Source organism: Xiphophorus hellerii, chromosome 18 (genome assembly GCF_003331165.1).
Source record: "Xiphophorus hellerii strain 12219 chromosome 18, Xiphophorus_hellerii-4.1, whole genome shotgun sequence".
In the NCBI taxonomy this organism is placed as follows: Eukaryota; Metazoa; Chordata; class Actinopteri; order Cyprinodontiformes; family Poeciliidae; genus Xiphophorus; species Xiphophorus hellerii.
In genome coordinates, this window is record NC_045689.1 from 12,289,396 (window position 1) to 12,536,796 (window position 247,401).

The 247,401-nt window shown below is 39.3% G+C and overlaps 13 protein-coding genes and 4 long non-coding RNA genes across 23 annotated transcripts; 8 read left to right on the forward strand and 9 right to left on the reverse strand.

Annotated features, from left to right (window-relative positions):
• The first annotated feature begins 6,210 nt into the window (after positions 1 to 6,210).
• Positions 6,211 to 11,475, forward strand: LOC116708039 (uncharacterized). Its single transcript, XR_004336594.1, has 2 exons — positions 6,211 to 10,209; positions 10,437 to 11,475. It is a non-coding gene; the product is annotated as an uncharacterized LOC116708039 (long non-coding RNA).
• Positions 11,476 to 11,864: 389 nt separating this feature from the next.
• On the reverse strand, positions 11,865 to 43,107 carry gjd1b (gap junction protein delta 1b). Of its 2 annotated transcripts, none has more exons than XM_032545794.1 (3): positions 42,152 to 43,107; positions 41,642 to 41,884; positions 11,865 to 13,823 (listed from the first exon to the last, which is right to left on the reverse strand). In XM_032545794.1, exons 2-3 carry the CDS (start codon positions 41,710 to 41,712, stop codon positions 12,974 to 12,976), a joined length of 921 nt encoding a protein of 306 aa, XP_032401685.1. In that variant the 5' UTR covers positions 41,713 to 41,884; positions 42,152 to 43,107; the 3' UTR covers positions 11,865 to 12,973. The 2 variants fall into 2 exon arrangements, with proteins under 2 accessions (XP_032401685.1, XP_032401684.1); XM_032545793.1 differs by having other exon boundaries at positions 42,041 to 43,107.
• Positions 43,108 to 49,086: 5,979 nt separating this feature from the next.
• On the reverse strand, positions 49,087 to 56,046 carry nop53 (NOP53 ribosome biogenesis factor). The gene is made up of 12 exons (XM_032590313.1): positions 55,738 to 56,046; positions 55,461 to 55,537; positions 55,247 to 55,355; positions 53,726 to 53,928; positions 53,294 to 53,349; positions 53,102 to 53,197; positions 52,227 to 52,328; positions 51,977 to 52,141; positions 50,116 to 50,291; positions 49,696 to 49,762; positions 49,265 to 49,341; positions 49,087 to 49,174 (listed from the first exon to the last, which is right to left on the reverse strand). The coding sequence occupies exons 1-12, from the start codon at positions 55,941 to 55,943 to the stop codon at positions 49,114 to 49,116; spliced, it is 1,395 nt and encodes a 464-aa protein (XP_032446204.1). The 5' UTR covers positions 55,944 to 56,046; the 3' UTR covers positions 49,087 to 49,113.
• Positions 56,047 to 56,462: 416 nt separating this feature from the next.
• LOC116737268 (histone H3.3A) lies at positions 56,463 to 58,909 on the forward strand. Its single transcript, XM_032590314.1, has 4 exons — positions 56,463 to 56,628; positions 57,561 to 57,690; positions 57,793 to 57,946; positions 58,042 to 58,909. Exons 2-4 carry the CDS (start codon positions 57,563 to 57,565, stop codon positions 58,168 to 58,170), a joined length of 411 nt encoding a protein of 136 aa, XP_032446205.1. The 5' UTR covers positions 56,463 to 56,628; positions 57,561 to 57,562; the 3' UTR covers positions 58,171 to 58,909.
• LOC116737270 (uncharacterized) lies at positions 58,054 to 63,032 on the reverse strand. Its single transcript, XR_004342766.1, has 2 exons — positions 62,925 to 63,032; positions 58,054 to 58,173 (listed from the first exon to the last, which is right to left on the reverse strand). It is a non-coding gene; the product is annotated as an uncharacterized LOC116737270 (long non-coding RNA).
• Positions 59,991 to 64,198, forward strand: LOC116737269 (histone H3.3A). Of its 2 annotated transcripts, none has more exons than XM_032590315.1 (4): positions 59,991 to 60,142; positions 61,294 to 61,437; positions 61,540 to 61,693; positions 62,793 to 64,198. In XM_032590315.1, exons 2-4 carry the CDS (start codon positions 61,310 to 61,312, stop codon positions 62,919 to 62,921), a joined length of 411 nt encoding a protein of 136 aa, XP_032446206.1. In that variant the 5' UTR covers positions 59,991 to 60,142; positions 61,294 to 61,309; the 3' UTR covers positions 62,922 to 64,198. The 2 variants fall into 2 exon arrangements, with proteins under 2 accessions (XP_032446206.1, XP_032446207.1); XM_032590316.1 differs by lacking the exon at positions 59,991 to 60,142 and adding an exon at positions 61,110 to 61,121.
• An 18,063-nt stretch (positions 64,199 to 82,261) lies between these two features.
• Positions 82,262 to 86,627, reverse strand: LOC116737274 (homeobox protein otx5-like). The gene is made up of 3 exons (XM_032590320.1): positions 85,972 to 86,627; positions 84,621 to 84,772; positions 82,262 to 84,501 (listed from the first exon to the last, which is right to left on the reverse strand). The coding sequence occupies exons 1-3, from the start codon at positions 86,069 to 86,071 to the stop codon at positions 83,863 to 83,865; spliced, it is 891 nt and encodes a 296-aa protein (XP_032446211.1). The 5' UTR covers positions 86,072 to 86,627; the 3' UTR covers positions 82,262 to 83,862.
• Positions 86,628 to 88,505: 1,878 nt separating this feature from the next.
• On the forward strand, positions 88,506 to 102,779 carry LOC116708032 (uncharacterized). Its single transcript, XR_004336593.1, has 2 exons — positions 88,506 to 88,688; positions 101,198 to 102,779. It is a non-coding gene; the product is annotated as an uncharacterized LOC116708032 (long non-coding RNA).
• A 437-nt stretch (positions 102,780 to 103,216) lies between these two features.
• psma6l (proteasome 20S subunit alpha 6, like) lies at positions 103,217 to 109,304 on the reverse strand. Its single transcript, XM_032545786.1, has 7 exons — positions 109,032 to 109,304; positions 106,643 to 106,737; positions 106,241 to 106,322; positions 105,344 to 105,499; positions 104,847 to 105,025; positions 104,399 to 104,493; positions 103,217 to 103,414 (listed from the first exon to the last, which is right to left on the reverse strand). Exons 1-7 carry the CDS (start codon positions 109,105 to 109,107, stop codon positions 103,357 to 103,359), a joined length of 741 nt encoding a protein of 246 aa, XP_032401677.1. The 5' UTR covers positions 109,108 to 109,304; the 3' UTR covers positions 103,217 to 103,356.
• A 1,219-nt stretch (positions 109,305 to 110,523) lies between these two features.
• LOC116708030 (cilia- and flagella-associated protein 251) lies at positions 110,524 to 117,779 on the reverse strand. Its single transcript, XM_032545785.1, has 6 exons — positions 117,619 to 117,779; positions 115,126 to 115,166; positions 114,976 to 115,045; positions 114,181 to 114,246; positions 113,159 to 114,057; positions 110,524 to 112,131 (listed from the first exon to the last, which is right to left on the reverse strand). The coding sequence occupies exons 1-6, from the start codon at positions 117,662 to 117,664 to the stop codon at positions 112,063 to 112,065; spliced, it is 1,191 nt and encodes a 396-aa protein (XP_032401676.1). The 5' UTR covers positions 117,665 to 117,779; the 3' UTR covers positions 110,524 to 112,062.
• Positions 117,780 to 118,240: 461 nt separating this feature from the next.
• On the reverse strand, positions 118,241 to 125,101 carry sars2 (seryl-tRNA synthetase 2, mitochondrial). Of its 2 annotated transcripts, XM_032545784.1 has the most exons (16): positions 124,763 to 125,101; positions 124,569 to 124,664; positions 123,877 to 123,906; positions 123,625 to 123,765; positions 123,468 to 123,522; positions 123,317 to 123,380; positions 123,130 to 123,235; positions 122,975 to 123,022; positions 121,480 to 121,588; positions 121,246 to 121,291; positions 121,070 to 121,157; positions 120,828 to 120,940; positions 119,818 to 119,911; positions 119,587 to 119,679; positions 119,440 to 119,505; positions 118,241 to 118,536 (listed from the first exon to the last, which is right to left on the reverse strand). In XM_032545784.1, the coding sequence occupies exons 1-16, from the start codon at positions 125,084 to 125,086 to the stop codon at positions 118,396 to 118,398; spliced, it is 1,614 nt and encodes a 537-aa protein (XP_032401675.1). In that variant the 5' UTR covers positions 125,087 to 125,101; the 3' UTR covers positions 118,241 to 118,395. The 2 variants fall into 2 exon arrangements, with proteins under 2 accessions (XP_032401675.1, XP_032401674.1); XM_032545783.1 differs by having other exon boundaries at positions 119,587 to 119,911; positions 124,763 to 125,071.
• A 1,400-nt stretch (positions 125,102 to 126,501) lies between these two features.
• Positions 126,502 to 131,442, forward strand: LOC116708028 (kelch-like protein 17). Its single transcript, XM_032545782.1, has 5 exons — positions 126,502 to 126,948; positions 127,192 to 127,345; positions 127,429 to 127,507; positions 128,344 to 128,571; positions 129,500 to 131,442. Exons 2-5 carry the CDS (start codon positions 127,192 to 127,194, stop codon positions 130,995 to 130,997), a joined length of 1,959 nt encoding a protein of 652 aa, XP_032401673.1. The 5' UTR covers positions 126,502 to 126,948; the 3' UTR covers positions 130,998 to 131,442.
• A 134-nt stretch (positions 131,443 to 131,576) lies between these two features.
• slc5a2 (solute carrier family 5 member 2) lies at positions 131,577 to 140,676 on the forward strand. Its single transcript, XM_032545781.1, has 15 exons — positions 131,577 to 132,833; positions 132,935 to 133,006; positions 133,470 to 133,574; positions 134,018 to 134,077; positions 134,160 to 134,264; positions 134,342 to 134,447; positions 135,353 to 135,433; positions 135,723 to 135,952; positions 136,867 to 137,002; positions 137,698 to 137,805; positions 138,591 to 138,741; positions 139,598 to 139,766; positions 139,856 to 140,071; positions 140,145 to 140,280; positions 140,353 to 140,676. The coding sequence occupies exons 1-15, from the start codon at positions 132,735 to 132,737 to the stop codon at positions 140,565 to 140,567; spliced, it is 1,989 nt and encodes a 662-aa protein (XP_032401672.1). The 5' UTR covers positions 131,577 to 132,734; the 3' UTR covers positions 140,568 to 140,676.
• A 976-nt stretch (positions 140,677 to 141,652) lies between these two features.
• fbxo46 (F-box protein 46) lies at positions 141,653 to 155,818 on the reverse strand. The gene is made up of 3 exons (XM_032545779.1): positions 155,396 to 155,818; positions 146,788 to 147,391; positions 141,653 to 145,433 (listed from the first exon to the last, which is right to left on the reverse strand). Exons 2-3 carry the CDS (start codon positions 147,265 to 147,267, stop codon positions 143,634 to 143,636), a joined length of 2,280 nt encoding a protein of 759 aa, XP_032401670.1. The 5' UTR covers positions 147,268 to 147,391; positions 155,396 to 155,818; the 3' UTR covers positions 141,653 to 143,633.
• A 2,496-nt stretch (positions 155,819 to 158,314) lies between these two features.
• Positions 158,315 to 168,436, forward strand: coq8b (coenzyme Q8B). The gene is made up of 16 exons (XM_032546090.1): positions 158,315 to 158,435; positions 159,044 to 159,225; positions 159,334 to 159,484; positions 160,697 to 160,884; positions 161,200 to 161,266; positions 161,789 to 161,863; positions 162,139 to 162,258; positions 162,342 to 162,427; positions 162,513 to 162,653; positions 162,730 to 162,811; positions 163,759 to 163,852; positions 163,999 to 164,140; positions 164,640 to 164,747; positions 164,852 to 164,917; positions 165,105 to 165,191; positions 166,102 to 168,436. Coding segments are annotated over exons 1-16 (1,896 nt in total). The 5' UTR covers positions 158,315 to 158,434; the 3' UTR covers positions 166,408 to 168,436.
• Positions 168,437 to 171,181: 2,745 nt separating this feature from the next.
• Positions 171,182 to 239,585, forward strand: numbl (NUMB like endocytic adaptor protein). 4 transcript variants are annotated; one of them, XM_032590903.1, is made up of 10 exons: positions 218,365 to 218,921; positions 219,030 to 219,061; positions 220,726 to 220,876; positions 224,132 to 224,206; positions 225,657 to 225,731; positions 228,811 to 228,951; positions 231,541 to 231,748; positions 231,894 to 232,163; positions 234,590 to 234,769; positions 234,849 to 239,585. In XM_032590903.1, the coding sequence occupies exons 2-10, from the start codon at positions 219,036 to 219,038 to the stop codon at positions 235,988 to 235,990; spliced, it is 2,268 nt and encodes a 755-aa protein (XP_032446794.1). In that variant the 5' UTR covers positions 218,365 to 218,921; positions 219,030 to 219,035; the 3' UTR covers positions 235,991 to 239,585. The 4 variants fall into 4 exon arrangements, with proteins under 4 accessions (XP_032446795.1, XP_032446792.1, XP_032446794.1 ...); XM_032590904.1 differs by lacking the exons at positions 218,365 to 218,921; positions 219,030 to 219,061 and adding an exon at positions 171,182 to 171,585; XM_032590901.1 differs by lacking the exons at positions 218,365 to 218,921; positions 219,030 to 219,061 and adding an exon at positions 205,799 to 206,211.
• Positions 210,855 to 218,078, reverse strand: LOC116737624 (uncharacterized). Its single transcript, XR_004342868.1, has 2 exons — positions 215,511 to 218,078; positions 210,855 to 214,265 (listed from the first exon to the last, which is right to left on the reverse strand). It is a non-coding gene; the product is annotated as an uncharacterized LOC116737624 (long non-coding RNA).
• Positions 239,586 to 247,401: the final 7,816 nt, after the last annotated feature.

Here is a 247,401-nt window from a genome sequence, read left to right on the forward strand (position 1 = left end):
ACATATTTTTAACCAAGATCTTAAACGTCACAAAAAAACCCTTCAGAAATGTTCCCTATTCACAATCATTTGACTCTTCTAAACTGCTTACCTCTTGATTGCTTCTCCCATGAATGCTCTTCTTCTTACCCAGTTAGTCAGTTTAGGTCTGTGGCCATGTTTTGTTAGGATTACAGCCGTGCTGTATTCTATCCATTTCCAGATAATGGACTGAACATTGTTGCATTACATGTCCAAAGCTGTTGGGTTAGGGTTTAACCTTCTCAACAACTTTATCTGTAAGCTATCTGATGTGTTGCTTGGTGTTTATGATGCTGTTTGTTCCCTAATGTTCTCTAACAAACCTCTGAGGCCTTCACGGGATTATAGATTAGATGAAATTACACACAAATACTCTGTTTACTTTCTACTTTCCAATTAGGTGACTTTTGAAGGCAATTGGTTACACTGGATTTTATTTAGGGGCGATAGATTAAAGGTGTGTGACTACACAGTTTTCCGATTTTTCTTTGTGAAATATTTTTGAAGATGTTGAAAATCACATACCCATCATCCTTAGCTGACATTTCTAAATGTTTTGTGGCTGCAATGTGACAAAATACAAAAACTTTCAAGAGATATCAATGCTGGAAATGCACTATGCATAAAAAGATAGTTATCTGTAATAATGTAAAAAAGTAAAGACTGTCTCCTCAAATACAAGCTTGCAGCTGGTTAAGCAGGATTCTGCAACTAAAATCTCCGCATCCTGTTCTACTTTTAGAAACTCTTGGAACCACAAGTAAGCCTGCACTCTCAGAGAAAAGCACTCTGTTAGGATTATATGTCAATATAAGGTCTTTAAGATACAATACAGTTTGGTCATTAAGAGCTTTATATCTAGTCCTGGATTTTACAGGGAACTAGGAACATCCTGAATTACAATAAAATAACATCCGCATCAACTACTTTAGCTGCTATGCTCTCAGTCAGAAAGCCCACTGGTGTTCACTCTATGCTAGTAAGGTTTCCTTATGGTTATAAGAAGGCAAAATGATGCAAATTTATTGTGGCATTATGGTTTTATCAAAAAAGAAAGATTTCAATTTGTCTAAAATAAAAATGAGAAAGCTTTATGCCAATAGTTTTTAAAACTGTACCAAACTACACGCCCTGCGGAAATATGAAGAAAACTCAAACCAAAAGTATTCATTACGTTAAATAGCAGTGAAAGACATTCTCTGACCACTATACACCTGTTTAAAAATGTCTTCTGTATCTTGATCGATTCTTGCAGTCAAAATAGGGAGGATGAGAATCATAGAAGCAACAATTTAGAATACCATAATACAGAGATCTGGCAGGAACCAAAAAAGAGAATATTAATGCTGTTGTCAGGACATGCAGGGGTGCAAAAGTACATTTATGAGCCACAATGGGAAGATGACCCGTCTAGCAGACAACCAGTATCTAATGTAAATGGTTCTAATGTATACACACTAAAATATTTATCTTAACTCTCTGAATTTCTGCACAAGTGAGCTGCCCTGGTTGACAGAGACACAGAGGTGACTGTGAAATCAGCATAAGAAAATAAATACTGCATGTGTAATGCATAGGTATCTGGAAATATTATGGTACATAAACTGATTAACATTTAAACCTACTACCAAATTGGAAAAAATGCATGAGAAGTTTCATCACTTCTTTCTATTCCTAAAACTTAAGACATGACATAAAGTCAGATGTTGCAATAATTTTTTAATTGGCACCTGCACAGCAGGTACGCTGATTTATGAAGATGATATGTGATGGTTTATAACCAGCATCATGAACCCAGGATGTTTGGTGATAGTTTGGTCTACAGTTATTAAGATCCTAGTTTTTCTTTAAGAAGCTTCTGCTTTTTCTGACACTCCACCTTCATTGCATCATTACAACAACAGCACTCCTCCATTATGCCATTTTCAACTGTTCTTTGGAGCGTTGGACTGAGAAGCAGTTTCTATGATAAGTTCAGCAGATGTATAGTTCCACCAGGTGGCTGCTGCCGGTAGTCTGAAGGAGCTGAGAGGGGTGGGGTGCTCTATGAGGCAGAAGCTCAGCTGGAGACTGCAGCTCCTAAGAAGAGCATTGTGGAAATAGGCAGCGCTTTTTTGAGAGCAAGCGTTTAGACTTCCCTGAATGGCTCCCACAGGCAATTAAAAGATTTCTTAAACATGGATCCAGGCATGATTTTGATGAGGGAATAATATTACAACACAATATGAAGCTCAAAAAAGTCGATTTTTACACAATACCCCCCTTTTAATCCAAATCCATACCTATTCTTCTGGGTGCTTGACTATTTTTGACAGTGACTCTAAAAAAAACTCCCAAAGCATCCCGAGATAACTTTGAAGTGCAAAAATAACCCTATTTTTAGCAGATACTTGAAAAGCATAACTCTGCAGATCTGAGTGCAGCACATGAAATCTTAAAGGTGAGCGTGTTTCTGGATATCATGCTCACCTCTAAATATCTGTAAATTGTCTAGTGAGTAAAACCAGAACTCCTGGTGTGGATGATATGTAAAGCCTCTGACCCATGAAATAATGTTCTCTCTTTTTAATTATCATTATGTCGTAGTGATGAATACTAACCACACTGATTTAACCATGGTGTCATGGATTTGACAATCGGAGGGAACAGACCAAGGTCGGCCATGATGGTTGTGGTGATAATGAGATGTTCATGTTTATGAAGGAGGCAGATGATGACGTGTGTGTAAGTGTGTGTGTTTCCACAGCAGTGGGGGAAATGTGAAGATAAAGGGGACAATGGTGATGAAGGAGAATATGAATCCCATGTATGTGCCTGTTTCAGGAAGTGACGCTGCGCAGCCAGCCATCTGTCCGCAGATTAATCCTAGCTGTGCTTAGAGATATTACCAGCTGGCTTATCGCCGTGGCAACAAGCCTTCAATCCTAGTCGAGCGGAGCCACCATGTGACCTCGCATGAGAGGGGGTGGATGGGGTTTGGACACTCGCAGGTTTCGAAATGGGAAACACCTACATGCCGTGTGTTCTGTGGATGCACTGACATCGTAGCAGCTCTGTGTGAACTGTGTGTTCTTAAAAGCAGGAGGTCATAAAAAGCACGCGACTGCACACACAGATATGGTTCCTGTCCTCCCATCAGTGGCACGGTGGAAAGGTTTTAATCCCGCTGAAACGTTTCAGAGTCACCTACTGAGTTCAGAAATGTCATTACGCCAACCAGCTGTGCTGCACACATCTCTCTGCAAGTACTGCTTTCTGTCTGCTATATTTAGACCTGTATCAATACAAGCTGATGTCACCTGACTCCGTTTCCTTTTACACCACTGAATCTTTTTATTCTTTTTTTTTTGTTACTTTTTTCAATCACATCACTCCCACACACTCACGTTCTCTCCATAATCGTTAGCATTGTGCAGGAATTACCACAATCTCAAACATACACTGGTATAAAAATAATACATACAGTACCAGCTTAGCTCACTGAATTCCTTAAATAAATTTAATTTTATTGCAGCTGCATAATCTCACACTGAAAATTAAGAAAGATAAAATTTTTAACTTGAGTACAATTCTTCAGTACCGTAACTGTTTTCAACAGAATTACAGATGGAATCAGTGCTTTGCTAGGACAGAACCTAATCCTCTTCAACATTTCACAAGGTTGAAGCACAGCCACCCAGCTGACTTTGTAAGTTCTTCTATTATATTTAAAACATCCCTTGGAAGAATGTTCATTCCAGAGAACTATTTCTTGGCTCATTTGAGTTTGTGTTTCCTGCCATAAAGATGAAATGATGACATATTTTCACCAAGGGTATTTTCACACCTCAAAGTCCGGTACTCGGTTCAATTAGGGACCAAAATTGCAACATTTTTGTTACATTTTCAGCTGTTGTGGTTCGCATTCACACGTCACTGAGACAAACGACCCAAGCTAACTGAAAAAGCTGTTCCCCCAGTCGCCTGTGGTGGCGCTGCACCAAGAACTACTGAAGGACAAACCTCTGAAGATAACCAGAGCAACTTCCTTCTCCACAAAATGTAAACAAAAATGGAGCGGTGTCGGATTTTAGCGGTTGTAAGATTTCTTCATCGATACATTACTAGTTTGGACATCGCCTATTAGCCGCTAATGCTAGTGATGCTCCTGCAGGCGCCATTACTGTGAGCCATTGAGTCATGTCCACAAAACAATACTGTTCCAATGCGGGGTGAGCAGGAATCTGTCACAAAAATGATTGTAGTGCCCTTATTTCTTACCCGATTTCTATGAATATAGCTTAAATTACAGTATTGCTAATATATATTATATCAACATAGAGTAATATATTGACCAGAATGCCCATTCAAACTGCCTTCAAACTGCATCATTGTTCACTTCAACAGCACCGAGACATAGGTTCTCAGGGGGGTCAGAGTTCACTTTTTCAGTCAGCATTAGAATTTAAATTTGCATTTACACTCCCTAAACGAATCGGACTTTCTAGACAAACGAATTAGATTAAAGTAGAATAAACAATCCTGTTGTGAATGCAACCTAAAAGTCCATCTACTTTTCAGTCTACATTTCCACATTTTTCAAAGAATCCCTGATGCCATGCAGGGATTCTCGCATGGCAAGACCCATGCAATATTCTTACCACTTAATACATGATTTTAAATTGTGCTGCTGCAAGAAAACATGCATTTGTTTCAATCCTTTTGGAGCATTTTTACAGGGAGTACAGATAAAACTGGTTGCCACTTAAAGGTCATAAATCAGTAGACACAAGTTCACCTCAGGCTTGAAATAACATTCAAGGTTTTATTCAGGCTTTCCATACAGTACACCAGTCAGAAATATACAGTGGACCTTTAACAAAGGTCCGTTGCTTACATTATCTAATCTGCAGTCATGAACGTTAAATCTTTTTAATGAAGGTCACGAAGCGTGAGCGTGTTTGAGAGTGCAGTACATCGTTTGTGTGTTCAGTCCAAGTTTTACATCCAAGCAGATGTCGCAGAAAAATGTAATTTCCAAGGGTTGAAATCTATCTCTTCTTTCACATATCCTAAATTTTCATCTGTCACGATGCCAAATATTGGCCACATTTCACTTTGCTCCCCAGCTTCCCTCACATGTAACCATTCAGGCCTTCATCCCGCCGATATTCACAGTGTGACACAAAGGTACCGTGCTCTGGGGTTTGTGATGTCATGGTCAAAAAAGGTGATATTTGACCTGAGGAATATTTAGGATCAATGTCTCAAAAACTCTAACCATTTGATTTTACAGAGGGTAAAAGCTGCATGGTGCGATCTGGGCAGTGATTTAAAGTGCGCTCTCACAGCCTCTGCAGTTAGTGTAAAAAGACAAAGTAATCACAACTGATATCATGGCAGATTATCCCAGAGGGTGGATTGCTGAATGCTGAAAGGGTTACAATTGAGCCTGTGAGCATCAGTATGCAGCGCCTTGCAAATATATTCATATCCAGGTAATGTATTTGACCATTTGACATGATGAACATTTGATGTGTGTGTGCTAAAAAGTAGCACATACAAGTTAAGTGGAAGGAAAATGATTGGCGGTTTCTTAAAATTTGTTAATCACAACTAAAAATGTAAAAATCGTGGCATGGAGAAGATTTACAAAATGGAACAAGCGATTCAAAATAAATATGTTGCATTAATTAGTAACAAGTAGCCAAATTGAATTTATCTAAGTTGATTATTAAGTTGTCAAGTTAAACTATTGTAATTACAGTAAATTTGACAAACTTCATTCAATTACTTATGGCAAATTATCACATTTTTTTAAGTTGGAGCTCCAGTCTAATTTTTCAGTGCGGATGGAAGCATCCTGTTGATGGATGATTATTGATTTTGCACGTTTATCAAGTAGAGAAAAAACACGGTTGAAAGAAAGCTATAAGAAAACAGCAAACATGGAAGGTTTTCTGATCAGAGGAGAAAAACAAAGACAATACTCTGAAGACACCATCCCCACACTGAAACATGGTGGTGGCAGCATCATGGTGTGGTTGGTGGGAGGAAACAAGAAGAGTTACTAGACAGCGAAAAACTTGGGACTGGGGTGGAGGTTCACCTTCTAGCAAGAAAAGTGACCTCAACTCTGCATTGGGATGCTTCAGATCACAGCATATTATTCTGTCTAAATTGAAACAGATTTTTCTTTGCAAAAAGCTGTTAAAACCATACACTATTCCTTCCACTTGAGAAATATGCACTACTTTTGTCGGTCCATTACATAAAATTCCAATTAAATGCACTGAAGTTTGTAGTTTAACATGATAAAATGTGGAAAAGTTCAAGAAGTAAAAGTAGTTGTGCAAGGCGCTGCATGTTAGGGCTGTAGAGGGGAGGAGGGAGCTTTTTGTTTGACATATGATGAAATATAAAGCTCAATGTTTGTATAAAGAAGCTTTTTAAATGACTTTTTTCCCATTAATCAAAGCACATAATAAAGCTTTTCACGTTAAACAAGATATCTAATTTCCCGTTTAAATACGAAGAAATTTTCAATGTCTGACCACAAATGATTGTGATTAATCTTGACTCACATTGTGCTCTTTCAAAATAATGTGGCGAGTCAAGTTTGATTTAAATTTTTTTAATATGGCTTTTTAGTTTGGAATGAATAAGAAGCCCTTTGACGTTTAATGACGGGCATTTTTTAAAAACTTGCTGGGAGCCCTTAGGATTGGCTACATAATGTGATTACTAAGTTAATCTAAGGTCCTGCTGGCGGCAGCTTAAAGAGTAACGTAGAGGGAGCAGTACAATCCGTGTTAATGAATGAGACAGCTCATTATGTCGCATTCCTGAGGATTCAAATGGTTTGCTACTGTGCTGCAATATAAATTAACCGAAGAGATGGATGAAAATTACATTACCTGCTGCAGGCTATAATGCAATAAGCCCACTGGTTAGTAACAGTCAAAATGAAAAAGCCTGATTGCTTTGTGTGTGTGTGTTTTTTTAAGGAGGCTTCCATTGCTACATGACCTGTATATTTGGGCAGTACTTAGCTGGACTGAAGGAAATGTGTCTCAGTGGGTCCAAGGTCAAAAAAGCACCAGTGAGCAAAAGCTCAGGCTAGAGGACAGTTTACATGTGTGGGCTTAGTGCAAGATATCGTGAGAAGTGGAAACAGCATTTTGACAGATTAATACTGTTTTCTTTCCTGAGTCTGCTGTATGTGAACAGTACTCTAACAATTTGTCCATAGGGTCACTGAGGATTTATTCTTTAACTAAAACTCTACAAACTGTAGGTAAAAATGCAGATTGTGCTCAAAGCGAAACCTTGGAATGTTCTAGTGTCTGACATCTAAAAGTGCCAGTCTTTGACCTTTATACTGACTATATATTGGTATGTACCCTGTGTTTTTACAGTAAATCATTTCAGCGACTGGTTTATGAATATACAACATCTTATACTACTCTTTTAAAGTTTTATATATATATATAACTATATATATATTTATGTGCAAATTCCACAAAGTAGAACATTAACTGTATGAATAAGTTATCTATGTTTTGTGGGAAAAGTAGCTTTAACATCACTGTTTTGGTATAATCTGCCTGACTCTGTGGTCTGAACAATCGGATGTTTAAAGTACAGCTCAGAGTCAGTTCGTCCCCTCACCAGTTTGCACCGACATGTTGCCATTTCGTACCCACAACAGATGTTTATATTTCTTTATACTGAAGTAATTAAAGAATTTAGAAACATAAAATCATAAAATCTCATACATAACTAAACTAATTTGTATATTATTTTCAGAAAACTTTGTATTTGCATTTATTCTGATCACTGGTCACTCCGGATCAAACCAAAAATATTTCCTGAGTGACCTCCTGCAGGTAGGTGATAGTGATTGGATTCATATAATCTCTTACTCATAAGACTATTAGTTTAATCTTAAAAATTAGATAGCAACACTTTGAACCTGGAAAAGTTGGGTACAAAATGAACAAAATAGAGAAGGGATCAAACAACCTGTAGCCTTAAAATATGCACTTGGCATCAAGACATAACAGCTTCGCTCCATAACTTGGACTATAAAAGTTTTTTTCCTTAAAGGTTCTGTAGAAGAAAACATAGAAACATGCTTACAATAGCCTTCACACATGCAGTCAAAAAAAGATCTTTGTAAATGAACTAAACTTTGCATATTATTTTGGCAAGGGAGGAAATAAAACATCTTTTTCTGCTATTATATTTCAACTCTCTACCCTTGGTTTTACACAATTTAAAAAAATTGTTCATTTACATAGATAAAAAATATCTTTTTTTATATATGCCACTGCACAAAAAGAGCAACAGACAACAAAATGAACCCACAAGTCAAAAAAGAGAAGCAAATGAGAATAAAAAGGTTGCATAATTGAATTCACATTGACAAATAGAAAAGCAGAGTGTTGGAGAGTAGTAGACTGTTGACTGGGAACTGCTTTTACAGTGAGAGTGACAAACTCCACGGCTGTGTAACCACAGGAGGCTTGAGTCACTAATGAACGCTGGATAAACGTAAACCGAAGAAAAGCAGGACACATTTATGGCCCTCTGTCTCCTCACTCTAAGGATATGTTTGTGTTTCGGACCTGAATGAAACCAGACATAACCACAGAACCTAAGAGCACAAGTGAACTCTGTCTGCCGGCTCTTACATTCATACATATATATATATATATATATATATATATATATATATATATATTTTTTTTTTTTTTTTTCTTCCAGGAGAAATGCATGTTGAGCATGTGCATGTGTGCCATTCAGTAAAAAAAAGGACTCAGACTAGCTCTGACCTGGAGTCTGTGGAGATTAGATCAGTGTTGTACTATGAAGAGACTCTGCATATAGCACAGGACGTTGGTTAGGCTTTTAAGCTCGAGGTCACGACTTAGGCTTTTGTTAGAAGCACTGTAAGTAATAGGTAACCCAACCTCTATTATTAGACATTCCAGCATGTCATGTCAGAGAAATTGTCCTTTCCTATTGCACGCAGAGAGGATTGTACCGATGGCACTGAGCCCCATAAACATCCTTGGAGGAAACTAAATCTGGAGATAATCACCTGTAAGAAGCCGGGAGATTATGACAGTGGTGAGGAATGGAGAATAGAGTCCGTGGGGGATATCTGCAGCTGAATATTAGCAGAAACCAACTGTTGTCTTTTGGATACATGTAGAGCTACTTTGTTAGCAACATAAAGGAGTAGATCCTGACAAGGATCTGTGTGCAGCTGCACAGTTTTTAGCTTGAGCATAAAATATATAGTTCAAATTTCGATTGCTTACTTAAATGCGTGCTTTATATAAATTGTGTTTTGTTGCTTGATCAATGTAAAGCAGTGGTCCCTCCTTGAGTTTTAGCTAAAATCTTCAGGAAACACTGTAATTTAGAAATGCTACAATTCAGGCTTTATGGGTCCTGATGCACAAAACATCTAGATTTTTTTCTTTGTTCTGGTGCTTTTTATTATGTTTGTACATAAATCCCACAGGCACTGCTCTGCAGCATTTTATGTGCATAACATCAGGTATATTTCTATTTACAACATTAAAAATTATCAGATTTATTCTTTCATGTCCATATTAATACATACTTATGGTGTAGCTAACTCTGCAATTTGGATGGAAGGGATAAGGGCACATATCGGCACTCAACAGACTTTAGAACTGAATTAGTTGCTCCTGTTGACTCTGTGGCTTTTTGAGGGAAAAATACTTAAAAAAAATTATTTACAAAGCTGTTTATATCTAAATAATAAAATTAATACAAGAGTTTAGTATTTTAGTGAAAAGAAATTAAGAACAGTTAACTTTTTAAAAATCATTTTAGAAACTATTGTGAGCAGTTAGCATCATTAGCCATTAGCTAAATGTCACAGCAGTATTTCTTTAATGTAATCGGGCAAATTTTTACATCATTTGATATAAATGAAACATATTTTTAATATAAAACTATCATAACATTTAGGAAATTGTTTTACTTAGTAAAGCTTTCATTCTAAAAATTTTAAAATTTTAAAATTTGCAAAAACAAAACAAAAAAAACAAAAATAGGGGAAAAATAAGATCATGGAATGGTGGTTTCACGTCTCAATCACTTCCGATCGGTCATGACTACTAATTTTATATTTAAGTGTTCATTTTAACATTTTGTTTTAAGATTTAGGTGTTTACACGGGCGTGCCGTGGTGGCGTAGGGGTTAGCGCGACCAGTATTTGGAGGCCTTGAGTCCTCGACGCGGCCGTCGCGGGTTCGACTCCCGGACCCGACGATATTTGCCGCATGTCTTCCCCCCCTCTCCTTCCCCGTTTCCTGTCAGCCTACTGTCGTATAAGGGACACTAGAGCCCACAAAAGACCCCCTGGAGGGGTAAAAAAAAAAAAAAGATTTAGCTGTTTACATCTGATATCACTCACTTTCATTTCAACATAATGACTTCATTATTAATATATATTATATCATAAAAAATTTATGTTATCCTGTCCCTGCTTGTAAAAAGTCTCTAACATGTGTGGAACATATTTAAATTGTGTATTTTAAAACAGGCTGTGATGTATCAAGAGACTAGGGGAAAGCAAATTTAAAATGTGTCAATATAAACCTCAACTAATTTGAAACCCAATATTTTATTTTCATTATACATTTCTAATATCTTACATTTCTAAAGCGTTTGTTGGACATTAAACGCACCACCGTTTGAAGGATGTAGGTCACATTACATGTTGAAATGTGAGGCTAAAGGGTATCAGCTGTGTAAAAATAGGATGCCAAAGCTCCGAGGGGAGAAGGTGATGACTTGAGCATCTGATTGTCTCAGTCAGCGAAGGCTCGACCCTGAAGAGTGATAGAAGCACACCGTCCTGGCTGAAAACTTCTTTAGAATATAAAACGTAAGGTTCACTGAACTGTCTCTATATCTGGTTTCTTCAGCTCCCGCAGTGTTTGCTCTGCACTCTAAATTATGCATTTGTGCATATCTGTGAGGGCCCAGAAACACAATCATCATCCCAACAGGGGGTTCCCACAGTCTGCCACTCTTCCTCCTGTCTGCATTAAACAAGGTGCACCACTCTCTGTCATCATTTTCCTTGTCTTTCATATTATTCCCTTAATTTTCTTTAACTCTGCATGCATGCTGAAATCCAGTCAGGAAAAAGGAAAAAACTAAATTAAATCCACTGAGACTGAAAAACATCACGGCCCCTTAGAGAGAAGCTACATAACTGTTACACAGCTTGATCATTCAAGAAACACTGCTTCATGTAAACATGCCTTTATCAAATGGCTCACAGGCCTTAAGTGCCCTGAAGGTGGGCAGCTGATTTTTAGGAAGAAAAACAAAAGTCAAGGCTCTGTGTTGGAAAGATACAAGTGCTGTAGGTCTGCACTCACTTCAGATTTAGTCTGAAGATTAGCAAAAAAAAAAAAAAAGTAGAAATCAGCTGCACATCCTCACAGCATTTAATAACAAAAATTACCAACTTGTCCCGTCCCACCCCCCCATACGATTCATGAATCAACCAGAGCAGTGAGAAATGCTTCCCATGGAAAGAAAAATGAAAAGAGACAAACAGTTTGTAGGTTTGAAATAAACTTCTCATCCAACCCGTGGCCAAAGATAAATAAATCTATTTGGATATACTATGAATGAATAAATAATATAACCAGGTCGTACTCTATGTAATTGTTAGAGAATATTGAAGTATCTGGATGGCACCATTGTTTTTGAAAGCAAAAAAGTAATCTTAAGTGTTGTGTTGTAAAAAAAATTGTTTGAAGTTATAATAAGGTGATGAATTTCTCCTCCCCAATTAGTTCTCCTTCTGCTCTCCTTTTTCTTCTCCTAGCGCACCAAAATGCTGGAGGGAGGATTGTATGGTTTGTGCTTTAGGAGAGACTCAAACTAACCATCCGTCTGTCCATTTGTTCACTCTTCAAAGTTTATGCAGCAGGAGAGCAGCAGGGGTTATTTCTGTCACTCGCGTCCCTCCCTGCCCCCTGTCTCCACAGCTGCCAGCTGAGAGGGAGGAAGGGAGGTGGAGGGGAGGTGAAGAAAAGAGTGTTTATGGTAGCTAGTCGCTGTGTTTGTGTTGAAATCATCTTTTGCCAAGAGACAAAGCAAAAACATCGTCAGTCTTTCTCTCTCGGTTTGGCCTGTGTCGATGTTCCAGCAGAGGCGAGACATAATGTTCGGAGGCAGCTCCGTTTCTCCTGGCTTCAGTCTGGCTCTGACGGAGAGAGGATCGGAAAGGAAAAATGCTTCCTCTCTTCACTCCTCACTTTTGTATTATATGTTTCTCACACAGCTTGGTGATCCCCCCTCCCCTTGAGCAGCTTTAGGGTTTGTCAAGACCCTGACAGTTCTTCCGTTCCTCTTTTAATGATGTTGTCGTTCCTCCTCCTCGTCCCGTCCCCTATCCTGCCCCCCCTTCCCTCAATTCTTTCAAGGGAAGCTGATGAAGTCCAGATGAAAAGCACCATCAGATGCATCACACACCTCAGTCATTTTCCAATTTCCCAAGAGAACATCATCACTATCTTCTTTTGAACCCTTTTTTTCCCCTCATTCTTCTCTCTCCGGCCCCATGTGGGTTGGATTTTTCTCATTACAGAGGATAAAAGGTAATTAATTATAAAAGACAGACATATAAAATGGTAGGAATATCTTCTCATGAGACCATTGTGTTAATTAAGTCCATTCTGCGGAGAAAAACTTTTTGTCCTGGTTTAGACTATGTTCTTAGTCCTCTGCCTCCTTCTCTTGATTTTCAAAGTTGCAGAGCCAGACCTTTGGTCATTTTACATTCTGTTTTCTTCCACCATCACAGAAAACTGATTGCCTTGCTTGGCAAAAAATGCGTCATCCATTTTCCCTCTTGAGCAGCCATCCCAACCCCCTCTCGTTTTCCTTTTATTTTCAATGTTTTTGTCAGACATAGGCGGATTCGCTGGACTGAGTGCGTCCCAGGTTGGGCGGCTGGGACAGATGCGCCATGTCCTTCTTCCGGATCTCGCAGATAGACTTCCTGCGGGCCTGGACTCCCCTGATGGCGGCCTTGATCTTGCGCCAGCCCAGGTGGTTGAGCTCGGCCAGGTTGAGCACCACGCAGATGCCGCTCACAGCAAACATGAAAACCAGGAACACCGTCTTTTCCGTGGGCCGGGACACGTAGCACTCCACCTCCTTGAGGCAGGGGTAGCGGTCGCACTCGAAAATCCCAGGCACGCTGAAGCCGTAAAGGAAGTATTGGCCTGCCAGGAAGCCAATTTCCAGTGCATTTCGAAACACGACTTGAATGATGTAAAAGCGTGAGATTCCTTCCTGTCGCCGAACTTTGGAGCTCTTGCCATGGGTGAGACCCCGAGGAGCGTTGGGGATCTCTTTCACCTCCAAGCAGTCGGGTTCCTCCTTCCCTCCCCCTCCATCTCCACCATGCTGGACTAGAATACCATTGATGTTGCGCAGCTTTCGCGCCCCGTCCCGTCCCCCGTAGTCCTTCTCCATTATGGGATAGAGGAAAGAGTAACGCCGGTCTCTTTGCTTGGCTGACTGGTGGACGGAGTAGGTGATGAAGCACAGGCTGGGAGTGCATACCAGTATGATCTGAAAGACCCAGTAGCGGATGTGGGAGATTGGGAAGGCTTTGTCATAGCAGGCTTGGTTGCAGCCCGGCTGCAGCGTGTTACATATGAACATAGTCTGTTCATCCTCGTACACCGTCTCTCCAACAATGGCCACGATCAGGATACGGAAGATCACCACAACCGTCAGCAAGATCCTACAGAGAAACACACACAGAGGAAGTTGTTACAGTCAGATACGTTTACTTCATTACGAAGGAATTTTTTCAGCAGAGAATCTACACTTGGAGTCTGCAACCTGGAGGTTTGGAGCTGCAAATGGTGCATTGGACCTTTCAGTGACTCTTAAAAACTTTGGCTAAAATCGGCTAATGATTTTAAATGCAGATATAAATATGTAATATATCTATACAAATGTGGGTGGTTTTAGAAGATTTTCAGTGTTTTAACACAACAAATCAACAAATACTTGTCTAATTTATTTTTTGTTTTGAAAACGTTTTGTTTTTCTAACCATAATTTTCCATATACAGTAGAGACCAAAAGTTTGGACACACTTTCTAATTGAATTCAATGAGAAGGTGTGTCCAAACTTTTGGTCTGTACTGAATACAGACCAAACGTTTGGACATACAGTTGTATCCAAACTTTTGGTCTGTACTGTATATTATTATCCAATGTTTGTTTCCCCTATTTTTCTACTATTTTTATACTAAAAAATAAAAATAGAATGGTTTGACACTGTAATGTAATATTTCTTGCTGTCTTTGAAATAAATTGCTTCTGAAATTTAACTCAAATTTCTACTAATAATTATTAGTAGATATAATTATTACTATTCATTCTAATAAATAATGACATAGTTTAATATGTAGTTTTGGTTTCATATATCTTTGTCTTTCTTAGGTTTGATTACAATAAATTTTGAACCAGGCAAACACAATAACAGAAAAACATGCGACTGTGGTATTATTGATTAATATCGCAACAATATTCATTTAGATTAACCCACATCCTCCTCACTGTCTTTCTTTTTGTATTTTTAGAGATCCCAATGTGTTATGTGTCATCTTAGGAAACTCAGTCACTAAAATCTGTTATCAGGTGAGAGAATGAACAACAAAGCATAAGAAGCTTACAAATGCAACGAATACTTTGTGGTTGCACACATTGATAATGTGATAATGATTATGATTTTATTATGCAATTCCAGTAAATACCAGCTCATTTATTCTCTATCTGCTTCTAGTTTTGACTGTTGCACACATTCATTGTAGTATTGTTTCTGTGAGCTAATGCAATGTAACAACATTTATTTCCAGTAAAATTTGCATTAATTTCTCTACAGGGTGTGTTAATGTCAGGTTGTTTTGTGTCAACTAGTATTTTACTTTATGTAGGCAATTCAATCGAGGCTGCAGAAGATGCATTCAAATCAAAGACGAAATACATTTTGTTGTCATCAGCATAATAATTAAGTGAAATGCTGTACTTCCTGAAAATCGACCCCAAATGCTGACAATGAAATAGGACCTAAGACCAACTTCTGGGTTACCAGGACAGGTAGGACCTGAAGAAGATGTAGTCTACTTTAGATTTTTAGACTACTGCCCAAATTCTTTTCCAGCATACCCCAAAGAGTCTCAGTGGAGTTACGGTCTGGACTCTTTGGTGGCCAATTCATGTGTGAAAATTGTGTCTTATGCTCCTCGAGGCACGATTGCACAATTTGAGCCAGATGAATTCTGGCATTGTTTTCTTAGAATATGCCTCTTCAGTGAAGAAGAAATTCCTTGACTGAGTAACCTGGTCATTCAGTGTCTTCAGGTGGTCAGCTGACCTCATTCTTTGGGCACACAATGTTGCTTAACCTATCCTGACCAACTGCATCCCCAGATCATAGCACTGCACCCACAGGCTCTATAAGCACAAGGCATGATGGAAGCATCACTTCCTGCGCTCAGGATCAAGACTTGTTGAATGTGTACGTTCTCTAGCCAAGTGAATCCTTTTTTCAGAGAACTGTTTCCTAAGGCGGCACAGCTGTTTAGTCACAGTTCCTTACTGTAACTCTTTTTGTATTTTTTATTTTATTTTACAATGTGTGATTAATTTCTTTTTCATCCACATTTTTACTGCAAAGATAAAACTTCCTCATTATCCTTCCAGTTTTTATTAATGTCTTGATTCATTCCTTTTATGTTTTCTTTGCTTGATACATGCCCATAAATTGACCCTTCTGAAACAGACTTTCCAATGATCACAGCATGTGTCTTTGACATGGTTGTTTAGAAAATTACAGGCTATTCACTGCAATAGTTAGGGTTAAATAACAATAAATAATCACACCTTCAGTCGAGGTCTTTTAAAGTATTTTAACTGCATGACAGTTTGGTAGCTTATTGTGTGCCATGGTCAGACCTGTTAAATGTGTTATTCTCCATTTAATTTATATACTTTTTTCCCAGAGTGTCATAGAAACAAACAATAAAGTATAGTTTGTTCCATCTCTAATCTAAGAAATTAAGGTAAAAACCACAAAACAGCAAAAACCTCCTAGTTCAAAACCCATAAAATATACAATCATACTGTCATGAAGTGCGGGTGGTGTTGGTGGTGAGGCAGAGGCAGCGGACCCAGGTTAGATGAAAATGTTGATTTAATAATAAATAAGTCCAGTAACACGGCAGCTCGCACAGAGACACACCGACGACGAACAGACTAGACATTGACGAGGACCCGACGAGGAACAAGAAACACAGGTGGAGTTAAATACACAGGAGGGTAATCACAGAGACGAGACACACCTGGGAACAATCAAGGGGAGGACAGGACAACGAAGAGACTTAAGGACACAGAAAACTCTAAATAAACACAGAAAAACACAGATCCTGACACATACATGGTGACAAGAACCTTTAAGCAGAGCGTTGTACAATGCAGTCAAGAGTTTGTTGATTTGATAAAGTTTTCTTGGATGGGATAATATGGTATTTTTCAAATGGACTTTTAATTAAAACTTGTAAGCAGTAACAGGTGCCAAGACCAAAATGGACTAATCAAATCCAAACTCAAAATGTTATTTATGCTAATGATAAATAACATTAGCATAAATAGCAACATTAGCATTATTTATTTACATTATTTATGCTAATGTGTGACCCTTAACTCATTGCAAGGGCAGGAGATGATTCTTTACACAAGAAATGTAGGTTGGAAGCTATGCACCACCTATAATCAAGCACTTAGCGTTGCTCTTGGATTCTGTTTCTTATCTCATTATCCTTCATAAACATTAAAGATTTGTTGTTGTTGTATCAACTTTCCCAACCACTTAGATCTTCTGCTTCTGGTCTGCTCTGCATCCACAGAACCAGAACCAAACATGGAGAAGCAGCATTCAGGTTTTATACTCAACTAATCTGAAACAAACTTCCAGAAAATTGGAAAACAGTCTAAACACTGAAATCCTTTAAATCAAGGATAAAGACCTATTTTAAAGTTGCCTTTTATTCATAATAACTGGAACATTGATCAATAGATTTGATGTATATTTTATGATTATTTTTTCTTGATTATTTTGAGTTTTTATTTTACGAAATGTATGATTTTATGCTAGTTTCAATGGTTGCATTTTTATGTTTTTATAGTGTAAAACACTTTGAACAGCCTATTTACTGAAATGTGCTATACAAATAAACTTGACTTGACTTCATAGAAAAATATTTGCATGGATCTGATAAGAAATACCAGAATGAAATGCAAAGACATGGTGAGAACACCTATAGCTATCTGTAGGTAGAGGCTTACCTGTAGATTTACTGTAAAATCTCACGTAAAAATGAAAATAGTCACAAAGCCAACACAGGAAAACAAGGAGCATGAAGTGTACACTCTGTATTTGGAAGAGAAGAAGAAATCCTTGAGGAAGACGAAACAAATAAAACCCAAACTAATTAGATTGAGGGTCATTGTGCGACTCTGAACCTACTTTTCCTGATAGGAATCAGCAGAGCTTCAAATCTCATTTATCAGTCTGAGAAAATGCTCCAAATGAAGAACAGTTACGAGTATTTCAGCTTGTGTCATCTGTCCTCATAACTCTGCTATCTGACAAAGGAAGGGTGTTTACAGGTGGCAAGGGATGATGGTGTATCTGTTTTTCTAATTTTAGGGTTTTGAGCAGCATTTAGCCCAGTTTTCATAGCAACCAGTTTGGATTCATTAAAGTTGGAGCTTTAATTGGCTCCAAAGACACACTGCATGCATAAATACAACACCACTTGTTGGCTGTTAGTTTTGCTGTGAAGCGACTCTGCCTGCAGTCCCATAGCAACAAGTGAGTCTGTGGCGACTTGTTTGCAGATTAGTTACTATTTCTGTTGGGTTGTGGGAAGACAAAGAGATCATTGATGCCAAAATGGTTCATTTCAGTTCAGCCAGTGTGCATGTGTGCATTTTGATCTGAGTCTACCCAAGCATAACCTGACATGTTCTGACTTGATGCATCTGCACATTTATGCTGCACAATTCTATAATGTTAGTAGATGGGATACAGTTTTATCTTCCTTCTTTATTCTGTTACCTTTCCGGCAGACAACTTTCTCTTTGTTCTTTCCTTACTTTATTCATTTCTCATTCATTTTTCAAGTCTTATGCTGAGAAAGCACTTCAGATAGCAGGCTTTTAGCAGTCCAATGAGCTTTCTGACTGTCTAACAATGTGACCAAGAATAGTGCAAGACTGCACACTGTACAACGAATCACATTTACTTTTAAACTTCTTGTTGGCAGGTATCTTTTCGCTGAGTCTTAAACAAATGTGAAGTTCTTTGTAAGATTCTCTTTAACTAATCCCCACAATTAACATAAATGTATAGTTTGATAAGTTTAAAACATTAAAACCGATTAACTTGAGCTGGCATTTTTACAATGACACATAAACCGTGAGCTCACCTGCCACTCTATTAGGTACAGCAGTTGTTATCTCAAATAGCTAATTAGTCAATCACATAACATCTTTGAAGTGAGTTAAAAACATTTAGACTGGGTGAAAATGACTTGAAATCCAACAGATTTACGAGGACTGGGCGATGGATTGATAATAATATATATCTTAACAGACATCTGATCAATATCAACAGAAAAAAACATTAGATAGAATGTTCAATAATTTCCCTGAACTCCAATCCAAAACTGCAAAGCATTCTGGGAGATGTAGGCAGAGGAAAGGCTTTAGCCACTCAGATTCTCGAGGCCAGCTAAGCAAGGTTGGTGGCATCAACTAACTCACTCTTTGGTTACTTAGCAACAGCTAGCTCACTCAGTCTTTGGTTACCTAGCAACAAGCAGCCAGTAGCTTGCTCAAGCGGCAGTTTCAAGTTTTGCTCTTAACTGCTTAAAAGTAAAAATCAAAGGAATGAAAGCTGTGGATGACACAAGAATGGCAACACCACACGTTTTGGTGGTATTTAAGATATTAAAAACAAAAAACTAATCAATAATTACTGATACTGACTGATATAACAATTATCAGTTGGTAATCTTATGACACATTTTTCAGTCATATCGACCAGCCCTTAGGATTTACAGTATATGACTGAAAACTGAATGCTCATAGTTGCCAGGTGGGTTGGTCCCAGTATTTCACAAACTGCTGATCTATTGGGATTTCCATCCACAACGTTCTCTCAGATCTAAAATGTGTTGTTTTTTTTAATCTAAGATATCCATTAAAACCTAGAAACTGCCTTTAATCAGTGGTTTAGGTAGGATGTGGTAGTGTAACTATATAAGCATTGTTTCATCCCCAGTCCCCATGAGTATTGTTGCTGCCTATCTCTAGCCGTTCGTTAACACAGCACCCATCTTATGATTGCTATCCTCAGCAGGATAATGCACCAATAAACTCCAACATTCTCCACAGTCACCAGATTTTAATCCAGTGAAGCATCTCTGTGATTGTGGTGCAGCAGGAGACTCTGACACAGATTCACGGCAGAGAAATCTGCAGCAAAAGCGAGATGCTATTCTGACAGCAAGGAGGAAAACCTCTAAGAAATGTTTCTGACACCTGGCTGAATCTACCGCAAGGCAGTTTTGATGGTAAAAAAAGGTAGAAAAGGAAAACAAAGTGAAAATTGGAAATGAATAATAGTAAGGACCACTTAAATTTCAGTGTAAATCCCACAGGAACTAGTCTGAGATGGCGGTGGAGTCCAACTCTGCTGCACCTCAGACACTGCCAGATAATCATTAGATGGCATTTGGCTGTTTGAAGGGTAATCTACCAACAGCGCAGTAGCTTTGCCAGACTTGTGCGGCACAGATGTAAAGTCGAAGGGCAGAGTTAATCCGGTGGCGTGCAGCTCACATGTAACCCTCATCAAAAGCGACAGCTCACCAGTGGCGGCTGCCGAAATGAAAAACAAAAACTTGTCATCACCAATCTGCCCACCTGTAATCACGGCATGGGGACTGTGGGGGCTGGAGGGATGAAAGAATAAATGCTAAAAAAAAATTTAAAAGGCTTTTGCCCTTGTTGTGACATCGTTAAGGAGCTTAGTGTGCAGAGAATTGACAATACAGAACTCAGAGTGTATTGCTATAAATGAGCACATGTGCATAGAATCTACAGTACTGTATGGAAAGACACAAATCAAAGAAACAAAGCACCAATCCTAAGTGCAAACCTCCAAAAAACTCAAAGTTCCAAACTGGGATAAAAAGATTAGAAAGTTAACCAAAACCACCAGTGCTGCTCAGACATCCTGTCCTTAAATTAAAAAGAGAAACCTGCCAGTACTGGGACAGAGTGTGAGAGTTAGACAGGAAAACCAGCAATGTAAGAAAATCTCATCACAGGGAATGGACTATATAATAGCTACCCCATGCAAACCCAGTTCTGTGTAATCTATGGCCGGGCTAAAGGGAGGAGTCTTACATTAGGTGGTGTGGGGGTTTTTTTATGCCAACACATAGCTGTAGATTATTGTACCCTGTTTGTCTCTCCAATCTTTTTTCAATTGTTTTTCAAAGAATATCTTGATGCATCTCAGTAAATAAGAATATAAACAAAAAGTTGACTTATTTCAGAAATGTACCTACTTTCAAAGTAAGTAAATTTAAAAATGGGGTTGATGTATTACACATAATAATAGCATCCAACTTAATTGCTTTCTGCTCGGAGCAGATCTTTAACTGGAAAGTTTGTAGCCAGCTGCATCCCCTGCTCATATAATGAACACAATGTGCTGTCATAGTGATTTCTAACAAAAACGTGCAGATTCTTGTTGTTGTGTTACTATCTATTTTTTTGTATTGCTTATCTTTTACAAAAAAAATGTATTTTTGCTTTTTTGTCACCCATATCTTAGATGTTCCCCCATGCTTGTTAAATCAAGATTTACCAGTAATTAACTACATTATTTAGTTCAGTCAATAATGACCAAGAAATTCCCTCAATAGAACCCGTCTGACAACATGAAGCAGGTTATAAGATCTTCAACAACATCCTGTCCCTGTGGAAATTTAGGAACAGATGAGAAACAATTATTTTTCTGGGTTACCAAGATATTTCTAAGATAGTAGGTCTCCAGTGAAGTAAAGTGAAAACCATTATCCAAAAAATACAATTAAAAAATCAAATTAAAATACTCTGCCAGTTTGTCTCTGCACATGACATGGCTTATTGTAGCTTAATTGATGGAACTATAAATTCTGCTCTCTATCGTAAAGTATTTTTTCCGACCTTAACGTCACTGAGGTTATACAGCAGGATAAATGACTCAAATGAAACAAAATGAAGGTTTGGGAGTGGCCAAGTCAAAGTTCATACTAAAATCCAGTTGAGATGGTGACTCAATATCTGTTAATGTTTGAAAACTCTCCAAAGTGTCTGAAATAAAATTATTCTACAAAGTAAAGTGAGTCAATTATTTTCCACAACGACTCAGTTTTCACAAACATTTAATGGCAATTGTTGACATAAGAGTGGCCGCAGCAGTAATTAGGTTTAGACTGACTGCACTTTTCACAAAGAGCCAGGCAGATTTGGAAAGCTTCGATTATAAATGAATCCATAAATGGAAATTTGCATTCTGTATCTACTCAGCTTATCTTTGTTTGATATTAAAATGTGTGTAATGATATGAAATATGCAAAAACAAATTTATAAGGAGGGAAATATTTGTCACTAAACTGTATTTATTGCTGGCATCCTTTTGTTCAATGATCCTAAATCAGGTGAAAAAAAACAGATTTAGAATCAGAAAGTAATGTTAAAATTTATTAAATCCTAAATGTAGTAGTGAAGTCTGACTGATCCATTTCTATAAATATACTTGAAAGGAGTGACACACAATTTATAAATAGCACACATCTCCACACCCTTACACGCTCTGTTCACAGCAGACAGCGTTTGTTGTTCCCTCTCACTAATGTGTTGCCTTTGTTAGCACACAAGCGGCGGTGATTATGCCGAAACATTATGCCAACTCGAAAAACGCCTCCTCTCCTCCAACTGACCCGCCAGCTTTTGTCTCCCTCATTATCCGACGACAAAGATCCTGCCCCACCGTGCTCAAAGCTGGTATTACGGACACACAAGCCATTGTGGAAGAATTAAACGAGCACAATGATGTGAAGAGATAATGATAGTTGTGAAATCTGACAGGAGAAATCCCCCAGTGTTTCCCTCGTATCTGCATGCAGAGAGGAACCCAAATCATGCCAAAAACATTACATTACTTAGTTCCTGAAAAAGGTTTAGATGCAAGTCACAGATCTATTACCTCCACTATATTTTTTTACAAAGAAGACTTGGATGCTGCTTGCTTAGCAGTTAGTGAGAAAAAGGTGAAGCAAAATGTGTGGTGGGAGCAGAGTGTTTCTCAGCATGTAAAGATGCAACCAAATGTAATGGTTATGGTTTAATGAGGCAAAACATATTGAAAAGGTACACACTTATTGTGGTAGTGTCCTCAAGAGACACATTGTGTCCACACTGAAGAAGCTCAGTGTGCTTTAGAACGCAGGGACAAGGGTTGAGATGGTCATCATGAGCCCAAATACAATAATCAATGAAGAAATGACACCCAGATCGGCTGGAGAACTTGAATAATAAAGAGGAGGCAAAGGGTGCAGACACACGGCATGAAGAATGAGGTTGAAGAGTGAAGGATGTGAGAGTGTGGAGATTATAACAAATAAGAGAGCAAATGAAAAAGATGGGTGATGGAAGAGCTGCTACCCCCCCCCTTTCACTTCAATCCCCTCCACTCAGCTCCCTTCTGCTAGTCGCCACGGCAACAGGCAAGGGGCAGAAAACGAAAATGAGGAGAGCGAAGTGTGCCGACGAGGAGCTAAGTCAACTAAAGAGCAGCGGCGGATTTGTTGCAGCAGTCACAGCGTGGCAGAGGTGTCTCAGAGAGGGTCATGCTAATTTGTTTCAAAAGCCCAAAGAGTTTGATGAAATTACACGGGCTAATCGATCAGCTGCGTGAACTTCTCTGAAGATGGGATTTAGTTTGGGGGAACCAGAACACACTCACAGTCTTTTAGTGGTCCACTAAAAAGCAATATTTCTTTTTTTCTTTTCAGTGTCAAACTTTAAAAGTCTGGTTCCACCAACAAACTGTTGATATATTTTCACATGAAGTGAGTTTTGTGCAGCCGAAAGAGTCACTCCAGGTTCAGCATATAAACAAGCTCCCTGTTATCAGTAACCTGCTAATCCTTTTTAGAACCTCAGCTTTTGTTGCTGTCACTTTCCATTCCATCACTACCTCATTGCTGGCGGTCTCTGCCATTAAATAATTAAACCTCTTTCATTCAGCCTCTACTTTCCGTCTCTGTGATAGTTACCAAGTGAGCCTCTCATGTTGCATCTCTTTTACAGCCACACTTGTGTATCTTCCTCACTTAGCCTCACTTAATCAAACTGAATTAACAGTTCACTGTGCAACCAGGCTTATGTATAACTGTTAAACATTTTATCATACCAATAAAACACGTTTTAGAGAAAAAGACTAGGGTTATTTTGGATTTCTGAGTTATTATCGGTGAGGGTTAGTGGGGAATCAACTAACATTTATTTTTTTAAGCACATTTTTATGCTCTTCCAAATTAGCATTAAATAAATATGTTTTAGCCACCTGGTATTTTTTATGCCATTGCTTAAAGACACAGAGGTGAAATGTTACACCTTTACCCAGAAACAGACTGAGACGTTTGTTGTAATCCGAGAAAATACTCTAACATAAATCGATACAAATCTATTTCCAAACCTAAGATGGACTAATTAAGGCCCTTTCCATCCCTTTTAGCTACTTATCTTACAAAATTAATACACAGAAGGGTAATTTGGCATATATTTAACATTTGAACGCTACGCTTTATGAGTAAAAATCAGGCATGGGCAGAGTGGATATTGTTCTTTAAAGTACAATATAGTACAAACCTGAGTAGTTTGTTGGGATCAAATCCTCTGAAAATATTTTTATTTCCCAAAAAGCTCACTGATAATTAAAAAACCTCACTTCCAATCCAAACTAATCCTTCAGTGAGGGACCAAACTGCTGAAGAAATGTTGACTTTTACATCACAGATCATTTGGAAAACTTAAACTTCTTTTATTTCTTTTTTTTTAATAAAAGAAGGTTCAACAGTTTAAAAATGGTTCTAAACAGAACATTAAAGCCCAGAATTATTCATACACTTGGCAAAATTTCAATGTAAGACCCTAAATTGTTGGAGAAGATGCCAAATTTAGCGTTTTTACGTAGCAGCTTTTCGTGCCATCATTAGATTTTTCATCTCCATATTTAGTTAACCCAACCTTCACAGCCCCATTGTGGCTTTAGTCTCTTTCCTTCTGATTTTTCTCTCTCTCACTGTTTTCCCCCTCAGTCCTTCATCTGTCCCAACTTCAACACACCAACAGTGCTGACATATCTAATCCTGTCAGATCAAATATGGAGTGACACTTGTCATTCCCTCTCTTTATCTGTCAGTCTGTGTGTTCCTTTGCCAAAATTTATCAATAGCTTGTTTCTTGCAGGGCACTGGGGATCAAACTGAACCAAACCTCTTTCACACACACAGACACACACATGCACGCGCACGCCTACATACACGCAACCTGAAGGGGTGTTCCGGTGCTTCAAGCCAGTGACAGAAGGAGTGAGGAAGCAGCACTCTTCCCTGCTGAAAGACCTTTATCCATCTCCTAACACACATACAGACCTTCACAGTCATGCCCAAACAAAACAAAAAAAACATTATTCCATTTTTTTGAAGAGGATCACAATGCCAAAAGTGACTAAATCTATAGAAGCCTTTACTTTAAGATGATAAAACGAACAGACCAGCCAGTGTAAATAGATTTAATTGGGAATATGAAGGCTTAAATGGCATTTTTCCCTCTTTGCTGATCTTTTAAGACACAATTTATGCAAAATTCCTTCAATAATGAGCAGCTACACATTCACTGTCAGCCTGGTGCTTAAGCTAACAGACAATTTTTGGTGACAGAAAGTTCCTTTGGATCCAAACCACTGCTAATGCAGCTCAAGAGTGCTTAAATTTACAGAATAAAAATGGATGCATTTTCAACTCAACAGTAACCCATTAAGTTGTAAAACTTCTCCTCGCTGCTGTCTTTATTATTATTATCCTCAACAAGAAGAACAACGTACTTCTCTGTATTTTATACATTTCACACACTGACTTGTGTGACATGGATTTAGTGATATACAGATGGTGAGAACCGCAAATAATTTATTTCTGGCATGTCGACTTTTTATTGAACTTAAAAACTCCCATTTCCAAATTTAAATAGAATTTCAACTTTAAATCTTTGTTGTTGATTTGGTTTTACTATGACAAATTTAAAACAATCTAAATTTCTTTTTAAATAAAAAACACAATCTAGCTTATACGCATCTTAACATAACTGACACATATGGTGGTGCAGTCGTTCCAGCCACTGGTTTTTCTACTTTTAGTTTGTCTGTTCTCCCCATGCATGTGTGGGTTCTCTCCAGGTACTCTTGAGTTCTTCCCACTGTCCAAAGAAACATCCACGTTACCCTGAACTGCCAATGTGTAAAAAATAACCAGGAACAATTTAAAATATATATATTATTAGTGGGGGCTGCAGGATGTTGGTCTTGATTACTTAATTCTGTTATTTGCTTTAGTGTGACAAAAAAAAACATATCTATAAAGAAAACGATATTTCATAAATGGAGCTGCACACTGAATGGAAAAGAAAAGATTAATTAAATTTCAAGGCTACTTTCACCACGCTCTCATCAATGCAATGAAACATTGGTTTTCATAGGTGCAGGAATCTAAATGTCCCTTCCGCCAATAAGTATATTTGTAAAAACTACTACAATTTATGCAGTGAGTGGGCAGTGAGCTAAATACAAATCTATGTAGGAACAAGATACTTTTTTTTCTGTTCTGTAAACATGGTTTCAACAAACCTGACTGTAATTTATGATTTATCCATCAGTTTTTCCAGCTCAGACAAAAAGACATCAGCTTCTTAATCATGCTGGTGTTGTTAGCTTAAATGTTTTACCATTTTTGTAATGTACTGTACATCTTTTTTTTTGTTTGTTACACCAACAAGTAAAATTGGAAACAGATGAAGATTTTTTTTGCTCTTTCATGACAGAACGGATTGGGCTCATTTTATTTTTCCTTTCAGCGCAAAAGCACAAGTGCACAAAGGTCTCCATGACAATCACAGAAACTGCAGCTACCTTGGCAACATATATGGCAGTAAAGTAACAGGGAATATAAAATCTAAATCTGGATTTTATGCATCCTTTTTAAGGGACTGTTCCCTGCGTATTGATAGAAATAGTGAATTACAGGTAATTGCAGCATCGGCTGGACCTGCCTTTAGAAGCACTGGCTTTCTGGGTAAAAGGAAAGGATTGTGGAAGAAGAAAGAGCAGCAGGAGAGACGGACAGGGTGCATTCCTCCGGCAGGAGGGGAAAAGGATTGGTCAAAGGAGGGAACTACAGACAGAGAAAAAAAGATGGCTGTAATCCGGATTAAATCAGCGGGTTTTGGACAATCCCGAGCTTGGGTCGGCACGCCCGTGCCAGGTCCCCACCCACACACCCACTACAGCTTTCCTGTGCCAAGCTCCAGCCCAAATCAGCTGCTCTGGCACATGAGGGGAGCTTCCATGACACACAAGCCACACAGGGAACATCCCAGACACACTCAATCTGAAGAAAAATCCTTCTTTATTTGCTTTATATGTTAAGTCCCAGTCACTGTGAATATTGCATGTAATTTATTCCATTCTGTTCAAATTTTGGCTCTCTGCACTCTTCTGTCTCTGCTGGGTATCTGGATTCTCAATCCATCAGTCAGATTTATATAGCAGTTTGCTGTATTTGTAATGCAGGGACTGAATAAATTAAAAATCTAATTATTACAAGGTGCTTAGTGCCCATATTTGTTCCTGGTTTTCACATTTCAGTCGATGCAGAATGGTCAAAAAGACTTGAAACACTTTAAATGAGAAAGAAAATCTGGTATTTGCTGACAGTTTTGGTGTTACGCAACAGAAATGTGCAGGACGGTTATTTTTATTCGACATCACGATCATGCTGTTTGTGCCAGCTAATTAGAGGTAATGTTTTAGGTAGACCAAACATTTACCTGACAAGACAGATGGCTTGTTACAGGAAACCATCTGGGGAGCCATTGATGGGAACTCTTATTCCCAAAAGGAAAAATATACTTTTTTGTGAAACAAAGATCTGTTAAGAACATCGTCTAAAAAAAAGGAAAGGATAAAAAAACAAACATAGCATATGTATCTCCCTAGTCTAGCTGGATGGTCACAGAGAGCAGAGAACTGTAACTATGGAGGAGCTACAGAGACTAACACTGATCTATTGGCTGAACAACAATTAGTTGAGCATGCCACATATCAGATTTTTATAGAGAATTAGCAATAAGAAATCCAGAAAATGTCATTGTAATAGACCAAAAGCATCAGAATGCTGACATTACACAACAACCGATCTCCAAAATAAAACACAGTGGTGGCATCATCATGCTGTGGGGAAGTAGGAACAGGGAAGATGTTCCGAGCTGAATATAATGCAGTGGAAGAAAACCTGCTGAAGGCTTAAAAAGTTTTGAAACTGGGGCAGAGCTTCACCTTCCGACCCTAAATATTGCAAATAAAATTTGCTTTGGTCAAAGCATGTTCATGTGCTAGAATGGCTCAGTCAAAGTCTAGATTTGAATACAATTGAATTTGTGGGAGACCTTAAAAGCTGATGTTCTCCTTTCAATCTGACTGGTCCTGAGTTGTTGTGCAAAGAATGGCCAAAAAGTCTCTAAAGGGCTGACGTATCAGAAACAGGTGCTTCAGCAAAGTGCGATTCCTTTCCCTTCCTTTTAATAAAGTTTCTGGTTTAACATGAAACAATGTCAAGAAGTTCAAAGGAGCCTGAATATCTCTGCTCAGTACTACATGCATTTGAAATATCTGACAGAAATGTCTGGTTTCTGTAGTAAATAGCAGCCAGTCCTACTGCTGTCATTCTGCAGGTTGTGAAATCTAAATTTATCCTTTTTACATCACTGATCTGTCTACCAACTATAGTCCTTTTGTAATAATTGGCTGCAAGAGTAGTGTGAATGCAGCATATTGCTGAGAGCAAGTGTCTTCCCAGAAGCTTGGCTTCACTTGGCTTAATTGAAGAATCTGCAAAAGAGGCTGTGTGGGGAGTGTGCGTGCGTGTACGCGCTGAGAAGTGTGAACACATTGTCAGAGTCGGCTCTGGTTGCTCATGTGATCTGCCGCGAACAACGGCGACTGTGACAGTTTTGGCAACACATATTCGTGCGTGAGGAAGAGCGTCTGTGTGTGCTTCCCGGCCCTTTGAGATGTGTGTGTATATATAGTAACCGTGCTACACACTCGCTTACGCACATGTTTGTATATTTGGGCGACCATCTGGTCATGAGAGGCGCGCGCCTTGTGTGCGTGTGTGTGTGTGTGTGTGCAGAAGGCAGTGAGTCAGAAGGCTTTGTACAGTATTTCACTTCTGCTGGTGATGGTGTGCGCAGTCCTGGCTTCTTCTTTAAGTTGAGTCAATCTCACGGTGCAGACGTTGATACTGCCACCGAGGAGCTGCGGACCACAAACTGAGCCGCTCTCACACGCTGCCCCTGTTCATTAGAGACCTCTCATCTAAGTGTTGAGATGGCGAGATGGGATTTGTAGGGGAACAGAGAATAAATCAGCAGCAAACAAGCATCCTTTTAATCTTCAAAGTGAAAGATGGAGCAAGATAAATTAGTGTGGAGGCAGTACAATAAAAAAAAAAAACAAGAGGGGCTCATTTATCTGAACACCAGCAGACAAACAAGATGATCAGTCAGATAAAACAAGGAGCATCAGCTTTATGAAGCCTGCACAGAAATGCTGTAAGTCGTGTGTAATAAAAGCGGATTGTCTAAATAAAGCTCACTGCCACGAGCGCACACAAACGGACCCAAGTGAGAAAAACTTCAAAAGCCACAGCTTTGCTTTCTTTTCCTCCCCCAAATTAAGATCAAAGGAGGCTATTTGTTTTTATTTTAGGCTTCATATTTTATGTAACTTCATTTGCTTCTTTTTTTTTGTACATTTACTGCTCAGCTTGACTGTAAAGTATTTTCTCATCATTAAAATATGGCCTCACAGTGTTTTGTTGGAATTGCGTGCTTTTATACTCTAAAAATGATTTTGGCACAGCCCTGCGGGAGTCTTTGTTCCACTGGTATGTAATGCTGAAGCACTTTAAACATGAAAAGAACTGTTAGCATAGATGGTGCTTCACTTGGAAAAACACAGCTAGTTAGAGGTCAGTCAGGGTGAAAGTTGTCAAACTTCCTTTCTCCAACAAGAACAGTACAATTAAATATGGATGATGTTTCTCAATCCTGATTCACTTGACAGAGGTGGTAAGAGTTTTCATCTGTAAGAAGAAGGGCCACTTTTTGTATCGCTAACATTATGTGTATGCTGAAGCATGTGGCGGTGGCATCATGCTGTGGGAAAGACCCCCAGCAGCAGTGAAAATAGACTTGTCACAGTGCTGGTCACATGTATTTGAAACCCTGTTAAAATGTGTAAATAGCCTTAAAATTGAACCAGAAAAAAATAAACAAAATCACACAAAAAAAATCACCAGTGACATAATTATTTTCACACCTGTTGCTAATACTTTCTACAATCCCTGTTTGCCAAATGAACAGCACTTAGTTTTCTATTCACAAAGTCAGAGCATGACGTAGAAATAACAAAAGTTGCTAGGCGGCAACAGGCCCACAGCATCACAGATCAACCACTGTACCTCACAGTTGGCGTGAGGGGCTTTTTATACAACTAACCTAAAGTGTTTGTTGCCAAAAAGCTTACACTGTAACACATAAAGTCCCAGGGAGGTTTGACGTGTTTATTTTTGATGGTAGGACATCATCACAAACAGCTAGTAACTCCGCAAGTAGGTAGTGTCTAATGATTCCACACTTTGGTGCAGATCTCTGAGTTTTTCTATCTCCTGTACTGACATGCTGATAATGTTGGCAAGATAAATGGAGGTCACCATGTTGCCTTGAGTATCGTAGTCAAAAGAAATAAGTCATGTCTTATTTTACCCAAGGGAAACAAAAATTCATGGATTACTAATTAGAGTCCCCAAAACCTCTGGTCACCTTAATACACTAAAGTATGAATGTAAAAATGTTTCAGCTAAAGTTTCTGTTGGGGTTTTTGTTTCAAATATAACATCTTCTCCTATGGAATAAATGTATTTAAAAGTCCATTATTATCAGATATTTTAATCTTACAACAAGAGTTTGAGTTCAAATAAGCTTGCGTTCTGCCTCGCTATTTTAGCACAAATTCTCTACTGTTTTCTACGAATATTTGGTTTTAATTTCACCTCCCAGTATCATTGTAACATTGACTAACAGTAAACCTACAAACGCTGCTGAGTCACTCTGCTGGAAGCAGCTTCTTCCCCAGGCCTGTAAGGTGAACTCTGACCTCATCTCCTGCCCTAATCTCACTGCATTTACATGGAATGAATGTTAAAAAAAAGAAAAAAAAGCGACACATTGTTTTTGCACATGAAAACTTGAAAACAGATTAAATTACACTCAGGTGGACTTTATTTTCTAATTTGGTGACTTCAGAAGGCAAGTGAGTTTCACGCCATAATATAGGGGGCTGAATATGCTTGAATTCATCCACACGTTTTTATAAATAAAAAAAGAAAAAATAAAGATAAAACATGAGATTTGTGGTTGTAACTATATGCAAAATCTGACTACAGACACAACTTAAATGCAAAACTTTACTGCCGATGAAAGGCGAGCTTAAGGATAACCGTTTACTTTCCATAACTGTGTCTGAAAAACACATTTGTGTAAATATTATCTCAACTCTAAGCTCGTAATGTGTGGCCACAGATGGAAGTAAAGAAGATAAGCATATGCGGAAAGAAATTAGAGCGCTAGCTGAATAATTATTTGAGTTTACTCTCTTTCTCCTCCTGAGTTACAGCTTGTCTAACAGTCCCCATGGATGCCGACTGTAATACTTGAGTCATGAAAAGCTACACAGCAGCTCCTTCCTGCTCCCGGGACTCATTTCCTGGATCTTTGTATGTCTAGCATCGGAGCCAGAGAGGATCAATCCCACTCTGAGCAGTGACATAAGCACTACAGCACATTTATAAGGCATCTTTAATAAAACACTCATCCTTAGTTTTAGAATTAATTTGCCAGATCCTGCACATAATTTAAGTTTTAATAGCAGGTGTCGTCTGCATGGTAGTTTTAAAATCTGAGAAGCTGCAGGAGCGACATGCATCTACCTCCCATCGGTGACTCATAATCTCCCAATGGAACATGTGAGGTCATTTTAATAACAGCAGCGCTGAGAAAGCAGTGACTTTACAGCCGCCAGCGTATCGAGAATTGCCACAATATAAATGGAGGAAGTGTGAAAGCAGAGGTAGGGAGGGATGGAGTGAGCTGATGTTGGATGTTTCACTTAGAGTGTCTTCTCTCCAGGGGGGGGGGAATCTGCCTGAAGAGAGGAGATATGACAGCTCCTTTCTTCTTTTTCTGAACAAACACTCACAAGATGAGGCCAACCTCAGGATGAACACAGTCACCCATCATGGCTGTGCAGGGTTATGAGGGGCTTCACAAGGGACGACTAAATAAAATCTTGACGAGCTAAAGGTCACATAATGTCAGAGATGTAACCTGCCACCAAACACAGGCTCAATGAGCAGCATGTAAACACCACAGTGACTGGTGAACATCCGCTTTAGCTTCTACTGAAATTTCCTAGAAGAGGCATTTTTCCAGAAACATTATTTCATGGAACCTGATGTGACAGAATAACACAAATCACTGCTTAACTGTATATTTTTATATAATTGAAAAATCTGAAAAGTGCAGCATGCACGTGCATTTACGCCCCTTTCCTACAATACACCTAAATGAAGTTCAGTCCAACTAAGTGCCTTTAGAAGTCAGCTAATTCAGTGGTCCCCAACCTTTTTAGTACCGCGGACCGGTTAAGACTTCGCAAATTTGTTGCGGATGTAGGGAGGAGACCGAAACCGATGCTGTTTGTGGGCTCAATGTTGCCGCGCAAGACGTAACCGACAGAATCCGGTTAAAGGATTTTCAAAATAAAAGATCCTCCAGACTCAATACATAACACGGAAATATTTAATTATTTCTTGCGCGACCTGGCACCAATTGGTCCACGGACCGGTACCGGTCCACTGAGCTGATTAATAGAACCAGTTTGTGTAATTTAACTTCAGTATCAGTGCAGCTATTCTGTGAAGGTCACAGTCTTTTATAGAACATCTGTGAACAAATAACATCATGAAGAAGAAAGTAGGCACCAGACGGGTCAGGGAGAAAGATGTGGAGAGGTTTAAAATATGTTTAGGTTATGAAACAACAGTGGCGTGAAAAAGTGTTTGCCCCGTTCCTGATTTCCTATTTTTTGCATGTTTGTCACACTTCATTGTTTCAAGACACCAAACCAATTTAAATATTAAGATAACACAAATAAACACAAGATGTAATTTTTAAATGAATGTGTTTATAAGGAATAAAAAAATGCAAATCTAACGACGCTCTGTGATTACTCTCGTCCTCTTTGTTAAAACAAAACTTAGATGTGGTCTAATGCACGCTGGTTTAATGTCTCTGGCCACCAGGACAATCAAATTTACCCCAAAAGCGCAGAGACGATTCATAAAAGATCACAAAATACCCTACAACAACACCCAAAGAACTGCAGGCCTTACTTGCCTCAGTTAAGGTCAGAGGTCATGGCTTCCCTATTAGAAAGAGACTGGCTAAAAATGGCCTGCAGTCCCAAGGGGGCCTAGAGTCCCGAGACCAAAACCACTGCTGAGTAAAAAGCAGCATTAAGGCTTTTCTAAGATTTTTCAGAACAAAGCTTGATGACCCCCAATGCTGTCAGGGAAACATTCTAAAGTTGAACTCGTAGGAAGGTGTGTGTAAGATTACATCTGGAATAAAAGTAACACTGCATTTCAGAAAAGGAACATTATGCCAGCAGTAAATATGGTAGTGGTAGGGGTTGCTTTGCAGCTTCCAGACCTGGAAGACTTGCTGTAATAAATAGAAACATGAATTCTGCTATTGACTGAAAAATCCTCAAGGAGAATGTCCGGCCATCTGTTTTTGACCTCTAGCTGAAACCAAGTTCACTTCTGAATGGCAAAAGGCAAACAAACTTTGGAGTGGCCTAGTCAAAGTCCTGACCTGTATCCTTTTGAGATGTTGTGACATGACCTTTAACAAGCCATTTATGATTATAAACCCTCCAATGTTGCTGAATTGGAAAAATTCTAACATTTAACTGACTTGATGTTCTGAAACACTAAAGCGTGACAAACATGCCAAAAAATGGGGAGTTGGGAATCTGCTGACAGAACAACTTTTACTTGTACATGCATATGAAAGAAACTGCTTTGGTCAGATGGGACCAAACTGTACACACTGTGGCACATGATAGATCTGCACAGCTGGCACAGACCCACCACAAAAGACCCTGCAGCTGCAATTGCAGTGAAAGGTGGCTTTACAGTATATTGACTCAAGGGCACCGAATCCACACCACACCTTTCAAATTCCTATTTGTTAGAATCATTTTCCACTTCACAATTACACCCCACTTCATGTTTGTGTGAGCAGTTAAAACTTGAGCAAGTGTGATTTTTTTTTTTTAATCATAGTGAATATTTTGTAAGGGATTATTGAGAGACATCATCAGACAACTAAACTGTGAAATGGAGCTCTATGAAACCATTTGGATTTTATTAGCAAATGATGACAACCTTCTATTATCTGTTCTATTTTAGTAACTCTAAATTTACTGCTTTAAATGAAGTGAAGCTGCACAAACTATTTTAAATGCACATCCAGCCCTCATGAGCCGTTTTAGGGCTTCAGTGCACATCAAACAAAGTCTTTGTCAGATCATGTAAGAGTGTCTGAAAACCCTGTTCATCAGTGCACTTTGAGCAGTACATTTTCTGATTCTTATAAACATGAGATGAACTCAGTGGTTTGAATCCTCGAAACTAAAAACAAAAAAAAAGAAGAGCCTTAGAAAACATCTCACTATTACTGAGAAACAAGGCAGCAGAAGTGCTTTCAGCTGCCTTGTTTATAATAAACACCCACATATGCAAACTTATTTTTTTGGAATCCATATTTGTCTAACTGGGGGATTATTTTGGATTTTCTTTCAATGAAAAGATGTCCCTGTAGTCATGTCATATGCTGAAGCAAGTTGAGCAGTCATAGTCTCGCGTAACTGTGAATTATCAGTAGCAACAATGTGGCAGAGCCAAAATAACTTTGGTTTTCTGCCATGGAGGATGCACCACGCTCCTGCGAGTTCTCTGTTTCTGTTCCACAGAAATCCACAAGAGAACAAAAGATGTGTCAGGCAGCCAAAAATAAGTGGAGTCAGAAAAGGCAGACAAACACTGAGGTTCAGCCTCTAAGAGAAAACCAGAGTCAGAGCTTGTGATTATTAGACAAGTAAAAAAATTGAGATGTTGTACTGTAAAAGGTTGAATTTCTAATATGGAGATAAATGTAGGATGTAATAGCTGGTTGATTGTAATTGGTTGGTTATAAATAGTAACGTTCTGGTCCAACTCAATTTCTGGTATCTGTCCATGTATCACATGTTTGTCAGGTTGGAAATAAAATATATTTGTAGGCCAGTGTAGTATATATTAAATTATATTGATTTTACTAACTTTTATGGGTTGATGCAGATTCTTAAATGAATAAGATCAGGATCAGAGGAAGAAAATGCTGACAAAATAATCTCTAGATATTTTATCAACTTGAATTCTGTAGAAGAGTAGCAGCCAAAAATATCAGAGTGGGGTCCTTCTAGAGTCTTGCACTATTTCCCTGATAAGAAACAATGCAAGAACATTTTTCACTGACAACTTCTTTCAAGAATTATGGCCAGTTTTGTTGTCCACAGATTGCAAAACAGTATTTTAACACACAACTTTATCGTTGCATTGAATCAATACTTTCATCCTTACAATAGTGTTCACACTGAAAGACTGTCACTTTCAAGAAAAATAAATATTATTAAATGGCAGAATTCAAATGTGACGCAGTCAGAAAATGAATTTACACTGTGTACCCATCCATCTATGCATGCAGGGTTACTCAGGGTTGGTGCCTATCTGCAGTATCCCTTGGGCCTAAGACAAATAAACACTCACACTCCTAATCCAAGTTTATAGAAACCAATTAACCAAGTATGCATCTTTCTGGACTGCAGGAGGAAGCCAGAGTACCCAGAGAGAAGCTACAAATGGATATGGAGTACATGCCAGCTCCATACAGAAAGAGAGATTAAAACCCAGGACCTTTTTGTTCTGTCAACTGTCAGACAATAATCCCTACTTTTATCTAATTTATTTCAGTAGTCTGAAACTCCTGTCCTTGAAAGTGACTCTCCTGCAACATTTGGATGCATTTCTGCTCAAATACACATGAATCGGCAAAGACCTGGTCATTAACCATTCATTTGATTCAGGTTTTTTGGAGAGGGAATGCCTCTAAATATTGCAGGACAGTGGCACTCAAGGACTGAACCTTGATTTATTTAATAAATACCATTTAAATGTAGTAATTCTGATTGTGGATCAGATTTCATAGAGCTAAGAGAGTTGAAACATTGGACCTCTCAATAAGAAAGCTACAGTGAGAGTAATTATTCAGGCTGCCGTTACAACCAGGTTTTATTTTAACAGAAGTCAATCAGGTACTGTGAGATTGAATCACTCGTTTTACATTCAAGATAGTGCACCCCAAGAGCTCATCTGTTGTACTTTTGGACGGGATTAGAGACTGTGTCATTAAGTCTTGTGGCCATCTTCTATCAAACCCATCTTTCCGTCCCATTACTGGAGATCAATATGAGGGAGTGGGAGGTTAGACTTGCCTGTTTTTATGGCCCCTGTTTAAGCACTAGCAGCACATAAATGGGAATTTGGCCTGAGGAGCTGAGCTGCAGAGGCGGCACTGAATCATCTGTTGATAGTAGTTAAGGGCAGAGTTCTTCATCATTGCTGATCCTCACCGGCTGTCTGGACCAACAGCCTCAGCTGTGCTACAACCCACCAGAGAGTCCATCAGCTCACCCACTGCTTGTAATAGCAAAGGATACATCTCTGCTGGCAGCTTACTACCCAAACACAGGCAGCCAAGGCAACCTATCCACATTTCCATGGGATATGACCAAAGAAGGGAATCTTTGGAGCCCTCTGCCATTGTACACAAAGGAGTTTTACCTTTATCCTAATGTGTGTGTGGGCGTGTGTGTGCATGTGTGTGGGGGTGGGCGTGTGCGTGTAGGCATGTATGTGACTCGCGTGTGATGAATGACTCAGACACACAGGTTGTTGCTGTGTTTTGCTCATGAGAACACACACTGGCATCTCTTCGGGGACAGCAACCTGTTCAGTGCCTTCCAGAATGGGACAACACCCTTGCTGACCAATCACACGCCTGAATGTCACAGCGGGCGGAGATCCAATGGGTTTTTGTCTTTTAAATGTGTATTTATGGAAATCCTCGTCAGTGATAGCAGCCCAGATTAGAGGTCAGATGCCAGGAAGGCATGCTACTGCAGAAACATGAGAATATTCACTCAAAAATAACAGCAACTGAAAGTAAAAAAAAAAAAGAAAACTTTTCATATTTCCACTCCAAGTGATCGAAGTGCAACAAATAATCAAATTCTAGTAAATAAAGCCACATGTCTCCTTCTATCCAGCTCCTTAAGAGAGCTGGATAGTCTAATCTTTAACCCCAAATAATGTTCAAAAAATAATGTCACTCAGAAAAGCACAAAAATAAAATAGCGAAGTCTTGAGTAGAGTGTAAAAATTCTCCTGCCATATGATCTTGCAAAATTTAAATACAGAAATGTTTCTAATTGAAATAAAAGTCGTCTTGGGAAGATTTAGTTAGTTTGTTGGTGTCCAACGAAATAAACCTAATCTGTGATTATGACTTCAAAACATGAAGGTGTGCTGTTTATAGTCTCTCTGTTTGAAATTTTTATATTTCAATAAAAAAGGAAGAATTTGTGTAATTGTCATGCTATGTTGATAACTGACTAATAAAGTCTTCTGAAGAGGCTTTCTAACAGCACTCTAGATGGTAGAGAGAAGAAACGATGAAATGACAGAAAGGACAGAAATGATTTATAAATTCTGTGAAAGGCGAAGCACAAAGGCGGCATCAGACGAGCACTACTTTCGATGAACCCATTCTGACCGCATCTGGTTGGCGGCTAATAGGAACTGCGTTGAATCCAAGCAATTCATCGCTCAGAGCGTTGATGGTCCTGAGCAGAACATCAATAAAATATCCTCAATTGTAGCCGTAGTTGTTTTCGTAGTTATTCTTCAATGAAAAAGAAAGATTCATTTTTGACACTGAAAAGTAAATATAGGAAAAAAACGATACCTATTGTGATAGACATGTCATCAATCTCAGTAGAAAATACATCCAATAGAAGGTCAATAATTTCTATGAAGTTCAAGATGTGCATGACATTCTGGGGGATGTAGGCAGATGAAAGGCTTTAACTGCTCATCCTCTCATCACCAGCTATGAAAAGTGAATATGCACTATATGCAACACATTGCTGTGCTAAAAGCGGAACCAAAAGCAATGGCAGAAAATTTTTTTCTAGTCTGCATTTTCTGTATTTTATAGCTATCTGTGCATGTGCAAATAATGTGATCTATAACACAGGCAAAGCGAAAATGTACTGAGCACGAGGTTCTGCTACTGTTACATTTTATTATACTATTACACAAGTTGTTTTTTTTGATGGAGCTGATTAATTTCAGTAATACATAACCTGTATTATGCAACCTATATAAAAAGTATAAAAAGTTTGTGTTTTAAAAAAGCATAAACATATTTAAAAACTAAATGAAGCCTAAAACAATCATTATAGTTTTGTTGGTTGCTGTTCTCACACCTCACATGCGTTATGCAGAAATAATCAGTTTAGTTTAATTAGTCAAATAAATATTTTCGGTTTTGAAATATACATGAGTGAATGTGGTCCAGATTTCTTCAAAAACAACAATTTAACCTTTTAAGTAGGCAGCTTAGTCAGAGATCCTTGATCTTGTAACATTCACTTTGCTTAAAATGTACACAAAATGGCAGTGACACCCACATTGCAATGACCTGCCATGACTAAAAGCAATATAAAAGTTATTTAGGACACAGTTGTACAGCTATAACTTTTCGCAGTTAGAAATATTATTTTGCCGCCCCACATGCCGTGCTACCCTGAGTGGGAAGCCATGTCACCCCTATGAAAAAACACTTTCAGCTATTTTTATCCCTGTATGTGATCCTCAAACCAAAGCTGCTGTAAAATTAGACGCTTGGTTAATGTCGGATGTTAATTACCATCTGTCTGAATACCTGGAGGTTAAGTGATAATTTATTTCAAAAATATTGACAAATTTCATTCTTCTGAAGATCATGAGTAGTCAAAATTTTATGGCAACTCAGGGTTTCTCTCTTAAAAACTTGATTGTGTGAAGATGTAAAAAGCTTCCAACCGATAAGGAAGACCATCAAATAATGTAACATATTGGACCATTAAAGGAGATATCTGATGAAAAATACAACCTAGTTTTATCATAGAAGAACAAAAAAAGCCAACACTTCAGATGAAACAGATGCTACAGGAAAGCCTTTGTGACAATATTACTGTAATTCTATCAGTTTATATCCAAGTATTTCCCGTCTCTGCACAGCAGACTGAATCTGTGTAAATAAGATTTTTCATGGCAGCAGATGCCCTGCTCGGGTCGTGACACCCAGCACCATCTCGTGACGAGACAGCCCTATTGGCTTCTCACCAACGGTGCGACTAACGCGTGTGTCTGCTTACTTCACTTTACCTCACTTCACTCTGAGTAACCGCTCTTTTCTTCTGTCTGACATCTGCTCCTTATTCTCTTGTTTCTTGCTCGTCTCGTCCTTTTTACTTTTCAGCTGAACATCTCTGCTAAATCCTTCACAGATGTCAACATTTTCAGAAGCTTCTTGACCTTGGCAACCTCCCTTCTCTGTCTCTCCTCTTTCTCACTCTCACTCAGACCCTGCAGCAATTATGACTATCCAAGTTGATGAGCAACAGTGCATTTCTAGTGTGCCGTGAATGAGTGGAAGTAAATGCTGACCATTTATTTGTTATAACAACACTGGAAACATCTCTGACAAGCTGCTGCCGACTTGGCATTGGGTGGGAAAGCTTGAGCAAAAACTGCTCCATTTTATGGTTTCACTGCTCTGACTTTAAAGTCAAATAAAAATACAGAACATCTAACTGTATTTAGTAAAAACAAATAAGGAAAAGCTGGTTATTCTTATTGATTCAAGATGATCATCATTTTTATAGTAATGTCATTAAATATACAAATTCAATTCAAGCTTATTTAATCAAGGACAGCACAGTAAACAAAGTTACATGATAAAAACAAAGCAAGCGTTGTTTTGTACGAAGGTTTTCTGGCTACAGGCTCATTTGTAAACTCAGTCCTTGGCTGGCTTTTTACAAGAAAGATTCCCATCATACACGCGCATGGACACACACACCCCCACATGCACACGCACACACAAGCACATTTGCGTGGCTATTTTTGTGGGGACTTTCCATTGACTTCCATTCATTTATAACAGCCTAAACCTCACCCTTATCCTAACCCTCAGCTAAATTCACACCTTAGTCCTAAATCTAACCCCTGACCCGAAAACAGCGTTTCCCCTTGTGGGGACCAGGCTTCGGTCCCCACAAGGGGCAGTGGGTCCCCACAATGTAATATGTGTCAGGAAAATGGTCCCCACAAGGTATTACAAACACACATACACACATATGCTGTATTACTTACAACAAATACATAAAAATGCATATTAGAGATAACTAATTGTCCATAACAAAGTAGGTTAGTATACATTAGCGTTCACATGTTAATTTTTGTTCCAGCCATGGTTTCACATGGGAACTAAAATCTTTAAGATCAGTTAACATTCTTATTGCTGATGGTAAACTGTTCTAGATATGACGTCCTCTAAATGACAAGGAACCTTGACCATTTTGTATTGTGCAGGTTTGCAGTCCGCATTAACTGCACCTCTAGATATAACACCTGCTACATTTAATAGTAGTGTTTAACTAAATGATTATTAAGCTTTTGCTGCAGGATTACTACACTGTTAAATTGATCAGGAGCTCTCCTTTGGAGATATTTCCAGTCAACAGAGTTGTCAGAATTGTTTGTGAAGAATACTATAATCTTCTTAAAGCCAGCTGACTGGCAGAGTGCAACAACAGGTGACATATTGATCAGTTTCTTGGCTAGAGAAAGCTGGTCAATGTGACACCATGGCTATGCTCTGGTCCCTCTGGCCTCCTATCAAACAGATTTAAGCCGCAGAAACAATGAGTCGGTAAATCCCCCTGGCAACCGCCTCATGCCCGATGGTTTAATAATCTTTCATGAACTCTCAAAATCACTTTAGGTTCATAACATGCCTCAAAATTCACACCGAGGATGAATATAATCCTGTATATTTGAAGACTCCCATAATCAGAGGAAATCAGTGGCTTTGGGGAACTGATTTAAACTAGAAAGTCAGCTTCTTGTGAACTTAAGCTGAACCTGTGGTGTCATAGACGTCCTTAAAATACCTTTTGCAATAAGTCATTTGCTCAGTGTAACAGTTTCATTATATTAACTTGGTGGATTTTCCTCTGAAGCTAAAACGTTCATGAATAATTGCCGGAACGATTTATACGGACTAAAATACAAGACATCTCTGCATGTAGCAGGATGCATAAATCATAACTGCAGTGACCGTGCATTGACTCATTTTTTTAGCTCCAGAAACTGACATCATTTGATAAACTGGGGAGAAAAGGTGGGGGTTGGGATGGATGCTCTAATAAACTGTGACAAGATGCATGTTGAACACGGAGGCTTTGAAAGCTGCTGAGGAACCAGATAGAAAACATACAGAGCTTTCGCTTTGAGAAATGAAAGGTGCGAAAGCAGGCGCGTTGAGCGTCTCAGAGGAGATGTCTTCACACTGCTCTATGTCCCCTGACATTCAGAGCCTGTCTGTGGACTAATACTGTCTCTTACGGATGCATAAACATCCCATCAAGTCACTTGGGGGATTTAACGAGGCTAAAGCCACAATCAGAGACTCTGAACCAGGAATCACTGACCAGTACCAAAGAATGACTTGTTCTCTGTAACTTACATTGTTACAGAAATCAGACTGGTTCATTTTGAAGGCCATACTCGTACCTGATGCTCTGCTAACCACTCACCTTCCAATCATAGTAGAGTGCTGCTGCACAGCAGCCTCCAGGAGGCGCTCTAGGATGGTCCATTCTCCCATGGTCAGCGCTAGAAGGCATCCACTGGGCCGAGGAAATCAGGAGTGACACCCCAGTGGGCTTCCCAGCCAGCAGGAGAACAAGCAGCGCTGGTGATAAAGTGCTCAAAGTCCACTTGTTGTGCAGAGATGAGGTAGCGAGTGGCTTCCGGTGGATCTCCAGGTGTGAAGGAGTCTGAAAAGTCAGCGACACATCACTTGTGTTCTGCCTTTCTTCAAAAACACACACTCTTACAGCTCTTCCCCGCTCCTAGATGGTAGGACTGTGCGAGTCGCACACGCACACAAACACACACAGTCCTAATATCTATGTAATCCGTTGCCAACTCACTTTACACGTGAGTGTGTTTTCCCCCCTTTCCTCCCTGCTTCTGCTCTGGCGACTCCTGGTCTCCGTTCACTTCCCAAACATCTGCCTGGCCATATGTTCCCTCACACACACCTGGATTAGAGGAGAGCGCAGCTTTCATCTACTCCTGCTCAGTTTGAAGAAGCAGCGGTGCGTGCAGGCGGACATCCATCACCAACACTCCGCCCTTTCACGCTCGTTCTTTGACAGCATCTTGAAGTAGTAAGTTTGGTCAGGCTCGGCTCCACGCGTTCATGTGAGCTGGGCTGCTGGGGGATCTGCTTCTTTGCTTGTGATTCTCTCCTCCATTCTCTTCGTCGCTTTTCTTTCCCCGGGTTTCTCTTGATCTGCTCTTTATTCTATTTCTTTTCTCAAGGGTTTCCCTTCTGTTCGCCCTCCCTCCTGTTGCGCCTTCGTACTCTCCTGGTTGGGTTCAGGAACAGCGGGACTGAAGCATCGTGTTCCTCCTCAGGCTCCTTCTTCACACTCAGAGACTTGCATGCTTCTCTGGCTCTCGCGGCGGCTCTCCCCCCTCCGTCTCAGCGTGCAGCATGCAGAGAGGCAGTTCTGCTTTCTTCTCTTTCCTTCATCTTGCTTTTTCTCCCCCTCCTTTTCCCCTCTTGGTTTCTCTCCGTTTGCCTTCACCTGCCTCCGTCTCCCTCTTCCTCTCTGAGCCAGGAGGCAGCCAGACCGAGCGTGTGTCTAGAGGATTAGAGAGGAATCATCTCTCTGCTCCTCCCCCCTCTCGCTCCCTCTCACTCACTCTCCATCACCATGTTTATCCCCCCTCCTCTTCCCCTCTCTATCCTCTTTATCTGTCTCTGCTCCACCACCATCAACAGCACAAAACAATATTTTTTTTGCCCCTCTCTCTCATAGCAAACAGCTTCCTGCTCCCTCCATCTATGGTTTTGTCATCCTCTTTGCTTTGCATACCGAGCACCTGCTGGAAGTGACAGGCCGATCATTGCTGCTTACTCACACACTCTCATTCACACGGAGCCGTGAGAGGCAGCGCTGTGCCGAGGCTATGCAAGGATACTGAGCTTACATTGGGGAGTGTGTGACAGAGTCAGAACGTGAAGGAATCGGTGCGTGTGTGTGTGTGTATGTGGGTGTGTGTGCGTGTGGGTGTGTGTGCGTGGGTGTGTGGGTGTGTGTGTGTGTGTGTGTGGGGGGGGGGGGGGGGGGGGGGTGTGTGTCTGTGTGTATACATGATGGAAAGTTAGTGGCAGTCATTAAAATGAGCATAAATTATGCAGGAAAAAACAATCATGCATGAATACACTTCGAGGTATCATTAATTCAGTCTGCCAATTAATATAACAATGTAATGACTCTTAGTCACTTTGCACAAAGTCATACTGTTCAACATCAGTTGCGGCCACAATGTGCTTTCCTGTCCTTTTCTGTTCAAACCAGATGTTTCCAGCTTCTAAAGAAAAGCAGTTTTTAGGTTCCTACTACAATGTTCTGAATAGATATAACTAGGCCCTGCAAAAACCGAGTTTAGCTAGAATACATTTGATTAATTACAACAGTGGTGACAAAAGCTGATTTTTTTTAGGCAGCTACTTCATCACACAAATGGTAAGAAAATAACTAATTTTTGGCCTCAGCACTTTCTGTAATAAAAGGGAAACAAATAGAAAACAATAAGCATCTTAAACTCCAACTTTACTGGTCTTTTATTTGCTGGTTTTGGTAAGAAAACTGGAGGCTTATTTCCATCAGAGTCCCTCTATATTAATAGTTTTTAACATTTGAATGTTTTTGATCTGAAACCAAGAGACTGCATTTTTCTGAATATTTATCTTCATAATTTGCAAAATGTTTGACAAACAAAAGAAAGCATAATTTAACACAACAGTTAAATTATGCTTAATCCCGGAATAAGTTATATCTTAAGCAGTTTAAGGTCATTTTATAATTTTACCAGCATGTTTCTTCTGACAAAGCTTTCTGATTTGAGTCTCTTTGGGGGAAGCAAATAATTAGGATTATGGCAAAGAGGCCTTCCAACCTCAAATAACTTATTGCAAAAGATCAGCATACAAGCAGAAATATGCAAAAATCTGATCAAACCTATAGGAAGGGTTTAATTTCTGTGATGCCAATAGATCTTTACAGCTGTTTTCAAGACATAATCAGCAAAAATTTGAATTTGACTGACTAATGATTATTTCAGAAATGAATACTCCTTTCACATTGTTTATTATCTTTTAAAGAAAATCCTTGCCTTTCTATCAGAAACCAGCTTCTTGGTTCAATAAAAATATTTTTCATTCCTCATCTACCATTGGTGTGAATAATTTAGGTCTTATATTGTACATTGGTATGAAACGAAAAAAAAATTGATGAAATAGCAGCGTGCTAGAACAGAATCTGGGGCTCAAACTGATGAATGTACCCCGAAGAAACGTCAACTAGGAAATAATGACTTAAAGACCACAGAAAACACAAGTCTACACAATACATGGCAGCCCTATTATATTTACTGCCAAATTAAGTGCTGTTAGCAATGGTAAGTCTACTTGTCAACACCTTTTTTAGGTCCTACTAAGCAGGATTAATTTGCTCCAATAAAAAAAAAAAAAAAACCTACTAATGAAGTATCAAAGTTTGAATAAATGTGTTTCTGCTTGTAGTTTAATCACACACTAATCATTTGCGCAGAAGGGCCTAATTATGTGAAGGTTATCTTGTGTTTGGGATGTGAGGATTGTTTTGTCCTGCAGCACAAAGCTCATTGTGTTCACGTGCCGTTGCGTGTGCCGCACTACACAATATGTGGGTGAGAAGGTGAGGGAGGAGAGATAACAATAAGGCTGCAGCTTTAAGGCGCCTATTAAGCTTACACGCTGAATAGTTTTCTTTTACAAATGCAGAGGTTACGGTCACACTCATTGTTCTTCTCTGTGCTGTTCTGCTGACTGTTTTGTTGTGACTTCCTTCGTCACTCGCGGCTCCTCAGACCGGAGGGGTAGTAATCTATTCTGTAATGAGCGACTGCACACGCACGTAATCCGGCCTGCCCCATGCCAAGACAATCTGGCTGTACCGTGCCTCACACGTGAGGAGAGGAAGGCAAAACAGAGTGAGGAATAAAGAGAGATGGGGGGAAGAACATAAAAACACAAACATCTTTACTGCAACAAGACACCGGGATATTTAACCAAACCTATGTCTTTCTAAGGGGATGGAAGTCTCTGTCAAAAATGATGTTTTTCACTATCTAGGAGCTTTTGTTGGTTATATTGAGACTTTCAAAGACTTTCACATGAACATCCTGAAATATTGCTGCTAGGGTTACATCCTGATTCCCAGGCAAAGCCAAGTGGAAGTTAGATCTATCTACGGATGCATCAAACTGGATGATCTGCCTCATCCAGATTATACAAACACTTAAATCATCTGCTTGTATTTGTTGGAAAGGCCACATATGAACATCTGCAGACACCACAGACCCATATTTGGCATGATCCTGTTTAGATCCAGCCTGGCCATTGCCTTCCTAGGCAGTTCCACTCAGTTCTCATATCCCCTCACTGCTCTGTCAGGAATTTCTCCCATTGAGCTCAATTTCTCTGGTAGAGTTCTATCCTAGCCAATCAGCAAACAGAAGAAAGAATTATGATGATGTTGATTTTCTGCGCTGTTTTGGAATTGTAGCCTGACTGTAGCTTTAGCAATGGCAGTGGGGGAAGTGAGCTAAGCCATTCAGTTTGTGTTTGCCACGCTTCCAAATATAGAGCAATTCACATCGGCGCAAGATGAATGTATAAGACATTTTATTGCTGGCAAACATGTTGTGGCCCTACTTCCCACAAGGTTTCAATTTACAGCAAGCTTCATTGAGCTGGTACATAACATACACCACAACCAAACTTTAGCGATTGGGTAAAATTTAAGACTTCAACAGAGTCCACGCGTCCAATAGCCGAGGGTCTGGAGTCTAGACCAGTGGTCTCAAACTCAAGTCCTCAAGAGCTGGTGTCCTGCAACTTTTAGATGTCTCTGTGCTTCAGCACACCAGGCTCCAATATTCATTCATTATCAGAGCTTTTCAGAGCATATCACAATTTAATTCAAATTTGAAGAACAAGAGACACATCTAAAAGTTGCAGGACTCTGGCCCTCAAGGAATGCAAGTTGAGTCCACAGATCTAAACTCTCTGTACGAAAAAAAAGTGTAAAAGAAGTGGCTGATTTTTACCAGCTTAGTTTACTTTAGATCCATCTTGGAAAACTAATTTATTTTGGACTGTAAATCACAGTCCATTGGTAATATTCCTTCAGAAATTAACTATTGTAGGTTAAAAGGTCCAAATCTGAAGAGTTAGAAGGTGGTTTAGAAAACAATTTTTAATATTAAAGTACTTTCAAGCCCTGATTCCCTGAATTTATCTGCAGTTATAAAATATAAATTGTTTTAGCTTCTAAGTTACCTACTGATTGATTTGGAAATAAAGAAGAAAACGTATCAATGTTAGTATTTAGTGGACATATTTCTGATCACTAGATAGCAGCAAAGTGCTTCCATACAATCCTTGGTTTGTGCATAATATGCATCAACAGGCATGAATGGTGTATACACACAACGACTTTGCCAGTGTTGTGGTCTGAGGTTTATTTGTGCCAGTAGTCTGTCTAAAAGGAATTCAATATAAAAGAGTAAAAAAATAAATGGAAACATATGTCCAACCAACAACAGTTTTTAAAAATACTTGTTTGGTCATGCGTTATGATTTTCGAGCTGCAGGTCTGCTCTGGTATCCTCCCAGTGTGATATGCCTGGAAAACAGTCAAAAGGTTTCAGGATCCAGGATTCATCCTAATGAGATGCTGTGCACCACCTCAGCAGACGTTTTGATGTAGATGAGCAGCAGCTATTCTGCTAAGAGATAAACTGAAGCTCTTCAGTTTATCTCCAAGGCTGAATCCATGCACTCTAAAGGGAGCTCGTTTAAACCAGCTCGATCTGATTCTCTCAGCCATGATCCATATTTAATGAAACAAAATGACATCAGACTTGTGCAGTGCTTTTCAGGACCCTCACAGACACTTTATAATGTAGGCTGGAATGAAGAAAGATTGGTAAATCAGTCATGCTACTTTTCTGGCTCAGCTCTTTCTTCACCAGAAATGACTCCCCAACCAATCTATCTCCCGCTCCATCTGCAAAAACACCAATACTTACAGAGTATTTTTATCTAGACTCTACACTTGAAATAAGACAAAAGTAACTTTTCAAGAAGGTATACTAGTTTGTCATTCTTGAATATAGATATAAAGCACTAGTTTCAGTGGCAGATTTTTTTTTATTTAACAGAAAAAATGTCCTGCTTAAAGTGAAAAAGAAATCTGCCAGTGAAACAAGTACTTTTACCCCCCATCTATATAGAAGAATTACTGACAGGCCTATATAACTTGCTGAAAAGTTACTTTTAAGTTAGTTTTGCCTTATTTCAAGAGTGCTAATACATTTGGAGTAGAAACAAGAGTGAAATACTTGGTAAGATTTAGTGTTTTTGCTGTTTAAGTACCAAATACTGGAAACTCTGTTTAAAAACAGTAGTTAATCTACCTCCAGGTAATGTGCTTCACAAGTCAGTAGATTTAATCACAAAGCTTTAGATGCCATGCAGTGTTAGGTAGAGGTGGAAAACATTACAGGGCACTAAATTAATTTTCAAAAGTCATCATCAACCAAGGCATTGTGTATTTGATTTTAAAGTTCTTTAGTTGTTACAAATTGTTTGATATCGTACCAGTAAACATTACTCATCAGTCTCATAGGTTCCATCTACAGTGAAACACTGCAATAAATCTTGTTAAAGTTGTGGGTTGGAGTTGCTTGGGGACAATCTGCAGCTTTATGAGTCAGCAGGTTAATTCATCAGCAGGTAATTGGTGCAGAAATGCTGCTAAGCCACAAAATGGGATGAGGTCCAATATGGGGTATGCACTTTATCGAGTGGCAGAAGATCAAGCGCTTTAACCTGCTTTATTTGTCTGGGGGGCTTATGGGACTTCGAAGGTAAAAAGACTAGATTTTTACTCTGATTAATGGATAAGACGCTTTGGCACAGCTCCAGGCACCATGGGACCATCAGGACGCTGGAGGCAATTACAGTTTTAAGCTGGCAGGTTGGGACCAATTATCACCTGCCAACCTTTACAAACCATCTGTCTAGTTACAGAAAATAATAAAACCAGCAAAGACTTTAATCAAAGTTCATTAACTTAAATGTATATATACATACATGCAAGAAAAGTAGTGAGCTATTGGGTGGTGGGTTTGCAGTTTTGCCACACACTTCTTATTTTCCTTGGTCTACATCAGGATATTTGTTCACTGATGCTTTTGCTGGATTTCTGCTGAGATTAAAATACTCAGTTGCACCAATACTCAGTTATGGATTTTAGACCAAACTGGTTAGATACATATGCATACACATACTTCAGATTTTTTGTTGTTGTTGTAATACCATTTGAAAGCAAATGCAGCATACCCTTTTCTTTCTCATTTTAAATCACTGTGTTGGTCTATCACATAAAATCCCAATAAAACATGTTTTTGTTTATAATGTAGCAAGAAGTGAACAGGTTTATTCTTATTGTATCATCTGATCCAATAACTTTAGATATGTGAATGTATTACAGCTTAAAGTTCCTTCATTTTTTACCTTCCGTTAAGAAAAATCTAAATGTGTATCCATCTTTCTCACCAAGAATCTTGGTGTGGAAATAAAACCTGTGTTTTTAAAAGACGCATCACTAAAGAAAAACGACTAGAAATGTCAGGAGAGATAAGGGATTGGTTAAACAATACCTGTTATTGCTGCTGACTTTTTAATGAATGAAAGCTGCAACCCTTAACAGCTGCAAACAGACAGAGATTAATTAAAAGAACATTGTGAAAACTTTGTACTCAAAGGGCTTATATTATGCAACACTGCAGAGTGGATAAAGTTAACTGAAAGTTATACAATGTTCAGACAAGACAAAAAACACACACATACTTCTGTTTTTAATATTTTATTGAACTTTGATTATGTGATCTCCTTAAATGCTCTCTTTTCCACATATTTCACCTTGAGTTTCCTCTTGAACCTGAAAGAGATGAAGATGTGTATTTTACATCTTTTAAATCTACACTCTGGATAGCTGAATATACTGCAAAAGTGAAGCTGAGGGCCTTACTTGGCTCTTTCTCGGGGTTCAATAAGGTTCCTCTTCTGGAAACTCTTGAAGCGATCCTTTAGGATGCTGCCCTCTGGCTGCAGAGTTATGACATAACAAGAAGTGAAACAAAGTCCAGAAACAAATCAGTGTCACAATGTCGTAAGTACACACAATTCCTTCCAGAAAATCTTGAAATCTTATTCATGGAACGGCTGATTAAGGTTTCAGCGAAGTAATTACAGCAGGAGATAACAGGAAAAAAAGTAGAAAAAGTTCCAACTGACAAAATGGGTCGTCACCGTATTACAGATCAGGACAGAGCTTAGAATAAGACAGATAGGAGATAATACAACAAGGAAAAAAAGCTAAGCTCATCGTAGAATAACGGTGTCCTGAAGAAGGGTTGAGATACAGTATGAAGAAATGAGCATTGTTAGTAGATAAAGTACCTTGAGCTGCCTCAGGGAGCCAGCCAGCTCGTCACTTAACTGCACATCCAAATCTGGAGCCTGGAATCTGTCAGAAAATAGATCAAATATAAGATACAAGGTGGAAATTAACATTACATGTAAACAGTCTACCAAGGACTTCCCACTGAAACATGTCAAGCTCTAAATTACTGGGAAAACTGCATATGCACCAACAAACCCAAGTTGACAACACAGTGACAAACTCTTAGTACACCAGCACGGCAAAATAACATTTATGCAAGTCATTTTTGAAGGGATATTTTGGCTTCAGAGGAACATTATGTCCCTTTGAGTAAAAATAGACTACATGTCAATGCAGTTGGACTCATTTTTGTATTGCTTTGAAGTGTTTCTGCACCAGTGAATGTGAAAAGCAGAAATCAGTTTAAGATTAAGTACTTTAGTTTTCCCAGACGTCTGGGCTGAGCTTTCTGAGCCTCCTGCTTGATTCTGCGCTGCATCTGTTTGCTCTTGGTCTTCTCTTCCTGTTGTCTGATGGAGGCCTTGATGGAGCGCAGCTGGAAGAGCTGCTGCTGCCGCTCCGTCTGTCGTCTGCTGGTCAGCCGCTGTTGCTCCTGGAATGGGGGTGAGGAAAAGCAGAAGGATTAGCTGGGAGGTGAAGAGAGTGACTAAAAGCTCAAAGTTTTAATCTTCTAAACTGATATTAAGATGAGTTCCAAGATTAATCCAGAGTGCCTCCGAAGGCAGAATGCAACTGAATCACTTTGTTCTCCTAAAATCTGTGCAAGTAGACACAGAACAGTAAGAAAACATGTTTTCCACAAGTCTTATAAAAAGATTATAACTTGGAACGATTGTTAGTTTCAAGCTTTAAGAGATGCTCTGGTGTTCTGGAGCCGACGGTCCATTAAACTAATATCTTCTAGTCCACAGGCTTTGATCTACAGATGATCGAACTACAATGTTTTCTCAGTTATAACTCAGAGATTCTCAACATGAAAGCATTTCTACAGCTCCAGAATGGAAAATATGTTTTTCTTTGACCTAGAGATCAGTTAAAATCTAAAAAGGTAAATAGAAAAGAGCTTAGAAGATCAACAATTATCTTCTGGTCTTCTGGTATTATTTCTTGGTATGAAATAATAAACTGAACTGTCTGTAGGCCGTCCCTGACGCCGTCGGGGTTAGGTGAATTTGGTGCGCACTTAGTGCAAAGAGAAGCAGATGAGAATATAAAGATAAACCAACTAAATATACGATAAGCCATCTTTAGATGCAGAACATTTTAACTTTACAGGGAAAGCTGAATGTCTGGGGTTAATATTTTACCTCCTTGCACCATGTAAATCAATGCTGTAACAGCGTAATAACACAACTTAACCAAAACTACAACTCATGGAACAAGTTAATCCCACAGCAACTTTTAAAAACAAACGATGAATGACCAAATGTATATGTTTAAGACCTAGAACTAAACATGTACATTTGAGCATATTTAGGAATTTTTAAGCTATAAATTTAAAACTTAAGGAAACAGAGGAGACCACGAAATATCCTTTTCCCTCAAGTTCTCCCTTTACCGTTTTTATTTTTTTCTAAAAAATTCCACTTTTTTTATTTCAACCATATTCATTGACTAAAAAAGTGTGTAATTGTGGAGTGAATTTAAAATAATTCAAGAAATCAATAGCCAAAGAGTTTCCATATTTACAGTTATTTAACTTTAAAAAGGTGCTGAGGTTCAGCAGAAACATTGGGTGCTTTTACGTGGAATCTGAAAATATTTCTCTATATCGTTAAATAATAAAAAATATGCCTGAAACAAAAAAATCTAATTTTAGAAAATAAACCAAAAGCCCATAAATTTTCAGTTTAGCTTTCATGTTTGCAGGAATGACTGGGGCTCATGCTAGTTTGATGCTTGTATCTTTGTTCATCCAGTCAATTTACAGCTGATAAAAACTTGCAGAAAATTAAATCTCCTGATTTATAAAAAAAAATTATTTCTCTGTCCAAGATTTTACTTTAAACTTCAATTTATTTATTTTTTTTGGACAACATCACTGTTTCAGCAGGTTTTTGTTTAGATGGTTGACCATTTGTTTTCTGTCTGTGTGGAGAGGAAAGCCAAGCTGACCTCTGTCTAACCAGGAAACGATAGTAAGGGGGGGATGCTGCTACCAAAACGGTGTTCACACTGAATATCTACTTTCTCATTTCTGACATTTCACTCTTGCATCAATCATCAGTGTGATAAATCCCTCTATTTACAGATCAAGCATTAGTGTGTGCAATGTACCTTAAGTTTTTCTGCCTTCTCTTTCTTTATCTGTTTCTCAGATTTTTTCTGAGTCACAGCGATGGCCGCCAGCGCTGCTTCATCATCTTCCTTTGAAGGAGCCAACTCTTCATCATCATTCTCCTCCTCCACTAATCCTTCCACTTGCTCACGAAGATTTGTCTCCTAAAAACGAAAACATTTCAAAATAAACCAGTGAAGTTTCAGTGAATGTAAAAAGCACTGCTAGGAAGAAGATTATAAAAGGTACCTCTGTAGCTTTGTCCTCTTTATTGATGGCCAGCTGCCTCTCCAACTTGTCCTCTTGCTTTTTTTTCTGGACCTCCACCTGATGGGCTTCCTGAAGCAACGCCTGGGTTTACAGGACAACAACCAGATGGTTTGGTTTAAATCAACAATGAAGCAGACATAACATCATACTGGTTATAATTTGACTTTCTAAACGAAGAAAATATTGCATATTGAAATATGAGGAGAAGAACAACTTTCTCTGTCCAAGTCAAGTTGGCTGCAAAATTCTTCAGATCTAACAAAAAATTGTCAAATGTTGGTGCTAGCATAGCGGTGAACAACAATTGTGCCACTGTCATTTTAAAGATTAACCACAGTCTATGGGTAGGTTTAAGATTACATTGGTCTTGCAAAGGTATTCATACTCCTGCTTCAACTGTACCAACACAAAGTAGCGAATGATTATTTAGAAAGAAAATGATGAACGGTTTTCAAAATTTAAAAGAATAAATAAATAGTGAATCGCGGCTCAGGAGGGGAGAATCTGTCCACAGGACAACGACTCCTCAAATCTGAACTTTATGAAAGAAGAAAGCCATAAGAAATGTAGTGGGCACACAGCAAACATGTAAACAGACCTTGTTAGTTTTAGCAGAAACATTGAATCTGGTCATAGTTTATGAGAGATGAACAGAGTTAAATCCAGGAAACATGTTAGAAGCTTCATAAGACTCCAGACCAGGCTGGAGACTCACCTTCTAACAGAACAATGACAACCATACTACTTGTTCTAACTTTAAAACGTGAAACGGTACAAAGGGTGTAAATACTTTGATATCACTTTAATAACATACAAGTTGCCTGAGAAGTCATATACTTTGCGTTTTGAGTTACCTGGTGGGAAAAGAAGTCCGGGTTGTAGGATCCACCCGGAGCGATCACCTCCACAGCAGGAAGAACGGACGGCTTCTCATTCAGCTTCTCTGGACGCTGGTGAAGAAAGCCACCATCAACATTCACGCACATGTGACTAACATCAGATAAACTAAAGACAAACGATTAAATGAAAACTGTGGTCAGTCTCACCTTAACTAGCTTCTTCCCAGTCTGTTGCAGATACCAGGGATCAGCTGAAACTTTCGCTGCAAAAGGAGAAACGTTAATGTTGCATTGCAGAAATTCTACACAATTCAAGTCAATAAGTCAGACAGTACGTAGGCTCTGACAGTACAGGGGTGTGACTGGAAACAGAATGGGGCCCAGTACATGTCCAGTTTGCGTCATTGCTTCAGCTGCCATTCAAACTTTTGATTCATAAAAACAATCTTTAAATTATTGTTTTCTGTCCTCAGATTCCAGAGGAATGTTCACACAACACTCATCTGAGCTCCAGGTTGGTCTTCACATTCCCACAAAGGAAATACTGGGAGCGCAAGGATGGGATCATCACTGGACACACACTCTCTCTCTCACACACACACGCCTACACACCCCAACACACACACACACACCACTCACGCTCTTGTCCCCATATGTCGTAATAGTCTCTGTCTGGGTTGTTGTTGGCCTCTGCCACAGCCTTCTTCACAGTTCTGTCGATGGGCCGTCTGTTCAGCAGCCGTTTCTGTTTCCGTGGCACCACGCCTTTGGCTGCCAGCCGCTCGGCTTTCTCGGCGATCCGACGAAGTTTCTTGGCATTTGGTTGTTGGTAGGCCAGAATACTGTCAGGGAAGGAAGAGGACCTGTTTAGCTGATTCTGTGATACAGGAGGATGGAGTGAAGACGGCATAAACACAGCAGCATGATGAGGTGGGTGTGTTTCTAAGCCCTCAGATCCCAAGAGACTGTTCACACAACAGACTCTTGAGCTTTCTGACTGCTGTCTTCACATTTCCAAAAGGAAATACTGGAAGTGCAAGGATGAGAACATCACAGGACACACACACACCTCAAGTCTCTTCTATTGAAGTAGTTTGTTTCAAATAAGCTGAAAATATTAGATTCATAAAGGGCTGGTTCATAAGAAATCTATATAAATCCTTTCCAGTATGATGGGACTGAAAAAATGTTCACTGTCATTTAATTCATTCACTTAGTTCAGCTTATACAACACACCACCATAAGTTATATTTTAATTTCTAAAGTAAAAATAGTTTCACTTCCCTGTTTGTCAAAACAATAACACTTATTTTAAATATTAATATCCTTTATGAAAGTGTATACCTTTGATTCAGTGGTGCTGCATGATTTCATTTGTTTGTCAATTTCAGGTTGGTACAAATAATTTTTAGTACCGAGGAACAAATAACAGATAATTCTATGATTCTTTATATGTTTGATGGGGGAGCTCAGAAAAAAAATCTTTTTTTCTTCAATGACTTTTAATTGACTTATAAAAGATCATTGACAAATATTGTAATTCCAGGGGTGAGTGGACATAATTAGCTGTTTCAAGGAGAGCATTATGCGTTTTTAGGCACACAGGGCGATTTTATAGCACAATCAAATAACCACATCACTTTCCTTCCGTTGTTATAAAGAAAAAAAAAGGTGTACATTGCAAAGGTGTCTTGAAAGAAATTTGAATTCGTAATTTGATGCCTTCAAATTGGGCTTCTGCCTCTTCCCAACACTCGGACATCAGCACATCTTCACCACAATGCTTCTCATTACGTCATTAATAAAAATGTCCTCAGCTCAAAAAAGTCTATTTTACATAATATCCTCCTTTAAATAAGATTAGATGAAGAGAACATGTTAGAGTTAGTTGTAAATTATACTCCCAGTTCAGGTAAAAGACTGAACACCTACTTTAATTCTAAGGTTTACACAGTTTTTAGGTATCCTGTGTTTTTAGGAAGTACTTTTTTTCCCCTTTCCATAGACTTTCACATTTTGATTTTATTCTTTTAATAAATTGTAGTGAGGCAGAAACACATGTATGTGGTTTTACACACTTGAAGGAAGTTAACCTTCCATCAAAAGACTTTACTAAAAAGGAGGATATGGTTTCTTTTAATCACAGCTGATAATACTTACTCTTTAGGAGGAGGAACCAGAGAATCTGGCTTTAGGATGAGGTCTATCCTCAAAGGACGTGAAGCTTTCCCTTTTCTCTTCCTCCCTTCATCAGCTTGTGGAGTTTCAGCTGAAAAAGAAAACACGCAAACAAAAAAACACATTAAATAGCGAATTAAAACTCAGAAACAAGTAATTTCCAACAGTTATTGTTGTAGCTAGTAAGACAATTCACCTTGTGGTTGTGGTTTCTCTGGCTGTCCAAGATCCAAAAAAAACAAGCTATCATCTGCTTTCTCAGATAGCAGACCCCTGAATGAGAAAAAAATATCACATTTAGACACGTTTAAAGCCTCAACATTTTTATTGCGTGACAAAAATTATTTGTCAACACGCTAGACTGCAAGGTAAATCGCTCAAAAAGGCACATGCAAAACAGAAAACACAAAAATTAGACATAAAGAGTTGACACAGTTTCCGAGGAACTTAAAGCCTCGGTTTTTCTTCCTCACCCGGTGGTCCTCTCCTGGTGCCTGACGTCCTCTAAAAACTCATCTACGTCATTAACGTCGCTGTATTTGTTCCAGTTCTTCTTTTTATTCTTGTTCACTCGTTTTCTCCGGCTACCAACCGAGGCTGTCGGGTCCGAAGGGGACTTAAAACTTAAAAATCCCGACTGGGAGGCAGCCACGCGTTTAAGTCTCCTGCGAGCCGCCATTTTGAAAGAATAGAAAAACAAAGAAGAGCGTGACGTTTCGTCTTTTTTAAGGGCGGTGTGAAGCCTGTAGCGCCATCTGTAGGATTGATGGTGTAACGGTTGATTTTTATCTAAAGTATATATATTTTAAATACGTCATAATTTACAAAATAATTGCAACATTTTTAATCAAATCAGATGCAGTAAATTATAGAACTTCATGTAAAATTAGACCAATTTAGATTTTTTTCACAAAGTTAAAATTTCCTCTTTTTTTTTAACAAATAATAACAAACATATTTAAAATGTATTAAATTGAAAAACTTAGTGGCGTGCATTCAATAGTTGCTCATATTTTTAAGATTGGGTTCAGATAATTTATTTTCTTCTCATTTAAATTGTGTGACTTCTGAACAAGTTTCCATAAAAATTACTTTCTAATTCTTTAAAAACTAGCAAATTAATCGATTGTAGTGATTGGTAAAAACTTGTTGCACTACATTGCCTGCCAGTAATTGTTTACCATGTTGCAGCATGTGTGTAACATGTTACTGCCAAATGCATGATGGGAAATGAGTCCCTTCTTGCTTTCCTATGTTCATTTTCTTTTTTTTCCCTCCCCGCATATTATTGCGAGAACAACGCTTTAGAGACTGAAGAATAAATTCGCATTTTGAAGCCGAAATCTGTCTCTGACTCCCCAAAGGTAAGCGTCACTGTTTGAATAAAAGTCCATTCTCACATTTTATGTCGTGTTAACCCTAAAATAACGCGGTTTTGTCGTTTATTTTCGGTGAAAAAAAGAAAACGCAGAGCTGTTGAGCTATTATGTGCTCGGGGAGTCAGGGGACCTGAGCAGCTCCTGTGATCTTGGTTGAATTTGACTCGAAAATGCGCCTAAAGTGAGGGGCCATCTGACAAAATATTGTCCACCAACTGATCCCCTGACATGTCTAGTTTCGTCTCCGAAAAATATTTCCCACTTATATGCTGAAGTTTTCTTGTTCTTCCGTCGTTTTTATCGTCTGCTTTTTTCGTTCGCGACGATTTTTTTCCCTTCCCCTTTACAATCTTCTAGGCAGCAGCCAGCCATCGTCTATGAGTACGCTTGTTTCTCAGCACTGGGCAGCCGGCGAAGGCGGGATGGGCTGGTTTTCCGTTAAAATAGCTCATTCTGTGTAAAATAGGCAAGGCGTGTGAGCAACCGGTGAGCCCACTATGAAGAAGTGAACAAACCCACGCTCAGTACGTAGAGGGCGGGCTTTACACGGTGAACGCTGCGTTGTGACTGGTGGAGAGGGTCACAACGTCCCACCCATAGACTTAAAAATCTCAATCTAATTGGTTCAGCTAATAGAGAGATCGGATCTTATTGGACATGTTTACTGTCATCATGTACGCACTTCAATTACATAAGCTACTGACGATATTACTTAAAAACAAGCTTCAGGTGCAGACTTTAAATAAAAAAGTATTCCCGTTCAGTTAAACCCTGTTATGTAAATTTCTATAAATAAAAAAAAACAACAGCCAGTTAACCGTAAAAATGGAGCTCCACAGAGCTCACATATTGTACCATAAAAGAGTGGACTTATTTATTTGAGTCAAACTTTATTTTCTTCTGATGATCTGTAACAGCCATGGCTCGTACCAAGCAGACCGCCCGTAAGTCCACTGGAGGCAAAGCTCCACGTAAGCAGCTGGCCACAAAGGCAGCTCGTAAGAGTGCCCCTTCCACTGGTGGGGTCAAGAAGCCTCATCGTTACAGGTGAGTGTAATAAAAAATATGTTTTATTTAGTTTATAAACTAAAATGTCTATTTTCTTTAAATGGTGTTCTTCTGTATGTTTATTTATACTATTTTTTCCAGGCCTGGTACTGTGGCTCTCCGTGAGATCCGTCGTTATCAGAAGTCCACTGAGCTGCTGATCCGTAAGCTGCCCTTCCAGCGTCTGGTGAGAGAGATCGCCCAGGACTTCAAGACCGACCTGCGTTTCCAGAGCGCGGCCATCGGAGCCCTGCAGGTCAGCGGTGCTTACTGTGGAAAAGTTCCCTCACCTGTTACTTTTTAAAAAAAATCCTGTAATCAAATACTAAAGAGATTTTTGGTGATCTGCAGGAGGCCAGCGAGGCTTACCTTGTGGGTCTGTTTGAGGACACCAACCTGTGCGCCATCCACGCCAAGCGTGTCACCATCATGCCCAAAGACATCCAGCTGGCACGTCGTATCCGTGGAGAGCGTGCCTAAAACCTTTCCTGACTTATGATATGCTGTCCTCTCATTTTCCTTCTTCTATACCTAGTAGTTTGGTTTGAGGTTCTATATATAAATATCTATATCATATGATTGTGATAACCGTAATTGTGTGATTATGTCTTCTGTGGTGCTACTAGTAGCAGATTTTTCATAGCAGTATCATCAACTATGTTTCAAACTTCTAATCTTAGTTCCAGTTAGTAATAACACAGGAATACCTTGTTACCTCGACAAATAAGGTGTTTTGGGGGGAAATAAATAGTGTTTCATCTGAAAGGGGCATAGGAATTAGCATTAAGGTGGACATTTTCATTCAAGAGCGGTTGACTACAGTTATCTTATTTTTTTTCCCTGTTTAAATAGAAATTAGTTGTACTAGTATTGATTCTGTTTTTAAACAATATTGGTGTATTTCTACTGTTGCTGTTCAGTGTATCAAAATAGAAAAAAACTGATTCTGGTCGTCAATTAGAAACGTCATTATGTGGTGATGACACTGCATGGTTCGCAGACTACAAGCGGCGTAGATGTAGCAGACCTGTGTTGATCATGTTTTAATTTGCAGACAAGTTGATTATGTCTGGGTATTGTTTTTGTTCCTCTCTCAGGTTGATACAATAACCTAATTTTTGTGTTCATGATTTATGTATTCGGTCATTTTTATGAGCAAAATATTTGTACTCTGGACTTCACATTCAAGCATAATAAAGAGTTTCTTGTGGTTGATAGAGCAGAGTCTGAAAATCTTTTAGATACTATATTATTACAGTGGGTACAGATACTGCAGTTTCATTGGATCCACATATGAAAACAAATGTATGAAATCTAATTTCTTTTATTTGAAACAGAATAGCAACATTTCTACTGCTGGAAACATAATGCAAATTATCTTTATCATGTTTTTTGATACATAAGCTATACACAGTAAAATGTAGTTTCCAATTAACATGCTTGATGTGCAAAGTATTAACTTTGTGACATTATTTAATAGCTACTTTTTGGAGAATAACAAGCAAATAATTGATTAATCAGTTAGAGAGAGACTGTTGGAGTTTCACCTGCAGTAATGTACCAAACTTAAAAACAAGGACAGTCGTGGGTTTATTTTTATGTAATGTTTTTCTTGACACAATATATTTTTCTAAAAAGCTGAATTTGGTGTATTTGTAAACTAGGAAAAGTTCAGTGGTTTTCTTTCAGCCAGCTGGCCAGCATTCTGCTACAACATGTGTGGGAAGGGGAGCATTGTGTTATCCTGTGATCCATCCAGCAAGAGAAAACCGGTATTTCATTTCATTAACAAAAAAACAAACAAACAAACTTTAGACTGTAGGGATAGTTTTACAAAGAATGTATGTGATTGTGAAAAGTAGTTTAATATTATTTTATTTTCCCCTCATCATAAATAACTTACAGTGGCTAAATATAATAGAAAACAGCTAAGTAGTATGAAACATCTGCAGAAAAATACATAAAAAATGTAAATCATTTATTTACTGTTTATTTCCAACAAGCAACGTCTCGCTTATAAAAGTTACTTTCATTACTAAAAGGTCACCGTAAGTCGAAGTTCTGAAAGTAAATATCCCGAGCTGCGTATTTCGTCCTGTCGTTTTATGCGGGGTAGCTCTAAAACCATAATTTCTCATTTAGTCGCTTTACGGTCACCTCCATGTTCAACGCAATAAATGGTTTCAAAATGTCAAAGAGCAGCGGCACTGCCATAAATTCAGTTTATCTGATCAATATCCAAAGTCCCGCTTTATTAAGCACATAAAACAATCCAGAAAGCAGAATGTGACCCCGGAGTGGCCCCGCTGTGTCAAACCGTGATGATCGCGGTGATGTATGAGCAGTGACGCAGCGGCCATTTTCCCGCTGGACGCTGCTTCCCATTGTGGATAGGAAGAACAAAACAGTCAAGCGAAACATTACTGACGACTTACACTCACTTTCACTACAGGTAAGTCACTCAAAACGTGTCCTTCTACAAATGTAAATAAATTACATTTTTTTTAAAGTTGTATTTTTTAAAATCCGTGGTTTTATTGTTGTAAAAAAGCGTTCGTTTCGTCGTGTGGGTAATAACAGTCAGCGACGGTGAAATGCAGTCTTTTCTGCAGCTGCTTGGAGGAAGGGGGAATTCACTTTCAAATTATGCGCCGGTTCAGCTCGGTTCTACGCCGCTATTACGGACCATTCAGCTCACCCATACGTATCAATGCCTTCTTTGAAATGTTTTCTGACTTGTTGTTCTATTGAGAAATTCGCGGGATGTAGGGTTATTGGTAAAAATGAACTTGTTTATGTGCTACTCCCTCGCTTCTATGCCCTCCGTCTTTATGTCGTTTGCGCATCAAACCGCCGCCATCATCAGAGCGGGGTGGGCGGGGTTAGTAGCAGTGGCAAGTGGCTGTAGAACCCGCCTACTTTTACGAACTCTGTTCAGTGATTGGTTCATAACTTGTTTTTTTTTTTTAGTAATTTGGTTTTCTAGCCAATAGAAACACAGTTTGTGATTGACGTTTATTATGCTGATAATAATCAGGAATGCCTTGTTTGTTTACTTTAAGAAAGGTAAGAACTTATTCAAGTAGCGACTCTAGTTTTAATTTGTTTATTAAATGATTATGAATATCCATTAGACTTAAAATTATGAGTATTTACAAAGTTTCGTATTCACTAGTAAATGTTTGCCAAAAGTGAGAGCAACAGAATCAATAAAATAAAGATCTGTTATCACGTTTGGACTAGTTTTACCACAACGCCATCTAATTTCTTTCTCTTAGGTTTATATCATAAACAAGACAAAAAAAAATATGTTTTTAAATTACAATCAAAATTGTGAAACAGTTTCTCTGTGAATTTTCAAATAAACTTTTTTTAGTCAAAGTGTTCTTTTAATCAAAGTGTTTACCAAAGGTTTTGTTTCTTTAAGAAAAGTTTCTTGGGCCCTTTTCAGAACATTTATGTTGTTGTTTTGTTTTGTTTTGCAAAAGGAATTATGAAATTATGAGAACTTTATTAGACAATTTATTTCTGCTCTGTAAGAATCAGAGAGAAAAGTTTAAAATCGTTAAAAACCTTCTGCTACTTTCTATCTGTCCTCTTCAGGTGATCTGTAACAGCCATGGCTCGTACCAAGCAGACCGCCCGTAAGTCCACTGGAGGCAAAGCTCCACGTAAGCAGCTGGCCACAAAGGCAGCTCGTAAGAGTGCCCCTTCCACTGGTGGGGTCAAGAAGCCCCATCGTTACAGGTGACGCTGACAAGACAGATTTAAGATTCATAATTTTACTGATTTTTAAGAAATCTACATAGTTCTAGGTTCAACTATTTTTTGTTAATATGCTACATGAAGGCCTGGTACTGTGGCTCTCCGTGAGATCCGTCGTTATCAGAAGTCCACTGAGCTGCTGATCCGTAAGCTGCCCTTCCAGCGTCTGGTGAGAGAGATCGCCCAGGACTTCAAGACCGACCTGCGTTTCCAGAGCGCGGCCATCGGTGCCCTGCAGGTCTGTATTGTCATATTAGGGTTCAAGAGATTAGAAAACTGAATAGTTTGCCACTTTTGATATTATACAAATATTAAATTAAAATTGAAAGTCTAACAAAAAATGTTTGTTTAGTAAAATATTTAATATTCAAATTTAATGGTATAATAATAGGCCAACAAAAATACTAATCATCTTTTAACGTTAAGTTAACATTTAGAAAACTGAGAAAAAAAAATCTAGAAAGCCAGGAACTTAAAACTTGTAATGGTGAAAAGTGAATTACGTAGCTATTCATATTACCAATTATCAATGGTAAATTGGTAATTGTGTGGCAAAGTTTTCCATAAATGTGAAAATATTCCCATCTACTTGCACCGTATATTGGAGCTAAGCTTTTGTTCAATCACTTCATGTGATGGTTAAGTCTGAAAATAAAGCCCAGCTGCACTATTACACATTTTATTTTAATTTATATCTTTCTGTCTTTTATTGCAAAAACCAATCAAAAAGGCTGTGATATCTCTGCTGTGCCAGTGAGTGGTGATAACTGCTATATTAAAAACATAATGCAGACACAGCAGAAAATCTGTTAGTGTGGAAAGGACTACAGTTTTTTGTTCTTTGTATTGACTAATTGAGTGATGATGCAGTCCAAACATTTCTCCCAACTCTGTAGATTTGTGTATTGGCCTTTTTGGTATTGTTGATATCAGTATTTGTTTTTATTTTTCTTTGCAAGCTTTAAAATATTCTGTCAAACCCCAGGCCTCTAGAACCAATGTTCTGCAAGTTTTAGCTGAGTTATTTGCTCAATTACTAACGTGGGTTGTCATCATGATCTGCAGAAGCACAGTAATAAATCATTCGTTTGATTCAGGTGAGTTGAATCACAGGATATCTAAAATATGCCAGGTGTTAGCTTTTGATGAATGAAGTTGGACAAAAGATTCAGTGTTGAAATTAAACAGAATTTGGTTCAGATATGTATTAAAGTATACACAGTTGTGTTCCACAATTTTGAGACCACAGTATTGTTAACCTTAATGTTAACAATTCAGTTACTATTTTGACATATTTCGACTGTACAGATGATTTGTTTCCCACTCCTGTCCTGCAGGAGGCCAGCGAGGCTTACCTTGTGGGTCTGTTTGAGGACACCAACCTGTGCGCCATCCATGCCAAGCGTGTCACCATCATGCCCAAAGACATCCAGCTGGCACGTCGTATCCGCGGAGAGCGTGCCTAAAACACTTTCTCTTCTTCTTCACCTCTGTTCCTTCCCTTCCTGTCTTTACTATTCTGTCTTTCCGTCCCTCCAACCTTCACAAGCCGCCTCACCCCTTCCTTCCCCTTTCTCTTCCCTGTGTTAGTAGTGTGTAGAGGAAAGCTGATTATATTATAATGAAAGTGTATAGTTGTGTTTTCTTAGTGCTCTCGGCAGCAGACTTCTAGGGTACTCTATTTTTGTGCATGTACCGACTCTGGGATGACGAGTCCCGATCAAGCACACATTCCCTTGTTTGTCCTGCCTATGATTGTGAGGGAGGAAACAGTTTGTGGCAGCGATAAGGACGACCACAGATTGTGAAAATGCAATTGAGGAAGGTTGGAACAGGTGGGGAGGACAGGTCTGTTTCTGCTGGGGGGTCTGGTCTCCACAGCAGGGTGCTAGAAGAACTCACCCTTTCCTCCTCCCCTGCTTTATGCCTTCCTCCAGCTCTACTCAGACACAGGCAGAAACAGGGGGGTGTTGGCTGAGTGTTGGCTCTCATCACCTCAGAAGCTTGTATACAGTCCATTTTTGCTTACCATATTGATCACTGATGTTCTCTGTCATGTCAAGATTTTCTTTGGATTATTATTTTTTTCTTTCTTTTTGCTCAGATTAGTTGTTGATTACTGAGATGGGGGGATGATTCAGAATAAAAGGCAGAACAAGGAGGCAGATTTATTATTTTTTCACTGAAAATTATTCTCCTGACCTGTTCTGACGCCACGGCCCGATCTTTATCCTATGGGCCTTCATTTCCTAACAAACTGAAATTTCTTATCTCGCCTATTTTTTTGTGGTGTTCACATTGGTTATGTACCTAAAGCCAAAGCAGAATGTGTTGGATATCTTTTGCAGCAATTGTTCACATAAAATAGAGCACCTTTGTAAATCAAAGGCTTGCGGATGCTATATAAAACCAAAATCTGTCACAGAGTATGATTGATGTTTTTTAAAAAAACAGAGAAAATTCAACAAAATGTATCCTTGATTCATGTGAAGCAGGTAATAATACTAATCTTTTTTTTTCTGTATACGTCCCCCTGTGCAGAACTCTTCCCCTTTGGATCAGTTGATCATGTTTCTCAGGTCATTCTTTTAACATTATTTTTATTTGCTTTTGTTCAGTTTTGATTCTGCCTCTTATTTTGTTATTTTTCTTTCTTTTTTTATTTTGAAAATGTTTGAATAAACAATGTTTGTAATTTCCAGATTTGTCATATAAGGTGGTAATAAATGGATGTTACACACACGCTTCTGTGTCAAACGTGTCATCTTGTTCTAAAATATAATGATTAAAAAATAATAAACAAAGTTCAGATCTTTGATGAGGCAGACAGAGTTTCACACGCAGCTACTGAAAAAGCTAGAAGTATTTTTTATGTTTTACTGCTTAGTCTATTAGTAACGTGTCTGCTCCAGTTCTACCACTAGATGGCAGTGAAACAGTATAAATTTTTACCTTCCTCTCTTTGGGAGACCCAACATGCTAAGAAAACGTGCAATGATTTACAATTATGGTTCATTTGTGGGGAGGGGAGAATAAAGTATTACAAATATGGAAACAGCAAGGATTTAAGAAGAAAAAAATTGAGTTGGACTTTTTTGTATATTTAGTCTATCATGTTGACATATTAGTAAAATTTCTCAGGTTTGTAGCTAGCGAATCCTTAAGTGTCAGCTACACTTCCTATTTTTTATCAGTTACACCAGTGACATAAAGACAAAAACCCAATGAGATTTCAGATGCTAGCATTGTAATTAATATCCTTCTCTGGGTCGACATCATTCCCCTCAAAAGTGTTTCATTTGATCCTTCTACTTCCTTGATTAAAATGGATAAAGCCGTGCCCCCGGCTATATTCATTTCAATGAAATGGGCGCACATACACACGCATGCACCATTGTTGGCATGGCCTCAGAAACACTCATTACAATAGAACACAGAAAAACAAACATCTAATCAAACACCCGTCTTTAATCCTGTTGTTTTCAATGGGCATCATTGGTACAGACCTGCAAACACACCAGCAACCTGAAGTCTGGGGACATTACAGTATAACGTCTCACTTCTGAACACAGTCAAAAAAATAATAATTTTAATGAACTGAAATAATGTTGTCACTGTGAGCCTTTATGTTGCTCTTTAAAAGTTATATTGTCACAAATTCTGCCTTAGGTAGCAGAATCGTTTTTGTTTTAGTATTTTATATGCCATTTTAGCTGGATGGCAAAAGCAAATGATATGGATTAGCAGGTCTTGACAACAGCTGATGGTGTCATCAGGACATTCTACTTTAGAATATTATCTCTGCTGTCTGAAAATGTAGTTGTTAGCATGTCATGACCGTCATACAGTCTTTAGTCAGAGGCATCTTTATATTAGCTGTAATGCTGACTGCTACTGGAGATTTTTCCTGTCTGCAGCACCACCATTCATAATGACACTGAAGATATCTGGATGATATGAGTGACAACATTTCATTTCCCTTTTGGGGTAAATAAAGTAATGCTAATAAGTTAAGCTTGCTAGTAATTTTGCAAGAATTATTCTGGGAAATTGGTATATAAACCTTTTCTCTTCTAGTATAACCTAATAGAATAGATCAGATTAGAACAAATTGACAGATTAGAATATTGTTACTGAAGTTTAGATATTTTCACAAATTAGCTCTTATTTATGGTCCTCTAAATATGGAGAATAAACCAGGAGCAAAATGATCCTAAAGTTGTCTGGAATCTATTAATATAGTTCTGTAGCTTCATTTTAAAAAGCGAATTGTGGAAATTTTTTGGTTTATTCAATAGATCTGGTGTATAATTTCCATCAATTTTCTTAGTGTAGATTTGAATCAGAATCCGTAGAAATAGGTAAAGTGGCTAGTCCAGTTGTTTTTACCATGTAACTATTCATCAAAATATGTTAAATTCTGAGAAATGTAACATATTTAATAGAATTTAACAAAAAATCTAAGTACTCTTCTGTAATATTAAAATAATTGGGTATAAAACTGTAAACAATATTAAACCTGAAATTTATTTTTATCAAACTGCTATAAAAAAAAACACACCATGTACTGGCATGACAGCCTCAGGGTGAAGAAGCCTGCTATCAAGATTTTGTTATTATTTAGCTGTGACTAAAGTAGCTAAAGCTATATACAAACTTAAATTCTCGATATATGGCTAAACACTTTCTCAACAAAATGTCAAATGATAGTTTTAACCTGTACTAAGTTTGTATATTTATTTATTAAACAACATGACAGCTGTAACAGTTCCCTATTCAGTTAAATGTGTTCAGAAAGCATTTGCTACCAAAAAAGTAGCTCATGTTGTTACATTCGCAGGCTAATAAGGTTTAATAAATGACGTTATTTTTAATGACTAATATTCAAAAAGCTTGGTTATTTTTGGGAAACTCCTGGAAGGAGATTTGTTACTGATTGATTAATTTCTCCACATTAAAACTGTAGTGTTAGTTAAAAAATTGCTACTACTGATAGTGGAAAAAGGGTGAATGGTAAATAACTATTATTACAAATGCAGAATAACTAAAAAATTACATTAATACTGCTTAAGTTTAAATTTAAAAGGTCCCGATTTGTATTTCAGGCCAAAATTATCCTTCAAATCACAATTAATAGTTAGTTCTGCAAAATGTTTATGAAATTAATAAGGACTTAGTCCATCCATCCATCCATTCATTTTCTAACACCCTTGTCCCTTGTGGGGTCGGGATGAGGACTTAGTATGATGAATATATTCCATCCATCTTTTGGCATTCAGAATACACTTTCTGCTGGAGTTTTGGTTGATAATTAACAATATTTGGATCCTCAAGTCTCTTAACTATCCCAGTATGAGTCTCCTGCATTTAATTCACACATTAAGCTTTTATTTAGCAGAAACCTTTCTGCCATGTTTTGCTGGTTTGTTGATGAAGGAGCATTTCGTGAGGCTGAAGTCACAGATTATCAGCCTGGTGCCCCATTTGCAACGCGTCTAATGGACTCTGCTCGTCCATCCAAAGATGTATAGTATATATTTTTTTATTCTCTAATTGTATGTCTTTGTTCATGTGTGTTTGTGTGCCCGCGTGTGTTTGTGTACAAAAGTGCGTTCACCTTCCCCAAGGTCTGCGTAGTGCCGCTCCATCTGTGGCACTCAGGGGATTACAGCCAATCTGTCTGTCTGCTGCTCAAAGTGCTGACCGTCAGACCAGCAGCAGATTAACACAGTGCTGGGATTGGGATGGTGGGGGGAGTTGGTGGGGACTGGATGCTGAGGAGGAGGAGAGAGATGTGTGTGTTGGGAGGTGGGCAGGGCATAGGCTGAGAGGGCAACCCTAGATTAATACACACCTGGTGGAGTGTATGTGTGTGTACATTGTACGTCTTAATGAATGTTGGGCGTGGGTGCGGGGGGACATCACAGTAAAGAGGGACAGAAGGAGAGGAAGGAAAGATGTATATGGAAAAGGATGGGGGTCAAAGTTGAGACACATCTTGGTTGCTTAAGTTGTTATAGTTCCTGTATTTTTGCTTTTAAAGTGGAAATTAATAAAAAAGCAAAGTCCCAACTGAACTTAAGTTCACAAACCGATGGTCGAACTTTATAATAGGGAGCAAAAATTCCTGTTTTTGGTAAATCTTCCAGATGAAGTCCCAGAACTTCACACTGCCACCAAGTCACACTGCCAGAAAGTTCTTTTTCTGTACACAGAGTGAAAACCTTCCAAAAGATTCTGCTGTTTTCCCCATCAGTCCACCAAATATTTTGTTTGGCAAATGTGAGACAGGTTTTTGGTCAGTTGTGCTTTTGGCCTTGGAGCTCTCCCAGCTATCCCATTATGGCTCTGTTTATCTTTTTTATTGTTAAGTGGACTCTGAGGCACGAGATCCCTGCGTTTATTTGTGACATCAATTCACTCTTAGAGTAATTTCAAAGGCCAGCCACTCCTGGGAAGGTGTCATAAGGTGCTGGTGTAGGTGGTGAGGCAGACGCTGTAGACCCAGGATGCAGTGAGAAATGATGGTTTTAATGATGAATGTCCAGCAATACGCAGTACAATAATGTCCAGAATTCAGGGCAGCACGGCCGAGCGGAAGCCAGGGCTCGACGCCGGTAGCAACCGGTTACTCAAACGGACAAGACGACGGACTGGATACATAGACGACAGACGCCACAATGAAACAAGGACCCGACAAAGACACAGACACACAGGTGACACTAAATACACAGGAGGTAATTACGGGGACGAGAAACACCTGGGGACAATCAAGGGGAAGACAGGACAACATGGAAACTCAGAAACACAGAAACTCGAAATAAATACACAGGAAAAACACGGAACATGACAGAAGGTTTTCCACTTTTTTCATGTTTTCCTTACTTTCAGAGACCAGCTCCACTGTGGTTTGTTGGTGTCTCAAAACCTTAGAAATATCTTTTTTTTTTCTTTCTACACTTTCCAGACTAATCAAGAAGTCAGTGACTTTGTTTCTCTTCTGGCTGTCTTCAGACAGATTTTATTTCAAGGATTCAAGGATTTCTTGGTTTTAGAGGTCCGACAAACATCAGGTTGAGTCCAGAAATTGTGTTTATTTAAAATTTAACACTAGTTAAAAAAATTTTTGTGTCTATTTGCTTTATATACAACTGACCTGAAATATTGAAGTGCTACAAAAAGCAAAAACATAAGAAATATGAAAGGGGTCAATTTTCTTCTTTTTTTGGGCTACACTGTATCTGGGTGATCAACATCAAAACACGGTCAGCTTCACCCTCATCTGACTGTGGGCTGTGAGAAGAGCAGGTATAACTGGTGTGTCTGGTAGAGTGCGTGTGTGCGGTGGTTGTGGTCATGGTTCCCTGAGTTCAAACTGGATAAATGTAGTGGAGCTCAAAGAGGCATGGCGGGTAGGGGGAGACTGAAGGATTTGACCATGTGGGGGGATCAGGAGTTGCTCCTATGGATTAACCATGTTCAGCCATTAAAACAACCTCCAGGAAAACAGCGGGGATCAGAGCTGCCACACACAGTTTAGCCAGAAGTGGAGCTTCTCGTTTTAGCTGAGGGAGAATGAAAGAGCTGGACCACAAGCTGGGAACTATCAGGTCAGCACAACTTAACATAGAAACATGTGAATAAGTTCATGACAGCTGACAGGCTTTTGGTAGCCAGGATGGCGATTGATTTCATCATTCTGTCATAAGAAAGAAAATAATCACACAAATACTTAGGAGCAGACTTTCTTTGCAATTTGCCAGAGTCCCGTTAAAAAGCCTTGCAAGAGTTTTTCTTCCTTCCACAAACTTTAATACATTTGTGGGGATTTCATGTGATAGATCAACACAAAGCTGCATGTAATTTTACAGGTTTGCATTCTTTTTCACAGAAAAAACAAACATCTACTTGTATTCAACCATCTGAATCTATAGGCTAAATCAGCTTTTTCTGTAATAACAGCTGGAAGTCTGCAGAATCAAGTTTCAGATTTTGACTAGGCCCTTCTAACACATGAGCATGCTTTGATTTCAAAGAATAACCAGCATCAACATGAACCATCTTGCAATAAGCGTGAATCACGGCTCTTCTGTGCCACCGGAGTCCTCTTCTTCGCTGAAAAAACACACATAACACAAATAACCTTCACTTCTGTGGCGTCAGCTCTGTCGCTGCACCACCACTGCTTCAGCATGTGTGTTTTTATAGGCCATGTGCTTCTCCAGTCACACAGCTAACAGATGAAAGCAGGGCGGGGGGGGCGCCATCAGACACATGTATGCTGGCTTGTTCCTGTACAGCGCCCCCTGATGATCAGCTCAGGTATTACAGAAGATACAGTTAGGGAGTTGCAATGCTGATGATCTTTCTATCTATTATTTATCCATACCTCTGGCAGACTCAGAGTAAAAGCTGATAAAAAAATATGAAAGTGTAACCCAGGGTAAAACTGCCCTTAATCCCGCCTTTGCTGCTCCATTGGTTAGAGTGACAGTCATCCACATACAAGGGCGTAAATCCCATCTCATTATTGGAGGGGGACCATAAACAGGGAAATTTTTTTAAGAGCAATTTTGAGGGGGGAGGTGGGGGAAGCGGCAAAGTTACAGTCAAATGTAACGTAAAATGTGGTTTTACATTTTCTTATTGGCTGCACCACCAAAAATGACTAGTAAATAACAATGAATAACAAGAGTGCTTTTCTCAGTAAACAACCTGTTGTCTAGACTTTTCCAAGATTGGGGGTGGGGGGTTCCGGACCTACCCGACACTCCCGGGATTTACGTCTATGGCTACATCATAGTGCATTCAGCCAATCACTGCATCTGGAGTGGTTATTCATTCCTGCTCCAGTTTTCCCAGTCAGGTGTGAGGGGGAGAACTGGAGACAAAGGTGCTACAGGTTTGTGCTTCCAAAGTAGTTCTTCTCTTTGTTTATTATCTACTTTTAAGACTCACAATATAAAAATCCTTTAGATCTGAATACCCAGTGAGCTTTTAACCATGAAGTTGTCATGCACTGAACTATAAATGGAATAGGTGAGTAGTGAACACAATGTTATTTTGTTTGCTTAGCATGGTGGTGGTGGAAGCCAATGTTAGTTGTTGGTTGGCACCTGCAGTCAATTGTCATATGATCTAACCTCTTAAACTCAGTGTATGAGTTTAAGGTAATGAGACAAATACTGATATCTTTATTTTGTCTTAATGATTAGATTGTGGATGTAATAAGTATAATAAATAAAAAAGTCTAGTTAACTAGCAGGCTGGTAATTTACCGGTTCTGTTTATTTCAATACAGGCCAGGTGACCCTTTTTAGGGTTTAAGGATGGTGAGCTTCTGACATCTGGATGGGAGCCAGGAGAACCTGAAATTTACTCCATATTGGTCTGGTAGAAGACTGACGCTCTATATTTCCCCCTCCATCTCACCATACTGACACACAAGCCATTATTCACCTCTTCTCCATTGGAAACAAACTGCTTGGGCATTTTCCCCTCAAATATCTGGACAATCAAACTATGGACCTTTCAAATGTGTGTCAGTCAGACACTGTGCTGACCCGTGGGGAAATTTAGCACTTTTGTTGCATAGTTGAAAATATTGTGCACATTCCTATGGAAGATTTACTGCAGTACTATGTATATGTATTTTGTATTTATTTTTTGGGTTCTATGTATGTTTGTGTCTTGTAGTGTTCACTTGAATTTTTCTTCTTTTAAAATACACAGTATTGAAAGCAGTTCCTCTTTTATATTGTTTTTATTGTTACTGACAAAAGCTCCAGTAGATTTGTCTAGTCTTCTGATATTATGTGCCTTTTAGTCCTTTAGTACATTAAACTGTGCTACATAAGAAGTATCAAATTTGATACATTTAAAAAGACCAAGAGTTTATTCATGAGTTATTGTCAATCAGACATCAAAATAGTCATATTTACTGCAAATAAATAAACTTCTTGTCTTTTTTAATGCATAAAATCTGATTGTTGCCTTTCAAAGTTGAAGTATCAGCGATTCCTACTGTAGCATTGCAAACAAACATTATTGATTAATTTTGCAACAAATACTCCAGGGCCCTAGGAACCATGTTACAGTGCATAGTATAAAGAAAATATAATGAATGAGAAACTATAAATAAAACTTATTTACTACTAAATTGAAATGAGTCATTCTTTTAACAGGATAATGTTCTGAGACGCCTCAGCAAAATCTATACAGGAACAAAAATCAGCCTCCGTTCATAGCTACTTCTGCCCTCAGGCCTTAATCCTACTTTGAAAATCAAAACACAGTAGATTTCTTTATTCTCCAAAGAATAAACATCATGAAATTCAAAGCTGTATTTTTATCTATCTATCTATCTATCTATCTATCTATCTATCTATCTATCTATCTATCTATCTATCTATCTATCTATCTATCTATCTATCTATCTATCTATCTATCTATCTATCTATCTATCTATCTATCTATCTATCTATCTATCTATCTGTCTGTCTGTCTGTCTGTCTGTCTGTCTGTCTGTCTGTCTGTCTGTCTGTCTGTCTGTCTGTCTGTCTGTCTGTCTGTCTGTCTGTCTGTCTGTCTGTCTGTCTGTCTGTCTGTCTGTCTGTCTGTCTGTCTGTCTGTCTGTCTGTCTGTCTATCTATCTATCTATCTATCTATCTATCTATCTATCTATCTATCTATCTATCTATCTATCTATCTATCCTGTGCATTATTAGTACCCCTACATAAAACAACATATTTTCACATTTTAAATGAGCATAAAATGTATTATTTACAACGCAGTATGTCAGGGTAGAAAAGCAGATGTGCATTAAAAGCAGATGCAAGTAAAAAAAAACATGCAAATTCCTATTGTAAATGTTATGTATATATTTGGCTTGAGAACTTACATTCTATGTTGGAAAGGTAAATAATCACATATATTTTTTAGAACATGTCGTCTAAAATAAAATTGCTTTTATAAACAAGCTGTAGGTATTTCTAAAGTATCAGGCAGCCTGTTGGTCACAAACAAACTTGTTGATGTGTTTATAGCAGACAAACAGGGAGTTTGTCAGTGATGAAACAAACATGTTTTCTTATTGTTACCATGTGTGGGCGTGTGTGTGTATGTTGACATCAGTGTGCGTCCAACTAATATTTTGTAACTTAATGGACCCCCTCACCCCCCCCCGCTTACCCTCAGTTCCCCCTCTCCCCTCAGCGTGTGATTGGTCTGGCGGCTCCAGTTTTGGAGATTAGGCCATGTTTCCCCACTTTTCGTCCCCGTGTTCCAGTCTCTCTCTCTCCTCTTTTCTGTTTCCCTCTGCCTTTCTGGCTCGCGTCACATGATCCGTTACATCACGGGATTGAGGTCAGAGCTGGATTAGGGCGAGCTGCGTGAGCGAGTGAGTGAGGCAGCGCTGGAATTACTGAAAGTGAAGGAGGAAGGATGGAGTTGGGAGGGCAGATATTCAGATCATTCAGAGAGAGCAATGGTGGAACAGGATGGAGCACAGCAAGGGGAGAGGATGATGATGATGAAGGTCTGAACGAAGGTCTGTTGTGAAAAAATAAAATGAGAAATTAGATTAAAAGAAAAAAAATTCAGTTTCTATATGACGGATAAGGAAACCAGCAGGGAACATACATGTAGAGGAATGAAAGGGCCAAAGGTCAATGGCTCAGACAGAGGGTCAGACCATGCTGTTAGTCTGTCAACAATCCTGCAATGAGAAAAAAACACAAATTAAACAACATGACATATTAGATTAAAGTTTGTATTTTTTTTTGTAAAGATCTTTATATTTACTTCTCTTGCAAGGGGAAATTTATGATGAGGCCTGTTTATCTGATGATCGGAACTAAAATACAAGAAAAAATGGCCATGTGTTGTTATTTCGGCCCAGGCTCATTAAACGTGTTTGTAGGAAAAGTTTGTAGAAAAAACTGTAAAATGATGTTTGTCTTTTAAATCTAGTAACCATGTGCTCCTACATTTAAAAGGCAAATATTAGCATTGACTGCAAATGTTAATTTCTATGCCCGACAGTGAGGAGTGCATATATTAGTGAGCCAGAAAGAAAGAGCAAAATTAAAGGTAGAGTTATGATGTCACATATGGGACACAGAACCCAGGCATCAGTGCAAAATACAATGGAAAGAATCAAAATTTTCACTTTCACCTCCACTGTAAGGTTCAAGACGCAACAATTGTGGTGATGGAAGTCAGGAGAAATTAAATAACATGGAGACCTAACAGACTGGCACTCCACCCAGGAACTTAAAAAGTATTCTGCAGCCGTCCCCATTGGTGATTCTCTGCTTGTAGCAAAAAAAATAATTCAAGACTTACAAAGGTCTGGAAACATTCAGAGTGACATGACATTTTATAACACAATAAAGTAAATATGTTACCTTCAGTTGTTATAAAAATGCTAAATATATCAAACATAACTTAAAAAACATTTGACTTTGAAATTGGCCTCCTTTTCTTTAAGATGCTCCTTCATTATGCCGTTAACTGTTCCTAGGAATGTTGGACTAAGTAGTAGATCATATGATGAACTCAGCAGATGTGCTGTTCTATCAGGTCTTGGCTAATTGCTGCTGCCGCTAGTCTTGAGGAGCTGAGTGGCGAGCGCGCTGTTGAGGGGTGCGATGTGAGGTTGCAGCTCAGCTGGAGAGACGCCACCCATACATTTATTTTCAGCCCCTGGTTTTTTTCAAAGACAAAACATCAAAGTGAAGATATTCAAACAGGAACTACTGATTAATTTAAATGAAGCCAAACTATTTTATGTCCAGTTCAATGTTTTGACTATACACATGCAGCAGCTGCAAATGTAATCAATTTTATGCTTTATATTTATATATTTGTGTAATTATTTTTTTTTTCAATCTAACTTGAATGCCCATTTTTCTTTTTTTCTTTAAAGGATGAAAAATGTTCCAATGTTGTCTTTAAAATGACAACAGTGCTTAGTGTTGTCCTCCTGATAAACAGGACCTAACCTGACCTGCGCTGGCACGGCAGAGATCAGGGTGAAGAAGTGAAAGCTAGGCAACAGATTAAACTAGATCACCTTGACATGAACTTTTACTCAGTGTTTGGTCCAATCAGAATCAGAATCAAGGGGAAGTACTTGAGCTGCAGCTGCACCCATTGTACAAGCAGAAAAAAAGAATAGTATATAAGAATAGAAAAACCAACCAAAACGTAAATTATACATAAAAAAATAATAATTTGTGTATATTAAATATTCAGAAATTATTTAAAAACAAATAAATGAAACTTTGCACATATACCCCATAAAGGATGTCAAACAGGGAGGAATTGTAGAGTATGAATGACTTCCTGTGGCGCTCTGTAGTACATTTTGGAGGAATCAGTTTTCAAATAAAAGTAGTTATGCCAGGAATCCAGCACTGTTTTGCTTTTACTAAAATATTATCTACAGAAAGAATGAAAACAAAAACACTTTGACACAAGGAAGCATCTATTATCTCATTTTTCTCCCCGTCTTTTCCTGCTCATTTTTGGAGGACTTTATTTGTGCTGGTTCCCCCCCTCTTTTTTAATATTTGTGAGGTTAAAGTTTAATTTACATACGATACTTTATGTCCCATGATGCACTTGGGCTGCGGGAGCATCTGTCACTAGGGAGTGGACATTAGAACCAATTTGTCATTTGCTTTAATCCCGCCGATGAACAGAGACATGTCAAGAGAGACACAGACGTACAAGTGGAGAGATGATGAGGAGAGAGTGACGGCAAGGATGAAGAGGAAGAGCACACGAAGAAGGAGGAAGAAGAGGGAGACAGTAATCCTGTCTAATTCACTTAGTGTTGCGCTGAGGGAGCAGGACACTAAGAGGATTTGGGACATTCTCCAAATTAGATCAGCAAGACTGACAAACTGCAAAGAGAGCTGGAACAGAGGAACTCTGGGGCAAACTGGGAGAGGTGGCCACATGAGGGCAACCAGCAGGACAGAAGGACCGAGGGAAGAAAACAACAACGAGGTTTTAATAGTTTGAATCGTTCCTCAGGAACTCCCAGACATCAAAACCTCACCTGTCTGCTAAAGAATCTGATTGCAATCTGTGTTCAATACTCTTAGCTGTGCTAAACACCAACTACTCCCATAATCCCGACAACTGTTTCAGTCAAACATATTAATCTGCGGCTCTGAATGCTGACTTTTACTATTAGAGATATTAGCTAGGTGTTAAGTTGTAATCTGCAGTAAAGCCCTAAGCAGAAGTGTATACTGAGGTTGACAGTGCTGGTTGATCCATTCATAGTGTAATACTGATCCTGTTACCACTACCAGCTGCAAATCACTCAAACCCTACTTACGCTGCAGGGCTATGTGATTCAGCTGCCACACAAATTGTATTTAATGATTAATGCAATCTATCACACACGATCAACATGGCGCTAATTTATCTCCTGATGAAACTTATTAAGCACCTCTGACGCATAACTAAAAATGAAACTATGTTGTGGTTGCATGGATTGAATTAAGTAAGGAAATGGTGCTCTACACTTCCTGAGGCCTGAAGAAAAGAATGTCAAAAATACAAATAGCATTTCAGATAATATTAATACATAGTCATTTGTCATGTTCAGTACTTGACTTAAATTTGACCTAGACATAGTAGTTTTTCAATAAAAGTAAGTTGGCAAACTACGGCCTTTAGGACCTCTGACAGTTTATGGATCACGGTGGAGCTGAAGATGCCATCTTGAACCTACTTCAACAAATTTACTGTCATCTGGACAAAGAAAGCAGCACTGTGAGGGTCATTTTCTTTTTTTTCTCCAGTGCATTTAACACAATTCAGCCTGATTTGCTTCATCAGAAACTCCAGAAGCCACATTTGGAGGCCTCAACAATCACCTGGATCAATGACTACCTGACAAACAAGCCGCAGTTTGACTGTGTGTCTAGCCAGGCAGTTATTAGCACAGGAGCACTACAGGGAACTTTACTCTCACCATTTCTTTTCACTCTGTACACTTCAGACTCTGACATATCAGTATGATAAGATAGAAAATAACATAACAGCAGCTTTTAGTTTTGAACTTGAGAATTTGTTGTACTACGGAAGTAAGATTTTTCATCAATCTGATTCTTCTCCTCTGGAAGCACCACACAGTTTTTTTCATCGTCTACTGTCATGGAACGTCCCAAATCTTCCATTTTTGATAAGGCTTCCTGTTCGAATGTATCAGTTGAAGTCTATTCAGCTGGATCTGAATCTGGCTATTTGACTGGAGCGCTCAGAAATAAAACTTCAATTCAGTTCACTTATATAGTGCCAATTCACAACAAATGTTGTCTCGAGGCACAATTAAAAAAAAAAAAATCATTTGAATTCAATCATACATGCATTCCAATTGATCTAAGTGATCAAATAATTCAGTAAGCTCAATTTATTATTCAAAGTAGTTTAAATTTCAAATTGAATATACATTTAACTAGATTCTGACTGAATATCAATTGTACCTGTTGTACTAACATGCTGTTTGCTGTTCATCTACTTGATAAAGTAAACTGAATTGAATAAATTGATGCTGAAGATTATTTGTCCCCAATTCTGATCTGTGTCACTTGATATATTCTCTGCTGAAATCCAAATACATACTTATTTTCTTTTGTATTCAAGTAGCAGCTGTCACACTCCTTATCTTTCAGAGTCTGTTGGCATATCAAAAGTATCTTTGACATGAGTTTAAGCCTGTACAAATTTGTCCAATTATGAAAAATAATACATATTCTTTTATATAAAGCATGCAGATCTTTCAAATTGTTTCTTTTGGTTTTTCCTTTTTTTTGTCACATGTAAATGTTTCAGACCATCAAACAAATGTTTAGTTAATGTAACCTGAGTAAAAGCAAAACATAGTTTTTGAATAATGACTGTATTTATTTAAGAAAAACAGCTATTCCAGACAAATGCATTTAATCTTTAATACCTTCCCAAATCCACAAACAAGAGGGAGACTGAAAAGAACAAAAAGACTTAAAGACTTAAAACTACAAAACATTTCAGAAAGAGAAAATCATTCTGACAGTCACACATGGACTGGTGGCAGTGTGATGGTCGTGACATGACCATGTAGGTTGTTCATATCCAAAAACCCTGCAGCTTGGCTGAAAATAAACACTTTTGCTAAGAAGAGGGGGGAAATTCCTCAACAGGGATGTAAAACATGCTTGATAGTTGTTATACTTTACTGCTGTACTGACTGTCTCAAATTAAAACTTTGAGAGAGTCAAATGAAAACTGTTTTAAAGTTGAGGCCAAAAACTTTCTAGAGAACTGTACAAAAATATCTGCTAAAAATATTACAACACATTAAATCAGAAATAATGAGGCTTCCATGCATGCACAGTATGTTTTTTGGACTTTTCTTGCAATCTAAAGAGAAAAAAGTTGTTTATGGTTTTTATTCTCTTCATCTTAAAAAAAAACTGCATCATGTGATTTTGTATTTTTACTAACTTTCATCATTTTGCACATGTGCATCAGGCATATGTGAAAGAATCTGCATTTTTAAATGTTTATATGATGTGCTTGATGTTTGAGAGGCTGCACTTGTGTGTTTGTGTCTGACCGCGTGTTTGGTGTGTGTGCGTTTTGGTGGCGTTGGGATTAGGAATCGATTAAGAGGAAATTGGACTGCAGGCTGGGGGGACGGGGGGGGTGGAGGGGCAAAGACAGGAAGGGGTGGAGGGAAAGCCAGGCAGCTGCAGCAGCAGCAGCAACAGCAGCCTGTGGCATGATTACACTGCGCCTCCAGAGCAGGCCGGCCACCAGCTTGTTTGTCGGGGATTAGAGAGGGGAAAGAAATGAATCATATTTCTAAGTCCTGACTCCGTGTCTCTGCGCTTTACAGTCCATATGCTGCTGCTGCTGCTGCTGCTGGGGATTACAGGAGGACACTGTCTTCGTCTGTCTGTCTATCCATTCATCTATTCATTTGTCCATCCATCCCTCTGTCCGTTCGTTCGTGGAAGGATGCTGAGCTCAGCCTTATGGCATCAGGCTGAATGATGTCTAAAGGTCCATTGTAAGCCTTCATAAACAGCTGTTTGTGTCCCACAATTAAGCGACAATTAAGCCTATATTTGCAGTTTAGTTTAATTTTCTTACACTGTCACCTTGTGTAGTCCATAAAATCAATTCTTAGAGACCTGTAGACCTCCTGTATCCTCAAAGGAGTCTGCAGTATTCTTAAAGCAGCGGTGTCCAAACTCTTTGCAATATGTTTCAGAATACCAAAGTTCAAAATCACATTGCTATTCCAACTTAAAACGCAAAAGAATTTTGTTGTGAATAACAAAGTGGCAATATTTTGTATTAATAAAAGGCAGTTTCCTAAATCTTTGGGTACATTTTCTTCCGTTTCTTTGCTCTAAATTCCCAGAAACAAAAATGAGTACTTCCTTAAAATGATCCTTCTTCTATTAAGCAGATTTAATAGATTTAATTGTGCTCAGATTTTGTTCTATTTTTATTTGTTTTTTTAAAGTTGGTGGATTTTTACAGCCATGCTTACTATAAAGTTAGATGAAAACATTTCTATTTAAAGAAAAATATTTCCGTTAAAGAAGAATTAAATTTGTCACTAAAATTCTCATGCTAAAAAAAGGATACCAGTAATCACTGGAAGGCCAAAGTTGTACCATTCATTAACTACAATCGGAGGGCCACAAAAAATGTTCTAAGGGCCACAAATGGCCCCCTGGCCTCACTTTGGATACCATTGTCTTAAAGATTAATTCCATGCAAGTCACACTTGGAAAGCTAGTGTGGGCATGTAAAAAAATACAAGTGCAAATGTATGTATATAAAAAAGGACCTATTAGTTAAACTGTGCTTTTATCTTTAATCAATAAGTATTTATTACTGAAACATGAGGATGCAAAGCATTTCAAGCACAGAAGAGAGCTACAGTTCCACATTTAGTTGTTATATTTATATATGTAAAGAGAGTTGGAAAGTGTGTGTTGTGTATTTAGTTATACGAAATATATATAAATATACTCTTATATATGAAAGGGGCAAGTATTGAAAGAGGATGTTCACTTTACAATGACTATAACCATGAACAACACAAAGCAGCTATACTGAAACCCCGCAGCCATTTTGATTAAAGTAATATATTAATTCACTTACTCTATGTATGTTTTTGATCAGGACATAACATTATAACATGATGTTAATTTCAAAAAAGTTGATTTTGCATAATACCTCCCCTTTAATAATTCAGTCCCATTGTGACAAGCTCAGTGTATTGTTCTACCTTCCACGGTTTACATTCACTCAGACACAGAGGTCAGAGGTGAACCTTTCAACATTATTGTAATGCAGCTTAAATACGTTCCTCTGCTAAGAGCATTGTGTTGCGATACAAGACCCGCTGCGTCAGTGCAAGATATCATCTGAACACGCATGAGCTAATAGCACTCTTAAAACCGTTGATGCAGTCCACTTCTCATAACCCCGGTAGAGCTGACCCCCACGACCTTTCAGTGGCATGAAAACACAGCCAGAAATCCAAAGTAATCTGCCCGTCCCTCGAACTTTAGTTTGGGCCCGGCAGAGTGATGGGACTCGATTTAATGGCCACTTCTAATCTTTATTCTGTCCACTCTGCCCTGTTTCAACCCATTTCTGCCTTATACCCACTGAAACTCTTCTGTGGATTAAAAAAGCTGCTCTCACAGTGCCGCAAATATTAGAGAAATCACAAGAAAATGCTGCCTTGCAAAAGTATACTAATTAGGTGTACGACATGAGGGTCATACTCATTAGGTGTATGACATTTTTGTTGAAAAGCATACAGAAGAACTGTTAAAAAAATGTAAACAAAGAAATGAACAGACTGAAGATGTGGTTTGATGGTAACAAGTTGTCGTTAAATTTGATTAAAATTAAAATAATGTTATTCAGGAATTGCAAACCGAGTTCTGAAACAAAAATAGAGATAAATGGTGTAACTATTGAAAGAGTTCAGGAACACACATTTCTTGGAGTGATTATCGATGACAAGGTTAATTGGAAACCGCATATTCAATATAAACAAAAGAAAATATCAAAGAGTATTTTTTATCCTGAATAAAGCCAAGCAATTGGTTGAACAGAAAGCATTACATACTCTCTACCGTTCCCTAGTTTTACCCTACCTCAGTTACTGTGCAGAGATATGGGGTAATAATTATGCAAATTTATTACAACCACTAATTAAGCTGCAAAAAAGAGCAATAAGAATTATTAATCACACAAACCTGGATCAGCTTTTAGTAATCTAGATTACTAAAACATTCAGATTTGGTGAATTTACAAACAGTGTGTGTCTTATTTAAAGCGCAAAATGAACAGTTGCAAGAAAATATTCAAGAATTGTTTTCAAAAGAAGAAGGATTTTATAATCTCAGAAGAAAATACAAATTCAAAGTTTGTAAGATCAGAACCACAAGAAGAAGCTTTTGCATTTCAGTCTGTGGTGTGAAACTATGAAACTGGTTTGACAAAACATTAAACAATTCAAACGTTTGTATAAGGAAATGGTTTACTCTAAATATGAGAAACTGTCTTGATGCATTATTTTGTTGTTGTTACATTATTGTTGGCATCAACATTAACAATATTTTGTAGTTAATACTGTTAAAGCTATTATTAATATATCATTGAGTGTACTGCACTAATTAAGAATCAGGAAGTGGAATGATGGTGTACTTATAAAATATATATAAACAAGATGAGATCATTTTGTGATGTTGCTGGAAAAGGGATGGGTTTTAATAAACTCATACTTATTAAAACCAGCTCCTTTGAAAATGTATTGTTATTGCATTGTTGTAATTTCGTTATAACTTGGCACATTCAATAAAGTAAAATAAAAAGTAATAATAAAAAAAGTTTTGCTTTGTTCATCCAACACACTTTCAATGCCAATCAGTTAGAGAAGAACTGAGCCAGAACCAAGACCCTTAGACTCTTTTCTTTTCCAAACTCTCACTTTTACACTAATGAAAGTAGTTCTAATTATTGAATTAATTGGTATAAGAACTTAGAAATGATGACCTTCTTTAATCTCATGAGAGAGCAGCAAGCTTCTGATAAAATCTGCTGATATTCAGGATCCAGTCATTCAGGTTCTTATTCAAAAGACTTTGCTTCTTAGCTCTGGCAGTAGTCTCAAGCATTAATGTATTTGTTTTGTCTTGTTTTTGTTTCTTTTTATTTTATTAAGTCATTAGAAATTTGATCCAGGTTGATCGATGATGACTACAAGCATTAATTACATCTAAATCATTGTATCAATAGTGAATAAATCTTAATCCAACAAACCGACTGCTTTTTCTGTTAGACGCTGCAAACTGGGGCAGAGCCTCACATGACAGAACGAACAACTAGAGCTGCAATGGCACAGTTTAAATCAAAGTATACTTGTGTATCTCTACTGTCCAGTCAAAGTCCAGGCCAAAGTCCAACTGGGAATCTGTAGTAAGAATTGATAATTGAAGCTCAGAGGTGTTTTCCATCCAATCTGACTTTTTTGCAAGAACAAATAGGCTCAAAATTTGTCTTCTAGATGTTCAACCTTGATAGAGACAAACTCCAAAATATGTAGTTCTACAAATCGCAACTTCCTAATTATGCACTGCTTTTGTTGGTCTACTGGAAAAACTTATTAACTAAGCTAAAGCATGTGCTTGGTTCCATCCAACCTCTGGCTGAACTACAATTATGCTGCTTCGTCTAGTGACTTAGAGACAACAGTGAACCCAGAGCTTTAATTAAGTCATTTAATGTCTCATCTGAAACATCAGCACTATCTAGGTAATGGTGAAAACGCTCACACACACACGAGACAAATGCAAGGTACAAAATAATCCATGGCAGAAAAATATAGGCAGAGAAGACTACAATGCAAAAGAAAAGAATACAGAAAATGATAAGAAGCGTGAATAACATTGTGTGTCATCAGTGCTACTTTTATTGGATGAACCCCTGAGTTTGAAAAGAAAAGAAAAGAAGAAGTATAAACAAGAGAAACATGAACAGTAAAAAGTTGGCATTTTTCTAGATTTTAAGGGTGACGAAGAGAGAGACAGAGCCTGTTGAGAGACACCAGACGAGATTGCATTTTCAAGTTTTAATATTTACAAAACAGCAACAGAAAATTACCTTTATTAGCGACATCCATGTCGGCTGAAGACATAGTAGCGATGATGATAGTATTAATACTGATAATACTGAACAAATTACCATTTTTTTTTTTTGTTTTTTTTTCTTTTCTTTTTTTTTACTTCAACAAGTTCACAATTTGTTTTTTAAAGAAACATAGTATTGTTAAAGTCTAATACAAAGAAATAATCAAACAAAAAAAATTGAACACACACACACAAAAAAGTGGTGTCACTTCTTTACAAGACGGAGTGGAGCGAGGCACCAGACGCTCTGTGCAAAAGGGACGGGCTGCGCCTTCCTTTTCTCTGGTGCGGTTTTCTCTCCAGTCAAGCAGTCCACCAGAGCAGCAAATTCAAGAACTGCTTCTCTCAGGCAGCTGAAGTGAGGGGAGTGGGCATCACAGTGGGACTGTAGCTGCCCACCCTGCGTGGAAGTGATCCTATTGAACAAACAATGTCCAATGTCCAGGTTTGTACTGCAGTCTCTGGAAAGGCCAACTCTTCCCAAAAGGCTGTTTGGAAACATTTATGTCCCCTCTTATTTCTGGATTAGTGGCTATCCTGTTAGCCGTCGTAACTATGACAACCCCTCAGCTCTTTTCCTGACCAAGTCCCAGTTCTTAGATTGTTAATCAGGCGGATAAATTAAAAGCTAAATGAAAGTACAGATTTTGATAGGTTAAAAAAAAAATCTTGATCTGCTTTGGGTTTGTTTCCATTAGAGGTGCTGATTTCAGATTACATCAACTACCAGTTGAAATGATTGTTTCTTTTTTTAAAATTACTGTTATTCATTATTATTCTTAATCAACGCCTGTTTTGAACACTTTGGTGTAACTAATTAGATTTTATTGTAGCTATACAACATAAGTCTTGTGTTCCTTACATGTGGCCTCAGGTGAAGGCTGACATTTTTGTTTCTTAAAAACACACATAGAAACCCAATAGTCCAAGACAGAAAAAACTCAAGCATTAACAGATCAACTTCCATACTTCTTTTATTCTCCTTTTCTGTAACATTAGCTGATTTGTCCCTCAGCTGACGTCACTAATGTCTCTATGTCCCCAGCTCTCTGTCTTCTACTGAAACACCAACAGTAATATGGGGGTTATTCGCACTACTTCATTTTTTGTTGTTGTTGTTGTTTGATTCCCCACCTCTTTTTATCGTCGCCTCCCCCCGCTGTTTGAAGCCGCTGTTATTTACAAGACCTGGAACTTCCAGGAGTTCTGGTCTTTGTAGTCCAGACAGTCAGCGGCATTGAAATTGAGCTTCCAGGCAGCTTGGTCTTTGTAGTCTAGACAGTCGACGGCTCCGAAGCCGAGTGAGGCGGCTGTGTAGCCCTGCGAGGAGAGCGAGGCGGGGGACTGGCTGAGGGGCCCTCCCATCGAGGAGGCCGTGATGGGGCTCAGGGCCCCTCCGGTGCCCGACAGCTGCGGGTGCATGGGAGACAGGTAGGAGCTGCAGTCCAGGCCGGTGAAGTAAGAGGAGGAGCCGGCGTAGCTCTGGCTGTAGGCCGGCGCCTGGGTGTAGGTCATGGGGTAGGCGGTGGTGCGCTGCATGCAGGGGGTGGTGGAGGCTGACAGCGGGTCCGGCAGCGGGGAGATGGAGGCCGGGCTCCAGATGGAGACGGTGGCACTGGCGGAGCTGGAGCTGGGGGTGATGGCTGTGCCTGGAGGAGGGGGCGGAGGGCTGTAGGGTCCATTGGTTGGGTTGGCACTGGCCTCCGTGGGGGCCTCTCTGGCCGGGGAAGCCTTCTTCTTAGGAGGCCTGGGTTTGGATTGGCCGGTGCTCTGCTGCTGCTGCTGGCGGCATTTGGCACGGCGGTTTTTAAACCAGACCTGCAGAGCACCAAAGTGAATCAGAGTGATCAAAAAATAAATAAATAAATAAAAGGAGAGGATTCACAAAAATATGAGAAATGTTCCACATGTTGGCCTAAATTGTCCAGTGACGATACCTGAACTCTAGACTCAGGCAGGTTGATCTTGAGAGCCACCTCCTCCCTCATGAAGATGTCTGGGTATCGGGTTTTGGCAAACAGAGCCTCCAGGATGTCCAGCTGCGCACGCGTAAAGGTGGTGCGTTCCCGACGCTGCTTTCGTGGCGTACCTAGGAAAAACGTTATTATTATTATTATTATTATTATTATTATTATTATTATTATTATTATTATTATTATTGTTGTTGTTTTTGGTTTAGTTATTTTACTTTAATTTTGTAGAAAATATGTTATATTTTATCGTTTTATAACACTCTACGAAACATAACATGCCATATATACCTGCAAAAAAAACGTTTCAATGAAATCGTCATGATGTGCAAGTAAAACTCGATTCAGCTGTTTTGGGGGGAATTACTTTTTCTTTTTCTTATTTGTTTAATTATTATTTGTGTTTTTCCTGGTTTTCGCGTTTAATGAGATTTCATGTAATTGTCCAGAATACTTTAATAGTTTCAAATTTAAGAGAGAGTTTATTTATTTATTATTATTATTATTGTTATTATTATTATTATTATTATTATTATTATTATTATTATTATTATTTCTTTGTTTTTCATTGTTTCGATTTTTTCCTACTGACTTTTCACGAGAGAGTCAGTAGAAACTGACTCTAGTGACTCAGTTTCTACTGATAATTATTGATATTATTCTTGTTATTGTATTTTTTTCTAATCTTCTCGGAAAAAAGGTCGTTTGAATAAAGATCCCCTTTACACAGACTATATACTTGTCGTCCAAATTGCTCGATTTCCTTCTTTCTGATCTTTGTTTAAAAGCTTGTCTAATCGGCGCCGGAAATCCCTGTTTTATTTGAATTATTGTGTGGCGATGACAGATGTTCGCTGCGCATTGAAAAACAATAAGCGCGTTAACCCACTGAGTTAAAAAAAAAAGAAAAGAAAAGAAATGTGGATAACTAAAAACACACAATGAGAGTGTTTTCGGGAAGTAGGTTAGATGATTAGCGCAGCAGATTGGAGTTTGTTTTAATTCGGTGTGAGAACAGGCTGCATTTTCATTCACACACAGTTTCATTGTTTTGTTTTGGGTTGCTGTTTTTTTTTTTTTTTGACTCTGTAATCCTCTGAACTGACAGGTCAAGTGAGCACATGTCCTGATGCCCGAGGAATCAGGCACATAAAACGGAGTATGAAACTGAAGGAAAGATTTATGGACAATTGACTTGCAAGTTCATTATCACAGGCTTGCACGTGTGTATCAACTGATAGAGTAAATTAGAGGGATGAAATAGACACTAAGAAAACATTCAGTTAATAGAAAGGAGAAAAAAAAACTTTTTACTTACTGGGGTATCCCACGGCTGCGGTGTGTAGCAGATCCATGCCCGGGCCGGACAGCGTTAACCCGTTCACGGCGTAATGGGGCTGCTTTATGTAGGACATCATGCCTCCTGCCGGCTTTAAAACACTCCCTCACTCCCTCACTCTCTCTCTCCTTCTCTCGGGCCGGGGGCCGGCTCTCTGAACTATTCTCCAGGGGGTGTTTCTCTCGTTCTCTCTCTTTCTCTCTCTCTCTCCTTTTCTCTCTAACCTGTTTTCCTCCCTCTCTGTTTTTCTTTTTCTCTTGTTTTTCAGATGTATTTTTTTAACTATTTTCTGCCCTTGTCTTTTGCGTTCCTAACTTTCGGCAGCAGTGCACCTGTTCTCACCTGATGCGTAAAAGCGCAGCGGACCGGAATCGCTCTCTGACCCTTTAGCTCTGATTTTAAAAAATGACAACGAAAAAAATAAATAACAGTTTAAATCAACAAATGACCAAATTGTCTGAAACAAATCCGCGCATCTATTTTTCTCCCTAAAACTTCGTGCGTAAAGGCAGTGCGCAACCGGAAAAGAAGTTGCTCTGAAAATGTTTGCCCGACTCGGTTCCCGGTCCCTGACAGGAGCAGGAGGATGCGCTGCAGGGTGGACAAGTGAGGCGAGCAAGAAGAGACTGGCTAATTAGAAGAAACTTCTTAACCAAGTAGACTCACAGAGCCCTCCCCCCTTCCCTCTCTCTCTATCTCTCTCTCTTTTTCTCTCTCTCTCTCTCTTACGCAAACTCATTCGCTCACGTTGCGGGTTCAGTTTGGTTATCCTTTGTTTTACTTTATGAATTGTTGCACATCATTTCTGTAAGCTATGTTTATTTGACATATTAAATTTACATTTAAAATAAAATTGTACTTTAATCCACACACACACACACACACACACACTTGTTGATATGCTCAACAATTTACACAAGAAACAAACGGAAAAGAGTGAACAGTTAAAACCGAATAATGACATTTGAAAGAATAAGGTTTGAAGAAAACTTGCGTATCTGTCTGAGCTGGGTTTTTTTTGTTTGTTGTTGTTTTTTAAATAACGGCCATTTTTAAATTGACCTCCTGAAATAATTGGGCTACCATAGCCAGAGAGCCAGGGTAGAGTTATCAAGAGGCGGAGAAGTGGGTACAGGCCGGATTAAAAGCAACACAAAGACCCCGTTGTTCTGCGCTTAAATCCCTTCCTGATCCCCAACATGCTCCTTTTGGCCCCTTCATTCATACATTCACCGTAAGCTTTATTATTATTATTATTATTATTATTATTATTATTATTATTATTATTATTATTATTATTATTATTATTATTATTATTATTATTATAATTGACCAAAGGCACAAGCAAACTAGGCCGCTGTAGCCCTCTTTACAGGTTTTGAATAGGCCAGGTTTTCGTGAATTTCTTGTTACGCTCCTGGTTTGGAGCCCAATGCTCCCGACAGTAAACCTGCTGCTTCTCCTTAAATCTGTGGCCTCTCCCTACAGCAGTCAGTCTTGGTATTTGGTTTGGCTTAGCCTTGATTTGCTCTGGCTGGGCTTCGGCTTGTATGTTTCAGACCAGGGATGACCAAGGGCACACAATGGAGCAAATCTGATCTGCAAGCAGATCACAGATGGTCACCTTTTTTTATATATAGATCTTTTAGGGCAACACTTCCACAGGCAAATAAAGTCTTCTTAAAATAATTTTTAAAAAGATACTTTTGTTTCTCATCACTAACCAATCCTATCATCCTTTTCATCTCTCTTTAGTAAATATCGCCAAAAATCTAGATATGAGTACCAGAGAGGTTCATTTGTCAGTTTAAAGCTGCCATTTAAAAGTTTAAGATCTTTAAAATGGTATTAAACAAACTTTTCATTAAGGCTACACTCCTGTTAAAAAACATTTTGTATTGGACTGATGTATATTCTAATTTTAAATGTCATATTTTCATTACCTGTAAGTTAAACATCGTCATAAAAAACACAATTAAAGGCTTTCAAACATCCATTTGTGTAATATAACGTGTTTCACCTAGTGAAATAGCGCTCAAACTAAAGTTAAATGCACTTTTCAACAAAATTTTATATATATAAAAACATATATAAATATATTTTTTATTAAATATATATTCTAATTTAATAAAAATGATGAAGGGATTAATTTAAAACGAATGAATCTCAGTCAGTTTATAAGGTTGATCACGTTAAAGCATCACACTGAGATGATATTTTTTTTTGTTTTCGTCGTTTTATTTGCGTTCAGGCTCCATGTTTACTGTTTACTCCTCCTCTCCTCGGTGCAGGCCTTTATGCCTTTATGGTTTTGCTTGTATCATCCTCTGCGGCGAGACAATTTTCCCAGTGTCCAAATCCGATTCTGCGCGCTTGTTAATTGAATCGGATTTCTTATAGTTTAAAATCCACACACACTCACACACACCCACATAGGCCCATGCAGCTAGTGCCCAAACTGTATAAGGGGTTTATCTAGCTGGGTAAAGCCAAAGCGGAGATATAAAGACACACCGAGAGCTGCGGGGAGATTCTACAGGCGTGTTTGAATGTTTTCAATGCTGGAAGAAAATGTCCTGAGTTGATGCTGAAGGGCGTGTTGGTGTTTGTGAGTGGGTATTTGGGTGGGTGACTCTGGAGGCCTGCATCCTCCTGACGCTGGGAAACATCCACTGGAAGCTTCATTTCGTTCACAGGTAGGCTACGCTTTGTCTGATTTTTTCCCCCCCTTGTGCTGCTTTGACACAGCAGCAGGTTGGACTAAGCTAACTGTCTGGAAAAATCTAAACGAGAAGAAGAAAAGAAACTTTGGGAACTGAGAGACCTCAAGGGAGCGCGCGGACCACGGAAGTGCATGCGCACTGCCGTGGTCCGCGCGCACTATACTCTAAGTCTCCTCTGACGTAGTTTCTGTTACACTCTGTCCGACCGGAAGCACGGGTCATAAGTCGTCCGTCTAAGATCAAACATAACAGTAAATTTATTGCTAGTACAATACAAAACAATACAATATAATAAATTTGCTGTTAGATATTTAAAAAACCCAGCAAGATTACAATTACTCTTATGCGTGGTTCTACGACTTGTTCTGTCATTAGGCCCAGTCAGTCCAAGGCATAATCAAACTAAGCCTGCAAGTGTCAGACAGAATGCAGTTCTCATATTTGTCTATAAAAATTAACAATCTTTCAATTTACTCTGATTGTTTTTAAATAGCGAAAGATATAAAATAAGTTTCAAGATTAAAACTCAAAACATTTATAACAAAATGTCCATATTTAAATGAGCTTGCGATGTATTTGCTGTACAATTCATTTCAATGAATGCTGCTGCTCATATCTGCCCTTTAACATCTGGCAAGAGCTCCGATAACAATTCCCAGTATATTGCAAATGCTTGTAAACAGTGGTTAATAAGCACAACTAATTAAATTTGACCAAACTCTTCGTACTAATTATACCAAGTTTTTGTTTAAATTACCTAGTTAAGATACTAAAGAGCAATGATTCACTTTTGAAAGTATGAATCATGTCTCATTTTGCTGCATCAGTAAAACAGAATTCAGTACATTATTTTATAAACATGGCATTCTTTTTAAGACCATTGTGACTAAATAAAGCCTAACCTATTATAACAATCTATAGACGTTCATAGTTATTAGATTATTTCCATAAGAGTAATTGATGATCTTGGATGATGGTGAGCTTTCAGTGGCTTTTTCTTTTTCTCCCTGTTCTTGACATTTTCTTGACAGTTTTGAATGTCTGCATGCAAGGGTTAAGCTAGCTAGCATTGCCAGTCACATTTAGCCCCTTCATTCTGACTTTGCAGTCTCTATTAAAATGCTGAACATTAGTTATTATTTATATCTCCACAAATAATTTGTTACTCTCACCTTTCGACACATTTAAAGTCAGATAATCTGAGTACTATAATAAAAATATATAGGCACAAATGTAAATGCCAATTGAAATACATTCTGTTGTACAGTCAGTTAAAGAAATTGGTTTTGGTTTACAAAATAACTGTAAAACAAGCTGGGATCAATGTGTAATGCTTAATGTTTCACACATAAACAACATTATTTTTATTTAAAAGAAAAACAGAAGTGCCGCTGTGATGGTCAATGAACTTAACCCAATTTTAAGTGCTGACTCAGATTAGATCTGTGGCTTATTAGCAATTGTAAGACTTTGTGGCTTGTATATTTCTGACACTAATTTGGCTGCTGAATCATCTATTGAGTGACTTAAAATTGTGCTTGAGGAAGTAAAGAAACATGTTGGATTTTATATAGTTTCATAAGGACATTTTATGTTCTTTAAGTCTGTAGACTTTTTAAGTCAGTGAAAGCAAAAAACAAGGCACTTTAAAAGCACAAAAAATGTTTTTTTTCTTTATTATCGACAAGGATTTTGTAATATAAAATGTTGAAATATGTTTTTAAAATAGGGATAGAACGCTTCTCATTTTAGGTTAAAATCTTAACCAATTTCTGGACGCTAAAAGTAGATAAATAGTGATAAAGTTAGTTAGGTTAGTCTTTCTGTAATTTATTTTCCTTTTTTAATTTACTTTGCTTATTTTACTTTAATCCTGTGTGGAGTTTGGCATAAGACCAGTACTAAATATTAATGCTCTTTGATGAAGATGGTGTATTTGAGGCGGCTGCTGTATGACAAGTGTTTCTGGGTTGTTTGAAGGAAATTGCTCCGAGATGAAGATCTGCTGGGCAGTTCAGACGCGCTAGGACCCAGAGCAGAAGCAAATTAAGGGCAAGCATCACATAAGAGGCTTAGTGCATCTAATCTATATTGCTACACACGGAGACTCACACTCACAGAGACTCACACAGACACACACACAGCATTTCATAAACATCCCATTTTGCAACAAGCACGCATTCATGTCCCCAAAGGCGAGTGTTGCCATTGTGTTTTCATTTAGTTTTTCATTTTCTCCAAACTCTTTTATTCCCCCTTGCTGACCTAAGCTTCCATCTCGTATTGTTGGAGAACTTTTGCCCAGATGCTGTCCTGCTCCTCTCATCCTATTTCATTAGCAGACGGCCTTCGATGAACTAAGAAGCCAGGAGCAAACTCATTTGTTGCAGACAATTATAGTCAGAAAAGCAAAAAAAAAAAAAAAACACTCAGGGAAGCTTCCTTATCCTTCCAATGAGCGTCTGAGTGATTCATCTGCCTGTTTCACTGTTAAATCAGCTGAACAATCACTCCGGCGGGTCGACAAATGAAAAAAAGGATTTCAAGCTGAAATGAAAATGAAGTTTGACTAAGTCATGGCTTCTGAACAATCATGTTAATGAAATTATCCTTCCATCCAGCCTGAACAGAAAATGCAATTTTCTTTGTTTTCCAGTGTCCCAGGAGAACATTTACCCAGAATTCCCCCTGCCAACATGGCTAGATACTCAGTATTCATTCTGATACCTGAGTTTGATTCTGATTGTAAGAACAACAGAAGAGCAGCCGCCATGAGGCGTGCCAGTATGGATCAGAAACTCCTTCTGAATCTGAATCCTAAAACAGCCATTCCCAGCTGTTCGATGGAGTGTGTTTTTTTTGTATGTCTGTGTGTGCACTGTGTGCTTATGTTGCATGTGGGAGTGTGTGAGACATTTACGCACTCACGCACACAAACACACTCGTGCACTGAGTTCAGCCGATTTATCATAATATGCTTTATCTGAAAAGTAAGTATCTTACCTCGGGATAAAGGGAGGAAAGAGGGGTTTGTGGCCAGATTGACAGAGGAAGGGTGAACGGATAGAGCCGAGCAGAGCGCTCGCTGCTCGGGAGCGTAGAGCTGGACTTTTAGTTCGGTGGCTGGATTGAACAGAACTGAGAAGGTAACTGGGCTTGGTGGGATGGGAGGGAAAGGAGCCGGCCGCAGTGGTGTGCGTGCGCGTATGTGTGTGTGTGAGAGAGAAAGAGAGTAGACAGGAGACTGATGCTTGGATGAGAAGAAAGCAGTGCGGTCTCAGAGAGGGGGACTGGTGGATGTTGAAGTGCTACCTGGAGGAAGTTGAGTTAGATGGGGTGGGGTAGAAGGAAGGACAAGTGGAGACGTGTGATGATGATAAATCAGGAGAAGTAAGTGGGAGAGGGACAGATGGGTGAAGGGGGGAGCATGGGAGGGGCATCGGGACTGGACCATGAGCTCTCTGAGGGTCTCTACCTTCACATAGAGAATATTCACACAGAAACTCATTTAAAGTGATGTGATTTATGTTTCCTAATGTCATCCTGCCGTTGAGCTTGTACTGAGTTATAAAAGCTGCAGCGTTTGTGTGTGTGGGCATGGGTGTGTGCGTGGGCGTGGGCGTGTGTGTGTGTTTGGGGTGTGTATTGAGGTCAGTGTGTGTTAACCCCTCATTTAGGAGATGTGAGGATTACCCAGCATGAGTTCAGGCCGCGCCATGTGTCTCTGCACCCGGACCGCGTACGTCTCCTATAGCCACAGAAACACAGCCACATGAAATGGAGGTTCTCACGCTGCCTATAGGTTATACTGCTGTGTTAGTGCACAGTGCATGCCTGTGGAGTACAGACTTGCATATGCATGGGCTTTTGTTTAAATGAACGTCCATCTGGAGGGATTTAGGGTATGAGCAGTCTGGCATGAGTCCGGGCTAAAGATAAACTGCAGGTCGTTTATATAACGAGGAACTAACTGACTGTATACAGTTTGGTGTCTATATGAAGCATGAAGGATCACTGAGAATTGAGTTTTGTCTCCATTTCACCAGCAGAACTGCTATACAGTGAAACCCACCATCACACCTTTAACAATCAGATAATCTGGAAATTAGCTGGAAGAACATCAAGTCAGAATCTGTATATTTAGGAATCTGATATTTTAAATAATAAGTAGGAATATTAAAGAAGTTAAATTTCCTACAGCGATGATGATGCATGAACACATGTTCATGTTTTGTCACATTACAGTCACAAAATAAATTTATTTTATCTGGATTTTATGTGATAGAACAATAAATGCAGAGTAGCACATGGAAGTGATGCTTGAGTTTCAAAACGTGCTGTGAACAAAAATCTGATAAGTTTGCTATGCATTTGTATTAAGCTCACTTTATTCTGACACCCATAGACAAAATCTAGTTCAACAAATGTCTGTTACATCTCATCTAAACCAACAGGTTAGGCAAGGAGAGAATCAGTCAGAGAAGCAGCCAGGAGGCCTACGGTAGCTCATGAGGAGCTCCAGAGATGCATGGCCCATCTGGGCAAAAACTATTAGTTTTACCTTCCACAAATTTTATCTTTATGAAAAAATAGCCAGACAGAAACCATTCAAGTCCAATCACCACTTGCTAAAAGTCTTGGAAAGTCAAGAAATTGCTCTGTTCTTGAGACAACAATTGAACGTTTTGGCTTACATGAAAAATGCTATGTATGCAGGAAAACTATCACCCTAAACACATTCAACCTGGTGAAACATGGTGGTAGTAGTGTCTTGCTGTGGGGATGCTTTTCTTTCAGACAGAGAAGCAGAGAAGCAGATGGGAATTCGGATGTAGATGCAGTTCTTGGAAGATAACCTGAAGCTGAATAAGACTTGAAACTGGGGCGGAGGTTCGTCTTCCAGCAGGCCAGCCTCCTAAAACCTGCAGCGAGAGCTACAAGGGAATCATTTTAATTAAAGATTATTCATGTGTTGGAAGGACACACTCCTAAATCAAATGTTGGTCTTCATCTAATCTGACTGAGCTTGAGCTGTTTTGCAAAGAATTAGTAACAATTTCAGTCTCGTGAGCGAACCTCAGAGCACACCTTTCAGATTTATATTTACCATACAATGTAAAATTTTTTCTTTCACTTCAAAGTTGGTTGATACAGAGGACTCCAATTTATTTCTGAAAAATCTGCTTTTTAACAGATTTTTCCATAGAACATAAAATATTTGCAAGAAAATGCAGTTTGGGAAGATAAAAAAAACCCTACAATTCTTGTCTGCACTCTATTGGTTTGCAAAGCAGCCAATCCAGGACCACCAGGAATTTTCCTCGGTGCTGATTGGCTGGAACCCCAAGTGCAGAGAAACGGAAGACTGTAGGTGTTAACTTCTTTTGTAGTGCTAACAATTTCCATGGTGTACATAAACATATATTTGGTGTATAAATTTTTAAAACAGGCAGTCGTAAGCGTTTTTGGAGCAGGTCTCAAGATTTCACTTCTCTGCAGTTCCTGGCCCCCTCTTTGGCTACTTTATGTTGCTCTATTGCATAAAATCAAGCAAAGTACATTGAAGTTTGTGGTTGTCATGTGACACAATGTAAAAACCCAAAAAGTCAAGGTGTGTTATCTTTGGAAGGCATTTTTTTATTCATTAAATTATTATTATGGAAATTAGTTGAAAGAATCTTTCTATAGCAAAGACATGTATATTTATGAGGCTAAAAATATGAATAATCTGCTACAGTACAAAAGCAATCAACGGCTGCACAGTGGCGCAGTTGGTAGCACTGTTGCCTTGCAGCAAGAAGGTCCTGGGTTCGATTCCCGGCCGGGGTCTTTCTGCATGGAGTTTGCATGTTCTCCCTGTGCATGCGTGGGTTCTCTCCGGGTACTCCGGCTTCCTCCCACAGTCCAAAAACATGACTGTCAGGTCAATTGGTTTCTCTAAATTCTCCCTAGGTGTGAGTGTGTGTGTGTGAATGGTTGTTTGTCCTGTATGTCTCTGTGTTGCCCTGCGACAGACTGGCGACCTGTCCAGGGTGAACCCCGCCTCCCGCCTGGAACGTAGCTGGAGATAGGCACCAGCAACCCTCCCGACCCCATTAGGGACAAGGGTGAACAGAAAATGGATGGATGGATGGATGGACAAAAGCAATCATGTTTCACATATTTATAAAGTTTTAGCATATGTGCTATACTCATAATGCCAGAACACAATGGACAAGAAATATACTAATATAATTAAAGCATGATTTTTGTTTTAGTGTAATGGGATGGGATGTAATTATACAATCTTTTAAATATTTTTTTAAATCTTTCTGACATTTGTGAAATAAACTAATCTAGCCTTGAACTTTATTCAAGTTAAACCCCAATGGTGTAATGTCTCTTTTTGAAGGTTTTGTTAAGATACATGAAGTCACAGTAAAAACATTCTTTCTGGTTTGTTTCTGGAAAAGAAAATCAGATAATTTATTTTTGTAAACTTCAAGCATCCTCTAGCATTTCTCTTCAACAGCTCCCAGACTAATTTAACGCAGCATTGCCTCTACATGTCACCTATTTGCTGAAAGCTGCTAATGTGAACTTCTGTGAGACTTTCTAAAGAGGACAGGCCGTCTTTCCACACGTCTTCTTTAAGTTGTGTCAGAGGACGTATTGGACAGAGGACTTGGCTGGGGATCAATACCAGTACGGCTTCATCTTTAAATAATGTCTGGCAAGCATCTTGATCAATTTCACAGACTGCAGACCCCCCGATGTGTGCATGTGTGTGTCCTGCTGTCTTCTAAGAGTAGACAGATTTCTAATCCGCTAGAGACAACAGCAGGTTGGGTCTGCACGCTGTGTGTGTTTGTGTGTGTGTTTGTTAACTGACATCATTTTACCCCCTCCTTGATCAGTGTCTGGGGTTTTAGCTTGTTAACACCTGTTCATGCCGTCATACTCATACACTGCAATAAAGGAGTTAAAGAAATTGTTGCTGCATCTGTAGAACCAGACAGTTTAAATGAAACCTTTATATATATAAAAATATCGCATTGGATAACAGCATGTGATTCATACATTCTGGCAGCAAAACTTTATCATTTTTGGCAATTAAATTTATTTGAAATGAACTATTAATATCAGCCTGAATGCTGCAGAAACTTAAAGGAAAGAATCCTGCAAACATGCGGCTGTATGAACAGATTTAAACGGCAGAAAAACACACAGCCATTAGGTTGTTGAGGCCAAAGGTCATGCAGGCACTAATGCATCATGAAAATCTCGATATGTGTGCCTAAGAGAGATCTAGGTCTGAGGAGCATGTGTGTGTGTTATCTCTCAGAGAACAGGAATGTTGCTGTAGGTGAGATGATGTCCAATAGTTTGAACCCCATCAGCACCAGTAGTCCCCTTCCCCCAACCTGCACCCTCATCACCCCATATGGCAGGAGGCAGCAGTAGTAATCATGGAAGTGGAGCAACAGGCTCTGAGCCTCACTAATCCCTGGCCACACTTCGACACGTGCCACACTGATGCATACGCTCGCCCAGCGCACACTCACAAATGGCTATTGAATTGAGGGACCCGATTTTAATACTCACTCACGCATCTAAACAATAGTTTTGGCAAGCACATTGCAGATGACTCATAAGCAGAGCAGTGATAATGACTGCAGTGTTTTATTGTAACACCAGGTTTAATTTCAGCTGGTTGATGGAGAGGATCAGCTCCAAGTTGCCTCATTAAGAGCACTGTGCCAAATACACTTTGTTTGATCTGCAGCCACAATTTGCCAAGCTGTCCCCAAATTGCACTTTTCTCTTTTTACTGTTTATTTTTAACCCAACTTGTCTTTAATGAATAAAAGCTAGCACACCCATCAATGCAACACCACACTGAGTCCTAATTGACCACTGGAGAGCACCTTGCCTTATTGTGCACACAAAGGCGCTTGCACCCGTGCACTGACAGCGTCACGTACGCACACACATACAACCTTTTAACTGTGACGCACAAGGAGACAGGGCCACAATGGCTCTCTTATTGTTAATTGGCTGTTTAATCCTGAGGAATGCTTGTGATTAGAACCTGGTGGTGGGTCAGGATCTTGCTCAACACTCTCGTCCACAATAGGCGAGCTGTAACAGAGATCTGTGATGGAGCACGCACACACCAGTGCACCCCGTCACATGCAGAGAAATAAGTGCCAACATTAATATTTGCATAAAGAAAGGCAGAGTCGAGTATACATAAATGCTGGTGCTTGTAGACCTGAAAGTGGCAAGAGAGTTTTAATCATAGCCTCAAAAAAGTGAATGCCCACAGAAATCTGCCCCATTAAAACCAACTCAACTATACAGAAACCCTAAAGATTATAACAATGGCAATGGTGTGCTTGTTTGTGACTTAGTAGTCAGGTTTTATAGGTTTTATTATCAATCCTAACCTCAAATTCCAAAATGGCTGCCTGGCACCATTGTAGAAGTTGTTACTAGGTTTTGTCTGTTGAAGTCTTTTATTCCACCGATTACCCAAGATACAGCCACACAGACTATGGGAAAATGGTGGGAAAGGAGTAAGTTTCAAGTGTTGCTGGACATTCTAATAAGAAGTCTTTATAAGTAGACTCATTCTACACAACAATGGAACCACAATAATCTACTTCCTTTCTTACTTCAAAATAAGAGTCTCAAACACATAGACCATCTCATCAGACTTTCACATCCTTGTAACAGCTGCATTACAAAGTGCACAACAGATTTCATTTAGTTTAGAAATGTGGTTTAATATTGCTTTAATTGCGCAAGATGTTTTGCTGTGAGACAGAAACTAGAGCCCCCTGGTTGTCTGCTTTTCAACATGCTTCAAACTGGGATGATGTTCCAAATAATCCAAGATTGGACTTCTTTGGATCTACTCCAAATAAACCTCATCTTGTTGCAGAAGAACTTTGTGGTAAAAAACTTTCAGTAAATGGAATAACTTTTCAACTCTGAGCACACCAGTCACTTTGAAATATTGGTCACATTGTTTGATTAGCAACATGCATTTTAACTACTTCAAATGTGAAATAATCCAAAATGAATTCTAGAGTGAACTGACAATAAAACCCAGTACTTTTTAGGGATGCAACTAGATACAATGAAATCTCAAAATGCATCAGTATGTCTCTTTAAATTGAATATTGTCTTGCAAAGTGCTATCTGTCAGTCTAAACTGCTACGAGCCTTGAATGTGAAGAGCAACATGTATTTATGTTGGGCAGTATTATTTTGATGCGAAGGAAGTACGGTACTTCTTGGGCTGTTGCATTGAGAGAGACGACTTGTGCTACTTTGTATCTCAGTTTTTGAAGAAATCTCGGTTGCACCTAATCGTCTGTACTCTACACTAAACAGTGAGTCAGTGAAACAGTAATTTACTTACACAGCCTTAATTAAATTTGTAGGGAAAAATGAAATAAATGTATCACCTCTAACCATGTGTCATGTTCATTAGCAACATTCATGACATATTGCATCATGTCATCTTGTGTATTGTTTATCATATGTACTATAATTTATGTACAAATTATAGTTCATGTATTTATCATATAGTTTATCATTTCAGTAGTATCATAGTATTATGTTGTATATTATCATATCAAATTGCACCATATGATGTTGCATTATGTCATAACACAATGTAACATTGTATAACATAACAAAATATGACATGACATAACATTAGCATGACATAGCATAGCATAATATAGCATAGCATAACATAACGTAACAGGATAACATAATAAAACAGTGATCAAAGGTTTTTAGAGCACGTCAAAACTACGTAACAGTAGCCTAGATGAGAGAAAATAAAAGCATAAATGCCTACTTTAAGTTCATGTTTTCTCATCATTTATTGGTCAAAAACAAATTCCTTAAGTTTGGATTGACAGCAAAATTTAAATGTCAAACTCTTGTGTGATCACATGAATTGTGGTTTTCTCAGAGATCAGTTGAAAGGAAATTATTTAGTATTTTTTTTAGGGACTCAAGAAATTCAAAACTTTGAAGAATTAAGAATTTATGAAGAAGCACTACAGCTGAATGTCATCTGCTTAAAAACTATACGATATATAATGAAATATGTTAATGATCTGTCCAAAATGGGTTTGTAGAATAAAACAAGAAGTTGGTCTAAAACAGAACCAGGGTGTAGTCCACATACTACATCAGTGGAATGATGTGACTTATGCAGACACTGAGGCTTCTGTTTGAAGGGTAAAATCTAAACAACTTCAAATGATTGAGCAAGAAGAAAAGATGTTTTGCAGTTGGAAAGTTGTGGGATTCAATTGCAGTTCCTACTATGAGGCAGGTGCAAGTTAAAGTGTTAAACTCTAAAATAAAATTTTCATTCTCTTTAACAGAATAAACAAAAACCCTTCTGTTATTGGCTGTTTAGTCTATCTCTGTTACTTTCTAATTTTCAACCATTAGGTAACATAATGCATATAACAGAGATTACAAGTGCATTTGTGGATTTTAAGGGAGTTCACTGTAATTATGTTGAAGATTCTAAAACCTTTATTGCTCTAAAAGATTTCTGGGGTTTGTTTTGGAGTCAGTATGTAGTCGGCATGCAGTGCTGCCCACTATCGCCTCTGCCTCTTCATGTTCTCTGTAAACTAACCTGTGGAAACATGAGACAGTGTGACAGAACGGCGGTTTAACTGTCCCACCAGTGCAGACAAAAAACAAACACACAAAAGAGAAAAGAATTACAAGACAGACTGGTTACAGGTAGATGGATAGTTAGGGTCTGTGTGTGTGTGTGTGTGTGTGTGTGTGTGTGTGTTCTGGAGGAGGTCTAGCCAGGATGCATCTCTGCTGACACACTGCTGCTGGTAAATCCAGCTTAGTGTGTCTAAAACAGGCCTTCAAAATCTGCCACAGGGCACCTAATGCAAGGGCCGCTGTCACCCGCAATCACTCACACACACCTAATCCCCACGCTGTGACCCAACACATACACCCATGCAGACACAGACACACACATGGCCAATGCTCTGGGTCCCACTCAGCTTGGCGAGCTTGTCCCAGTACCAGGAGACACCAGCCACAGGGTCAACATTTCATGCAGAGGGGTGGGAGGGAGAGGGCAGAAAGGCTGTGTTGTGCTGTGTGGCCGGGTATTAGGACCAGGAGAGGTTCAAGCAAAGGGTTAAGAGACGTGTGGAGGTAGTAATGGAGGTGGAAGCAGGCAGAGGAATGGAGAGTCTGTGAGTTGAGGTTTTAAGGCGCAACTAGGTCTGTGGTCCGAGGAGGTGGCTCAACAGTGAGAGCTGAAGCAGGAGAACACCTCTGAGTTAAAAAGCTAAAGCAAAGAAAGCAAGCTTGGAAGAAGCTTAGAAAAATTAACGACTTTAACAGCATAATTTGAAACAGTGTCATGCAACAGACATGTTGAATTAATGACAAAATCAGACATTCGACTTGCTGTAGTTTTACTAGCGCCAGGACTGTAATGCGCTAATTAATTACGTAACTTGTAATACATTTTTTTTAACATGCAAAGATTCTGCTTGAAAATCTATATACTCGCGTCGTTCTGGTACGACATGAGAGCAACAGCAATGGATGACGAAGCTGTTCTCTGTCCGCTGGGGGATAATTTTGGCTTCTGAATACAATCTGATTGAACGCTGGAAAAGACTATTGTTGTGTGCAAGTTGTGCAAAAAGGAGTTAGCCTATCACTGCAGCTAATTATTAAGCCTGAAATACCATCTTGTTGTGCCAAGCAAATACGTCCTGAAGACTTAAGTCAGCGTCTACAGTCCACATTTCTAAAGAAATATTTTTTTCAAAGAAGATACATGAATGAGTAGGGATTCCTGAAACACTTTGCACTAAACTGATGGTTTAAAAACCTAAACAACAGATTAAAACAATAAATATGTTTGTATTGATCTCATATGTATGCTTATTAAACACTTTAACTGCAAAATGGACTTTTTCATTGAAAATGTTGCTTATTTTGTACTTATATAATTTTAAATTATCATGTGATTATTTATAAAAGAAGAATGAATGTATGGATAGATGGTCTGAAGTAGTTTTGTGTTGTACAATTTTGTGTAAAATCAGGATTTGTAAAAGATGCTGTAATTTTCATTTTCCCATAACATGGACGTTTTTTTTTTTTAATAAATTCACTGAAAAATGCAAAAACGTTTCCGATTTTAAATAAGTCCCCAAAAACTATTTTTAATTGAAATCTTCAAATATGAAACTGAATTAAAAACCACCTGAAGTGACAAGGATTTTAAATGGGCTTCAGCATTTAAAAGAAAAAAACATCAATCAGGAAATTTATATGAAAGATTTATTAAATTAATCTCCTGAGCAGAAAGAATTATTTTCTTTCTTGGGTTTTTTCTTTGCATTTTTCTATGCTGCTGCAATGGAAATACGTCTAACAGTTCCTCTTGTGTATTTGTGTATTTTTTTTTTCAGGTTTCGGTTAACACAGTGAGGATAAAGAGTTCAGCATGGCAACAACGTCAACATCAACCTTATTTTTGGCTAATAGTAGGAAAACCAGAGGTGTAAGACCACTGTATTGGTTTATTTGAAACTGTGCAGCCAAGTTGGACGTATAGGATTAAAGCAGGGCATTTTCATATGACAGACTTGTTTTATTTTTCCAGATTTTTTTTTTTTTACATAAATAAACAAAAAAGTAAGGCAAGACACTAAATCCAATTAGAAAGGTTTGCATGTTCAGTGAGACCAGCAGATCTTCTGACTGCTGTCTGATGCTCACAGAAGCAGGGCTCTCGTACTAAGTCCCACATGTGTTTGCAAACAAAATCATGATCCACTCTTGGAATACACCTCCTCTTGTTCCTACGGCAGGTTCCAACAGGGGATGCAGTGTCTGTGTCCACTCTAAGTTGATAACAAGGTTAACAATGATGTTTTACTCAATTGTTGTCATTTATTAATTGCAGAAAGTGTGAAATTTAACAAAGTGAATCAGGAGACCCTTCACTGTGACCTTTCACATGAAACTCAAATTCCTCTACAAAACAAATATGATTTTCTTCATTTGCTGATTGGACAATACTTGTCTACACATGCTGTGTACTAGCTACTATCAATGAAAATTAAATTCATCCCTCATTGTGCCTACTTTCACAGTTTATATTATTAGACAATATAATTAGTTTGACATCTTGTTTTGAAATGGAAGAATCATTCTCTTGCGATCCCTACCTTCAGTTTGCCAAGGACTTTTAAAGGTAAGATATAAAAGTATAATAAAGATGTTTAACTTGCAACTTAGACTGTTTATAAATCCTGTTTTTTAAAGGTTGTATAAAACTAAACATGTATGACACTAATCAAAATTGTTGACATGTATCTTTAGCTAAATAAAAGCTTTCCAATATTTGTTTTGTCACTGGATTTTGTTCATCATGTATAAGTTGATTGTTTTTCTTTTCTTATTATTTAAATCAAACTTAACTCTGATACTTGCCATGAACCTAACTATTACCTGTACACCTAGCCTGATTCTAAACTCATTTCAATGCAAACACTAAAAATGGTGGTCCACCACACTAAGAACGGGCTTTGGTCGCAACAAGATTACACCAGAAAAGGTCCTAAAGGGGCAACATAAACAAGCACACACACATTTAGAAGGATAAGAAGTTTAAATGTTGACCTGAGTCCAAATAGAGGTCTGTAAGTAGGCAAGTAAACAGGAATTATGAAACGGTGTCAAGAAGGTGACTTTATGCACAACACTGCCACCCAGTGGTCGCGTAAATAGTTCAGCCCCTGCTGAATTACCCGAACGATGCAATCCTGTCTCGAACTAACTGGAATTAATGTGTATTTATTGCTTACAAACATCAGTTATCTTTTTAATTCATAAGAACAGTTTCCCTACTTTCCTAATGAACCTTCCTATTAAATTATCTAAAATAAAAGAAAGACAGGACACTAATTATTCTGTTTTCTAGCCTGTTTTATTATGAAGTGTTGCTACAGAGGTGGAATAAGTCCCCCGGTTGATGAATTTAGAAGGGTCTAAAGAAACAGTATCAAATAAGCTGTTGGATTGTTGCTGTGGATTTTATCATTAAAACCTCACTGGAGTTGTCACCTGCATCCATCAACCCTTTCCAACAGCGTTTCATTATGCACATGATCCATCCTCCTGACACAGAGAGAAAAGGATGATGTTTGCTGTTTTCTGACTGCGATCGGCGGTGCAGCTACACTGAACATGAAATGCCGCAAAGCACAAGTGTCAAACTCAAGCTTCGCAAGCCAAATCCGGCCCACTGTAGCTATCTCTAGACTCTAGAAGGTCAAGTAAATTGAACTTTAAGATAACAGTTGTGTGTTTAAATATTATATTATCAGTGAAGTCAAATCTGTTTTCATTTGTATAGGACCAAATTACATCAATGTGAGAAAAATGTTTAAAAAGTTGTTACATAAAATTGCAAATTTTAACAGTTTGCTTATGGGAAGTTTTATTAATACATTCTGCCACAATCGGCCCTTTGAGGACATTCATGATCTTGATGCGGCTCGAAATGAAAATGAGTTTGACACGCCTGCTAAAGAATCGCTGACTGCTGCCAGTGAGGACGCCTCTACTCTCGCTCTGCTATGGCAACCAGGTGGACTTCGATCTCAGCCTCCGACAGGGTCCTACAGAAAGGTGAGGATTAAACAGTTTTATACGATGCACATGGCCTTTCTTAAGCATTTATATACCATAAACGTTTTTACATGTTGTAACATTAAAACTATAGTGTTGTGTATTTTATTAGGAGTTTATTTGCCAGAAGATAGTAGAATCTAATTAGAAAGTGAGCAGTACATCTAGAATAGAGTATGGTGAAACAATTCCATATTTTCAGAAAGTGAAGCTCAGACATTATATAGATCCATCACACAGACTGAAACATTCCAAGCCATTTTTATTATTTTTGTTTTTGTAATTTTGATGTTTACGACTGACAGAAAATCTAAACTCAAAATTAAATAAAGAAAAAATAATATTTATATCAAAATATTTTAGAACTATATTTAAGAATATTTTTTATAACATCATAATAATAACTAATAATGTTAATGCATATTGATTATAATATTTATATTAAAGAAATTACATGCGATATTAAATGTAAATATGAATTTATGTTGCTTTATTTAATATTTAATTATTTAACATTTGATAATAATAATAATAATAATAATTTTAAATAACATTTAAAAATAATATTATAATATTTTTAAATAAAAATATAAGCTCTTTTGTGTTGGTTCACAACAGAAAATCCCAATAAAATACATTACATTTATGATCATAAAGTGACAAAACCTGAAGAAAATCAAAGAGCTTCTGTAAGGCATTCTGAAACTTCAAGTACAATTGATTATATCAACACTGTAATTTTATTTTTTTACCAATGCGGCACTATTTATTATGCTTAGCCTGTTTGAACATTTCATAAAATTGACTTAGACTTAGACTTAGACTTGTACTTTATTGATCCTTTGGGAAGACTCCCTCAGGAAATTGAAATTGTGTGACAAAATAAGGTTTAAAAATCAAATCAGGGTCAGTACAGTTTTTAAAGAAATTGTACTTTACAGAAAAAGAATCAGTCATAATCGTAGAGTCGTTACCTGAACTTAGGCTTGTCTTTGGTCACTACACCGATCTCCAGCTCAGAGGCCTTGAAGTCCATTGACAGCACAGAGGCCAGACAAGATATGGCCATCTGCAGCAAGAACAGAGACTTAATAAAACAAATTAATTAGGAGAAAACCAAACTAAGAAAGTGAATTAATAAAACATTAATCAACCAGCTCTTCACATTGTTCTCAGTATTTTAATGTTATTCTAGGGACAGATTTCTGGTCTCATTTTTTGTGTCGATGCATTTTAATGACCAAACTGAATCCTTAACAGACTCCTTCATCGGCTTTAGACCCATTTTCAAAGTTTAAATGAAAAGTTCTAACTTTCATAACAATGAATGTGTTTTTGCTGATGGTATTTTTTACAGACAGAATGAAGACCATGGTGGTCCTGTGATGGACCGGCATAATGTCCAGGTTCTCCCAGTCGTACCTGTACTGCCCTGTCATGGCTCAACTCTGGCTTCTTCTTGAGTTTCTTCTCTAAGTAGCTGTTGGCCTCCGTCTGTTTGGCCCCGACCGCCGTGGCTCTGAAGCCGCAGTAGTATCCTGCCGGGTCACATTTATACAAGACGGGGCCGTGCTGGGGGTCCATCGCCACCAGGATCATACCTACAGGGATTGACAGGACAGATTTTAAAAACATAAAACACAATAATGAGACTTTAAATACACCCACTGTCCCTGTAAATGTTTATCATCCAGTTTGTTTTTACCTTTTTATTCAAAGATCAATCATAATCAAGAAAATGTGACTTTTTTGACCAAAAAAAAAAACACACACACCTCTTTAAGGTCAAAGTGACAACTGATTTCTACTAATTCTACAACATTATCCATTTTATTTATGGTTTCTTATACTTTTTACTATATTTCTGAAACACTTTATATTGATAACACAGTTAAGGAGAAATAAAAGCCTTCACTCACAGCAGCCTAGTGGTCTCATCTCTGCATTCTGTGTGTACACCTGGGAAATATCCGCCAGTCTGCGACACAACACGTCCGCTGTGATGTCATAGCCAAACTTATATTTCCATTCTCCGGCCTCCACTCGGGCCCGGTGAACCTGTGAGCGGCTGTCCGCTACAAAAAAACAAGTGAGCAAGTTTGAAACCCCGCACCTTTAAAATAAAAATCAGTGGCAAAGAAGATCACAGGGATATGTAACGGATGTTACGAGGGCTGCAACTAATGATTATTTTAGTAATTGATTATTCTGACACTTAATCGGATAATAAATTCTACACATTCTACAGATTTTTTTAACCACCTGTTCCTATTTTTATACAATATTAGAAATACATTAGAATATGCAATAAACAAATTATACAGTTGCTTTTTACATAAGAAAACAAACATTTTATTGACTAAAATGCAATAGCAGCATTCCTTTAGCAAATTATACATCTGCGGCTAAAAAAAAATACTTCCAAAGTCAACATGTGAAAAACTCAGCCTTTCTGCTTGATATAAGTCCAAAAAGAGGGAAGGACTGATCTGTAGACTATTTTTCAATTAACAAATTAATAATTGGTGCTTAATTGGAGTTGTTGTTTTTTTTAAACAGAATGTGAAACAGGTGAAGCTAAATTTATGCCAATAGAGGAGGTTTGGGTAGAATATATTTACAGACAAAGTTATTTTTTTAATCTTAAATGTAAAATCTTTTCGTACAGTTTTGGTGTAATCAGTGCTCTGAATATGTTGTTCTTTCAGAAAATGGCCTTTTCTGAGTCTGTATGCTCAAGTTAGTCGACAATTATTTCAGTAATAGATTCATCACGATTAATTCGATTAATTGCACCATCCCTCCTTGGTACGCACCGTTGTGACCCGTCATCACACAGCCGATGCGAGGGGTTAGATGGAACATGTTGGTCACAGTGGAGGAGTCCAGCAGCTTGTCCTACAGTCAAAGGAAAGCAAGAAAAATCCACTTTAATCAGGTAATTCTCTGTAAATGTGAGTTAAATACATCAGATCGATTCAAAAATATGAAAGTATGCTGGATAATCTACTTAGGTTATACCATAATACCTGACCAAAAGAGCTAAAAATGGTTCTGTGGTGTTGTAATGTGAGTGACACCCTGTTGACGGTAGGATCAGCTTCATAAACTAGTATTGTGTTCCAGCTTTTTGCTGACTTGAGCAGCGTCTAGCTTCACTGGCTCCAGCTCATCCACACAGCCTGTGTGTGTTTGTGTGTTTGTGTCAGATATCCTACCGGTACTTTCTTTTGCGTCACCACCACCACACTGTCCGACCCTCGGACTCCGATAGATGTCAGCCCACTCTGAGAGATGGCTTTGAAGGCATACTCTGTATGGGAGCACACCAGTACACACAATGAGGAAAGAAGCTAGGGTGTGTAAACATTTCCCGTTTTAAAATGTTAAACTTTTTCAGTTTTACATTTTGTGAATTTCCACCTTTTTCAGCAAATATTTGGGATATTTTGATGTCAAGGACAAATATTTGAAATAAATTGATCCCATCACCACAAATAAAACATGGATGCTGCTCCAATGATGGAAACCTAGATTCAGATCTTGGTTTTGACGAGGCCATTCGACCATTATCATGCCTTGATTTGTTCTATAAAAACAAAACAAAAAATGATATAAAATATTCTGTTGTTAATTAAGAAATATTCATATATAGAGTATTGTTCTGAAAACTAATATTGGGAAACTTTGAGACAGAATCAGAGACAGATGCAAATGTTCGTTTCAAGGATTTTTACTAACACATTTTTCCACAAGTATCTATTCTAATTCTTTCTCTCTGAATAAAAAGTAATTTATTTGCACTTAAAAATATAAAAGTCAACCTTTTCTTTACATTAGATTCCAAGTTTGAGATTTCTAAATGATATCAAGATCTGGTCTTTGACTCCAGTTCTGCTTCAGCTTTTATTTCTTTACAGAATGTTTCACTTTTTTCCTCCAATATAAAGTGAAATTTCTGTTCAGGATCTGCTGCAGCAAATCTGCCCCAAACCATCACGCGTCCAGCTCCATGCTTCGCAGTTGGTAGGATTTTCTTTTCTTTTTTCCTGAAATGCTGTTTTTGGTTTATATGTCAAATATGTCTTCTGATCTTGGTGTCCAAATAATTAAAATTCAGAGTCACCCAACACCGGTTTACACACCTCATATGAAAGTTAAATATATGTAGTCTCATCATTTTTTTATGTTGCAGTTGAAGCAGGTTTTTTTTCATTATTACCCTGTATTTTACGCCATTTATGTTCCAATAAACTCTGACCGACTTTCCTGCAGTTGCGCTCTATTTTCACTGACAGATCAGATGAATTAAACGTTGCTCTGTGAGAAGCTCAGAGCTTGCCATTTTGCTTTATGAATTAAATCAGCTTTAAAATTTCTTTCTGATATATCTTCATAATGCTGTTTGTTCACTAATGGTCTCAAACAACCTCTGAGGCCTTCAGACAACAGCTAAGTTTATGCTGAAAATATATTAAACACACACGAATCTCATACGTAGTAGGTGGGTTCTGAAGGCAGTTGATGGTACTTGATTTAATTTAAGGGGAACAAAATGGAGGATTCAGAATACAAATGCACACCACACTTTTCGGTAAAACTTAAAATTAAAACCATGTATCATTTTCAAGCGGTTTGTATGGAAGAGGATTAGGACCACCGGGAAAAAAAAGAGTTCTGACTTTAAAGTCAGAATTCTGACCTTAATCTCAGAATTCTGACTTTAATCTCAGAATTCTGACTTTAAAGTCAAAATTATGACTTTAATCTCAGAATTATGACTTTAAAGTCAGAAGAGGATTAGGGCCACTGAAGAAAAAAAAAGAATTCTGACTTAAAGTCAGAATTCTGAGATTAAAGTCAGAAGAGGATTAGGGCCACCAAAAAAAAAAAGAGTTCTGACTTTAATCTCAGAATTCTGACTTTAAAGTCAGAATTCTTTTTTTTCCCGGTGGCCCTAATCCTCTTCCGTAGGTTTGAATACTTTTCCAGATGACTGGATGTAATATAAAATCGCTCTAATTCATGACCATGGGTAATAATAATATGATTAAATTCCCTGAGTAAGAGGAAATTTAATCCCTCTTACTCAGAATTAAAAGCAGAATTAAAAATACTGTGTGTCACCTAATTCTAACTGAATAATGTATCTGGTTGCCATATTTTAGAAGGTAAAGCTGCGTGTATTCACATGAACTCAGGGTCAGGAGGCAGCGTTGGCACACAGCCTCTTGTTCTTGGGCTGACTGAAGCCTCCGTGCCTTACACCTTGATGTCAGGCGGCCAAACCTGGCAACCTGCGTGCTTCTATAATGTTTTAAAGCTGCTGTTTACGGTTATATGTGCCTACAATAACATTAAGTGTTAAAAATAAACGTAAAAATAAAAAATTTTGCGTGTAGTTTAGACAAAACAAGTATAAGTCTGATGCTAACCCAGCATTCAGACACAAACCAGCTAACCTAACTGCCAGCACCGTGTTTATGCCTTACTAAAAGTTAACAGGGACTTTATTAAGAAGTGCAGCCGCAGCATCGTCCTTCTGACAGACAGCAATCATACACAGGTGTGTTAGTGTCGGCTGAAATACCAGAAACAGGTCCTTACCGACTTGGTAGAGTCGGCCCTCAGGTGAAAAAATGGTGATGTGTCGGTCAAAACCAGCGTTGGAGCCGCGGGACATTTTCCTCCTCCGGTCTCACCTCAGATGAACTCGGCGGGGGGCTGATTTGACCTGCGTCGGGTCGGATAATCGATCAATGTAAAACTTTTAGGAACTAGCAGTCAGGAAACAGCATGGCTGCGCTGTCGCTGAATGATAAAGCAGGATAATGGAGTGACTTCCCTGAATTTTTTCTTTTTTACTTTCTCTTTCAGTTACATTTCTGAGCCGCTCCGTTCCTCTCTCTGCCATTGGACGGCAACAAGGAAACAAGGAAGTTAACCACTCTGCTTTTCACCTGACTAAAAGGTGGCCATTTTAGGAGGGTCAAACACGAAAGATGCACTTAAAGGTGGGAAATGTGACTCTCATTCCTCCTGAGACGTCCAACCACTCTTTCTGGAGGGCTGCTGGGTCCGCAGGTTTTTCCGCCAGGGGCGGATCCACGAAGTTTTCAAAGGGGGGCCATTTTCTTGCATTTTCTTGAAAATTTCTATGTATAAGGAATAATAATAATAACAAAGAATGGGTATAAAAATATTAAGCTGTACAATTTTGACAAAATACAAAGTAAAAAAAATGACAGATGTAGATCCTCAAGTATTGCTGTATTAAGCGAAAATGTGCACAGTGTTTTATTTTTATTTTTTATTTTTTTGTTTTTCTGTAGAAACAGGTTGTTACTCTTTTGTAATTATTTTGGGAAAAAATGTTTTGGAAATGTTTTACAACACTGCATTTTGTATTTTTACATCATTAATATTATTCTGATTATACTCTTACTCCAGTAAAATTTCTGGATATTCTATACTAACTTTGACTATACAATGTTTGTTAAGTTTATTCACTTTATTAGAAACATATTTTAACCAATAATGTACCAGGCACAAACCTACAGTTTATGTTAGAGTGAAATTTGTTGTTCCTACACAAGCTTTGTTGTTCACATAAAAATATATTCTATCTGCTGAGCCATTTAGAGATCAAGTGAATTAAATACTAGAACTTGTCACTAAAAGTACTTAACCTTTTTCTAACATACAATACCTAATGTTGGTTTCACATGATTTATATTTAACGGCACAGACAATGAACTTTCAGTCATCCATATGACCATCCTTTGGTTTGACCACCTTAAAAAACCAGACGCTCCATTCTTTTATTGAAATAAAAAAGCTCCCAGATCTCGATTGAGCTCCTTTCACTGTGCCTTAGAGAAAATATCTCCAGTGGGATTTGATTATGCCAGGAATGAATTTTGTGGTTAACTGTGTCAAAAGTCTTCTTTAGGTCCAGAAATACAAACATCCATATCTCCTTGGTCCAATTATATGTCAAGTTAATGCAGTTTCTTCTACAGCCATCTCAGACACTGATGACAGATTAGATGCATGAGTTCAGGACAAACAAAAGTTCAAATAAATAGGTCACACAGAATGGTTTGATACATAGTTTATTGATTGACAGATAGCATAGAGAAGGATACAGCAGGCACAAAATACAGCACTGTGATTGACCAGTAATATTGCAAATCATATATATGGTATTATCAGTTTCTGTTTACTTCATCCATTCAGACTATTCTCTGTACTCCCTCATTCCCCAACTTAAAAAATGTTAATTTTTTGCTTTCTTGCTGGCTTCTAGGGTTACATTTTGTGGAAAAAATGTTTCACTTCTATATAAAAAAGAAAAATATAGTACATTCATTGCACATTTGGAAACAGGTTTCTTTGGAGAAGACTATATTAGTATTATTGTATGATTTAAAAGATCATACAACCTGGCCTACTATTTTACCAGTGTCTAAACACATGCATGTGCTGTAATCTTGGCTTTATAAAGACGGAGGGAGTATATTTGCTAAAGGAATACCTAATGATGCATTTCGATTACATATTAAATACACTTGGCTAGTTATTGCATTCACATGTGCTATAATCTATATTGCATTATTGCAGCAAGTGGGCCTCCATTGCTAACTCTGTTAATCCCTGCTCTTTGTGCATGTCTACCCAGCGTCCTCCTGGGGGGGCTGTTGCTCCACATCTCATATAATGTTGGCTGAAGGCGCGCACGTAATATTAACACAAATGGGGTGAAAACTACGGACTCTTAAATGTTATTGTTGCTGTTACTAGAAGACAACACATGGCTTTAAAGTGTCCCTCCACCTTTCTTCGACAGCTCCTTGGCATGTTGAGAGTGCAAAGCTGGATTAGAACCCCAAGTGACACTTTTAGACCTTTTAAGCTCTGAGTGCATCACTATTCTGTCACTGCACCACCAATCACACTAAAGACAAGCTTGCCTCTGGTGTGCAACATTATAGTTAACGCCGAATTTGGCTCGTGCCACTGGGGTTCGTCACAAACAGTCTGATTTTAACAGTGCGTGAGCCAAATTAATCCATGCTTCTACTGGACCATCAAAGAAATGAAGAGGAAGTAATGACTTATTCCTAATAAGAGCATTGTTGCTGATAACAGTCAGACAGCATGAACTTAGTCATGAGTTATTGCACTAAATATCTACAAATGACCAACAGGGAAGCCAGTCAGTCTCCCCAGAAAAACACAATTCAAACAAAGATTAGAAGAGCAGGGATTTCTAGTATTGTGCATTCAAAATAACATTTGAATGAAAGTGCATGAGTTTGTGAAAGTGCAACTAAGTGAAAAATACCCTGTCTTTGTTACAAACAGCATTTACAAGCACACAGACAGGGAAACCAGAGATGGACATGAACCTGCAGAATCTCCAGAAGGCCACCTCATTCAGCTGAGGAAACTGAGACGGATCCATCCTGGCAATCTAACACGATAAAGCAGAACGCACACTTTCTACTGACATCCACATTTAAAGACATTTCTCTGAGTGCCGTGATGACTGTGTGATTGTAATATACGACTGGAACAGGGAGTGTAAGGGGAAGGGAAAAGGATTGCCAGTCGGTCTGCTCCCTGGGTGAGCTTCTCATCCTCTGCGAAGCTCCCTAAGCTCTGCTGCCACTTTACGCAGCTCTTCCTCAATCTCCAGGAGCTCCTGGTGGTAGGAATGAAAACACATGAATAATCTCTGCAGGAGATTAAATGAACCAAGATCAAAATGTTAAGCTCTTTTTAAAACTCCAAATGGTGTAGATCAGGGGTCTACAACCTTTACAACCTAAAGAGTTATTTCTGCTTTCAGGTCAGAACAAATAAAACTTATTTAGAGCCAAAACTGTCACATAAATTTTTGGGGAAAAAGATTTGAAAAAAAAAACAGCTTATAATTTTAGATAAATATCTACTCCAGTAAATTTGGGGTCATTTTTAAAGAACCGCCAGAGAACCAGAGTACTGTTAAATATTACAACGGGTTTTCATACTTATACTGCACTGGTGAATGAAAATAAAACACAATTTAATTTAAAGTATCATTAAATAGTCAACCTGGTTGTGTGTAGCTAAGTAGTTCATGATGTGAAGATTATTTCTGAGGAAAAAGAAGTCCTGATATCATATAAAGGTCATTCTTTTTTTCCTTGTTGTTGTAATTCATTGTTAAAATAGGTCAAGATTTAGTTGTCAAGTAAACCTCTAAAGATGTGTAAAAAATTAACTTTTAGAGCAAATATATTCTGCACCTAATATAAGGAACTTGATATGTTTCACTGCTTAGGAGGTGAGATTAATAACTGCAAAGTCGAGCTCAAACCTGTCTAAATTGGGTAGATGTGTTTGCAAATCTCTGTCTCAACAATACATTTGTTATGAATATAAAATTAAAATACCTAGAGATCTATGAAGCATTAAGACCTTTAGACACATTTTCAACAATTTTTGAGCGTTTTCAGAGTGAAGTTGCTGCTGTGATAAATAAATAAATTTATCTTAAGGCTTTTTGCACATTTTTCCTGGGATGTAAATATGCTTGTCCGTGTGTGTAACAGAGTAAACATGGTGTATATTTATTTTAATTTTCCGGGTACATTGGACATTTTGCCTTTGGGATTAGCTGAAAAAGAAAAAACGTTGAACTCCATCATAGTTTGAAAGTGTAACTGATACTGTTTGCTCTAACTCACCTCCCCTTCATCTTCTTCATGATCCCCTTCATCCTCATTGTCTTCATCCTCATCCTCTCTAACAAACTCTTCCTCCTCATCATCATCCTCTCCATTTTCTTCCTCCTCCTCTTCCTCGTACCTCTCCCTCTCAAACTGCCGTGTGGCCTCATCGCTGGCTTTCTCCATCACTCTCTTCTGCAGTGGCTCCTTCAGCTCCGCTGCTTCGTTCGTCTTCTTGACTTTCCCGTCTGATTTTTCCACCTCTCCACCCTCCTTGTCTTCGCTCTTGTCATCCATACTGTCCTCTCTCTTCCCGCTTTGCGACTCCTGCTGTTCCTCCTCCTGCACCTGTTTCATCTTTCGGACAAGCTCCTCCAGCTCCTCCTGCTTCTCCTTCCTCTCCCTCTCCTGCTCTGGTTTGCTGCCGTTGCTTTGCTCCCTGAGTAGCTCCTTCAGCTCCTTCTCCACCTTCTCTTTCTCCACCATCAACTCCACTTCATTCTTCTTCCTTTCTTCCATCTTTTGATTCTCTAAGTCCTCTGCTCTTTTATCCTCTCCCTTGTTGCTCTGCTTAATCTTCTTCTCCTCCACTTCCTTTCTTAGCTCTGTTTCAGAGCCTCTCTGGTTCTCCTTCGCAGCCTTGTATCGCTTCGTTTTGAGCTCCTTCAGCAGCTCCTCTAGCTCTTCATCATTCTTCTCCTCTTCACTTTTCTTGGGGATCTCTTTGGCGAGCAGCTCCTCAAGCTCTTTGGACGTCTCCTCTTCATTGTCGTCAGTCTGTGGCTTCCTCTTGTTGTCTTCATCTTCTGTCTTTTCTCCATCACTTCTCATATCTTTCTCATCCTCCTCATCCCTCTGCTCAGACTCGACCTCGTCATCGGCCAGATTGTACTCGTCCCTCTCCTCCTTCTCCCGCTCTGCAAAAATTGAGAGACAGTGTCAGTTCCATTTTGACTTTAATAAAATCAATGAGACATAAAATTAGCACTTCCATGTTTTGCTACATTCATGAGCAGCTGTCGGTGGGAGTCTGTGCGTACCATCATCAGCTAGCTTCTGCAGCTCCCTGAGAAGACCCTGGTGTCTCTGCACCTCGTTAAGTTCCTCTGAAACAACAATGGAGCACATGAAGAAGAAGCAACAGTGCCTTGCAAAGATATTCATACTGCATGAGCCTTTTCATATTTTGTTACACGTTAGCTACAAACCTCAATGCGTTGTATTTTAATTTTTTTTTCTAATAAACACAAAGTATTACATAGTTGGGAAGTGGAACAACAAGGCTACATGGTTTTCAAAAGATTTTATAAATAAAAATCTGAAAAGTGTGGTATGCATTCAGCCCTCTTTACTCTGATTCAACCCAACATAAAATCCAGTGTTGCAAATTCCCTTTACTATCTGCTGAATTAGATTTAATCTAAGGACGTCAAAGAAGATTTTTGTGAAGTGCAGAACCATTTGTTCTGGTCTTTAAAAAAAAATCACAAGAAGAAAGTTATTGATGAAAGAAAACCATGTGAAGTTTGCCTCAATCCATGTAGGGGAAACATAAACATGTGGAAGAAAGTGTTCAAATTAGATTAGATCAACAATAAATTATTATTATTTTCTTCCACTTCAGATGTATTCACTGTTTTGCGTTGCTATAACAATATCAAAGCAAAACACACAAAAGTTCATGGTTGTAACAGGCATGCATGGAACAAAGACTGTTATTGTGTGATACATTTAGATGAGACGAACAAAACTTGACTTCAGTTTTTTTTTCCACTCTACCCAGCTCTTCAGCTGACACTGTGGAAATTGAAGAAAATACAACATGTATCTTCTACCTGCAAGATGGGATCCACACTCATGGTGCGATCCGTCTTCATTCAGTGTCTCCTGAATTATACATTCAACCTGTTGGCGAAAACAGCACAGTTAATACCTGAAGGAGAAAAGCTGAACAACAATGTAAATAAAGAAGGGTTCTTTCTGACCTTGGCATCATTAAGGGGTGAGGTAACTGGTCGGCTTCCCACTGCGAAACCAGAGCAAACAAAGCAGGAACAGAGACCAAGATTGAACGTTAAATACAAGAAATATCAACAATCATTTAGTAATCCCAACACCTAACAGCGCCGCAGCTGAGCGACTGCATGTCTTTAATCCTGCACGGGCGTGGGCAGAGCTGTTCCCTCATTACGGTGAGTGCAGTTACCCCAGTGAAGCAACACTGCAAAGGAGCTTAACTTTGCGTTCCTCTCGCTCCGAGATGAAGGCGGCTTTAGCTCACAGGTTGTTTTCCCACCAGAGCTAAATCAGTGACCAACTACCCGTACCATTAAGGGCACACTAAGCAGTTCCCTCTGTGCCTTTTCTCAAAGGAAGACAAGTTAACCAAAACATGAACTTTAATACAAGGTGAAAAGACTCAAAACACATCCAAGGCTTACATACTTGGTCCAAAAAAGCCCAACTTTCCAAGATTTCTTTTGAGTCTTTCTACTACCACTCAACATTGTGCCTAAAAAGTCCAGAAAAAAAAGAAATCTTACAACAGATAAACAGTAGCAGAAGGTGAAGTCTGAAGTTAATTTTTAGCTGACAGCACTTTGAAAATCACACCGTTCTTAAAATTGAAATTTATATGTATCAAATAACTAACTTTTGTATTTTTTAAAATAAATCAAGCCAAGTAAATCTAGTAACAAAGTGCTTAATCATTGAATTTCAAACTGGTTCTTTGTTATCTCTAACAGATCACAGTTTAAAATTCAATGTTCAGGCACTCTGTAACTAGTTTTATTCAAACATTTTACTGAGTGAAATAGCTTTACAGGAAAGGTGGCGGTCAAGATGGCGGTCGACCGTGGGGAACATTTAGAAGCCTGGTAAATTTGCTGGCCACTATTTTCTTCCTCAGTCCTGCTAGTAAATTTCAAAGTTCTTCTAATATTAATTATGTTATTTATCTAATATAAACATTTAGAAAGATTAAAAACAATCAATGATTACCCGTGATTCTCAATATTGTGTTAGTTGTGTCAAACCAGGAATATGAACCTGAATGTTTTAGGTACATAATAATAAAAATGCTAATATGAGAACAGCCTCAATAGGAGTCATTTCTAATGTAAACACTTGCATTAAAATTTTGAGCTCCTCTCAGTCTTAATGTATTTTACAACAAAAAATTATGGAATCAATATTTTGGTCTAAACTAACTAATCATTCTGCAACAGATTTTCCCAGAAATATTGTTAAAATATGTTGTTCTTGTGAAACCAATATTGTCACACTATTACCTACTGCTTCCTTAACCTTCAATGCTTAGCCGGTCCATGGCATAGGCAAACTAGGCAGCTGCGCAGATTCTCAAGGCCAGAAGATGGCCCTCGAGAACGCTAAACGTCTCAAAAGGTCTACAGATGTCAAAAGTATCAATTTATAGTTATGATGCAGAAGCTTGCATTTAAATTGGCTTTAAGGTACATTAAGAACAGATTTAAAGAATTTAGCATTTAGGATTTTAACATAAACCTACAGAGGAAAGTATTTACTGTATTGACAGATTTGTTTGTCTTCCTTATTTCATCTGGTAGTACATGTTTACTGCTTGTTTCTGTGCTGGATGTACATCTAATGTACATTTTTACTGAAAATGAATCAATCAATACATGTTTACCAGTAACCTCTCTCACCCTCTCAAAACAAATAAAGCCTGAAGAATTCAAAAGGGATATAAGTGGTGGTGCGGTGACTGATGGGTTTAACTGGAAATGGGGCCCCAAATCTGCTTGGGGCCAATAAGATCTCAGGGTGTTCGTATTTGTTTTAATCACAAATAAATTAAATAGATGAATCCGATTCTAATATGTCTGTTTAGGTATTTTTATTCTTTATTTCTTCATAAAATCGCGTAATTTTGAATAAAAATATTAATTAAACGTGATGTAAATGAACGTAAGCTCGCTTCAGGCTCATTTTGTTGGTTATATTTCAACATGTTTAATTAGCGCACTCCGAAGGTGGACTGCTAAGGCGCTGGCACGTGTTGCTGCAGCACGCGCACCTGCGTGGCTTTAATTGGCTCTTTAAATGTGCGGGTGAGCTTAGGCGACTGCGTTTTATCTATTTAACGTTACCGTCCCAGCAGCCGGTGGTCGTTCAGTGACACACACTGAAACAGAAGGTTAGATGTGTTCATACCGGGTTATGTAACGTCGCTCGTTAAGCGCATTAACTCTAAACCCTCCAGGGTTTTCGTCAATAGGTGGGCGAACCTGGTTTCTCCTCGTTCAATAAACAACATTTCTCTGTTTCTAGCTCTTGTCGGCAACAGCTGAGCTGATGCAGCACTGCAGCAGAGTGAGAAACAGGAGGCTTTTATCCAGAGATATCAGCCTATACCCGCCTTTCCAGCCTCACCGCCTCCTCACGCAGAGATGTACATAAACACGGAGCGGCTTGTAAATGTGATGGTCGCCTACCTCCGACAGCAGCCCAGAGAAAAATCGCGGTTATCAGAATTCCCATAGGATCCGTGAGAGGAGTATCCTGCAGGAGATAACCTTGAAAATGCAGGGCTGGCTCTTCCTCCCACACCCGCTGAGTGTGAGGTGGAGCCGAGTAGGTGTGTGTGTGTGTGTGTGTATGTGTGTCAGGTGACCGAGCCCAGCCAGATCAGAGCCTAGCACTGTTGCCAGGAGGTCAAGTGTTGCTCTGCTGTCAGGGTCTCAACAACAGACCTACACACCATACTGTAAAAAAAAAAAAAAAAAAATCTTATACAGTTCAATGCCCAAACAAGCACATCTTCATCCTGTTGGCTCCTTTTATATTCTGCACAAACTATAAAATAAATCATTACAGTATTGGTCTGGAAATATGACCAATTACTCTTTCGTTATTTAGACTAGTTAATCTCTGGAAAAGATTTGTAAAAAGTCTTTAATTTTACACAAAATTACTCTAAATTCTTTTAAACAACTAAAATGTCTTACAGCAATGTTATTGAAGCATTTTTTTTTACTTGCACTTTGCTTTTTAAGTTTGGTAAAAAAAAAAAAAGAGCCCACTAAACTTCTACTCTTCAAAAAGAAATATAAACAATTCACAATGCACGTATGATTTATTTCATTTTATTAAAAAGGACATACAGCATTTCCACTATTAATATTCAGCAGCACTGCCCTGTTTCACGAGAAAGAGGTTGTGTTCAAGTTTTTCTCTCGGTTTGTGTGGAGAAGCGCCCTCTGGTTGGGTTTTCATCTGGGATTAGGACCAGGCCTGGGTGGCCGACTGTGCTGGTTGGGTCCAATGTATTTCAGAGGAGTGTGCTTTGGCTGCTCTATCACGTCCAGACCCAGATAAGGCTGCAGAGCTTGAGGAACACACACGGTTCCATTCTGAAGACATACAGTCACCAAGTCAGTTACTAAAAAACTGAAGATGGAGGAAAAGATTTGCATGCATAGGACAAAAGATAAGAGTTTGTACAGAACACTATTTTCATAAGCCGTAAACAAACTGCGCAAAAAAAGTATTCACATGCTTTGAACATTGCTGCATTCTGTTACAGCTACAAAATGTATTTCATTAGGAATATATGTGATAAACCAACACAAATTTGTGCAGAATTATGACAGAGCAAAATGATCCATGGTTTTCCAAATTATTTTTAAAAGATTTAAATAGTGTAGTGTTTGCCTTTTTATTTAGTAATATTTTTCCTGTATGGAGAAGCAGATCTCATTTAAAGTTTTTCACATCAGTGTTTACTAATGCCAATTGCTTTTAAAATTGATAAAAGTTAATGTGAAATGTTTTATTTCTCATCTGTTTTTTACACTTTCACAAAGGTTTTTTCTTACATAAAACTTGAGACTAAAAGTGATATTTGAAATGCATTACATTTTAAGCAATAACATGTTTTATTAGCATTTTTCTTTGATATGTTTGTTTTACTAGCTTAAGTGCAGAACAGGGCAATTTTTTATTCAATTACTCGATTAATCGTCAAAAATAATCAACAAATTACTCGATCACTAAAATAACCGTTTACAGCAGCGCTAGTAGTAACAAACAGTACTTTTCAGAAGCTGTATGACTTTAAATCCCAATAAAATAGCTTTTAAATTGATTTTATTTGTAATGTATGTGACTTAAGAGATTTTCTGATCACTAGTTTAGTCATAAAAGCACACAGAAATTTTTATTTTATTTTTTTACATTTTCCATTCAAACACTGGAAATCTGATTCTGCATTCCAGGCTTTCCCACTTCTATCATGTAAGCGGTTTGTGCCTTACTTTGGTCTGATGAGTCTCCAGGATGGAAATAATCATTCGAGGAATTGCACACGCTGTAGCATTCACCTAGGTTGAAGAGAAATAATAGACTGTAGATTTATGGTCTAATGTGGAGCAGCAGGAGCGTACTGTGGTCTGCAGCCTTACTGTGTGGGCATACTGCAGACTGCCGTCCTCCCTCTCATACAGGATGTTGAGGCGTCTGCTCTGATAATCTGTACAGTTGGACGCGCTGGAAACCTGATACACAAGAGAGAGCTCTTCAGAAATCAACCTTATCAGTCGTTCAAAGCAACAGCTGCTTGTTTTTAGCTCGGCAGATCTGATTAAAAGATGTCTGGCGTATCTGGACTGTTTAGGGAAAGTAATGACGCTTACTTCTCCGTAGCTGTTCCTCCCTGGCATCCACGCTTCGATGTCATACTTCCTGTAGGCGGGGAGGCCCAGCTCCTCAGTGGGCATGTCCAGCACTCTGAAATCAAACCAATGACAGCAATATCAACGAATGTACTCATGACTCAAATAGATGTCTCCAACAACACTGAGCTGAATTATCAAGTCAAATCAAAGTAGAGAGTAGAGAGTCTTTAGAAAGGTATGATAATTCTATGATAGCTTTAGTCACATTATTAGACACTGACATAATGTTTGGATAACAGGAAACATGTAGGAAAGACTGGAGGATCTAATGAAGTGATACCTAAAGTGTGGGGGGCGCAGTGCCATTGCAGGTGGGAAAGTGGTATGGATGAATGAAAAAAAAAAAAAAACAGTTACACAAAAGTGTTTCACTGTAAAATGGTTTGTAGAGTGTTTTGTTGCAACCAGAAGTGTGAAAAAAACTACAGTGGAGTTTGAAAACAAAATACGTGTACAGGTTTATGTCTAGTTGAACGATGTGTGAGTCCAGCTGATTTTTTTTTTTTTTTTTACTTTTTTGGGGATTTTATTGTAATCCATAGGGGGGCCCAGGAAATCTTTGGGAACCACTGGTTTAATGAGTTATCTAATGAGTATGTTTTGTACATATGCAGTGTGTGGTAATTTCTTTCACTTTCAGGTATTGATGTTAACTTGGATATCAGACTGGAACACAGGATCAGTGATCGCCTAATGTTAAATCTAATAAATAAGAAAAATTTTGATTATGACATTCCAACTTTTAACCTTAAATAACTTAATGTGGATCACCAGTAAAATCTGTTATTTATTAACCCAGTTAATTGCAGTGCAGTTAGAATGGATTTAGTATGTTTTATAACTTGTTAAGATGATTTTTTTCAGGTAAGGTTCCGAAGAAAATAATTTTGTCAAACTCAATATTTTTGTTGCATCTTATTTGTGATCTCAGATCATCTCTGATGCTGCACAGTTGTTTGTTTCCTCACCTGTAGTGAAGCTCCAGCGCAGAAAACATCTCCTTCTGCAAGGAGACGAACTCCTCCAGCAGCTGTGAGCTCTCCTGTCCTGTCTCATTAGCCGTCACTCCAAACATCTCAACCTGAAGCAAAACACGAGGGGACAATAACAGAGCTTTTAAGATTAATAAGATGAATCTGTTTCAATTGGATTTTTTCATCTCGCCATCATTTAAAGTCTTTCCCCAGGTGAGACCTCCTTGGTGTTTGACCTTATTGAAGTGATGAACTCTGTAAAGTCCCCACGTCTCTCTGCCGGTGTCCGTCTCGGCTCTGTAGCAGGTGCTGCTGCACACCGTCCTGCAGTGAGAGACGACACGCTGCCACGGTTACAGATAGGAGTCGCTCCAGGATGATGAAGGATGAAGGAGTGAGGAGAGCTTCTAACCTGACTGGCAGGTCCTTCCAGTTTACTGCATGATCCATGAAATAACCTGTGGAAATACAAATAAAAATGAAGCACACAACACTGATTTATGCACAAACCTTCTTCTAGCAGTAAGGGGAAGGCAAATATTCAGTATTTATTAACAGCTTTTCTTTAAAGAGCTATAGTGTTTATTCAATAGCATGAGGAACAGAGGTGTGTGTAGTGACAATGTAAAGGTGAGCAAAGCCTCACCTGCCACCCCGACCTCGCCTGTCCCAGCCAGGTTGAGGTCTGGGAAACGTGCCGGGTCCAGGGAGTAGACCTGAGAGAGGTGGGCATTCGGCTGCATCCCACAGCCCTCCTGGGGACAATGACAGGAGAGGATAGGAGACATTACTGAAATCCTGGACAGAAAACCAAAGCAGGCTGGACAAAAAAACATTTTACAGAGAACACAGTTTCAAACATTCTGCTTTTGATTACAGAAACAAGATGGCATGATGGACTAATCAGCATGTCTTGAACATAAACGTGTAAAGCTCAGCCCTTTCTGTTTGATTGATTTTTTCTATTAACCGATTGATAATTGAATAGAAGAAAAGATGCTTAGTAGCAGATTTTTTTGTTTACAAACTTCGGACCAGGTGAAACTAAAACTAGGCCACTTGAAAAGTTCTGGGTCAAACACGCTTAACCTCTCAATGTAGAAATTCTGCAGATGTAAAATGTGTAAACGTAAAATTTAATGACTTGTTTTCAGCTGCTCTCTATACAAACTAATCCAAAGTTTATGTGTATAAATCAAAATAAAGCACAAGCTGACTCTAAATCTTTCAAGTAAAAAGCAAGACTATAAAAGTACTTTGAGTGATTTGTAATTGACTTAAATTATATGAAGAAATAATAAAACAGTTTGCAAAACAAGTCACATGACAGACAGGTAGAAAGTTGCTGCAGCCAAGACAGTCTCTCTTTTGCTGCGAACATTCTTGGAAAATTGGTAGGAAAGACTCAGATTCACTAAGTCCACAAAATGAAGTGTTCGGCCCATGAAACTGTTTTCAAATCCTGCAAAGAAAAATAGGTTAAGACCTTAAAAAATGGCTTTGTACGACTAGCTAGCTGGAGCTCAATCTGACAAGCATTAAATCTGACAAGCATTTAATTCACCTTATATTCCGGACTATAGAGCGCACCTCACTATAAGCCACACCCACAAAGTTAAAAAACAAACAAACTGGAAACGTACATATATAAGCCGCACCGAGCTATAAGCCGCTGGTATCTCCGCCGCTCTCGGTTTTCCACAAGGACGCAAATAAATCTATTATTAAGAACGCAGCCCTGTGTCACCAACGCCGAACCATGGATTTGTTCACACCGAGCTTACATGCAGCGGCTCTTTTTTCCCTCCCGCACTGCCAGATCGATAGCCCTCAACTTCAAAGCTGCATCATATGAACTTCTTTGTGTGATTTCCATGATGAGGGGGTAGGAGTTTGAAAACATTTCTCCGTCGTGCTGCTAGCATGTGCTTGTTCTAAATAAAAATCAGCACTTTCTTCTTTGCTTTCCAATTTTGACTTCCAATGGTTCACTTCCTGCTAAAGAGCCCCCTGGCGGTTGAAGAAAAATCCACAGAAAAGCCGCACCAAAGTAGAGGCGTATTGTCCGAAAAATACGGTAAGCCCATACTGCGGGCATTCAGTAAGATTTTACTACTGCAGCTGACAGATGTGATACTCACAAACACCACCGCCTTCAGCATGTCCGGCACAATCATGGGAACGAAGCCCTGCAGCAGAGGAAGAAAACTCAACTGTCAGTGTTTTTCTGTCTGAGGACAATGACTTTACTCGTTTTGCATTCATTGCAGAAGATTTTTCCAAACCACAATCATACCCGTCGCTGCAACGTGTCGAGAGCAAAGTTCTGGAGTGCAATTTGAAGTTTGGCTCCCACTCCTCTCAAATAGTAGGACCGATGGCCAGAGACGTGAGACAAATGCCTGCAGCAGATGACAGACAGACTATGAACACTCTCATTGTGCTACACAAGTATTGAGCACATTGGGTGAATTTCAGCCTACCTCTGCCTGATGAGGCCCAACGCCTCACCGAGCTCTACGTGGCCTCTAGGCTTAAAGTCAAATTCTGCAAACAAAGCAAGACCGTTTTCTTTGGTAAGCATGACAATAAACCCTTTAAAGCCGTTTTTAATTTACTATTAACATCACTCACCTGCTTTCTTTCCAACCAACTCCACCACCCTAGCCTGGCTCTCATCTCCAACTGGCTTAACAAAAACAAGGCGAAAAGGGAAACTTCACTTCCACAACTTCTGCTGCACACCAAAACCTCATTAGAAACGCTTGGGATTAGTTCATTGAGTTCTCACCACATCAGGGTGTGTGTTGTTGGGCAGTCGGAGCGAGTGGCTGTAATGCTCCTGCTCCAGTTCGGTGTCTCTAAGGTAGAGCTGGTTCAGTCTGTTGCGGATGTCGCGGCCCTTCTGCAGGGCCTGGGTGTACTCTGGAAGCTGCAGCAGAAACAACTTAGTCAGACACAAAAGATGCAACACATTCAACCTCACCTGGTCATTTGGAGTACAGTAACCAAAAGAGAAATTGGGTACTGAGGCTGCACTTACATTAGCGAGGACCTTCTTGTCTTTTTGGTTCTGTGGAAATAATTATAAGAACATTTAGAAACAGCTTTACAATACGGGTTCCATTAAAGATTGTTTTAAATGGATAAAGAAAGCAGGCATATTCTGCTGATTTTTCATCTAACTACTTAAGCATATTTTACACAATATTAGCAATACATAAGAAAATGCAAATAGCCATTTTTGCTTGACTTAACATCAATAAAGTATAGGGTTAATCTTTTGATGATTTTTCGTGATTACCAATTAAGGACTGGATAGCAAAAACTACATAATAGGAGATTTATTTTTATTATTATTTTATTTTATTTTTTAACCAGGTGAAGCTAAAACTGTGCCACTTGAGGCGTTCTGCACAGAACATATTTACACGCAAAAAAGGTTTTGCATTTTAATGTGTATTCTTGGTGAATTGTTGCTCTTACAGAGTTGTTCTTTTAGCAAATTGTATATTTTAAATTCTATATATTAAAGTTAGCAATTAATCGATTGCTTAATTAGTTGAAGATTATTTCAATAATCAATTCATCACCATTAATCCAATTGAGTGTCTTAGCCATAAACTTGTCATTTCTTTGCTTTATCTTGTCGCATTAAGTCCTACTGAATCAGATCAGAGCATATATTTGAAGATTTGTGGATTACATTTTTAACTGGTGCAAAATAAATCTCACCACAAGAGTTCTGACTGTCTCACTGATGCATCTCTTCTCCTCTTCCAACTCAAGGATTTCTGTCCTCACAGCTTGGAGCTCCTGCCACACTCTCACCTGAAGCAATATAAGCACGAGGTGAAAGGTCAGTCAGTGTCCTCTAAACAAAGCTACTTTCTGCACAAGAAGACATTATGACAGTTTGAATGCCTTACAATTTTCCTGACATCGTCCCCTCGCAGGTCGCCCTTCCTGTTCTCCACATTAGCGATGACTTTGTCGGTCTCCTCACACACCGCTCCCATGTCCAGCTCGGGCTTGTCGCTGTAGCCTTCACGGACATGCTCGTACAGACTGCTGCGGACTCCATGCCGGAGGCGACGCGGGACAACACCGCAGGCCCTCCGCCTGGAGAACAACTGTCTGCTTATCGGTTGTAACACTGTCAGAGCGACGCCTCTAACTCTTGAAACCATACTGATGCAGGTCGCCATGTTTCTCATGCTGCATTCAAGGAACCCCGGAATATTTAGTTTCATTCACATCACTTGAGAATCCCGCTGAACGTTTTAGCACTTATGTTATTGAGTTCGTATAAGGATGAAGTAAAGCGGAATAAATTAAAATTCAAAATTTACATTGCTTTCTTTATTTTATTTCTATATTAGAGAGCATTGAGGTTGCGTATTAATTGACATTCAAAGCCCATAAACAATTAGCTAGATAAATAACTTAATACATATAGCCTATAAAAGACAAAAAAATTAAAAGACAAAACAGGAGCCAAGGGTTTTCACATGACAAATTTCTGATCACACATAAGTTGGACATGAAAGCTTACACCTGGTTTATACAGGTCTAAGAAAGCTGCTTTTATGCAAAAGGATCAAATATAAATATTTCTACTTCTTTAAGTTTACGTGAGGAAATTAATATTTTTTAATTGTTTGCAATTTTAATGCATGTGAGCTCAGTATTTAAAAGTTTCTATCCTTCTACTTTTAGCTGTGACATCCTGGGATGAATAAAAGCACCTATAGTCTTGCTTTATCTTGGAGTGCGGCGGGTGTTACAATGTGAGAAATCTGTATGCTTCACTTTTCCAGTGATTTTATGTTTGTTTGTTTTTTGTCATGTTTTGGTTTATTAAATAAATATATGATCATTTAAATGTTCACTCATTTGTTGTTGTTGTTTTTATCATGAAAAAGATAGACAGTTAATTTTTATGAAATTGTGCTTCAAACCAAAAATCAAATAACAACAGGATTTTATGTTTATTTCATTTCTGGTTTCTTATGGAAACCTGTAATTGCCAGAGCATTCATAGACCAGTATGGATCTGTCTCTTTTGAATTTTTTCTTTCTGTTTTATTGACATAACATGTTGATTGGAAATGTTCGGTATCTACCTTGAATGCACCACGGATGCGGAAATCATATGGGAAACAAATATAATGAAAACAATTAAAAACAAGAAAAGTGTTTTGTTTATTTTTTTTATTTCTCATCAACCACAGTAAGAGCTAAACAATAAAAAAAATACAATCGTTTTTACTATTTATTAAGCATAGCTCGATGCATTGGTACAATTCCTTTCATATGCAAGCAAGCGAAATTTTCATAAACAATTTAAGATATTCAACTATACTTCAATCGCCTTTACCTTGTTCCCTTATTGACTGAAGCTAAATTTAAGTTGCTTTAATGCATTTTTCTGCCTTGCTGTCAGCCATTTCCTTCATTGCTGTTAACCTTCTCGGGTTCTGTTACCATAGCTACAGTTACCAATATAAACAAACAAAAACAACTGCACTCAGTTGCCCTTTACAAAATATTATATATAAATATATTTTTATAACTTTTTCTATTCGACAGGAAACGGATCATCAGCACACAATTGTCACGAGGCAAACTCGGCCAATCAGAGTGAGCGACAATCGAACGTTGCGGTAATCCGGTTCAGACGTGACGAGAGCGGCCGACGGAAGCTCAAGTCCGGGCTCGGTTTCTGGCCACAACAACTCCACTTTTTTACCGCTGCACCCTCCCGCTGAGCGTGTTGGTGGCTCTCTGTTTCAGTAAACAGATATGCGTTGCAAATATGCATCTTTAGATAAGACTCCAAGAGTTTCCTTGTGAGGTTACCCTGTCTTTCTGTAGGTAGGGATGGTGTTACACCGGGCTCCATGAGCAGAAACTAGCCTAACGAGGCTGCATTACAGGCCGGGGGACGAGCAATTCGGTTGAGCCCGGAGGACGGAGGAAATTCAAATGCTCCCAGGCTTCCATTAACAAGCCGGTTGCTTTTTCAGTTTGTCTGCTCCAAACGGACTTCTTATTTTTTCTGCTGAGAGAGGCCCAGCCAGCTTTCACGGTGGAAACAAGAAGGAGAGCAAAGGTACATAAAGCAGTAAACCGTTGCTACCACTGGAGCTTGGTGTTCAACTCTTTCACACCCAGAATTTAATAAAAAAATAAATAAACATAGAAGCTGGAAAAATCAATATGAACCTACATGTACATGAATATAAAAAAAAATCAGTCATGAATTTTATCCCAGAAAAAATATTTAAAGTGATCCTTTTTCCGTTCCTTTTAGCAGAAGGCCACGTTTTCATTTCATGTTGTGTCTGTTCCTCAGATGAACGCTGTGCGGGGGGGCACAGTCACCTGGCGTCCCCAGCCATGGCAGGACGGGGACGGGGGAGGAGGGGAGCCTCTCTCAGACAGCGACTCAGAGGAGGAGGACTTCCCAGATGACAGCACCACCCCACTGGGGGACTACATTACCCATGGTGAGGAGGTCTCTGTCTTCACCTGTCTGTCTCTTCTCCCATTCCTGCCTATGTTCTAATTTCAGTCGCTCTCTGTGTTTTAGGGTTAAAGCAGCTCCTGGATGCTCAGCAGCTGTGTGATGTTACATTGCTTGTTGAAGGAAAAAAGTTCATGTGTCACAGGTGCAGTTGGGTAACCTTGCTTTATAGTGCTGTGGGTTACTAGAGCAACTAGGCATGGGTCAGTTACTTGTATCAAGGTATCCTAAAAGCTGTGCTTTGTGTACTTGTTGCTGCTGCACACTGTCTGTCAGCTGGCTCAAAGAAGACTTTCACTTGGTTGTATGAAATAGAAGCTCAGTAATGGAATACATTATTGAAATATTTACAATTTTGAAAATCACGCAGTCATGGTGTAGATACTAATGTCTGGTTCACATGACAAGATTTTAATAATGATCTAACCATTCCAACAGTAAAAGCACACCATCATTGTGATGGCACTAAAGATAATCTCAGGAGATGTTGCTTCTGTGTGTGGTGTGTTAAGAGTAATCTAGTCCGCTTGATCGGGACCTCTCCATCTTCAAATTGGGGATATTCAACATGTTGAATTGTCTTGGTATCACAGCATGCAGCCAGTTTATTTTGATATGTAACCAATCAGAAAAATGTCATTTTTCACAGACAGAAAAATCCATAGCAATAATTCCATTATGAATAAGAACATTATTAATTAAAATCACAATACAAATTTAGAAAATTATTGAAATAACAAAATTCCAGGTGTAATAATCAATGTTTTATTGTGTTTAGCAACAGTAGAAAATGTTGTTGCTTTTGTGATGTAAACGCATGAAATAATTAAAAGTTTATGGTTTATCATACCCTAGGAATCATAATAATCACCCCACACCTAGTGGTAAATTAATGTAATAAGAATTAATAATTACTAAGTCCAAACAAAGCACATTGTTTGTGATGAGTATCGACATGTCTTCTGTCCCTCTGCGTCTCAGAGTCCTGTTAGCAGCTGTGAGTCCATACTTCCGGGCAATGTTCACCAGCCCTCTGGTGGAGTCCCGCCTCAACGAGATCCGTCTGGAGGAAGTGACGCCGTCTGTCATGGAGACTGTCATCCAGTTTGTTTACACGGGTGAGGCGGGTCTCTCTCTGGAGACGGCCGAGGACTTGTTTGTGGCTGCCAACCGGCTTCAAGTCATGCCCCTCCAGGACCTGTGCTCCAGGTAGGGTTGAACCTCTATGGTTCAGGTTTTTATGCTTTAGCTTTTGAAAGGGGTGCAGTATTATGTAAAATAGACTCTTTTTTTTTTTAGCTTTATATCATGTTATAATGTTATTTCCACAAACACCTTGTGCAACTGCGAGTCTGCTGGTTCATCATACAAACTAGTTGTTAGTCCAATGCTCCTAAGAACAGTTGTAAACAGCATAATTAGAAGCATTTTGTGATGACGTGCTGAATCGGAGTTTCGGAAAGAGCAGAGGCTTCTTAAAGAGACAGAGGCCAAATTTCAAATTGTCAAATTTCTTTTAAGTCATATTTGATACAGCATTTTGTGCTGAGTATTATTTCTTATCTATAAATATAATTAAGAGTTAAGACCTTTTTCGATCCTACAATAACAACTGAAGGTAACATATACTTGATTGTGTTATAAAATGTCACTTTGTGTTTGAAAAATACAAAATACCAGTCCTTTTAATAAAATAATAATAATAATAAAATGGAATTTTAACACCCTTGCAATTATTTCACATCTGTATTTTATTGAGGTTTTTGTCGGAGGATCACTAAAAAATCCAGTAAAATATAAAAGGTGTGACCCTGATAAATAAGATGAAATAAAATTGTTGATGTTTGGAAATGTGATTGGTTTCTGTTGTACCTGTCTTACCGGACGTAACTGTACAGTCATTTGAGTCTGACCTAAATGTTTGGATCATGTATTTATTCATTTACAAATATGTATGTGTAATTGGAGTCCATACAAACTTGAACTGCATAAGTGTGCCTTGCATTTCCACTATTATTAAGAGCATAATGAATGGTATCAATGAAAAAAATAATGTTTAAAAAGAATCCATCGAATGTTGAAGGCATTGTGTCGGTGTTATCCAGTGGTTTCACCATCCTCCTTTTAATCTCTCCAGGTTTCTGTTCGAGCACCTCTCAGTGGAGAACTGCCTCGGCATGTACTCGCTGGCTCGCTCGCATCACGACCAGCTGCTGCTGCGCGCCTCTCTGCGACTGGTTGCGCAGCACTTCCCCCGGGTATCACGGCAGAAGGACTTCCTGCTGCTCGACCATGGCACCCTGGGCAGCCTGCTGAGCTCTGACCGCCTCGGAGTGGACTCCGAGGCCGAGGTTTACGACGCGGCTCGCCGCTGGGCGGAGCACCAGCCTTTGGATCGCTACGCCCACATGCCGGCTCTGCTGCACCACCTGCGCCCGGGACTGCTGTCCCAGGAGGAGAGCCGACGGCTGAGCCAGGAGCTGGGGCCCGCTGCTGCTGGAGAGGGCCTGGGGGGCCCTCTGAGACCAAGGGAAGGCATGTTTGAGAAAAAGATCGTCTGTGTGGATCTGACACCTCGGGAAGATGAGAATGTGGCTCTGAAGGAGTACACTGTGGACTGCTTTGACCCTCGGACAGGGAAGTGGGAGAAGTTAGCGGCTCTGTGCTCTCTGGTGAGCCCGGGGTGCACGGCGGTGGGGGACAGGCTGTTTGTAGCCGGGGGGATCCTCCGGACCGGCTCTGTCTCTGCCGCCGTGCACGAGTACGACGCCGTGTTGGACAGATGGATAGAAAGGCCTGCGATGGGCCAACCCCGCGCCATGCTGGGCCTGCTGGGCTGCGGTGAGTCGCTCTACGCCTTGGGCGGCTGTAACCGCTCCGCCCTGCTGGACTCCAGTGAAGCGCTGGATCTGACTTCGCTGCAGTGGGGTCCTGGACCGCGACTCCCGCTTCCTCTGCGAGCATTCGCCTGCGCGGCTCTGCGTGGACGCCTCTACCTCCTAGGCGGGACCACGCTTGAACAGAACAGGGCGGTGGTGCACTCAGGTGTGCTCATTTATCACACCTTGACTGACTGCTGGACACGGGTAGCGCTGGACTCCGGCACCACATGCCTCGCTGGAGGTGTGGCGGTGAGAGGAGGGGTCTGCGCTATCGGAGGATACATGAGGGATACCACCAAGTTCCTGGATGGGAATTACACCAACCTGGAGACTTTAGATGCAACTGGTCGCGTCCTGTTCTTCAGAGAGGGGAGGGGGACAGGGGTGGAAAGGGAGGTGACAGGGGGAGGGGTGATGGTCAGCGCAGAGCAACGGGGGGTCGCCTGCGGTGGAAGCGACCGGGCTCCGAGTCCTGTCGTCTTCCCCGGTTTGCCACGGCGGATAGCCGCAGGGGGTGTCGCTCGGTGGAAGAGGAGGATTTATGTGCTGGGGGGAGAAAACGGCTCGCGTTTCTACGACAGCGTGTACTGCTGGAAGCCTGGTTGGCGCAGCTGGGTGCAGAGGCGGGAAAAACTTCCCGGAGAGACTGGAGGGGTCAGCCAGTTTGGGTGTACCACTCTTAAATTCCCCAAAAAGCACATCTTGTCCAGACTGAGACTAGCCAAAGAAAACTGCAAGAAGCCCAACGACTAACTCGACAGAAAACCCCGGCAGAGGCAGCCTTTGTTTGGCTGCTTAATGATTTCATGCAATGTTGTTGTTTTAATTAATTTAAAGCAAAATATCTACTTTTCTACACGTGTGCAGCCACCATGCAGGCCTATAACAGATTAGATCCTATAAAAGGGATTATCTCTGATAGTCAAAGAGGAGAGTTGGGTACCTGAATGTTTCCTAGTTCATCATTTATCAAAGGAATAAATTCCTTTCAAAGAAGAAAATGTGACATTTTTGGCTTTTTGCTCTTCTTATATTTTTGAAGCTATTTAAAAATCACTAATGCTGTGAATTTTCTTTTTCTCATTGCGTTGTTTAGAAACTGAAATGTTTTATGATGTGTTAAAACTGATCTTATGTCCAGTTATGTTGTGACACTGCAGTTAAGGGCTACACAAATAAACTTCATAGGAAAATATGACATTCAGAAAATTTTCTTGCCCTTTGTTAATTCAGATGATGACATTCAATTCAAGGGAGGGTGGTAAATGAATATTTGCATTAGTAGAGTTTGGGTGGGTATGATGTAGAACAGCTACATTTGGGCTTGCAATGAGTTTAGAGCTGCAGTATGTAATTTTTGTAAACAATATTTATCTAAAATATTTGTTAAAATTGTCACTATGTCCTGACAGTATAAAATGAGGCAGATAATTTGTGAAAAATTGAGCTCCTCTGCATCCTCCCTGTGGTCCTAATGCCCTTTGCAGAAATACAACGCTCTGTCAGAAACAACCAATCAGAGCCAGAAGGAGGATCTCAGTGCTGTCAATCAGGCTCATGTACACTCCTTTGCTGTCTGCTACACTACGGCTCCAATGTCCAAACTAGTTAGCATGACCACTGATGAAGGTGGATAAACAGTTTTTTCTCTGGCATTAGCACACTGAGTAGCACGTACACAGCATTGATTCACAGCACTAAGACCTTCCTAGTTCTTGATTTAACAAGGGCTGCAATTGTATCTTTTCAAAACCAGGTGGGTTTGAAATCATCCCTTGGAAACAGCAGTTTGTTTCCTCTGACAAGCTACTGAATATTTTCCCTCATGTGAAATATTTAAGTGCGACACAACAGAGCAAATACCGAAGACATCAAGAAGGGGGCAAATGCAGTCAACATTTTAAAAGCATAAAACAAATATAACATCCATGGTCACAAGTATGGAAACTTTTCCCCAGCACTTTGTGTTCTTAGTAAGCATCTGGTCTACATAGTATTTATGATCCAAACAGCTTCTTGATAGCTTTCATTTAAAAGCAGTGGCATTATCCAATTAAAAGACAAGCCTACTTTGTGTAAAACCAAACAGAATTTCTTGATGACTAGAAGAGGAAATGGGCATTGAGGCAAGTCAATGTTGGTAAAATGGCTATCAAAGCAAAAAAAGAACCGCCCACCTTTCACCTTTATTTTCTACCAGTGGGCAACGGAAAGGAGCTGATGTGACATAAAAAGTTAAGAGAGCTATAAAAAGTATCCAAAAACAACAGATTGCCTGTTGACTTTTTTTCATGTTAATAATTACGCTAATAAACAAACTGCTGAATCTGCATATTATCCCATCTGATCAAAGTTCCCAGTTAAACTGACCAACCTGAACCGTCCTACCCAGCTTTTCCATTACATCAATGTGCCTGAAACCCAGCAGGCTTCACTTGAAGCTGCAGATGTGAGAACTGAGAAAAGTTTCAGGTTTGACTAAAAGGAGCGATGGCGGAACCCTCATCAGGAAACGTGACCATCAACAATCCCGCCGACATTGCTGTCATCGTTGGATACTTCCTGATGGTCATCGGTGTCGGCGTTTGGGTGATTTTTTCAGACTTTGTGCCTGATAATTAAGAAGTTAGGGAAGAAATTTATAAAGTGAGTATAAGCATGAAAACTCTTGACCTCTCTGTGTGCTTTAGTCCATGCTTCGGACCAATCGTGGGACGGTGGGAGGATATTTCCTGGCAGGACGGTCCATGGCTTGGTGGTCGGTGAGTCTAGAAGGCAACAGGACCTTGATCTTCGGTCAAAAGTAATATGAGCTGGTTTGTTAGAAAAATAATGAAGAATTGCCAGCACAGAGGTGCTGAGGGATGATTTTAGTGAAAGGTGTCCAATTTTGTGATACAAAAGGAGAATATCTCGAGGTTTCTTTATGAATGCTAATAATTGTTGTTTCACCAAGTTGCACAAACTGATTTCTATTTTTAGATGTTGCCTTTTGTGTGAAATGTCTGGGTTTTTTTGGGGAGGGGGGTTACCACAGAAACCTTGTATTTTGTTCAGAATAAGTTCTGTGAAAACAAAATTTGTGGTATTTTACACTGTTTATGAGCACAGAATTATTTGAAGTATACATTTGAATTATTTTCCTAAAAGAAAAGATTTTGTTCCTACCTCTGTCTTATTGCACTCCCATGAATCTTAGCGGTGCTGAGTGCGTTTGTGTTGCAGGTTGGTGCGTCCCTGTTTGCCAGTAACATTGGGAGCGGTCATTTTGTGGGCCTGGCAGGAACCGGGGCAGCGGGGGGCATCGCTGTGGGAGGCTTCGAATGGAACGTAAGCAGCGTAGCTGAAAACATGCTGATGTTGCACAACATGCAGATTAAAAAAGTCTTCACATCTCTGAAATGTTTTCACATTTTGTCAATAAAACACTTTGGAGTAATCTTTTTTTATTGGGATTTTGTGTGATTTACACAAAATAGTGTAGAACTGTTCATTGAAAAGGCGGAAAAAAAACAAAACAAACATATGTTGGTTTAAACCATCATTATGCGTGTATGTGTGGATTTATTTGCTTTCCTCTTTGACAGGGACCTTTATTTACAGAAAATATAGAAAGTCACGAATCATTTTCTTTTCATTTATTGATACCCTATTTAGTTTTGACCTATCACATAAAATCCTAACTATCATCAGAATTTCTTTGCTTGGTGAAGCCAATACAGCAGAGTCATGTGAGTTGGAGTTACATATTATTTTGTGCTTTATTATATCAGGCTCTGTTCATCGTGTTGCTGCTGGGCTGGCTGTTCGTACCCGTCTACCTCACGGCCGGGGTAAGACGTTCAGTCTGTGCTCTTCATTTTCTCAGAATGACCCCGCCGTTCACTGCTGTGATGGGCTGAAATTCCCCCATAGGTGATCACGATGCCTCAGTACCTGAAGAAGAGGTTCGGCGGGGCCAGGATCAGCCTCTACCTGTCCGTTATCTCTCTCTTCCTTTACATTTTCACCAAAATCTCAGTGAGTCAAGCTGTCCGGTGAATAAAACTCCACATATTGCGTTTGCTTACTCTGATCCATCTGTTTCTTCCCTCCAGGTGGATATGTTTTCTGGAGCTGTGTTTATCCAGCAGGCGTTAGGCTGGAATATTTATGTGTCTGTCATCGCGCTTCTGTTAATCACAGCCTTGTACACTGTCACAGGTAATATAGCAGTATGGTTTCAATTTATTCTCCCCCTAGAAGAGATGTGTGAAATCTTTCAGCGACATTATCTCACACTGCGAATTGTAGAAAAAACAATCCTCAAAGGGACAGGTATTATGCAAAATTCATATTATAATACTATTCCCTCCTCACAAACATACCTGGAGAGTTACTTTGATTCTTTCATGCATGTTTGAAGAATCCCTGATTCTCCAGTGGCAGCGATTCACCTGGTGGAGTTACATATGAGCTCATCATACACTGCATACTGACGGAAAGAGCAGGAGCTTCTTAAAGAGACAGAGGCCATTTTCAAGGCGTCAAATTGCAAAGTCAACTTTCTTTTAAGTTATGTTTGATCTATGCAGCTTTTTTATAACATATGAAGATAACAAAGCTACTTGATTTTGCTGTAAAAATACCACCATACTTAACAGTGGGATTCATTCATTTTACTCATCACTCCCAAATTACTGGTTGGTATGACAACATCCAATCGTTGTTACGGAAATGTAGCGACCCAGAGATGCCACCGTTTGCTGCAATTCTCTAATAACGAGCTTTGAAGATGTTTTAACCGTCTTTACCATTCTGATATCTCTGGTTTTGTTAAAAGTTATTATTTATTGTTTCTGGGTTTATTATTATTTTTTTTACCACCAATAAATAAATAAATGAGCTCAAATTAAAGGTTGGATTATTAAAACATTTTTGGTGTGAGTTTAATAAAAAAAATAAGTAAGTTTTATGGCTTTCTAAATATAATTTAAATATAAAAAGAACTGTGCATACTTCTTGCATTTTGTTGACCATCTGATAACAAACGGCTTCAACATTTTGTTGTCTACATCTTTAAGTCTCTGTAATTTTCTAATTTTTTTTTTATTATGCATGGTTCCCAGGTGGCCTCGCAGCTCTAATGTACACAGACACTTTTCAGACGTTTGTCATCATCGCTGGAGCTTTCGTCCTTACCGGCTTCTGTGAGTACAAACATTCCTGGGTCTCATCTGTGTTCTTTCTGGTTTCTGCAAATAAGAAGGTGAACACATTGTTCATAGTGTAAAAAATGCATCCTGGTTTAGAATGAAGACAAACACAGGAATGTTTGCAAAGTGGCGATCAACAGTTTGCTCTGATTAAGCAGATGATTCACACTCTCAGTTAGGACAGCCTGACACTGCAAGAGAGCAACAACCACAGGAAGTCTGTAATCAAACTGACACCAAAATGGCTTTTCTGGGATTCTCTTCCCCCACCTGTCATTTTCAGCCTTTGCTGAAATTGGCGGCTACAGCGCCCTGCTTACCAAATACTACTCTGCCATTCCGAGTAACTTCTCCTCCCTGGACACCCAGCGCTATAACATCTCCTCCCAGTGCTACATCCCGAGACAGGACGCCTTCAGCCTGCTGAGGGACGCGACTGTGGGGGACCTTCCCTGGCCTGGAGTGGTGTTCGGGATGACGATAGGGGGGATCTGGTACTGGTGCTCTGATCAGGTGAGCAACACCATGTGAGCTGAACTGAAACAAACCAAGTCTCTTTGAACTCTATGTGCACAACCAGAGATGGAAGGGAAAGGCAGTAATGATGCATCCTGAGGGGCTTCATGCACTGCAGCACATTCTGCTGTTAAACATTTGTTGGATTTAAGATTTGGGCAAAGGGCAGTGAAATGTATTAGTTCAGGGATGAGCACTTAAGGGTAATTAGTCATGTGCTAACAAAAAACCCCTACATCCTCTGTTAGATCTTAGGTTTTACAGATCAGAGTGGTTAAACTTTAAAGTAATCTGATCCTGAACAGACTGTAAAATATAACCACAGAAAATTGTGGCAGCAAAAAGGCATGAAAAAAACCCCATCTACTCTCCACCTTGGGAGGTTTGTCGTGATGTTTGGTTTTCAACAGAGGTAGTGCTGTGCATTCTGAATGTCCATCTAATCTTGTGACAGCCCAAGGTTTCCCCCAGTGTTTTCTAAGCCTGGCCGGCCACCAGGCTTTACTTGGGCCCCCACCAGGTTAAGCATTGCTTATTTATTTTAGTTTTTTTAAATGTTTGCATTTTTTAAGACTTAATAGTCTGTATTCAAGCATTAATCTTCCAACAACACATAATTATCAAATGATATTTTCAAATTTCCTGTCAACTGTAAACATTTTTTAACTCCAAAACACAGCAGGCAGCTGAATGAATGACCTAGTGGCCCAACCAGCGAGCTTAGCAAGTTTTTGGGGGAAACCGTGAGGAAAGATTTTATGTTTATGTTAAAATTTATGTTCAGCATCTGATCTTAATGAATTTTTATTCATAAATACCTTTTGGAAATTGTTTTCCTCCTATTCTCTCACTTCCCAGTAACAAAGCCATCAGTGGATTCCGTGTTTGTCCATTCTTGTTCTCATCTCCAGGTGATTGTCCAGAGGTGCCTGGCAGCTCGTAGTCTCACCCATGTGAAGGCTGGCTGCATTGTGTGTGGCTACCTCAAACTGCTTCCCATGTTCCTCATGGTCTTCCCCGGCATGATCAGCAGGATCCTCTACCCAAGTAAGTCGCCAAAGCAAATGATCGCTAGACCCCTAAAAACCTGTCTGAATGGATTCAGTCTATAAAATCTGACTCTAAACTAGTCCTTAAGGCCAGACTTGATTTTTTGAGGGGATGAGAAAATAAAAATAGTTAGGAGTTCCAGTTAGGAGTTTTATTTTATCTGTACAGTTAATCATAAGGTTTTATTAGAGGGGTTCACACAATTGGCTTGTCTGAACAAACTCTTCATTGGTTTGACAACCATCTGACCAACAGGTCTCCATGTACATGATGGAGTTCCTCAGGGCTCAGTTCTGGGCCGCTTTTGTTTTGTATACAGTCTTAATTTAAATGTGCTTTGTCTTCTTGGAAGCGGTTCCAGAAGAACATGAAGCTGAAGGTGCTGTTGGCACTCCTTGGTTTTAAGGTTGCTCTGGGTGATTTTAAGAAGTTATCATTTGTCTGTAAATGTTTTACTTGAGGAATCTGTTTACTAACTTACTTATGATGGCGTTAAACTTGCATTAAGCTGCCAGTCTCTACCAAGATTCTCTTGTAAAAGAGATTTTTAATCTCAGGGGGATTTGCTTGGTGACATAAAGGTTTACAGTCAGTGTCCCATAAAACATCTTTAGTTTGCTGATGAAACACATGACTTCATCTTAGCTATAGACATAAAGCATAAATCTAATCATGTTTCTGTCTCTTTGTAGATGAGGTTGGCTGTGTGGTCCCAGAAATTTGTAAGGAGGTCTGTGGAACCGAAGTGGGCTGCTCTAACATAGCTTATCCTAAACTGGTGGTTACAGTCATGCCCAGTGGTAAGAATAAATACAGTTTGGAAGATTACATACACTAATCTTTTGTAAGGATGTTACAGTGAGGAAAATAAGTATTTGAATACCCTGTGACTTTGCAAGTTCTCCCACTTAGAAGTCGTGGAGGGGTCTGAAATTTTCATAATATAATAAAGAATCAAGAAATCACAATGTATAATTTTTTAAAAGAATTTATTTGTGTGCTACTGCTGCAATTAAGTTTGTGAACACCTGTGAAAATCAATATTAATATTTGGTACAGTAGCCTTTGTTTGCAATTACAGAGGTCAATCGTTTCCTGTAGTTTTTCACCAGGTTTGCACACACCTCCACACAAATCTTCTCTAGATCAGCCAGGTCCGGGATGTTTGAGTAGTTTCCCCACACATTTTAAATTTCGTTGTCTTTGTGACAATGACAATAAAGATTTATCTATCTATATATCTTATCTACATCTACTGTCCAATTCAATTCATTATCTGACCCAAACTGTCACATGTAAAGCAATTAGTGAGGATGTTCTAGAACAGGAAGCCAGGGAGCCTGAAGTGGAAACTGCTGGAACTCCAGCATCACTGTCCACAGTGATACATGTTTAAGACAATCCACAATAAAATTTGAGTGCAGCACTTGTTTTAATAAAGTTGCACATGTTGAACATTCTTTAACGCATCAGAAATGACCAGGACCTTTATGTTCCAGTGACTGTGTTCAAACTTCAGGTTGTAAATTCTCACCATGTTTTCGTTTTTAAGTTTCACGCTGAATGTTCATCTGTCTCTGTCCAGGTCTGCGAGGGCTGATGCTGGCTGTCATGCTGGCAGCTCTCATGTCTTCTTTGGCGTCCATCTTTAACAGCAGCAGCACTCTGTTCACTATGGACATTTGGACCCGCATCAGACCACAGGCCACCGAGCGGGAGCTCATCGTTGTAGGCCGGTAAATGGATCATAATACTAACAACAGCAGCCCAGTTACAGTGCCTTGCAAAGTTGTGCCTTTAAGTTTTCTATTTAGGGAACACGCACTTAAGATGCTTAAGATTTGAGGTCATAGACTAACCAATTAGAGCATAATTGTAAACTTAAAATCAAGTCAATTTTATTTGTACACCATACTTCAGCAGCAAAGCAAGTGAAAGTGCTTAACACCATAAAACATAATACAGCAAGCAAATATGAAGCAGTAATACACATGAAATTTTGTCAAATTTCTTCATCAGTCATCAAGAAAATATACAGCAAATATATTGATCAGTGCTCCAGGTGCTATGAATCAAAGGCACCTCTTAACAGGTGTGTTTTTAGCTTTGATTTAAAAGTGCTTCATCTGTTTTGCGGTTATCTCGAAGTTTGTTTCAGATGAGTGGAGAATAAAAACTGAATGCTGCTTCTAAATGTTTCATTGTGGGAATGCAGAGTAGATTAGAAACAGAAGACCTGAGTGATCTGGAATTTCCAACGATGCCTGGCTTTCAATGATGATAACAAAACAGACATTTTTTAATGCAAAATGCTCACTGTGATGAAAACACTCTGCATGATGTGCAAGATGAAACATGGTGGTGGCAGCATCATGGGACAAGGAAACTGGCCAGAGTTAATGAAAAGGATCCAGATTCCTTGCAGCTGTAACTCTATGGCTCTACAGACCATTGACTTGAGGATGTGGTGTAACATTAAGGAACACAGACACATGAATGTATAAATTGTGAAAAAAAACAAACCTTACGGTTATAAATACGATTGCATGGCCCTATATCCATACAACTTTATGCTGTTCCTCTGCTCTTCAGTGTCTGGGTTCTGTGTATCGTGGCCATCAGCATCTGCTGGATCCCCGTTGTTCAGGCAGCGCAGAGCGGTCAGCTGTTTGACTACATCCAGTCAGTCTCCAGCTATCTGTCTCCACCCATTGCCTCCGTCTTCCTGCTGGCTGTTTTTGTCAAACGGGTCAATGAAACAGTAAGAAGGGATACTCTATTAGTTTATTTCAGCTCATACTCTTTAAACATAAACACATTGTTGTTGTTTTTTCTCCCATGAACCTGCAGGGAGCTTTCTGGGGCCTGATTGGTGGTCTGGCGATGGGTCTGTGTCGGATGTTGCCCGAATTCTGGTTTGGTACCGGCAGCTGTATTTTCCCCTCTCAATGCCCTTTCCTGGTGTGTGGCATCCACTACTTACACTTTGCCATCATCCTGTTTACCTGCACATCAGTGCTGGTGCTTCTGGTCAGCTTCTGCACAGAGCCCATTGAGGATAAACATGTAAGTAAGAGATTAAAAGGATGGGTCAGACTGCAGAAAACGACTAGAGGTCAAAATCTTTTGTTTCTTTCAGCTCCATCGTCTGGTATTCAGTCTACGTCATTCTAAAGAGGAGAGGGAGGATCTGGACTGGGAGCAAGAAGAAAGAGCCAGAAGAGCCCGCAAGGAGGCGAAGGAGAGGATGAGAGAGAAGGCTAATGTAGTTACAGGTGGGCAATAAGGAAGTAACACAAAGACAGACAAAATAAAAATCAACTACAAACATACATTATTTCTTTTAGAAACTGAGCACGATAAAAAGTCTGGACTCTGTCGCCTGGTTGGTGGATTCTGTGGACTTAATGAAGACCAACAGGTTCAGGATGAGGAAGCAGCCGAGGATCTAGAGCCTCAGATGCCCGACATCAGTGAGAAAGCAGTGTGGAAGAACACCGTGGACTCCAACGCTCTGGTCATGATGGCTGTTGCAGTTTTTATGTGGGGATACTTTGCTTGACTGAGTCATTTTGTTCCGAGCGGAAGGTGTTGTAGCTGCCGTGTGATCGCATCTGCTGCCAATTACAGAACTGGAGTAAATCTTCAAATAAAACCTTGTCGCCATCTGCTGGCAGTGTTTTGTTATTGCACCAGAGTGAGCTCTGAAATTCTTGGATGCAAGGTCAGATGTTAACAAAAAATATACTTTACAACAAATATATATAAATTGTCACTTAATGTATAATTTCACAATAAATAAGGCACTTAGGGTTTTATTGCTTTAAAGTAACCTGCTCTGGCTTTAACACCAGCATGTTACATCTACTATTGTGGAAGCTATCATTTTTAATGTTTGTACTAAACCTTTATGATATCAATACATGTATAAAAGTAATGAGAAAAATGTGCTTATGAATTAAAGTGAAGGATGATCATTTAGTGCATGTCCAAATACTTTGGATTGTGTACTGCTTCATTAGAAATGGATTGTGAACAGAAAACTGAAGCCTATTTCAAATATTCGGTCTATAGTTTAATTGTAAAGAGTAAAAAAAAAAATCCTTCAAGGTTTATGTTTTTTATTTAAAAAATAATCCGAAAAGTGGGACGTACATATTTGTATGCGATAGTCGTTACTCTGATACCTATAATACCTAATGCCAACAAAGGAGAATATTAGTCGGGTAAGAAGCCTCACTGGTGCCTCTGAGGAAAGAAAGGTGATGAAAGAAAATTTGACAAATTCTGTAGGGACTGAAGGTCAAAACGGTTCCTTAGGTTGTAAAGGTTCCAGATCTGGTTTAGATCAAATTTTACTCAGGGGTTAAAATGGCCCAGTCAAAGTCCAGACCTAATCTGATTGTATCAGTCTCTACATCCAATTGGACTAAACATGAACCATTTCATAAAGCACAATAATGAAACAGTTGTCTACATAAAAGTGATAGAGTACCTCAAAAAGACTGGTTCTACAATGTAATGGGTTATGGGACCTGAATATAAGCACTTCAGATTATTTATACAACTTTGTGTTGCTATTATATGTAAAATCTTAGAAACAGCACAGGGAAAAGTTCACAAACTTACTACAGTTTCAGAGGTATAGAAATTTCATCCCTGCAGCTTTAATGATCAGATTTAACAGAACCCGTTATCAGATACAAATGCCATTACAGCATCTGGTTACACTCTGATCCAATCAGTCATTCCTAAAGGTGTGAAGGAGAGAAAGTTTAAGTAGCTCATAAATGCATTAATAAAGTTTATCCCACACATTAAAACTTTGGTTTACAAGAAATCAATGTGAGCTGTAAGTGGCTTGAAACCACCTTGGTGCACCTGCCCATCACAATTTAGAAAACGAGCAATGTGGATCAGCGTATAAAAAGCAGACATACCAGGTAGTGGTTCGGATTTCCAGTTTTAATCATCACTTCTGTTTTATTTAAGCAGATATTTCCCATTAGCATTGTACACATCTGCAACCTACAGAGTTCTCCCATGACTACCCAACCATCTTCCCATCTCCATGCAGAGTTTCAGCATCATTCATCACATCAGTTCTTCAATGTCCAGTCTGTCAGCTTGCAGGGGTGGGGAGGGGAATTAAAAGCAAAGGAGGAGAAGGCAAAGATAAATAGATTCCATTTTTTTATTGCCCCCTCCCCCAATATTGAAAAGTCAGAGCCATCACCAGGCACTGTTCTTGTACGCGCAATAATTTAAGTGGACCCAGTGGAGCTGGATGGAGTGTGTGAAGCATTGCAAAACTGTGCAACTTTTGTTGTGTTCTGATCATCAGGTATCTGATGCCTCGATCTCCAGAAGGGTGGGGTAAGAGGTAGGGGGGCTTTTAAGGCTGGAAACTGGTATAGAGAGTTTCTGGTGGATAGTTGAACACACGTCAAAGTATGAATGATGGCTCTGTTGAGGTGGAGGGAAGGATAAAAGAAGGGCATATTTAAAATAAAGATGGCATATTTTTTTTAAAAAGAGAAAACTTCAGTAGGATGACAGTCTGATACACGAAGAACAAAGTCCTCATGAATAAAAGCAAATACAACAGCAAACATTCAGACACAAAAACCCAATAAAAACAACCAAACAAAAACAAAAAAATGGCAAAACAAGCAAAAACAATCAATCAAACCATACAAAGTGACATCAGGCCTTTCCAAAGTGACATCTAGTTTCTCTTTTTAAATCCCATTCAAGTCTGTCTCCCATAATTCTCTGTAAACCAGACAGTGGCTCCCATTTATGGCTGGTCAGCAAGGTCAGGGTCCGCTCCGTAACAACAACTGGGCGGCTCTCTGAGACCTGGGCTCGGGGGGTGGAGGGGCCCATCCAGAACCGGACTCAGAATGAGCATCAGTGACGAGCAGTAAGTTCAGCAGCATCAGCAGGGGACTAATCAACTTAATACATTATTACAGCACATTCAGAACAGAGAAATGCATGGTGCAGGACAGCTACAAATGGCATCTTGTACAACCGGAAAAAAAGAATCAAGTTTGCTTTATACAATCACATTTCTGTAATAACTCGAAACATTCTGCACTGAAAGATTTTACATGTCTCTTGAAGCCCGTCTGTACAGCTAAACATGGATGCTTGGGGCAAAACAACGCGGGACATGTGTTGGGAGCTGAAAGCACGCTGGTGGGCATTACATTTCTATACGTCACTTTATGAATGCTAATCTCAATCCAAAACACTGCAACGTTTTCACATAAAATCGCCTACTGCAACATCCATGTGCATATTTAAACAGAACCCCCTCAGAGACGAGACTGACAGCAGCAGGAGAGGACCCCAACCCTGCTGTACAAACTTTTATTAGCCACTCTAGGGGGGAGAGAAGGATTCTGGAGCAGTTGGAAAGAGAAAAAAAAAGGCAAGGAGTGTGATGCTTCTCTTCCTTCTTCAGACCTCAACCTCTCTCTATTGACAGAAAGAAGGAGACAAGGAAACAGTCTTGGAGTGCTGATTCCTCCCCTGTTGCCCTTTCTGTACCCCAGTTCTCTGACCAGTGATGGAGAGACGGGAGGAGGTATGCAATGAGATGAGACTTTGTTTGCACCCTCTACCTGGCTTCCTCCCTCCGTTCTTCCCTCTTGGTGCGGATGGGCTGCGAGCCGTCGGCAGGCTGCTGCACCCAGTTGTTGTCATGGAGCCCAACCCGGCAACCCGGAGTGTCCTTGTCTGTACGCCGGCAGCACATCCAGTAGGAACGTCCGTAAGGCAGGTCATGGTGGTAAGGTTTGGGGTGCCAGCGGCACAAAGAAACGTCCCCGCGCTCATATTGACGCTTGCACTGTTTGCAGGGGTCGTCTCTGTAGAGGGGGTCCTGGTTCCAGCGCGAGTCCACCGCGCGCACCCCGTAGGTTTCGATCAGCGCCTTAAAGTAGTGGCAGGTGCACTTAAGGGCCGCCAGAGAGCGAGTGGGTAGGTAGCTGAAGATGTTCACCATGATGTGGTCGGGGAGCAGCAACATGTACTGTCTCGGCTCGAGGAGCCGTTGGATCTGAAACCGGATCTCCAGGAAGTCGTGGGACACGTGGCGGTAAAGGCGACACAGCGAAGGGTCAGAGCAGTCCTCCCCGACACCAGGGGAGTCTGGGCGTGTCGCCCGCTCCACTGAGCCCACTGTCACCCCTGTGCCAGGACTGTTGTTGTTGGCGCAGTCCAAAGAGCACATTCCTGCCCCGCTGCCAGATGTCTTTGCAGTTACATCGTCCTCTGGTCCCCTAGGGGACTGAAGGAAAAAGAGCTGTCCAGGAGGGGGATCGTCTGATGATGGGTCAGTTGAGCTGCCAACACCACCACCACCTCCTACCGCTGTAGGCATTGCGAAACACACCGTTTCCTCCTGCACATTCTCTGTGCTGTCCTTGCCGTAGAAGACACACTGGTCCACAGCACCCGTCACCACAACCTCCACATGGAACCCGGTCACTCGTTCCCTCCCGACGCCCCCTTTCTTCTCCCCCGTGGAGAGCTCCTGGTTGGGGTCCGGGGTGCCGCAGGACAGATTGTCTTGATGAAGATCTCCGTCTGGTTTGGGGGTGGAAGCTGTGGCGGCAAGCAGCAGACTACTGGGATCTCTTGAAGATGGACTGACGAGCTGGTACAAGTCACAGGTGATTTTCTCTTTGGCCCTGGCAGCTGCCTGGTTACTCCCCCCACCACAACTCATGAACATACAGCGGGACCGGCCAGCTGGCTCCAGTTGTGAGCGAGGGTCCATATTTGACACTCTGAAAGCTATCCTCACCTCCCCATGGGTGTGGTTGGGTGGTGGAGGTGGTGTTACAGTGTCCCCTCTTCTGAGCTCCCCATCTCCGCTTTGATTATTTGAGGGTACTCCAGATCCAGAACCCAGATGGAGGCGATTCTCAAGGGTCTGAGATTCAAAGTGTGCAATGGCCTGAGCCACCCGGCACGACTCCTGTTCCTCCTCAAATTCCTGATCTGTCTGGATTGGAGATGATGGCTTTTGGGATTCACTAGAGGCTTGACTGTCTGAGCTGTTTGATTCAAACAGCATGGGAGAAGGGTCGGAGACTGTACCTCGGAGTAGAGTATGTTGGTTGTGGGGGAAGCCCTGACTATGAGTGGTGGTAAGCGACTGGTGGTGGTGCTGGTTTCCATGAACTGCCACAATGCCCTGAAGGGCCATGGCGGTCCTCTGTTCCACCAAGGCAACCATCTCAGCAACAGAAAGCAGATCTGTCTCATTCACACCTAATGGTAGCTCATCGGGACTTGGAGGTCCTATGGAGGTGTCAGGAGTCGGCGCTTGGGAGCGCGTTGGAGGATCGTAGGATGAGCACCGCCTTCGTCTTTTGGCTTTACTGCAATCTGTTGCCCAGTTACCTTTAACCTGTGGAAACAGAAATTGATTTAATTAGAGGCCACACACAAATTTATAGCTATGCAACATTCTGATAATGCTAGGTAGTGTGATGGTGATGATTAGCTACAGTACTGTCTATATACTGTACATCGTAATGACATTGAACGACAACCCCTCAACCGTTTGACCTTAGTCACTCATACATCAAATGATTGTGAAAAGCCATCCAGATATAGTCAAATATATTTGAATGCATGTAGTCTGTGAAATAAAAGCAGTCCTGTGTGATTTCAAGATGCAGAAACTAAATTTGCACATTAATGTTTTATTTTATGTTTTTCTCTCCACAGAAGCTACTCCTGATCTGGCATTCTGTTTGACTTTGGTACCTTCCTGGAGGAGGGCACAAGCTGAAATAATGCTATCATCAACTAATCGTTGTCCCTTTTCTGCTATTAACCTTTGACTTTCATTAACATAGAACATAATCCTACATCAGTTCTGTTTCTTTTAGTGAATTCTGCTCTGTCTTTCGGCTGTGGCAAATGGCCGCTGGTACTGATCCTCGATCTGCTAGAGGTTTCTTCCTGATAAACAGTTATTCCTCTTCAATGTTACTACAATGATGCTCAGTATGAGGAATTGCTGTAAAGTCAATGACTCAATGCAAGTGATTGTCCAGCACGTCGCTACATGCTCGTCCAGGAGAGGTGCATAATGCAAGTCAATGACTCGATGACTGTTCCATAGGAGATCAAAATTGCAATGTCTGAGATTTTCAGCTGGTCCGGTTCGCTTTCACACTACACTGTTTCAAATGAACTAGACACTGGAAAACCTGTTCTCCTCACCTGTGGTGGCACTACACCAAGGACCACTGAAGGAAACGACATGAAAATCTCTGAAGAAGACATGGCTGTAACTTACTTCTTTATGAAATATAGGAAAAAAATTGAGTGGTGTCAGAGTTTAGTAGTAGGATTTCTCTTGTCTTTGATAAGTGACTACAAGCCATATCTCCCATTAGCACTAGACACATTTGTTTTGGTTGCCTTTACCTAGAATGCCTTGCACTATAATCCACTTCCTGCTTATGAAGCGGCCTCTGGTTCTCTTGGTATTCACATATGCAGTCAAACCACATCAGGGTTCAAAACCGAGACCTAGGTTTTTAGGCGGACCAGAGTTTGCTTTTTTAGGTCCATATAAGAGTTGCATATTCACATCTCCCCAGACAAATCAGACTTTCTAGCAAACAAACTAGAGCTCGATTAAAGCAACCTTAGATACAAACTTTTTAGAATACTCTGATATTGTACCTGAACTAAAGGAATACTCAAATTGTAAAAGAGAGACATATACCCCTCTGTCAAGTTCTCACCTTCATGGCACTCGGTCTGGGCTGGCCTGCTCCACTGAACTGGTGTGCAACAAAAAAGGCAATCTTCTCCTTCGTGTTCCCTGGTTTGATAACATACCAAGTGTCCAACAGCACACGCCCATCTTGCATCTGAGATCCTGTAGTTGGTGGCGAGGGTGGAGCAGGAGGAGGCTGAGAGGCCTGGGTTTGTGTAATGGCGCCAGATTCAAGCTCAGGTTCAGGTGGCGTGTTCTCTGACCCCACATCCTCCTCCTCCTCCTTCCCCTCTTTACCCACAACTATCATCCCTACATCTTCACTTTCTTCTGGCGTCCTCCTGGCACCTTGCGAGAGCTCAGCCTTGCAGACCGAGGGGGAACCTGCCCCACTGGCTCCTCCACTGTTGCCCCCCGAGCCTGGACTCCGAGCTTTGTTCTGGGAGTAGGTGCCGAAGGGGCGAGGGCACCACAGCCGGATGTGGGAGAAGGTGTCTCGGTCCATCAGGATGAGGACCACCGTGGCATATCTGCATCTATGCTGGCCAGCAAACACCAGGAGCGCTCATCGTTCGTCTCTGTTCCCGTAGCCACCAGACTGGCACCAAGACCAACACCGGGCATAAAACCTGCATCAAGAAAACAGAAAAAAGGTTAAAATCATGGTTTCTGCAGGTTCCACCAACTCAAATTAAAGACTTAAGACCATTTTAAAAGCATTATGCATGAAATTTAAGACCTGTGTGAAATAAAAATTGAAAAAAAAAATACAAGAAATAAAATTAAAAACAAACTACAAAATATTAAATATTGATATAGTGCATCTACAAATCAGGGCATTTTTTAAAGACTTCATAAGGATGCATAGACACCCTTAAATACAAGAAGGGATGGAGTGACAGAAATGATTGAGATAAAACTACACATTTTATCTATTTAAAAGTGCAGATTAACAAAGCTCATCCGCAGAGGGATTAAATTAGATTATCAATAACTAATCGAGGCTCTACTGAATAGTTGCCCTCAAGTAATCAAACAGTCTGAAAGCATTGCAAGCCCCATTACAACCACTAGTGTTTAGAAAAGACAGCATGACACTCTTATAGACACCAGTCACAAATCCTCTGCTTCAGACTTTGGCCAAATTTAATCAGTAGTTGCATTCACTTCTTTGCAACAAGACCATCTCCCCCACTCCAAGGCCTCCAGATTAAATTAAAGGGATTGCATTTCGGATTTCAAGATGAAAGGGATGAACGATAGAGCACAAAAGCACCAAATGGATCCTCCTCACCCTCTCTCTGCATCTCAGCATTTCAAACAGGACTTGACTTAATAAGAGGCAACACAGGGAGGAGCATCCAGGCATATGCTGGACCTATTTTTAGAAAGCAGCGGCAAGGGGGAGATAGGAGTGAAACTGTTGTTGCTATCCTCACCTCTTCCTCGCTGGCTATACTACAGAACAACGAGGGGGAGCTTTTCTGTTCACCCAACATCATTTGCTTCTGTAGCAAGGGCGGCTGCAGGGTATGCCAGGGACGGGCCAGCATACTTGGGGACAGACGAAGCAACGCGCCTGACCCACTGGTAAAGTGTTTGCACTTACTTTGTTTGCCCCAAGATGCTCCGCAACTCTTAAAAATAAAAACAATACAGTTCAAAGTTACCATTTATGTAATTAAAGCCAAATCTGGATCAATTTTACTAAAAAAAACCCAAACATTTGACACATTGATACATTAACAAATATTAGATTTAAAAAAAATGTAGTTTGCTTTAAGGCTTTGAATTTTTCCAAATGAGGTTAAGTTATTGTTGGTGTGCTCCAATATCTCTGGCAAAAGGAGGTCATATTACTGTGAGTTCACTGGAAAAGTAAATGAGGTTAACTAGTTAACTCCTATTTCTCTGTGGAGCCTCATCTGATCCATATTCTGCCACTGTAGTTTTCATACCTTCTTTACAAATGTTGTAAAATCAAAACATTTACTCCATTCATGACAGTGAACTGACAAGTTATTGCATGCCTACTACATGGCCTTAAATTCCACTGATATGAATATTTTTAGTTTGAGCTGCTTTAAAATGCTGAAGAGGGTGATCAGAGGCACGGGGCGGGGGGTGCAGTAAACGTTTGACACCGCCAGACACCTTTTAGATCAGGGGTCTCAAACTCCAGTCCTCGAGGGCCGCTGTCCTGCAACTTTTAGATGTGCCTCTGCTGCACCACACCTGAATAGAATAATTAGGTCATTAGCAAGGCTCTGGAGAACTGATCCACACAAGGAGGAGGTAATTAAGCCATTTCATTCCAGTGTTTTGTACCTGTGGCACATCTAAAAACTGTAGGTCTGCGGCCCTCGAGGACTGGAGTTTGAGACCCCTGTTTTAGATGATCAGGAGTTGTATAGAGCCTGTTTAGATGGTTGACTGCAGTCAAAGCCCAACAAACACACACACAGCTCCTAAGAAAAATAAAAAAATATATCAAAACGGGCTTCTTCAGGACATCAGTTATGTAAATAATTGGCATTTCCATCTTTAAAAAATGCCAATTTTTTTTAAAGATGCACCTGCATTTAATCATTTTCACAGATTTATTGAAGCTCTTTTGTAATCAACAGTGAAGAAATAGAAAAGGTGACTCTGCAGCTGGCAATACTGTCAGTTTTGGGGGTTTCAGACATTCCGAATTTTTTTTGTCATTACGATAAAAAGATTTTCACAACAACAAGATATAACCCCATCCCTACCTGTTAGTCTCACTGTATTGAACACCCAGTTCTGACAGATTTTAGTGCCCAATATGCCTATTATACAGAGTTGGAAGTGTAATGTGAGAGAGAGATTTCCTAATATAGTGAAAACCTGGAACCAACAAGATCAATGAATTCTATTAGCTCTGTTGGATCTGAAACTTTCCTTTTGTATTAACTGCTCCCTCTGAACAAGGGTTCATTATTCATGAGGAAACTATTACAGTTTAGTCTTAAGGTAAATGGAGAGGGAAAAAAAAGTTTTATTCTTCAACACTGACTCAATACAATGCTGTGAAGAGTCTCAAAATGAGGAAAACATTCAGACAGTCTTGCTCTAAATGAAAAGTTGATCAGCTGGGCAATTTAATTCACAATTTTCTTATTCAGGAGGAAACTTGAGCCGCCTGTTTGGCCCATTTTAGAGCTCATTTGACACGTATCCGAAAGGGTCACTTGTTCTTTTCTGTGTAACACACTGCATGGGTGGTGCGTTATACAGTTGGACTAATGGATTGGCTCAGAGAGGCGCAAAAAACAAACACCTCCCACACAGTGTGGTGTAGCAGTATAAATGCTTCCTCTATAATCACACAGCAACAACTCATCTAAGAGCAGACAGATTATACTGTAGCGAAGAGGCTGAAGAGGCTTTTTTACTGCATTTTCTTCAGGGATTGGACTAGTCATAACTAGTTTCATTCTTTAACTCTTTCTTATCCACCATGATTACCACAGATTCATGCAATATGTTGCTCTTATCATGAAAGAGAGCCAGAAGAGAAGTATTGGCTTTTGCTGTTCTGGAAAATTGGCAGTATTGGGAGATGAGATATTATCTCGATGACAACATGAAATTAAAGGAATCTGGCAGGGAATCAAACCATATTCTGTTTAAACATTGGCACTTCCTCTTAAATTAAATAACGTGCTTTTCAATGAGAAAAAGGTTCAAAACCTTCTCTCTGCTGTAAGAGAAACATGACTAAATAGGGGTACAACAGTCTAAAAGCCAAAAATTCTAAAAGATTTAGGATTACAGAATACTTTAGTTTCAATTAAATGTCACCTGGCAACATAAACGTTTAAGAATGAAAGGCAACACTTTGACTGCAAGCACAATATAAGAAACCACAGAAATTGAAATGACTGCCAACAGTACAGAATATTAATTCTCATCATTGTAAATAAGCATGGGCTGTCTACTGGCATCAAGATATACTCAGGTTTTTAAAAAGTAACCGCAAACAGTTCTAATGGTTTAAAGTTTGTTTTAATTAACGACAGAGTCAAAGCAGCCATTTTGCTCCAGACAGCAGGAAGAATCGTGTTCCTACATACTGCTGGTCAGCCGGCTGATTAGATCCAGTTGCTCTCTGAACTTGGAAATTATATTCCTAATTGGAAAAATCTACTGGAACGCCCTCCAAAGTCGGATTTCCCCACTATAAAACGGGGAGCAACTCTGACTACCTCCTTACGACTTGTAAGGCAAATTTTTATGTCATTATGGCCCCTCCTCGCTCAAATAGCAACAAGATGTGGTGGATACTTGTTTATTTTACACATGTAAGAGTGCATCTAAAAATCAATGTTACATGATTTTTGTAACATTGTGGTTCTAGAAAGTAAAATGATGAATGTAAGAGGTACAATAATCCTCTTACAGAAAGTTCCTCTTTTACAATTCCAACTTAAATATAACGATGTTACCTCAGATCTGATCAAACCTAAATCCAAGATAAATGGAACGCAGCATAAACTAATATGGCTGCTTAGAAATACTTCCAGTTGGGCAAAACAAGCACTCAAAGTGCGCCACCTATCATTTTTATTATGGTACAGCAGCCAACTGCAGGATTGTTCAGACGAATTATTACCAGACAATATCAGATGTAGGTAGTACTTTTTCAATTAAGTCAATGTTTATTCTATAATATTTTCTTAAAATCCAAGTGCTAAAATGTAATAATGAATATGCTATTAATTTGACACAGTAGGAAAAAGTAATTAGATCATGTCATACATATGTGCAACATTTGTAAAACATACTGTGATATTTTTAAACCATGAAATTTCTACTGTAGGTTGTAGTGTGAAAATCTAATACTGGCCCAAGTCTGACATATAGACTTTATTAAATGAGGAAAGTTTCTTCTAAATGTGTCCAAGTTCTGAAAATGGATTGTGACATCTTATACCGTGTGCCTCAAACCCAGACAGCTGAAAGGATATTTATCTTTTGTCTTTAATATTTCACACAATTTAAAGTTAAATCCAACTAACAGATGAGGCACATTTACACATGTACTTTATGCATCGTTTACTCCTCAAACGAATCTCTGCAAATAAGACTCTGGGTTTGAATTAAGCAATCTGCAACAACCTAATCCATCAAATCCTGTCCAAGCTCAGCAGCAGCCAGTGGCACCACAGCGACTCTGCAGACTTAATCGTTAGAAACCCAACCTGTCTGACAGACTGTCAAGATTTTTCTGCACAATTCCAGCAATTAACTCGTTCCACACACCAACACATGGAAGCATGCAGTCTGCCAACTTTGCAGACTTGTTAACCAGGAAAGCCCGAAATGCAGAGGCATGTTATTCAGTAAGGTTTGGGGCTGGTTTACGAGTAGAGATCCATAAAAGGTCAAATCAAACTTAACACTGTGTATTCACCTCAAACGGGATGTGTTAATTGGATCAGAGAGAAGATATTTGTTATCTAACCTACGTCAGTAAAGTTAATCAATAATACAGAGTACAACATTCTTCTACTGTCCTGAAGACTGAGAAGGAGCTTCTGATTGCAAAATAGCCACGACACACAAAGGAGCTTCCTTCTAACCATCAGAAACCTTCAGATGACACAAAAATTAAAATAACAGGTTCTACTGTCTGAACAGTGAAAGCCCGCTTTTTGTTGAACTTTCAACATTTTCAAAGATGTTAAACTGTTAGCATCTTTGATATCAAATTTCTAGAAATTTCCCCAGCAATACAATAAACGATTCAGAAAAGATCAATTGTAACAGCTTTGCCGAATATTAATTTGAATCACGTTTCCAGTGTTTAGATCCTAAAACAACATATTTTTCCAAACTCAAAATTGATTATGCAGTCAATCTCAGATTGGTGGTCCGGATCTACATACAGTTTCAGTCATACAAAGATTAGAAGAAAGAATCAGTTTTCACCTATTCAAAAACAAACATTAGAAACATCGAATGTTTTTATTTTATTTTTTTCTGGCTTGTGTTTTTCTCTGGATACACACCATCGCTTCCTTTAATGACCCTCTCCTTATTTACACTTGGCTGGGTAGGTGTGTTCAGACAACTATATCCTTGTTAAACACCTATAAAACTTGGCAGGTTGGATAAAGAATTCAAGCAATCATTTCTAAATGTTTGATATCACAATTCAAGATGTGAGGTCATAATTTTAGGGCGTTTCGAGTTAATAAGAACCAAATGGTGAAAAAAGAAAACAAGCTGAAGAATAACTCTCAGTTGTGTCTGTTAGACGGTCACGCTCTGAAGCATTTCATTCATGTCAATGTGTGGACCGCAGCCATAAAAGCACCAATCATGCTGGCACGATTACAAAAAACTTTACAAAAGTTTCCCTCTGCCTGTGTGTCTTTGACGACAATGTAACAGACGGCCAACAGGCCGTTTGTTTAGCACACTGGTGACAGAACAATAGAGTGGAGCGCGTCGCTCCAGCAGTCAGATCAGGATCGTGCGACGGACAACACCTGGGAAGAGTGACCGCCAGCCTGCATGGCCATCTCTGACTGGGTGTGTGAGTGAGTGGCAGCATGTTCGTTCAGAAATATAATCACAAACCTCAATAAGACCTCCACCAACACTTCTGTGTCAGCACAGTGATCTGTTGTATTGACCTCCAGAAAAGAGCTTCAGTCACGCACCGTCTGAATAAACAACATCAAATCACTCAGAGAGAGGGCTGCGTCCAAACATACCTACACTAATACAGCAATAAGGTTAAATACTGGGACAGAAACTGATTTTCTTGAAAGTATACATTCATTTATGTAAGTAAGCATTTGGGTAGAAAACAATCTCTTAGTACAACTACAACTTATCATAAAACACAGCTGAGTATTAGTCTGTTTCCCAGAATAGGCCGATCATCAGTGTTTAACATCGTTTTACAACAACATATATTCATATATTAAAAGATACTTTCTATATGTGATTTTATTTCTCTGTTAAATGAATGAAACTTTTGCACTTGAACAGCAGCATAAACCGGAACTCCATAGAATATTTCTGGAAATAATTTTACGACTTCCTTCTTTTGGCAGTTTGTCAACATTTTCTACGTTTTAAGAACATAAAATCATCACATCGGCTACTTCCATTCTGAAACATGCAAGTACAATGGACACAATTTCTGACTGATGAACCCAAAGTCATGATGGACAAAGAGGCAAAGAGACTTTGCATCTAATTGATGCGAAGTCCTTTGTATTCTGTCAAGAATTATATCGTCCGATTGTTTTCTATGTACATTTGCCATTCAGAAAGTGAATAAATGTCAAACTGAGATTATTTCATATTAAATCACAATATGGTTTGGCAGCACAGTTGAACTGCATGCAGTCTTTAATCATAATACTTTATCTTAGTTAAACAACTCGTTTTATTACTGTTGAGTAATGGGATTTTTCTCCTCTCCCACCTTCATTCTGCTATCAAATGAAATGACTATGACTCTGATGACAAGCAGACATTTCAGGTTAACAGCAGCTGAGTCAGAAGTTCTGACCAACCCTTTATTGTCAGTAATTTCAGGCTAATTCATAAACCGTTTTCATGTCTTTTTATTGCCAAATTCAGGCATACGACAACTGTACAGAATGTAAACAAACACAAAAGAAAGTGGAATTTTGTTAAAACCATGAATAAATTATGTGTACAAAAGAAGAAAAACGTGAACAGACAAAAAAGAGCGTTGGGGATAATGTGATGTCACTTGAGGCATGTGGGCTTGGAAGATTGGGAGGGCAGGTTTTTATCTCGATTATTCACAGCAAAAACGAGAAAGAACTGACCAGATGGGTGTTGTTCTATGAGTGATCTATTCAGAATCCAAGTATTACAGAATGTCTGGTAAGCAGTTTTAACTTGCAGTAAAAAGCACCTGAATAGCCGTTTGATTACAGAAGACCTCTTCAAGATCTTAACCAACATGTACAACACTAAAGATTGGATCGCAGTTGTTTTCTTCGAGAGAACCACACATCGTGACAGGAGAACGTTAAAAAGGTCAATGCACAAAAAATGTCAGATTGTTCTCCTCGCTGTGACTAAAGTTTCCTAGTCAAAAGCGAAGGCCCGCAGCTCACTAAAAGCATTTCTTTGGGTAAATGGGTTAACTTTCCAAAATATATTGAAAACAAGTTGAAACAACGTCTACATCTGACGTGACAATTATGAGGAGAGATGGGACAAACAATACCAAAGACGAGCAAAACAAAGCCAAAGGAGACTATGTTTACCCAACATTAAATTTAAATGTCTTTAACCAACTACCAGCTATTTAAGCAGTGAGCTAGCAGAGCGTCGCTGGGACATAAATACCCAGCCGACCAGAAGTCAAACAATAACTAGAGAACTACAGTATTTAACTAACACACATCTGTTCAAGTCTGCTTTTTTAAAACGATTATTCACCTCGGTATAGACTAAGAAGAAGTTATAGAAAAACAAACCCCTCTGAACTAACGAGCTAGCTAACTGGACAACAGAACTTACCTGCAGAATATTATAACAGAGCTTTGCTCTGCTAGCAAGCAACGATTAAAAAAAGACTTTAATTTATGCTGTGGGAGTAGAAATACCTATTAGGTTGTTCTCCACGGAAACCCCGCGATGAGCAGAAGGTCGGTGACAAGTCCTTGTTAGCCGTGTTTTCTTCCAACCAAACTAGTCTAATACAGGTGACACGAGTTGACTATCCGAGTCCACGTAGCTAGGCTAACCAGCTAGCAGGCTAACGTCGACATTAGCCCACAGCTACTTTCTGTTTTATCAACCTTGCTTAATACTAGCCTCAATCGCAGCATTTCAGGCTGTCAGTTCCCTGAAGAGAATCCACTTGACCTGGTACGCCCAACCAGGTCTCCCAGCAATCTCTCTCCCGCTGTCTATCTAGAAGTGTCACAGGCTTTCACAGTATGTTCTCGGGGATACCAAAATAATCTGTGTTAAAACGGCGAGAGGAGGAAGGCCATCTTGTTGACAAGCAGCTGCATAAGTCCATCAGCCAATAGCAGTGCAGAGTCGGTGGTGTGCCCATATATGGTGTATGCTCAGCGCCCTCCCTCTCCACTGCCCCACGGACTCCACACCGGCCACACTGTGACACCCCAGCATCTAAAGGTCACTGTGTCAAAAACAGGTGGGAAGACTGAAAGCCACACTAACATAACATGGCGTATGTTCATTCTCCACAAAATTCACACGTTATTAGAGTGACAAACATGTTTATTGGACTTCTCTTTATTGTTTCATCAACAATATGTTAAAAATACAGGTTTGTGTGACTAAAAAACGTTTCAACCGGTAATAAATCCTGCACAATTTAACTGAAAGATAAACAAATCTGTTAGGTTAAGTTTAAAAAAGCTGCAGTGATTTGCATTGTTAAGTCTCCACAGTTATTTACTTGATACTTTATTGGAGCACTTTAAATAAAAAAATAAATCACCTTTCCTTCCTTTGTAATAGTAACTCAGTCTATCTTATTAAAATTTTCCAATTATATCAGATTATGGTGGACATCTTTTGTGCACAAAACTCTTAAGATCCACAAATTTTATTCCAAAACTTTATTTTTTTCCTGATGAAAAGGCCCTGTTGTTGATGATGATGTTTCTTTAATTTTACTGCAAAGCTGAGAAATGAAATTCATCCTATTCACTAGCTTTGTAGCAAACACCTGATTGTTTTGGATCCAAACTGATTCTGAAGCAATCCATAACTTTATTTAAAAATAATGTTCCTTCTGATGCAGCTACCTCACTACATGATGCCGCCACTACCATGTTTCACAGTAAGTTTTTGTGATACTCAGTACAGCTGCTACTCTGCCAAGAAAAGCCTTTTAGAGTTATGGTGCAAAAAATTAAATTATGACTACATGAGACTGTATAGCATTACCTCACTAGGTTCTGGGAGATTTTAGCCAGTCCTGGATGTTTTACTGCTTAGTTCAGACATTTGAAGAATACAAGAGAAACTGATGTCATGTTGAACACAGCCACCATTGGGCAGAAATTCCTGCAGCTCCTTCAGTGTTGCTGTGGTCTTGGGCCTCCTGGTACTTTCCTTAATTAGTTTCTGTCCTTTCTTCATCAATTTTGAAATAAAAACATCCTGTTTCTTCACTATTGGCCCTCAATTTACTGCAATTATTGATTATTACCTACACTTTATTATAGCCCACATTTCACCTTTTTTATTTTAAAATACCCCATCCCAAACGTATCTGTTTTTCAGCTGAATTGAACAGGGTATGTGCTACGTCAAAGGTGGAAAAAGCTTTAAAATGATTTATCCTGGTCTTGACTTAGATGCACTGTATTTGTTTTTGTGAAAAGTAATATGAATTTTTTTCTTTATCATTTGCCTTTTCCAACCTGTTCCTTCACTGAGTTGAAACATGATGTGTCTCCTTTATTTCCTACTGGCACTGAACCTAACATTGTAGAGCCAAGTTTCTCCTGTTTCACTTCTTCACACATTGTGTCCCACAACAATCAAACAAACAGCCAGCGTCATTAATGTTTCACTAAATTTCCCCCTGAAACATTTTGACGCCAGTTCCTGCTTTAAGCTGAAGTCCAGTCTTTCAGCAATCCAAAGTCTTAATGTCTGTCCAGCAGAGGGCCACATACCACCTTATTATGTGCTTTCATTGTATGCCATTCCATGCTGCAAACAGAATTTTACAATTTCCAATGCCTTGCAAAACTATTCAGATTCTTTGACATTTTGTCATATTTTATCAAGCTCAATGTATTTTATTAAGATTTAACGTGACAAACGACATAGTTTTACAAATAAATTCTGAAAAGTGTGGTGTGCATTTCAGCCCCACTGAGCCAATGCTTTTTTTAAAACTAGGTATAGCTGCAAGTAATTTAGAGATGTATGCATCTAAACATTGAATCATTTGTCCATTTTCTTTTCAATATTGCCCAAGCTCAGTCAGTTTCCCTGGAGAGCATCTCTGACATCAATTTCCAACGTTCACAGTCCATGCTATACATTTTATACAAGGAAATTGCAGTTTTGAAATAATTTTGGAATGCAGCTTATACTTGACATGATGTTTAAGTGTGACACATGTTTATATTCCTACAGCTGTAGGCATGATAGTTGTTAACATGCTAATCCACAAAAAAACTAGTCTTTTCAATTTACTGCAAAAAAGTGTCTAAAATTTTTTTATTACCATTGCAAATAACAAAGAATGGCAAACGTTATGCTTACATCAGGAACCTTGAGAAAAATAATCATAAGTTTGGTAACTGTACCTCATAGCACGTGTATTTAGTAACCCACCTCCATGGGAACACCTCTTAACCCTCATTGGAGGTTTTTTTTCCGCTTTGACCCGCCTTTGGTTAAACACGATTGGTCAATTTATTCCAGTTGCAGTTTCGTCATCCACTATTTAGTGCCGCGGTTGGTCAGAAGAACATTCCCGTCGTTTTGCAATCAAAACCCCGCCCATCTACATCTATCATTGGACGTTAGTTCAATCTGTTGAGCTTTAACTTCCGGGTGTTGTGTGCCGTTGTAAAACAGATCATAAAGAGCTACTGAGAGGGCAACCGTTGAACAAACACTGGAAGACGATTTTATTCAATAAAAGTAAGTCCTGGCTAGGGTTTAACCTAGGCCGGTTTGTTCTTTCAGACTTTAGAACCGTGGGTTTAAGTTTGCAGTCGCTAGCTTGTCGTTTTTAGCACCTTTCAGCTGCAACTCCGTATGTTGACTTGAGTACATCCACGAGCTAAACACAGAGCTTGTTACTATGTTTCTAAATGCTTGCTGTGATTTTGAGAATATTTTTTTTCCGCACTGATATGAGATAACACGCGTTTCTGGCGCATGTCTGGTAACTTTTCTACCCAGACAAATCCGAGGTTAAACATCCAACAGCAGCTTGAATTTGGATTATTCCAAATTCAAGCTGTTGTGAATAAGGTATTGTACTCACAACAATACCGTTGTACTATATATATATATATAGTATATAATATATACACTATATATATATATATATATATATATATATATATATATATATATAGTAATTTATTTATTTATAATTTATTTATTTTATATTGTATTGTGAAAATGTATTCACAACGGTATTGTCCTTCCTGTGTAGTTTCAGCGTGCTGGAGAACTGCGGCTGATTTGTTTGGCCATTTCAGACCACCCTGTTTCATTTGTTCCCTTCTGTGTGTCTGAAGTGATGCTGTCAGAGGTCCTGCAGGTTCTGCGTGGGGCTGGTAAAGTGGGTTCTGCTTTAGTCACCACCCAGGGAGAGCAGCTCAGATTAATGGCCTGCAACTCATCTGTGGGTGCAGGAGTCAAAGCTGCTCAGGATGTGGCTGAAGGCCTGCTGGCCACTTTTATGGGCAGCACCAATGAGGTGAGTGTAATAAGCTGTCTGTGACTATGGGGCACAGCAAAGGTTTCACTCGACTGCTCCTATCTTTTTCTAAATGCTTTCTGTTATGTTTGTGTGTGTGCACCATAGTCTATAAAGGAAGATGTGTTTCCGGATGCAGAAGGCTGGGAGAATATGGACCCAGATGAAGTAGCCAAATGGGGGGTGGGATCCGAGTTTCCCCCTGGAACTGCAGAGCAAAGCCAAGAAGGAGTAGGACCGACTTCAGGGATGCACACAGGTATTAACATCCCAAACTTGCGGCACCAAGGGAATCTAAAAAAAATGCCTGGAAGCCATTTAAACCTCATATTTAAAAGAAACAGAGAAAACTCAGGCAGAAACCGAGAAATCTTTGAACTTGGTCTGAATATCTTTCAAAGCGGATAAAGTTATGTTTTTATTATAACTGAACAACAGGGTACCAAATAAATCGGCCCCCTGTTATCCATTAAATACAAACTGACTGACCCTCTCCTCTTTAGTGGAGATTTGACTCTGGAAGTCAACAAATCACAGGGCAACTTTCCTTTTCACAGCTCTCACGATGTTTTAGATGTATTTCAGAATACATTGACTATTATTTCCACTGGCTGTGGTTTTAAACAAAATTTCTTTGAATGTTATTTTCTCACTTCAGAATAGGAATGGACCAGTTTACACTTTTCAATGGTTTGATAAAAATGTACCTTATGTAAATTTTTACATATATTTTAATGGTTGTAGCTAGCACAGATGTCACCAGTGCTAATGCCAGGTTTGATAGTCTACATTTCTAAAGAAGTATTTTTACATGAATGATCAAGGATTCCTGAAACACTTGAAAGCTGAATGGGTATAATGGCATGAACAAAAAGGGTTTTTGAATTGAAAATGTTACTTATGTTGTCAATATATAGTTTTCAATTAAAATGTGATGAATTACTGGTTCTGTAATTAACTCGATTCAAAAAGTTTAAGCAAGTCCAAGCACAAATTTTTAGCTTTGTCTGCTCTACAAAGAGTAATGTTTGCATTTAATTACCAAAACCTTATTTCTTTAGACTGGTAGTGGGCGTTCTTGCTGAAACTCTACCTCTCCAGTGGTTTTACGCTCATGTTTCCAGGATGTCTTTGTCTTGATGTTTTACCCAAGCTTTGTTTTTGTGGTGCAAAACATTTGAAACATATTGCTGACATCAAATACTCAATAAACATAAACTCTCTGTTGCTCGTCTCTATCAGCCTTTAAATGTCATGTTACGGAAGAACAAGCATCAATGTTTAGTTCAGAGTATTCCTTCTTGGTCAATATGGCACCAGTGTCCCTCATTCAGTCTCTGTTCTACACAACCAAAACACAGGTTTACTCTGCAGGTCTAAACCAGCAGAGTGATTGATGTTATCACCTTCATGTCTTTATGTTGTAGAACATTCCTGTTTCCTCTTATTCTTGGAACTCTTTCTGATCCAGGCACAGCTCCAGGTGGAGCGGGCTGGCCAGGACAGAACTCTCGCTTCCTGCACACCGTCCACGGCCATCGGCACTTCTACTGCCAGACCAGATCTGTCCACGACACGGCAGTGGCCAAGCTCACGCCTGAGGACATAAAGAAAGCCAGAGAGGCAAAACAGGGCCAGGCAAAACCAGTCAGACAGAAGGTTGGTTTGAAATGGCTCCGCTGTATATCACTGCAAATTATGCGATATTTACTGTGTATACAGAAAAATCTTGATCTGAGCTTGTTTGTATTTAAAATGAGGTGTGGAGATGAATACCTCATGGTGTTTTAGTGCATTTAATTTGTAATGTGGAAGTACTGATGTGTCAATTGGAGCAGAGTGGTGCTGTATTAGATGAAATGCAAGCAAAGTCAGAACTCTGCTTGTATTTCTTAAACCTCCTCAGTCACATTTTTTCCTTTACTCACACTGCTATGAATTACTTGTGATAACAGTTTTTTTCACCTTCTTCAGCTGAGTGAGCGAGCCAAGGAGAGGAAGGTTCCCTCCACAAGAATCAGCCGGCTCGTTAATTTTGGTGGTGAGAATATCGTGTTGTTCTGTTTTGGCTCATAGACAGATTTTTTTTTCTTTCTGAATATTCATTACAAAGTTAAAATTCTGGTTAACAATTATATTGTATTATATTTTTTCCAGGCACAGCGCCATTTTATAGCACAGCCAAATGCTATAAATCAAATGCTATGATATAAAACTCAGAAGTCAAAATTACATAATATATTTCCTTTAAAATGTAAATAACATCAGATTTCTTTAGTGTCTTCCAAATGTAATCATACTCCTTGATGCTTCTCCTATTTTGTGACATTAAAACCACCAATTTTAATGTAACACTAAAATTATTAATCATGTCACTTGCAAGTATGTACAGTGTATTGCTATATATTGTATATTCTTATAGTCAAAAGTGCTACTACTGCTGGCATTGGTAACCAAATGCTAACAAACCATATTGCCAGAATTTTAGAAAGAACATTTGAAAAATGCTTGAAGTCTTCCTACAGAAACCTCAGCATTAAATATTTCAGTTTGTCTGCTGCAGGTCTGGCTGTTGGACTGGGCATCGGTGCCATTGCAGAGGTGGCCAAGCAGTCGCTAGGAGGGAAACAAAAAGGAGGTGAAGACATTCTCACTTCTCTGTTTAGTGTTCTTGCTGTAGTGAGATATTTCACAAACTCAACAGATTAATGGAAAGCTGTTGGGACTCTGAGAAGTTGGGCTAGCTTTGGATCAAGCAGTATAACAAGCCTTTGAAAGGTTTAGGAGTTGAGCTCTGTGGGAATCGCAGCTTGCTCAAATTTCTTTTTAGAAATAATCTGTAAATATTGAGTATCACATGTTCTCAGTATGCATTTTCTAACATGTTTGTCTTTTTTTATGTGGTGTTTCCAGAGATGAATGCCCTTATGGACTCGCCCTTCCTGTCGGAGGCCAACGCTGAAAGAATCGTCAACACTCTGTGTAAGGTTCGAGGAGCAGCTCTGAAAATAGGCCAGATGCTCAGCATACAAGGTACTCACTATCACGGCTTCATGTGAAAATCTGCTCACAGTCAGAGTTGTTTTCCAGCCTTGACATGTTTTCCCTTTTCTCAGACAACTCCTTCATCAACCCTCAGCTGCAGAAGATCTTTGAGAGAGTCCGACAGAGTGCAGACTTTATGCCCACATGGCAGATGACCGTAAGCACGATCTGTCCGTGACAGATGCAAAGTGACTGACTGAATCGAATGAAACACAGAAAAGTGTGTGTTTCTGTCTGAGTAGAAAGTCCTGGAGGAGGAGTTCGGGCCAGGATGGAGGGAGAAGCTCTCATTGTTTGAGGATAAACCGTTTGCCGCGGCTTCTATCGGACAGGTGCATCATGGGGTGTTGAAGGATGGAAGAGAGATTGCCATGAAGATTCAGGTATAAAACAGTTCATACCATCTTTCCCTCAATGTTTGTCTTATTTTTAATCTTTTTATTCTCATTTCCATCCCAGTACCCTGGAGTAGCAGAGAGCATCCAAAGTGACATAGACAACCTGATGTCAGTACTGAAGATGAGTGTGGTTCTGCCAGAAGGTAATGCTGTAAATAATATCTTACCACTCTTTATCACTGCAGCATTTTCTTATCATAGCATTTCTGAATAAACGTCAAAAAAATACTTAAAATGTTATCGGTTCGCGAAGTATGTATGAGAAGAACCAGAAAAAAAGTTCCTTCTTGCACCAGAAATATCAATAACGAGACTAAAGCTGCAGATTCAGAGTGGTGAGCAGCACGCTGTGTAAGAACACAGAGCATCGCACTATGTGAAGAAAAGCTTCATAGAGCAGCTTCCTTCTGTTGGCTTTATTTGATCAACTAAAGGGAAATGCAAAACTAATACAGTAACCAAATGCAAAGGAATTTTAAAATGGTTGCATTTTATTTTATTTTTTTTTACCTGTAACGATACTTCAAGTGTACCAGAGGATGTGATGTAAACTTGAGTTAATGCTGTTTAGTTTTATGTCCAGAAGTTATATTAGCTAGTTTAATTTAGCTGATTACATGAAACATTATTATTTCAATTTTAATCTTTTTCTTTCATTCAGTGTCATCATTGCAATTGACCATGAGGTGGTGCTATAGTTGTACCAGCTCTCTAGTTCCACACTATCTATTGTTCTTTTGGGTTTTATCTACTTTAACATTTTTGTTAAATAGAACCAAAAAATGCAAATGGAAGGAATCAAACTGCAGGAGATGCAGGAAACCAAATGGTATGATCATTTTCCAGGTGGCTATTTATGCTTTAATTAATAATATACAAGTTTCTTTTAGAAATGTTGTCTATCCTGAAACATTATTGTGGCATCAGGTGTCAATGAAGGTCAAAGACAAAATCTTCCGCACAAAGTCTTACTGAGTCAACTCCTTGTTTTTTCCCACGCACATCATCTGAAACGCCACGTTCAACAATGAAGTTAACGGTTATGCTTTGGCTGTTTTTACATGCTGAGTTTTGCTCCATTTGTCCACAGGTCTGTTTGCTGACAGCAGCTTGGAGGTTCTCCAGAGGGAGCTGGAGTGGGAGTGCAACTATAAAAGGGAAGCAGAGAGCGCCAAGAAGTTCAGGTAACTTTATTAGTCTTAGCCACAAGGCAGTTTGTCAGTGCACTGACTTGCATCATGTCAAATTAAAACCACTTTTTGCTACCAGTTAAATTTTTTTATTATTTTTTTTTTTTCCTGTTATTGGACAACTCATGTCTGGCCTGCAGGTCACTGCTGGAGGGTGACCCATATTTCCAGGTTCCAAAGGTAATCGATGAGTTGTCCTCACGCAGGGTGATATCCATGGAGCTGGTACAAGGAGTTCCTCTGGATCGCTGCATTGACCTGGATCAAGAAACAAGGAACCAGGTACAGTTTTACTCAAGAAACACATGTATTTTAGGTGTTGGAGTTGAGAATTTGTATATTTATTTGCAAAAATTGTTTTTGCAAGGGTGCAGTGATCACAAGCGTCTCTATATCTGCATCTTGCATATAAACAAAAGTAATCTGAATATCTTGTCATCTGATCACTGAGGTAACCTCGCATAAGTGGAAAGCAAAGACCTTCATTATCCACACACACATGAAAGCTCTGGAATCAAAACCTCTACACTTTATGAATATAATCCATGTTTTAAATTGACATTACAAACTTTGCTGGTGGTTAGAAAACCAGTGAGTAATATTGGGTTTGTTTCTTCAGTAAAACTTGGCACAGGGTTTAAGAAAAAGAAAAGCTAAATACTGTTGTTTTGTTTATATAAATACATTTTTTTTCCAAGGGTGATCCACTTTGTTGCAAAGCTTTATGACATGACCATCAGATGCATATAGGAATAAAATCATTGTCTTGTTTCCTTTGCAGATCTGTTACAACATCCTTCACTTATGTCTGAGGGAGCTGTTTGAGTTCAGGTTCATGCAGACTGATCCAAACTGGGCCAACTTCTTTTACAACTCTGAAACCAACAAGGTGAGGAATCTACATTTGGAGAATGTGTTTAACACAATGGAACCTTTTAAACTCGTCTTCCTCTGATATGCAGCACGAATCCTAACCCTGATCCTTGTCTGCAGGTTGTCCTCTTAGACTTTGGAGCTTGCAGAGGCTACCCAGAAACTTTCACAGATGACTACATCCAGGTATGCTGACTGTTGTGAATCTCAATACATGATTTATGAAGGAAGATTTTCTCTGAATAATTGAACACTGAGGATCTGACTACCAAGGAAACTCATCCATGTAGACATTTTGCAAGTGCTAATGGCACTAATGCAGTTTCTGCAACTACATGATGGTTTTGTCTGGGCTCTTATGTCATGTGTCCAGGTGGTTTATGCAGCTTCTGTTGGTGATCGGGACACCGTCCTGTCCAAATCCAAAGACCTGAAGTTCCTAACAGGCTTTGAGACCAAGGTGGGCTATTTTAATTAAATCTGCTGTTTCTGCTTTGCTCATTTATTTTTGATGTAGTGTTTCCTTCTGCCTAATCTGCCCGTTGTTATTTCCTTTCTGTCCTTGATGTCATTTCCTACCTCCCATCCTCTTTTCTAACTGCCTTCACCAATATGTTACTGATCAGAACAGTTTAGACCAAAATTGAACTCAATATTAAACCCGCTGTGGTGGAAATATACCACTACAAAAATGAAGTGGTATCAGATTTTAGCTGTTGTAGGACTTCTCTTTTGTCGCTGGTAAAAAACAACAACAGAAAAACAATCCATTTTTTCTCTAGACTCACACTTTTGTTTTGGTTGTATTTACCCAGAATGCATGCACTGTAGTCTGGTTCCTGCTTTTGGAATGATATCCGGTCCACTTGGCATTCACATATACATTCAAACCGCACCAGAGTTCACTTCAACCAAACCAAGACCTAGGTTTGTAAACAGACCAAAGTTCACTGTTTTTGGTCCACATCAGAGTAAGATTACACATTCACACCTCCTCAAATTAACCAAACTTTCTAGGCAAACGGACTAGAGTTCAGTTTAAGGCAAAGTAAACAGAGATCTTAAGGATTTGTGGCAAACTTGAAAACTGGTGTTCACACATGCTGTCAATCCATTCTAACTGAGGCTAAACTAACTTGCAAAGATTTTCTTCAGAACTACAAAAATGTAGAATCAGTGCAAAAGACTTGCGACTGTGCTTGCACCTCACTTCAAGATGTCCTTTTTTGTTGTTGGTCTTGCACTTAAAATTTAGTAAATTGCATTGAGGTTTGTGAAAAAGTTCAACAGGCTTTAAAGCTTTTTCTAGGCACCATAGATCAGGGAATGAAGAAGAGACAACTTTAACGTGGGTTCTTATTTGCCATCAGGCCTTTAAGGATGCCCACGTTGAGGCCGTGATGATCCTCGGCGAAGCCTTTGCGTCCACCGAGCCCTTTGACTTCAGCACACAGAGCACCACGCAGCGCATCCAGAACCTCGTCCCCATCATGCTGCGCCATCGCCTCACTCCTCCCCCCGAGGAGACTTACTCTCTCCACCGCAAAATGGCCGGCTCCTTCCTGATCTGCTCCAAACTGAAAGCCAACATACCCTGCAGGGACATGTTCCTGGACGTGTACAACGCCTACATGCAGAGGAGGCAGGCTGAGAGGATGGCACCAGCCAGCGCCTAGACAAGCTGAGGGACGATTGTTCCTGCCCTAAATAAGCAGGGATTGCTGTACTAAAAGAATTAGCCTGAGGTGGAGACTCTGAACTGGACTCTGTTATCTGGATCTTCAGCATTGTGAAGATGCAACATGAGCCATCTGAGGCGCAACTGAGCTCCTATATAGATAATAATGTAAAAATGTCATAATAGCCTTTTGAATTACTGTAAAAAAAATTAAGCAAATTATTCATTTTACTAGTGAAACAGTTTTTAATTTTATTTAACACAACAAACACATCTTCTCAAGTGTTTGCCATGATTTAAAACAAAAAGAATCCAACTTAAAATCTCTTGACAGCAAGGCCAGTCATATTCCTGAAAAGAAAATGTCTGCCCTCCAAATAAAAGTCCCTGCAGAGGATATCTGATGCTGCCAAAGGCTTTCCTTTGTTGGAGAATGAGTCTGTGAACAAAGCTTTCACCTAAATGTGATGCCCGCCAGACTGGATGAGCAGATTATCAGAGGAATTAGACGGCCTAATGGAACCCTGCAGAATAATGGTCTTTCATTATAAAGTCTACTTGCCATAAAACTCCAATGTGCTTATTTTAAACACATTAGCAACATTGTGTCTGGAAAATACGTTATTTCCTTGTGTGCTTTCTTTTGTATAACTAAAATGCAAGACTTATTGAGGCGTCTATTTAAGGGTTGCCTTTTTTTGTTGTTGACCTTAAACGGCCGAAAGTCGAGGTTTTTCTTGATCACAGATTGATCTTTCCATTTCAGCTTTAAGAACCCATCTGTGGAAACGTCACTAACTAGAGGCCATATTTGACCTCACGGTTTCCTGCAATTGTCTTGCATCGACATGCAAGCATAATTACAGGCTTAGATACTTAAGCCTTGAGATAATGGAGGCATTGATGGGTCTATATTCAGGGAAGCTAACCCCACAACCCCTCCCCCAAGGCGATTTTGCCACTTTACTGTCCAACCAGGCCATTAGAACCTATTAAAAAAGGAGGACTTGAGCATGTTATTGATGTGTTTGATTTGTATTGGAAACCAGACCTTAGATCTGGGAGGAATCTTGCGCTAGTTAGGTATTATGTACTACATATGTAAGCTGTGGGTAAAATAAGGATTGAACTCATCAGAAATGTGCTAAATAAATATATTTTAAGTGCAATCGAGACAAAATTATCACCAGATGTCAGTAACAACCCATCCAGTCTAGACATGCCAAAAAACAAAAAAATCAATGCTGATGCTAAAGTCCAACATACTAGCAAGCGAAGCTTCAGCACTGTGAGGCAGCTATTGCAAAAGAATCAGACATCTTAGCTGTCTGATGTCAGGGAAACTGCTTACAGTTCAAACCAGAAGTTTACACTGAATGAAAAGACACCTTTTTTCTTCTGTCTGAAGTTAAATCAGACCAAAACTCTCTTGTTTTATGTTAGTCATGATTGTCAGTCATATATTTGTATTTGCTAACTGCCACAATAATAAAAGAATAGGTCAGAAATGTATTTGTTAATGTCTTCAAATGTAAAGGTTTAAATGCATTACTACAATTTTTGGTATCATTTGACTTGGGTCAAACATTTTGGGTTTTCTTTCACAAGCTTCTCATTATAGCTTGCAGAACTTCTGGCCCATTTCTCATGATAGAACTGGTATAACTGAGTCAGGTTTGTAGGCTGTCTCACTTGTACATATCTAGGGAGGAAGGGGTATACGGAAAGATCAATTATCCGAATCATGTTTTTGGACTTTGAGAGGAAGCAGGAGAACCCAGAGAGAACCAGTCTATTTACAGGGAAAACTTCCAAACTCTGTGCAGAAACATTTCAGACGTGGATTCAAACCCAGGAGCTTCTTGCTGCAAGGCAGCAGCATTACACTGAACTACTGTCCAGCCCTGAGGACAAAACAAATATTCTTCATAATTAGCATTTAAATGTTGTCAAATCAGTTAATTTGACAGATTAGTTGGATTTCATGAATTATCTTTTAACCATTAAATTTACAATGTTTCCACATACACCGTGTTGCAAATTATTATGCAAGTGATATTTTTTCAGATTTTCTTAAATGGTCAATGCAAATGATGGTCAGTATAATTTTCAAGTCATGAACTATTACAGTATAAATCAAATTTTACTGAACAAATCCCCCATGAGAACATTTTTTTTTTCAAAAATAAAAACCTCAAAATGCATTGTTCCAAATTAATGCACAGCAGATTTTCTTAACATTTTATGGATTATAAAGAACTGCAAACGGTCATTCTTTGAATGTGCAGCATTAAGTGGTCAGATGTACTAAAATCAAAAGCTATTTCAATCAAAAACATCTTAACAGACCGAGTTACATGTTGACATAGGACCCCTTCTTTGATATCACCTGTAGAATTCTTGCATCCATTGAACTTGTGAGTTTGTGGATAGTTTCTACTTGAATATCTTTGCAGGATGTCAGAATATTTTTTTTGAACCATGAAAGAAAGTGATCAGTCAGAAAGTTTATATACTTTGCTGAGGTCATTGTCACACTTTCAGGGACTCTGAAGGGGCCGACCAGCTCTCTCCCCATGATTTCGGCCCAAAAAATGACTCCACCACCTCCTTGCTGACGTCACAGCCGTGTTGGGACGTGGTGGCCATCCACCACCAATCCACTACTGCGTCCATCTGGACCATCCAGGGTTGCACAGCAGTCATCAGTGAACAAGTCTGTTTGAAAATTAATCTTCATATACGGCTGGGCCCACTGCGACCATTTCTACTTGTGAGCTCTGGTTAGGAGTGGCCGAATAGTAGGTTCATGCACCGCAAGCCTCTGGAGGATCCTCCACCTTGAGGTTCCAGAGGCACCAGCAGCTTCAAATAACTGTTTGCTGCTTTGTAAGGGCATTTTAACAGCTGCTCTCTTAATCCGATGAATTTGTCTAACAGAAACCTTCCTCATTATGCCTTTATCTGTACAAAGCCATCTTTGTTCTGAATCAGCCACAAATCTCTTCACAGTACAATAACGCTTCAGTTTTTGTTAAATATCTAATGTTTTCATACCTTGTCATACGGCTCTACACTATCTGATGATTTTCGGCAGCAGAGAGATTCTTTCTTTTTCCCATATTGCTTGAAACCTGTGGCCTGCTTAATAATGTGGAACATCCTTCTTAAGTAGATTTCCTTTAATTGAGCTCACCAGACAAACTAATCAACCCAGCTCTCTGAAATTAATTATTGTGATTCAAAGAGCCCTGACACACAATGCCATCTATAAATTTAACAGCACAACAAAAATGTAATCTTTATGACTTGAATCCAATTTGCATAATAATTTGGAACACGGTGTAGACATATTGATTCAAATCCATCCAGCTTAAATGTCTGAAAGTTTATTGTTTCAACTGTAACATTTTGTTTTTTTCAGTTTATGCATTCTTTAACTGCATCTTATTAGTGCTAGCTGGAGGCTTCGTTCCACTGAGGTAACATCTGCTGAGCTGTTCTGACAGTGTGTCAGGCTCTTACACAGCAACAAAATCACAGGTTTATTTTTTCAAGCTCTGGGAATCAGCCACAGTTAATGAGTGCAGCACATGTTGAGGAGGGAGAAGAAAAAGCACTTTCTTTTCGTGTAGTTTTCTTCAGTGGAAAGTTGGAGCGTTCCTTTGCGTGTGAGAGGCAGCTGGCCACAGTTCATTGGAGCAGAAACAGCTCTTTTTTGTTTAATTTTGTCTCTGAGCTTTTTATTGGTGCTTTAACTTGACAGCTTTGAAGTCAGCTTTACTAAAAACCAACGTATTAATGAACATTGACATTGTGCAAAGAAGATCATTGGGGAATGGGAAAAATTCAGATTGGAAACTGAAAGGTAACATTTTCTATGGACTACGCCAGGTAGGCCTAACCAAAGCATCTTCTCTCACTTGTGTGCTGTATCCTCTGTCTGGCTTGTTCCTATCTTTGATCTAGGTCTTCTTGCGGAGGTCTAAAAACCATAGGACATGTCATTTCTTATATTTTTTTGTAAAATAAAAAAAAAACCAACTTGTTTTCTGGATGTCCGTCACTGTAGGAATTTCTGTTATTCCATCTTTCCATTTTTAGATGTTGCATTGAGCAATGCTCCAAAAAGTTATGTGTTTTATAACCTAATTCTATTTTTTGCATCTCCACACTTTTATACCTGACCTGTCTGCTCTGTTTCTTGGTCTTCAAGATCCTGTTGTTGGACAAATGTTCTCTATCAAACCTCTGAGGCCTTCACACGGTTGCTTCAGTTAAATGCTTAGATTAAATTACACACAGGGGTAGTTTTTTTTCTTTAATTTGGTGACTTTTAAAGGCAATTGGTTGCACTAGGTTTGTTTGGGTCTGTCACCATAATTGGAGCTGAATCTGTGTGCATGCACACCATCAGATTTTTGTTTTAAAAATTGTGTTAAAAAGGTACATTATTTTCTTAGTTTTTACTTTCCCTTAGTCCATAACTTAAAATATATTATAATCAACAGCATATTAAGCACTCTATTTGGGACCCTTGTGCACTTTAATACAGCATTTTTTTGGAGGAAGGTGAATTTTCCTGCAGTAAGACCTATTACGCCACACGAAGGCGCAGTAGAGAAGCTGAAAGCGAGCCCATTCCCCTTCTTTCTTTCTTTTTCTTCTTTTTTTTTTTTTTTGGAAAACATCAATGGGAAGCTTAGATTTGCATGTCCGGTTGCCTGTGCCAATGGGCGCACTGGGAAGGTTGGGTTAGCGGGTGGAGCCGGGGGAAGCGGCCCAGTAAGTGCACAGTCAACAACCAAAGCATCCGAGATTACTACAGCCGCACCAAATTCCCAAAGAATATCCTCCGAAAACACACATTCTGGTTTATTTCTTCTAATAATTTCGCTTTGGTTGCATGAGTTGGAGAGAATCGCTGATTTGAACCCTTTTTAAAAAAAAAAAATCATTACTATTATTATTATTATTCTAAGGAGTGCTTGCATCGATCAGGTCGGTTTGCGGCTTCACGTCGCTTCCACACGTCGCTTTCCTAGTGTGGATGAAAAACGATTTCGCGAAATTCCCTATCCCAGATTCCTCGATTGAATTAGTATTTTACCGTCCGGGGTCCTGGATTTACTCAGAGGAGGAGCAGAGGGGAGCCGATCATCCGCCGATCTCTTGGGTGAGTTCATGGGATTCAGTCTGGCACTCATCCCTGATATTTCCAGTGTTAAAACCCGCTGATGTCTTTACAATCAAGAAATAACGATGCAAACAAGATTTCTAGCAGCGTGTTGTTGAGTTATTGAGTGTAGAGGTCATTATGCATTTCAGACAGTGCTGCAACGCTATTCGCATCTCTCCATATGGCTCATATGGTGTAAAATGAATGAAATGCGGCCGCTTCAGTCTCTGCTATAATCGTATACAGCCCTGATTCACAATCAGGGAGCAAACCTGCGTCCTGAAGAGACTCTGATCTGCCCTTACGCACAGCTACCGGCAGACTTTGGACATCCTACAGCAGCAGCAGCCTGCAAAGGATGGATCGTCAAACGCTGCAACTTTACAGCGCTGTTATAGAAATACACGGTTTCATTAATGAACCCTGCTCCAGCAGTCCTGCCGTGATACTGGGTTTTATTGCGTCATTATTGTCGCGAGGATGACATCATTAAATATCGATTTAGCTGTTAAGTGTGTGTGGCTTTCTTTTCTAGTAAATGCAAGGAGGCACTTTAGGATTGAAACATCATCAGCAAGCTACAGCTCTCTCCATGATTTCTCCTTAAAACATCATGTTGTTTTGGCCTAAGTGAATCCTATTCAGTGCTGATTTTCTGATGTGGCCTGGAACCCACCTCCAGTATGATTTCCTGAATTTGGGGGTTATGCTTTGAGAATGCACACACACACACACACACATAGACATGCACACGCTTAGACAATTGGCACATGCCTTGCTATACAGGGCGTTGTAAACGCATGCAGCTCCATTGTCTGAGGGTCTCCATCTGTTCCATGACAAGGCATTCCTCAGACAGCTAGTCATGCCGCTAAAGCGGGGTGGTCTGTTCTTCTGACCGAGGGGCTCAGAGCGAGGTCAGAGTCACCTGAGGTGTATTAACAGAGAAGGGGTCCCAGCCTCTCAGGGTTTGACTACTTGAATTAGATGGAAGGTTTTTAGTTGATCTCTAGCCTCATGTTGGGATGGAAGACAGAAAGTTCAGCGTGTGTTTGTTTGTTCTCAAGCTCTGAGTAAGAGAAAGGTTTTGGCAGGAGGATAAGCTCAGTCTTAAATGAGATCAAGTTCTTGTTTGCGTCCATTTATTTATTTATTTTTTCGGTCTGAGTACTTGAATGTTTGGGTAGTGCACCTAGATTTTCTCAACAGCTGCCCAAAGGCAAAGTATCATTACTGACATTTCTCTGGAGCGGTGCCAAGAAAAACATGCACAACTAAAGACATAATATGGCTATGCTCTGGGCTGTTTATTGAGGATTGAAAAAGATACTTGACTGGTTTAACTCATTTCCATTCATTACAAGGGAGGGGTTGCTGTTTCTTGCAAGAAGTGTAGAAGAGGAGTTTGTAACTGCAGTTGATTTCTTACATGCATCCATAACTGAACATATCTGGAAAATCTCAGATTTATTGGACTGAAAGAAGTTTGGTTTTGGTGAAATGTTTGGGTAGGATACACCTGCTGTACAGTATCATTCAGTGCTTGATAGGAATCTAAACTTGTGTTCATTCAAGGGTTTGAATGGAGGGAAGAGAAGATGTTTTCCACAGTAGGATCTAACACCTTTGTGTTTGTTCGAGTCTTACTTCCAGCTCTTTTCCCTGTTTTCACTGCTGTACTTGCATCCATTTCTTACATTTAAACAAACCATGTTGTACCCATGTATTGAGAAACTGAATTTCCATTAAGTTTTCTCAGTGGCTAAATATTGATAGCTAAAAGCTGCTTCACAAACACTAGTCAACGGCATGTCTTGCAGCATTCTACCTACGTATTCCATCGTCCCAAGTGGCAGCTTCTTTCAAAAATGAGATATTCTCTACAAAAAAAAAAAATCGGGAAATAGGTGGCTTTTCTACAAATAATTTGAAGGTACATTAAACAAAAAAATGTCTGCAAATAGGTGAATTATTGGAGTTACATATTCACACAAGAGTCAACTGTGAGTAGATTTGTAATAGAAAAGTTTTGATCATCAGTTTTCACAGTAGGATGGAAAATCTCCATGACAGGTGTAGATTTACAGATTGGTTGGTAAACATCCTGCAGATCTGAAAAACTAATAACTTCAGGGAAGAAGGAAAGCTCCCCGGTGAGCATTGTCACTGATTTGTGAAACATATCACTGGTAGATTCAGACAGGAAATGTAAGGCAACTTAGAGAAACCACTTACAGATCTAAATTTGGAGGATATGTGACGCTCATTTTAATGTAACAATTTTTGATTAAAACCTTCATTATCAGATGATTTTCTCAGTCGAACTCAACTCCTTCTCAATGTTTAGATTTGATATCGATATTTAACTCAGTTTTGCAGGAGAATGTTGCCACAAACTGCAGCCATATTGAGTCTCTCCATTGCCATCTTTGGTCTCTACTCTTCGAAGGGTTAACTGGTTTTGCAAACTCATAGCCAGAGTCACAGGTTACGTGATTCTGGTGGAACCAACACTGTGAAGGAGACACTCTTTGTTTTCTGACTCTCAGACTTCGGATCCAGAGTCGGAGTCTATATCTGGTCAGCTGGAGACCAGGAGATGCAGGTAGATGATGAGAGACATAAATTAGCTGTGCAAGTAATCACTACTGAAACTCAGTCATCAAAGGCAAAATATAATTACACCGTCCACATTTACACACACAAGAGCACCGCGCATAGTCAGCTCTACACACTCTCCATTTCCCCTCAGACCATTTCCCTTCTACCACTGCTCTGATTGCTACATTAGGACTTGACAGTCGTTCATTGCACACACACACACATACACACTAGGGGGAGGGTCGGTAATGCTGAAACCACAATACAACGAGGATCAAAGGTCACCCAGCTGACCAATCAAGGAGCCGTCTGGTGGAAAGGGAGTCCCCCCCCTCGATGTTGGGCAGGGTGGGTCTACTAAACAGTCAGCTCCGTTTCCAGCCCTGGCTGCTGCTACCGTCTCCATACTGCTTTTCTGTGGATTACAGACACCGACCTCTGGAGTCTTATAATAAACCGGAGGTCAAGTTCTTTCCCAGTTTGCAGACAGTGCTTTACTGCTTTATGACTAGTTTGCAATGTTTTTGAAACTACTGGGTTCTTTAAAGCTTGTACTGTGGATACTTGAAGGTGAAGAACTGCAGGCATAAAAAAATATGACAGAAACTATAAGATATGTCGGCCCTGAGCTATTTTTCTAAATAATGGCAGTGATTCACAGTGACTGATCTTGTTTTTGAGGATTTACAGCTTGCTGTTACCACTGGGCTCTGTGCAGGATTCATCTTTAAAGGCACATCTCAGTCAATTAGAATTTCAGCAGAAATTTATTTCTGTAATTTAAGTGCAATTCTATAGATTCATTACACACAGATGATTCCTTCAGTTACCAACTTTTATATCTCGTAATTTTAAACATTATAGCTAGCATATAATGAAACACTAAAATTCAGTTTCTTAGAAAATATAGATAATAATAAACCATCAATTTTCCATACCCGCTTGTCCTTAAAGGGTCGCAGGAGAGCTGGTGCTTTTGTCCAGCAGTCGCCCTGTCATCACAGATACACACAGCCATTAAGGCACACACACTGATATCTAAGGCCAATTTAGAGAAACCAGTTAACCTAATAGTAATATTTTTAGACTTTGAGAGAAGTCATGCATCAAAGAGTAGAACACGAAATCTCCATGCAGAAAGACCCCAGTTTGGGATTTGAACCCAGGACATTTTTGCTACAAACTGTACTATCTTGCAGCCCCATACATAAGCCCAAAAAGCAAAAATACTGTTAAATCTAGAAGTTTCATCCATAGTAACAGAAATAAATAAATTAAGTGAGTTATTAAACGTAGTTTGGTCTTCTAATCCACTGAGAATTACCCAGTAGATGTGTGGTTGTTAAAGCATAATAAATGAAAGCTCAAAGCCTAAAGCTGGATGCACAATTCTGCCAGTAGAGACTTATCAAAACTATTAAGAAGATGAAAATTCCATAAAAGATGTTCAGCTGTATGGAAAGAGATGACTTGAGGAAGAGGAGGTGCGGAGTTGAAGACGAATTGATATGGGTATCGGTTGTCAATATCAAGGTATGCCGAGGTTAAATAAAAAACATAGATTTCCAATAGTATTTGGATTGTTTACGGTCAACATAATAAGATGCCAGAGGAAGTACAGGAGTAAATTTTTGAATATGCTATGATGCCTCTTCCCCACATGTGCTGCACAGTGCCAGTTCAGTCTTTCTTTCCCTCACTGACAAGAAAGAGAAATTCAGCTGTTTTGAAATATTCCCGGTCGGTCAGTGTACCAACACATAAGCTATAAGCAGCATGTCTGCTAACTAGCAAACGACAGGCTTTACCTGAGCAGTTAGCCTTACTAACCAGCTAACACCACATAACAAAATCAAGTGAACAATTAATAAATGTTATAAATAACAGCATTAAAATTGTTCCTAGGAATACCTGCTTATAATGAAACAAAACAAAAAAAATCATATTTCATATTTTTGCCTCAATAGAGTGAACATTTTGTATTTTTACTCAAGTTTACTACACTGTGATAATTGCATACCAGCTAGAAAAGACCAGAGAAAATAGGAGAACACAAGAAAAAGGAGGGAAAAATGAACTGAAAGACAGAAACATGTAAACCACCAAACAGAGCCTCTCTTCTTTGTCGTTCTTCTGCACAGAACTTCTGACCCTGGTGATGCATATTTTCTTGGTTTTTAGATCCGTCCTCCATTCTAATTCCCTCTCAGTCAAACACACTCACACACATTTTCACACACTCTACTGCCTGAGTGCCTCCAGTATGTGCTGAGTAGAGATATCTGATTTTTGCAGGCCAGTTAAATGCAACCACTCTTTGCTCCCATAAACTTCCATTAGTGCACACATTACTGGTATGGTCCCAGTGTGAAGACAAATGCGGTGTTTTGCTTTAGAGTCCTACTTCTGCACATAAAGCCTTACGGGCCCCCATTTCAGACTGGAAAATGATTGAAGCGATGAACTTGAATGGCTGTCTGGTGAACAGTCATGTGTGAAGGCAACAATTTGTGTTGGCTTCGTGTGACAGAGCGTGCAGGGAGCAGGGCGGGCGGGCTGGATGTGTGAGGGTGTATTTGCAACGCATTTTACCTAGGCGATCGGCAGTTTCTCTCTTTGCTTCACTAGATATAACAAGGAAAGTGGAAATTGGTTGCATTTTTCTGCTCTCTGTGTGTATTGATTTATTTATTTATTTCATCATGACCTGTTGTAGCCTGTCTAACTGACAAAATGGAAACACAGTTTCAGGACTATGATGAAGGACCTTTTCTTACCGGTAAAACTAAAATGCATAAGAAAGTAATTACTGCCCCTATGGAGCAACGGCTGTCTTCCTGTTGTACGCGTTTATAAAATTGTCTGCTTATAGGTACAAAATGAAGGCAGGAAGGGGTGAAATAGCAATGTGGGAAGAGCTATGTTCATAATATGCTTACAATATGTCACGTTTAATAACAATCATGCCTCTTTAAACAGTAGAGATGTAAACAAATTAGCTGCTATAGACGCTAGCACAGGTTAACTTGTAAGTTTGTAGTGTGGTGGCAATATTGGTGAACTCATCAAATCCCAGAATGTAAGGATTTGGATTTTTCTGTGTTTATTTAGATTTCTGTGTTCTGTGGAGTCTCTGTGTCGTCTACCCCTTGATTAGTCACACCTGTTCCTTGTTTCCCCTGATTGTCTCCCGGTGTATTTAAACCCACCTGTGTTCCTTTGTTCTTTGTCAGGTTCTTGTCAGGTTCTTGTCTCGTCGTCTTGTCTGCCGTCAGTTATTTTGTTATCAGTTGTTACCAGTTTTGAGCTTTTATCCTTCGCTCATTCTGTGCTGCCTGGACTTTGGACTTTTTGTATCTCTGTCATCTTCATTAAATTCATCATTCGTTCTCAACAACCTGGGGTGACCTCGTTTCCCTCACCACCTCCAACCGCAAATCATGACACAGAAATCAAATGCTGACTCACAAATCTTTTAGTTTTTTATTGCGTTCTGCATGTCGCTGCAAAATAAATAATTTTATTATGCAGAATCAAATATTTGAAGTGAATGCTGCAGAGAATCTACCGCTGAGGACTCAGAACAACAGACTGCTTTTTTATTGGCACAGAGCCACAGTCTCCCTTGTTTTGGCAAAAGGCCCCGATCTCTTTGGAATAATGAACACTTTCCATCTATCTCTTTTGGTGGCAGGTCAAGTTAACAGGCTTTTTGTTTCTGCTCCTGAGCCTGCCTTTCCAGCTTACTTTCTGTCTGCTGATGGCATGCACAGCTCAGACAATGTTGAGTTTTTTATTCTACTTATTCAGCATGAACGTATTTTGTCTCTAAGTGCGAAAACTTTAAACTGGCCATATAGTCTTAGAGGGAAAATATTGAGACATAAATGTGATGTAATTAAATTAATTTAACATTTCCTACATAAGGAAATAATTGTCTTTATCAAACCCAATGTTTACACAATAAGTGACACATTTAACTATTCCTATTAAATATAACTAAAATACTTTTTAAATAGATGTCTGTTTTACATTAGCATTTTAACAGACTTTTAACAAGTAGTCCATGACCTCCTTTTTCCTAAGTTGTGAAAAACAATGCGACATCTGACAACGATCCATTCTTCCTAGCTATTCTTTAAAAAGACAAGACAACAAAGAGAAATGTTTCCAAAACTTCAAAAGTTTGGGAATGGTTGCAAATACATTGCAGCCATTCAGTGGATGGATAATTAGGTTATTAGCTTGATATTGACAAACTAATAACCTCAGTCAGAGCAAAAATGAATAAGCTCAAAACAACTGGAAATGAAATAAAAATAAACCAGACAAGTTTTGTACTGTTTTTGTATGTGGGTGACACAAAAGAGACATCCATGAACAGCAATAGAATATTAAACCGCTGCTCTTGGCCCACTGGGGGTTAATTTTTGCTTTAAAAATGATCTGATGAGATGCTTGAAAAGAATAGTACTGTTTGCAAGTTGTGCTAAAGGGAGTTAGCCTGTCATTGAAGCTATTCAAGCCTAAAATAGCATCTCAATGCAAAACATGTTGCAGCAAGCACAGACATCCCCAGTGCTATGGTCCGCATCCACAGTCTACATTTCTAAAGAAATATAAACTGGACAGCTGAATGCATATAATAGCACTTTGCTATTATATATAACATAGGCTATGCAAAATGAATTAGTTGTATAGCTCATATATCTGTTTATTCAATAAATGTGCAGCAAGAACGGTTTTTGAACTGAAATGCTCATTTTGCCTGTATGTGATTTCCGATTAAAATGGGATTAATTGCAATTAAGATCCTTAATTTGATGAAACACTTGTTCCAGTCCCACCACTTATTCGATAAACCCTACCAGGTTTGTAAAAACATATTTAGGATGGTGGCTGTTTCTATAACAGAGACAGTAAAATGAGCCTGAAAAGATTGTTTGGACTATTTTACATCAGAGGAACAAGTGTGTAGCTGCACTAGAAGATTCACTGCCCATGTATGCAGTTCAGTACTTTATAATCTATGTAGACTATTGTGTGTGTGTGTGCGTGGGGGTGGGCGTGCGCATTAGGGAGTATTTCTTTTGGGCTACCGAAGAAAGAACGAGGTCTGATACAATAATTGCTCAATATCAGAGTGATTCAGAGGGAGATATTGGTAGCAGCAGAGAGAAGTCGAGCTAAATCTTCCACAGCACAGAGAGGACAATTCACGGAGCTGTGTGAGGAGTTAAAAAGAGGGTGAAGGTTGTGTGTGTCCCAGTGGTGTGATGGAAGGGCGCTGTGCATGTATTCGGTATATCCGGTAACGCTCGTACAGAAAGCCTGTCTCATATGTTTACGCGACATCAGCTGATTCATCTGATGGAGGACACGTAAGGGAAAAAAGAGGTTTCTGTGAGTGTCTGCATTTTGTGAGATTGCAAAAGTTCAACCTTGATGAAAAGAATGAGTCACAGTAAATATCACAACTTTGTCTGTCCAGTAATGTAGTAAGATTCAGCTTAAAAAAAACTGACAAAATCATGAAACAGACAACTGTGGATGGAAATATTGAAACATTTATACAGCCTGACATATTTGTGTGAGTCCAGTGATTATATTAAATCATTATTTTGATTAAACACTTCCCTTAAAAGTGCCAGACTATGAGGCCTACAACTCACTTTCACTACAGAAAGTTTATCTTATGTGAAATGAGTTCGTAAGCATCTTGGGATTGATTTTAGGTTATCAATGCTGGAATATAAAACACCTAATGGACTCAGGCCTGGCTATTACTCCCACTTATCAGAGCTACATTTGTCCTCTTGGTCTCAGATTGATCGGATATTTACTTTTGTTTGTGCAGGTCAGTGCCGGATGATGGAGGGGTTTGGGCTTTTGCATCTGCTCCAGCATAAAACTAACTGGCCTGTCTGAGAATCAGACTTCAACACTTTAATAAACAGAGGTTCTTTAATAATACATTTCTGCTTAATGGGTTTTATTCTATTTTGATTCTTAGAGGAAAAAAAATTTATGACAATCAAGAAAAAATATTTGAAAAGCAACTTAAAAAGAAGTGATTTTTTTAACTAAATTGCGGGATTAAAATAGCAGCTATATAATTGACAATTATGTGAAAGAAATGTGAATCAAACTTGGCTGTATGCTTATAGATTAACCTGCCTACCCTGACCGGTGATCTGCAGGCAAAGCCATAAAAATCGGATTAATGTGTCAAAACTAAGAAGTCCTGGAATTTCTGATCTAATAACATATCGTCCAACAGCATGTACTATCATGAATATTTTGAGTTCATCACTGCTCACGTTGATGGTGCTTTGTTATTTTTTCATTTTCTTTTGGATTTCCATCATATTACTACCACAAAGGTTAACATCCACAATATTCCTCATCTCCACTCTATGGGGTTCAGCCAATCAGCGCCAAGGAAAGTTAATAATGATTCTTGATTGGCTGCTTTGCAAATAGCAGCCAATAGTATGTCAAGTAGCTTTCTCATATATTTTAACATTGAAAGCTGCATTTCTTTTACAACACTTTAGATATGGACCATGAAAAAACCCACTAAGAGGTGAACTTATGAATACTGAACCACAAATAGATGGGAGTTCACTGCAGAAAAAGAAAAATCTAAATCAGTAAAAATTGGAATCAAACTTGAAAGAAAACCTGAAATTGGAATCGATATGGAATATTACTAATTGACTCTGTTAGGAGTAACATCATTGCTCTATTTTCAACTGGCTGTCTTTTTTAACACGTGTACCGACGACTGTCAGGGTTAATATGTCGGCAACTTCCTCTCAGTGGGATCCAGTTTGTTTCTCATCTTGCCTCTACAGCATAGAGCGATCCCTTAAGAAATGTGCCAGAGCTGCTTTCCGTTTATGAAACTGCTCACTGGTGCCATGAGTCACTGTTGCTATAGAGAGGAGCTCTGACAGCAGCACAGCTGATTAGGAGCATCTGACTCCACATGACTCCTCTACCTTCATCTCTTTCTCTATCTCTGCCCACATCAGTTCACCTCCTCCTCTGTGGCTGCCTTCTCCATTTTCCCTGTTGCTTTTTTTCACCTTAAAATCACATTTTACTTTTTAAAACTGTTCCTTTCGTTTAATATTGGCTGATCTTTCCATACCCACATTCTTCTCTCCTTTTATGTCTTTATATATCGTTATATATAGAGCCCATCTGCACACCACATGTGACCAACAGCCTCAGATGTTAGCATCTCTGTCATGAACAATACAAGACTAAGATGAACAGGAACCTTATACTAGATGTAAGTTTGAAAAGATCTCAAGGACAAAATTGCTTGAGGAAAAAATCTGGTTTTATGATGACAAAACGTTATATTCTGTCATATGGGATGAAATTTATGCAAATCTTTACATGCATGATTGATGATGCTAAGGGTGAAAATTATATAGTAAATTCAGGCCAAGAATGTGATAATACATCCAACTCGTGAGGTGGGATTGTGCATGATGTTGGATTCACAAGAATTCATCCTATTTTGTTTGTAGAGAGAAGGATTACAACTCGGATTAATCACTTGGATTAATCATGATGCTTTAAATAATCGTCAATTAATAAAGTAATCAGTTAATCGTTAACTGGAGTAGACAGACTCAAACACAGCAATTTAGCTTCACCTAGTTCACCAAATTCTGAACAAAAAAAATCTCCTATTAAGCACGTTTTGCTACACTGAACTTTTCACGTTAAAGTTAGAAGTATTCGTATGATCAACTGTTACAAAAGGAATACTACATTATTGAATTTTAGGCAAAAAATGCCTAAAATGAAGAACTTTATTTCCTTATTTGAAAAAGGAATTCAATTATGTGCATTTCTTTTTATATATTTCTCATTTGAAGAGAAATGTATATATATATATATGTGTGTGTGTGTGGGGGGGGGGGGTGCAGGAATGGGTTGTCAGCAGTGAAGCTCTCTATAGGTTTGCATTAAAAACAAAGGAAGACGCCGATCTGGAAAATGAGGCCTGGAGAATCTAAGTCTTGCACAATGCTTTTCACATGACAGCAGCTATTTACAGGAGCAGATGGATGAGGCTGCAGGCCAAGAGGAAAGAGGTGAAGAGCCATTGTAAGTGCTGGTGAGATGAACAGAGGGATGAAAGGAGGGCAAGATGGTGGAGGAAGAGGTGTCTCGTTTCGCAGGCGAGTTGCGGTAAAACGCCCATGAGAATAAAAGCAATAAGCTTGCAGGAGATGGAGCTTGTTGACGGCGTTAGCATCTAGAGTGGACTATTTCAACTTTTAAAAGGAAGCTGAGAGGAACACTGTTAATGTCTCAACTCTGCTCGTTGTCAGAGACCAGAGATTTTTCTCTAAATCTGCTCCAAATCCTCTCATATTTTCCTCCGTCACACAGCTCCCTATGGTCACGTCTTCTTTTTTGCCTTCTATCTGTCTTCCTTTGGATTTTTGCTCGTTCTCATTCCCACAACTCACATCCCCTACATTCCCTCTGCCTTCTATAGTCAGAGGAAGTGGTAGTCTCAGTCCCTGCTGGCTCCCAGAGGAACAGACGGGCCTTTGTCTGTCTGCACTGTAGGAAGATGAGTAGTCAGTCCTCCTGGTAAGCCCAAAAAGTCCGGTAGGAATTCAGGCATTCACTGTGGCAAGTTTGCCACCCAGAATGCCAGTAAATCAGCCAGCAGTTAAAGCCAGGCCTTTATGGTCCTAACAGCCTCTAATGTATTATGTTAGGCACTCAGGAGTCCTGGGAAGAATGGACTAGAAAGCTGAGAGCAGACGGAGACAAAGAGGCGACAGAACCAGGTTAAATACTATGCAGACATAATCAAAAATGTGCAATGACTTTGCAATGGGAAAGCTGCTATTCACATTACTAAAAAGTGAAATCGCAAAACATCCATTTATTATCATAGCATTACCATTACTGAGAAGGTGAAGTTGTTGGGAAGAAAGTTATAGATGAAAATGACTTACTTCTAAAAGAAGTTAATAAAAAATTTGCAATTTATTTTCCTTTAAATGAGTTTAAAAAAATTATCAATTTAACAGACCCCACTAGCTACACTTGAGCTTTCAGGACCTGTCTCAGAAAGTTTAGATTGTCAGACGTGACGACTTAAAATTGACTTAAAATGTGAAATGCATGCAGTTTATAAGAGATTTGTACAATTTTATATGATTTTATAAATGCATATTTTTTTCAAGTTTCCTATTTTGACATTTCTCACATATTACACAGAAAAGCTGGTTGCTTGCATGTAGCAGGGCAGTTCTGTTGAACAAAACAGATCTGGGTCTGGAATCCTAGTTGTATGGTTCACTTAAATTAAATCAAGTGTGCATCTAGATAAGAACCTGAGTCTGTCCAATGTTCAGCCATTTGTAGGTGTTGTTTGTGTGTTTGAATTGGTGATTGAGTAGCACAGGCTTACAGTATCACAATATTAAAACATAAAGTTTTGCAAAGATTTAGTTATTCAGGTTTTGATCTGAATATATCTGAATATAGCAATAGCTTTCAAATTTATTGCAATCCACTTTATAGCTCTCCTTATCCTTATCTTGTATCACTTTGAATGCAACAATCTGGTTTTTGTTGTTGAATTAGTCAGGCTCTCTGCTGGGGTAGTCTTTGTCAAAGATGCCCCATAGCTTGCCAGTTATTATTTTATAGCCATTTTATGCTAATTTTCCGCAGTCTGACAATCCCTGTTCTCGTCCCAGAAAATAATTCTAAACAGCTGAATTTGTCTTTCTTGTGATCAAGGGAAAATTGTTGCAGACGTTTTTCAGCCAGCTGATTGGCAGTGTGCAGCAGCAGTTAGGTGAGAAGGAGCACTGCAGTCTCTCATATGTAATCACATGAAAAAGGCACAAGAAAATCTTAGCAGTTTTGAAATTGTAACTTTTAAAATTGTGATTTGAAACTAGGTTGATATCTGTATTTTCTGTATAAACTCTGATTTTACAAGTTATCATATTTGGAATGTGCTGCATCCTGGAGGCTTCACGTGGAAAAACACACAATTACATCTGTGTTTTTTCTGCACAAACATACTGCCTTTTTTGGACAAATAATATTTGCTCCAGTGCACAAAGTCTTTTATCTTTCTAGTGCAACAAAAAACCTTATTTGGTGAAAAAAACAACATGTACTCAAGTAAATATTTGAAAGTTTTGAATATATTTAGCTTCAGCCTTGTTAAACGGTTGCAAGTAGATTTTCTGATGTAGTTTGAAGACCTTTCTGGTGTTTGGTGTCTTCATTTCTTTACAGTAATAGTGCTGCAATGCTTTTTCCACAAACAAATATGCTGTTTTATGAATTGAATAAAAATGATATAGACACACAAATGTCCTTTTAGGCACTTTGAAGATTTACTCATACATTTACAAGATGTTTTATGCATTTATGCCCTGACAAACTGCCAAGATAATTAAGGGAAGGTGATATTTTATATCACTCAACAGAGAGACATGAGGAGTCATGATTTTCTCATCAAACTCTTTTATGGTAACTGAACAAGACAGGAAATACGAATAGTTACATAACAGAAATTCCACAGTCTGCTTGGATTTAGCTGTGTAAAACTTCTTAGGTTGCTAAAAAAAAAAGCAGCAAAAAAGGCAAATGCCACTGGAAGTAATCCCAGTTATTCTGCATAAACCCTACCTCTAGTTTTCTGCAAGAAGTTTCTCTCCCAAATAAAACCCATTTACAAAGGCAGATTAAGCATACAACATACAGTACAGACCAGAAGTTTGGACACACCTTCTAATTCAATGGGTTTTCTTTATTTTCATGACTATTTATAAGGCAAGAAATCCCACTTATTAACCTGACAGGGCACACCTATGAAGTGAAAACCATTTCAGGTGACTACCTCTTGAAGCTCATCAAGAAAATGCAGAGTGTGTGCAAAGCAGTAATCACAGCAAAAGGTTGCTACTTTGAAGAAACTAGAATATAAGGGGTATTTTCAGTTGTTTTACACTTTTTTGTTTAGTGCATATTTCCACATGTGTTATTCATAGTTTGATGCCTTCAGTGTGAAGCTGCAATGTCAATAGTCATGAAAATAAAGGAAACTCATTGAATTAAAAGGTGTGTCCAAACTTTTGGTCTGTACTGTATGCTGATGCTGCTAATCGTTTACCAAAAGTGAACCTCTATCACTCACACAGCAGGATTCCTCTGATACGATCATCTAAATGAAATGTACAAGCATGACATTACTTTGTCTTGTTAGAGTTTAATCTTGTCATATTTTATTTTTTTATTCTCTGAGCTCTCGCCCCCAACAAGCCTTAAAAATAAAATCAATATTTAGTATTATTTCCCACGGGCTGCATCTGCTCCAGCCTGGGATCCCAAAGAAATATTGTTGCAATGCGAACAGAACCCGCTGCAGGCGTGGAAGTGATCTAATGTGATGGGAACACTTTGCTGTGATTAGTTCTTGTTTTCTTCCCGTATTCGTCACCCTATGTGACTACATATTTTGGAACAAGTGAGGATTTAGTGCATTGAAATGGTTCATTTACTATTTAATAAACAGTAACAAAAAGTTACGACCTTCCTTCCATCCCTGTCATTTAAAATCCCTTTAATCAGGTACACAGAGACATAGTGGAGTGATGAGAGATGCTCTCTGCAAAAAGCTGAAGAAATTACTGTGGACTCACAAGTAGCTAAAGTCGGAAAATATTTCACCTGTCTAAAAATGCTCATTACTCCCTATTTTATTAGTATAAATGCCAAATATACATTAATATGCATTGAAACACACAGTGGAAACCTTTTTTTAGCACTCCTGCAGAAACTAATAATCTCCACTCTTGGCAGAAAAACCAGTGTAAAGAAAAAGGAGTGACGCTTTTGGATTGGCTGCTTTGCAAATGCCAGCCAGTAGCGTGTCAAATAGCACTGCACCCAGATATTTCAGTGCAACATATTTCAGATATGCTTTACAAAAAAAAATCTGCATATAGGCGGATTTTCCGAGAATAATTTGGAGTTACGTTCCACAGAAAAATCTGCAAATACTGAACTGCAAATAACTGGGGCTCCACTCTATAATACGAAGATAGAATAAATACAGTAGTTGAAATCCATTACCAGGTTTTACAAGTATATTTTGTGTCATCAAAAGCAAATTAACCACAAATATTATAAGTGTAATTACCATCTGATCACAAATCTTTTAGCAGTAGTAAGAAAAAGTTTGAGTTTTTGTGTTAAATATAAAAAGTATTCAGATCTATATAGGTTTGTTTAAAATTATTGTGTAAATACCACATTGTGTTTTATTCAAAGTTATCATAATGCAATCTTTACAGTGAGCTGTAACAGTGGAACAAATTTTTAAATAGATAATAAAACACAAATGGATGAGATATAACTTGGGCACAACGGTATAAAATGCACAGTCTTGACATCAGTGGAACAGTACAAGCCAGGAAGTGATGTCGTTTTGGCAAAAAGCTCCGCTCACTACTCTCTGCAGGGCCTTCTTGTCTGCCTTATTGCAGCTGGAGTTGGCCACTTATCTATTCTCTTTAAGACAGAATTCATTGGTTAATACCAGCCTTCTAGGATGACAGAGTTGTGATGCCTGCATGTTGTGAGAGAAAGACAGGAAGCTTGCTGTGGCCATTAGTGGTGTTTAGGAGAGAACCGATCTAAATGGCTGCAGGGCTGAACGTCAGCCCGACTGGGTTGTTTCTGGACCGTCCACTTTCCAGATGGCTGCTGGAGAGCGAGCCGAGACAGTGCACACTCTCAACTCTGGTGTCTGTGTATTTATACCATCCATCCCGAGATGCTCACTGCGGTCCACACGGGGAGCGTGTTATTGCTGAGGCCATGAATTCCTGAGAAATAGTGGAAAATCTCAGCACCTTTTTAACCCCTTTACGCAGCTGCAGACCAGCTTTGAAGGGTTTTTTTTTCTCTTTCTGCTTTTACGCTCTTGCACTCCCAGCGCACAGAGTGGATGCAGGCTGTAGTAGCTTTCATTCTGTGAATGTAGACTCTGCTACAAGGTGTACAGCCTGCATTGTGCATCTCTCTTGGATGACGGCTGGTGGTGAGCACTGGTAGAAAAAACAGCTTGAGATGCGGCTTTCTTTTTCCTTGCCCATTATGTTCCCTGGAGACTGCTTTTGATGGACAGATCTCCGGCCCACAGAGCAGCTGCATGCACCTCGGCTGCCTGTGAAGTGCAGGGCTGCTTATGCATGCTGTCTGCATAGCTGTGTCCCACAATAGCTCCTCAGCCACACTGTGTCCTCCTTCCTAATCCCCATGTTACCTTTTTTAAATTATGTAGCTGTGTGATGAAGATGTGTGCGCAACCATGTTTTGCGAAAACAGATGTTCAGAGGCCCAGTGAGAAAAAAAAAAAGTTTAGCATGCATTATGTATACTCTTTCACAACCCTGTTATAGAGCACTCTGCAGGGCTTGGTGCTTATTTCTTTCAAAGACTAGGATTCAGTACAATTTCTGCTGTGCACAAGCCTGGTTTTCTGATATATTCCACCTGGAAAAAACAAAAAATGAGAAAAAAAAACAAACCCAGACGCGTTATTGTCACCAGATACTGAGATTGGAAATGGATTGAGTCCTATTGTGTTGGCTTCTGCCTCCATGCAAAATTTTACTTTTTTGAAATGGCTGAAGTTCAATAAAACAACGTTAACAATGAAGTGATGTTAACTCCTACTATGAAAACAATAAAACCATTTACAGACCCCTGAAAAACCTGTTTACTTCAGGAATTTTATTACGAAGTGAAGCACATTATTAATACACATATGGATGTTTGAAAGCCTTCCACTTATAAAAACCTGACATTTAAAAACAAATAAAAACCTGACATTTAAAATTAGAATATTACATCAGACCAATATAATACAAACTTTAATGAAATGTATGTTTATTACCTGTTTAAAGGTTGTTATTTTCAAAATGTACTTTCAATCTGATGAGCAGGCATCATGTAAACACACGTTCTAATTTATTGTATATGTTTGTAGTTTGTAGACAAACTCTACTGTGTGAGGAAGTTGCAGAGGCACAGCCAAACATCTAGACCTTGGTGTAACTGAGATTCCTTGGCAAGACTTGAAAATTTATGTTCTTTTTGTGTTTTTTTGTTTTTTTTACCTGGGTCAGGGTGAAGCCCAGCAGATTTTCTTTCACAAGCGGAGCATTACGGCTTTCACCATGATGCTCCACTTGATATACAACCTATATGAAACTTTGTAAGAAATTGTTTTGGGTTTGTTTCAAATGTAATGGACATAGAGACAGAGAAAATGAGAAAGGAAAGGGAGCGAGGTGGGGACAGGAGTAGAGGAGAGAAAAAATATAGAGGGAACACAAGTCAACACCTTACAAGTCTGTTTCTAGAGAGAAACAGACTGAAACACATTGAAATTTGTAACGTGACAAAATCTATAAAAGGATCAAGTGGTTATAAATATTTAGACAGCGTTGAAGCTAAAATAATAATGAGAAGACAGACATAGGGAAAAACAAATCATCTAAAGGCAGAAGATAAACTCAGTGAAGATGACATCAGAGCCTTCAGATTCTAATTTTATTGAGTTTTCTTTTAAAATACTGTAATGTCAGTAGACAAAAGCTGATTATAAATAAAGACGAATCAGTGGCACAACATAGGCCATGTAAACACAAAGCATCCTGAAGCTGTGAAACGCAGCATTCACCTCATTGCCATCTGTGCATCCGTAAGTCATAAATCTTCCCGTTTGTGATTCTCCTTTTAGCCTCTATCTGGGTCTGTGTTATCTAATGCAATCTGTCCCCATCTAATATTAACTCTGTTAACCCTTCCAGTAGAAGGAAATAGATTATATTGGCTTTGCATTAGTAACAGAGTCTAAGTTTAATGCAGATGCTCTGAAAGTGCCTCCAGGAACTAGAGCTCTAAAAGCCCCGTTCTTTTATCAGCATCCCACTAAATGCAGCTGAATCCCACCTGAACACAAATCTTAGTGAGGAGGCCTGCATTGCTTCAGAGACTTCCCCGCTCTTCGAATTGGCCTCATCAGCTGGGCTTAGCTGGAGGGAGATGATGTTGCATAGTTTTGTTGCAGCAGTTGCATAGTTTTGTTTCTAGTTCTGAATATTTGTTCAAAAACAGGTTTGCCTGTGAATGGTTTCATTAGATTGTTTTTGAGGGGGTTGTTTCTATTCCCTTTCTGCTGCCAGTTAGTGTCCATTCAAAAAGGACAATTAAGCAACAGATTGTCTAAAACAAGACACTAAAAATAATAGGAAGACTTCTCCCACTCCTCCTCTCCCTGAGCATCAATCTAATATGGTTCCTTTTTGCTCTCCAAAACAAACATATCTTTGGCCTCAGTCCTCTCTCTCTCTCTGTTCTGCTTTCTTGTTCTCTTGAGTTCTAGTGGATTTGCTCCTGCCAGCTACAAACAACAACAAAACAAGAACAGAGCTTGAATCAATTACTCTGTGGACGCGCTTGATTCTGAACGAGCTTCTCTGAAGTGATGCTCCCCGCATTAAAACCGAGGCGACTTTTTTGTTTTTGTATAAATCAGTGCTAATTGGTGCTGATCTGCTGTCAGGCCGGATGATCGTAATGAAGAAAGCAGCAGCGACAGGCAGGCGGCGAGATGCGTGACTCGGCCTCTTTGAGAAAAGGGTTGATTTGGGAAATGTGAGACATACTGTCAGGGTAGCAGCTTTTTAAAGATGATGATGGGGACAATACTTTTCATAGAGCAGACATTTTTAGGAAACAAAATGACTTCAGCTGAACACAACCTCATGTCCCTGCTTATTTATGACAGTGCATAAAGTTTAGTTTTTATTAATTATCCATGGAATATTTTTCTCATAGATGTTTATTAGTTGTATTTTCCACAGCTTGATGGGGTCACCACCATGTTTCGTTGTTTGGTTTGAACAATCAGGGTGAAATGCTGATAGGAAAAGTTAGTTTCTTCCACAAATAACAACTAGTGCCCAGGCGAAAGGTTCAGTTTTGGTCTCATCTGACCAGAAGATCATCTTTCATGTGTTTGTTGTGTCCTTTCCGTGACTTGTGGCAAAGTGTGAACACATTTCTTGTGGCTTCTTACCAGTTTTCCAAAAAGGCACATTTGTGAAGGGCACTTAAAGTTTGTCACGTCAACAAATTATCCTATATAAGCTGTGGATTAAGTTTGAAATGATTAATCAGACGATTCAATTATTGAAATAGTTGTCCACTAATTTAACCGTCGATTAATCGTTAAAAAGAGTATACAAGTTCAAAAGAAAGACCCACAGAGAAGCAATTTAACCAAAACTGTACAAAAAATATAATAATTCTGGTTTCAAGTAAAACAAAAACAACCTGTATATAAATATGTTCATGGCTTCTTAAGGCAATTGATTTTGCAGAATTTTATTTAGTGTAAAGAGGGCTGGATTTAATTTTGCACCACACTTATTGCCCCAATAGAAACCACAGAAAATTGTTGCTGTAGCTTGGTAAAATATGGAGAAATTTAAAAAGGTGTAAATACTTTTTGCCAAACCGTGTTAGTGATGGCTGCCTCTGATGTCAGAGGACACTTGTCCAGACGCGTGCTTGAGAATAGCGATGCATATCTCAGGGGTTTTCCCCCATGCAGACGCCCTGTTATGGAGCAATCAGGGAGACAACTGTCCCACTCCTGACAGATGGCCCCATGTGTGTGTTTCTGCATGCATTTGGGGAGGAATCTGTCCTGCCGGGGGGAAGGGAAGCAGAATTTGGGGAGGAAGAGGAGGTGGAGAGCTGTGAGGAGAGGTCAGTGAAGGCACAGCTGGTAGGACCCCCAGTCTAACCAGCTGCTGCTTCAAAAGAGCCCGTCAACAGCCTGCCTGCCTGGATGTACGTGTCTGCCCCCTTCTTATTTTTCCTCACCCCCCTCGAAGCTCTCCTGTCGGTGTGTCCCCCTGCAGACTTAGCCCAGCTGTTCTAAGCATCCGTCCCTCCGCCCAATTCACAATGTGCTCTGACCCCCACAAAATGGAGCTACGTTTACAAACAAGCCCACATGATCTTATGAGCGTACACATAAACACGGGCACCTTGAGACTCCCCTTCTGTCCAGGGCTTAATCCAATAAGCCACATCAAAGGTGTTCCAGGAGGTGTGATGCATCCGCGGGTCGCCCGTTGGAGAAAACCGGCCCCTAGGGCTGCAGAACAAACAGCTGGGGCTGGGCCATTTGGTTTAATGTTTGCTCATGGGCATCAGCTTCATCATACGCCAAAGTATCTCCATCTGTATCAGGTGCAGCGTCAGCGAGCACCTTGTTTGACTCACCAGCTGTGCTCCTATCAGGCTTGAATGATAAACCATTGGCATCTCTCACTACTTACAGACATTTAAACATTCCCACTGACTTTTACTAGACCTTTTTAGCAAGCATGAATAAAACCTGTCTGCTACATGTCAGAATAGCACCAATTTTAGACCCAATTTATCATTTCTTCACATTCAGAAGTTGATGCGACCCTGCTGTGTTCACCTCAGGTCCAGTAGGTTCACTTCACAACAGACGCACTCACTCACTTATTCTAACAAGAGAAAAAAAAATCAAGTTGCTGGTTAACATCAGCCCAGAAACATCTGTGTCACAGTTGCCGACGACAACAGGAAAAGGGGAGGAGTTGACAGTTATTGGTTGCTGTGGTAATCACTAACTGTCAAGGCCAACATAACATAACTTCTGTAGATAACTTTGACAAAATAAAATGAATTTGAAGAATAAGTAAACCAACTTTGATTAACTATAGTATTGTTAAAATAAAACCCTGTTACACAAACAACTAGACTATACATTTCAACATTTTGGGAAAGCCCAAGTGATGCTTTGTACCGTTTGTTTAATTAACAGCATTTATCTTAAATTGAGGCACATTTATTTTAAGGCAGCATCTCACTTATGCTGCTTCCTGTGTGACTTTATGGGGGGGGGGGGGGGGGGGGGGAAACAGCAAAAGTGTCAGGAAGAAAATTTTGGATTTTGACAAATCTGGTTCAACCTCAGGAGGAGATGTGAGAAAAATTACTCCAAAACAAAAAAAACAAAACAAAACAAAAAGAATTCAGTTTGCAAATGCAAACCTACACTGTAAAAACATATTACTAAAACACATCATATTACCCACCTGTAAATAGAAAAGATTGATTTTGCTATTCCGTTATATTTTACAGTAATCTCAAGGAGATTACAGTGTTTTTTTTTTTTTTACCCCTCCAGGGGGTCTTTTGTGGGCTCTAGTGTCCCTTATGTGATAGTGGGCTGACAGGAAACAGGGAAGGAGAGGGGGGAAGACATGCGGCAAATGTCGTCGGGTATGGGAGTTGAACCCGCGACGGCCGCGTCGAGGACTCAAGGCCTCCAAATACGGGTCGCGCTAACCCCTACGCCACCACGGCACGCCCAGATTACAGTGTTTTGAAATGAATTAGGATGGTCATTGCCTAAAAGTGACAGTTATACTGAAATTTTACATTCCAAAAAGTAGATGGCTATAGGAATCTTCCTGACGTCACACAAGAGGCAGAAAACGTAAACACAAGATGACTCTGCATACTGTTATTGTTTCTCATTTCATTAGAAGTGTGCAGTATAGGTGCTCATGTATCATGAACAATGCTCAGTGAATTGGTCGACACATGAAACTTCTATTATGTTCCAATCCTGAAATGGAAACTTTGAGAGATAATTTAGCTCCAAATAAAAAGTTAGATTAGAATCTTGAAATTTTAGCAGAACTCTCACGTGCTTAATTTCCGGCTCTAATTTCTGCTGTGTTGAAACTAGCAAAACCCTTCAAGCTGGAACATGACCTCAGGGCCACCCAGGCTTCACCTCGCCCTCGGTCCTGGGGTGCCACGCCCTCCCTCTCCCAGCGCCATTGTTCCCTCGATGACAAGGCCCACGTGCCCCCCTATTCAGCATCCTGGTGGGGGGGTGGTGGGCGGACTCTTTGTCTGGCTGCCATTGTCCCAGACACACGCTTCCATTTGACGGACACACGTGCTGACAAAAGAGAAAGGCAGCGCAGGAGGAGGAGGGGCCACCGCTGGGCATTATTCTCGGCCGTGGTGGCGGTGAAAAGACGAGACACGCTGACCATCTGTGGTGCATGTCTGTAATCTGTATTGGCAGGAAAGGGGTGGGTGGGTGTTGACTGCGCACTCGTAGAGCGGTACTCCTCACTTTCTAGAAAAAAAATCCCCACCCTTTGTTGAGCCACGCTTCACCAGGGCACATGGTGCCAATTGAGGTGGCTTCCCTTTGCTCCTAATGAGATGCTGTGTTGCTTTCAAGGAGGATTTGGACATGGAGAGAGCTTGGAATGGGGGGAGAAAGTGACTGTAAGAATGTCCTAACTCATCTCTCTCTCTTCCTTTTCTCCTCTCATGTGCTCCTCGGATCTGTGTCAAAGTGGCCATTGTTGAGGGTCTGTTTTCTAGCAACAGGCCTAAACACCAGTCCACTTGTCTTTGTCCTCTTCCTCCTTCTCCCGGCTGGTCTCTCTGCCAGAGAGTCTTCACCTCGCCTTTGTTTACTCATTACAATCTCTCTTAACTTCCTTCTGTTCCGCAGGAGCTGAATGCTCCCACATTTCTCTAGAAATCATGATAGGAGGTTTCCACCAACAGGAAATCTTGTTTTGTCTTCCCTTGCTACATCTTCACTATTTATTGATTTGCAATCGCCATTTTAAAATCTGTTTGTGCTTCATCAAAATCACAAAAACTGCATATTTGGTGGGCTGTTGCGTTTCCGCTGCCAGGCATCCAAGTCTGCGAGTGTGAACCCAAGTTTAAGGCCTTAAAGCTCGTCTCTCTGTGCAGAACGTATCGACATTAACATCAGTTGACTGATATTAGTCATTTCTTTTAACATATCAGTCTGATAATTAAAATGTGGCTGATGTTGGCAGCCAATTGAGGTGTGCAATAGTGAATATTTTGGCATTGATCCAACACCAAGTAAATACTGAACTAGTGTTGCAGATGCCAATTCCGAAACGTATTATTGAAATATGATGTATCACGAAACGTCTAACCTTTAGGTGTTTTTATGTTTTTTCCTTTGAATTACTTTGTTAAAACCTAGAACTGAATTTAGATACTTTGTATGTGTCAACACAAACAGAAACAACAGAAAAACAAAACACATTTTTGTGCATTGCTTCCTAAATAAATAAAGGGAAACAAATTATCATTTGAGAGCAAATTAAAGCCAAATCGTTTTTTATTGTAGAGAAAGTACTGTACAAAAATTAAATATAATTTTAACATGGAATATGAAATTAATGTATCAATCTTTTCACGCTAGTATTGATCCGAGACTGAATCAAACTTTGTACTGATATTATTGATATTTTGGATCTACCTACCTACCACTAACAACCACATTTTATTTCCATCTTGTTACCGATTGTGTATGCTTCAAGAAAGGAGCAAGTTACATATTTTCACAGGAACATTAATATTGTAAATCGATGTTGGCCTAAATTTTTACATTGGTGCGTCCCTATTTTGTATATTTTTTATTCTTTCTTTTGTAAGAAAGGAACTGAAAAAAAATAAGATTGAAGTGATTTCATACCAGAAAGTGCTAATCTTGAGGTGCCTGGTAAGAAATCAAAATCTCCCTACATTGTATTTCCAAAATCAGCTGTTGCTCTTCTTTTTCTGCTCATCATTTAGCTTTCAGTTTTCTCCATCTGCTGGGTTTTTGGTACCGCAGTTTGAATTGACTGATTGAAATATTGACCACAATATCATCGTTGAACAGTTTTTTATCATAGTGCAGCCCTGTTTTCTTCTACTTTTCCAACTTTCATTTAGCTATAGTAGCTTCTGTTTTTGTTTCCGTTCCTATTTTTCTACTACATTTATACTTTAAAGGTTTCCAAAAGTTATTTTCCAATTCTGGAACTTTTCTCTAGTTTTTCTAAATGTAATCCATCCAATCCCTGATTTTTTAAAATATCATGTTTTGTTTAATTTAGTTGGCTGGACTCATAATATCTCAGCTACTGCATGTGTGAGCCCATATTTTCTGGTCAGTAAGTGTATTGACCTCCTCTCAGCAGACCAGAGCGGGTGAGTGCTGCAGCGCCACCACAATCCATGGCTGGAATTTTAAAACCCTTTCCTCTTCCGTGCGTTTGGCTTTTAGTGCTGGTCGATAAGACACGACCACCCTGTGAAGGTCATCCTGTCTCGCCTCTCCACAGAAACCAAAACTCCCAAACCACAGCAAAGCGGGCCACAATCATGACCCACATCTGGGGTAATTTTCCTCTGAAGGGCTTTGTCCTACTCGGGATATTTTCTTCTTTCTTGAAACATGTTGCGTCGCAAGATGTTGCTGTAAGGATTATTGTAATTTAGAAGAACTGGTGAAGATGCAACCGTCTGTTTGTGACCCAGAAAAAAAAACAAAAAACGGAAGACGGATTCTCAGACGACAAATTTGAGCACAACCAGACAGATGGTTGGGGTCACTCATATGAAAAGAGAATGACATATGGATAAACATTTATATTGAGCCAGTCTCTGACCTGTTGTAAGAACATTTCAAAAGATATGTAGTTATAAGAACATGGAGTTATCTTGTTTCAGGAATGCATCAAACAATGTAGAAGCTTGTCAGACAGGAAGCCTGAGAGTGTCGGAGTCAGTTGCTAAAAGCTTTAAAAGCTCTATTGATTGTATACTTTTTGGGCCTTGTAGGTTTATGCTTTACATGCAGAAGTATGCATTATGCATGACTGCATTGTGGTGACAGTCAGCTTGTGAATGCAAATGAATGTTTACGGCTCTTAAAGCACATTTTAGAAAGTTGGTTTAAAAAAGAAAAAGAAAAAGGGAGGAAGTAGCTCTCATTGTCTGGATTGGAGGTCAGAGGTGAGATGTTGGCTGATGTGACCTGGATCATGGAGATCAGCTACATGCACACAGACAGCTGCTCTGTTGCCATGACGGCGATACTCCTGATATCCAGCAGGGACGCTGCTACACAGGCAACAAAGCCTCTCACTTTCCCTGCTCTCTGTGAATTACCCTGAGAGCACCATCCACCATTGTGTGTGCTATCTACAGAGAAACAGAACTGTAAGCCATCAGAGTAAAACCAGACGATAAGAGGTTATTTTCACTGGAAGAAAACATTAGATAAGTTAAATTTTACAAGATAAATGCCACAAGGGTAAGTACCAGGTCATGTTTTTGGTTTGCTACTGCAGAGCCTTGCGAATATCCATACCCCTTTCTACTTGTTTTACATTTTGTTGTTTTACTGCTTTAAGCTTCTGTGTATTTTAGTTATGATAGAGCAATACAGGGTTGTGCTTAACTGTGAGAAGTGAAAGGAAAATAATTCACACATTTCAAAATGTTTTCCAGATAAAGATCTGATATGGACCAGTGTCCTGCACCCTTGGAGACAATACAATACTCTTTTGCTGCAGTTACAGGTGCAGATTTGACGGGGTAGGTTTCTACCAGCCTTTCACTTACACAGACTGAAACCTTTGGCTAATTCTTTGTAAAGTTGAACATGTTGATGGAGAGCACATGGCCTTCTGCCTTACAGCTTCAAAAAGTGCTTCTTTTTGTCACTCCTTCTTAAAGACCAGATTTGTTGAGAGTCAAACTTGTTGTTACATCAATAGATGCTTCCACCTGGGCTGTTGATCGCTTCAGCTCCTCCAGAGTAATCATAGGCCTCCTGGCTGCTCCGCTAACTAAACTCATCATTGCCTGCCCTGTTTAATTGGACAATTATGTCTTAGTAGGTTTGCAGTTGAAATACTCTATTATAAATACTCTTGTCTATTTTCTATATGACTGGAGAATTAAAAGTAATCTTGATTTTCTTACTTGGTTACTTCTGAAGACAACTAGTTGGGTTTAATGCTTCTTGCACTGTAAAAATGTGGTATGTTGGATTTCTTCACAAAATGTTGTGACATGAACAAGTGTGAGACAGGCTCTTCAACACAGTTTTTTGTGGGAATGCATATAATGCAAATTCTCCGTTGTTTTCATTTCCATGTGGTTTTTAATAGCTCAGTGCCATTATGTTTGGAAATTAAACCTGAAGGAGTGAGTGGTGGTATCGCAGCGGGCCGTGAAATGAAGCACTCATGTTTCCTTCTCTTCCAGTGTAATTACAAAGTAGCTTCTAGGGCCCTCTCATGTTTATAATACGCTACGCATTAATATGTCAGCAGATGACTAGAAGAATGACTGCTTCTCTTTTGTTTCACCTGGTATTGATCAGTGAGAATAGAGGTCTTCTTGCACCCGCTGTTTTCTACGTCTCATCTGATCTCAGTCATGTTTGTTTACTCATGTTGCTTCTTCAGTCCTTTCTCTTCCTGTTTTTGTTTTCTTCCCCCAATTCTCCTTTTTAATCCTACAAAAAAAAAAGGAAAAAGAAGGACGTTGGTTGCTATGACATCTGGTTGCCATGCAGCAGCCGAGTCTTCACGTGGTCTTTGCATGCGCGTGTGTGTGCGCTGTAGCATGATGGAGTTAGGGTGCCATGCTGACAGGGAACAGGATATGGGAACTGCTATTTAACATTTAGCCTCACATTATTTATGCGTAACAAAATCAACATGCATGTACACCTTAAAGGTGTCAGTGGTTCTCTTCAGGTAAAGTCTTGGCCATGTTGTGTGCATGTCTGTTCTAGTCACACTACCTGTCTTTAACTACAGGCAATGTGATGGTCTGTAGAGGGAGTTCAGTCAGGATAACGGAGATATATGGTGATGGAGAGTCACAGAGGGAAGAGACAGAGAGAGAAGGAAAAGAGAGAGCAGTATTGACTAGAGGTAGGAGTAGACAGGTCAGCCTGTCGGGTTACAGCAGAGGAACTGGCTCTGGTTTTAGACATCCTGCTTGTCTGGATGGATTTTAACCTGCATGAAAAAGGCAATTTTTAGTCCGTCAAGATGAATCAGCCTTTGCTACAGTGCTCTGCAGAAGCATTCATGGGCCCTGAACTTGTTCACCTGTCATGAAGTTAAAACCACAAATTTTAATGTTTCTTTCAATGGGATTTTATGTGTTGGACCAGCACAAAGTGAAGATCCACTTCAATCTTTATAGATTGAAGTGGATGAGTGGTGTTACATGTTTCTTTTTTTAACTATAAATATCTGGGAAGTGCGGGATACATTTGGATTCTGCTCTTTTGAGTTAATACTTATACATCTGAGTTTTTCCCCCCATTCTTCTTTGTGAAGAAGCTCAAAGTTTAGTCAGATTGGATGGAGAATCTCTGTAAGCAGAACATTTCATCCCTTGCAACAAATTCCCAACTGGACTTGAGTTTGGACTTTGACCAGGCCATCCTAAGACATGAACATGTTTTGATCCAAACCACTCACATCTTTTGAAGCCCATGAGGCCAAATTTGTACAATTCTTGAACTCCAGTCAGGGTCACACAAAATCATTCCAAGGGTCGCAAAATGTTTGCACTTGGAACTTGATGTAAAACATAAAATACTAATAAAAGGCACTGAAGTTTGTACTGTGTGACGACAGAGTTATTGATCGTTTTTTGCAATCATATCAGTTTTCACTACAGACTACAATGTCCCAGTTTTTAGTCTTTATTCAAAGGAGACCGCCAGGAATTTTAAGCAGCTTTTATATCCTCGTGGTTTGTTTTGGGGAAAAAAAATGTCTAAATGTGAATACCAGTCAGCCTTCTCTTACGGGGAGTTTGTTATTGCTGAACAAAATTATTTAAGCTTCATTCTCTTCAGAATCTCTGTTTATTGTCTCTGAATTACGGAGGAGTAAAATCATGTTGCCTGCCACATGCATAAACACATATTGAGGTTTAGAGAGCATTCTTGGACCATTTGGTGTGTTGTAGGAAATGATGTTATAGTAAAGTGGTTGAATTTCAACATTCTGCCTTTGGCTTGGTTTCTGTAACAACAGGAAAACAAAGCAGTGTTTACTAATTGCTTAAAAGTGATCTTATGGTTTTGGATCTAGCCCTGATAAGTGAAGTGGAAAAAGCAGTCTGCTTACAGCTGGAGGTAAAGATGTCTGGAAGCAGATCTTTCCATTGAGCTAATGGCTCAGTTATTAGCGTTAAATTCAATAAAGCCAGAGAAAGTTTGCAGATAGCTTAGAAATGTGTTCATAAGAGTGCAAACACCTTCAAAAACAATTTAAAAAAAAATATTTATGATGTTTTTAGTTACAGAGACCTAACTTAATTTTAAATTCAAAACGAGATGGGGTAGTGGCTATTATTTTGAGTTTTTCATTACTTCATTCACCTTGACAAATACACCGGTACCATTAAAAGAAAAATAGCCGCAGACCATAATACTTCCTCTATTATGTTTTACTGTGACAATTGTGAACATTTGACAGTATTTTTGTCACCTCTCTGTAAAGTATGGCTTTGGATGCAGATTAGCAAATCTAGCAGATATTTGTTTTTCAGATAAATTAATCAGGATAAATGAGACATTAAAAGTGATAAACCTGGAAACATAACAAGGCTGAGCACAACTTTGATACCTTCAACTCATTGTAGGCCAGGAACCTTTTGTTGCCCTTGAAATTACTTTCTTCACCCCTAACAAGTCAAGAACGATGAAGAAAATTTGGATATCAAAATAGAAGAAAATGGATGACACAAACAATGTAAACATTATCTGTTTTTCTTTTAACAAGGCAACAGTTGGAAACATGAAATGTTTAAACGAATTTTTTATTTAATTAATTTTGTGGCCCACCAGTTTTTTGAGTGCGCCGGTTTTGACAAAAAAATTGGATACCACTGCTGTACCTAATATTTACCAGATTCCCAACAAGTTGCAGGTTGTTGATGAGTTTACAACCCCTAGAAAAGTAGGAGTTTTCAGTTCTGAGAAGGTAAAGGGAAAATTGGTTGAGATTGATTACTACGTCCTGATTGCTCATTTACACAGATTTTGATGATTGTTTGTTGCTGCACAGATAATTAACGGCGGCTGGGTGTTCTGTGAGCAGTGGCTAATTTACACTCAGATGTGGTGGGGTAAAAATAACAGGCTGTTAGGGAGTCGCTGAGCCAAGGTGGTAATAAGGGCACATAGTCAGATTTAACACGTTCACAAACACAGAGAATGTGTTTCTGCTGTACGTAGAACCACATGGTAGAGTACTCCCCATGAACAAGTTGTGGGTCTATTACGACCTGACTGGTGACATCAGCATGTTTCATAACCACACAGCAGTTTTAACAGGTTTATATTAGCATCTTTACTGGGGACAAACCTATTCATCAAGAGGTTTGTTGATAAATATCCACCAACAGATGAACACAGACTTAAACACTCAGGTTCAGGTTTTTGCCACCATTGAAAACCTGAACCTCTGCAGAGGTTCATGTGCTGCACCTTTCCCAACAGACTCCAACTGTCTTTGTCTTCTTCTGTGGTTTTGTCTTCCACCTATTTTTAGACCCCTTTCAACCTCGCTCTCCTCCCTCCTCCTCCAGCTGTGCATCTCGCCCCTGAAAGAGTCCCAAAGAAAAGGGAATAGGCGGAGGAGGACAAAGTCATTTTGATCAAGATCATTAGTCTATAGAGTAGGAAGTGGAAAGAGCTCAAAATTTCCAAAACCAATTTTAGCTAGCGGATCCTTTTGGAAGTCATATTTAACAGCATTGAAAGTATTTTTTTTCAGCCATCTTGCCTTCCATGTTTGTTCGATATTTATATTAGGATCAGGGGTGACATCACACTGTCTGTGCATAAGAGCCGTTACTCTTATTTGCTTCCTTAAAATAAAAACAAATTTATGTGGAGTTCACATTTTTAAGTCTCCTAAAGCATATAATTAAATACTGTAAACATTTCTAAATCCAGCATGTTCCATGACAGAGGAGGAAAGCTCTAAAGGATAAAACAGACTAACTTTGCTCTAATTCCTTTAGCCTTCCTATTACTTTGCCAATTAGACGAAACGTCCCAAAGGCAGACTGTTACTTTTCTATTTAATTGTCACCTCTAAATGCTGTCTTACATCTCTGTGCTTTTTCTGATTTAATAAACACCTTACTAGCCTTTTTTACAAAGCAGTTCCATAAGCCTGCAGGTACAAGTCCAAAGTGAGCCGCCTCCAGTCATTTTATGAATCACAAATCAAGCCATCATTGTGGGACCAAACGAGGTGAGCTCTGCAGGATTGATCTAGAGTTTTACACATGGTAAGAAACTCCTAAAAGGCTAAATCAATGGAGCACAGCATGGCTTGTTTGTATTGTTCTTTTTTCAAGCGTAATTTCTGTTCTGTCTCAGAGTTCCTCCATGTGACTTATCCAATATGTTTTAACACTGAGAAATAATGTGTGTTAAAGCTGCAGATATTTTCCTCTGTGTGTTTTTGCCCTAAATCTTACCCAGCTGGTCACACAGACCATCTGTATTTGCTGCATTATACATCCAAGCTGCATTGCCGAGATCCCCTTTCACCAGTCAGCTGATAAAGGGCTGTGACTAGATCAGTTGGTGAGTCAGTGGAGTAACAGTGTTTCAAAAATACATTAGGAACAGCAAAAAGGCATCTTGATCCCACCTGTAAGTGTTTTATGATAATGACTAACTATAGCAGCTATAACAGTTAGTTATAGCTAACTGCTACAGTTAGCGATAACTAACTATAGCAGCTATAATGACTAACTATAGCAGCTAGTTATAGCTGTCGCTCTAGACAGGTTGTTTAGAACGACCTGTTTTCTTAGTTTCTCAGCTGGTCAAACTGGAAATCTGCCAGTTCTGGTTTCTGCTTGTAATTTTCATTTAAGACAGACCTTGGTGTGTTTCTGTGAGACTGAATAAAAAAAACTTCTTGAGCAAATTTGTTCATTTCTATGATTTTACCAGGTAGACAGGCCACAGCAGTTATTTTCTGTAGCCGTTGTGTATTCATTGGCACCAATAACGGCATGTGCAAACGTAATAGGATTATATGTGATTATTTTTGTCTTTCTACACACATTTTATTAGCTGCAGAGGATCTACATCAACTTACATGAGGTCTGGTTTAACATGATGAGTAGTAAGACACAGTTCCCTCATCGGGGGAGCATTTCAGTACATCAGAATCCCATCAGTGTTTGCCCTTTCAGCATTTACTGTCACTTGTTTAAGCAGATGTGACAATAAATGCCGAAAGAAAAACGTCTGACAATACGAATATCGACAGACGGTCCTCGTAGTTGCCAGTTAGCTACAAGCTGGAGTGCTGTGTCTTTAGCAAACCCCATGAACAGAACCAGAGTCCAACAAGGACGTTTTAATCCCTCTAGATCCCATCCCTCATTGATTTCTGGCTCTTCGTGTTGTCGTGTAAACAGCTTAGGGGATGTGATGGAATCATGGTGGCTGAGGAGCTTGTGGAGCAAAGAGAGCCAACATGACTGCTGTTGTGTCTCCAGCACCACATCTTCAGTCTCAGCACTTTCTTAGTTTCTTCATGTTGTCTTGCAGACAGGACAAGCCTTCAGAACTGAGACGTATTATTTGTTTCCTGACTTTATGAATGTTGATGTTGTAAAACCTGCAGCAGTAGATAGGCCAGCTGCTGGTTGTGCTTTTGGGTGGTCTGGCTGTTCTGAATAACTGAATGCACTGAAGCCTTCTCCATCTGCAGTGTGTAGCTCAACTGTAATCTATAAAATTCCTACTCTGGCTTTAGTTTAGTTCATTTTCCACTAACCCTCCTTTTTATCCCAAGTCTCTACATCCAAACTCTTCCTTTTTCAGTTAGTCCTTACTAAGTGATGTAAGTTTTATCCGTCTGAACCTCTCTCTTTTTGATGTCTACCTTTCTTAAAGGGGGGGAGATATTATGTAAAATTGACTTTTTTGAGCTTTATATAATTTTCTAATGTTATTCCCTCATCAGAAACATTGGAAAAGAACTATATAAGTTCAGTCCATTTACCATTTACCATACTTGGAGTGTGGCTTTGATTATTTCAGGCATGTTTGAGGAATCTCTGAATATCCGATGGCAGCCATTCGGGTTGTTCACATCAAACAAATCAGCTTATCAGCTGGCAGAACGTTGTGCAGAACATTTTATGGAATAATGAAGAAGAGTGGGGGTCACTGTGAGGTGGTGCTTACTCTTTAATTTGTGTCACTTACTAAAGAAAACAAGCTTTTTATATTCAGCGGTAACTGAGCTCATTTGAAGCTGTAAGAACTCTGATTACATTGTTGAAGTTGAGTCAATATTGGACCACAAGGTTTAGAAAAAATATCACGGTGGTCTTAAACAAACCTTTAGCCTGCCTTCGAATTAAGCATATTTCCATCTACAATTACAACCACATGCTTGTTCTGTGTGTGTTCTCCTTGCAGTAGAGGTGGATGTTTAGAAAATGTAGGCTTAAGCAGAAGCCAGTGTTAGATGATGGTCTGATGTATTTAAGTTGTTTTTCTTGTATGACATAAACGTAAACAAGGCAGTTTCTGTGTTTATACTTAGGAACATGAAAAAACAAGAGTTCAAATGTGTCAATTAGACAAAAAAATAAAACAAGTTAAATGCTAATTAGTCAGTGGGGATAGCTAGAGATTCATTTTACAATATCCTGCATGATTATAAACATTTTACATGAATATGAATACAAAAACAGAGAGTGAAGAATCCCAGGAAACAAATCAGTTAATAAATCAATAAATGACTTTTATATGTTTCCAGTGCCTTGCAAAATAATTTTTACTCCATAAAACTGTTTGCATTTTCTCACTTTTTAGCCACAAGCTTTGGTGTTTTATATTTATTGGAATTTCAAGTGATATACCATCCGAAAGAGGGCATAATTAAATTAAATCCAATTTAAAAAATATTTTATTTATTTGAAAGGGAAATTAAATTTTGTCATAACACATTTTATCATCAAGGAGTCTGTGTGGATGGGTTTGCTGTGTGCAGGAAGCTTCTTCAGTAGCTGTCAGTTTTCCTGACAGCTACTATATGTAACTTCTAGAAGTAGAGACGATATTCCACAGCAACATTGATGAGCCCATCATTTGTAAGCAAGCACATCTAATCCACCTCTTTGGTTTTTAATCTTATTTTTAATGAATAATTGTGTGAGGAAGATGATGCTACAAAGGTTTTAATACTTATAAATAAAAATCAGAAAAGTGTAGTGTTGTGTGTATACAACTCCCTTAACTGCAAAATGCCTGCAAAAGTCAACTAATTAGTGAACATTCACAGTCTACCTGCGTGTAGCTTCATTTCCGCTTAATATCGGGACTTAGAGGATTGATATGAAGGCTGTTGTGGTCAGATAAGTCCAAAATTGAACATGTTATCCACGAACTGTATATGGTTGCTTTGAGCATATGGTGACAGAATCATGCTGGGGGGGATAGGTTTTGTTTCCATAGTGATGCGGAAGCTATTGCTGGCAGAAAACCTGTTTGAAACTGCAAAAGATTTGAAACTGGGGTGAAAGTTCACCTCATAGCAGGAGAACATCACTAGACATACAGCACCATAAAAAAACCTGAAGCATATTTTTGTGTTAGAATGTCCTAGTCAAAGTGCACCCCTGACTCCAACTGATAGTCCGTGGAAAGATTTTAAGTTTACTATTGAAAGTTGTGTTTTTATTCAGTCTTACTAAGCTGGAGCTAAGTGTATAGATGTGCAAAACAGGAAGAGACCTAAAACTAAACAACTGTGGTAACTGCAGCCAGATGGAGTTGATACAGTACAAATACATAGCACACTTTTCACAGTTCGCCAACTTGCAAAGCCATATTCAATTTCCTCTACTCCTCAGTGCTGGTCTATCTCAAAAAATAATAAAGTAAAAATACAAAAAAAAGTTAATCCTAATAGGTTTATAAATCAATGCCTAAACACTTGACCCACAAACCTCCTGGAACTGTAAGCAGAAGGATTACAGCTGTGCACACCAGTTCCTGTTTCAGCATCTCACCTGAACAGGCTCTGACATTTTAAGATGCTCCATATGTTTCTCCAGTTCTGCCAGCAAATGTTTTCCTGGCTAGACAATCTGGAGCAGAAACCACTGCACCCCAAACATGACAATCGCTCCTCATTCAGCCATCTGTTTGTCTGGGTGTGGCCTGTTGGTTTCATTCTGCACAGCTTCATCTGTTTGGAGCCCTGCCTGGTGCACAGCTGTGACCTGCCCTTAGCATCCGACACCAGAGGAGTACCATGTACCCCTGGTAATACATTGCTATATTAGCTAACCGCGACTTCAGTTCTCACTCTAAGCACGTCTTGCATCTTTTCCCCTGCTTCCAGCCTCAGTTCTCGCCCTCTCCCCCAGTGCACTCTTGACCAGTGTCGATAGAGAGCAAAGAAAACTGTCACCTCCCGCTATGACTCGTTTAATCACTCCTCCCCCCCTCTCTCTCTCTCCTTTCTCAATCCTCCCACTCCCATCTTTTGTCGCTCTCAGGATTGGGATCGTCAAACATTGATCTGTATTTATTTTTAGAGCAGCTGTGAGCATGCGTGAGTGCGTGTGTGTACAGTATCTGTGTGTGCCTGTAAAACAGACTCTCCTCCATGCCAACACGTGGGCAGTTTGACTGTGTTTGGGTGCGCGTCCTATTGTGTGTCTGCGTGTGTCAGGACTTTCTTTTTCACAAAGTTAATCCCTTAAGAAGAGGTGTGGTTCTCTCTCTCTCTGGCGCTCTCTCTCTCACACAATATCATCACATGTTCTCTCGCCGCTCTCTTCTCTCTCATCCTTTCCCTGTGCTGTTATTGCTGTGGCTGCTAGTCCAAGGGAGTTCTTCCTCTCTTCTCTCGGTTGGCTCGTCATCTCTGCGTCGTTCCTCATCCGCCTGTGGATCTTGTGTTTGATGAGTTTTCAGAGCGAGATGGGGGAGGCCATTGAACTCAGGTGAGTCGGCTTCAGAGCAGGAGGTGTGAACCCTGCGTGTGTGCATCTAGTGACGGCTTATGGCCAAACATACTCTTGCATGTTTTCTGTGTATGCATGGATTTCTGTGTCAAACTTGATCAGCTGCTGCAGTTGCAGACAGCACTTGGAGCCTCATCTTGCTCTGAGTCTGTAATCTTGACCCTAATCCAGCAAAAGGGTGCAACCTGCAGCCTCTATCAAACTTAAAAGACTTGTAGCTTTTGCAAAAGTGATTTCTCTTTTTCTTTGTTGGTGTTGATGTTTTTCTTGAGGTACCAGGCTCTGTAACATTTTGAGTCTCTGCCAAACTGATAATAGGTCTAACCAGTATCCACAGAGCTCATAGCAGCTTACAGCCTTAGCAGATGCATTAGACCCCATGCCCATATGGAAGAGATTAAACCTGCTAAATTGATACTAACACCCAATATGTTTTCCTTTTTTGCTCTAAGGTCATGGCTGCACATTCTGGGCAAGCATCAGTGGAGATTGAGTTCTCATATTTGTGTGCCACACGCTTTCATTCAAAGGTTTTGGTTGAAAATGTTAGTTGTTAAGTGAGTAAAGGAGGATTCAATTTAATAAAGGATCAAAATGGTACATGCTTAAAGGAAGTGGATAAATAAAAGACTTGAGTTGTTATGGCTTGGACAGGGATTTTGTATCCACAATCACTAACCTGCAAAGACCTGGGATCTTTAATTTATGCTGTTTTTGGGTAAACTGCGCCACAGTGTTCCACTCGCTGAAGTTAAGGCTCTAATTTGTCAGCTGCCTGTCCTAAAGCTAATCAGAGAAAGGTTTCGAGTTGGAGTTTTATCACCAAACACAGACGTGTTGTCGGTGCAGATGGTCACACTGTCATAAAACACTCAAGACCTGTTGAAGAACTGTACTGATGATGCCTGGCATCGATTGGGCAGTAGAGCAGAACATGGAACATGAATATTTTTTTAATGCTCTCATTTCTCTCTTGATGCCATGTTTTGTTGAAGTCAAAATAGTGTATTCTGTGCTGTGACATGTAGCACAGAATGTATAGCTTTCATGTTGCCTTGTGTGATAAAGACTGGGAAATTTGCAATATTTATAAAGGCAGCTTATGCCTTGGTGGCAAGATGTTAGCCAGTGTGACGATTTTGTACTCATCTTCTTAGCTTTGAGGCCATTGCTACTCATATGAGGCTCTCATAATTGGGTGTAAAGAGGAAGTCCATACTGAGTCCAATGTTATTTATTCCAGAGGCAGCAATGAAACAAGCAACACCCTGTCATTGCACAAAAACATGTCAGCATTTACAACAATGACAAGGACATTGTCCAGTGTGGACACCTGATATGTACACGTTGAATGTGTGAGGTGTCCAACATTCAGAGTCAGTCTGACTCTGAAATACAGACCTGTGGCAGAAGCAATGATGATGAGAAAAATAGATGACAGGGATAAAGTCCTGTGCCATTTCTTGCCTCAAGGAAGACATAATGTTTGGAAGGCCTGTCATGACATTGGATTAATCTATATGCCTGCTGATTGTGAGGGTTGCACTGTGCTTTGGTGCTTATCTCACTGCACAAGAGTTGGAGCAACTTGAGTAGGTTTCCAATCCATTAAAAGCATGAACTTGTGTAACATTATTGATGTGAGTTACATTTTCCAGAAAGTGTTGGTTGAGGTCAAACCACAAATATTAACATGACTTATAAATCCATGGGAACCTGTTGTTGGTGATGACTCTTTTAATGCTAGCAGAGTCAGATAGTTAAAAAGGCAATGCTGTTAATGTCTGTTGTTTTAAGCGTATCTGTCGTATTCCAAGCCTCAACCAGTTTTCCTGTTGAATATTCTTGTAGTTGTAAAGTATTAGAATCAAGGTGGGCATTTCTGGTTGCTGAAAACTGGGGTCCTGCTTGTTCTAGACGCTCCAACATGGCTGATTTAAATAGTTGAATGATCTCCTCAGCTGGCTTTTCAGGGACTTGTTAATAACAGAGTAATTTAATTCTGATGTGTTCAAGCAAGAAAACATCTAAGGCATGCAGAACACTGGCCAAATGAGAATGAGAGACGCCCACCCTTCTGCAGAACTGCGGTGCTCAATTCTTCTCCATTATAGCGGGTTTAAATAGCTGAACTATCTTCTCAAGGTGTTGAGTCTGCCAAGGCCTGAGAGTGAACCATTTATTGGATTATGATGTGTTGAACCAGGGAAACATGTAAATCATGGAGGATACAGACTACTGGGTTTATTGCCACTGGAAAAACGCTAAACCTTTAGCATGAAGATTTCTCATATATTTCATTTTGCATATAAACTCAGTGTTATAGGTGTGGCCAAACATTACCAAGCTCCTCCTATAGTCCCTTCCTAAGTCTTTCATGGAGGAAAACAAACACGTTCTAATTGTTTGCATGAAACGAATTAAGCAGAATTTTGCAAAAAGGTTTTGAAACATTTGTGAAAGACCATTTGAGTTCTCTTGAACAAATGCAGTTGCACTCCCTCTCACATCTAGTGGTTCCTTTGCTTTTTTTCACTACCTGCCCTCACGGTTGGATTGCTGAGGAGGCCAGATCCCAGGCGTGTTACAAAAAGGAAAGAGAACAGGCTTGAAGAGTGAGAATAGTGCATGCAACAGAGATGGTGTGATGGGTGAAACGAGGACAAATGAAAACCAGCAAATCAGAGCCAAAGGATAAGACAAAGGGTGCGACAGCAAAAGCCGAAACTTAGAAGCTTAAAAAGCATTATGTTTTTACACAAGAGCAATGCATTATGGGTAAGAGCAAAGTCAGTGTAAAGTGGAGTTACTGTGGAGGAAATATCAATTTCCTCCTTTTGTCAGCAAAGGAAGCAAGAGGCAACAATTAACTGAGGGATTAATTTGGTCTCCGAAATGATTCGAGAGTTCAGAGAAGACAAATAAAATCCTTTTTAAGTGTAGAAGTGTTTGCTATTCACAGAGCCTTCTCAAATCGAGTCATCAGAACCGCACCAGGCCCCTTGGCAGTCTTCTCTGACGGGAGTGTGACGTAAATCCGTTCAAATAAATCATAAGGGTGGGGTTGTCAAGAGTCTAATGTGTTGCAGGAGCAATAAAGGGCCCCTCATTTTGGGAAAGTTTGCATCGTGATTGATTTTTTTTTTTTAATTGGGTTGAATTGTTATGCCAGGGCTTCAGAATGTGATATCGTCTACATTATTTTATTATTTCCTCGATTTAGGAGGATGATCTCTTTGCCTGGAGCTGAAACTTTACAGTCTGCTTTGCTGAGTTGTAGTGCATGAGATCCACCAGCCTGGAGGGGTCCGGTTTATAATGATAGCAGGGCAATACAAAGTGGGAACACGACACGACAATATCATGCTGGAGCGTATCGACCGGGACGCTCCACTTCACGCCTCGCTACACTATGTTTAGATTAACTTGCTGGCGCACACACGAGTGCACAGTTTTCACAGCCCCAGACATGCTGGCATGCAGACGTGTGTGTGCTCTGATGCTGATGCAGACAGGAATCTATTTATCTAAACGAACAAACAAGAATGCACACGGCGACAAAGGACACAATGCACGCCTGGTCTGTAGTCCCTTTGCCTGCTGTCCAAGGGCAGAGGGGATTTGGATATTGTTACGTTAATCTCTCTCTATTTGGCTTCTTGGAGCACATTCAGATAAACAGACTAGCACAGCCGCGCATACACAGGTATGAAGTCATGTGTGTGTTTTAAGAGACAAAAATACACATACATATTGGAAAAATTTCCCAACACACATGCAATTAAGGATGTAAACTACCTTCTTTTAGCTTCAGGTTTATTCCCAACCTTACCTATGTCTGTTGCCTAGCAACCGGGATGATGCAAAACACAAGATGGTAAAAATGAAGCTTTACATCTTGCTGAGTTTTTTATTACATATTTGATCAGTATAATTAATTTAATCAATTGTTTACAAAAAGTGTACAAATGTTATATTAAGAAATATGTCTATGCAAAATAGCAAAAATCCAAGAACACAATCGATTTAAGTCCAGTTTATTTTCAGCAACAAGGCAGTTCAAAGTATTTTTCATCATAAAAACATACAGTCATCAATTATGAAACAAGAAATATTATTTTTTATATTTGGTCAAATATGTATAAAAAATTATAAAACAATTCAATTACTACTAATCAAATGGAACTTTAAACAGGTGGTTTTAAAGTTGCACTGAGTTATAGAAACCAGAACCAAATAGCATTCAGCTGAATGCTGCCTCTCCATGTTTGGTTCTGGTTCTGGGGATGCAGAGCAGACCAGAATCGGAAAACCTCAGTGGTCTGGAAAGTTGATACAACAACAGCAGATCTTTAATGTGTTTTGGTGCCAACCCTCTCAGTTATTGTTGTCGTAACTCATGCCATTCTTAGAGCTGTGACTGATTGAAAAGTTATTTTGTGGCGTCCTGTCGACTGTGGCGCCCTGGATCGTGAGCCATGTTGCCTCCTGCCCCCATGCCTGTTTTGAATTGAAACACTGAAAGTAAAACAATATGGCCTCAAAACCAGTGATCTCCTGGTGTGGTAGAGGCAGAGCAAGCACCAGCACTCATATGAATGTTTGCTCTGCTCCTCTCTGCATCTTGCTGCAAGTCTTCCATAATGCAATTTAAAATTTCCAGTTAAATCCTATTTGCCGGAGAAGAGAGAGAAGCAGATCATTTTAATGCAGGATGTTTTCTCTGACTCTCAGACCGACCTCCTCACTCAGCTGCAGGACCTGGGGAATAAATCGCTCCAGTACATGTGGCTCTGTGCTTCTATTGACTTTTATGTTTATTTTCAGACAAATAAATAAAAAAAAACACTGCAAAGTGCAAGAGAATATGTTTGGAAATGTGCATGTATGTGTTTGAGAAGTGTAGTGTGTTTGTTAGCATATATTAGGGGATGGTAGATGTGGATATTAGTAAATTCTATTTGACAGTGATGGAGTTGACTGGAAACCAGCAGTTTCCTGGCTCCACCCAGGCCTGATTGATAATAAGTCTGACGTTATCTTTAGATGCAGTCCACATCTATTACCGTTCATCGTTACAAATAAAATTGTTTAAAAAAATTGTGACGTTTTTTGTCTCTAATATAAAATTTTTTAAATTCATTTTGCTCAGCACTTGACTTTAAAAACAAATTTCTCTGACATCGGTAAATAATAACTATCACAGGTTGAGATGGAGCCGATAGTTTTTCTGCAGACAGGTAAAATCTGTCAGTCAGGAGTTTTGGTCCATCTATGCAGATGAAATGGTAATAACATTTGTGTAAAGGAAACAAAATCATATTCCATTGGGAAAACAAAGTGGGAAATACACAAAGCAGTGCAATTTCCTTAATATTTGCACCTTTTTTGTTGCAGGTCTGACAGATTTGAGCAATTTATATCAGCTTGCAGTTTTGTTTTCTTCAGGTCAAAACAACAGATGCAGTGGTGCTCACACAGAGAAAATGTTTATTTTAATTTATTAAGAAAAGATTTCGGATTTTTACCTGATATGGCACTTACTTGCTTTTATAGTGACATAATTTTAGTCATTATGTCTTTTTCCTTTTGTCCTAGCATAAACTTTTGAATCTAATTTAACATTTTATTGGTTTTGAAGGCTCTTGGCTACCTTTTTCTCCACCTTTAGTAGTTTTATGTCATTCTGTTTATCATAACCTAATAATTTCCTCACTATGTTAATCTCCAGGAGCCAAATGTGTGACAGTTTCGCTAAACAGAAGTGCAGGTGTTCAGATGCAGTCGCCAAGCACGCCATCAATCAATTTCTAAATGAATAAACAACAATGATGATAGTTAAACACATGCCACAGTTTCTAGGCTGAATACTAGATTATGCTGTAAGAACTACTGGAGACTTAAAAATTGTGATGGTGAATTTTTAAAAGCAAAGCTGATCTGTTTAGCAAACATGCTGAGGATAAATGAATGCCTGCCGCTTAGTTTTTACTGGAGAAAAAGTTCATTAACTTGTCAAGGACTGCCGGTAATCCTAGGTCAGCTGGATGAGGATCGTCATGATGGATTCTCTTTTTTTCCTCTTCGATGAGGTGGTGCCCTGAATTGGACACACTGACTGAGACAGACAGAGTGAAGATTCAAACTCCTACTTTCTTCTGCCTTTTCTTCATTATGATATTATAAGTCATGTATTTTAAAGTACAAAAGAACTCTGATGGATGTGGACTTTGTTGCCATTAGAGGTATTGACTTGGAGTATAGTGAAAGCAGTCACAGTGAGCGTCAACCGTAGAGCTATACACATAGATTTACTTCAGTTGCTGCCATTTATGGGTATGCACAGCCTCAACAGAAGAACCATCACTGATGCAGCCTCCTCACTCCCAGATAAGTAGGATTCACAGGCCACCTACACACTGTACTGTTTACAGCTCTCTGCTGCATTGTGCTGACAGAGAGGCTTTGCTGTCAGCCTTAGTGTGTTTCATCTAGGATTGTTAGTGGAGCTTGCATGTTGATATTTACCCGGAAATGCTTTGCTCTTCAACCATTTTACCTGCTTCTTGTGCTCGCCCACACTCCAACACCGCCTGATAAGCCTCTCTGATGAATAAGGCCATCCTGTTCTGGGTCAGTCTATAGCCTAAACACAAGGCCGCGGTTTTATCTTTGCTATGTTTTGCTCCTTTATTCGCTAATCACACACATGGACACACATGTGTGCGGACCATTTGTGGTTTTCTGTGTGTGTGGGATGGTGGAAGAAAGGCAGTAAGTTTGGGATGACAAGTGTCGGTATCCTTATGTGGGTCACGCAGTGTCAGCTGAAGTCTGCAGGGCCCAGAAACTGGGTCAGGCCTTGGCATGAGAGTACACATATTTATATACACTACACAGAGGGTCACAAGTTTGCAAATTTGTTGACAGGACATTGAGTTTGGAGTGAACAAAGGCCGGTGAGCAGACATTGTTGAAAATTACTATTACCTTGGGACTAGTGTGGATAATAAATAATATTTTACTTGTCAGCAACGACTGTCTCGTCTGAGAAAACTCTCAGTTTCAGATTGATATGATCAATGTAGATCATACTCTACATTGACTCTGTGTTGACCTTTTTCCTACTCTGCTGGTTTGGCGACCTTAGCATCAGGCAAACAAATGTACTAATCAGATGGATAAAGACAAGTAATAAGATTCAGAGAGTTTAACAGTTCACACTTACAGAGCTGTTCAGTAGACAGATTATCAGGAAGACTAATGTCATTCTTCCTGACCGCTCCCATCCCTGATATTCTGAATTCAAGTTTATCTCGGCTTAGACTTCCTAATATGAAGAGTAACAGGTTCAAGCTCTCCGTCGTCCCTACAGCCGTTTCCCTTTTTTAATTCAGGACAGGATAGGAGGAGTTATATCTGATTGGTTGAAATTGGTGTTGGCAGAAATGGAGGATGGCACATTCCCTTCCTTGTTTTTACCGCTACTGATATTGTTTCGTCACAGTTTATCATCCCTCACCTTTAAGATTTTTATGTATGTCTCCTATTTATATGTCTTTTTTTTTGTTTTACTTCTTATAAAGAAGTAAAGAAGTGCCTGTTCGGGGCACAAACTAAGCTGAATCTGAATTTTTCTTCTAGACTAAACATCTTCAGATTTTTAGGTCCGTTAGGAGTACCAACATCATTCCTGTTTGCTAAATAGCAGAATTATGTAGGAGAGACATTAAGAAAAAGTTGGGAAATTAACTTTTCAAATTATTTTATTAAAATAAATAAGAACAGGTAAAAACAGTGAGGGTAGAAAATGTTCCTGTGCCCCATAATCATATGGACTTTCAGAGCTTTAGGTGACAGGGTTATTTGACTTACCACAGAGAAACCAACACAAACAGCTTTAGTGATGCAAGGCTAAACATTGTTTCAGTCTTAATTATCTTAAGAGCTTCATGTTATTGAGCACCTGACAATTTTACCATAACTCCCACGATGAGACTTCACCATGAAACCCACTGGACCCACAGGATCTCCTGGTAATATGGTAAAAAAAAAGTTTAGTAAATGTTTTTAAGTTCACATTAGATGGTGCATATTAATATATGGTCTTGTTTATGAAAGCCATAGGGAAAATTAAGTACACCCCTTGATCCAGCAGTTTGTCAAATGACATTTAACGGCAATAACTCTGTATTTGTGTTTTATGTGACATTATTAATCTCTCACGTCATTGTTTTAAGAACTCTTCTTTACAATTTTGCTTACAAGTTTTGTTAACAAGTTTGAGGAGATATGCTTGTGCCATCACTGCAAATTAGTCATGTCTGGACCTTGACTAGGCCATTGCAACACTTAATTATTTTCTGTTGTTTTTTGCTGTAGTGTCTGGACTTATTGTCCGCTCGATGATTCAGTCTGGGCCAAGCTTTAGTTGATGGACAGGTTATCCTCTAGCATTGTTGGGTTCATTGTGGAGTTCACGGAGTCCAATGACAACATGGCGCCCAGATCCTGTGGTTTCAGAAATCATTAACCTTCCACCATCAGACTTAACACTTGGTGCAGGTATAATGTTACCAGCAAGCCTCCGGCTTGTGTTTTTGCTCCAATTGCTTGATTGGTGAATATAATTTATAATTTAGATAATAATTTTAGGACTTTACTCTCAGGTTTCATTTAACGATCATCATTTTGGACAGAATATTCTCTAAACGTTGACCTTCAGGCCGAATAGAATTAGTATTACAAGTCAAACACCAGACTTTTATTGCATCCATTAAAACGACCAGCAATTTCATAACATTTTGTGCAGAGTTTCAGCTTTTTATCATGTTGCAGCTGTTATTTTTTGTCTACATGCATGATCTTGATGTAATTTTAGGTACATTTAAAAAAATATATACTAACACACGTACTTTATATGAGATATTTCTTGTTCCAAATGCTGTGCATCATGGCCAAACATCTCCACCCATCATCTCTCTAAACATTACTTCTGGTTCAGATGCAACTTTGCAAGCCACGTTTATTCGACTTTTTCCTAACTGCGCTGTGATTAACTTTAACATTTAACAAGAAGCTTGTAAAGTCTGATAGGTTGCCATGCAACCTATTTGAATACTGAGAGGTCCGACTTTGGATTGAATTAGCTGAAACATCAGATCCTGGTAAGATTGGAAACTATTTAAAATGTTTTCCGCTTGTGAATAATTCATTCCACCTGTAGAACGCTTTATTTAGAACACTAACCTTCTCAGGAAGAATAAAATAAAACTTACCCTTTACTCTGTAGAGGTTACGGATTGTAACACTGATCTTTGGGGGTTTATTTTTCCTCAGTTGGGACTCTAATTCACCTTTTGGGAAATCACAGCTCCTCTGCTGAGACACAGAGAGAAACAAGTTGATTGGAAGCGGTGCGAGAGAGTGGAAACAGGTGGCTGCATGGAGCGCTGGGCTCGGCGATGACTCATCTCAAACCGTTACCACAAACTCCTGGACACTTGCTCCACTGCGTTCTGTGCTCTCCCCTCTTCCCTCTGGAGCCTCACAGACATGTGGCTTACCGTAATGTGAGGTGTCACTGACTCATTCAGTGGATTTGCAGGAAAATCACCCCTTATTCTCCTCCAGCTCCTTTTCCCTCCCTCCTTGTGCTCAGTGTTTTCCAGTCGTGAGGACGTCTAAGGGAGGACTACGTCCAATTTAAGTCTCTGAGCTAAACACGGAACATCTGGATCGGGGAGGGTTATTTTGAGTGCGAAACAGAGGTGGAGAGCCAAAAATATCAAATCAAGCTCACATTTGCCAAGAAACTCACATCTGCCAAGTACTGACTGCAGCCGGACACAGAGGCTGTTTAACCCGAGCTTATATGGTGTGAACACAGAGGTAAAAGACAATAGGAATTCATGGCATTTGGAATTTTGGGACAAATACGTTTACATAGACTTCTAAGATGATATTTTCAAACTCACAAACTAAATTGTGTTAGCAACAATTTAGGTGTTCTAACACTAAAAATACCAACTTTACAAGCCGGGACAAAGTGTGCATTTTTTTTTTCTTTTCCATTTTATGCGTCTGTGTATGTGGGCGAGCTTCTCACACTGAATTCATTCTTGTGAAATCCATTTCCCTACATTCCCATCAGAAGACATTCAACTTCAGACATCTTTGGATGTGACAAAGAAGAAAAGCAAAGAAGAATATGAAGATAATCAACAAGATCAGAAAGAAGAGAAGACATGGCGTCCTTCTGTGTGAACTCATTTGAATTTTTACCATACAGCATCATATGTGTGGTGGCTGCTGCCATCTCCAGAGCAACAATAATGTCCAGATGGCTGCAAGTCAAACACTGGATGTGGAACAAGAATGTGCTTTTTGGCTCAGATCCTCCTGTTTGTGTAGTCTGCAGTGAAGCAGTTCGAATTTTTAGCGTGGGTTTGTACAGCTCCAGTTCATTTGTGCAGCTGATTTATAGATTTATTTTGATGTCGTGTATCCTTGCCTGTCTGTCTGCCTGCCAGCCCATCCCGTCTGTCTCACTCCAGTTTGTTTTCTACTTCTGCAGATGTTCTGCAAAGTGAGGTCACAGCTGTACAAGGCCTTTGCACTCTCCCCTCATGTCTCGCTTCCACAATAAAGTATTTGTGGAAATACTTTACTGTAATGCATTTTAAACTTTGGTGCTCAGCAACAAGGCTTTAATCTGCAGATTTTATTAGTGTCACCAGAAAGATGAAACACTTGCAACTTAAACCGAATTCAAAATGGTATTAAAAGTCACTGCACATATAAAATATGTTAACATGTCTCATCAGTTAGTAGGTTTTATACTGAAGTTTATATCTATTTTCCTTGAGTCAATGCTTTGCAGGAATCCCTTCCTGCTTGGAAATCATAGAAACAATCTATTGCAGTGTGTACAGTATCAAACTGCAGTAGATTGCTTTGATGCAATATTTTGGAAACAATATAATAAAACCGCTACTTTCAAACATCATATTTAAACGCTATGATGAATTTTCACTGTTCTGTATACCCACAACTAACATAGATCTTAGTGTTCAGGATCAGAAAGCCCAGGGAGAGTGGTGGAAAAGATGAAAAGGATGATTGAAAATGTACGTTGATTACAAACAAAATCATCATTGCAATATTCAATAATGAGATTTTTTGTTTTTCTAAAATCATGCATCCTGATTGCTGACTGATTTTCTTTCAACATTCTTTGCAAAATAGGTCAAGTTTTGTCAGATTGGATGACAAAACTTCCAATCAAAAGCATATTGATGGTCAATATGCTTTGATTTAAAACTATTCTTTCTCACTCTGGCTGCATGTTTAAGGCTTTTGTCTTCACCCAATTCTAATTTTGTCTACAGCCAAATAATTGTTTGCTTGAGGCTCCCAAGCAGAAAGTAGTTTACATGAAAGTCAAAAATTTAGTTTGTTGGTTTTACTGACCAGAGCACATTCGTCCAGGTTTTCTGCACCATTTACACGGTCTGTGGAAACTTTGAATTTGACTTCTTTTGGTTCTCTAAGAACAACAACTTTCTTCCTGCCAGTCTTCCATAAGACAAGGGTTTTGCACAGAGCTTTAAAGGTTTTTAAAAGTTTAAATTGTCTTATCTTAGGCCATAATCCATTCATTCATTGCTTCTTTTAGAGACTTTTGATTTTTATTTTATTTTTTATCAGGAACCTCCCAGAACACCAGAGCCATTTTTTAAAATTCTGTCTCATTTTGTTCTGATTCTGCTTGAGTTAAGCTTCAAACATATACTAAAGATGTAAATGACTAAAAAGAACTATAGCTTTCTGAGCAACAACCATTTCAGAGAATGTTTTGCACTTCTATGGCAACACTCAGGATCTTCTGAGTTTTGGCAACGTTGAGTGTTACAAACACTTACATAATCACCACCTACAAATGCAACATGAGTGTTTTGATTGGAATGGCAGAAGCAGCAGCTTCAGCCGTGTTTGTATATATATATATATATATATATATATATATATATATATATATATATATATATATATATTGTTTTTTGGTTTTTTTTTTCAAAGTTTAGAAATGAAGAAATCCAGTTTATTTATCAACTTATTGTGTATATACATGTATTACAAATGTCTGTCCTATTCATCATTTTATTTGTACTTGTTCATCTTTTCCCAGTGGCCTGACATCAGAGGCCATTCATGTCTTCTTGCTCCTCGTCTGCTTCCTGTCTCAATCCATATACAGGCATTGTTGGGCATTGTGCTCTCCCTAACCAGCCCTTTCAACTTCTACCACCAAACATCTCTCTGACACCCCATGTGGGGTTTAATGTGTCACTTTGCTTATACGTCCTGACACACACACACCCATTCACACCTGCTGCAGCAGTGCTGTTGTCGGCCAGGTGCCAGTCAGATGGCTCTCTGCCCACTAATGACTGGCACAAGCCTCAACATGTGTGCATGGTGAGCCACAGAAGGGCTGTGCTTGTGTTTAAGCATAGATGTGTGTTTGCGCCTCCTCTTGGCAGAGGACTTATGCCCTACATGCCAGGAATGAGTAAAGCCACTTGAGCTGCTGAATTCAAATGCTTTACATTGCTCACACATCTGATCATGAACATAAGAAACATTACCAGCAGGATGGATGTGATTATGAGAAGTGATGAACCTCAGTGTGTATATATATTTGCATGTCAACCTGAAAAAGTACAGATCAAGAGTTTACAATGAGTCTGATTTGCCCTCACTGTATGATGGTTGTGCCGACACTGTCGACAAAGTCCAGAATGCCGATTTATGGAGCAACTAGACGGTAAGAAAATAATATGATTGCTTAGAATGAGTTAATTAACCAAAGACATATTGTGAAGTACTGCGTGTACCATTGAGGAACTCAACAATTCTGTCTAGACAACCTAAAACGTGACATGCCTTTCATCCTGTCTTGGTTTTCCTATGTATCTTGGGTGGTTATGGCTAGTAGCTGTTTTGACAAGTTGCCTTTCTGTGATTCTTGTTGTACCTTACAAACCCCTATGCCTTTAAAGATCTGCTAGAGGAGTCATGAGAGTTTTGTTGTCTGATTAACATGTCTTTATGAGTTTGATTAAAGCTTATGCCTGTGTTCCCTTGGGCTTGTTGTATGGACGACTGCTGGACCTTGGAGTGACTGCCCAGTCCTTGTATATCCAAAGTAAAAGCTTTGTTCACATTTTCGGCACAAAGACTCAGGTGCATTTACACTAGCCATGTTTAGTTCCGCTCTAGTTTGTTTGCCTAAAAAGTCAGATTCATTTGGGGAAGTGCAAATGCACATGTTCGGTTGAACTGGACTCTGGTGCAATTTAAATGCATGTAAATACCTAGTGGACCAGAGACCGCTCCAGAAGCAGGAAGCAGATGATAGCGCAGGGAATTCTGGGTAAATACAACCAAAGCAAACATGTGAGTCTAAAACTAGCAGTAGAAATGTCTTGTGATCTTTTTCCAAAGACAAAAGAGAAATCCTACAAGCACTAAAATCTGATGCTTCTCTATTTTTGTTTACATTTCACGAAGAAGGATGTTATGCTCAGTGTCTTCCTCAGAGGTTTCTGTGTCATTTCCTTTAGTGGTTCTTGGTGCAGTGCCACCACGCCTGAGGGGAACAGGTTTTTTAAGGGTGTAGTTTATTTGACACAGTCCAAACAACTGAAAATGTAAATCTTGCAACCTTGTTCCCCGATCTGGCTATCAGGTGTGAAAACATCCTTAAATTTGTCATAGTCTTGCAAATTACAAAAAAGTCTAAATATTTTTGTTACACACAGGGAGAAAAGAGCACTGACTGTTGACCAACAACATAGGAGATCCATTTAAGAGAGTCTCAATGAGAATAGCTGGTGTATGTAAAACAGATGTTGTTTTTGGACTCTAGATTTTCTAGCAGAGGGGGATGTGACTTTGGGGGAATGAAAACGGTAATTATTACTTTGAAACAGGTCATGTTTTGATGGTGTTGTTTCATTATGGAGGGAAATTAGCATAGCTGAGCAGGCCAGCGGGCTGAATGCTTAAATTAGGGAGAGGAAAGAGGATCGTTCAACTAGAGACCGAAGCGTACGTTCACATGTGTGTGCGTGTGAGGGGGTTGATCTACTCATCAGCGCTCTTGATGTTTTTTTTTTTTTTGTTTTGTTTTTTTTTTTGCGATAGATGAAAGCCAGCTCCTACGTCTATATCACCCGTGGGACTTTTCCAGCCTGTCTCTGGTTCTGAGCAGAGCAACACGATGGAAAGTGTTTGTTGTTGATTTATTGACTGCATCGTTAGAGAAGGTTACACCCATAACGAGCTCAAGCTAATCAATGAAGCTCATCCCACTTTTTAATGTCTGTTTTAGTCAAAAAAATCGAGTCAAATGACCATTTTCTTTTCCAAAGTAGAGATAATCAACTGCCACCCAGCTGATCCTGTGTGTGCTCTGTGTGTTTGCAGTTCCAGGGAGCACGTGACCCCGGAGATGAACAAGCTTCGTCAGAGTCTGAGGAGGAAGAAGCCCACCTATGTGCCAGAGGCCAGCAGACCGCATCAGTGGCAGGCTGACGAGGAGGCTGTACGCAAGGGCAAATGTAACTTTGCTGTTCGGGTAGGTTTTGTAGATATTTAATTTATTTCCATGTATTTGTTTTTTTACATCCCTTTTTTCTACAGTATGGAATATGATGTGATAGTTTGCTGTTAACTTGAATGATAAATAGGGTTCAGAGAGTCTTAAACTAGTTTAAATAATGATAGATCAAGAACTGAGTTGGTATCTAAACCCCCAAAAAATAGATTAAAGTGTCAAATTTGAAGACTATGTAAGAGTTGATAAAAATAATTACCCTAAACCTGTATAAATAACCAAATCATAATTGGGATGTTTCTTCCACTGTCCAAAGACATGATAATTAGGTTAATTGGTTAAATTAAATTCCCCTTATGTATACGTGTGTGTTTTTATGATTGTTTGTACTGTATGTCTCTTTGTTGCCCTGTGATGGACTTGCTACCTGTCCAGGATTTACCCTATCAGCAGCTATAGGGTTTCTGGCTTTTTGACTGCTGATAGACACAAACTACCAGCAACCTTGAATATTATTAAACAGGTGTAGAAAGTGGATGTATTGCATTGATATGCTCCAGGTTTCTGCAAGCTAGCTGTTTTAATAAGGGGTCTTTCAGCTTTTCTGTTCTAATTGTGCCTTCAGGGGGAATCATCATAGTTTCAGGGCTGCAGGTGTAGCCTGCAGAAATCCAGATATTGATTTACATTTAATGCAGATCATATTTTAAAAAGCTACTAAAAGCCCCAGTTATCAGCAGATGTAATAGATCCAACGCTTGGTTAGCATTTAAACCCAAAGTATAGATTAAAGTGATCCATGGCAAATTTCATGGCTGGATGGATAACAAGTCATAACTGGGTTTAAAATGTATGATTAATTTATCTGCTGTACCGGCTTAGCCATTTTCAGCTAAATTTCAAATGTATGAATCGTGGAAAAGATGAATAGGAAGATTATGAAGGTGTGTATTCCGATAAAATCTAAAAAGAAAAATCATTAAAACGGTTTAAGTTTTTGTTACATTATAAATGTCACATATGTCTTATATATGTGAATTTGAAATTGTCTAACATTGTGCTGGCTGAACCTTCACTAAAACTGCGTCTGTTGGAGGCTTATCATTGTCACACTCTCATATGGGATCAGCTTTTGCTTTCATTGGTGTAGGACAGTGGTCTTCAACCATACTTACATGCATATTGTGTTATCACACACAGTCTCATACTTCAGCTCTGCAGGAGAATACCTCAATAGGAGCAGAAGCAAACAGCAGCGTTATGAAAGGGCAGATTTTATGACTGACCTTCCTCAGTGTGAGCGTGTGCCGTATGAGAGCTGATTTGTAGACGGACTAAAGAGATAGTGACAGAGAAAGATGGAGTGCAGAGCGGGAGCTGTGACAGCAAGGTGGCTTTACAGATTACAGAGACCACAGGAAATGACAGGGAGAATGAAATAGGCTCACAGAGGGGACAAAGACACATCCTGGGAATGGAAATTGCAAACAGAGGGAGAGACTGGACAAGATAAGAGAGGAGAAATGAAAATACAAAGATGTTCAAGAGCAACGTTTGAGCTGAGCTTAATTTCCTGAATGGCTAATGATGGGATGTGGAGGGTTTGCAGCATAAAGCTGGTAGCACAATAATCTTTTATGTTCCATCAGATATCTTTTTCTTTCTCTGATTCTAAATTTATTCTCAAGTCATGAACTATTAATGCCTCCCTAGGAGCTGCTGAACTTTGCTAAAGGAGCGAAAATGGGTTTTCTAAGCCCAATCCTGATTAAGCAGACTAGCAAGGAGAGCAAAATGTAGTTTTTATTGTTCCCAAACCTCCCTCGCTTTGACAACCACTAACGTCATCCAGCTATTTACATCAACCTTGCATTGGAGTTCTCATTCGGAGCGTCCCATAAAACACTTTGTTAGCGCAGACATTTTATGTTTTTTTACATTTTTTTAATCATTGATTCAGAATCAGCCAAACACACTTTTAATACAACTTTGATTATTCTTCCTTAATCCTGTTGCAAATCATTTTCATTTATGTAAGTTGTTGACAGAGATCAGGCAGGGAGGGAGTTAAAAAACACACTGCTGCCAAAACCTAACCAACAGTTAATGAGGCAATGAACCGACAACTCTCGTTGGTTTTTCAGTTGTCTTTTATTTTCTTTTTTTTTTCTGCGGTTTGTATTTTCCTTTTCATTTTCCACTGCTAGCTGCTCAGTTACCAAACTGAGCAGACAAAGCGCTCCAGTTTGGTTTCCTTGGACCATAACCTGATCTTCCAGCGAGCAGCGGGGGGTTTTAATAAGAGGCTGCTACCTTACAACTCTACTTCTTATTTCTGACAACTGCTTAATCTTTTTACTAAAATCTGTGAATTGGACTGGAGGGATTTTTCCAAATGCAAATAATAAGTAGATAAGCTAATTAAGGTATGAATGTGGGAATACCTTTGTGACTATAATTATGTGACCTACATTTAATCTTAGATTAACTTTTGCAAGTGGTTTATGTGAAGCAACATCCATCATATATTGTTTGCTGTTGGACCAGAACTGCCTTATAGAGCTTTTATAAGATTCTGCAGAAGTCATTCCAACATGTACAACTTGGATATACATTGACATTTGGCTTAATTAAAATTTATTTCAGTTGGAAAGGGTGAAAGTGCTGCTTGACTGCCTTTTCTGCATTGATTTGTGACTAAACTTTCTAATTTTCATCACTTGCTAAAATAAGACAGGAAGCAATCAACAAAACTAGAGCAGAAAAGTTGCCCAGAAGACTCCTCAACTTGGCTGCATGTTGTTCAGCACATGCTTCAGTTCAGCGACCAGATTTCTTCAAACTCTGTCCTTAGATATTTTAAAACCCGTCTTCCTCTTACACTTGGCTTCTGACTCCAGCAAAGCTGTGAGAACTTTAATTGTGCCCCCATGGGCGCCGAGTGTACCACAGAGCAGAGAACTGGAGAGACAACAAAAGAGGAATACATGCTATAACCGACTTCAGTTCTCCTCACACTCTCTCTTCCTGCCCTCATTATCAGGACCCTCATACAGCTGGAAACCCAACAGTGAATGCAGATTTGCTGCTCATGTGACAATTTCAGGGCAATTACCAAAGTACTGATTGGAGTTAATGAGGTTTTAGTAGCTTTTTTTTTGACTCATTTTTATTCTGACATGTCTCTGTCACTCCAGCTCTTTCATGTGATGAAATGTCCTCAGGAACAGTAGACATCTCCTCAGGATGTTAATTTTCTGTCTGTTTGTGCTGCAGTACCTGGGGCTTGTCGAGGTGGAGGAGTCGAGAGGAATGCACGTTTGTGAGGAGGCTGTTAAAAAGCTGAAAGTTGTAAGTACGCTCGCACACTCAAAACACATCCTCGCACATTTATTCTGCAGCTCCAGTTTGTCGTTCAGACAAAGTTGCATGTTCACCCCTGAGGAATTTGCCTACATGGCACCTACTGTACATGGCCTTCCCAAAGTATTCACACCCAGTCATCTTTTCCAAATTTTCTTATAACAGCAAATTTGGATGTGTTTTATTGGGATTTAAAGTGATAGATTGACACAAAGTAGGGCATATTTGTGAAGTGGAAGGCAGAAAAGAAAATTAAAGGTGCCAGAACTGCAATGAAATAGTTGACATCAAATCATGTTTGTATGTCTGAATGGCAAGGTCAAAGTTCAGATGGAAATTCAATTAGGAATATGTTGTATAGTTCTCCGTAAATGCTATTCATACAATCTGACTGAACTAGAGCTATTTTGCAAAGACAAATTTGTTGAAACTTGCAAAAAAAAAAAGGCTTGCAGCTGTAATTGCAGTGAAAGCTGGTTTTACAAAGTATTGGCTCAGGGCTGCTGAATACAGATGCACACCACACATGAAGCTTGGAGAGTGGGACGTAACCTGGCCCAGTATTTTCCCTTATTGTTGTTTACTTTGCAACACTGCTTTCACTCTCCCCGGTGGGTCTGAGTCCACGTTTATTTGTGTTTGCTTTTATAAAGTCCGATGCTGAAAAAGACAACAGAAAGTGAACTGTAACACAACACACACACACACACACAAACACACAGACACACACTGAGTTTACCTCCCTCCTGGGAGGCTGGACTCAAACAGGGAGCGTGTGAAAACGGTGACACAGAATGGTTGCTGTCAGACAGCAATAGTGGAAAGGCAGCGTACAACAGGAGTCACTTTGTTCAAAATCCATACGTGGTTTTTCTCTGTAACCAAAGAACTCAAAGGAACACATTGTAGAAAACAGAGTCACATATGTTCTGTTTTCAGTCATTCGGATTCTTTTTTTCCTTTTGATTGTCCGTTCCACCTCCACATTCAGTTCTCCTCCCATTTTCTGCTCTCTCCTTGCTTGCCTATGTTCTCCTTTCCTAACCTCACTCACATCAATCTGATTGTGTTGAAATGGAGACTTAGAGTCGATCCCTGCTGTTCTCCAGGTCACCATATCCCTCACTCACACAATTTCTCTCACTCCATCTCTTGCTTGCATGTTGCATTCTCTTATGCATTGATTTGTGCTGTTTAAGCATGTCTGGTTATGGAAAATAGTGGCTGGAACAGGCTTTACTCTGCTCAAACATTTGTACCACTTCACCTACTCCTAAGGATGTGGTGATAATTTGGGATCTGTATGAAGCATTTAGATTAGCTTGCTCTAATCTAAATGAACAAGCTAATCTAAATGCAGAAATATTTTTTGTTCCATGTTGTTACCATCAAATTAATTTTTTCTTCATTCTCTTTTGCCTCTCCTTTGCCTTTGCAGAGTGGCAAAAAGACGGTAAAAGCAGTGCTGTGGGTTTCAGCTGATGGACTCAGGGTGGTTGATGACAAAACTAAGGTAAGATGACATTTCTTTCTTTGGTCTCTCACCTGAATCTGCTAGTTCCAGCCTTCTTGTTCCCTCCCGTTCCTTCTTTTCATCTTTAGATTGCCAGATGAGATGAAAATTGAAGTGGTTGTCCTCCATGCTAAATACAATGTGTTGGTGGAAAATTAACCCTGCACATCACCCGAAATGTGCGTTCTCCATAGTTGATGTGTGTCTTCAGCTGGTACAGGGAATTAGGTCAGATGGATGGATGGAGTTAATTCTTGCAGAAAACCTTGTAGAAGCTGCAGAAGACATGAAACTGGAGTGAAGGTTGACCTTAGATCATGGCCATGACCCTAAGTCCAGCCAGAGTTGCACTGAAATGTCATGAAATGAGTTTAGACCAGGATCTGTGGCAACATTTGAAAATTGATGCTCACTAATACAGTGCGTTACGACTCAGCTTAACCTGTCTTGCAAAGTAGAATGAACTGATTTTTTTTTTTTTAGCAGTGCTGGTAGAGACATACTTGGACATACTCTAGGTCAAATTATTGACTTAAGTGTCTTTAAGTACCACTGCAAACCCCCTTTTTTCAGATTTTTATATATAAAAACTTGAAATCGTTTAATTTTTCAAAAGGATCCTCCATCGGTTTTCCAAATGATTGTTTGTGTAAAAGTTTGTGCCATAAATGTCTGGTAGGAAGCATACACACAAGCACCTGTGTGGGGGGTGTTATTTAGCAAGGCAGGTCTCCAGCAGTGAGTGCAGATAGCTGTGGCTCTATTGAATGCTAAGTGGGATGAAGAGCAACAGATGAAGCCACTTCTGTTTCCTTGCTTTACTATTTTTGTTTGGACACCACACACGTTGGCCTCACTTCCCCTACTCCCTCATCACACTTTTCTCCTTTGGCTCCATCTCCCTCCTCCTTTATCTTTTTCAGCCATATAGCATATCACTTTTAAACTTGATCTGGCTCACTGTGTGTGTCTGCAGAGGCTATTAAATGTTGTGACACTAGAGTTCAGCTCTTGTTTCCTCAAAGATGGGGACTATATTTCTTCTTACATTTTACATTGTTTTCATAATATCTCTCTTTCTATCCAGGCTAACTGTTGGAATGATGTTAATGTTAAACAGCTCAGTTGCTTTAGCCATTTAAAGGAACAGTATGTAAGAGTTACTGCTGGTCTGGTGCCCAAATTAGAGATCACAATCATTTCCAAATAGAGCTTATGATTATCTTGATTTAATGGAAACTATCACCTTTTATAATAACAGGGAATCTGACATTTAACCTAAAGGTAGTTGAATTGGGTTATAATTAGTTTGAATTAGACTGTAGTGAACTGAATTAAACTGGAGTGGACAGAATCCTATAGACAACTTGGACTTGGACTGCATACCTGTGTAACTGTTTACAACTGTTGTTATGAAGTGTCATTCAATAAATAATTACACTTTGAATGCATATTTGCATTAAAAGTGCATTAAAAGTGTCAACCTTGCATTATTCTGGAAAAAATAATACATTAAAACGCTGCATTAAAACTTGCATTAAAAGTCCATTAATATTGTCCACTTCGCATTAAAAGTGTCATTATTTACAGAATGACACTTCATGACAACAGCCGTAAACATTCATGAAAACTCCTTCCTCATCATGACAGGCGTTATGTCATGGTTATGACAGTCTCATGTCAGTCTTATGCACACCCTGTCACATAAAGTACTACCAAAAGATTTTGATGCATAAATGTGAATAATGTTTGTCAATCGATATTAGATTTATGGAGTCTTTCAGCTCAAACAAAGCTTTTAACAGTGTAAATATGAGGAGATTCTCTTCTTGTGCAAATGAAAATAGAAGCAGACAGTAATTATTCACTCAGTGACAGTGATGGAGAGAAACCCAGATAAATTCTTACCAATTAATGTCTTATTAAAAACACGCAGAAACAATCACTACTCATGTTCTCCTCCTCTTCCGTTTGACATCTCTTCTTTATTTTTTCTCAGTCTCAGTATTTTTTCTATTTTTTGAAACCTACATCTAAACAAATCTATAAGCTCATTTATGCATGTGTGTAACACGCAACACTTCTGCAGCACCTTCCCAGTGAATCAATACAAAGAAACAGAAACATCATTACTTTTTTGGCTTGTTCAGCAGCATTTTGGGCTTCAAGCACAAAGTTGTTTCTCGCTGATACAGTCTGAGTCATGGACTGCAGTGCTGTTCCTAACGCCACATCAGTTTTTTGTTCTTCTAATATGAATTCTTAGAAAAAACATCATCAGATTTTTTGGATGTGTACTGAGAAAGAAAGACACGCACACCCCCACACACACATGCTACCAAACAAACACTGGTCTTTCCCCAGCCTTTCACCTTGGTACCAGCATCCCCTTTGATTCACTAATTGGCCCATATTGAATGGACTCCTATTCTTCCACTTCTTTCTCTCCACATCCCTCCTTCTTTTTCTCCTCTTTTCCAGTCTTCCTTCCCCCTCTCTCTACGCTTGTACTCTACCCTTCTTATTTTCTCGCTGACTCTGAAAGAGAGGAAGGAAGTGTGTGGATGAGTGTGTGAACCCTGCTCCCTTTTTACTCTCCTTCGCCTCTTGTTTTCTTTCTCTTTCTGTGTTTGAGTGTGAGTCAAAGCGCTGAGCCGGGGGCCCCTTAATGTACACAGAGAAAGACAGGGGCCCCCTCTTAGTTTCATCTATAGTGACTGTAGACTGAAAGCAGCTGAATAACCCTTTCAGTGAAAGAAGGGCAAGCAGTGGAGACGGCCCAAAGATTCAAAGAGGGTCAGTGTCATTAGTTAGTGGTTAGTGGTCTTTTCTGTCATCAGCGGGTTTGCAAATATTCTGCAATGAGAGAGGATGAAGCTTCATGGAGTGCAGCAAGGCTCTAAAGCAGTATGTCAAGTAATTGGGATCAATCAATGGTCACCTTTGGCCCAGGATTTCCTGTTTCTCTTTCTTCAGGCCTCACACAATAAAATGAAATGGTGCCCACTGACTGGTTTTTGGAACATCCTGTCTGATTCCTGCCGCCTCTCTCCTATCTTTGTCTGACTTCCTCTGTCAGGACCTCATTGTGGACCAGACCATCGAGAAGGTTTCCTTCTGCGCTCCTGACCGGAACTACGACAAGGCCTTCTCCTACATCTGCAGAGATGGAACCACCAGACGGTGGATGTGCCACTGCTTCATGGCTCTGAAAGACTCGGTGAGGCTGCTCAGCGTCAAAAACCTGCAATTTTTCAACCTGCTTTACTTTTCTTTAAATATAAATTCTAGTGATTTTAGATTGCTGCTCCAGTCTACATCATATTTGTAACCACTGTTGAAAGTTGATGGTAACCCTCAGGATTTATTGATGCGTTAAGCTGACGTGATGAGATGACAACATTGCATTCACAAGATTGAATTTGTAGCAATACTTTTTGAAAACATATATTCACCTTTCATTTTACAAATCAAAGTTTTTGTAAATCACAAACTGGACTTTAGAGAATCTGTAGTGAGTGTTGACTAATACAGCTGTGGTTAAAAAACAAATAACTAGGGTATAAACTCAGCCTAGAAAATAGCCCTGGTAGAAATGCAGGACTATTTTATTTACCAAGACCTTTTGGTTATTCTTTTACTGTATTATTTATTTTTTAATATTGTAGTCAGTTTAAACTAGTCTAAGGCATAAATTTCCTGTTACTTTAGTTGTAGATTTAAATATATTACGTAATCTGTTTACGTCAATTTGTTTTGAACAAGGGAGAAAGTCATTGATTCAAAGCATCATTTTAGAGTTTTAAGACCTTTATGTTCCTGTGGATTATTGATTTTCAAGAAAATAATTTCTGCTACTAATGTTTACAAAATGTTTGCATCAGTCAGTTTGTATTAGCATCTTTGGATTTAGTTTTTTAAAATGCAAATTAAACAAATTTTAGGATGGATGCTTTAATGTTGCTATGAAAAATCGCCAGATTCATCTGTAACGCCGACATCTTAAAGTACAATTGTTTTTAAACTGAATGAAGTCAATGCCGACTTACGTAATTCAAATCTCTTGAGAATCTGTGTTTCTTTGTGGGGGTTTGTATGAGCTTTAAATTGTTTGCGGGATTAATAATCTGCATAGAGAAGGACAGAGTACAGAACTGCGGGATTAGAGGAGGGGATTAACCAGAAGCCTTTGTGGTTATCTGTCTCTGTCTCTGTTTCCATCACATATTGGTTTATATCTCTACCCATTCATCTTCAGATAAACTATCTCTTCTGTCTCTGGCGCTACTTTCTGTAGGCGAAGCTGCTGAGGCGACAGACATCCATCATTTTTGTGGAGAAAATGCTATAGAACTGGTTTCTTTGAAATGCCGTTAATTCATGTTTATGTTTGACAACATGAGGGATTTACAGCCTAATCCTAATTACCTTAATTATACACAAATGGGAATGCAACCCAGTCCTTTACATCTAAGCTAATTACAAACAAATAAGTGCTATGTATTATCTGACGCCTGAAACTGTCAGGCTCTGGAAGCAAGACAGAAACATTTTATACTTCATTAGATGAAATAATCAGAAACAGTTTCGATGTTTGTGTTTTATTTATTTCAAAAGCGACAATGTACTCCACAAAATATTGCAAAGTTAGCCATGGAGACTAGTTTTCACCAACAGTGTCTCAGGGTACAATCAATAATAAATAAATAATCAAGTTTGATGTCCTATTTTTAAATTTCTGATTTTTTTTGTAGAGTTTTAAATAATGTGTCATCTTTTTTCCCTTAAAATATATATTTCTATTGAGAAAGTTGGATAAAGAAACCTTCGGATACAGCTAATGTTCTTTCTAAAGGATGTATGTGGATATGTGAAGCTGTACCTCAAGGTTTAAATGAGCAACACTGGTCTGCAGGATTAACCAATGACCTGAGAGAAGCAACTGTTTCTTCCTGTTAATCTGGGAGGAGCCCTAAAGAAATTTCTAAGTGCGTCAACTGTGAGGTTCTTTACAAGTGAAAAACATTTTAGGCAGCTGCCAATGTTTACTGGAGTGAATGATGGAGCACAATAAACCTCAAATTAATGTTAAGAGAAATTTCCAAAAACACAAACTATTCTGTAGCCCTTAAAAGGACATAATTTATTACATTACAATGCTAAGAAAACTTAACATGTATAGTTTATCTGCAAAGGGATGCTAGGAGGAAGCAACTTCTCCTAAAAAAGACGTAGAGTTAATTTGGTTTGCAGAGTTGACTCTGAATGAACCACAAAGTATCCAAAACAACGTTTGACTTATGAGACATAAATAGAAGTTTTTGTCTGTAATGCACAGTACTATGTTCCAAAACAGCAAAACACAGCACTATAGCTTCATAACAACTCTCATTCACTGTGGTAGAAAGCTGCTGAATTGGACTTATTTTGCTGCTGCAGGACTTGAGTGGGCACCTCGGTTGAACTCCTCTGTTTACCAAAATATCTTTGAGTGAGAAATGAGGGCTCTCTTTCTGTCTAACTAAGCTTGGCTATAACTAGCAGGATATCTAGAAGAGAGGGGCTGAAAAAATTAAGGTGTTGCAAGAAACAGGTCAACATTCTGATTTAAACCTGATTTAAAGTTTGGGCCAAATTTCTCCAAAACAGTGTGAAAGAGTGATAAAGTCATCCAGAAAAATCAGTATGCAAATTGTGGTTGTACAAAATGAGCATAGTTTTTTTTTTCTTTCTCATGAATGTAGAGGAGATTTTTCTGATTGGTGTGTTTAATAAATTACTTTTTTTTTCTTCAAATGTTTTCTACCAGGGTGAGAGACTGAGCCATGCAGTCGGCTGTGCCTTCGCTGCCTGTCTGGAGAGAAAGCAGCGCAGAGAGAAGGAGTGTGGCGTGACGGCTTCTTTCGATGCCAGTCGCACTTCCTTTGTGCGCGAGGGCTCCTTCCGCATCAATTCATCTTCCAGCCAGCAGGGCAGCAGCAGTGAGCGAGATGAGAAGATGCAGGATAAAAAGAAAGGTAGTAGACCACTCCAAGTTCTCGCCACTCACCATAAATTCAAAGTCAAATCAAAATCCCGTCAAATGTACTTATTTAGAAAATATTGCAGGAATGCATGTTTGAGTCTCATACAGCACTGAGCACAGGTCGTTGTTTCCTTCAGATCAGCCCTCTGTCGTCCCAGCTCTCCCTCCTGGCTCCGCCTCTCCACCCGAGGGGACGGCATCCCAGATGGAGCGTCCAGAACCAGGTGGGCCCCACGCCATCCCTCGCCGCCACGCACCCATCGAACAGCTGGTTCGCCAAGGCTCATTCAGGGGATTTCCAGCTCTAAGTCAGAAGAACTCTCCCTTTAAGAGACAGCTGTCGCTTCGCCTCAATGACCTGCCATCCACTCTGCAGCGCAAAACAGACTTTGAGGCCAAGAACCCTGGTGAGTTCAGACATTTTTGTAGATTGGCTTACAAATGTTGACAAACGTAGACACCCACTGACATTCTATCCTCAATAACTTTGGAAACAGAAGATTTGTCACATAAAAACTGTTTTTCTTTAGGTTACGCTTTTAGATATTTAAAATGCTACATGATTTAGACTTCTTGTATCATTATATTATTCCACTCATCCGTGCATCCATTGTCTATAACTTTAGCTGTCATTGGGTCAGAAATGAGGTAAACCCTGGCCAGGTGGCCAGTCTATCATAGGGCAATCTAGAGACACACAGGACAAACAACCATGCACAAACACACATGGAGACAATTTAGGAAGAACAGCCATGTTTATGGACTGTGGGAGGAAGCCAGAGAAACTATTTCAGCTCAGTAATATTTTAATGTTACTTAATCTAGAAGGGTTAGCAAAACAGATGGATTTTGTGAAAATATTTTACAAATGTGTTGATTGGATTTTGATCTTCCTAGCTTTCTGCAACTCAAAGAATTCAGTTTTGTAGTTAATATAACTACTGACAAAATATTGGACCATGTGGAACTTTGACCATTTACAATGCAGCTGTTTGTTTCAGTTGCAGAATTTATAGAATTTCTAGATTGAAACTTGATTGAAATTATATTTCACAGGTTCACTATTTACATCTTACCAATAATCTAATTAAGATCTCTCCATCTTAAATTAATTGAGGATCAAACAGAAAGTTTCACTTTATGTTGATTATTTAACCATTTTTATGACAAAACCCAATTTTTTTTAACATTTGTGTTGCTTGTCCATTTAGGTTACATTTCAGTATGTTTATTATTGGGCATATAAGTAAGCTTTTTTGGTATAATTGATGAGTAATTTTTTATAAAATATCTCCATTATTGAGTCAGTGGAGTAGAGGTTTATTTGTTTGTTTGAAAATATCTTTAACCTTGTGTCATGCAGCATTCACAGAACCTCAGAAATAGGAACTTTAAACTTTTTGTTTTCACATTTATCTGCTTTTTATGTGCTGGTTGGACTCAAAAGATATGTGTCTGACTCAGTTTCATAAAAACATTGAGGCAATAATGCTCTAAGGTCTCCTAACCTTGACAATCAATAACATAGGACCTGCTGAATAGAAAGAAACTGACTTTAAAAAGAAAATGGTTTAAAAGAAAGGTTGTAAAAATGTAAAGTTACTGTAGCCTTTCAGTTTAATCTTGTTTGGCCTTGAATTAATGACATTTGACATCTCCATTCATTTTATCCATTTATTTATGGTTTCAAATACGCACTAAGTGATAGATAATTTGTTAGCAGGTTGATACAGAGAGACCCTCGTCAGCAGTAGAAACCTTTAGTCCACGGTTCACAGTATGTATGTATACAGTGGGGGAGGCTCTGATCGTATATTACCTTCAAAGTGCTCCCACACACATCCATATGCACTTACATGGTAGAAGGCAATTAAATTGCTTATTTGCTCCCTTATGACTCTCCAAAATATCAAGTATTGATCTTTACAGTCAGTCAGCTAACCAAACTAGCAGGTCAGAAACCTCCTATTGCCAGGGGTATAACAAAACAAACATGCACATTTACTCTACACCAATACATGTGAAGACTAAAGGAGCCTCTGAACTCTTCAGGATAAAGACTTGATTATAAAATGTGACCACTTATATCCTCGGTTTATGCAAAACAAAGCAAAAACAAAACCTGAAAGGTAGATATGATGCCAATACTCGTTGGTATTCTCCAATATAATCCAGGCCCTGTAGCTGTACAATTCTCACTGTTTAAACACATTCTGTAGGTGAGGAAAAAAACACCAGGAATGAAAGCACAATTACTATATAGTCCATGCAAATGCATGCATACCCATTAAACCTTTCATGTGTCGCATTACATCCTCCAAGTAATTCTGAAATCAAACTTGTTGGAGGCTGTGAACGATTTTAAACTGGGGTTAGAATTTACTTTTCAGCAGCAACAAAGTGTTTCTACAAACTACAAATTAAGGTGGACTGAATGCAAATTTCGTAAAAGATGAAATGTTCCAAAAACCGTATACACAAACACTTTACCATAATGCACCACTATGTGCTGGTCTATCACACAAACTCTCAATAAAATTTGTGGTAGGGATGTGACAAAATGGAAAAAATGTTCAAGTGGTGTAATTACATTTGAAAATCCTCATAGCTTTTATCTGTAGCTGATCAGTTTTGAAAATACACAATTAAATATCTTGTGCTCTTGACAACTTTTACATTAGTAACCAACAATTATTGAATCCTGAACATCCTATGCAAAATGAATCATTAACTCAAGTATTTGTTTAGTTTCTCAAGCTTCTTCTTGTCTCATCTACATGTTTTTCCTTTTGTGCTCTCTGCTTTCTGTGTATCCCTTTCCTGCTGGTACCAGAGATGGACATGGGGTTGCCTTGTGAGGGTGACAGTAGTATAAATGCACTGTGTTGCCAGATCAACACATCCTTCGCCAACCCATCAGACGAGCTCTTCTCCAACCCATCTATGTCTGCAAATTGCCCTCCGACCTGCACTGTGCCCCCAATTTTGCCTCCTCCGCCTGCACCTGTCCAGGGTAAGAAGGAATGCAGAAGATCGATAGCTATAGATGGATTGTTCCCACTATCTGAAGCTCTTTCTGTTTGTGTTTCCAGTCACCTCATCCTGGGTGCAGCCAGAACCTCCTCTCCACTCCCCTCCTCCAGTTTCTGCTGCACTGCAGAGCGGTCACAAGCGCACCCCCTCAGAGGCTGAGAGATGGCTGGAGGAGGTCTCTAAGGCTGTCAAAGCCCAGCAGACGCCTCCCTCTGGGCCCATCATACCCACCATCCCTGGACCCCCTTCCGTAACCAGTCATCATATATCCACACAGGCGACATTGTCCTCTGCCCCAGTATCTTCTGTCCCCTTGCCCCTCGGTACTTTGCCCAAATCTCTTATCTCTGGCCCTTCTGCCCTTCCGTGTCAAACCCAAATGCCTCTCCCACCCATGTCAATATCATCTGTCCCTCTAATACCAGGTCCTCCAGTGTCAGGCCCCCCAATGTCTCTCCCATCCATGTCCATCCCAACTATGTCTGGCCCGAGCATGTCTGGAGCCCCCATGATGCAGGGCTCTCTGCCTGGGCCCCCTGGCTCCCTTCCAAGTGCAATGCAACCATTCCCCCTTGCTTTTGATGCTACTCCAGCCCCCGTTGGGATGTTTGCCAACCAGCCGGTCCAACCTGCCTTCATGCCCATGCAGACCTACATGCCTGGTCTGGCTAGCAGCATGACTTACCCCAACGCCAGCGTGCCAGTGGTAGGCATCACACCATCACAAATGGTGGCCAATGCCTTTTGCACTGCCACAGGCTCATCAGGCACAGGTCCGACCATGGGCTCGGCAGCTGGAGGGTCCAAAGTGGGGCCCTTGGGCACTGTCGGGCATCACCACTCCTATCCTGGAGTGGCTGGTGCAACCGGACACCCCTCAGGGTTTAACACAGCTACGTTTTCCTCCACTCCACCTCTGTCGTCAGCCATTAACGGCCTCCCACCCCACAGCAGTGCAGCCGCAATGAACCTCCAAAACGGGACTTCGGTCAGTGGTGGCAGTGGAGAGAGCTGGCCTCCAGAGGGCAGCCAACTAACCGCTCCAGGGGTTAGCGACTCCCAAGACGATGATCGTTTTGAAGCCAAGTGGGCGGCACTGGAGACAAAAGGAGCGACACAATCGACAGGGAACAAGGCACCGGCTGCCACAGCCAACCCATTCTCCAACAGTCTGCAAAAAACATTTGAGATTGAGCTCTGAGTTGGACTCTGGCTCTTAAAGATGTAGATCTTGCTCTGGGGTGAAAGCCCAAGGAAGTTGGGAACCTATTCCAGGAGTTTTTGTTTAATTGGTATACAGGTCCTTTCAGATGGCCTAGCATCCGGCCTGTGGCAGCCTTGGAGCCAGTGCAACTATGATCTTAATTTCTTTCTTTATGATCCCATGTGAGATAGAGATGAACTCAGCAGTTGGCTGGGCTGCAGTCTGAGAGAATCAGGTTCCCAGCTGTCTGAACTTCACAAACTGAATCCATTCAGTCCAACCGTCAACATTCTTTCCTTCCTGCTATTGCTTCTCCACTCTGGCTTTATTTTCCCTGCTGCAAGTCCCTAGATTTACTGCATGTTCGTCCTACTGAAAGCACTGTGGGGAGGACACGGCTCAGTGGTTTCTTTTTTAAAAAGAGGACTCAACTTGGATGCATTCCAATCCAAAAAGATATTTTTGGACGTTTGCTTGTTATATTTTTATTGTGGCGGTTTTATGGTGTCTGGCAACATCATGGACGAAGGTGTAGAAGATTCAAGTAACACACCAGTGCTGATCTCAGCCGAGTGGGGCAGAAGTCTGGATGCCTTAAAGGAAGAGTCCAAACGACTTGCTGACCATTAATACAGATTTATGGCCAAAATTGCTTTATTTATTGTATTCTGAGTTTAACATGTTTTATGTACCTTGAAACCCTTAAGTTGAAGCAGAGTTTCAGAAGCATGTTTATGTTATTTATCCCAACATGTTTGATTTTGAACAGCAGAGAAAGGAAAGCACTGTGGGAATCCTAATCATATAACAGGAACCAAATAACCACAACTTCCACTACAGCTGCGTACTGGGATAAGTCAGACTGGTGTATATAGCCGCATGTTTCTTCCACCTCACTGCTGCTGAGGCCTGATAAATCAAAATGGTGTCACTTGGATGTGTAGCTTGTTACTTTTATAATCGCCTAACAACAAGGGCATGAGACACTTCAGGATAACCAGCGCATACAGTAGAGCACACAAGCAGTCTGTCTTCACCAAACAAACCCAAGGAACTTTAACAACTCAGTGGAAAAAAAATGCTCCTCCTCACTGTGCAACTATGGAGAAACAATGCACTACATTCCAGATTTCACAAATCCTCATATGTCTGCTGACACAGGGTACACGCTCCTTATGTACAACAATGATTGTGTACTCACCTCTTTGAGTATCATGGTAGTGCTACACTCACCTCACAGTGTGCTGCAAAAGTATTCCCACCCCCATGAACTTTTTTGCCATGTTGCATGTGATGGACCGAAACAAAGTAGTACACATTCAGGAAATTTCATCAAAATGTCCCACAGCAAGGAATTGTATAAGAGCAGTATTATGTAAAACTTGTTTTTTTTTAGCTTTATATCATGTTATAATGTTACTTCCTAATCAGAAACACAGCTGGAGTGTTGCTTTGATTCTTTCATCCATGTTTAAGAAATCCTAGAATCTCCTGCGGCAGCCATTCTTGGTTGCCCAAATGCCTAAAGTTCCCACTCAGCTCCTCTAAACTAGTGGCAGCAGCAATTATCAACCACCTGGTGGAACTTATTGTCTGCTGAGCTAATCGTACAAACTACTTTTCAGTCCAACACTCCTAAGAACAGTTGTTAACTGTGAAATAGAGGAGCATTGTTGGGACGACATCCTGAAAGGAAAGTGAAAGGGTAGGAGCCCAATTTCAAAGCGCCAAATTGTGAAGTCAAATTATTTTAAAGTTATTTTATTATATTTACAGCTCTGGAAAAAATTAAGAAACCTCTTAAAATAATCAGTTTCTCTGGTTTACTCTTTATAGGTTTATGTTTGAGTAAAATGAACATTGTTCTTTTATTCTATGAACTACTCACAACATGTCTCCCAAATTCCAAGGATAAATTTAGTATTTATTTGCATAAAATGAGAAATGGTCAAAATATTCATTTAGAAACAACAATACTAATGTTTTAACTCAGGAAGAGTTGAGAAATCAATATTTGGTGGAATAACCAGGAGGCTTTCAATGGGGTTCAGTTCAGTGGACTCTTCTTTTTTTCCAGAGCTGTATGTCATTTTTCTAACAGAATTACTTGAATGTTCTATAAAATGGCACCATGTGCCTGGAAAATACTTAATACCGCCTTTTTAAAAGAGTGCTTCTCATCCGTCTCAAGTGAATTTAGATCTGAACTTTGACTAGGATATTCTAGCCCACAAATAGGCTTTGATCTAAACCATTATATTGTAGCTCTGGCTGTATGTTCAGGGTTATTGTGCTGCTGGAAGATGAACCGTAAGACCCTTCTTCTTTAAAAATATGTACAGCTTTGTTTGGCATATCACATAAAATCCCAATAAAATACACTTATGTCTGTGGTTTGAATGGCACACAATGTGGAAAAGTTCAATGGGGTTTAAATACTTTTGCAAGGTATTGTTGAATAGATGAACAGAGAAGTTGGGACTTGGGAAATAATCATGTTGAGTGAATGTAAAACAAAGTTTCAGTTGACACATAAACAGGGACAATTAAAGGCAGAAGCACGTGTTGCTACCATGGAGAACGAGCTTTATATGAGAAACTGAGGGAGGGAAAACAAAGTCGCACCTTTAGGGAATAAGGAAAAGGAAGTCTAATGGAAGAAACATAGATAAAACAGGTTGAATAGGATGTAAAAGCAAGAGGCAGATTTGGTTTAGAGCTAAGACATATTCATTATTACGTCCACAAAACAAGCAGTGTCTCTGGTGTCCTTACACTCTGCAGCTTCAAACACTGTGGAGAAACATCTCTGATCAGTTTAAAACAAAATGTCAGCTGTCTGACTGCAATGTCATAACTGTTCCTTTTTAATTTTTCTAAAGTACAACTCGTGATGCAGTTCGAACTTCTACTAAGTAGGTAGCCCTTTGAGTGTCGTAAGGTTGTCTCCCACTGAGAAGATCCAGAATTAAAAAAGCAGAAATGTTTATAATCAAAGGGCTTTCTGCAGGTGATTTCTCTCCTCTACAAGCTATGATCTGATCAGAGATGCTCCTGCTTCACTCCATGAATATGAATACATTATCTGCTCCTTGTTTTAATGAACTTAACGACTCTCTTCCTGCGGCTGACGGCCTGACTTTTTCCATCACCCAAATTTATAGACAGCTGACCTAATTTGTACCATTTTATCTCCTCCCAGGCTTCAGCCAATTTGGTTTAAATCAATATTTCTTCCAATCTGAGCAAACTGCTTTCTCTACTTTCCTTTCTTTATTTAGAGAATCTGATTGGTTGATTGATTGATCCATAAAGTAGATGCTTTTAGTCCATTCAGAGACCATTTTTGCCCTTGACTCTTGTTTGCACGCCCTCCAAATTATAAATGTAGGCTAATTGTGTTCTGCGTCAACGCAAACTAAATGACCTCATCAACTTGATTGTAAAACCTTAGCTTAGTGATGGTAACAAAGCGAACCAGTGGAGTTTATTTTTAATCTTTATTTACAGAAGTTTTTGTATTTAAACCAACATATTTGTATTGTAATTACATTGTACAAAAGATAAATAAAGTAATATAATATTATCCCTGCTTATGTGTCAATGGCCCAAACATTACTTATTTTCATGCTATTTTCAAGCTTGCATCTGATCTTACTCGTTCCTGAATTATTTGTTTTTAACTGGTGTAAAAATGATTGCAGAATAAGCCACAGAAAATCTACTTAGTACGTAGTACGGTAAGTATTTATTTAATAAAAATGTATGTGTTCACTTGAATCCCTGGGCACTCCCTCATGTTCAGCTAGCCAAAGTCAATCACAACTTGAACTACTATGATATTTTCCTGCAACAATCAAGTACATTCATTCATTCATTTACTCACTAACTGTTCATTGGTCGGTCCATCCTTCCGTCATCCTGTTTACCTTTGCAGGTGTGTAAAATATCATCTAATTGAAGATGCTAAATATTTTTAATATACAACTCAAATATTGACGAGTCATAACCCCTCAACAGAACCCATATCAGAAAGCTGTTTCTTTAACATGAGCAAAACTGCTTTTAAAGGCGTTTTATGCACACTACAAATAAATATTTATTGTTAAAGATACTACAAAAAGGAAAGTCACACTTTTTAACAAAAACACAAAGACTGCAGATAGAACAAGGATCAGAACTCAGTTTCTTAAGTTAACTTACAACAAATGTTCTCATTTATTAAGTTTTTTATTGCAACAGACAGATGAACTCACATATTCTTCAAATGAAGGGCAATGAAATAAAAATATATCCCTGTGAAGAAATAAAAATGTTTTACACAGCATATCTGCAAACAGTATTTAAAATAGCCTAGAAAAGCATGACCAGCCAATGGCTCCATTAATAATCTGGTGCATTCTAGAAACTGCAAGTGATGACAGGTTGAATCTGTCAACAGCAACTCATTCAGCTCCTTCCTGTGTGCGTTTGGTCGGAACCAGCCCCGACAGTACCTGAATGCACCGCTGTCTTATCAGGGCTCTCCTCCAGTCCGCTTCGGCTGAGTGGTTCTGCTGCAGCAGCTCAGATCGCTAATGAAACCAGACAAGCACCCTTTTCTTCTTTTTCTACTGCACTAACTCTCAGTGGACCGCCGGCCTCTGATCTCAGGTCAGTGAAAGAGTGTGAGCTGCCAAAGTGTAACAAAGGGGCAGGCTATAGAGCACTGGATCTTTTTTTCCCTTCACCCTTACTCATTCAACGAGCCTTCCAGTAAAATCTTTTTATAGTGTGTCATCATTTAAATGAGCTTTGATGGGACTTGTTTTACAACTGTGCCTAACTAGCAGCAATCTGTGCCTCCTCAGGCTAGTTTTATTCCTGCATCACTGCAATATGGTCTCAGATTTAAGCAAATACTACCAGGAATACACCAGAACGATGACTAATGTGGTAAAGATGATGCCATTCAACTTCATGTTAATCTCATACCAGCTGTTAACACAATCTTATTGTGGGGCTTTTATCAGTAAATATTACAGCTGTTGGCTCAGTTATTTAGAACAACATATTGTTTTGAATACTTACAAAGTATTTTAATCCAACTTTGAAAACTTGCATGTTAATACTAAGACATTAGTTTGTTGTTCCTTAAAACAGAATATGGCTAACGTAAACAGACTCATCTCTGTATATTCACCAGAGGTGTGACCAAGTCACTGTGTTGCAAGTCTCAAGTAAGTCTCAAGTCTCTGTCCTCAAGTCCGAGTCAAGTCTCAAGTAAAGACAGGCAAAAGTCGAGTCAAGTCTCAAGTCAGGAACCTTTAATTTCAAGTCATTTCGAGTCGTTTTTATTTATTTATTTTTAATAATTTGCAATTATACATAAAATTCAAATATTAGACCATTTGTTCTTTTTAAAATATGTATTTGAGGTTCATTTGTGATCCTCTTATTCATATGGTATTCTTCAAATCTGTCAGAAGTAAACAGATGTCAGAAAATAAATTACAGCCATTCATGAATTACATTTGACTTTAGTTTACTCCTTCTATTCATAAATAAACATCAACACTACAACAATCATAGTTTTCAAAAAATGAAATAAGTATAAATGAAGTTATCACAAGTAAACTCAGGAAGGTCTGGTGCATTTATTTTTCTGCTTTTATTTCTAAGTATGTTAGTTTCAGTCCTCCGTAAATATGGGACAGATATTCTAAACACAAAATTTATTTGGGACAGTCACTGTATTTGGTCTTTTTTTTTTTTTCCCAGCAAAGCTATACTACTTGGAAATGGGTTCTGTGCGACATGTGACCGTCACGCCGGTCAGTGCATTAAGTCAAAAACAGTTGACTTAATGCACTGACTGCAGTAAACAATATATTGTCAATATAATTTCCCAACGTAGATGTCTTCAAATACACCAACCATCCTTAGATGATACTAGACCCGGCTCATCATCATGATGGGACAGAGAGACTCTGTTCCCTGTGTTCAGGTCCAGAATCTGCTTTCTGTTCCGGAGCCCCGCTCACTATCCACCGGCTTCCTGAGCTAACACGGTGCACATTATTTGTGGAGGCATTTGAAGGACCGGATTTATGGTAAATCATCACCAATTTAACCCGGAGTACACATGCTAACACGAAGTTAGCTAAAGTCAACTATCTTACAGCAAAAGAAAAGTGCCACCTACCGATCTTTGTGAAGCTTCAAATGCCGGACAAAGATGGACGTCGTGGCATCTCCATCCGATATTCTCTTCTTGCATGTTTTGCAAGTTGCAGTTCGTTTTTTAGTCGAAAGTTCATAACCTACGTAGCCAAAAGAAATTACTCGCGGAAGCATATTCGAGCGGTTATTTCGTATTTCGTTCCCTGAGCTCTGTAGCTTTGCCGCGTTTTTTTAAACGTCCAAATCCTGTTAATTTGATTGGTTGTGCTGCAGCTACGTACACATACATACATAAGGAGAGAGGAAAACCATAGTGACGGTCTGCGCATATTGATACGGAATGAGTGAAATTAATTAATGACGCCACTTTATAAATAATGTGTTTTAAATTTTAAGACTTTGAGTAAAAAATATCAAGTCTTTTCAAGTAAACAGCTTCAAGTCGAGTCAAGTCCCAAGTCAATGGCATGAAAGTCAAAGTCAAGTCCGAGTCTTTGAGCATTTTTTCAAGTCAAGTCTCAAGTCGTGATTTTAACGACTCGAGTCTGACTCGAGTCCAAGTCATGTGACTCGAGTCCCCACCTCTGATATTCACACACATCTGCTAACCCACTGACTGGTTCAACATAGAAGCAGGTAAAAAGAAAACCATGAAGCCAAAAGGAATCCATGTTGACAGAAATTATAGTACAGGCACAGAAAACATGTGGAAGAAGGATTTCTGGTCAGGTGAGACCCAAATTGAACATTTTAACCTACAAAACAAACCTATGTTTTTGTTGGAAAACCATTGTTATTCATTATCTGGAACACAATGTCTCCTTGATAAAACATGGTGGTAACAGCATCATGCTGTGGGGTTGCATTTCTTCATAAGGGACAGTGATGCTGGTCGTAACTCTGGCTCTAGACGTAGATCAAAGTGAATTCATGTGTAAGAATGGTCCAGTCAAAGTTCAGACCTAAATCCAATTGAAAATCCCTGATTTGAAAATTGATGTTTAGAGTTGGGATGAACAATTACCATACCAGTAAACATGAGGCTGGGATTCAAACCCTCAACCTTTCTGCAGTTTTGGCACCAACTATTCCACCAACATTCAAGTTTGTGGCTGCAAACTGACACAACATGCCAAAGTTCAGTAAGTATGAGTGCAAATGCAAAGCACTCTGTGGGCCTTTTTAAAAGAGACCAATTAGCCTAATCACTTTTTCCCCGAAGGTAGGAAAAACCGGAGCACCCGGAGAAAACCTATGCATTGAGTTTAAAGAGTGTCCATTTAAAGAATGTCTCCAAATGTTAGTGAGTGAGAGACAAAGGTAAATTTAAAAGAGACCAATTAGCCTAATCACTTTTTCCCCGAAGGTAGGAAAAACCGGAGCACCCGGAGAAAACCTTTGCATTTAAAGAGATGGGATGCATATCAGGAGGCATCCTAACCAGATTTTCCGGCTCAAGAACTCAATGGCCTTGGATTTGGAGGCACCGATCCTCATCCCGGCCACTTCGCACTCGGCTGCGAATCGCTCCAGTGAAAGCTGTAGATCACGACCTGATGAAGGCAGTAGGACCACATCTTCTGCAAAAAGCAGAGATCTGATCTTAAGGCCACCAAATCGGATCCCCTCAACACCTTGGCTGTGCCTAAAAATTCTGTCAATAAAAGTATTGAATAGAATTAGTGACAAAGATTAGCCTTGGCGGAGTCCAACTCTCACTGGAAACGAGCCCGAGGTACTGCCGGCAATGAGGACCGGACTCTGGTCTGTTCCTGAGCTTCTGTAGCTCAGGATCAGATCATCAAGGTCCCTACCTTCAGCTGCCATCCTTTTGACTCTGCACCCCACCAGTTTGTCTCCCCCAAAGGTGGTGAGCCCGTGTGAAGAGGGAATCATGTCTCCTCTTCGGCTGTGCCCGGCTGGGCTCCATGGGTTAAAGCCCAGCCCCAAGGTGTATACGCCTCTTGTATGAGATGCTCACAAATGCACCTCATAATATCTTGTTGCCTTTAACCTCTAATGAGGGAAGTTTAACGTTCCCATCAACTGTGGCACGCCTGCCTGATTGACCACTATTTTTTCTCTGCTCAGGTTCCCTGAGGACAATCTTCCTGCCTGAAAGTGTAAATGATGGCATTTCAAGCTTCTTTTTGCTAGGGGGTATTGGGCTAAGGTTTAACTTTTCTATTGTTATGAGCTTGTCTTCTTTCAATTCTGGCTCTAACCTGCCTCCACCCAGAGGCAAGGTTCCTTTATAACGAACTGACTTTCCGTCAATGGATGGTAGAAATTTGGCTTGCTGATCGTTGGTCTGTGTTTCATTTTTAGGTATTTCCGCAGCAGTATTATCTTGTACCTTTGTCTCTTTGCTCTTTATGGATTCATTTAAATCCTTGTATTTCTTCTTCTCCCTGTAGTACTTAGTTTTCATCGTATTCACTTGTTCAGTGAGATTTTTAATGCACTCTTGATCCCTATGCCTGCTTTCAGTTAGTGCCTGTATCTGACCATTTAAGGACTGAATTTTCTCCTTCAGCCTTTTCCAATCAAATTCTGTGCGGTGAAAACTTCTTTCCTTATCCATGGCTTCTTGCTGTCGTCGTAAGTCTTCTTCCTGTAGTTTTAAGCTTTCTTGCTGTTGTAAGGCTGGGAGCGTTGAGTGGCTCTCGGCCTGCTTCTTCAAGGGTTTTCCCTCCTGGAGAGCTCTTGCCTTCTGATATGACTGATTCCTGTGGGACCTCTGGTTCATTATCTCACTTTCTAACTTTGGGATTGTCTTAAAGTTCAGGTTTTTGTTTTGTTTGTGAGACTCATCTAGCTTTTCCTTGAGTGAACCAATGTTCTGATTTAGATGCACAATTTCTTCCTGAGCTGCTTTCAACTCTTCCTCCACTGCGGTTCTACTCCGATGCTTCTTATCTATTTTTTTAAACCTTTGTATGAAATCCAGAATCACGACGATCAATTCATCTCTACTCATTTGTTTAATTTCGCATTCTGTTAAACAATAAGTGTTAATTGGCAGCATTTTGGCTGTCCGACTGATGTATCACAAAAGCTACGAAAAAATGCACTGTTCAATCCAATATGGAAAACCCAACGTCCGAGCTGCTGCTGCTTGACTTCTGCAAGTTTGATTCAGACGCTGGATATTCAAGGCATCTGTTCCTTGTGATGTCATAAGGGACAAGGCATAACACTTTGGCATCATCAGATTACATCAGTGGAATAATGTCATGTATGCTATGTTGCCAGGCAACAGCAAAGCCAGCTCACTTTCCACCATATTCCTGGGAGGCTTACTGTGTGAAACGATTCTAAAATTCATTAACTCTTATTTGAGGAATTGTTTAAGAGAAGTAGTACTGCTCAGCACGCCACGCTGCCAGAACTCTCTATGGGCTCTTTGCACCTGCCGCTCTGACGTCACATCCGCATGCGCAAATACGGCTCATTTTTGTCCTTTTGAGTGACCATGACCGCAAGGAAAGATAAACTCGTATTTCAAAGGCAATTTAAGCAATACCATGAACACTATTGTGTTCCACGGTGCACAGCGTCTTCTAAATATAACAGTCGTTTAAGTTTTCATGGATTTCCAAGCGATCCTGACTTACAACGACGATGGCTTGTCAATATTCGTCGCGACAACATTAAGCTAACATCGCATAGCAAAGTTTGCAGCCTTCACTTCCCTCCGGATCAGTTTCATCAGCCTAAAACTCCTGGCGGGAGAAGAATGGTTAAAAAAAAGGAGCCGTCCCTGTGCTATTTCAATGGAACAACTTCTGTGTTCAGCCTGGAAGAGCCAGTGTATGGGAAAGAGTGAGCCGCCTGTGGAATGCACGTATGCAGATCACGATTATTGCTCTGTCCCAGAACCAGCTGGCCTGGACATGGTAATAAATGAAAACCAGAAATTAAAAGAAGAAATAAAAGCCCTAACAAGTCAGATTGAAGAACTGAAAATCCATTCTACCTTCAGATTACAAAGGTTCGCAGGGTCTGATGATGACATCCGATTTTACACGAGGTAAGCATCCACACCGCAACAAACCTTTTTCTTTTTAAAATTTGTGTTACTCGCCCCACCTCTGGTTTCTTAATTAAATATGTCTGAACTCAAAAATACAATAAACAAAAATTATGGGGCTTCTTGTGCTTCCTCATGCTTCGGAAGCAAAAAGCCCGAACCGTAATCTCCCAGTTACTTGGTCTCTGTTTGACACTAACGACAAAAAACACACATTAAAACAATAAACTTAAAAATGAATACAAAATAACGTAAGAACATTGTCCGTTAGAAAGAATAAGAATGTTTAGATATTTAAATAGTACAATTGTATTAGTAAAATGTCCGAGAATATTGCCTATTAGCATAAGCTAAAGCTAATGTTAGCCACAAAGTTTAAAGAACTTTAAAGTAAGACTCACCTTCATATCCATGAATGTATGACGATACGTACATCTTAAAACCTTTTTCCAGTTTGCTTGATGGGGCTTTAGATCCCGCCTTACAAATACGATGTACATCGTTAATTGTTAGCTTTGGCAAGCCCTGCAAACACCAACTGTAAAATGACATCTTTAATAGACCGGACAAAAATGAGCCGCTTTTCCCCGAACGTGGAAGCTGAGGTGCAAAGAGCCCATTCCTGGGAGGCTTACTGTGGAAACGATTATGAGTCTTACTTCCGGCGCCCACCGGACGTAGCGGCATTTTACTGTAATTTGTAGGGTTTTTTGTTCATCTATATTCATGATAGAAGTTACATCTCTCTTTTCAGTTACTGTACAATGTTTGGTAAAACTTGTTCACGGAGACGCCGTCTGCCATCAGAGAGCTGCTCAGTTCAGAGGACAGTTTGTGAGTTTAATCACAGGGAGCGACAGGAACACAGCGTTAAGTTTGGTAATGGAGTGACGGTGAATTAGCAGCGCTGCTAGCAGCTCGTCTCTCTGAAGAACCGACTTTAACAAAGAGAAAAGCAGAGAAGCTGGTCAGAGTTCTGAGCTGCAGGTTTGTGCCAACAGTGTAAAACAGCAGAAATACATAATATTAGCTTGGTGTGATGTGAATTTGAGTTTTCATTTGGATTTAAAAAGTCATAAAGTTCATGATCTGAATCTTTATCATTATGTTTGGGCCAGCAATACGTTTCTATAGTACAAAAAAAAAAAATATCTGGGTTTATTTAGTCCATCACAACCAGAACGTCGAGGTTCTCCGTTGCTGAGTGTCGCTG

Coding starts and splice junctions, on each gene's coding strand:
- gjd1b (XM_032545794.1), bottom strand. CDS start 41,712: ATGGGAGAATGGACCATCCTAGAGCGCCTCCTGGAGGCTGCTGTGCAG. Junction 13,824..41,641: donor CACTCTACTATGATTGGAAG/GTGAGTGGTTAG, acceptor GTTTCTCTGTAG/GATCTTGCTGACGGTTGTGG.
- nop53 (XM_032590313.1), bottom strand. CDS start 55,943: ATGGCGGCTCGCAGGAGACTTAAACGCGTGGCTGCCTCCCAGTCGGGA. Junction 55,356..55,460: donor AGAGAAACCACAACCACAAG/GTGAATTGTCTT, acceptor TTTCTTTTTCAG/CTGAAACTCCACAAGCTGAT. Junction 53,198..53,293: donor CTGGGAAGAAGCTAGTTAAG/GTGAGACTGACC, acceptor TTTCTTCACCAG/CGTCCAGAGAAGCTGAATGA.
- LOC116737268 (XM_032590314.1), top strand. CDS start 57,563: ATGGCTCGTACCAAGCAGACCGCCCGTAAGTCCACTGGAGGCAAAGCT. Junction 57,691..57,792: donor AAGAAGCCTCATCGTTACAG/GTGAGTGTAATA, acceptor TATTTTTTCCAG/GCCTGGTACTGTGGCTCTCC. Junction 57,947..58,041: donor CGGCCATCGGAGCCCTGCAG/GTCAGCGGTGCT, acceptor GGTGATCTGCAG/GAGGCCAGCGAGGCTTACCT.
- LOC116737269 (XM_032590315.1), top strand. CDS start 61,310: ATGGCTCGTACCAAGCAGACCGCCCGTAAGTCCACTGGAGGCAAAGCT. Junction 61,438..61,539: donor AAGAAGCCCCATCGTTACAG/GTGACGCTGACA, acceptor TGCTACATGAAG/GCCTGGTACTGTGGCTCTCC. Junction 61,694..62,792: donor CGGCCATCGGTGCCCTGCAG/GTCTGTATTGTC, acceptor CCTGTCCTGCAG/GAGGCCAGCGAGGCTTACCT.
- LOC116737274 (XM_032590320.1), bottom strand. CDS start 86,071: ATGATGTCCTACATAAAGCAGCCCCATTACGCCGTGAACGGGTTAACG. Junction 84,773..85,971: donor CGCAGCCGTGGGATACCCCA/GTAAGTAAAAAG, acceptor CGTTTTTCCTAG/GTACGCCACGAAAGCAGCGT. Junction 84,502..84,620: donor TGCCTGAGTCTAGAGTTCAG/GTATCGTCACTG, acceptor GGTGCTCTGCAG/GTCTGGTTTAAAAACCGCCG.
- psma6l (XM_032545786.1), bottom strand. CDS start 109,107: ATGTCCCGCGGCTCCAACGCTGGTTTTGACCGACACATCACCATTTTT. Junction 105,026..105,343: donor GATGAGACCACTAGGCTGCT/GTGAGTGAAGGC, acceptor CAATCCCTGTAG/GTATGATCCTGGTGGCGATG. Junction 103,415..104,398: donor AAAGACAAGCCTAAGTTCAG/GTAACGACTCTA, acceptor ACCTTTCTGTAG/GACCCTGTCGGAGGCTGAGA.
- LOC116708030 (XM_032545785.1), bottom strand. CDS start 117,664: ATGGGAATTCTGATAACCGCGATTTTTCTCTGGGCTGCTGTCGGAG. Junction 115,046..115,125: donor CACCCCTTAATGATGCCAAG/GTCAGAAAGAAC, acceptor TTTCGCCAACAG/GTTGAATGTATAATTCAGGA. Junction 114,058..114,180: donor GCAGAAGCTAGCTGATGATG/GTACGCACAGAC, acceptor CAATTTTTGCAG/AGCGGGAGAAGGAGGAGAGG.
- sars2 (XM_032545783.1), bottom strand. CDS start 125,050: ATGAGAAACATGGCGACCTGCATCAGTATGGTTTCAAGAGTTAGAGGC. Junction 123,766..123,876: donor ACAAGAAGGTCCTCGCTAAT/GTAAGTGCAGCC, acceptor TTTCTGCTGCAG/CTTCCAGAGTACACCCAGGC. Junction 123,381..123,467: donor GTTGGTTGGAAAGAAAGCAG/GTGAGTGATGTT, acceptor CTTTGTTTGCAG/AATTTGACTTTAAGCCTAGA.
- LOC116708028 (XM_032545782.1), top strand. CDS start 127,192: ATGAACGCTGTGCGGGGGGGCACAGTCACCTGGCGTCCCCAGCCATGG. Junction 127,346..127,428: donor GGGGGACTACATTACCCATG/GTGAGGAGGTCT, acceptor TCTGTGTTTTAG/GGTTAAAGCAGCTCCTGGAT. Junction 128,572..129,499: donor CTCCAGGACCTGTGCTCCAG/GTAGGGTTGAAC, acceptor TAATCTCTCCAG/GTTTCTGTTCGAGCACCTCT.
- slc5a2 (XM_032545781.1), top strand. CDS start 132,735: ATGGCGGAACCCTCATCAGGAAACGTGACCATCAACAATCCCGCCGAC. Junction 134,265..134,341: donor ACATTTTCACCAAAATCTCA/GTGAGTCAAGCT, acceptor TCTTCCCTCCAG/GTGGATATGTTTTCTGGAGC. Junction 135,434..135,722: donor TTTCGTCCTTACCGGCTTCT/GTGAGTACAAAC, acceptor TGTCATTTTCAG/CCTTTGCTGAAATTGGCGGC.
- fbxo46 (XM_032545779.1), bottom strand. CDS start 147,267: ATGGACCGAGACACCTTCTCCCACATCCGGCTGTGGTGCCCTCGCCCC. Junction 145,434..146,787: donor CCAGACCGAGTGCCATGAAG/GTGAGAACTTGA, acceptor CTGTTTCCACAG/GTTAAAGGTAACTGGGCAAC.
- coq8b (XM_032546090.1), top strand. Junction 161,267..161,788: donor CCGGCTCGTTAATTTTGGTG/GTGAGAATATCG, acceptor TGTCTGCTGCAG/GTCTGGCTGTTGGACTGGGC. Junction 164,141..164,639: donor ATCAAGAAACAAGGAACCAG/GTACAGTTTTAC, acceptor TTTCCTTTGCAG/ATCTGTTACAACATCCTTCA.
- numbl (XM_032590900.1), top strand. CDS start 218,976: ATGAGTCTGATTTGCCCTCACTGTATGATGGTTGTGCCGACACTGTCG. Junction 225,732..228,810: donor TGGTTGATGACAAAACTAAG/GTAAGATGACAT, acceptor TTCCTCTGTCAG/GACCTCATTGTGGACCAGAC. Junction 232,164..234,589: donor CTTTGAGGCCAAGAACCCTG/GTGAGTTCAGAC, acceptor TGCTGGTACCAG/AGATGGACATGGGGTTGCCT.